Source organism: Taudactylus pleione, unplaced genomic scaffold (genome assembly GCF_031769625.1).
Source record: "Taudactylus pleione unplaced genomic scaffold, aTauple2 ptg000121l, whole genome shotgun sequence".
Classification (NCBI taxonomy): domain Eukaryota; kingdom Metazoa; phylum Chordata; class Amphibia; order Anura; family Myobatrachidae; genus Taudactylus; species Taudactylus pleione.
The window spans coordinates 3,009,157-3,297,514 of NW_028284523.1; the positions used below are offsets into that span (position 1 = coordinate 3,009,157).

Sequence of the window (288,358 nt, forward strand, 5' to 3'; positions counted from 1 at the left end):
CTTCACTGCACGGATTGGACAGGTAAACTTTAATAGGACACAATGACAGCTCAGATCTAGTCATACAGCATGCAGAGGAGCAGTTTCAATGATAAGCTATAAGTTTATGAATATATTATATAGGTATATAAAATAAAAAGCCGGGAAAATGCATGTAATCCCTGAACGTACATTCTGTGACAAAATTACATTAAAACAGGCTAAAATGGTAGTCTGTGAAAGGATTGAAATAAGACCCGTTCTCTGAAGCTGGTCTTGGGGGAGGGGGGGGGGGGGGAAGCAGCATTCAATGAAATCACAAACACAATACAACCTGCAATCTGCCACATCCAGCATTTATTAGACACGTCACAATAGGGGAAGGATGACCCAAATTAGCACACGCTCCTATTAGTAGTCCATGGAACCCAGTCTGAAGACTGGAGACACACACAAAAAAATAAAAAAAATAAGAATAGAGTAGGAAAAAAAATAAATGAAAAAAAGAAACATCACCCTTGTTGGACTCAAACAGCTCAGAACAAAAGGTCTAAAGCAAAGGAAATAAAACCAAATAGGAAAAAATAAAACTGCAGCAATGTGATTGTGTGATACATGATTTCACAGTCATATAATGTGCCACACTCCTCTTAGACAGTAATAAATTTAAATAGACTTTTCTGGACACCGGAACTTCAACTATGCAGACAGGATTACTTGTTATAGCACAAACTTATATTTTGTTTTGAAATGGTAAAACAAAATTAAAAAATATTAGTATAATTTACAGCGTTTCAAGATAAACTGGCTTATCTCGGAGACTTTCTTTCCAGTACGTTTGAGGTCTACAAGATGTATCTAGAAAATTTACTACTGTGGAAAATGAAGACAGCTTAAATTCCTTTCAAATTGGGCATGAACATTTTTTTTTTTCTTTTTTTTTTTCTTTTTTTTAATTGCTGTAACATTGTCCTTCGGGTGGCTGCGGAAGTTTCATATTTTCTTTGGACATCATTAGACGCCGCATTTCTTGGAGGACAACTTTGATGCAATAGGAATTCTGCCATTTTGCTAGTACGGATATGGCTCTGGGATCAACCTGGAGCAAAGGAAAAATAAATAAAAAGTAGAAGAGAAAAGGTCAGAACTTGCAATTCAACATCTTTTCTCAAGGCATAAAGAAAGCCTGACCTCTCAGTGACATGGGTTTTCATTTCTTCCTATAAAACAGTGATGCCCCCCCCCCCCCCAACCAACCCGGAGATGCCCCCTGATATAAACTACAATTAGAAAAACAAGAGCCTACCCTATTCCACTGCAGCACTGCCTCCACTATTCTACACAAGTAAAGATTGCCAAGAGTGAATTAGTAAAAAAAAGAAAAAAATTCATGAAGGGTTAAAATGATTCAGAGAAAAAAACATGACAAAGGGTTTGGGGAATCTGTATCAAGCCCCTTTTTTAAACTTAAATCATGCAGAAACTGCAGTTTAATTTTAAGTATTGGGGCAATGAGCAGTAGCCAAATGCAGGAGACTGCAAAGGCTAATTAGCGCTACAGACTGAATTCTCCATTAATCTTAATGGGTACTGCAGTCTGACCCTATGTAGCAAGCTCCAAAAAGCATAGCTTTTCAGATGTTGGTCCCATAGTTTAATGCCATCGATGTTAACTGCATTACGCCTATACAACATCGGTCAGGTAGAATGTAAATTTGTAAAGCGTAAACTTCAATATTTTATAAAGAAAAAAAAAGGCTAAAATCCGGGCTCGCATACCTCTAAATACAACATACAACCAATAATAACATGTATTGTTTACTGCACATTGTAACCGATGTAGGGTGCGCCCAACATGGCTGCCTCGCCAGGTAAGCTCTTGTGTAGAATGAACAATGCATGGTTCTGATGATTTTGCTAGGATCTCATCTATTATTTCCCCATCTCTTCCAGGCATTGCCTATACTGCCTAGTGTAATCCTTGGAAGTGCGCAATGACTGCCTTATTTGGATCCTTCGTGGGTAGGATGAATAATACTTGAAACTGATGACCCAAAATGGCTGCAGCTCCTTTGTATTATATGCATGGTTTCTGTATTTTATGAAAATGTAAAAATACTTGTGGAATCCATATAGGACAAAGAGGGAGTCCGACTTTCTGATGGGAGTAGTACGGTCCACGTAGATCTTTAAAGCAGGGACCACATCCAAAGAGGCCTCACCTGCCAAGAGGTCTGGTGATTGAAAGGCTGGAACCACAATTTCCTAATTTAGGTGGAAACGAGAGACCACCTTGGGAAGGAAGCCTGGGTGTGTTCTAAGAACCACCCTGTCCCAATAAAAGGTTAAAAAGGGGGAGCAACATGAAAGCACCCCTAAATCCAATACCCTACGGGCAGATGCGATAGCCAGAAGAAACAGTCTTCGCAGTGCGCCACTTGACATCCACTAATTCCAGGGGTTCGAATGGAGGTTCTTGAAATGCTTGGAGCACCACTGCCAAATCTCATGGAGCCGCAGGAAGGACATAGGGAAGCTATATATGGAGAACACCTTGAAAGGTGTTAACATCTGGTAGAGGAGCCAGTCCATGCTGGAACCAGATGGATAAAGCAGAGACCTGCACTTTAAGAGATGCTAGGCGGAGGCCTAGCTCTAATCCAGCCTGAAGGAAGGCAAGAATTCTAGACACCTTAAAAACTTGGGGGTCATAGTTTCTTGGAGCTCACCATTGGAAATATGTATGCCATATTCTGTGATAAATCCTGGCTGAGGCCGGTTTACGGGCCCTGAGCATGGGCTGGACCACAGAGCTGGAAAATCCCTTTGCCGTTAGGAGGAATGTCTCAAGAGCCAAGCCGTTAAAAGACAGACGGGCTAGGTCCGGATGTAGACATGGACCCTGAGACAACAGGTCTGCTCATAGAGGAAGCTGAAGAGGAACATCTATGGAGAGATTCTGAAGATCGGAGTAACAATGGCATCTGGGCCAAGCCGAAGCTATCAACAGGACTGTGCCCCCTTCCTGCTTGAATTTGCGAAGAACTTGAGGAAGCAGGGATATTGGGGGAAAGAGGTAAGCCAAATGGAAGGTCCATTTCATTGTGAGGGTCCTTTGTCCTGGTTCCATATACTGGAAGTTTGTTGTTGTGTCTTGAGGCCATGAGATCCACATCCGGCAGACCCCATGTGTCCACCGGGAGCTGAAAGACTTCTGGATGTAGAGACCACTCTCCTGCATGCACGTCATGACAGCTGAGGAAATGACTTCCCAATTGAGAATTCCCGGGATGAATACCGCAGAGATGGCTGGGAGATGGTGTTCGGTCCATGTGAGCATGTGGGACACTTCTGCCATTGCTGCCCGACTCAGATTGTCTCCTTGGTGATTGAGATAGGCTACTGCTGTGGCGTTGTCGGACTGTACTTGTATCGGCCTGCCCTGAAGAATATCCTGAGCCGAGGATTGGCAAAGACATTGATTGGTAACTTTGCCTCGACTGGAGTCCAGTGGCCCTGGAAGGAGTGCTGGCCGTTCACTGCGCCCCACCCTCGGAGGCTTGCGTCCGTGGTGAGGAGAGCCCAATCCGGGATCCAAAAGGGGCAACCCTTATCTGGAATATCTGTAGCCACCAGGCTAGGGACAGGCAAACCTCCGGGGGAAGGCCCATCATCTGGGATCGAAGTAGATGGGGTAGGCCGCTCCACCTGGAGAGGATCAGGTTTTGTAGGGGCCTGGAGTGAAACTGAGCGAACTCTACCACGTTGAAGGTGGACACTATTGATGCAATATCTGCATTGCAGCATGAATTGATACTCGGCGACTGCGGAGCAGTCTGCGCACTCGGTGTTGTAATAAGGAGATCTTGTCTGTTAGAAAGAGTCTCTGACCGGAGAGTCCAAGAGGGCTCCTAACTGTACCATTCTTTGTGAAGGTGTCAGGGAAGACTTTTTCCAGTTGATCAGCTGCGTTTGTAGGAAAGCAATTGTGACCTGCAGCTGGTGGTGAAGAATCTCTGGGGAACTGGCCAACAGCAAGAGGTCATCTAAGTACGGGAGTAGTCTGATCCCTTGACGATGAACGGAAGCCGCCATAACTGCCACGATTTTGGTAAAGACCAGAGGGGCCGTTGGGAGGCCAAACGGTAGGGCCTGAAATTGGTAATGCTGCTGTTGGTTAGCAAACCGGAGATATTGTTGATGAGAAGGCGCTATAGGTACATGTAGGTAAGCGTTCCTGAATGTCCAGAGGCACCATAAAATCCCCAGGCTCCATTGTCACGCTAATAGAGTGGAGGGTTTCCATACGAAATCTGGGCACCCTGATAACCTGGTACAGAGATTTGAGGTTGAGGATAGGCCGATGAGAACCGTTGGGCTCCTGAACCAGGAAAAGTGTAGAATAATAGCCCTTGCCTCGTTGTGAGGAGGGGACTGGAATTATTACTGCTGAATTCAGTAAGGACTGAATGGCTTTTGGAGCAGCAGGGCCTTGCTTGGGTCCGATGGAGGCCCTGTGCAAAAGAACTGCTGGGGGTCTTCTTAGGAAGGATAAATTAGACCACTTCTCTTACCCAGGCATCTGATGTGGTTTGACATCAAAACTGGGCAAATTGGAGAAATCGGCGTCCCACCCAGGGAGAGGCCCGCCCTGTCAGGGTGTAGGCTTATCTTCAGACTTGGCAGGTGGACGTCTAGTAGCCCAGGCCTGTTTGCCATGGAAAGGACTGACCCTTAGCTTTTCCTTGAGGGCGAAAGGACCAAAAGGATGATGTCCGAGGCTTTGTATTATATGTAGAGGGCAGGAACGCAGTTTTGGAAGCTGCCAAAGTAGTCACAATTTTATCTAATTCTAGACCAATTAGGATATCTCCAGAATAAGGAAGGGACTCCAGAGCCCTTTTTGAACCAGAGTCTGCTTTCCAGGAATAGTGCCAAACAATATGGCGAGCCACTACCGAAGTGGCAGATACCCTGGAGGCCAGGAGAGCTGAATCCATAGCTGCTTCTACCAAGGAGGCGGCTGCATCTCTAATGTGAGATATGTAGGATAGTTGTTCCCTTGAAGCATCAGGAGGGGGGGCAGGGAATGTCTCTTCTAGGGCCTCTGCCTAACTCTCAATGGCTTTTGCCACCCATGCTGTAGCCCTAGCAGGACGAGTAATAGCTCCTGTAAGAGAGTATATGGATTTGTGACCAGCTTCTATACGCCTATCTGTAGTCTCCATCAAGGAGGTTGCAATATGGATGGGTACGGTGGTGTTTTTAACCAGACGTGCCACATAAGAATCCACTGCTGGGGGAACTACCCATTTAGCACAATCAGTAGCTGGAAGAGGGTAAAAGGAAATTAAAACGTTTTGGAATTTTTAAACCTTTTACCGGGCCTATTCCATGCTTCACTCATGCGATCAGATGACTGATCAGATTGAGGGAACACTGGTAAACTACATTTTGTCGTTTAAAAAATGTTTTTTTTCTTAGGAGCGGATTCTTCCTCTATTTGTAAAAATGAGAGTTATGGTAAGAACTTACCTTTGTTAACTCTCTTTCTTCGAAGTCCATAGGGTCCACAGGAAAACCTTGGCGTGTAGGTGATGGGAACCAATCCGGGCACCACACAGTTAAAGCTCTTAGGAGGCCGGAGGAGGATAAGAGCGAAGGAAGACTGGAACACTCAAGAATCACACTCGCAGAGGAGACGGGAAACCGGTGACCAGTATGATAGCCCATATGAAGCCAGGTGCGTCAGGGCGGGTGCCCTGTGGACCTTATGGACTTCGAAGAAAGAGTTAACAAAAGGTAAGTTCTTACCATAACTCATTTTCTTCTTCAGGGTCCATAGGCTCCACAGGGAGACCTTGGGAATGTCCCAAAGCAGTCCTTTTAAGTGTGGGGACGCTCCTGCACTGAAAGGAGAATCTGGCGTCCAAAGGAAGCATCCTGAGAGGCGTAGGTACCGAATGCAAAGAACCTTAGAAAGGTCTGGACAGAAAGACCACGTGGCCGCCTTACAAAGCTGAACAGACGAGGCGCCATGGTGAGCCGCCCACAAGGGACCCATAGAGTAGAATGAGCCTTAAACAGAAGTCGGAACAGGCAGGCCTGCCTGCGTGTAAGCTTCTGAGATAGTCAAACGAAGCCATCTAGCCAATGTTTGTTTATTGGCTGGCCATCCCTTTTTGTGAAATTCATAGAGCACAAACAAGGAGTCTGATTTCCGAAGAGAACTGGTACGGTCCACATAAATCCTGAGGGCGCGGACCACATTCCATGAGGCCTCACCTGCCGAGAGGTCTGGTGACAGAAAGGCCGGAACTAGAAATTCCTGAACTCAGGGTGAGTACGAAGTACCGCCCTGTCCTGGTGAAATATCAGAAAAGGACGACGACAGGAGAGAGCTCCCAATTCTGACACCCTCCTGGCAGATACAATAGCCAGGAAAAAAAAAAAAAAAAGAGAGTCTTAGCTGTTAACCACTTAAGTTCCACAGAATCTAGTGGTTCAAATGAAGGACCCTGAAGGGCCCGAAGAACTACTGCCAAATCCCAAGGAGCCACTGGGGGGACAAAGGGAAGTTGAATTCGGACACCCTGGAGGAAGGTGTGGATATCCAGAAGCGGAGCAATTCTACGTTGGAACCACACTGACAGTGCAGAGTCATGCACTTTCAACGAGGCCAGGCATAGGGAGAAGTCCAATCCAGCTTGAAGGAATGCCAGGATTCTGGAAATTCAAAACACCTGAGGGTCGTAATCTCTTGTACAACACCACTGGAAATATGTATGCCACACTGTGGTAGATCCTGGCGGGGGCAGACTTACGCGCTCTAAGCATCGTGTTGATGACCGAGCTAGAGAATCCTTTGGACCATATAGGGGATGTCTTAAGAGCCACTCTGCCAAAGACATACGATTCCGGTCCGGGTAAAGGCAAGGACCCTGAGATAACAGGTGTGGACATTGAGGCAGCAGGAACGGAGTGCCGATGGAGAGACTCTGAAGATCGGAGCACCAATGACTTCGGGGCCAAGCTGGAGCCACGAGCAGGACAGTATCTCAGTCTTGCTTGAACTTCCAAAGAAGCTGAGGAAGCAGGGAGACTGGAGGAAATAGGTACGTAAACCTGAAGGTCCATTTCACTGACAAAGCATCCAGCAGGCTTGCTTCAGCATCTCTTGTTCTGGACCCGTACACTGGTAACTTGTGATTGTATCGGGAGCCTATGAGGTCCACCTCTGGGAAACCCCATTTGTCCACTAGGAGTTGAAACATCTCTTGGATGAAGCGACCATTCCCCTGGATGCACGTCGTGACGGCTGAGGAAGTACGCTTCCCAATTGCGAACTCCCAGAATGAACACTGCCGAAATGACCGGGAGAGGAGATTCTACCCAAGTCAGAATGCGTGACACCTCTGTCATTGCTGCCAGACTTCAGGTGCCTCCTTGATGGTTGATGTAAGCCATTGTAGTGGCGTTGTCGGACTGAACCTGCACGGGCTTTCCGTGAAGAATGTGCTTCGCCATCATGAGGGCCTTGTACACAGCCCGAAGTTCCAATATGTTGATGGGCAGGGATGCCTCGACCATTGTCCACCAGCCCTGAAAGTACTGTGGACCGGTCACTGCGCCCCATCCTCGGAGACTGGCGTCCGTTGTTAGGAGTGTCCAGTCCGGGATCCAAAAGGGGCTACCCTTGGTTAGGTGAGACGTCAATAGCCACAAAGACAGGCGCACCTCTGGAGAGAGTACCATCGGCTGAGCCCTGATACGCTGGGGTAATCCGTTACACTTGGAGAGGATCAGCCCCTCCAGGGGCCTGAAATGGAACGGAGCATATTCTACCATGTCGAATGTGGACACCATGAATTCCAGAACCTGCATCACCGAATGGACTGACACCCGGCGACTGCGGAGACATCTGAGTACTCGCAGCTGCAGCGTGGAGATCTTTTCTGGAGTCAGAAAGATTTTCTGCTGGTGAGAGTCCAGAAGGGCTGCCTAATGAACCATCCTCTGTGAGGAAATTAGGGAGGACTTTTTCCAAATGATCAACCACACGTGCACTTGTAGACAAGCAGTCAGTTGCAGGTGGTGGTGAATCACTTCTGGAGAACTCAACAAGAGGAGGTCGTCCAGATATGGTAGGAGCCGGATACCCCGACTCCGCAGATGGGCTGCCATGACAGCCATAATTTTGGTAAATACCTTTAAAGGCGTGGATAGGCCAAAAGGGCAGTGCCCGAAACTGGAAGTGTTGTTGCAGTATAGCAAACCGCAGATAACGCTAGTGAGAAGACGTTGTGGGAACATGTAGGTATGCATACTGAATGTCCAGTGATGCCATGTAATCCGCAAGTTCCATAGCCAGTATGATGGGACCATAAGGTTTCCATCCTGAACCTGGGCACCCTGAGGAACTTGTTCAGAGATTTGAGGTTGAGTATAGGCCGATGAGACCCATTCAGTTTCTGAACCAAAAATGGTAGAATAAAAACCAGTCCCTCGTTGAGATAGTGGAACTGGTACAATTACCCCTACTTGCAGCAAGGACTGTATGGCTTTCTGGATCTGCAAGGCCTTAGTCTTGTCTGAAGGAGGGCCTGTGCAGAGAAACTGGTGGGGAGGCCTTCGAAGGAATGAGAGGGCGTATCCCTGAGAGACCACTTCTCTTACCCAAGCATCCTTGGTGGTTTGACACCAGCACTGGGCGAACTGAAGAAGTCGGCGTCCCACTCTGTGGGCCTCCTGTTTGGAGGCCGGGCGTCCTGTGCTCCAGGACTGTTTTTGTAGGCTTGGCAGTTTTCTTGGCAGCGGACTGCCCAGGAAAGGACTGCCATTTGGCTTTTCCTTGAGGACGAAAGGACCTAACCGGAGGAGCTTCGAGACTTTGCAGGAGCAGATGCTGAGGGCAGAATTGCAGATTTTGATTTGGCTAACGTGTCAACAATCTTGTCCAAGTCTGGACCAAACAAAATCTCCCCATTATAGGGCATGGTCTCCAGGCCTTTCTTAGAATCGGCATCTGCGCTCCAACATCGTAACCACAGGGAAGGCGAGCAGACATGGCCGAGACCCTGGACGTCAGTAAACTAGCATGCAGAGCGGCCTCACCGATATATGCAGCCGCATCCTTAATATGGCCGACCAGTGACACTTGATCCTCTGGAACTTCCAAGGAGTCCTCAAGTGTATCGGCCCAACTCTCTATAGCCTTAGCTACCTAGGAGATAGCCACGGACAGCCGGGCAACAGCTCCTGAAAGAGTATATAAACTTTAGGCAAGTTTCCACCTTCCTATCCGTAGGATCCTTTAAGGAAGAAATGGAAGGCATAGATAACGTTGCACTTTTAATCAACCATGTAACGTGTGAATCCACTGCAGGAGGAGATTCCCATTTCTTACAATGAGCCTCAGGAAACGGGTAACAATAGGTCAAACGTTTTTGAGGTTGATACCTCTTACTAGGCGATTGTCAGGCATCAGCCATGTGATCCACCAACTGATCTGACAGAGGGAAAACTGCCGAAGTCACCTTCAATTGTTTAAACAGGGGGTGTTTAGATTTAGGGGCTGGCTCGTCATCCTCTATAACCAATACGGATCTGACCGCACGCACCGAGGTAGGAATATTAATCCTTGATTTCGGCTCCGCCTCTTGCCGAGGGGAGTCAGGGTTAGAGGCAACAGCCACCTCTCCGTCATCAGAAGACATCTCAGACTCTGATAGCTGTGTGGATTGAGATGACAACACAAGACGATTATCTGGTCTAACGGGCTTCTCACTCTGCAACATGGTGTGAAGAGCAGTAGAGGTCGTTTCCAGACTCTGTACTGAGTTAGAGAAAACATCCACCCTGTGGTTTTTTCCATCTGGGGGAATGACCGCCTGCTGTGATACAGGAGGGGTCTGCATGACCAGTTGTAGTCCCTGTGAGGTAGGGACTAGCTGCTGTGATACCCCCATAGGAGGAAAGACAGCCAGGACTACCAGGCGGTCTACATGGAGGCCAGCATCTGCAAAAAAGTCGGCCAAGGTGGCTCCTGTACTGATGTCGGGGGGTTCAAGGAACATGGCGGGTTATAACACCTCACACATAACCCAATCCCGAACCACATCCTCCTCCCTGCGACATGGGTACAGGAATGTGTTCATTACCCTTGTCTGCAGGGTAAAATGATGCACAATATGGTATTGGGTACAAAGCAACCACGAGTATGTATAAATACTAACAGGGAGCAATATACTGGTCCATTCTTATGCTTAGGTAAGCTGCAGGAACATGTTGCCAAAATATGGCACAGTGCAGTACACAGCAGTATGTGACAGACCTCACAAATATTGTATTGTATAAATATATATGAGGTCACCTGTATTAGGGCAGAATGAGAGGAAGGGTATACCCATAAGCTGACAGATAGAAATAGAAGATAGGTAGCGCTAGCACAAGTCACATACAATGTAGGAAGACGCTGCAAGCGGCACAATACTCAACTACACAGATAGTGTCTGGTAGGAAATAGCGCTACATACGCTGACCCTTGGAAGAGGTATGCAGGGGGACCGGACCAGGCGTTGTCCTGGGAAAACTGCGACTGCACCATAGAAAACGGCCGGAGACCTCAGAGGGGGCGTGTCCGGTGGAGGAGAGCAGCTCAGGGAAGCCAGACCGCAGTTGAAAGGCGCACTGAGCTGAAAGTAGGAGCCGCTTAAACAGGGAAACTGTCTCCCCTGGCCGGTTATTAACCGCTGGGATGTTGGTTTCCTGAATAATAAATTACACAGTCTGATACAGTGCAGGGAACACCCCTGCAGTATGTAATATGGCACAGTGTAGTGTACAACTGCGCTATATAGCATCCAATAGCCCTCAAATATGTAGGAGATGTGAGGTACAATGAACCCCCTGTACCTTAGTATGTCAGGGTAAATTAGAATAAAGGGAAAGGTATAAGCTGAAAGTATAGAAAGTAGAGACCAGCGCTAGCACAAGTCACATACAAATGCAGAAAAAAAAAAAACTATCTGCAATTGGCACTACAATCAACTACACAGACCGTAGTGGCTGGTAGGATATAGCGCTGTATAACCTGGCCCATGGGAGAGACATACAGGGACCAGCGTTCCCGGAGACCTGTGCAGGAGAAAATGGCTGCCGCGCATCTGAAGGGACGGAGGGTGAGGAAGGAGCAGCTCAGAGAATGGCTAGACCGCAGCGGAATGGCGCCCTGAGCTGGGGGAGGGGCTGCAGGGATAGCGTCTTCTCCCCGTGCCCATGTTAACCACCAGGTTCCCTGGCCTCTAAAAATGCCTCTGCGCCAGTATATTAGTCGTGGGCGCGCCTGTGTCCACATCAGCGCCTCCAGTACGTCTCCTGAGACTGCGTAAAGACGCGGGCCCCTGCAAGCGGAGGTCTGTGTCCCCTGAATTCCAGATTGCAGTCTGGGGCCCGGGGAGCCTGCTAGCTAGTCCCCCTCAAGGGGCCCACTGGGAGTACCTAGCAGAGGGCTGGTGTCACAGCACCGCGGAGGGTTTATGGAGCAGCAGCGTAGACGTCCAAGGCAGTCTTTTGCTGCTGCTCAGTTTTAAACACTAGAAATAAAAAATTAAATCAGAAAAATAAGCATGTTAAAAAATGATGACCCAGCTCCTGCCCGACAAAAACGAAACTGAGCTGCCCTCAGGCTGTGGGCGGGGTTTAGGGGGAAGGACCGGAGCATCCTGGGATTGAAAAGCTTTGCCGTTGGTGTCCGGTCCTCCAAGGTCCCCCCTACACACCACTGTCTCCCTGTGGAGCCCTATGGACCCTGAAGAAAAAATTACTACATAGATACACACATGTAGCCTCTAGTCCCTTCCCAAGAGAGATATTTGAATATACAAGATTTAAACCTTTTTTTTTTTTTTAAACGATTGGAGTTAACTCTCAAGAGAAATTACATCCTATTCGACAGCCGATGGTATATTCAACTTCAGGGATGTGCCATGGGGTCTTGTGTAGCCTCGGCATTTATCAATACATATATTTTTGGAATTGAGAAATATCGAGTTATGGTAGACTTACCTAGATAACTCCTTTTCTTTGAGGTCAATAGGGTCCACAGGGATACCATGGGGATATTACGGTTGGAAGACCAGCCAAACAGTTAAAGCTTTGGCTCCCAGAATGCCCTGGGTCCTCCTCCACATATACCCCGCCCCCAGCCATAGGACTTCAGTTTAGTTAACAAAGCCTAAAGGCAGGAGAAGGAAAGAGGAGAAGAACAAATCGCACACCAGAAACACTCTTACAGAAGATAAGGGACTCTGTGACCGAAAGAAAATCACCCAATGAAGCCAGGTGCATAAGAGTGGGTGCCCCGTGGACCCTATGGACCTCAAAGAAAAGGAGATATCTAGGTAAGTCTACCATAACTATATATATTTCTTCTTCGGGGTCCATATGGATCCACAGGGTATGTCCAAAAGCAGTTCCCCTAGGGTGGGGGACACTCCTGAGCAGACAGGAGAGAACGTTGCCCAAAGGAAACATCCTGGGAGGCAAATGTATCAAAGGCATAAAACCTAAGAAAAGTGCGGACAGAAGACCACGTGGCAGCCTTTCACAATTGTTCAGCAGAGGCACCACGACTGAATGCCCATGATGGTCCTACAGACCGCGTAGAATATACTGTCACCGTGCTTGGGACAGGAAGATCCGCCTGTGTGTAAACCTGAGAGATAGTCATGCGTAGCCATCTCGCCAAAGTATGCTTATTAGCTGGCCATCCTCATTTGTGAAAACCATATATTACAAAAAGAGAATCTGATTTTCTAAACAGAATCCGTACGCTCCACATAAATATGGAGAGCACAAACTAAATCCAGGGAGGCTTCGCCTACATAAAGGTCTGGAGCCTGAAAAGCTCAAAAAATGTCTTCATTTACATGAAAACATTACACTACCTTAGGAAGGTAACCCTCCCTTGTACAAAGAACAGCTTTATCCTGGTGAAAAATCAAAAAGCGCGACAAGAGAGCGCTGCCAAATCCGAGACTCTGCGAGCTGAAGTGACAGCAATAATAAAAATAAAAAAATGTCTTTGCTGTCAACCACTTCAAATATACAGAGTCCATAGGTTCTAATGGAGAAGCTTGTAACCCCTTGAGAACCAAAGACAAATCCCACGGTGCTACCGGTGGAACAAAGGGAGGCTGAACTCGCCGAACTCCTTGGAAAAAATATCTAAGCATCTGCTAATGAAGCAATCTTCTTCTGAAACCAGACTGACAGTGCAGAAACCTGCACTCTCAAAAAGGGGCCAGACAGAGACCACTGTCTAACCCTGCTTGCAGAAAAGCCAGTATCCTGGAAATCCTGAACACCTTAGGATCATATTCCTTATGGGAACACCACTGACCAAAAGAATGCCAACCTCTGTACTAGATGCGGGCAGAATCAGTCTTCTGTGCCCTAAGCATCATTTGAATTACAGAACTGGAAAAACCTTTTGCTCTTAGAATGGAAGATTCAAGAGCCACGCCATCAAAGCCAGACAAGGTAAGTCCGGATGTCGGCAGGGACCCTGCATTAGCAGATCCTGCTATAGAAGAAGAGGATAAGAACTGTCTATGGACAGATTCTGTAAGTTGGTGAACAAATGACGTCTGGGGCAAGCCGAAGCCACCAGTATTACCATTCCGCCTTCCTGTTTGAATTTTCTGAGAACTCTTGGGAGTATAGAAATCGGAGGCACTAGATAGGCCAGCTTGAAGTCCCATCTTACTGCCAGTGCATCCACGAATGCTGCTGATGACTCTCTGAACCCGTACTTCAGGACCTTGCGGTTGTGTCGTAATCCTATGAGATCTATCTCTGGTAGACCCCATTTGTTTACCAGCAGCTGAAACACTCCCGGATGGAGAGACCACTCTCCGGCGTGTATGTCCTGGCAGCTTGAAAAGTCTGCTTCCCAAATTAGCACTCCAGGTATGAATATTGCCGAGATGGCCGGAAGATGACGTTCTGCCCAAATCAGAACCTTTGTCACTTCTTCCATGTCTGCATAACTTCTTGTGCCTCCCTGATGAAGGTAGACCACTGTAGTCGCATTTTTGGACTGGATCTGGACCATCCTGCCCTGGAGCAGGTCCTGTGCCTTGATCAGTGCTCTGTATACTGCTCTCAGTTGGAGAATATTTATTGGCAGATGACTTTCTTGATTTGTCCATCTTCCACAGAATGGGCGCAGTTTGTTTAAATGATCCTTTCTCAGCCACCACAGGAGGGAGTGACGAACCGCTCAAGTGAGAAGAATCCTCTAAGACCTTATAAGATGATGCTGTCCGTTCCACCTGGAGAGAATCAATCTTTATAGAGGCCTGGAATGTAACTGGACATATTCCACCATGTTGAAGGTGGATACCATAGACCCCAGGACCTGTATTGCTGAGTGAATGGATACCCTCTGATATGAGCAATTTGCGCACCCGCAATTGTAGAGCCGAAAACCTGTCCACTGGTAGAAAGATCCTTTGTGCCAGGGAATCCAGTAGCGCCCCCAGATGTACCATCTTGTTGGAGAAAGGGAAGACTTTTTGAAATTGATTATCCAGCCCTGCTCCAGTGGTCAGCTGTAGATGATGTTGTAAAACCTCTGTAATCTGTCAATATCAGGAGGTCATCCAAGTATGGCAGTATCCTGACTCCTTCTGAAATGAGCAGTTATGACCGCCATTATCTTGTCCAGAGAACCATGAAATCCCCAGATTCCATTGCTAGCATAAACATGGATGAACAGGTTGAGAGATTTCAAATTCAGAATAGAGTGATACCCATTTAGCTTCTGAATCAAAAACAAATCTGAGCAATAACTCCTTCCTTGTTAGCTAAAGGAACCGGGAGTTTTGCAAACAAATTTCTGGGGAGTAACCCTTTAGGAAGGTGTCACATAAGAATCCCCAGTAGGGAGGGGGATTGCCCTCCTAATGCACTCTCCCTGTGGGAGAGTAAAAAGACACCAGTCTTTTTGGAACCTGAAACAATCTACCTGGAGAGTTCCATAGTTCCCCCATAAGCTCAGTGAGCTGTTTAGATGGAGTGAATCCAGCCTAAAATCACCTTCTGGTGTCTGACCACCAGGTTTATTAGACTTTAGGTGCCGATACTTCATCCTCTATAATGAGAATTGAATTAACCGCCTCTGCTAGAGAGGAACATCCACTGATGAATGATGCTCCTCCTCCTCTGAGATAGGCCCAGAGGGAGAAAACTGTGTATCCTCTGCCTCCTCAAATGATGTATCAGAATCTGAAAGCAAGGTGGACCGAAAGGATGGTGCAGTCCATCTATATGCTTAGACGGCTGATGCCTTATTCGCCTATAACATCTGCAGATAGGTAGATGCTAAACACCAAATTCTGAACAGAGTGGACATAACCCTCCATCCAGAAATGATGTATAGGAAGAGGAAACATAGCAGGCTGTAATCACTGTGGGTAATCCAAAGTGGGAGGCAGTGTGGGGGCTGATAAGCTGTCCACTAACTGCGTCATAACCTGAGACCATGAGGACATTCAAGGTGACCCCTGAACAGGAGCTGGCGAGGTCGACTGTTGTGGTTGCACAGGATTTACATAACACCAGCACAGGGACAATAGTCTCATGTTTACCATTGTCCTGAGACATGAGAAATACTTGCAAGCAACCTACAACCAGTGTAGGGTTAACAATGCAATGTGACCCTTTTCACAGATGATAAAAAAAATGTGAGCCCACTCCCTTGGCTGAGAAGCAACCCCACACATGAATGGTCTCAGAAAAAGATGCTTTACTGTTGGCATGACACAGGACTGATGGTAGCGCTCACCTTTCCTTCTCCGGAAAAGCATTTTTTCCAGATGCCCCAAACAATCTGAAAGGGGATTCGTCAGAGAAAATAACTTCACCCCAGTCCTCAGCAGTCCAATCCCTGTTAATTTTGAAGACAATCCGTCTGTCCCTGATGTTTTTCCTGGAGAGAAGTGGCTTCTTTGCTGCCCTTCTTGACTCCAGGCCATCCTCCAAAAGTCTTCGTCGTGTGTCATGCCAACAGTAAAGCATCCTAAGACCATTCATGTGTGGGGTTGCTTTTCAGCCAAGGGAGTGGGTTCACTCACAATTTTGCCTAAGAATACATCCATGAATAAGGAATGATACCAAAACATCCTCCAAGAGTAACTTTTTCCACCCATCCAAGAACAGTTTGGTGACTAACAATGCTTTTTCCAGCATGATGGAGCACCTTGCCATAAGGCAAAAGTGATAATTAAGTGGCTCGGAGAACAAAACATTGAAATTTTGGGTCCATGGCCAGGAAACTCCCCAGACCTTAATCTCATTGAGAACTTGTGGTCAATCTTCAAGAGGTGGGTGGACAAACAAAAACCAACAAATTCTGACAAACTCCAAGAATTGATTAGGCAAGAATGGGCGGCCATCAGTCAGTATGTGGCCCATAAGTGGATTGACAGCATGCCAGGGCAAATTGCAGAGGTCTTGAAAGAGAAGGGTCAACACTGCAAATATTGACTTTTTGCATAAACTTAATGTAATTGTCAATAAAAGCCTTTGACACTTATGAAAATGCTTGTAATTTTACTTCAGTATACCATAGTAACATCTGGCAAAAAGGCCTATAAACACTCAAGCAGCAAACTGTAAAAACCAATACTTCAAAACTTTTGGCCATGGCTGTACAGGGAGACTGACCCAGACCCTCCTGAGACCAACAGCTAGAGGGTGCACTGTGCGTGGACCGTGAGCGTCTCATACATGTGGAGGGTAGGCGGAGCAACCAAGGCGCGCAAAACCCTTCGTAGGGACTGCGTCTGGGCCAGGAGAGGGGCTGCCAGGGGGGCGCCTTCCTCCCCTAAGCTGCATTAACCAACCGGGTGCGCCAGACGATAAGGCCCCGGCTGGTGTAGTAAGGATGCGGACAATCCATGGTCCTTACAGCAGCGGTTTCTGGTGCGCCTTTGACACCAGAAGCAAGGACTGCCGCTCGCGATACCCCCATAAGCGAGGAATCGCCTTACCCGACATCTCCAAGCATCCGGTGCAGTTAGGTCGCGGCATCGCTGCTAGCTAAGCTCAGCCACGACCCGCCGAAATCACCAGCACAATTACTGATGTTGCCGCCCGGTGGAGGTAGATGGTGTCGTAGTACGTGCGTCTTAATACAGCCGCTTGGTACTGCCAACTCCAAATAAAATAAAACATAAAATAAAAGCTTAGGACTGCCTGAGCAGTCCCGTTACAAAAGTGCATCTGAATCCTGCTGCACCAAACAAACTGAAGTCCTATGGCTAAGGACAGGGTATATATGGAGGAGGATCCGGGGCATTCTGGGAGCCAAAGCTTTAACGGTTTGGTGCCTGGTCTTCAAACCATAATATCCCCATGGATTCCTATGGACCCCGAAGAAGAAAATATGAGATATGGTAAGAACTTACCCTTGTTATCTCTATTTCTACGAAGTCCATAGGGTTCCACAGGATACCTTGGGGTATAGGTGTGACGTCAGTCGCAGGGCACCAAAGAGTTAAGCTTTCAGCCTCCCAGGATGCACTAGGTCCCCCTCCTATACCCCGCCCCCGAGCCAAGGCACCTCAGTTAGTTACCAAGCCATAGGCCGGAGGAGGAGAAGGAAGAGAGAGAACAAAGATCTGGACACATACAAGAATCACATTCTCACCAGAGGGAGACGGAAAACCGGTGACCAGAGCAAAGCCCATCTGCAGCACAGGTGCGACAGGGCGGGAGTCCTGTGGAACCCTATGGACTTCGTAGAAATAGAGATAACAAGGGTAAGTTCTTACCATATCTCATATTTTCTACTTCAGGGTCCATAGGGTATCCACAGGATACCTTGGGGATGTCCCAAAGCAGTATCCTTTAAGGGTGGGGACGCTCCTGTGCAGAAAGGAGAATCCGCCGCCCGAAGGAAGCATCCTGAGAGGCGAAGGTGTCAAACCTGTAATACCTCACGAAGGTATGGACAGAAGACCACGTAGCAGCCTTGCAGATCTGAACTGCCGAGGCACCACGTCGAGCTGCCCACGAAGGACCCACAGACCTAGTGGAATGAGCCTTCAGAGAAGGAGGGACCGGTAGGCCTTCATGAAGATAAGCTTCAGAAATAGCCATACGGATCCAGGCTGCCAAAGTTTGCTTTGAAGCAGGCCAACCCTTTTTACGGAAGCCAAAGAGGACAAACAAAGCGTCCGACTTCCTAAACGAAGAAGTGCAGTCAACATAAGTCCTTAAGGCCCGCACAACATCCAAAGAGGCCTCACCCACGGAAAGACCCGGTGAGTTAAAGGCCGGAACAACTATTTCCTCGTTAATATGAAACTGGGAAACAACTTTGGGAAGAAACTCGGGCCGAGTGCGGAGCACTGCCCTGTTCCCATAAAAAACCAAGAAAGGGGGTCTACAAGAAAGAGCCCCTAACTCAGAAACACGTCTGGCCGAAGCAATGGCCAGAAGGAAAACAGTCTTAGCTGTTAGCCATTTAAGATCCACTGAGCCCAGTGGTTCAAACGGCGGTCCTTGGAGAGCCCTCAGGACCACAGCCAAATCCCAAGGCGCCACAGGTGGAACAAAGGGCGGCTGAATGCGGAGAACACCCTGCATAAAGGTGCGCACATCCGGGATTGTAGCAATCCTACGGTGAAACCAGACAGATAGGGCCGAAACCTGTACCTTCAAAGAAGCAAGGCGAAGCCCATGATCTAGTCCCGCTTGCAGGAAGGCGAGAATCCGAGACAGACGAAACTCCCGCGGTGCATAACCTCTCGGTCGACACCACTGGAAGAACGTATGCCACACGCGATGGTATATCCTCGCGGAAGACGGTTTCCGAGCTCGTAACATGGTCCGCACCACAGAGCTGGAAAACCCCCGGGACCTCAGCATGGCCGTCTCAACAGCCACGCCGTCAAAGACAGCCGAGTCAGGTCCGGGTGAAGGCAAGGACCCTGAGACAGAAGGTCCGGTCGTAGCGGCAACCGCAGAGGACTGTCCACGGACAGACCCTGAAGGTCTGAGAACCAGTGCCGTCTGGGCCACGCGGGAGCTATCAACAGGAGCGTCCCTCCTTCCTGTTTGAATTTCCGGATTACCCGTGGAAGAAGGGAGACCGGAGGGAACAGGTATGCGAACCGGAACGTCCACCGGACGGACAGAGCATCCACCAGAGACGCCCCTTCGTCTCTTGTGCGAGACCCGTACACCGGCAACTTGTTGTTGTGCCGGGACGCCATGAGGTCGATTTCTGGAAGACCCCACCTGTCCACCAGTAGTTGAAAAACGTCCGGGTGCAGGGACCATTCCCCCGGATGAACGTCCTGGCGACTTAGAAAGTCCGCCTCCCAATTGAGCACTCCCGGGATGAAGACCGCTGATATGGCCGGAAGATTGCGCTCCGCCCAAACCAGGATCCGAGAGACCTCTACGAGAGCCGCCCGACTGCGAGTTCCTCCTTGCCTGTTTATGTAGGCCACGGTGGTAGCGTTGTCCGACTGGACCTGCACCGGGCGACCCTGGAGAAACCGCTGTGCCTGCTGGAGAGCATTGAAGACCGCACGGAGTTCCAAGATATTTATTGGAAGCTCCGCTTCTGTCGGCGTCCACCTGCCCTGGAACAAGTGTGGACCCGAAACTGCTCCCCAGCCCCGAAGACTGGCGTCCGTTGTCAACAGGACCCAATTTGGAACCCAGAACGGACATCCCTTGTTGAGGTGGGTCGTCTGTAACCACCACATAAGGGACAGGCGAACCTCCTGGGTGAGCACAATCGTCTGGGACTTCAGAGACTGAGTCAGCCCGTTCCACTTGGACAGGATCAGGTGCTGCAGAGGTCTGGAGTGAAACTGGGCGTATTCCACCATGTCGAACACCGACACCATGGAGCCCAGTAACCTCATCGCCGAGTGTAAGGACACCCGGCGGCTGTGCAGACAACTGCGCACCCTTGACTGTAAAGCAGAGATCTTGTCCTCCGTCACGAAGATCCTTTGCTGTCCCGAGTCCAATAAGGCTCCAAGATGCAGAATCCTCCGAGACGGGATTAGAGTGGACTTCTGCCAGTTGATTAGCCAGCCGTGCCGTTGCAGCAGTGCAATGGTCAGGTCCAAGTGGCGTAACAGGAGCTCTGGAGATCCTGCCACCAATAACAGGTCGTCCAAATACGGCAACATGCGGACTCCCTGCAGCCGCAGAGAAGCCGCCATGACCGCCATCACCTTGGTGAAAACACGTGGTGCTGTTGCCAGGCCAAAAGGTAACGCCCGAAACTGGAAGTGGTCGCTGCTGATTGCAAACCTGAGGAACTGTTGATGGCGCCAAATAATAGGGACATGCAGGTAAGCGTCCTGTATGTCCAATGACACCAAGTAGTCCCCAGGTTCCAGCGCCAGAATGATGGACCGTAGGGTCTCCATCCGAAACTTCGGGACCCGCAAAGACTTGTTGAGTGCTTTGAGGTTGAGAATCGGACGATATGACCCATTGGGTTTCTGTACCAAAAATAGATTTGAATAGAAACCCTGGCCCCTCTGGGAGAATGGAACCGCCACTATAACTCCAGCCTGGAGCATAGTGTGCAATACCTTCCGCAGCTCCGTAGCCTTGTTCCGGTCTGATGGGAGACCCGTGGTGAAGAAGCGAGCCGGGGGTCTGTGCCGGAAGGAGAGGGCGTATCCGTGGGAAACCACCTCCAGAACCCAAGTGTCTGTCGTAGTGGTCGACCAACACTGGGCGAACTGTAGCAGGCGGCCTCCCACCCTGGGATCCCCCAAAGGGAGGCCCGGACCGTCAGGCCGCAGGCTTGTCATCTGGCTTGGGGGCCGGACGTCTGGTACTCCATGCCTGCTTCCGGGGCTTGACCGATTTCTTAGGGCCAGCCTGTCGAGGAAACGACTGTGGTTTGGGCCTGCCCTGGGCCCTAGATGACCGAAAGGACGATGGTCCCGAACCAGAAGGAGCAGCGGCCGACGGGAGACAGGCAGATTTGGCTGCCGCCAGCGTGGCCACAATCTTATCCAGATCCGGACCGAAGAGAACTTCTCCGGTAAACGGCAACGCTTCCAGACCTTTCTTGGAATCTGCGTCCGCCTTCCAGGATCGCAGCCACAAGGTGCGACGAGCAGCTACCGCTGCTGAAGAAATTCTAGACACCAGAGTACTAATGTCTAGAGCCGCCTCGTTGATGTAGGTGGCCGAATCACGGAGATTGCCAATCAACTCCGCCTGATCGGCCGGACAGTCGGATTCAAAAGAAGCCTCTAATGAATCCGCCCAGCGCTCCATCGCTCTGGCAACCCAGCAAATGGCCATAGCCGGCCGTGCTGCCCCCCCTGCAAGGGAATAAGCGGACTTCAGGCAGATTTCTACCTTGCGGTCCGTAGCATCCTTAAGGGAGGACATGGATGGCATCGGCAATGTGGCACTACGGACAAGACGGGTCACGTGAGAATCCACCTGTGGAGGGGATTCCCACTTCGCAAAATAATTATCCGCGAACGGATAAGCCACCGCCAGGCGTCTCTGCGGCTGGTATCTTTTGCCAGGTTGTTTCCACGCCTCCTCTAAATGGTCCACCAACTGACCCGAAAGAGGAAAGACTGTGGCATCGCCCTTCACATCTTTGAAAAAGGCATACTTAGATTTAGCCGCTGGGGGAACTTCGTCCTCAATCACCAAGGCTGTGCGGACCGCCCGAATAAGTCCAGGAATATATACTTTGGACTTAGCATCAGCGTCCTTAGTATGGAGAGGTTCCTGATCGTAAGGATCTAGAATCTCCCCATCATCAGACGTCCCTTCGTCATCCTCATAAGGAGCGGACAGAGACGCCACCGGCCTTTTATGAGACCGCATCACAGACTCCCCTTGCAACACATCCGACAAGTGCTGTACAGAACTCGTCAGGGAGTTAACCCACGCTGGCTCCTGAGAACCCGGGAGCGGGGAAATAGGGAGACTGTGGGGTACCACCAATTGTCGTGGGAACCCCTGCATGGGTGACGACACCACAGACTGCTGGGACAAACCCATCGGAGTAAACGCGGGCTGCGGAGCTAACTGGCCCACTAAAGCTGTTAACGCCTGAGCGAAACAAGCCCAGGGCAGCTCCTGTACCGGTGCTGTAACCGTAATAGGCCGCGCCATGGACAAACACTGCCGGCAAAGGCCCTCCGCGCTACCCTCCCCCTCCGCTAACGGTACTTTGCACGTGGTACACTGTAGCCGGAGGGGAAAATCACTTTCAGACATGATGGCACCACGTATGTGACCTCTCTCACCAATTAAGTATTAAATAGGCGAGAGACCACCCTGCAGCACCGCACCGCAAGGGCTTTAGCAGAAAGAACAGGGACAGTAATAAAGCTGACAGTTTAGAGAAGAAAAGATTACAGGCAGCAGCGCTAGCACAGTCACATACAATGCAGAAAAATAACAATTCCTGCACTAACAGCGCTGATCACTCAACTACACAGACACAGGGCCTGGTAGGACACAGCGCTGCATACACAGACCTGACCACAGCGGAGGAGAGGTATGCGGGGGGACCCAGACCACGATGCTTCCTTCCAGCGCTTCCAGCAGCGTTCACCATGCGTTCTGGAGAAGATGGCCGCCGAGGAGCAGAGAGGAGGCTGGCCTGGGGGAGGAGCGCTGCCACAGGACCAGTCGGCAGCATGCAGAGAGGGCTGTGTGCAGCGGGGGAGGCGCCGGCTGTGAGACAGGGAAGGCGCGCTCCCCTGGCATGCATTTAACCCCTGGGACGCCGCAGAGCTACCGCTCTGCTGCAGTCCGCTGTCCCAGGGGGTAGTGGAAGCGCAGGTTGGTCGCCTGGCTCCACGCTGCAGCCAGTCCCCAGGGAGCCCCCTGCCTGGGGACTTAGGACCATGTGATCAGCGGGGACCCACCGCGGGACCCCGCTGCTTACCTCTGTCCCCCTTGAATCCGGCCATGGTCCGGAGCATCTGGGGTCACCGCTAGCTGTGACCCCAGACGCCCACCAGCATCCCCGGATCAGTACCGGCGTTCTGGTACCGGCGGGGTGTAGGGAAGACAGCATGGACGTCAGGACTGACTGTCCATGCTGTTCATCCAGTTGTGCAGCCACAGCTGCATGAAGAATAAGCTTCAGGGGCTCTTCTAGCCCCCACTCCAACAGGTGCACCCGACCGGCCGGGCACCAAACTAAACTGAGGTGCCTTGGCTCGGGGGCGGGGTATAGGAGGGGGACCTAGTGCATCCTGGGAGGCTGAAAGCTTAACTCTTTGGTGCCCTGCGACTGACGTCACACCTATACCCCAAGGTATCCTGTGGATACCCTATGGACCCTGAAGTAGAAAAGCATGTTTTTAGCAGATCATGGTGTAAGTGACAAGATCCTGTTCATCACAAGAAACAGAGGATTTCTGATTTGGAAAGGCCCGCAGGAGGACTTTGTTAATATAATGGCTAGAGTCAATGCGCTGGATGTAACCATTAAGTTCACATACAAGATCAGTGACGGTACAATACATTATCTGGACGTTTGGTTTACCACGGTCGGCAATGTTCTCCACACAAACGTATAAGAAAAACTGACCGGAACACTATCCTGCTTGCAGCAAGCCATCATCCCAATGTTACAAAGAGGCCTACCATACTCAATTTTTTAAGAGCACACATAATCTGTGATGACATACATGAGATGCACATCAAATAAACAAGATGATTGCTCAGTTCATCGTTAGAGGGTATAACCATACAGATCTGATTCAAGCCAAGAACAAAGTACTGACCAGAGACTATACTTTATCCTCAAAAAAGAAAAAAATGCATCTGGATGCTCTGACAAAGTTGTCATGGCACAGAATTACAATGCATTCAGGGCCCGATTCAGAGCCGGACGCTCTGACCAGGCGCTCGCTCTGAATCAGGGCCTTCCTACCTAATATTGGGGCGGCCTCTTGGACGCTCGCATAGCTGTGGGTTACCACCCACAGCTTAAGCGAGCGTCCATGATGATGGTCGCGATGGTCAAGACCATCGCGACCATGGGGCTTGCGACGAGACCCTGCGGTAGGGTCTCGGTGACCGCAATCCCTGGAGTGATTTTGGCTCTATCAGAGCCAAAATCACTCCCACTGACATCACTAGTGATGTCAGTGGGGCCGGACCCAGACGGTAGGCGTTCCAATGGGAACGCCTCCGTCTGGCAGCCACGCCCCCGGCACGCCCACCAAATGGGGCGTGCTGTCACTCACCATCGACAGCACGCCCCCTTTGGTGCGAGACCCCGTTGCTCGCCGGGTCTCGCGCATGCACACGACGGAGCAGCATTTGGGTACCATCGACCCGCTTGCGAGCGGGTCTGAATGAGACCCTCAGTCCACAGCTAAGCAAGGCTGCCAAGGAACTGTGACCAGTGATCTCTATGAATGTTGATTTACCTGATTTGATCTGATCCCAGACCCATTTAGCCAGCAATTTTCTAACGAAGAAGCCAGGTTGCAATAAATGTACGGGCTGTACTACGTGCAGTTGTTTAGAATTAGGCAGTTGTTTTTCTCACTCACATTCGAGTTTAAAGATCCAAATTAATAATTTCTGGTACCTTCAAATTTGTTATATATTTAATTTGCTGTCCTTGTAGTTGCCTGTATATAGGCAAGACCACAAGGCAGTTCAAGGAGAGGTGGGGTCTCCATAAGTCGCTCATTAGGCTAGCCTTGGAAGGGAGAGAACATGATCAGCAGGTTGCCAGGCATTTTAAAAATGATAAGTATGGCCTGGCAACACTTGAATATAAGTTAATCGACCATGTGTCCAAAACGTAAGAGGAGGAGGAAACAGGGCAAAATCCCTTTGAATTTAAAGGGCAGGTAGATATATCACCTTAAAACAGCTTTCAACAAAAACCTGAGCTTAAAATTTTTTGTAAAGTTTGGATTTCCCCATAATAAAATATTTTGTTATATATTAGTTGTTCTTATATGTCCTCCTTAAGTAGAGGTGGATAGCATATATAGGATTTATTGTCCCCTATTTGAATATTGGGCTGCACTGCAGCCCTACCCCTTTAGCGGCCACGCCTCCCAGACAATGCGCTTACAGTGCCACAGCACTTGGTACATGTTGCTTTGTTACCCAATCATATCATTGAGAGGAAACATTTTAGAATTTCAAAAAATTCCTGCTTATGTCATGGAAGGAACATACTCCCCAAATTTCATGTTTCTAGGTCCAGGGGTTTGGGCTGGGCGTTGATGAGTCATTCAATCAGGACATTACACAGGGGGAGGAAAAATATTACCCATTTAGACCCCCTTAGGAGTGAAATTTCGAAAAAGAATTGTTTAGTGGGTGCCTACATTATGGAAGGAATATACTCCAAGTGTCATGTTTCTAAGTCCAGGAATTTGGGCTGGGCGTTGATGAGTCAGTACATCAGTTTTATATATTAAGATAAATAATCAATCCCCCTTGTACCGCCAAAACAGCTCTGACCCAATGAGGCATGGACTCCAAAAGACCTCTGAAGGTGTTCTGTGATTTTTGGCACCAAGATATTAGCAGCAGATCCTTTAAGTCCTCTAAATTGCAAGGTGTGACCTCCATGGCTTGGACTTGGTTTTCCAACACATCCCACAGATGCTCGATTGTATTGGGATCTTGAGAATTTGGAGGTAAAGGCAACACTTTGAACTCTGTCATGTTCCTCAAACCATTCCTGAGCAATTTTTGCAGTGTGGCAGGGAGCATTGTCCTGCTGAAAGAGGCCAATACCGCTGCCCTGGTGACTTGGTCTGCAACAAAGTTTAGATAGATGGTACATGTCAGAGTAACATCCACATGACTGCCAGGACTTAGCAGAACATTGCCCAAAGCATCACACTGCCTCCGCTGGCTTGCCTTCTTCCTATAGTGCATCCTGGCGCCACCTCTTCCCCAGGTAAACAATGCACACACACCTGGCTATCCACATGATGTAAAAGAAAATGTGTTTCATCAGACCAGGCCATCTTCTTTCATTGCTCCATGGTCTAGTACTGATGATCACCTGCCCATTGTAGGCATTTTTAGCGGTGGACAGGGGTCAGCGATGGCGCACTGACCGGTCTGTGGCTACGCAGTTCCACACAAACGAGGTAGCGATGCATTCAAATTAAGAAAAACATGAACAACTATATTGTACCTTTCGTAGTTGGATGATTCTATAAGTACTTTATGTGGTCTTGCAAGGATAAGGACTCACCGAAACTCATGTGTCTATATTGTATGCCACAAAATGGTGTTGCATCTTTTCCACTTTGTATTTCCAACTGGTTGTATTCAGGAAACCACACCAGGCAAATGGTTAAGAAGAAGAGTGTTGTGGTAGCAGGGCAAAAGGAGGTATTGACCCTAAATCCACTATCATCCAGCTTTTTTGGGGTTAAATGGAATTTAGATAATTTCCTATAGCCACTGAATAACCTGAATCTGGCTAACACATCCACGGTATAGGCTACACAATACTCTGCCCTGTCTAAGGGGGTAATTCAAATGTTTTTGGGGGGCTCCCGACAGAGCAATTCAATTGTTGCTGTTCATGCACCAGTGCAACGTGTGCATGCCCAAAAGCACGGGGTTTAGCAGTGTTTAGCAGCTAACCTCGTCCAAAGTCCTTCGTTGAGCGCCCAAACACCAGTTTGGGTACCCAAACAGCCAACTTATCGCACATGCCTGCTCGCTATCCCAAGGGGAAGCGCGCAGAAATGTGTGCAGACGAGGCTGTTCGCGTCCGAACATAGCATTAATTGAATTGCTCCTTCGGGCGCCCAAAATAAATAGCTGTGGCTAAAACAACTGAATCGTCCCTTAAAGTGAAGAGCAGCACACCATCCCATTTTCCATGCATAGGCCTTTGCATATTTGCATTCACTGATATGAAATGGTACAGTAGCTCTAGAACTGTGCCCCTACTGGCCAAATCTATGTAGGTAAAAATACTGAACAAAAAACAACATCATACACCAAGATCTTTGGGGAAAAATTCCTTCTGGATGCTGCAGCTCCTATGTTATTCTGCAGAAATAATCCTATCAATTATATACATTCTAGTCTTTCAATATAAAACACATGTGATTGCTAAGTGATGGACCCAGTGTGTATGTTAGCTTAGAATATTGCAGCCAACACTTGTCTGTTCTGTTAGATACAACTACATTTTCTGGGGAAAGGGGAGAGTCGTACTCACCACTCCATTAGAATTATTCACTCCATTCATATTTATTTTTGTTACAAATTTAACAAATGGCGGTGATTCCGGGTATTTAGGCCCACACTCTATTTTAAGGCTGTATATCCTGTTTTCGTAAATTGTCTGAAAAACAAATACAACAATCATGAGAAACAGGATCAATAGATCTTTAGGGACTTCTATCAAATTCATATGTTAATCATTGCTGCCTCACTTGTAGTCATTTATTGTATAGAAGTCTTTGCACGGTTGTTGGGTACATAGAGGGAATAGATTTAACCGTGCACCCGTTTGCAGAGCATATGTTGTGTGAATTTGCACTGCACATGCTACGAAAATAGATGAACAAATGACAATTGCAAGTATGGGCGTTACACATTTAGTTGCAGCTACACTTAAGACAGATGAAGATGAACTAGGTTATAGCGGGGTGTTCTCACATACTTCAGGAAGAGAGAGAATTCACACAAATGCAAGCTACGCAGAAATGGACATTAATGAAAATACGCCTATTTGGAGGTGTACATCTCATTTATTATAGGGTAGGTCCACACTGATGCATCTCGAGATGCATACAACTCAACATATGACCACTATACACATTTCTTCTGCGAGGAATTGTTCTGTCCTTGATTACATCGTTCTGATGTGCACTGCGGATAAACTATTTCGGACACCATATCCTCAGGGGGCACATTGCTCCAGAGTGTACCTAGTTTAAGGCAGATAAAAAAGGACTTATTTTGATCAAATTGAATTTACTGCCACTAAAAGAGGTTGTCAGTTGCACTATATATTTCTGTGCAGTAAAAGTATTACGCTTGAGGGACATTTTTACCAAAATAGGAGTACAGCATTAACACAGGGTAAAGAAGCCAAAGCCTGAGGAGACACCAATAGACTAGCAAGTTCAAGACTTTACAGCAGGCCACAGTAGACAAGATGAGCGGTAAGAGTTCATACACCATTCCTTTTAGAAGCTGGGCTGCCACCAGGGTCCTTTGTCACTAGCACAGATGAGCTGCAGTTATCTACAGTATATGCATTCTAGACAGCATTAGAACATTCTTCATAATCAGTCTTGTGTACAAAAGACATCAGGGAGATCTGTATTTATGTTAATGTGGTCTCTATTCCAAACACACAATCTCACTGACACTACACACTTGTCATCAAATAAACTGGATTATAAATAAACACATATCTAGGTTTAGTCAAAATACACAATTACATTGTATCCTTTATCTTCGCACAATGGAGACAGCTACTGTACATTGTGGAAGGAAGTTATTATGAGAATGTAGCTTACCAATTCATTATGATCTATTGACATTATTAAGGCATGAAGTACAGAGCTTTTAGTGAATTGATAAGCGGCATGTACAGGACTATTGCTCCAGTCCACAAACTGGCTGCATCCACTATAATTAGGTAACTGGTATATTTAAAAAAAAAAAATATCTATACATTAAATCTGTATATTTGCATATGCGAAGATCAGACCAGTCAATGAGGAAAGCATAGAGCCAATAAAATGACCAACAGCTGGAAACAGCACAGATGTTTATATGTCCAAATATTTGTTGGAAGAGTGATAACAAAGCTGCCAGCTCACATAGTGGGATACACAGTGGTAGGTGGGCATTACCCTTCACGAAGAACTGTCCTCTGTCGCCCACAACCAATCTGTATCCAAATCATGTTACAGACATCTAATAAACGGGAAGTAGTTATAAACCCAGCGTGCAGTATGCCAAGCCGGAATCCTGGCACCAGTCAGAATCCTGGCACCACAGTAAGTAGGGGGGATAATCATTAGGGGGAGCGTTAGGTTTAGGCGGCGGGTTGAGGGTAGAGGTTAGGTTTAGGTACTGGGGGGAGGGTTAGGTTTAGGGTGCAGGGAGGGTTAGGTTTAGGGGTAGAGAGAGGATAGCTACCGACAGGTGTCTGTATCCTAACCCTAATTCTGACCATCGGGGACCCGAGTGCCAGCATCCCGTACCCAACACCTAGGAAACATATCCAGGATGCACACATCTCACTCAAGACAATGTAAAAACTTTAATTTAGACTGATTTTCATGGCAAAGCGTTCTACTGCATCTCCACTGTCAGCTCCAACATTGGCTGTCTGTATTTTACCAAATTCAATATGAAATACTTCTGCTAACATATAAGGCTAACAACATAAATCCTCACTTATCTTGTTACATCTGCTTCTCTCATTTACACTCATCATCATACTGGATTATTTTCGGGCTGCACCCACACTGGAATGCCCTCCCTCGCACAAGACTTTACTTTCTTCTAGCCGTCAAAACTTCAAGCGTACCATGAACACTCAAGTTTTCAGAGCTTATCAACTGCCTGATCCTACCACATTACCTCCATAAGCTGCACAGCCGATACCCAATAGATCTGCAGATATTGTGGTGCATTGTGCTGCAGAAGCCACTAATGACTGACCGCTTAACTGGGCGGGCACATGTAAATGCCCGCCCAGTTGTGACGTTAGTCACAACACATCGGGCCGACGATTGGCAAGTGTGTATGCATTTACCAAACATCAGATAGGACGGCGGATTGGCCAATCTGTCATCCTGGTGTGTACCCAGCTTAGTACACACTTGAAAGATTTCTCTGCAGATCAACTGATCTGCAGATGGTGGTTGTTCATTCACACTGACCAACCATCATTGGCATCTAAAGATATATCTGTTGTGAGCACATTTAATCTTTTACTCCGTACACACTGGCAGATGTCTTTGCGAAATGTGCCAACTCTTCCTGTAATTTATATAATGTAACAGTAAGGAATGTGATACATTAACACTAAGTAACAGGCTCCAGGAATGTGATACATTCCGGAGCTTGGACCCAGAGGGTAACCCATCTTTAGATGGCATTGCCCAATAGAAGTTTATGGGTTTCTATTCGGAACGCCCCCATAGGGATCCAATCTGATCACTCTCAGCACCCCCAGCGGCGTGAGCGCCCTTTGGCGCATGCACATAAGGACGACAGAGGGACTTCTGGGTCATCTATAGCAGAGGAGAGCTCTTACCGGGAGTGCTGTCCTTTGCAATTTTCTAAGTACATACCGGCAATATTATCCCCGGTAAGTATCCCGATAAGTGGTTGTATGTACAGCATTGCGGATGCAATGCTTAGTATATCCTGCCCCAGGAGAGAACAGTAGTGTAAAGTTATCATATATAAGGAAATCAGAACATGATACATACAGAAAAGAGTAATTGAGTTCAATTTAACACACACACACACACACACACACACACACACACACACACACACACATTGCTTTGCCATTTAAAAGATCGAATTGTAAATATGCTTTATTGCTGCAGACATTGCAAATATTACTGTATTCATTTGAATCGCAGCAACCATTATTACTACATGTGTGCAGCATGTATGTGTGCACTGAGCATGTGTGCAGCATGTATGTGTGCACTAAGCAGGTGTGCAGCATGTATGTGGGCAGTATGTATGTGTAGTGAGGTGGTTAGTACTGCACCAGAGAGTACTCGCCGCTGTCAGGGTGTCACTGGGTGTACCAGAACACAGAGTTATCAGTATAAGGTCACAGTACGGAGCTGAACATAGTCACACCAGTTCCTGTCTAGAAAGCCAGAGTGAGTCACAGATTTACAGCCTTATAACACATTGTTGTCATATTGTCACCACCTCACAGCACCAATGCGACGCCCCCCACGATGACTCTGGGAACACCAGCATCATTTGAATAACCCACCCCCTAATGACCTGCATAACGGCCAACCTATCGTGTGATCAGCAGGTCGGCTATACAGACAGCAAGATACACCATTGTGTCTGCAGATATAATGGGCATTGGCTGTGCAAAGGGCCGACACGTTATGTCTGAACTACGTCATTCGCAGACATATCGCTTGTATACACCCGCCGATCAGAAAACAATATATCATCCGTTCAATTGAACGGATTATACATAGACCAGTGTACCCAGCTTTACGATCTGGCTGGAAAGATATGCAAATTATGGCACTTAACCTTCAGTATTAAACTCCTGTTATTCCATAGATTGTAAATAGACGAGCAGGGCCCTCCATCACTGTCTGTTAATGCCCAGATTAATTTTACTACTGTTGGTTCCCCATGGTAAAGTGCAACTGGATGTACTGTAGAATTGTAACTGTTCATAAATAAAAAATAAAACACAAACTGATGGGCTAAAACATTATGGGGGGGAAATTCAACTGTAAGTTATGTGCCTCTCTGCATTGTGGCGATGTAGCCTGGCACATTTCAGGCAGTTACGGTAGTTCAGATTTGGGTGCGAAGGAAAACTAGAATTGTTGGCAGGTGCGATGTGCCGTTTGAGGATGGAATTTACAGAATTCCTCCCTATTTCTGCTCCCATATTAAGCGAATGACATTGACTACCTTGTAACTACGACACATGTCAATGTCGGGGATATACTAGCCAGTAACCTCATTGAGGGGTGGGCGAGGGGGAGGTGTGGGAAGAGATTCAATTGATTTTTTTTTGGTGCTATACTATCTGGTATGAACAAGCAGTAGGGATACTGTAACACAAACTGCATAAAATTTGACAGCAATTAGACCGAAACCGATGGACGGGATGCCGGCTGTCAGTACACTGACAGTGGTATCCCGAAGGCTGAAATCCTGACAGGGGAACAGTGAGTATTGTTCCCCTGTCCTTCCTTTCCCGTACCATAATACTAACCCTCTCTACCCTGTACCCTAACCCCCCCCGGTAAGTGCCTAAACCTAACCCTCCCCCCTTAGTGCCTAACCCTAACCCTCCCCCCTTAGTGCCTAACCCTAAACCCCCCAGGTGGTGCCTGAACCTAACCCCCCTGCCTGGAGCCTAACCCTAACCGTGCCTCTCCCGCAGCCTAACGGCAACACCCCCCCCCCCCGGGACGCCTAAACCCAAGTCCCCCCCGCGGCTAATAATCACCTTTCCGCGGTGTCCTTACGATCGGGATGCCGTCTGCCGGAATCCTGACATCGGCATCGCGAGTCATGTCGGGGTGTTGGCGTTCGGGATTCCGATGCCGGGGTTCCGGCAGACGGCAACCCGCTTGTCGGGATGCTTACCACATCCCATTAGACCAATGTCTCACGACAAACAATGCATCTAACCCTGCTGAATATTGGACTGCATAGCAGCAGGCCAGTCAGAGTGCCCATGCTAACCCCTGCCCACCGATGTCAGCACCTAAAATGGGCATGCGAGCGTCGGAACTGGACCTTTGATTAATGAATAAGGTTGCCTTATCCGATGAACCTGTTTTCTGTTGTATCATATGGGCAGCTGACTACCTGCGTGAAGTTTACCTAGGGAAGAGTTGGCAGCAGGATGCCTTGTGTAAAGAAAACAACCAATCTTAAACTGTTCAATTTTTATTTGCTCTTCTGTAGATCACAATTGTAACGCTGGGTTGAGTTACTGACACATTTGTGTCAGCTTGAATCAGTGTGGCCATTCTCCTCTGACTTCTATAATTAAGAAAGTGTTTTTCACCCACAGAACTGACACTCATTGGATGTTTTTTGCGTAGCACATTTTAGCTGATAAAAATCCCAGCAGTTTCTGAGATACTGAAACTATCTTGTCTGGCACAAACAACCATTTTACTTCAAAGGGGGAAACACAATTATTAGCGCCGGCGTCCGTCAGTGCCGGGCGTCCAACGGAGCAATTCAATTGTTGCTCCATTTGGGCGCAAATAGCTGCCGGCATTTCTGCTTGCCCCCTCTGAGGAGGTGAGCAGAAATGTGCAAAAAGTCCATGGTTTAATAGGGGTCCAAAAACAACTGAATTGCAACATAGGGCCCCCATTAATTAGAGCGACTTAAACAATTGAAATCGCCCTCAAAGTCACTTACATCACTATATTTTCCCATTATGGTGTTTGGTCTGAACAAATGAACCTCTTGACCACGTCCATATGCTTTCATGAATTGATTTTATCATACATATCCACCAGTATACTTACTCTAGGTGGTCCAATGATCATCCCAGTCCATCTGGTCAGTGTCATGTCTTCATCATCTACCAGACCCCAGCTAACTGTTCCATCACCAACTCCTTTCTGGCCTTCCTCAAGTTCTTCCAAAAGTCGAAAATTACGAGGAACTTTGACGCCTAGAAAAAATAAAGATGGAATGTCAGGGTGTACTCTTCAAAATAAGTATAATTAAAAAAACATTCCTGTATATGTAGTAATCCATGTAACTTTACCTGTCCTGTTACCAATTACACCAGTCTAGATAAGTCTAGTATTTATTAAGCAATGTGTGTGATCCATATTTGATCAGCAAAACAACAATTATTACTTAAATGAGAGCTATAACAAACCTGTGCTTTTTATCACCACCTTACTATTAGCTCTGAATGCCTACTGTTAGACTGAATCAAAACTATTGGCTGCTATGGGCGTCAGTGCAAATTGCTTCATTACATTAATAGTCTTCAATTATAATAAATATCCTTTGAGAACTGGTAATTTATTACAGAACATATAAATAACAGTCCATATTCTGATTTAGCCTATAAGCCAGTACAAAATGCTGTAATGTCCTCCTGAATGACAGTGCAGGACACGCAAGCCTCAGCTTGTCATGAGAAGCAATGAAAAGAATAATCTAAACAGATGCCTGACAGTGCAGGAACTAACAAAAATGGGAAGTGATACAAGAAAAGGAACATCTTGTTTCCATAACCAATAAACCAGTGTGGCGATAACAATGGGCAGACAAGCTAGAAGCAGGTGAGATAATCACTCAACAGGTTGGTCAATTAAGAGTCGGTAAGATGTGCAGGCATTATGGGATCTTGGACAGTCATGTATGGGGCTTGCATGTTGAAATCTCCATCACCCACTTCTGTGAGGGGAGTTCAATTGTTTGCACCTGCGTCTCTGACTACTGGGTGACCAACGGAGCAATTCAATTGTTGCTCCATTCGGGTAAGAATAGCCGTGAGAGCGCACATTTGTGCTCGCACCCTCCTTAGTTGGCAAGCAGAAATGTGCGAGAAGTCCGTAGTTTGGGCACACTAACCAGGGCTAGGAGCTTAGTCGTTTCACACAGCTAAACCATGACTAATTGGGTGCGACATGCGCGATAAGATGTGGGCGCTGAAAAACAATTAAATATTGCACCCCAATCTCTCGTCACTTTATACAGGAAATCAGGTACAATAAAGCAATTGAATTTTCCCCTATGACTTAAACACAGACCTCCATGTTATATATCACTCAATTCTGGGTTGTAAATATCTCATTATTTAATATCGACCTAACTATGCACACGTGTCCTCATGCACCTATCCCTTTAAGGCTATATAAAACAAGACACCTGGCACTTTTTCTACATTTTCCTCAATATTGTTATCTTAGTTCACATGGCTTGCATATATCTCCAATATTAGAATATCAGTGCACGTGCAGGTCTTCTACTGCAAGATCTCTGAGTTCCCCAAAGCCGCAGTCTGCCATTTGGGGGCATGAAGTGGGTGGAGCCAGCCTGTGTTCCTGGAAACAGGGGCTTACTGGGACATTGCCCATTCTAAGTAAGCTTAAGCTTGTTTAGATGGGTGACCATTGTGGCCAATGGTCGTGATGGTGTTCCAATGCTGCGTCTTTGGATGGAGCACTGGCATTACAGATGCTGACAGGAGGAGTCTTTTTCCTACAGTTGCCCCGTGCTGCATAACCAATGTTAGCATTGCTGTCGCATACAAAGATGCAGCAGCAAAGCTAACTGCGCCAATTATCTTTTTTTTGTAGCAAAGGAGTTGGTATTAAGTCGTAGACAAAGCACAAGTATGCATGGCACAGATTACTGGTATCAGACCTGTCCATTGCAGTCTTACACAGACGGCACACCTTTTCCTAAATTTTGCATCTTGGTTTGCATATAGTGTACTAGTTAGGTTCAGCATTTTTGTAGCAAAGGAATTGGTATTAAATTGCAGATTAAGCATAAAGCATAGTGTAGGTCACTTGTATCGTACCTGTCTTATGCCTGTTTAACCTAGATTGTGTACTTTTTTTCCTCATTTTCGCATCTCAAGGGGCCCATACATCAAAAAACAATCTGCCCAATTTTGGGTTTTGTTGAGTATTTGTAAAAGAATCAGGAATGTATGAAATTCACCAACCGCCAATTCAGATCAAAAAATGATCGGAATAGGCGAAGTAGGATTTCTAACATGTTGGATATTGACTATTTCTTTTTTAATTTTTTTACAAATTCATCTGTAAAACACAGAATTGGGCCGATTGATGATGATTATGAATGGGCCTCATTAATATGCTTATATAGGAATAGGTACTTAAGATTAGTGGGGGGGTTTGCACGGCTAAGTAGCAAAGTCAGTGGCTTGCTAAAAAAAAGGGATATTTGGCGTAATTTGAGGATGGGTGTATGTGGACACAACTGTAATTGAAAAAAGGATCCTTGAAAAATATAAAGTTAGCTTTCAATAACATCAAGAAAGGCAATGCGAGGTTTGCCAATACTTTAAATCTGTAATACCATTTTAAAAATCGGAGGTACTGTCTCCACTGCCATTTTTGCCTTATTACTCATTGGCAAACATTTTTCATGCAGTGTGCTTTGCTTCATTTTATTTATCAATGCTTACTGTGCCATACATTACTGCTAATAGCTCAGTTACCTATTCATCCAAATTAGTAACTAGGTATGTGCAGGGGCGTAATAATGCCAGGTTGCATAACAAAATTTGAATGAGAGCACAGCTCCCGGAACAGCTGATAAATACGGGCCTCAGAAAGGTAGACAAGGCATTACTGGGTTACTCCTCACCCATGGATCTCACAATGGCAAACTCCCCATGCTCTAGCAGTAGGGGTCTATTTACTAAGCTGTGTTAGAAGACAGAGTGAAAAGTGATAAGGTACCAGCCACTCAGCTCCCAACTGTCATCTCACAGGCTGTGTTTAAAAAATGACACTTGGGAGCTGACTGGCTGGTACCTTATCACTTTTCACTCTGTCTCCTAACACAGCTTAGTAAACAGACCCCTTTCTGAGCAATCTCTGAATGATCTCCTCTGAACACAATTACTGACGGTAGGGTTATTCTAAGAAATATAGCAAGGATATGTATTAAAAGGCAACAATACTTAAAACCAGCCTTAAATATCTAAAATTGCTTCCATAGAACAACTACAAATAAACAGAAATAACTGGGTTTTAAACCTTCATGGTAAATCAGAACATGTTCTACAGCAGTGGTTCCCAAACTGTGCGCCGTGGCACCTTGGGGTGCCTCGGGACACTTGCAGGGGTGTCTCAGGTTGGTGGTCCAGCACCAAATCAAATTATTTATGGCCAATGTAATATAAATGTGTGGACAAAGACCATCACATAACTGAACCTAAGGATGACAGGTCAGCACAATTTACTCCTCTCTCAGGTAACCAGTTGCCTCTCCGCCATCTCTTCCTGGATGTCCGAGCGCTCTCTGAAGCTCAACATGGACAAAACTGAACTCATCATCTTTCCCCCTAATAGAGTCTCCACTCCAACCAATCTCGCTATCACTGTTGACAACACAATCATCTCCCCTGTCCCCCAACTTCGCTGCTTGAGTGTCACCCTTGACTCCACCCTCTCCTTCACACCCCACATTCAATCTCTGGCTCAATCCTGTTGGCTCCAGCTATGCAACATCGCTCGTATTAGGCCTTTCCTCTCCCAGAATGCTACCAAACTGATTATTCATTCACTAATCATTTCTCGGCTTGACTACTGCAACCTTCTCCTTACTGGCCTCCCACGTTGCCATCTTGCTCCCCTCCAGTCTTTTCTCAATGCGGCAGCTAGACTTATCTTCCTCTCCCGCCATTCCACTTCTGCCAAAACCTGCACTGGCTCCCATTCCCCTACAGAATCCTCTTCAAACTCCTCACCTTCACATACAGGGCCCTCTCTCTAACTACTGCTCCCTGCATCTCCAACCTGATCTCCTTACATACTCCCTCCCGCTCACTTCGGTCTGCCAATGACTGTTACCTCTCCTCCACCCTGGTTACTTCATCTCATGCACGTATCCAAGATTTTGCTCGTGCAGCCCCCCTTCACTGGAATGAGCTCCCTCACTCGATTAGGCTCTCCCCGACCTTGCAGAGCTTCAAACGTGCACTGAAAACACATCTGTTCATCAAAGCGTACCCTTCCAACACATAACCACATCACCAAGTCTCTGTCCCTCCTGCCTCAGCCATCTCTACCTTGCCTACTTCCTGCACTCAGGTCCCCCTCTACACACTCTTGCCTCATGTCATCTGTCAGTCTCCCCTAGATTGTAAGCTCCTAGGAGCAGGGTCCTCCTCCCCACTGTCTCACAGCCTTCTTCTCTAGCACTTCTATGACAGCCTTCACCCTCCCAGCTGTATTGTGTATGGAGAATTGTGTTGCTAATTGTTACTTGTGCTCTGTTTAGAAGTTGGTTACTGTATTGTAATGTAATGTTCTGTGTACCCTTTACTGTATGTACGGCGCTGCGGACCTCTTGTGGCGAACTATAAATAAAATGTAATAATAATTTACTTCACTTTACTACTTTACTTATTTTTTGTCTGAATTTCTCAATAACAAACTGCAGTGAAAACAATGCTGATACTCTAGGGTGCAGTGATTAAAAAAAGTTTGGGAACCACTGTTCTATGGTAATCTGCAACATTTGGCACAGGTGATAGTAATATAAACAAAAATAGTAACAGATCTAAAACGAACATTCCCTAAAATGTGATATTGTGAACTATATCTCATCATAATATAAAATGACTGTGTCTAGAGCCTCATTTGTAGATCTCTCCTGTACCCCCACTGCACGCAAAGGTTTTCATTGGGACAGCGCAGGAACGCCAACAGACTCTTAAGGGCGATTCAATTCTACAGGAGTTTGGAAGCACAAATTAGTGCCTTAAAATCACACACATTACAAAATATTTCCATGAAGTGCGCACCTGTGATTCTAAAGGTGCTACACACTATTCAATATTTTTCACAATTCGCCCGATTTCGACGAATCGAAAAGACATATCGTGCGTGTCCACTCAAGATAATGATGCACATACACACGGGTCGTACGTCGTATCTTCAGGTCTGGTCTACTGCAGGCAAGATTTGCCAATCTCGTACACTATTTTGTGCAGATAGTTTGTGTTTTTGCAGTAACGATCTATCGTCCGATCTGCATCATTGACAGACAGTGCTGGTCGCACAAAAATTTAAATTTTGCAGAAATCTGTAAGATAATAGTCAGGTGTTTTGGTTAGCTAACGTTATATCGTGCACAATCTACCTATTTGCAAATCATTAATGATGCACGATAGATTGTTAGACAGATTGGACACTTTATAGCACCATATCGTGTCCTGGAGTGCCAGGGACAGTTCAAGGGAAATCTTCACAATATTACATCGTGAGCACATAGTCTAGTTCAGTGTTTTTAAACCACTGTGCTGTGGCACACTAGTGTGCCACGAGCGGTTGTCAAGTGTGCCGCAGTAGTCAGCTCAGCACTCTTGTACTGTAGTGTGATTTTGTCTGAGGAGGCCAATGTAGTGCGTTTTATTCCTGTGGAGGCCAATGTAGTGCGTTTTATTCCTGTGGAGGCCAATGTAGTGCGTTTTATTCCTGTGGAGGCCAATGTAGTGCGTTTTATTCCTGTGGAGGCCAATGTAGTGCGTTTTATTCCTGTGGAGGCCAATGTAGTGCGTTTTATTCCTGTGGAGGCCAATGTAGTGCGTTTTACTCCTGTGGAGGCCAATGTAGTGCGTTTTACTCCTGTGGAGGCCAATGTAGTGCGTTTTACTCCTGTGGAGGCCAATGTAGTGCGTTTTACTCCTGTGGAGGCCAATGCAGTGCGTTTTACTCCTGTGGAGGCCAATGTAGTGCGTTTTACTCCTGTGGAGGCCAATGTAGTGCGTTTTATTCCTGTGGAGGCCAATGTAGTGCGTTTTACTCCTGTGGAGGCCAATGTAGTGCGTTTTACTCCTGTGGAGGCCAATGTAGTGCGTTTTACTCCTGTGGAGGCCAATGTAGTGCGTTTTACTCCTGTGGAGGCCAATGTAGTGCGTTTTATTCCTGTGGAGGCCAATGTAGTGCGTTTTATTCCTGTGGAGGCCAATGTAGTGCGTTTTATTCCTGTGGAGGCCAATGTAGTGCGTTTTACTCCTGTGGAGGCCAATGTAGTGCGTTTTACTCCTGTGGAGGCCAATGTAGTGCGTTTTACTCCTGTGGAGGCCAATGTAGTGCGTTTTACTCCTGTGGAGGCCAATGCAGTGCGTTTTACTCCTGTGGAGGCCAATGCAGTGCGTTTTACTCCTGTGGAGGCCAATGTAGTGCGTTTTATTCCTGTGGAGGCCAATGTAGTGCGTTTTACTCCTGTGGAGGCCAATGTAGTGCGTTTTACTCCTGTGGAGGCCAATGTAGTGCGTTTTACTCCTGTGGAGGCCAATGTAGTGCGTTTTACTCCTGTGGAGGCCAATGTAGTGCGTTTTACTCCTGTGGAGGCCAATGTAGTGCGTTTTACTCCTGTGGAGGCCAATGTAGTGCGTTTTACTCCTGTGGAGGCCAATGTAGTGCGTTTTACTCCTGTGGAGGCCAATGTAGTGCGTTTTATTCCTGTGGAGGCCAATGTAGTGCGTTTTATTCCTGTGGAGGCCAATGTAGTGCGTTTTATTCCTGTGGAGACCAATGTGTGTGTATTTTCTTTATGTGGGAGCCAATTGTATGTTCTTTCATTGGTCACGCAGGCCGCGTCGCTGGATAGTAATCGATTGAAAAAGGGAAAGATTTTTATACACAATCGATTGCACAGCTGACTTAATTAGAACCTCAGTTATTATGATTTAACCATCTGTGCTGACCAATAGATATCACTAAAATCAGGACTGTTTAGGCCCCCATACATAAGCAATTGTGTAATTTGCAATCGTGTATAAAAATCTTTCCCTTTTTCAATCAATAGTGGCAATTCTGCAATCGATTGAAAAAGGGAAAGATTTTTATACACAATCGATTGCAAATTGCACGATTGCTGCAATCAATTGCTGATGTATGGGTGCCTTAACAGTCCTGGTTTTAGTGATATCCATTGGTCAGCACAGATGGTTAAATCAAAATAACTGAGGTTCTAATTAAGTCAGCTGTGCTCAAGAATGGTTATCCTCTAAACCTGGACTATTAAGCTGGCCGCACACTAGACCAACTTACATCCAACCAGCCAACTAGTTGATTGGTTGGAATGAATATCTGGTAATGTATGAAAGCAAATGACAATCAGTAATTTGCTCCCAAATGCCGGAAAATGGACAAAAACTGTTGTTTGAACAAATTGTTTAGATCAAACATTTAACAAACTTGTCTGACCGACCATTTTCATCTGTTTTCTGGCATTTAGGAGCAAATTGCTGATCATCAGTTACTACCATTCCTTACCAGATTTTCATTCCAACCAATCAACTAGTTGGATGAAAGTTGGTCTAGTGTGTGGCCAGCTTTAGTGTGCCTTGAGGACCGTGGTTGGGAACCCCTGGCCTAGTCATTAAGGTGCAAGGTGTGATCCTGGAGCCCAGGTGAAGTAAGATAAATCACTGCCCCAGTTATCTGACACATATACAGTCAGGTCCATAAATATTGGGACATTGACAAAATTTTCATATTTTAGCCTCTATTCACCACCACAATGGCTTTGAAATGAAACAAACAAGATGTGCTTTAACTGAAGACTTTCAGATTTAATTTGAGGGTAATTACATCCAAATCAGGTGAACGGTGTAGGAATTACAACGGTTTCTATATGTGCCTCCCACTTTTTAAGGGGCCAAAAGTAATGGGACAAACCAAACAATCCTAAATCTAACTTTCACTTTTTAATACTGTGTTGCAAATCCTTTGCAGGCAATTACAGCCTGAAGTCTGGAACGCATAGACATCACCAGACGCTGGGTTTCATCCCTGGTGATGCTCTGCCAGGCCTCTACTGCAAATGTCTTCAGTTCCTGCTTGTTCTTGGGGCATTTTCCCTTCAGTTTTGTCTTCATCAAGTGAAATGCATGCTCAATCGGATTCAGGTCAGGGGATTGACTTGGCCATTGCATAACATTCCACTTTTTAGCCTTAAAAAACTCTTTGGTTGCTTTTGAGGTATGCTTCGGGTCATTGTCCATCTGCACTGTGAAGCGCCGTCCAATGAGTTCTGAAGCATTTGACTGAATATGAGCATATAATATTGCCCGAAACACTTCAGAATTCATTCTGCTGCTTTTGTCAGCAGTCACATCATCAATAAATACAAGGGAACCAGTTTCATTGGCAGCCATACATGCCCACGCCATGACACTACCACCACCATGCTTCACTGATGAGGTGGTATTTCTTGGATCATGAGCAGTTCCTTTCCTTCTCCATACTCTACTCTTCCCATCACTCTGGTACAAGTTGATCTTTGTCTCATCTGCCCATAGGATGTTGTTCCAGAACTGTAATGGCTTTTTTAGATGTTGTTTGGCAAACTCTAATCTGGTCTTCCTGTTTTTGAGGCTCACCAATGGTTTACATCTTGTGGTGAACCCTCTATATTCACTCTTGTGAAGTCTTCTCTTGATTGTTGACTTTGACACATATACAGCTACCTCCTGGAGAGTGTTCTTGATTTGGCCAACTGTTGTGAAGGGGTTTTTCTTCACCATGGAAATAATTCTTCTGTCATCCACCACAGTCGTTTTCCGTGGTCTTCCGGGTCTTTTGGTGTTGCTGAGCTCTCCGGTGAGTTCTTTCTTTTTAAGAATGTTATAACAGTTGATTTGGCTACACCTAATGTTTTGGCTATCTCTCTGATGGGTTTGTTTTGATTTTTCAGCCTAATGATGGCTTGCTTCACTGATAGTGACAGCTCTTTGGATCTCATATTGAGAGTCGATAGCAACTGATTCCAAATGCAAATGTCTCACCTAGAATCAACTCCAGACCTTTTACGTGCTTAATTGATAATGAAATTATGAGGGAATAGCCCACACCTGTCCATGAAATAGCTTCTGAGTTGATAGTCCCATTACTTTTGGCCCCTTAAAAAGTGAGAGGCACATATAGAAACCGTTGTAATTCCTACACCGTTCACCTGATTTGGATGTAATTACCCTCAAATTAAATCTGAAAGTCTTCAGTTAAAGCACATCTTGTTTGTTTCATTTCAAAGCCATTGTGGTGGTGAATCGAGGCTAAAATATGAAAATTCTGTCAATGTCCTAATATTTATGCACCTGACTGTATATATTGCCTAAAAAGAAGTGGCTTGGTAGGAGTACTTGAGGACAAAGCAAACTTCAAGGCACAGACCACCAGCATCCCATGGATTATTGTACAGTAAACACTTGTCTGTTTATGTTTTGTGGTGTGTTAAACCTCTCAGACAAACCAGAAAGTAACCACAACTTCTCACCATCAATCACTACATACACTAAAATGCCAAGGCATCATGAAGACTGCTGCTCACGCTGCATCGAAAACAAAACCTTAGTAACTGGGGAGGGCTTTTGATAATCAAGTAAAAATATATACATACGTAAAATAGATATAATTTGCAAGCAGAAACACTGCTTCTGCACGTCATAGCATTATAACATTGACTACTTTCCGATTCTCGTGTGAGGATCAGGCAACAATTATTTTATTTGTGTGTCATTCCACTGATGCAATATTTGGAGAGATATAATTTAGTACAGGTCTCGTTACATTCTAGATACTTTAATATGACAATTATGGATGAACAGAGAAAAGTTATTTTTAATTTAATTTGTTTTATTATTTATTGTTGTAACTTCATGAAATGAGATTTATACTATACAAGTGATACTAATATACAGTAGGAAGAAAACACAAGTAATGCTAAAATATATATAAACCCGAGAAAATAACATCTCCTGGAAATTGCTATCTATATTAGAAGTCACCTCAGATCAGTGACCTGTATAAGTAGGCTTGCCATATCATCCCTTTAATTCGGGACACATGTCAACTACACAGGTTCTGTGGCTGAATAAAACCAGGTGAAATGGAGACTTGAAGTCAACCAGCCACAGGATCTGTGTGATTCATACGTCTCCCAAATTAGAGGGATGATATGGCAAGCCTACGTATAAGGAACCTAATTGGTGATCATTTGCTCCTATAAGTTACCAAATTTTCATTTTAACCAGCCAACTAGTTGGATGGTTGGAAAGATAATCTTTAGGGGTCTAGCCAGCTTTAAGCTGCATATACACAACGATTTTGTTACCAACGATTTTATGAACGATTTTCTGTCAGATTTTTTAAAGTGTAATGAACGATTTTTTGAACTACAAACAATTTTTGTAACTTCCCTTAATGAAAATCATTCAGTTTGTCAGTCAGAATGAACTACAAACGAGAACGCGCATGAACGATAATCGTTCATCGTTATAACTCAGAAACTGAACGATTTTTTCAATGATTGAACGATAACGACGTCGTTATAGTTAAATTGTTACATGTGTATGCACCTTTAGTTGTAGTGTCATATCTCTAGTGTTAATGAGAAATAATTCCATATACTAAGGTACGAGCTAGCCTCTACTTTAAATTATACAGAATTCATCTAATTTATGTGACCGTGGGGACTTCTAATAGCAATATGATTTACAGCAGCAAATGCATTATTACACAACTTGTCTGCAGGGATAATAGAAGAATATTACCCCTTTTACACCTAATTCCAAGGTCCAGCAAGGTCAATGAACACTTTTCAAGCCGTATCACAGCTGTTTGAAACCCGTTTACACCGCAGGCTGAACTCTGGTTATTACCAGGGCTTCTCTTCTGCCGGCGATTGGAGAGGACAGACGAGCCAGCTGTTCCTATGCTGTAAGCGGGACCCCGTAACCCTCCTTGCTACCCGGGATGGATTGCCAAATCACTGGACCAGAGTTATTTTTTCAATTGAAACCTTAAGAAATGCACAATTATACATATGATTTCAGTTATTTCGATAAACTGAGAATATTAAAAAATAAAAACTAACAACTTCAGTTTATATTGGACTGTGAAATAAAGCAAATGTACTCAAAGTAAAACGAAATGTTCAACAACCAGCTGCCTGACAACCTTTCAATGTCAGTTTCCTTTCAGGGCCAGACGGAGCGAGCATCTCCCAAACTATGAAGTCCTACTAGTTGAGTCATTAATGTTAAAATATTAGGTTTGGTAGAGTTCCACTTTAAGTGACAGATAAACTCGTGTCATCAGGAAACACAGTGCATATATTCTATATTTCCTTGCTGCGGCACAGGTGTATTCATTACTGACTGACACTATGGGGGCTATTCAATTGTTTTTTGGGGCACCCAACAGAGCAATTCAATTGTCTCTCCATTTGAGCGCTGTGTATACCCAAAATCACGGGGTTTAGCCGTGTATAGCAGTTAACCCTGTCTAAAGTCCTTCTTTAGGCATCTAAAATCCTGCTTTGGGCACCCAAACAACAGACTTATCGCACATTTCTACTCACCACTTCAGGAGGTAGTGAGCAGAAATGTGTCTGGCTACGCGCATCCGAACGAAGCAACAACTGAATAGCTCCATCAGGCACTCATTAGTTTGGGCGCCCTATAAAATAATGAAGCAACCCCACACATGAATGGTCTCAGGATTCTTTACTGTTGGCATGACACAGGACGAAGACTTTTGGAGGATGGCCTGGTGTCAAGAAGGGCAGCAAAGAAGCCACTTTTCTCCAGGAAAAACATCAGGGACAGACGGATTGTCTTCAAAATTAACAGGGATTGGACTGCTGAGGACTGGGGTGAAGTTATTTTCTCTGATGAATCCCCTTTCAGAATGTTTGGGGCATCAGGAAAAACGTTTGTCCGGAGAAGGAAAGGTGAGCGCTATCATCAGTCCTGTGTCATGCCAACAGTAAAGCATCCTGAGACCATTCATGTGGGGGGTTATTTTTCAGCCACTCACAATTCACTCACAATTTTGCCTAAGAACACAGCCATGAATAAATAATGGTACCAAAACATCCTCCAAGAGCAACTTCTCCCAACCATCCAAGAACAGTTTGTTGAGGAACAATGTCTTTTCCAGCATGATGGAGCACCTTGCCATAAGGCAAACGTGATAACTAAGTGGCTCGGGGAACAAAACATCTAAATTTTGGGTCCATGGCCAGGAAACTCCAGCCAGGGCGAATTGCAGAGGTCTTGAAAAAGAAGGGTCAAGACTGCAAATATTGACTCTTTGCATAAACTTAATGTAATTGTCAATAAAAGCCTTTGACACTTATGAAATGCTTGTAATTTTACTTCAGTATATCTGACAAAAAGGACTAAAAACACTGAAGCAGCAAACTTTGTGAAAACCAATACTTGTGTCATTCTCAAAACCTTTATAACAGTTGTTCTGAGCTACAGTCTTCAAGTATTCCCAACAGGTAATTTCTCACCAGACATTGCGGGAGATGTAAGAAGCTCAGAAGCGGTGACAGCACACATTATGTGCGTTGATACCGCTTCTACCCGATGTATGATCGGGGGTTTGGCGGTAAATGACAGGGACACTATACGCCAGTCAAGATAGCAGCACCGATAGCTTGGGCGATGTATGAACGGTCAGATCGCCTGACCTTTCGGCCGGCTGTAGCAGTCGCTATCGACAGCTACAGTCTGGCGCTGCCCTATCCCCACAGCAGGGACAGAGCTGTCCCTACTGCGGTGGTTGCCGGCTCCAGGCTGCACACGGGGATCTCGCGATACTTGCGAGATCCTGCACATGCTCAGTGGAGCCGGCTGGGAATGAGACAGCGCATCAGCACTAGGCTGATGCACTGCAGTCTCTAGCAGGGAGCGCCGGAGGGGGTAGTTATCGCTCCCCCGCTCCGGCCGATGTGATATTTATACATCTCATTGGTAGTGCTTCCTGCTTCGCCTCGGTATAGAGACGACGCAGGAAGCGATATAGCGGCACGTTACATCTACCCCATTAAGCTTTATGTGGGCACGCCATTTGAAAAAGAGCTCCCCATCTTTCTATTATATGGCGGGGGATTTGTTTTAAAGCAGTGCTGCTGGTGGAACTCCCAAATTACGTGCAAACTTCTGCAGGGATGCCATACCAGTCTCCTGGATCGGTGGGGACAGGGCAAGTTATTTTTTTTTGGGGGGGGGGGCGGGGGCAACACTACGGAGGACGAGTGTCGCTTGTCTTCCGCAGTCTAGCTAAAGGGGTTAAAGAAATCCTAAACTTGAGGATTGGAGTTCTGCACCAACTACTCCATACTGTAGCAGTTTGATGTAACCAGTAGCATTAGCGAACAGCAGCAGCGTTAAGGTGTGTATCCACTTGACAATTAAAATGAGACATCGTTATCATTCAATCGCTCATTAATCGTTCATAAATCGTTGAGAACGAGCAGCAATGAGTGCTCTTACTGGTCATTTTCAACATCAATTGCCTGAACATGCAGGTCAATCTGCCGATAATGACAGATTGTGTATGTTCGGGGATGAGGGAGGGTGCCTGCACTGAACGACATATCGTTCAGTGTAGGCACATTACAGGATGTGGAACGACTGTACAATTACAATGCTGTAATCGTACGGTAGTTCCTCTATAGGCACCTTTACTTTAAGTTTCCAAAATGAAAAGGTGGGAGATTGGAACCTGCAAGGATGGGAATGAGTAAAGGTGATTAGAGGGACTTGGACAAACTAATCAGTTGTCCCATTTGGTGTACTCCTCCCAAGAATGAGTTCTTAAGGCAGCTCCAATCCCTAATTGCTGAAACCTCTCTGGTCTGCATATTGAAAAGCTGTGACATAGTTGCTCTTACCAGATCATAGAAGGGGATTTGAGGCAGTACCCACAAATAATTGCTAAAGTAATTATTCTAAAATATAAAAATTATTAATCTACAATTGCTCCCCAGTAGAGAACATGCAGACTCCAACAAAAGGGACCTATAGTAAATGTTTTCCCAATTCAGAAATAGGGCGATTTACCAATGTTACATACAACTCATTTTTGCCAACACAAAACACCTTATATGCAATATTTGGAGCATTATGGTAAAATTCATTGACTCTTGAATTTCCCTCACGCAAACAACTTAATATAACATTGTTAGGCCGGCCATACACGGTGCAATGAGGCGACGGGGGATCCGACGTCCGACATATCGGGCGGTCCGCACACACGGTGCGATCGGGTGGCTGACCACTCGATATGCTGGCTCCCTCACCCGCACAGCAATACATGGGATCGCACATCGCATCCCCTGATTGCATGGTTCTGCAGTGTGATCAGGCGATGCGATGTACGACCCCATGGGAGCGCACTTTGTACGAAATCAGGCCCATACACGGTGTGATATCGTACCAATCCATCGGATCGGCTACTTTATCGTACCGTGTATGAGCCGCATTAAAGACAGACGGTTATGTGTTAATGAACTATAATATATACATTGATACATGCTCTATTAGAAAATGCAGTCAAAAGAATAGACTGTACAACTAGGTACAAAACAAAGAATCCCTTCGTACAAGTAAGCACAATGCTCAGACATAGAAGCACTATACATAGGCTTGCCATATCAACCCTTTAAATCAGGACACATGAATTATGCTGGCCATACACGCTACAATTATCGGGACGATCCGCCCGATATCGGCGGATCGCTGCGATAATTGTAGCGTGTGGGGGGGGCGACCAAGGGTTAAATATTGCTCGGTCAGGCATGCCGGATTGTCCAGCATGCCCGTCCCATACGATATTTCCCGGTAAACTGTAGGCCGCATCGGGCAGTGTATGCCCAGCCGCGGCCGACACACAGACATTTCCTGTGTTGCTTCATACGAAAGGAACAGGGAAATGTCTCCTCCCCCGGGGGCGGAGCGCAGATGTCGGGCTGATACACTCTCACAGTGTATGCCGGCGACATCTGCGGCTGGCAGGCTGCCAGATAAAATGTCTGTCGGTCTGACAGACATTTTATCTGGCAGTGTATGCCCACAGGTTCTGTGGTTCCATTTCACCTGGTTTTAAAAAGCCACAGAACCTGTGTAATTGCCATATTCTGAATTAAAGGGATAATATGGCAAGCCTAACTATAGGGCACACAGGGGTATCATCATGCATCACTTATCTAATCGGCAACATTTATAATGTACTGGTTAAACAGATTTCAAAGGTCTCACGTGTGGACTGCTGGTACACTTACCACAGTACAAAAGACCTGAATATAGAATTTTGTGTAATATGAATTAGTCCGGCATAGGGGGCGATTGAATTGTTTTTACCACGTCTATTGCTTTTGGGCGCCTGACGGAGCAATTCAATTGTTGCTCCATATGGGTGTGAATAACTGCGGCTGTACATCATTTCTGCTCGCAGGCTCAAGAAGTGGCGAGCAGAAATGTGCAATAAGTTGGCACTTTGGGAGCACAGAACAGTACTTTAGATGGGCTGAGCCACTTTGCACATCTTAACCCAATACTTCTGGGCACTCATGCTCTAACTCTGGAACAACTGAGCGCCCAAACACAATTGAATTGCCCACATAGAGTCTATTATGTTTGACTAATTGACAACACTACTCTGATATAGGGTAGTCCGGGGTGCAGTCAACATACACCATATACTTATGCTAGTATATGGGGTTCCTCCTAATCACCAGTCCAGGGAGGTGCACAGTGTATAGAATATTTTGCATATGGCTTGGGCACTCACTAAAACTGTTCCTCCTTGGAGGATACCCTGGAACCACTTATGAGGATGAAAGGACCAGGGGCCACAGGAGGAAGCATCAGCCCCTCAGGACAGACAGCATGGAGGTGTGACAGTGCGCACACCCTACATTATGCCATTTGATGGGTGAGTGGCCCCTGGGGCCCGGGTGACAATGGACCGCAGCAGGATATGAGGAAGTGGAGCGCTGGTCAATGTATACTGTGTATTACATATGGGTGTATGTGTGGCCCCTGAGTTACCCCCGCGGCAATACTGCCCGGGACAGCAGCACTGGCTTTCCTCAGGAGGGAAGGAGCCATGGCAGAGTGAGCACTGATGGCCGGTGTGTGGGGCGCCCCTGACAGAGCAGATTCATGCGTTAAAGGGAGAAGGCCTGAGGCCCTGCCCTGCCTAGCCAGACACCGCCTGACGCGGCCAAAGCAGACCCGGGCATCGGCGCACTGACACCGCTCATACTGAAGCTGTTTCCCCATCTCAGTCGCCGCTTCCTCCCCACTTCCCCCGTCAACCAACTCACTCGAGCCCGTGGTGGCCGCCATCTTGCGTTAGCTGTGGTCCAGAGCCGGCCTCTCGGTGACGTCATGAAATGGGCAGGCTCCCTGCAGCCGGCTGTCAGAGCCGAGAGGGGGCGGGGCTAGCGCTGACACAGCCTGGAATTCATAGAGACGGGATCTGACAAAGATTGTCTTCCAGACATTTTTCTATGCAGACGCCATGTTTGATGAGGGCACAGGAGCGATACTACACTGGAGCCGTAACGATGTATCGTGCAGTGTGTATGCATGCAGCACAATATGCGCGCTCCCGCAGTCGCATGCAATGTTGTCAAGTTTGTTGTGCTGCACATCAAAAGGTGCCTACACACTTGGCGCTGTGCTCACGATCCGACAGGGTACGATTTCCCTTGAACGTTCCCCCGGCAGCTCCCTGGCAGTCCTGCACACGATTTGGTGTAAAAAGTGTCCAATGTGACAAACGATTTATCGTGCATCCTTAAATGTGCCCACACACATACCGACTTGCTCCCAATCAGCCGATGTACACAATTCTCCCTGAACTCTCCCCGGCAGGCGTGGTCACGATTTGGGGTTAAAAATGTCCAATCTGACTTAAAATCCATTTTGCAGCCAATGCATTGTATCCCAGATTGGCTAATCTGCCCTACAGCACAGCAGATCTGAAGATGCGAGGTACGACGAGCATCGGCATCGTGATCAAGAGTAGAAACTCACGATTTGGCTACTTTTTACATGATCTGTCGTCACGATTCATCGAAATCGGCCAAATTGGATGAAAAGTTGGTATGTGTGTGGGCACTTTAAGGCGGGTATCCACTTATAGATATACAAACGAGAGCACGGTTACGACATTGCTGTCGCGCTCTCGTTTGTATATCTAGTGATGTGCCTAGACTGAACGTTCACTCGTTCAGTCCAGGCACATCCCTCATCCCCGCACATGCTGAACCTGACGAGATCGTCATGTTGACCAGCATGTACAGGCAATGTCGGAAGCGACCAGCGGGCACGCGCATTGCTGGTCGTTTCCGACAAAAACATGCCCGATGCATGCACAATTTGCAAGCGACTGCACGATAACGACGTCGTTATCGTGTACTCGTTTGGTTAAATCGCTAAGTGGATACCCCCCTTTAAAGGCCCCCATACACAATGAGATTCAAAGTTGGTAAGATCAGTTGTACGATTTCCCTTGAAATTCTTCATAAGATGTGGTCAAATCAAATGGTGTACGATTGATCATAAAGATCATAGGATAAGATGCATAGAAATGTATCACATCGTACACAATCAGTTGAGATCTCTCTGCAAAACCATCTGATCTGCGATCCAATTTGACGACGGCGGGGACGCGCATCAGGGTCGCAGAAGACTCAAAATACAACTATTTGCAAACGATTGGTCTGTCCAACCTGTAGAAACTGCCAAAATCGTTTTAAAAATCATCCTGTGTATGGCCAGCTTTACTTTTTCCAGTGCATCGTGTCTCAGATTGGCAAATCAGCCCTACAGCATGGCAGATCTGAAGATGCGATGTACGACCTGAGGGGACGCGCATCATGATTGGGCATATTTTACACTATTTGTCACGATGCGTCGGAATCGGGCAAATCGTGTAAAATATTGCTAAGTATGTATACACCGTCCTAAACCTGACTATGGCCCTCATTCAGAGCCGCACGTTACCAACAGTACGCTCGTTGCGTTCCGATGTTGACTAACCGCGCATGCGTCGGTGTTACACTGCGCATGTGCGTACGGCAGATTGCAAGCTTTTTTTCTCTCGTTCCTAAAATAGCGTACAGGAAGTGACATGTCAAATGTGATTGACAGAACAGGGCATTTTTGGGTGTTCCCGGGGGTGGAGCTGGAAAAACGCAGGCGTGGCGAGGCGTTTTTGGGGCGTACATACATTAGCAGATGCGAACGTCAAATGTGTTCGGACCGTCTCATACGCCACTGGAACATCCTCTTTCCCTTCAAAATGCTCGCACAGCTTAGGGTCTGGATTACTCGACCACATTGGCGATGGCCTTCTCCTCCGTCCCGGGACTCCACGATGTTGCAGCGATTAATCGCGGGTGGTCACAAAAGCAATTAGTGTTGTATTGAAAACCGGCTTGGTATGTGTTTGGAAAGCAGTTTATTGGGATAGCACAAAAGCGTACGCAGGTGGAAATCATACCTGCTAATGTCAGGATTACACAATCAATTTGCGTACATTTTTTGGGTTTTATTTTGGCCTCAATTTGTTGTTTATGGCCTATTGTGACAATAATGTCATCATGTTTTAATTAGCTCCCCTTTTTTTTTTTACTGTGGAATTTGCATCGTTAGGTGAATTTTTAAACGTTCCTTCAAGAGGCCTTTTTTTAAAATAAATGAAATTGTTTTTTTGGTCAGTTTTTGCCTTTAGGGCCAGGATTAAATGTAACCCATTTGTACAATAATGTCACAATACAATGTCAGATTTTTATCATAAATTTATTGTTTAAACACAAACCAATTGGCATAATATTTTGTTGCCTTTTTTTCTGGCAAAGATACTTTTTCACAAAAATAAATAATCAATAACTGCTAACATAAACGTACAAAAATAAATTAAAAACATTTCACAAGAAACGAGAGGGAAGTTTTGACCAGAAAGGAATATGAGCCAAGCACAGAAGGAGTGTGGGAAAAGTCGCCATTGCTGTCATCGTTTTTTCGCCCGTTTGGATGGGGGAGGGTGGGCGCCAGACCGGGTCCGGGATGCCATCGGGCTGGCCTGTCCAGAGGCAGATGTTGTGGCCTCTGGACTAGGCACAGGGCTAGGCACATTTGGAGGATTGGCTGATGTTGTGCCAGAGGTGGAGGATCCTGATGTTCCGGCAGGAAGGGAGGTCGGCTCCACCATGTGCTGGCGAACGAGCTGCTCCAGGGCATCGGCGATGCGGATGTTGGCCCTGGTATTTTCCGCCAGGGCCTGACCAATGGTCACGTTGGCCGCAGCATTTTGCTCCAGGGCCTCAGCCAGCCGTATCAGACTGGCGTCCATCCTCTGCAGAATCTCCGTATGGAAATCCGATTTTAAATTGAGTTCTGTGAGGAGGCCCACTGCCTGCGAGGGGGTACGCCCTGGACTGGCTTCTGCAGGGTCCTCAGCCGGATGTACTGGTTCCTCCCCTGCAGAGCCAGCAGAAATTCTGCGGCCAAGGCTCCCCTCTGGAGCAGACTCATCCGCCTGTGTCTCTGTTGGAAAAATGAGAAAAGAGTCACATTAGAATCTACATATTGGCACAATAGCATTTCAGAGTTGGTGACATCACAAGACTTACCTGGGCCAACATGAGGAGCCGCAAAGTCTGGCATGTCCGTATCCATGTTGGACACGCCAAACACCTCCACAGGCTGCACACACCCCTGTGCCAGCTCTTCTAAGTCTGTCAACTCCAATGACACAGGGGTGGGACCCCCACCTGTCCCCCTTGCACGCCTAGCCCTGTCGGCAAGTTTTTGCTTGAGACGATATTTGAAGTCGCCCCATCTGTGGAATGAAATTGGAACCATTATCCTTTTGTTTAAAATGGGGCTTGTTTATAGGGTGGGAAAGTGTTTACTTACCGCCTTTTTACATCCCGGGCTAGACGGACATAATCACCCACCCTATTGACAGCAACGGCGACCTCCTCCCACATTCTCCACTTCTGGCTTTGGCTCATATTCCTGTCTGCCTGGGGCAGGATGTCCACACACTTCTGGATCAAAACCTCCATCTCATTTCTTGTGAATTGTGGCTGCCTTTTTTTTTTGGCAGCTTTGGCGGGTTGACTGGGGCCAGCAGTCTCTTCCATGTCATCGTCCTCACCTATTTGGGTAAATATGCTGATTTAGCCACTTCACAACTTGCACAATATTATGTTTGAAAATAATCATTGAGACAAAATGCATGAAGACCTTACCGCCGGAATTTTGCCCATTGTTTCCCTGGTTTGAAGCCATGTCTCTGCTTCCAGCATGAAATCATCCAGAAATTCAATGTGATTTCGTGACGTATTTATACATGCGTCCTTAGTTTGCGGCCGCATCATTGTTTGTGCGTCCCTATGATTCATCCTTAATTTGTGCGGGAAAATAAACACTATTTATGGCTTGGTGTGTGTGGATTCGAGGTTGCGTTGTTGGATTATTGGCGGTTAAGTTGGTTGGAGTTTGTGGTTTACGGTTGGAGGATTTGGCGGATTTTGGCATACAGTTTATTTTTTTATCCGTTCGCATTTTTGTTGTTTTTTTTGGGCCTCGTTTCCTGATTTGGTAAGTTTGGTGAAGTCTAACTTGTGGCCAATTGGTGTCTACTTCTTGTTTTTAATTTAATATTTTCAGCTTAACACTAATTTCATCTCTTTTAGATTTTTTCGGCTTGCGGACCCAAAGACCTTTTTGAGGGAAATCTTTTCTATTAGCTCTTGGTAAGTCCATTATTTTTCTTGCATTTGCGAACTAATTAGCGCATTTTTCACTGTTGGTCTAGTGACTTGCATTTGCGAACTAATTTGCGCATTTTGGGATGCTTATTCATCATGTAAACCAGTTTTTGTTTTCCCTTTTCCATTTTTGGCTTACATTTGACCCCTATTTGACGTACGGTGTGCAATGTCGTTTTGATCGATGCCCAAATGTGTGTTTCGCCTATTTTATGTTTTGACTTGCACCAATTTGACAAACATAAATTCACCCTGTAAATTTTTGATGTATAATTTTTGGCTTGTTTACAGTTTTGACGTATCATGACAATACCCCGGCATGTAAGCAGCTATGGATGGTATCATAAAGCTAAGTTGTTTAATGTTACTTTTGGGGTGGCTCAAAAGCCTTACATTGTAAACTTTGAATTTCAGGTAGATCTGGGTCGAATTGTTCTGGCCCTGCTCCCGGAAGCCGACCAACCTCAATCTCGTCCCAGGCGTAGGCATCGTAGGCATGCAAGGCCCCAGATATTTCGAACACGTGTCACCCTTTTTGGAATGCCCGATGATGAGGTTTTAAGACGCTACCGTCTACCTCCCAAAATCATCATAGACACTCTCTCATTAATAGAAAGTGATCTTGAGCGGCAAATTGACAGTCCAACAGCAATACCACCACTGACGCAATTTATGGCGGTGTTACATTTCTGTGCCTCAGGATCGTTTCAAACAACGGTGGGAATAGTGGCGGGCATCTCCCAATCCTCCTTTTCCCGGATCCTGAGGGCAGTGATGGAGGCACTTTTCAAGCACCTCCATCATTTTATTAAAATGCCTTTGGATATGGGTGCCCTTAGTGTGGCCAAGGCCAATTTTACCAAATAGCTGGCTTCCCACACATCATAGGGGTTGTGGATGGTACTCACATACCACTTCAGCCTCCAGCACGGCTGGAGGCAATATTTAGAAACAGGAAACACTATCACTCCCTGAATGTAATGGTGGTATGTGATGCCTCCCTCCAGATCCTGTCCCTGAATGCTAAATTACCAGGAAGTGCACATGACTCCTTCGTCATCCGGCAATCAGGGATATGGCAGAAATTAACCAACCTACAAGCTGGTGATGCGTGGCTTCTGGGTAAGTGGAGACCTTTAGTACATAACAATGTTAAGCTTGATACACAGTGTTCCTGATGTTGTCTCTTATTTTTCACAGGAGACAGTGGATACCCTTGCATGTCCTGGCTGCTCACTCCTTATTTGGCTCCCACACCAGGCCCACAAAGTGAGTATAATTCCGCACTTACAGCCACCAGGCAAGTGGTGGAGCGCTGTATCGGCCTTTTAAAAGGCCGATTCAGATGCCTCCACCGCTCTGGTGGCGAGCTCATGTATTTGCCGGATATGGTGTCGAAAATTGTGGTCCTGTGTGGGATATTTCACAACATCGCCATAAGGAGTGGTGTCCCAATGCAGCCAGAGGATGCCTTACCTGAGGATGGCCCCCCCGAGGTTGGTCGGAGGTCAGTATGTGGGGGGGCCATACGCGATGATGTGGTGGCCAGATTTTTTAGGTAAGTTTTACCAAAACTACAGTGTTTATACCTAATGTGTTTGTGTTTGTTTGCGAACATCTAATTTATTTTTATTTTTTTCACCATCTTCTGTTTGTTCACATAATCTTTGGCACTCCAACGCTCACTACTTCCTGCTACCCTTACCAAACCTGGATCTGGTGATTTTGGGCATATATTCTGGAACCCATATCGCAACGCCATGTTTGTGGAATCATGTTGGCATGGTCCTTCGTCAACCAGTTCTTGATTGTTTTTTTTATTTAAATATTTTATTTGTATGTGTTGTATTTGAGATTACCACTGTTTTTTTTTTTTGGGAGTGACCACTTTGATTTCTCATTTATGTTGTGAATAAATGTTTGGAGAGTGAAATGGTCTTCCTTTTTTTGGACGTTAACAGCAAGTGTAACCAGGTTAACACACCTTACATTTGACTAAGGGGTAATCCAGTACTGACACCAGTTGATGTAAACTGAAATATGTTTTCAGGTTCCCAACCCACACCAAAAGGAAGCCTGTCCAAACCTTTGGATTTGGAAGATTGGCCTAAGCAGCTTGCACACCAACTAGGAACCTGTAAAATGTAGAAATATCTAATTGACACTACACCCAAAAAGGGAAATGACATTGTTACTGTTATGTGTTTCTTGTGGCTGTTTAACATACAAATACAAAACACAATCTTACTTTTAAAAAAGGGAAATCCTTGCAGGAACAGTCTACTTATGTCAGGGAAAACTCTTTGTGTTTTGGAAAAAAAGAATGAGCCAGAACGTATATTAGAACTAAAAAATTTATTTAGAAAACGAAAATAAACAAAAAAAACTACTGGCGAAGGATGCCAGACAGCCGGTCAAGGCCCACAAGAACGCCAATGACATGTTGGCGCATCTGGGCAACACATTCGTCCACCTCTTGCCGACGCCTCTGTTCCTCTGTGGGTGCGAAAAGTGTGTGGATTAATAAAACAATAGGGAATCCACATTAAAAAAACAAAAACACAACGAAATCACTCCTAAACCTAAAAAAAAGAAACCAAAACAAAAAGGGGGTGCTGCCAAAAATACAAGGCCTATGTACAAATTCCCACAGGTGTGATATGTGTATGTTGAAATCAGCAGGAAGAGGTAAAGGCAAACTGCTAAATCATCAAAAGTAAACCAAAAAAGCACGAATAAAGGCACGACACATGATTACATACAAACAGTTTGTGCTTAAAAAAAATGAGAAAGAAAAACATACCGGGAGCCAAAACGGGAGCTCCGGAAGTCCCTCCATGTTCTTCCTCGGAGGAGCCTTCATTCCCCAAAGAACGGGGAGGGGTAATGACGGACTCCGGGGAGGGGGTAATTGGAAGAGGGGTGGGTGGAGGAGAGGGGGAAGTGGGACGGAGGGGAAGGAGGCCCGACAGTTCCGGGAGAGGGTCTTGGAAGGCTGGGGAGGAGTGGGGTATAGGGGAAATATTTGGGGTGGAGTGTTGGCTGGGGGTTGGGGATAGTGGGCGGGAACGCCGTCTGGCCGGACGGTGACGGCGTAGTCTTGGCTGTCCACCTAAAATATGTCAAACAAATTGAGGTAAGTTTCTGGCCAAATCCGGGGCCCAAAAAAAAAAAAAAAACCCACCAACAAAAAACATGCAAATAGGAGTAGAATGAAAAAAACAGAAATAGAGGGAAAACATGGCCATGCAGATATGAGAACAAATAATAAATAGGACAGACAGGAAAACATGCACACGCAGATATGAGGACAAATAATAAATAGGACAGACAGGAAAACATGCACACGCAGATATGAGGACAAATAATAAATAGGACAGACAGGAAAACATGCACACGCAGATATGAGGACAAATAATAAATAGGACAGACAGGAAAACATGCACACGCAGATATGAGGACAAATAATAAATAGGACAGACAGGAAAACATGCACACGCAGATATGAGGACAAATAATAAATAGGACAGACAGGAAAACATGCACACGCAGATATGAGGACAAATAATAAATAGGACAGACAGGAAAACATGCACACGCAGATATGAGGACAAATAATAAATAGGACAAACAGGAAAACATGCACACGCAGATATGAGGACAAATAATAAATAGGACAGACAGGAAAACATGCACACGCAGTTTGCCCCACAAACACAAACATGAAAACCACAATACATAACACTTACTTTCCTGTATCTGCATGCGAAAGCATGCCAGCAAGCGGGGCGTTCGCCGTTGCAGGTCTGACCACCTGCGCTCCAGCTGCCCGATGTTGCGGCGTGAACCGAAGGACCGCAGGCGGGACCGTGCCTCCGCATACGCGGAGCGCTTCTGCCGGTTGGTGATGGGTGGAGGCTGGCTGGTGATACGGCGATCCATCACCTCCGTAAGCACCAGCAGCTCGCGCCTGGTAAATGCGGAGGCTCTCATGATGGCAATGGTGTTTTTCATACAAATAATTTTTGATAAAGTGTGCAAAAAATTTCTGATTGGCTAATGTATTTTGGAAATTAACAGGAGCAATTTTATTGGTTAGTGTATGAGTCATGTGTTCAACAGGGCTAGAAATCTCTGGAGAGTTATGATAGGCTTGATGCAGTGACATGCGTAAGCAAATTTAAATAAAGAAATGAACCCCGGGAAATATGCGGGGATCCACAGCAATAGAACAATTGTTTAATTGTGGTTCACATGTTTTTGGAACAATAAAAGCGAATGTTCCATCTGTACGTATTCTGCGGGTAAACACAAACACGGACAAGAGTAAAGTTTCTTGCATTGTGTTGAAAAAAAAAAAACAATTAAGCTAATTGATACATTGATTGGCATGATACGATTGATGGAGGTAGGCAGAATAAAGGAGCAGGTAATCGACATCTGACAAGGCCACTTCCGGTTTATACTTGTGCGTGCGTTCCCTTCAAGCCATTTCGGGGATGTACGCTCGCTATTTCGCACGCTCGTTAGTTAGAGGAGGGGTCGTCTGAGTTTAGGGAGGAATTTTAGATGCGAACGAAAATACGAGCGAGCCATTGAATTTAAATAATTTTGTACGTACGCCTAACGTACGTGCGCCCGCTTGCGAGTGGGTCTGAATGAGGGCCTATATCACAAGCGGCCCCATTCATTTTACAGGGTACACACTAGATGGAATCAGTATGTAATGCCGACTGTCGGGATGCCTCCTGTCACAAACCGACAGTGGCATCCCGATAGTTGGTATCCCGATAGGGGTCGGCTAAGTATACTTACCCTCCCCCCTTCTCCCCCTAAGCAGGGTACACATGGAACGGTGTTGCATCAACGATATTGCTGAGCGTTTTCCCTTGAACTCAGGACAAACGATATTGAGTGTACAGACTGAAAGATATCTTTCAGTGAAGTTATCCTGCCACATCTCTGAACAGGCAATTCTTGACGATAATGTCCAAATTGGCCTGCATGTACGGACGACCAAATATATCATTATCGTCCAGTGGGAGCGAGCATCGTTGGTCGTTCAATGCATACACACGGAATGATATGAACGCCAAACCCCCCGCACAACCTAACTCTAACCCCGCTATGCTACCTAAACCTAACCTCCCCCCCACGGCTAACGTAAAGAGAGCCCCGGCTTACTTTCGTTCAGGCTGTCGTCCTCCTGGATTCCCGGCGTCGGGTTTAAGAGAGGCTGCGGTATTTCAACGCCTATCTTAAGTCCCTTGTCGGCTTTCCAGCATCGGGATTGAGACCGTCTCATAACTACATCTGCACTGGACGATGTGTGTACGGAGCGATGACGAATGTGGCAGGGGTGCCGGCATTGGCAAGTGTACAGAGGTTTGGGGGGGGGCCATGTCTAACGATATCCCCAGATTGGACTTCATGTACAAACGACTAGGGTTGTCGTTAACGACCTGAGGGAGCGCACATCATTTGTTGGGAAGTGCATACACACTGAACGATTTGAACAATATATCGTTCACGTTCATATTGTTCAAATAAATCTTAGGGCAGCTTGCTGAGGGTTGCAGTTTGATGTGGTTATACATTATGTGTGGTTAAAATCAAGTGTGGTTTCTGAACAGTTATAAAAACAGTTGAACAAACATTGAACAACATCTAAGACCAGGTAATTACAAAATCATTACTTAAAAGAAGTTTGTTTTTTCAAAATATAAAAAACACAATGTATCAAAAACTTATTTTTATAATCTCACTACATGGAATCATCTCTAAGGCTACTACATCCTTTACTCTCCCTGCAGCTCATCCTTCTATACATATTGCTGCCTCATTAATCTACTCTCTTATAAACACACATGAGCATTTAACTTATCTATACACATTGACAATAACATCTACAACCTGTCGCCATAAAAATGTTTCAGACAAATCCCACAAATAAATTTATATCTCTCTCTTGCTGCTTCTATTAGCCGGTGACATATCACCAAATCTAGGCCCGACCCACATGCCACACCGAGCCTCCCTTCACATTTCAAGTCACTAAAATGTGCCTTATGGAATGCACCCTCTGTAATAAGCTAACATCTATCCATGACCTCTTTATTTCAACTAACCTCAACCTTCTGGCAATAACAAGCATGGCTCACACAATCAGACTCAGGGCCTGATTCAGACCCGCTCGCAAGCGGGTCGATGGTGGCCCAGTGTGCATGCGCACGACGGAGCCGGCTCCGTCGTGCGCATGCGCGAGACCCGGATAGCGACGGGCAAACCGTCGCTCCGGGTCTCGTACCAAAGGGGGCGTGCTGTCGATGTTGAGTGACAGCATGCCCCCTTTGGTGGGTGGGCTTGGGTCATGGCTGCCCAGATGGAGGCGTTCCCATGGGAACGCCTACCGTCTGGGGCTGGCCCCACTGACATCACAAATGATGTCAGTGGGAGTGTTTTAGGCTCTGTTAGAGCCGAAAGCACTCTTGGGCTTGGGGCAACGAGACCCTACCACAAGGGTCTCGTCGCAAGCCCGATGGTCTTGACCATCGCTACCATCATCATGGCCGCTCGCTATAACTGTGGGTGGTCACCCACAGCTATGCGCGCGGCCAGGTGGCCGTTCAGAAAAACCAGAGGGCCGGCCCTGATTCAGAACAAGCTCTCTGTCAGAGCATCCGGCTCTGAATCAGGCCCTCAGTCTCCTCTGCTGCACTTTCACATGGTGACCTAATACTTCTCACATATCCCCAGGCCTGGTAATTGTAAAGGAGGTGGGGTAGGAATATTACTGTCACAATCTTTCACATACACAGTCCTCCAACAGGTACCTTCACTCACATTTACATAATTTGAAGTACATTCTATCAGGACTTTCACCTCTTTCTCTCTGCACATTGCTGCTATCTATCGCCCACCTGGGCCACCTCAACAATTTCTGGAACATTTTTCTGCCTCCAGGGCTTGCGGCAGACGAGACCCTACCACAAGGGTCTCGTCGCAAGCCCGATGGTCGCGATGGTCTTGACCATCGCGACCATCTTCCTGGCCGCTCGCTATAGCTGTGGGAGGTCACCCACAGCTATACGAGCGGCCAGGAGGCCGCTCTCAAAATGAACAAGGACGGCCCTAATTCAGAGCGAGCGCTCTGTCAGAGCGTCCGGCTCTGAATCAGGGCCAGACTCCTCTACTCATCAGGAGGGCCACTGCCTTGATCTTGTATTCACCAGTCAATGCTCAGTTTCTGATGTCACTAATGTTCCATTCCCTCTCTCAGATCACAACCTTATCACCTGCACACTCTCCTCCATTACATCAATGACACTGAAATCAACCAAACCTCCTAAAATCTGCAGAAATATTAATGCTATTGACTTTCAGCAACTATCTACCTCTCTACAACAACGAATTTCACCAATGTCTACATTCACTTCTCATGAGACTGCTGCATCACACCTAAACCAGATTCTAGTAAAAGCCATCAAACGTGGCATTCTAACTTAACAAGGCATCTACAAAAAGTCTCACGTAAAGTAGAATGTCAGAGGCAAAAGTCTCGTACTCCAAGTGACTTCGTCACATGTAAGACCATCTACAACCCTTATCATAGTTCTCTGGACGTTGCCAAACATACATATTTCCAATCTCTAATCTTTCTCAAATTACCGGCCTATCTCCCAGCTCCCATGCCCCTCCAAGCTACTTGAGAGACTTGTCTACACCCGCCTCACACACTTTCTTAACTCACACAACTTATTGGACCCACTCCAGTCTGGCTTTCATTCCCAACACTCCACAGAGACAGCACTGACTAAGGTAGTAAATGATCTCACTGCCAAGGCTAAAGGCCATTACTCACTCCTAATTCTTCTAGATCTCTCTGCTGCTTTTGACACTGTTAACCACTTTCTTCTCATACAAACACTACAATCCCTAGGTCTAAAGGACACAGCTCTTTCTTGGTTCTCTTCCTACCTATCTGATCGCTCTTTTACTGTTCGTTTTTCTGATTCTGCCTCCTCTTCGCTACCTCTATCAGTTGGAGTACCACAAGGCTCTGTTTTAGGTCCTCTACTATTCTCAATCTATACCACCTCTCTTGGCAAACTAATCTGCTCTTTTGGATTCCAGTACCATCTGTATGCGGATGACACTCAAATCTAACTATCTTCTCCAGATTTATCACCATCTGTATTGGTCCATGTCACTGAATGTCTTTCTGCCATTTCATCTTGGATGTCATCCCACCACCTGAAACTTAATATTTCTAAAACATAATTAATTATATTTCCACTGGCCAATAACAGTTACCAATCTGAACTCTCTATCACTGTTGATAACTCAACAATCCACCCTACACCACAAACTCGCTGCATTGGTGTCATCCTTGACTCTGAACTGTCCTTTGTTAACCCACATTCAATCTGTCTCAAAATCATTTTACATACATCTAAAGAACATATCCAAAATTCGACCATATCTCATACAATACACTGCAAAAACTCTAATCCATGCACTTATTATTTCCGGCATTGACTAGTGCAATAGCCTCCTTACTTGTCTTCCCAAAAATAGGCTATCGCCATTACAATCCATTATGTATGCAGTTGTAAGGCTTATCTTCCTTGCCAAACGTTCATCGTCTGCTGCCCCGCTCTGTCAGACCCTCCATTCGTTGGCGATTTTCTACCGTAATCAATACAAAATACTTTTACTTACACATAAGGCTATTAACCAAACCACACCAACATACATCTCTTCACTCATCTCAAAATATCTCCCAACCCGACTTCTCCGCTCAGCACAAGATCTGTGTCTCTCTTCCCCACGCATTACTTGCTCCCATTCACGGTTACAGGACTTTCTTCGGGCTGCACCCACTCTATGGAATGCCTTACCACGCACAATAAGATTTTCCTCTAGACTCCTATCCTTCAAGCTTTCCCTGAAAACTCACCTCTTCAGGCAAGCTTATCAGATTCCGGAACCGCCCACATAACCTTCATAGCTTCCATATCTAATTACATCCCCTTTCACAGTCCACACATAACCATTGTCTTTCTTTCAGATCCTCATAACATTTGGCCGACATTCCTGTGTGACTGGATCATGCAGCCCACCAAGAAACTGCATTCTGGCTGGACCAAAATTAAATATATAGCACCTAACCTTGTGTATCAATGCCTATTTCCCTATAGATTGTAAGTTTGCGAGCAGGGCCTTCCTACCGATATATCTGTCTGTTATTAACCAGTTTTGTTCTATTAATGTCTACAATTGTAAAGCCCAACGAAATATGTTGCGCTATATAAGAAACTGTTAATAAATAAATAAATCATCTAGTGTGTAGGGGGCTTGTAGCTGGGTACACACTAAACGAAGTGTGTACTCAGTGATGCAACACACGGCATGGGTGCCAACAGGCCTACATATATCGGGCTATCTGTACACACTGGGCGATCCGGTGCCCGACCGCCAGATATGCTGGCCCCTGCCGCATAGCGCTGCATGGGATCGTCAGCCGTATCGCCTGATTTCACTGCATGTACAAAGGATCAGGCGATATGGCTGACGACCCCGAAAGTTCGCACTACATGATGCAGTGCATACACACTGCACGATATTAACGTTTTGTCGTTCTGATGCATCGGATTTGGCCAAATTGTTAACAAATACATGTATTGTGTAGGGGCCTTTAAGCGACGGCATCTGGCGGGGTGTCGGTATTGGCAAGTGCATACACATTTGCCAATGCCGGCAGCGAGGGCGAGGGCCATGCTACATATCATTGAAGGCCGGTACACACTAGATGATGTCTAGTGTGTACCGACCTCATTAGCAACGGGACCCGGCGGGGGGCCGGCATCGGCAAGTGTGTACAATGTCGCCCGTTGGACTTGCATGCAGGTCTGACGGGCGATGTCACTGACAACGTGCGGGAGCGTGCAGCTTCAGCGACATAGTGGGCACACACTAGATGATGTGCCCATTATGTCATCCATCGTCTAGTGTGTACCCTGCATAAGGCCACTACACACTAGACGATATCTAGTGTGTACTGACCTCATAAGTGACGGGACCCGGCTGGGTGCCGGCATCGGCAAGTGCATACATACTTGCTGGTACCGGAAGCGATGGCGGGGGACCATACTGCGTCCGGCAGCGTGGCCCTCGCTAACTATGTCACCCGACAGACCTGCATGCAGGTCTGACAGGCAATGTCGTTGACGCTGCGTGAGAGCGCATTGTCAGCGACATAGAGGGATACACACTAGACAATGTGCCCGATATGTGATTCGATCCAGCTGGATCGGACGACATATCATCTATTGTGTACCCGGCATTAATGAAGGACGGAACGACCGTTCATAATATCGCTATTATGCTGGGTACACACTTAACGATGTGTACCCAAACGATATCACAAGCAGCGGATCGGATGATATATCATACACATTTTCCAGTGTGTACCTAGCTTTACATTATATTGGAATTCTGTGGGTACAAATACTACATTATATTGTCAATTTGCAGCCATTATAGAACTACAAGTCTGAGCATGCCATTGCAGGTTTCCTACTTATGAGTAGGGAAAACCTGATATCTCCACATCCAAGGCTTGGATTCCAAACCAACAAGCATAGGTCTATAATATTGCCACCATCATATGCTTAGGTATAACTAGTGATGATGGCAATGGCATAGCTACATGGTAATTGTAGTTGAAGAGAGACCTATATTCATCAGGCTCAAATGTTCATCTTAACAAAACAAGACAATCCATAGGGATCTTTATACATTTATATGTGGGGGATGTATATATAACTGCATATATTTACTGGTTCACTATCAATATCAGTGTTTTCCATATTTGGTCCTTAAAACTCCTAACAGTCCAGGTTTTAAGGACCAATGAGGATGACTGGGTTGCTGGAACCATAGATGGGGTCCGCACAGTGTGGGGGTACCCCCACCATGATTCCAGCCATTTTAAGGCTGGTTGGCATCAAGGCTGGCTTTCTCAGGGGATTGGGGCCTGTAAAAATGTGTGTTTCCCCCATGAGTATAACCAGCCCTGGTGTCAATTGCACTAGGGCTCTTCCCCATACCCCAGAGCAGCTGGTATGAGGATAATCATGAAAGGGTACATTACACTGTGCAACAGTAGTTGTTTATGATTGATTTCAGCATGCGAGATATAGCCCATTTTCTGATGATGTGGTGGTATTTTGTTAAATACTAGGGAATTTGGGCGTCTAGAGAATATATAGCTTGGCAAACCTGAATACAGAAATGCTGAGTCATTGTAGGCCATTTGTTCATCACAGTCCACTGGTTGATCGAAGCAAAATTCTTCTGCTCTCTTTACATATCAAACTCTGGCTTATGAAGAACTTTGTAAAGAGGATGAGCAAAGATGGAGAAGCTTTCAAGTAGATGAGCGGAAAATTTACACTTCTGAGTGATGCTAAAGATAAGGAAAGAATCTTTGTTGTTCCATAAATTCGCTCCTGACTGGCTGCCGTTCCGCAAGCTGTGATTGTGTCGCGGCCAGGTCCATATTTCAAATGCAGCAGATGCTTTTTCTCCCTGGCTGACACCTGGTGCATTCCGCACGACTGCCACCCGGGCCCCCTCTGTCTCCGGGCCCAGGACTGGAGTCCTGGCAGTCCCCCCCTGATTGCAACCCTGTTTGATGAGACCATGGAGACTTCCCACAAGACAGAAAAAAAATTCCTGGTGCCAGACACTTTGGGGTAAATTTACTAAAGTGAGAGTTTTTAGAAGTGTAGATGTTGCCCATAGCAACCAATCAGATTCTAGCTATTATCTTCTAGAAGGTGCTAGTTAAATGTTAAGTAGAATCTGATTGGTTGCTAAACTCTCACTTTAGTAAATATACCCCTAAGAGTGCAATGGAGCAGCCTAACCTGAAAGAGGACTGCCCATCCTCTAAATATAACCAAAAGGAATATAGAAGCACAGGTTGTGCTTATTTGCACAAAAATAACACATTAATACTATAAAAATTGAAACCAATACACTGCTACTTAAACCCCTTCAGCACACTCCATGGGACGTCTGATTCTTGACAAAGCTGCCTTGGATACGTTGAAACATGTTGAAGGATACAGATTGATCAGCCATTGCACTACTGAGACCCAGCTCCCACTGTCTGCACAAGCATGCCCAGGTATACCAGCTGCGGGCAGGGCCGGCTCCAGTGTTAGCCGCGCCCTGTGCAGCATGGGTAGTAGTCACTCTCTAGTCGCCCGCAAATGGGAGCATGGTCATATGGGCTTACCATAGGCCACACCCCCTAAATGACATTATTTGGGGGTGTGCCCACGTGGCACGCCTCCCGTGTAACGTCAGGCTGGGGGAGAACCCAGCACTCCGTCACTAGCTGGGCTTCCCCCAGCCCTCTCTCTGCACTGAATGGATGCGGTGCGCATGCGTGCCAGTGCATTTGAACGCCATTGCATGGGCGTGCATAAATTACAAACTACGGTGCCTTACGCAGCTTGTATACTCATAGTGTGCGACGAGATTAGCAATTCCTGAGTAAAGTCAGAGCTTGTGCAAGTGTGCGTGAGGCTGCGATGGTACTCTATGTTACCGATGGTTTCGCAGTGTTGCTAAGCATTACGGATGTGTGTAAGATAAAGTGGGCGTCCTTATGTTGTGCTGCGACGGCATAGCGATTGTAATGGATTAGCATACTATCACAGTGAGACTGCGTGCGTAATCGCTATTGCAAACGCAGTTGCCATCCGCAATGAATTAGGCACTCTGTAACAATCCATCACCTACTGTGACACATTAACATAATTGTGCAGATAGGGATTTAGGGTCTCATTCATCACTAGTGATGTCAGTGGGAGTGATTTTGGCTCTGATAGAGCCAAAATCACTCCAGGGCTTGCGACAGCGAGACCCTACCGCAGGGTCTCTTTGCAAGCCCGATGGTCGCGATGGTCTTGACCATCGCGACCATCATCATGGACGCTCGCATAAGCTGTGGGTGACCACCCACAGCTTATGCGAGCGTCCATGAGGCCGCTCCATTTTTAAGTAGGAGGGCCCTGATTCAGAGCGAGCGCTCTGGTCAGAGCGTCCGGCTCTGAATCAGGCCCTTAGGCATCTTTATCAAGTTGAGATTTTAGGAATTTATATGCTGGAATTTTATTCATTATAAAGTCGGTTCTTATGAATCACATTTTCTAAGTGTATGTTGATTGCTGAATTGTTTTATACTCCACCCCCGGGAAATTTATTATTTGTTTGAGTGTAATAAATGAGTACCACATGTGCTTCTATATTACATGGGGACTTCCCACTATAATTAATACCGTTAGCGGAAATTATAAAAAAAAAAAATGCATTTTACATAATATGTACATTTACAGGCATCTTAATATAGCTGCAAATCTTCATTACGCACATTTGTCATGGACCTACATTTTTGAGGGATAATTGCTCTCACCTCTTCATAAATTCCTATATGTATTAAGGTGGGTACATACCTGACTGATCTGCAGATATATCTGCAGACTGTGCAGAACATATATTCTGCATACAGACTGCCTGATTTGACGTCACAACTGGGCGGCCGTTTACGTTCCCCTGGCCAGTTGAGCTGTCAATCACAATCGGCCCGTTCAGCAAGTGTATCTGCAGATATATTGTGGATTGGCTGTGCAGCACAGCCGTCGCGATATATCTGTGAACGACGCACACACGATATATCGGCCGTTCAGTTGAACAGACGATATGTCAGCCAGTGTGTACCCAGCATTAAGGCCTCATTCAGAGATGGACACTTCTGCACAGCAGCTGCATCTTTGGACACAGCTGCTTTGCAAGAATATGCTAATGGCTGCCGGAGGTGTCTGAAGGAACAAGACGCCTCCTGCCGGCATCTCAGATCCTCTACCTGCAGGGGAGTTTTAAGAGAGAAGTCCATGTGCAGCCTCCGTGTGGGCCCCCTCCTCTCTGGCAGCGCAGTGGATTGTGGCTTAATGCCAGAATCTACTGTGCATGTGCAGGTCTCTGGGAAAATGGCGGCCACACCTTATTCCCAATGACATCACTACTGCGCATGCGCAATTCACCCAGAAAATAGCCATCGCCATTTCCCATCTGATTTTTGCGACTGCAGCACCAGCCAGGCGCAGCAGAGCAGCACTCTGGAGACTGCGGACAGGTAAATATAACTTTATATGGGTGCAGGGTGTGCGGTGTGGGCCTGTGTGCACCACACAACCTGTACCCATTATAGATACGCCATTGGTTACCTGCATCCAAAGACGCAGGATCAGCCAACTGAGTAAGCCTAAGCTAACCCATAATGGCCACCTCCCGTCCACTTGCGAGTAAATCTGCATCGGAAGCAGTGGCAGATACGCAACCCCCAAGAGTGTGTTCCCTGGCAGTGGCTTCCTATTAGAAGTGCTACAGTATCTGCTAATCACAGCCAGACAGTGGCTTCCTATTAGAAGCGCTACAGTATCTGCTAATCACAGCCAGACAGGCAGTCCCAGAGGAGGTGTTTTCTCATCCTGGGACTACCAGTCTGAACTGCGATTAGCAGAGAGAGCGCTTCCAATGAGAAGACACTCCTCTGCCTTGCCGTGAGCCCTCTCTGGCTTCTAGGGACTGCAGCAGATGCAGACAACCTCCAAGTTGTCTTTTTTTTTTTGTTGTTGCAGGAAACACATTGGGTTCCTGATGATTTAGGGATACCTGGATAGGGGAATGTATCTCTGCCCCTTATCCTAATAAGACAAGGGGTACTGCTTATTTTATCCATAGGAACTCTATTGATGACAGATTTATATTGCTTGATGTGTCTAAAAATAAAGTCACCTATACTTTGCTTAATTTGTTTGCTCTTAGTGTTCCTAACAACTCTTTTTTGCAGGCCTTTTCTAAACCATTATCGGCTGGGGGAGAGGGCCCTAATCTTATTACGGGGATTTCAGTGTGGTTGGTAATCCATGGACAGATCACAGGTCAGTGGATATCGTCACTTGCCTAACCTTTCCACTATCCCCTCCCTTGCCTTACAGCTAGGTTTGCTATACTAGTGGCATATTTTATATCTCTTATAAAGAGACTACTTCTTTTACTCATGTCTCCATACAGTGTAGGACTGGGGTACAGGGGAAATCCCCGGTGGGCCCACTCCCTGAGGGCCCCACTCCCTCCTCTAGGGGTCATGTTCCAGACTGTGCATTGAATTGTACATTGGAGGGTCCGTTACCTTGTGGAGCAGGGCCACTGAAAAACATTGGTTCTTGGTTTTCTTCTATAGAAACTACACCAAAATTTGCCTAATGGTTAGCCAAGCAACTGTGGTGGCTGGCCACACCTCCTCTGGTGAATGACCACACCCCTTAAGTATGGGGCCCTACTACTGCATTCCCCCGGTTATGCCCAGTCCGACACTGTCCCCATAGAACTCATTAATGTATTGAAGTTTTTCCTAACTTCCCCAACATCTTCTCTTAATGTTACCCATTCTACCATCAAGGATATCGTTATTTTCGATCATGCACCTGTACATCTGGCTCTTCAGTTGGACTCTTCTCAACTGGTTTCTAGACATTAGAGGTTTCAGAGCTACTTAACGAAGGTCCTGATTCACTACCGATCGCAACTGCGCGTGCAATAGTGATTATGCACGCAGTACAACTGCGATAGTATGCTAATCCAATGCGATCGCTATGCCGCCACAGCACAACATAAGGATGCCCACTTTACCTTTTACACATCTGTAATGTTAGCAAGACTGCAAAACCATCGGTACAATCGAGTACCATCGCAGCCTCACGCACAATTGCACAAGGTCTGACCTTACTCAGGAATTGCAAAGGAGAAAGGAAAAGATTCTGCACAGAGCTTCAAGTTTGATGATATCAGTATAAACCAACCATAAACAATCATTACTCAAATAGTATCATTCAATACTTGTTGGTGGTGCTCCCATAGCCCAAAAAGACAATATATACGCAAAAGAAGAAAAGTAGGGCTAGTTGCCGGGGCACTCTTAGTTAAATACAATTAAAATGTAACTTTTATTATGTATAAATAAAATATATGGTACCATGTATCCCCACAAGATCATTCAAGTACACATTGACTTGATTTAAACACAAGATCCTGAGGTAATCCTCTGGCGAAATATTAAAAAAATTATTATTACCATTCCAATGGGTATACAATGATATTGGTTAGCAAGAATTTAAATATTTAACCATAAATAGGTATAACAAGTAGGAGTATGGTTGTGGTGCTCTGCCAATCATTGTTAGGGTCCCGTATATTCCTCTTTAGCCTACGGCACCTGGTATTCCCTGGGGGTCTCCCATCCAAGTACTGATCAGGCCTATCACCAGTTAGCTTCCAAGATCAGACGGGATTGGGCAATCTAGTGATGTATGGCTGTAGTGATAGTAAAATGAGGAGAAGTAGATTACCACCGCATAGGTCAGAGCAAAAAAATAAATGTAGGACTGTCACGATGAAAAGTCCATTTTATTATTAAAATATTGTGTTCCAAGAAAGTTGACGCATGAGCATACTTTGATTGTTACACACAGGTTGTTGGCTGATGGTGTCAAATGAGTTATGCAAACAAATACATATATTGCAGTCTTAAGTTGTGTAACAATTTTCAAAGGGGTGTGGTAAATCACACTCTGATCCGGATGGGATAATCACAGTGGATACTCCTGCTTAATAGATCCTCATCAAGAATTACGATTTGGTGCGCTCATAACACAATTGGTGTCACATAAACTTTAGTTTGTAAATCTAACAAATCCTCTCCAAATAGAGGTTAGATCTAGGTGTGTGTATATTGGCAAATATCACAAAATACATTGTATGACTCACCCTTAATCAGAGATGTCAGAAGGCAGCCAATTTCAACTGGTATTAGAGACCACAATTTCCTAGGAATTCTATTTAGATAGTTACATTTCTTAACACATATTGATAAGGAGTAGCTTACTATCCATTAAATGGACGCCCAAAAGGCGTATGTATGAGGCTGGTTGCAGGACACACTGATCCTAAAATAAGTGCATGTCACAATAGTATGGTAACATGAAATCACTACATCCATATAAGCACTCTGTGCCTGATTCAGACCCGCTCGCGAGCGCTGAGCGATCGCAAGCGGGTCGATGGTGCCCAAGTGCGCATGCACACGACCAAGGCGGCTCCGTCATGCGCATGCGCAAGACCCGAATAACGATGGCCAAGCCGTCGTTATGGGTCTCGCACCAAAGGGGGCGTGCTGTCGATGGTGATTGACACCACGCCCCCTTTGGTGGGTGTGGCTGCCCAGACGGTAGGCGTTCCCATGGGAACGCCTACCGTCTGGGGCTGGCCCCACTGACATCACTAGTGATGTCAGTGGGAGTGCTTTTGGCTCTGATAGAGCCAAAAGCACTCCTGAGCTTGCGGCAGCGAGACCCTACCGCAGGGTCTCGTCGCAAGCCCGATGGTCGCGATGGTCCTGACCATCGCAACCACCATTTTGGGCGCTCGCTATAGCTGTGGGTGGTCACCCACAGCTATGTGAGCGGCCAGGAGGCCGCTCCAAAAAGGAGAAGGGACGGCCCTGATTCAGAGCGAGCGCTCTGTCAGAGCGTCCGTCTCTGAATCAGGGCCTCTGTGTGTTATTCACCATGTATCCCTTTAAGTTGCTAAATATACGTGCAACACACGCATGAAGCTAATTGCAGGACACACTGATCCTAGGACAGGTGCATAACACAATAATGTGGTAACATAAGATAATGACCTCCATATATACATTCCATGTGTTATTCACAGTGTATCCCTTTAAGTTGCTCAATATATGTACCACATACACATAAGACTGATTGCAGGACACACTGATCCTGAAGCAGGTGCATAACACAATAGTTTGGTAACATAAGATAATTACCTTCATATATATACTCTGTGTATGATTCACATTGTGTCACTTTAAGTTGTTCACTTGCAAACCAGTGTAACAAGACAAAGAATAGAACAATAAAGTGATACCTGATGGGCACAAACTATATTAGTCTTGGCCCAGAGGTCTCTGCAGAAGGGGATATATAACCTGCTACGTGTATGAGCTCATGTATAACTAAAATTGGACACAACGATCCTAGACTGATACCAATTTACCAGTTACATATGCTATCATTGTAAATATGATACCATTCCCATTGTAGTGGGAGCTCAAGGTCCAGTCCGTGCACTAACTGACTGATTCTTCCGCTGTAGTAGGTGGTGAGAGGACAAGCGTTTCGCCCAACTGAGGGCTTGCTCACAAGGCGAAACGCGCGTCCTCTCACCACCTACTACAGCATGCAAGTATATTTAGCAACTTAAAGGGATACATGGTGAATAACACACAGAGGACTTCATTCATAGTCGGTCATTGCGGCCGCACGGTCGTATAGGAAAAGGGGCCTGATATGCAAATGATGCACACGCATGTTGCATCCCTAAGGTCGGATCGTTAGCTGGCCGACCAAGGGGTGGATGCAGTCGGACCGCTAAAAATACGCCCACATCTAGTACACAGAGCACGTCATCTCTGGCTATTTAAGGATTGATCGCGAGCATCGAGAACCATCGGAAGTGGTCGTAGAGCTTAAGGTTGACCATACCCTCTCTTAAGCTCTACGATCATGTCAGTGTAAAACCTCCCCTGTCACGTGTGCCATGACACTACTTTCTTAATTATGCACTCCCATTAAACGCCGTTCGCATAATGAGGCACGCCTGCGTTCAGATCTCCACACACCCGTTTTCAAGCACCTTCCCGTTACCACCCACAAACGCCGCAATCTGTCACTCAAACTACCGACCTGGCGGCGTTCAAGGAGAGAGAAATTTTTGATCGTAGCCGCTAGTTTGCGCATGTGCATTGCGAACTGTACGCATGCGCAGTTAAGCGAACATCGGCTGCATACGACCGTGCGGCCGCTTCGATCGACTTTGAATGAGGTCCCGAGTGCTTATATGGATGTAGTGATTTCATGTTACCATACTATTATGACATGCACTTATTTTAGGATCAGTGTGTCCTACAACCAGCCTCATACATACGCTGTCTTGAAAATTATATATTGCTCTACCCTTTTGGGTGTCCATTTAATGGATAGTAGGCTACTCCTTATCAATATGTGTTAAGAAATGTAACTATCTAAATAGAATTCCTAGGAAATTGTGGTCTCTAATACCAGTTGAAATTGGCTGCCTTTTGACATCTCTGATTAAGGGTGAGTTATACAATGTATTTTGTGATATTTGCCAATATACACACACCTCGATCTAACCTCTATTTGGAGAGGATTTGTTAGATTTAAAAACTTAAGCCTATGTGACACCAATTGTGTTATGAGCGCACCAAATCGTAATTCTTGATGAGGATCTATTAAGCAGGAGTATCCACTGTGATTATCCCATCCGGATCAGAGTGTGATTTACCACACCCCTTTGAAAATTGTTACACAACTTAAGACTGCAATATATGTATTTGTTTACTTAACTCCTTTGACACCATCAACCAACAACCTGTGTGTAACAATCAAAGTGTGCTCATGCGTCAACTTTCTTGGAACACAATATTTTAATAATAAAATGGACTTTTCATCGTGACAGTCCTACATTTATGTTTTTGGTTGTGTTTTTGCTCTGACCTATGCGGTGGTAATGTACTTCTCCTCATTTTACTATCACTACAGCCATACATCACTAGATTGCCCAATCCCGTCTGATCTTGGAAGCTAAATGGTGATAGGCCTGGTCAGTACTTGGATGAGAGACCCACAGGGAATACCAGGTGCCGTAGGCTAAAGAGGAATATACGGGACCCTAACAACGATTGGCAGAGCACCACAACCATATTCCTACTTGTTATACCTATTTATGGTTAAATATTTCAATTCTTTCTAACCAATATCATTGTATACCCATTGGAATGGTAATAATAATTTTTTTAATATTTCGCCAGAGGATTACCTCAGGATCTTGTTTTCAAATCAAGTCAATGTGTACTTGAATGATCTTGTGGGGATACATGGTACCATATATTTTATTTATACATAATAAAAGTTACATTTTAATTGTATTTAACTAAGAGTGACCCGGCAACTAGCCCTACTTTTCTTATTTTGTGTATATACTTACTCAGGAATTGCTAACTTCATCGCACAATATGAGGCCTCAAGCTGCGTAGGGCATCGCAGTGGATAATTTATGCACATCCCTGCAACAGTGTTCAAACGCACTGGCACACCTGCAGTTCACTGATCACCCCCCACAAATGGCACTTTGTGGCAATCACTCTGCGATTGGTCTGCGCAGTCCCGATCGCAGTGGCTGGTTCGGGCACTGAGATCCATATGCATGCGCAGTACGCAACAATAGACCGTTTGCGTGAGTAATCGCAGTTGCAATCAGTAATGAATCAGGCCCTAAGTCGGAAGACTTCCTTTGTAACCTTACATTTTCGTGGCATAATTTCATGGATGACAATTTAGAACACTAGATAATCCCCCACTCAATTGAGCTGCATGTAAGGATCTCCTGCAAGGACAGATTATGTCATATATTGTACTTCAATGCAAAAAGTTTACTAGCGAGCAGTGGAAATATGACCTCCACGTATTGCGGCTACAAACGTCATTCCACTGCTGTTATGAAAAATGACTATCTACAAGCTAAACAGATCTATGACACCTTCCGTATGGAAAAGGACGACTGTCCTTTGATTATCAAAGGAGTAAGTCTCACAGGTAGAGTAATAAGTCAGACAGGCTGCTCGCTAATGTAAATAGAGGTCCTCGGTCTAAAAACAAACTATTAACAATTAATAACGCCAATAGCCCCTTTACAGAACCTGCTGCCATCTTTGAGGAATTTATGGGTTTTTTTTAATAAGTCCCTGTACAAGCAGATACTAACGCCCTGGAGGCTTATGACCCACCGCTCTCTCCTGAGTAGTTGTTACCACCACCCACTGTTGTGAAGCTGGGTACACACTTTTCGACATATCGTTTGAAATACGAATAGTGCATCGGCAGGTGTGTACACTTGATACGTCTGTGTGCAACATCGTTCACAGGTTATGGCCAGTTCAAATCCCGACAGTGACAGTGCGACAGATCGAGATCCCGAGGGGCATTGGTAAGTACCCTAACCTCCCACCAGGGGTGTCTAAACCTAACCCCCCTCCCCGCACCCTAACCATGCCGGGGGGGGTGCCTAACCGTAACCCCCCTTCCCCTGGCCTAACCCTAACCTTCCCCATGGAGGTGCCTAAACCTAAGTCCTCCCGGGGATCCCTAAACCTAACCCCCCATCCCCGGGCTAAGTGTTATACTTAGAAACAGACAAATCTCAGGTTCACAACTCCAAATTACTGATAATATATAAATGCAATACAATTTTGCAATCAATAGAGGTTTTTAGCATAATCATGGCCAAGGTTATGGGCCTACCCACCATATCCAGGTAACCTCTTTAGGGTAGGTCCCTAACATACTAGGGTTCAAATCCAGAGCGCACGACACCCCCAAACTAGCCCAGCTAAGCCGCCACAGGGCACCGCCATAGTAAGAAAAGTGCTTTGAATACTGCCCGAAGTTCCAAGATGTTTATTGGAAGCACAGATTCTGCTGGTATCCACCTGCCCTGGAACAAGTGTGGACCCATCACCGCTCCCAAGCCTCGGAGACTGGCATCCATTGTCAGAAGGACCCAGTTTGCCACCCAAAAGAGATGTCTCCTGTTCAGGTGAGTCATCCGCAACCACCAGGCCAGAGACAGACGTACCTCCGGAGAAAGCACCTTGGTCTGTGTGTCTTTATCCGGTGGGGCAACCCATTCCATCTGGAGAGGATCAATTTCTGCAGAGGTCTGGAGTGAAACTGGGCATATTCCACCATGTTGAACATTGACACCATGGAGCCCAGTAACCTCATAGCTGAGTGAATAGACATATGGCGGATCTGAAGGCAACAGCGTACCTTTGCCTGTAATGCAGAGATCTTTTCCTCCATCACAAAGATCCTCTGTTGTTCGGAGTCCAACAGGGCTCCGAGATGGAGCATGCTCTGTGAAGGAACCAGGGAGGACTTCTTCCAGTTTATCAATCAGCCGTGATTCTGCAACACAGATATTGTCAGTTGCAGATGGCGCTGAAGTATCTCTGGAGACCCGGCTAACAACAGAAGGTCATCCAGATAGGACAACAAATGGACCCCCTGCATCCGCAGGTGGGCTGCCGACTTTGGTAAACACTCGAGGCGCTGTGGCCAGACCAAAAGGGCAGTGTCTGGAACTGGAAATGGTGGTCGAGTATTGCAAACCTGAGGAATTGCTGGTGCGCTAAGATAATAGGGACATGCAGGTAGGCATCCTGAATGTCCAATGACACCATGAAATCCTCAGGCTTCATTGCCAATATAATGGAACGTAGGGTCTCCATCCTGAACCGAGGAACCCACAAGAACTTGTTTAGGGACTTGAGGTTGAGGTTGAGGATGAGCCGGTAAGACCCATTGGGCTTCTGTACCAGAAAGAGATTGGAATAGTATCCCTTGCCCCTCTGAGGTAACGGAACAGGCACTATAACTCCAGCCTGGAGCATAGAGTGCAACACTTTCTGAAGTTCCCAGGCCTTGAATTGACTGAAGGCCTGTGGTGAAAAACCGTCTGGGAGGCCTTCACTGGAAGGAGAGGACATACCCCCGAGAGACCACTTCTCTTACCCAAGTGTCCGTGGTAGTCAGACACCAGCACTGGGTGAACTGAAGAAGTCGGCCTCCCACTCTGGGGTCCCCCAAGGGGAGGCCCGTCCCGTCAGGCTGAAGGCTTATCGTCCGACTTGGGAGTAGGACGTCTAGTACTCCAAGCCTGCTTCTTTGGCTTGGCAGATTTCCTGGTTCCCGATTGCCTTGGAAAGGACTGTACCTTGGACTTACCCTGGGCCCTGTAGGGCCAAAAGGACGAAGTATCAGACCTGATGGGACTGTAGCCGATGGCAAACATGCTGATTTAGCTGCTGCCAGCGTGGCCACAATTTTGACTAGATCAGGACCAAACATGACCTGTCCATTAAAGGGTAAGCATTCCAATTCCTTCTTGGAATCTGCATCCGTTTTCCAAGAGCGCAACCACAGGGAGCGGCGTACCACTACTGCTGCCGAGGAGATTCTGGATGTGAGACCTATATCTAAGGCTGCCTCATTAATGTATGTGGCTGAGTCTCTGAGATTGACTCTTCCGCTGAGCAGGTGGAGTTAGTTGGCAATGTCCAGAGACGTCTCCAAGTTATCTGCCCAGCGCTCCATGGCTCTGGCCATCCAGCACATGGCCATAGCCGGCCTGGAAGCCCCTCCAGCAAGAGAATAAATGGATTTTAGGCATATTTCCACCTTGCGATCCGTAGCATCCTTCAAGGAGGACATGGGCAATGTTGCACTCCTCACTAGGCATGTGACATGAGAATCCACCTGTGGGGGGGTTTCCCATTTGGAAAAATAATTATCTGCAAAGGGGTAGACAAAGGCCAAGCATTTTTGAGGCTGGGACCGCTAACCCGGATTTTCCACGCCTCCTCTAAATGATCCACTAACTGACCAGATAGGGGAAATACAGTGGCATCTCCCTTAACATCCTTAAAGAAGGTGTATTTGGGTTTGGCCACGGGGGGATCCTCATCCTCAATAACCAAGACCGCACGGACTGCCAGGTATATAGACTTTAGACTTAGACTCCGACTCCTTAGCACAAAGGGGCTCTTGGTCTGAAAAGTCAATAATCTCACCATCATCAGACGTCATGTCATCATCATCATACTGAGCTGTCTGAGACACTAATGGCCACTTAGAAGGCCGCAATGGTGACTCCCCTTGCAAAATGTCCATCAGGTGCTGTACCGTATTGGACATTGGACAATGAATTCACCCACTCAGGCTCCTGCGAGACCTGGGGTGGCAAAACCGGGGGACCCTGAGGTACCATCAACTGCCTGGGGAACCCCTGTATGGGTGATGAGACTATCGCCTGTTGTGAGAACCCCATCTGGGAAAATGCAGGGAGTGTCGCCAACTGGCCCACAAGGGTTGTAAGTGCCTTAGCAAAACATGCCCAGGGCGGTTCCTGTAAAGGCGCAGTGATAGAAATCGGGCGTGATATGAGATAACATGCCCTACATAATCCCTCAGCGTTCCCATCACCATTTGCTAACTGTACATTGCATGTGGTACATTTTAGCTGAAGAGGATATTCATGTTCACTCCTAGACATGATGAGTGTAAACGGAGCATATGTGACTCCCTACACAGAAAAATACTTTTACTGTGAGGCAAAGAACACCCTGCAATACCGCACCACAAGGGCTTTAGCAGAGAAGAACAGGGATAGTAAAAATGGCTGACAGTCAGAAGTGAAAGTACAGGCAGACAGCGCTAGCATTAGTCACATACAATGCAGAAATAAATCCCTGCACTACAAGCACTGTCGAAGTCGAATAATTGCATGCGACAGCAATTCAACTGTTATCGGACAATTTGGTCATCCGCTGTCCGATTTATGTTTGTACAATCCATGACGCACCATTGCGTGCGCACGCACCGAGTGTGCGCACGTATCCACACATTTGCACAACACTAAATAGTGAATAATATACAACACTCTCACACTGACAAACACAATATTCATGCAGGGTTTAATTAGTAATGAGAAACAGCTGTATACATGTCTGAGAAAGTACTTAAAAATTATATACACCAGGATACTGAGTGGTTTACATATAAATTTAGAAGCCCCGCATACAGACAAGTATGGCTGTGGCAATTGAAATATAACCCAAACACTGATATGCACAACTGAATTTGTCTGAATGAGAAGTTAGAAACAACGGTCGGAGGTTTGCTTAAGAAGTACTGACAAGTGTATTCTAAATAGGCAGAGGAAAACCTTTGAATTAGCTATCAGACTAAGTGGCAACGGCAGTCAGCTGGGGGTCTCCACCCTGCTTGAAAGTGAACCTCACTGCTTGTAACACCTTGCACTGTAGTTTTAAAATATGTTAGAAAGGGATAATATATATATTAAATCCATCATAAATACACTGAATTGCATAATACACACACACATAGACTTACATGCATAAACACCACACATTAAGCACAGTTGCGCTGTTTATCATAAGCACTCTACACATAAATGCACCACGCATATTAGCAACTTTACGCAAGATTCTCTTACACTTACACAAATTTCCTAAAAGGTTCCTTAGTATAAAGGCTAATATTAGGTTTGTATAATGTTATAAAACGCATGTATTTGATATCTAAGGTTTAGTATGTAGTAGCCACATCGTGTTTGGTGCTATTTTAAACCACATTTTATTTGCAGATCTCTGGTTCCATTGGCAAGGAGATCGCAACATGGGTCTACAAGTTATGGATTATAGAGATTTATGTGTCAGAATGTACTTTGTATGTAGTGTCTATTGATTAGTTAAAACACACACAAAGAGCCATTGGAGGGCTGAACTACCATTGTACCGACTGACCTATGACAGAAGAACCAAGAAGAAGAACCAATAGGATTATGCCAACTCGTTTCTATTGTATTGCCTAATCTCTACAAGGGTTTATATGCAAGCACCCTGGACCTGTTAGTTAGTCATCATATTCTTTCTGTTGACGGAGGCTTCACCTTTGATGCCGGAAATCTGGATCCAGAGCGCCTGCGTAATGTATTGACTGTACCTTGTTTATGTACAATCTTTTGTGCGTGTAACTATCTGCTTTTTGGTGAATAATATCTTTTTGTGCTTTGGAATCACAATCAAAGTCTGGAAAGCAATTATTTCTTGTGCGACTTATAACGCTAAATAGCGACATTTAGGGTGTATAGACAAGTGGAATTCATAGCACTATGGTCAACTACGCAGACCAGAGCCTGGTAGGAAAGTGCTGCACACTCTGAACTTATCAGAGGAGAGGTATGCGGGGGACCCGGACCACGATGCCACCTGTATCACCAGCGAGCGTTCGCACACTTCCTTATAGAAACTGGCCGCCGAGAAGCTGAGAGGAGGCGGGCCCGGGGGAGGAGCACTGACACAGTGGAAAGGCACTGTGCAGCGGGGGAGGCGCCGGCTGTTAGACAGAGAAGGCGCGCTCCCCTGGCATGCTATTAACCCCTGGGACGCTGGAACAGATCCATACAGCAGCAGCCCGCTGTCCCTCGTGGTCTAGTGGAAAGCGCAGGATCAGTACCTGCCTCAGGGAGCCCCCTGCCTGAGACAACAATGACTGTGAATCGGCGGGTACCCACCGCGTGACCCCGCCGCTTACCTGAACCCCCGTGAATCCGGCCACAGTCAAGGATAGTCCGGGGTCACCGCTAGCTGGGACCCCAGACACGCACCAGCATCCACGGATCAGTACCGGCGTTCTGGTCTGGCGGGGTGAAGGAGCAGCAGCATAGACATCTTGATGACTGTCTATGCTGGCCAGCTCATCTTGTGCAGCAAAGCTGCCTTAAAATAACTTCAGGGGCTGTCCACAGCCTCCCTCTGAAAAATGGTGATCCGGGCACCTACGAAACTGATTTGCCTTGGCCTGGGAGCGAGGTATAGAAGAGGGACCCCAGTGCATCCTGGGAGGCTGAAAACTTAACTCTGTGGTGCCCGATGTCTGCCGCCATCACCTATACCCCAAGGTATCCTGTGGATACCCTATGGACCCTGAAGTAGAAAAAGACATTAGACACCATTGAAAGTAACATTTTATTACATACACTCACACTATGCTCACCTTGTCCCCGGTGTTCGGTCCTCTTGATGAGTAGCATACTGCTGTTTGGATTAAAAAATAAAAACTCACCTTACCCTTGGCGCAGGTCAGTCCTCTTCTCCAGTAGCATCCCGTGCATTTAAAAAACAAAACAAAAAAACGTCATCCTGAGCCATAACAGACACAGAAGAGCTCTATGCGTATACACATACAGCTTTTCTCTGCAAGTGACAGGACCCACAAGATTTCCTGCACTTGCATGGCCGACAACCAATCAGCAGCTGCTATTATAGTAAATGGTCGCTGATTGGCAGCCAGGCCACTCACAGCCAATCAACAGCCAGGCTGCTGATTGGCTAACAGACACAAAAACCATGCTAAAATAAACAGCATGAAGCAGGTCTATTATTTCGGGGATGTTGTGTTCGGCTTTGATATGGACATCCAAAACCGAACCAAAAATCACTAGTCAGAATCGAACAATATCTAATTTGATTTTGAAATAGAACTCAAAATCTAATTTTTGTAAATGTGGGATTTTCACAGTGACATCTGCATTCGATGTGATTCGATTTCAGGCGAGTTAAATTAAACCTGAAATCGAATACAAAATCTAACTTTTGTAAATATACCCCCATGGCGTTCAAACTTGTACATCAGTTACTTTTTCCCTAATCGATGGTTTTTAATTGGCCTTTCTTCAAACTACATGCAGACATTTTTCCCTCTTTTTGAGACTGCCCCTGTGTACATTTTTGGGAGGCTTTTGTCTCCTTTAGTGCTTCAGTTTTATGGCTTTAGTTCTGTGGCGCTGTTGCGTGGGTGATTTTTGGTTACTTGGCCAACCAGCCAACTGTCCCAAATACAGATAAAAACTGCTGATTGTCCTGGCGGCAGTTGGCAATAAGGCTATTCTCCAACAGTCGATCCATACTGGGGTCTCCTCCTTAACGTTAGCTACAAATAGACTCTTCCACTGTTACCATAGGCTGGCTGGAAACCACGCAGAATAAAGAACTGACCCCAGCACGCAATGTTGAGGAAAATACAGACATACTCTCCCTCATTCCACTAGACAAGCTGTGAAACAATGATTTCAAAACACTGCGTGGTACTCCCATTATTAGCTAATCATATCCTCCGATGGCCTGCCCTCCTCCCTCTATCTGTGCCTCTCCTGTTAGTCACTCTTTCCCCCTTTCCACATCCCTTTCCGTTTATTTCTGTTCTGTGGATGGATCATCAACCTCTGGTTATAGATGAGCATTGTTCTTTTTACGGTTTTCAATTTTTTTTTTCTGTTAGATTTTATTTACAAATGTTGGCTTGATATATTTTACAGGAATATGTTCATGTTTTTCTTGCTCTATTTGCAAGATTATAGAAAATGTTTGAAAACTGGCCGCTTTCTTTTTGTCTTGAGGCATACCGTCTTATGTAGTAACGGCTTCTATCTGACTCATGTTTTATTGCTTTATATGCCACAATAAAAATATTATTAATTTGCCGGTGTATGTTTTGTAAATAATTTGTGCCTATTGTTTAAAAGTCTTTTGTTACTGTGCACAAGGATAGGCTCAGAATGTAGTCATTTTGTTCAAGTTAACGGGTGTTAGCTCCAGATATTATAAAATTCCCTATTGTACCACTGTGCATAATATTATGAAGTGTGTATGTGTGTAGAAAGATTAAACAATATTGTTGTAGGGTTGATGCTAGATCCAAGTTGGCAGAAGGACCTCTGATGTCACAACCATGTGACCGCTATGGCAGGGTCGGTCAGGTACCACTTTTACTATCCACGAGGGCATATAGGGTAAGTAAAAACCTGTGGCGAGTGAAGCAAGCCCGCAAGGGTACACTTTTGGCTCCCTGTTCTGACCCTTACTCCTTACCTTGTTGTCACAAGTCACATGGTTGGGACTTCAGCGGTCCTCTAACCCACTTCACTTTAGACCTAATCATTTCTGTAGGTCTATATATAATTTCCTATCACCAGGCTTATATACACATTTCCACTAGAGGGCACCACGCACCACTGTTAAATGAATAGCCAGCAAACTGGGCTAGTAATACTGATTATGTATTCTTTCCGTTAGAGATCATAACCATATCACACACTGGTTTTGTGATAATACATTGCATATTTCGGGCATTGTAATGACAAAAGCTGCTGCTGTTATTCTCCAAAACACAAATGATTTCCTAAGACTCTGGTTCTTCTGTATGTTAGTCACATCACAAGGGCTTAGATTTCATGAATAAGCCTTGGCATAGCATAAGTTTCCCCATTTCCTCTACAATCATTCGCACATCACAGACAGCTTGTTCACCTTAAATACAGTAGTAATAATTGTAACAGAAAATTATATATTATGTCCCTATAAGGCAGCAATTTTACTATATGCATAAATTGCTGTGAAAATATCTGTTGTAAACAAAAAAGTGCTGATGTCATCATATCCAAAGAAAACAAATCCAGCAAAAGAAATAAGAATTCCCCAATGTATGTGCCCTCTATATAAGCGATATAACTCCTATGTGTCCTTTACAATGTGTGTAGTTCATTATCTCATATATAAATGTCATTCGGTATGTAGTCAAGAAGCCAGCGGTCGAAATGCCGACCGCCGGCTTCAGACTGTAAAATCCCAGCATGGGACTAATGATAGGCGTCGAAATCCTGACGCCAATCATTATCCAGCCGCCGAAATCCCGACGCCCGGCATACCAAACGAAGGTAAGCCAGGTGTCGCAAGCGGACAGCCACAGGAGGAGGGGGAGGGTTAGGCACCCGCGAGGAGGAGGTTAGGTTTAGGCACCCCCTGGGAGGGTTAGATTTAGGGTGTGGGGATGGGGGGGGGGGTTAGGCACTAGGGGGGAAAGTTAGGGTTAGTCACTCCTAATACTTACCTGCCATGTCGGGATCTGTGCTGTTCGGGCTGCTGGCGTCGGGATTTCAACCGTCAACCATCGGGCTCATGTCCGGCGGTCATTCATATCGATCCCATGGCATTCAGTGTTGTCACCCGTACACAGTGGCACAGAGAGGGGGGGGAGCCGCGAAAAGGTACTAATTACCCGAGCACGGCACAGCTCCCCAACCCTCTTAGGTCACACACGCTGCTGTGTGCTGGGCTGCACTGGGAGACAGTCAGAGGCTGCTAAAGCAGCAGCTGGAGAGTCTCCAATGCCAAAGGGGGGGAGCGATCACACTGATGACACCCCCCTTTGGCTGTACTCCGGGCTGATGGGCACACAGAACCCCCCTCCCCAGTGACGCAAATGTTTTTCTGTTTTTTTTAATCTTCGAAGGGGGTGTGGCCACAAGGTCTGTGATTAGGCCACGCCCCTTACACACCCCCAGGCCGGCCCGACCCGCTGCAGCATGCAGATGATGGTCGCTGTAGTATGTACCCACCTTTAGGGTTTTAGAGGACTGTAGAGGTAGCTGATGTGTTACTTCCTCTTCTATATTTATCTGGTGCTTGGTAACTTCATACCCTGCAGACACACAGATTAGATTCAAAGTGTGCCCATCGCCTAAGTATAACATTGAGACAATTTATTTAGTCTGTCAATTCATCAGGAGCCAGTGGCATTGGTGAGGTATAAACCATAAAGCTAATCATGACTGAGATCCCTAGGGGTAAATTTACTAAGAGTGGAGTTTGTGTGAGTTTTGCCATTTTTTTCATCTTGCAAATTTACTAAAGACAAACTCGAGTGAGTTTGAAGTGAGCTCTCTTTTTTCACTATTAAAACTCATGTGAGACTGCAAACTCACCATCAGCCAAATTAGGAAGTACTTTAGATAGTAAATTTGCGAGTTGCATCTTTTTCAAGAATTGAGTTTCCAATCTCGTGTGAGATTGTAGCAAACTCGCTGTGAAATAGAATTTATAAACACTCACCTCCTGAGCTGCGAGTTTGGCAGAAACATACACAGATCAGTGTGATTTGTGTATGTTTCAGCCTGTATACCTAAAATAAAGTGTTATTTAAAAAAAAAAAAATGACATAGGGTCCCCCTTTCTAAAGCATAACCAACCCAGGACTTACCAGCCAGTCCTGGTTTCTAACATTACGGGGGAAAAAATTAGCAGGGTTCCACCATAAATTAGGAACCAGCACCAGACTGCAGGGCCAGTCCTGGTTTTAAATATAGGGGGTAAAAAGCATAGGGTACCCCCTATAATTAAAACCAGCACCGGACCAAATCGTCCAGGGTATAATGCCACAGCCCGGAGACCCTTTTACCGGGGCTCCGCGGCCAAAGCATTACAACCCGAAGCCAGTCAGAACAAGCTGGGCAAGCCCCCCCCCCCACCAAGACCGGGCCCTCCCCCTCTCCCGAAACCCCAGGCTTGTTCTGAAGCCCGGGACTCTATCCCGCACCCCTGGAGCATTGGGTACAGGGGTAATAAATGGTTAAATAGTAGTAAACTATTGTATTTTACAGTGGCACTACAGGTGCCAGCATGCCTGCCCTTTGGCACTTGTGGAACTACAAATGCCAGCAGACCGGAGGCACCCGTACCACCACTGTAAAATAGTTAAACAATGACAGGACATACACACCGTGACAAGTAAAAGTTTATTACATGCACCTACCCACTCACACATACTTACCTGCTGCCAGGTGATCTGTCCACTTGTCCGAGTAGAATCCCATTTGGAGTATCTGCAATAAAGTTTCTATACTCACCTCCTCCATCGCGCTGGTCTCCGTAGCATCCAGGGGGGGTCTTTGCAAAAAATAAATAAAAAATGAATACCCGAACCATTTACTAAGGTTAGCACTGTATGTGTGTGACCACCTATAGAGCTAACCTGCTCCCGACTGACAGTGAGTCCGGAGCCGCCAGCCAATCAGCAGCCGCTAACTGTAGAGTGGCCGCTGATTGTCTGGCAGCTCCTGACTCACTGAACAGCCCACGTGGGAACTGTCAGTTGCAGGAGCCAATCAGCGGCTGCTCTACAGTTATCGGTCTGGTCCGGTGCTGGTTTTAAATATAGGGGGTACCCTACGCAATTTTTTACCCCCTATATTTAAAACCAGGACTGGCCTTGCAGCCTGGTGCTGGTTCCTAAATTATGGTGGAACCCTACTCATTTTGTTTCCGGTAATTTTAGGGACCAGGACTGGCTGACAAGTCCGGGGCTGGTTAGGCTTTTGGTGGGGGAGTGGTCCCTATGACATTTTTTATCTAGCACTTAACATTTTTTTTTTACAGGTTCAATACACAAGCAGCCTTCACGTATTTCACTATTATGTGCAGGCTGCTTGCTCGGGTGAGTTTTGCAGAGAGAAAACACTGCAATCTCAAGTAAGTAATCTCATCTAAACTCTCCTCTAAACTCTCAATTGAGGGGAAAAAACTCAATCTGCTTCACCATCGGAAAACTCACTTTCAGCTAAACTCACTTCTTAGTAAATTTGTGAGTTTGATAAGGGAAAACTCACCTGAGTTTTGGTGAAGCAAAGTGAGTTTAAAAACTAAAAAAACTTGAATCTTAGTAAATTTACCCCCTAGTGTGTGGTGAATTGATAGGCTACATATGCATGTATATTGGAAAATGACTACTTTCAATGGCTGTAGATGACAGTGGGCCTGATTCAGAGCCTGACGCTCTTTCAGAGCGCTCGCTCTGAATCAGTGCCCGCCTATTGTATTTTTAGAGCGGCCTCCTGGCCGCTCGCATAGCTGTGGGTGACCACCCACAGCTATAGCGAGCGGCCAGGAAGATGGTTGCGATGGTCAAGACCATCGCGACCATTGGGCTTGCGACGAGACCCTTGTGGTAGGGTCTCGTTGCCGCAAGCCCTGGAGTGCTTTTGGCTCTATCAGAGCCAAAAGCACTCCCACTGACATCACTTGTGATGTCAGTGGGGCAGGCCCCAGACGGTAGGCGTTCCCATGGGAACGCCTCCGTCTGGCCAGCCAAGCCCCCTAGATGTAGACGCCCGCATTTCCCCGACGCCGGGAGACCGGCATCCCGATCGTAGTTATGCAGCGGACAGCCGCGGGGGGAGGGTTAGGTTTAGGGCTCCCGGGGGGGACTTAGGGTTAGGCACCCCCCCGGGAGGGTTAGGCTAGGGGGAGGGAGGGTTAGGCACCCCCGGGGGGGACTTAGGGTTAGGCACCCCCCCGGGGGACTTAGGTTTAGGCAGCGGGGAAGGGGGTGGTTAGGGTTAGGCACTTGGGGGGGAAGTTAGGGTTAGGCACCCATAAGGAGGGTTAGGGGGGTTAGGTTAGTAGATACTCACCTATCCACGATTGGGATTTCCAGCGCTGTCGGGCTTCCGCTGCTTCGAACTCTGCTGATGTCGGGCTGCCGCTGACGGGAATCGTCCGGCGGTATTTCATACCCATTCCTACAATATGGACACCACAGTAACTTCTCCACAAGAAACAACTATGCCTATTCCAGCAGATACTGCAGGCCTACAATCAATTGATGTAGACATTCATTTTTTGCTTCCATTATCAATGGATGAGATCCTTATCCAGAAGTATTGCTAAGCAGTTTACTTAACGCTTAACAAAACATAAGAAAGCTTAACACCTTTAAACGAGTCGATTTGCTGTCTGCGAAATAAGTCAGTATAAGGAATGCAAAAAGAAACCTATGTCAGGTCTCTCTAAATAATACAAGCAGGCAATAAAGATGTTCCAATGTATTTGTTTCACATGGTCATACCTGATGACAATGTGAAACAAATAGACTGAAACCTTTTTGTTGCCTGTTTGTATTATTTGGAAAACCCGAGTGCTGCACTTACCTTGTTGCATTTGGGCTACTGTCCAAAACAGGACCCCTGGGAGTTCATGTCGGGTAAATGTGGTGGCCACACCATTTGTCGGAACTCTCCAGAATGCTCCTCTAACCAATTCTGGACAATTTGGGATGAATGTTCCTCTAACCAATTCTGGTCCATTTGGATAATGGGTGCATTATCCTGCTGGAATATTCCTTCAATGTGGGGGTGTACATGAAGTCCATAAAGGACTGCAAATGGTCATTAAGCAATGCAATGTAGTGGCTACCGGTCAACGACGTGTTCAGGCGGGCCTGCAAACCCATTATGAAACCACCACCAGCCTGCACGGTGCCTTGTTGACAACTGGGTTCCATGGCCTCATGGGGTCTGCGCCACACCCAGATCCTACCATCAGCCTGAATCAACTGGAATTGTAACCCATCAGACCACAGCACGTGTTTCCAGCCCTCCAGGGTCCAATTAGCAACATCACAAGCCCATGTGTGTTAACAGGTGCACTCTGGTGCGTCTTCTGCTCAAATATCTCATGGAAGCAAAAGAACGCTGCATTGACCTGACGAATATGCATCTGGTACCTCCTGCATTGAATGTGGATGTGAGCCAGTGTCACTTGTCTGTTACCATAGACAATTCTGTCCAGACACAGCTGGTCACGATTAAGCACCCGTAGTCGGCAACTGCGCTGTCCACGGTGGGTGGTAATGCCTACCATGAGGTATTTGCGTGACACCGTAGAGGAATGTTATATGTCCGCACAACTTTGGAAATGGAATGTCCCATCTTGTCATGAGCAGCTTAGCCGGTGTTCAGATTAGAACTGATGCAGGTCTCTGCATTGCCAAGACATCACAGTACAGTGACGCCACCTACCATTACCTTTACATACTGCTATCCCATGACTTTTGGCACTTCAGTGTATGTACACTCAAACAAAGGTAGACTCGCCTCTCCAATTAGAACCTAAAATAAATACTAGACTCACAATTCTTACACTTGTCATACATTTTAGTCTTGGTTCCAAGCTGTAACACGCCAGTCTTGCCCAGCATAGCAGGCTCTAATTTTTTTCCAAACTATAACATGTTGAGATTGAATAATGATTAAAACAGGAAGTTCTTGGGGAAACGCACCAGTTTAATTGCTATAATGTGCACCATTTCAAGTTGCTACTGTATCCTGGTCTTGATAACCAAGTGAATTTTTAAGATCCATCTCTGTGTAAAAGCCACTTGCTAATTGCAGTCTGCTTTTTGTGGAGAGAACTCGTACTCATCAAATCCATATAAGGAGCACTAGTGTGTGATGATAGGGTGAGCAATCATACATTTTACCATTTGTCTTTTGCATTCAGCCATCCCCTGTAGGTTTATTGTACTGGCTGTGAAAGCTTTACTGTGCGAGCCCATGGACCACACAAACGCTGGCATAAATCAATCAAGAGAAATGTTCCACACTATTTACCTGGTAACTATATCTCCACTTCATTATTTACCAGCTGAACTCTTCGATGTTATCGGGATTTAATTCATGCATATGTGGACTTATTGAAAACTGCTCTCACCAGTACATATGAACCACAGTGTTTCTTTGTCAAAAGTCTTCCGGAGAATGAACATTTGAGGACTGGTTTAAATTAAAAAGATACAACACTTTGTCTGAGGAGGGGTATATTTATTAAAGTGTGGGTTTTTAGAAGTGGCCCATAGAAACCAAATTGGAGTCTACTTAACATTTATCTAACACATTATAGAAGATAATAGCTAGAATCTGATTGGTTGCTATGGGTAACATCTCCACTTCTAAAAACTCTCACTTTAGTAAATATACCTCGGAGTATCAGATACTATACAGTTGGCTAGTATTTGCTTATTTGGTGGTGATCTCTTTCCAATCTATTGAAGCTGAGATAAGAACCACACACATTTATTTGTCTATTGAATATAAATAGGTTTTCTGTAACTAATCATTTTACAGATTTTACGTATGAATTAAAATGTATTTTGTTTTGTTTGGCATCAGTCATCTTGTGAAAATGGATTTTGAAACTTTTAAAATTACCTGTTGATTAATGTTTACAAGGTGTGTTTGTTTATTTTTTTAAATTTGATTTAACATTTTGATTTTAATAAAATAATTTGCTTACGGCTAACTTCATACTATTTTTTATTTGTTCTGCTACTCTTTATTTCTGAGCCCCCTCACGTATGGTTATAAGATAGCAGCGGTGGCATTTTTCATTATTACGTTACTTTATCATTGTGATAACCTTGCCTGCAATTTGCTTGTTAGACTTTATATGGACTAATGATACAGCAACCCCAAATAACAGCTATATTTCAGTAATGTTACTAGAAAAGAATAATTAAGCAAATTAGAAATATTTATGAATGACGCTCCACTCAAGCGCATATGAAACCATTAACTGATCAGTATATAAAATACCTTTTGAACTGGTCATATTTCCCATTCTTCTGCTTTAATATGCATAAGTGCACTCAGTGATAAGGAAACAATTCAAATAGGTGATATATATATATATATCACACACACTCATTTTTTTTTTTTTACAGTGCATCCGGAAAGTATTCACAACGCTTCACTTTTTCCATATTTTGGTCTGTTACAGCCATATTCCAAAATGGAATAAATTCATTTTTGTCCTCAAAATTCTACACACAATACCCCATAATGACAACGTATAAAAAGTTTTTTTGAGATTTTTGCAAATTTAATAACAAAAAAACTAAGAAATCACATGTACACAAGTATTCACAGCCTTTGCCATGAAGTTCAAAACTGAGCTCAGGTGCATCCTGTTTCCACTGATCATCCTTGAGATGTTGCTACAGCTTAATTGGAGTCTACCTGTGGTAAATTCAGTTGTTTGGACATGATTTTGAAAGGCATACACCTGTCTATATAAGGTCCCACACTAGACAGTGCATGTCAGAGCACAAACCAAGCATGAAGTCCAAGGAATTGTCTGGAAACCTCCGAGACAGGATTGTCTCGAGGCACAAATCTGGGGAAGCGTACAGAAAAATATCTGTTGCTTTGAATGTCCCAATGAGCACAGTGGCCTCCATCATCCGTAAATGGAAGAAGTTCAGAACCACCAGGACTCTTCCTAGAGTTGGCCGGCCGTCTAAATTGAGCGATCGTGGGAGAAGGGCCCTAGTCAGAGAGGTGACCAAGAACCTGATGGTCACTCTGCTACAGCATTCCTCTGTGGAGAGAGAACCTTCCAGAAGGACAACCATCTCTGCAGAAATCCACCAATCAGGCCTGTATGGTAGAGTGGCCAGACGGAAGCCACTCCTTAGTTTAAAAAAAAAAAAAGCACATGGCAGCCCACCTGGAGTTTGCCAAAATGCAGCTGAAGGACTCTCAGACCACGAGAAACAAAATTCTCTGGTCTGATGAGACAAAGATTGAACTCTTTGGCGTCAATGCCAGGCGTGATTTTTGGAGGAAACCAGGCACCGCTCATCACCAGGCCAATACCATCCCTACAGTGAAGCATGGTGGTGGCAGCATCATGCTGTGGGGGTGTTTTTCAGTGGCAGGAACTGGGAGACTCTTCTGGATAGAGGGAAAGATGAATGCAGCAATGTACAGAGACATCCTGGATGAAAACCTGCTCCACAGTGCTCTTGACCCCAGACTGGGGAGACAGTTCATCTTTCAGTAGTACAACGACCCTAAGCACACAACCAAGATATCAAAGGAGTGGCTTCAGGACAACTCTGCGAATGTCCTTGAGAGGCCCAGCCAGAGCCCAGACTTGAATCTGATTGAATATCTCTGGAGAGATCTGAAAATGACTGTGCACCGATGTTTCCCATCCAACCTGATGGAGCTTGAGAGGATTGGGCAAAACTGCCCAAAGATAGGTGTGCCAAGCTTGTGGCATCATATTCAAAAAGACTTGAGGCTGTAATTGCTGCCAAAGGTGCATCAACAAAGTATTGAGCAAAGGCTGTGAATACTTATGTACATGTGATTTCTTTAGTTTTTTTTTTTTTTTTTTTTAAATTAAATTTGCAAAAAAACTTTTTACACGTTGTCATTATGAGGTATTGTGTGTAGAATTTTGAGGACAAAAATGAATTTATTCCATTTTGAAATAAGGCTGTAACATAACAAAATGTGGAAAAAGTGAAGCGCTGTGAATACTTTCAGGATGCACTGTATATGTATGTGTGTATATATATATATATATATATATATATATATATATATAAAAAGGGGGGGCAATAGTCAAAACAAACAAAAAAGTTACTTCTAATGTTGTAGTGTTAACTAAAGAAATACTAATTTAAAGTTTTTAAATGATTTCAAGCAACAGGTCCACTCTATATGGATTTATAGTTGCATGAAGATATATCTATAGTCAAAAGCACCTAACCTGTGACTTTTGCCATCCTGCTACTGTTGTAGCAATGTTTATATACCATGTACTTGTCTTGCATTGTCAAACTGTATGATACTATTTTCTTGTTCTGCTCAACTGTTTATGTACTATGTAAGGCGCTGCGGAACCCTTGTGGCGCCATATAAATAAAGGATAATAATAATATCCGTGTAGGGCAATGGCACCGATTAGGATGAGTGACTAAAGCTGATAAATTCTACTACACAGTGGACTAACCATTCAGAAACAGAAAAGTAATTTTTTTCAGAAATAAATACAAGTCACAAAGTTTTCCACAATCTGTTAGTAAGGTCTTTTTTTTTTTTTGTTATAAATATATTTACATTTAGAACATAAAATTAAAATAGTTCCTCATTATGCAGAAAAGTTAATGTTTTAAGGCTTTATATAAAGGAAAAAAAAAACAAAAGCACCTTAAAATTACCGTCAATCTCTACCATAATCTTTCACAAAGAGGCTTGGGTACAAAATACCTTGAATGCGTTTGTGATGCTAGACATACTGTCACACGGTAACATAAAATGGTAACCACACAGCTGTGCATACAGGTTACAACCAGGCATGGCTGCAGTCCCAATGTTTTATGATGTAATGTAACTGTTAAAGGGGAGAAATGCAGGGAAGGGAATGGTCACTGAATGGCAAGGAGAAGTAATACAGCATCTGGGCATGTTGTCTTGTGTATTTACCAGTCTCACATACAACTACTCCCACTGTATTTATCCTCTTACTGGCCTATAGGAGGTACAGCAGTGTACACTACAGATGCTCCATCGCCATGTAATAGGCACACTTGTGCGAGGATAAATCGAGGAAAGGTCACCTGTAAATGGTGAAATAATGAGACTAATAAAATAAAAATGGACGACTTTATATTATATTATATCCCACCTTTTATCTTGGCTTACAAGAGAGCTGTTTTTCTACTTTACCCAGCTAGTATACATTAACTACAACATATATGTGTGTGTGTAAAATGCAGCCACCATTTCATTTGTAGGAAGTTAATAAGTCACACATTAGACCAGTGTGAATCATAAGGAATGGCCAACATTTACAGAATACGTGTTTCTTCACCATCTTCTAAACCTAAAACTGGAAATACTGGTTTTGTGAAGCAATAGAATTTTTTTTTTAATTGATGACCGAGAAGTCAGAGACAATAGGGATCAGATGTAGAATGCAATGCATAGCTGTATCACATTGGCATCTTGTAGTTAAATACAGGAAATCTGTAGAAATTAGGAGATTTCTGCTCTCTGGCTCTTTCAGAATAAGACAGCACTGGTTGTACTACTTATACCTCTTACACTGGCCAAATAACCCAGGTTATTGCCATGTCAACCCAGGTCACGGCCCAGTGTAAAAGGGTCACCAGGGTTACAGGTAACCCGGGTCCCATTTGCAGCATAGGAACATCCAGCTCACCGGCGCTTGGATATGTCGTCATCTCCAAGCCCTGGCAAAAAACTTAACACTGCACCCTTGTGCCGTGTAAATGGCCCGACCCAAAATAACCCAGGTCAGCCGCAATGTGAACAGGGTCTGTCCCAGGTTCGAACAGTGTTCCAAAACCCAGGTAAGACATGGAATTTTGGTGTAAAAGAAATATAAGTGAAGAAGCTAAAACAGAAAGTATATTGGCACATTTGAACCAGGGTTGCATAAAAATCGGATTCAAAAAAATAAATATAAAACGGATTTATTTGATTTAAATCTGAGTTTTTGGAATTAAATAGGATTTTTTTTAAGTAAATGTTTTACATTTTTAAACGTTTATTTAAAAAATTTTTAATAAAAAAAATCCTATTTAAATCAAATAAATCCGTTTTTGAATTTAAAAAAAAAAAAAAAAAAAAATCCAAATTTTATGCAACCCTGCATTTAACCACTTAAGGCAGCAATCCAGAAACATATTTGGTGTCTTATTAAATATAAATTACTGTGGCAAGCTATAAATGGCAGCTTAGTAAATACATTTTGTTCTCTTGCTTTGTATCTTCGGATTGCTATTAATGATGCATAATTCAGCAGTTTTTCCAGTTATGCGTCTACCATGGCAACCAGTCACATGGCACAAGATGTAGAGAGCAGAGGCGCTTTGAAACACCCCTCTAAGCTCTGTTATCACTGTGATAGCCTCTTCTCCACTCCACCTCTGCCATCACATAACCTGTTAATATTCTGTGTGTATGTTTGTCTGGCAAGCATACATTTTTTTCCAACCAGAGTTATTTTGAAAAAGAGATAATGATATGTAGGAGGGCATTTAAGAAAAGTGGCTAGCAGATGCTTAAAGTGTACTTAAATTGCTATGTGGATTGCTGCTTTAACTTAGAACACAATGGATGCTTATTAAAAGGAAAGGGTTTTGTATGCCCAGAACAGACATCTAATATTGTACACCTGTGTAAAACAGATGCTTTCAGCTTCACAGGAATTTGTGCCAATGAAAACACCACAACAGTAATGTAGCTATTGCAGCTTATATGTAAAAATAAATGAACCCTTGAACAGGTCATTACAGGTGGTTAATTAGGGCCTGATTAGGAGGTGGACGCAGTGTAGATGCCGCAACGCAGCAGACCAATGTTGTAAATCTGCGCATGCGTCCGAGTTGCACTACACATCCGTCCCAATGGTTACTGCAGGGAGACACAATTTTGAACGCAAGAGCTGGGTATTTCAATGGGCATTCCTGGGAGGTAACATTGGCGTGGCTATCCAGATGCTGGTCTAAAAACACAGTAGCACTGATAAAAGGAAGCCATGTTCAGGAGGAGTAGTTACACCAGCCTTAGGATTGGTGCAAGTTTTGATGGTGCACCAATGGATTAGCGCCACTGCCAGTGGACATCTTGGTATGCTCAGAATCGTCCGCGGTATTAGCAAACAGATGCAGCAGAGGCCGTGGAAAAGACGAGGCCATGTCTGCTTCCACCTCAGAATCAGCCCCTTAGAGAGTGGGATTATTTTCCATACGTAATAGTCATAGAGGTAACAAAGAAAACTTACAACTGAAGTACCATGTGCTTTGGTCACATCTCAAGGCTTAAGGGCTCATTGCGCCATTATCAGAGTTTCCTATGTAGAAAAACAGGGGTCAGATGGCCTGGGGTTCAACAACTGATGGGATGGTGGTAGAATTGCTGGTAGGTCTGTGTGAGATATACAAACAAGCCCAGATGTCAACTCCACATTCATTACAACAAGTAACACCTTCCTACAGTACTTACCTCATACACTGGCTAACAAGCGTCAGGCTAGTGCATTAAAGACCTAATTAGACTCATTTAAAGGACTGATACTACTTATCAACTGCAAGTTTTATTGATTTGTTGCCTAGTCTAAAAAATATAAATATTTATCAGTGACGGAATCACATGTGTTCCCTCACTATGATCATTCAGGAGGTATTTAAAAATATAGTTATCTTTCAGTGACACAGGGGGGTTACATGTCAGCCAGCGCTCTGATGTTCCATTCCGTCCTGTATACATCAGGTTCTGTGTCAGACGCACAGTGCTGGGAGACAGAAGTGCCATATGCCCACAATCTGGCTGCCTCTATAGAATTCTCAGTAACATGCACCTATAGCCCTTCTCACATATCTCATGACAAAACTGAGAAATACTAAACAAAAAAAAAAAAAAATCAATTCTTCATGTTTGCATTAGGCGTTTCCATGGGCAGCAGATTCATGTTGATACAACAAATGTCATTAAACTTCACTGATGTATTTCCATAGTGCAAGATAGTGTACAATCTTCCTCTTTTCTGACTCACATGAAGGTCACATGAGGCTCAGCAAGGTGAAAGGTCATCTAAGACATCAGCAAAAAACGTACAAAAAAAACAAATCCTGTCAGCTGCTGTATGAAGAGAACAGAGTTGCATACCCTGCCCCACGTCCCTCATAGCATGGAGTGTGAAAGTCCTTGGATTAGAGTCTTACGGTGTTAGCACAGAATACTTTTGTGCTTATTAGTCAGTTATTTCCATTAGAGTTTTTAACATATTTGGCTAATGGCTTTAGTTTTCACTTTTTTTTTTTTTTTTTTTAAAAGGTTGGCAATTGTTTCAGGAGTGACGTGAGCTGACCGGATATTATTTAACTTTCTGTGCCCACTTTAAGTCGTCTGATCGAGGCTTCTCGCCAGTTACACCCTGGATGAGGTCTTCCAGGCGTTTCCAAAATCCAAGCTTCTCTAGCAGGTAGTTCAACCAACCTTAAAAGACAAACATCATCAGTGGGATACAAAGTGACAATCTCTTTACAGTATCTGATTAAACATCATTAAGGTGACTTGTCAATGGATGTCCATATATCAGAGACAGACACTTTAAATCATAGTAACAGCATAAGACTTATTCCACTAATTTATATGTGCAGGCTCCTTGTTGTTTTTAATCAAGGAAACGTAAAGTTTAAACATTTCTTTAAAAAAATAACTCTAAGCTTTGTAGTTTAATTCATATGCCCCGAATGAGAACATGATATTAATATGTATGGTCTTTAACTTTCCAGCTGCCTTCTGATGGAAAATGATGTAGATCTTCATCTTGACACATTCTTATCCACTTGTGAGCTCTTGATTCCTGACGTTTCAGTAAGATTCCCAAGTCTATGCATTCCTCCCACACCCCATTCACCACAAAATAACGTTGCAAGAAGTCACGACACTGTGGCAGCAATGTGCTACAGATTCTCTTAAATATTTGAAAATATAAAAATAACCAAGTGTATATGTTTGCAGACATCATTTGTAGGGTTATATATAAACCTTTATTACTGTTAACCTTTGCAGCCAACAAGTATCCCATGATTCGAACTATCTTTTTGAATTGCTACCACTCTATTTGTTACTAGTTCGGGAACTAGCTTGTCAAAATATACAATTCATGATGTCAAAGGGACAATGCCGACATGATTGTAATGAGGTTTTAAAGCATTTCAACAGTGGGCCGGATTCAGAGATGGACGGAACTGCAGAGCCGCACACAAGCAGCTGTGCAATTCTGGACACCTAAAATGCAAATGTAGCAGGAGGTGTCCGTAGTAAACGTACACTTCCATACTTAATCTGCAATCTCAGTGCTGCCACCGAGGTCGCAGCCTGGGATCATCATCGCAACCAGTTGCTCCTTTGGCCAAGCTGGGGAAGGTGAAGCTTATCGCAGCCTGGCCAGGTCCTAACAGCTGCAAGGCCAGGAAATCTGCGTCCACCGACACAGACCCTGGCCTCGTCCTCCCCGTTTCCGTTGGCCAGCCATGACCCTGCTCCGCCGCAGCATGTCAATCATCCAAAATTGTTATCAGAAATATTCCAAAAACCGGAATATGTCATCTTTGCCGTGACGTCATGACTTCACTGTCCAATGACTCTCGGAGTGGGAGTGGCTTTGCAGAAATTCTCTCACCGGCTACATCTTCCTGAAACAGCTCCGGTGACCCCTGTGGACGCCGCTAGACCCCTGCAATGCACGGTTCACAAGGTTTACTTAGTCCGATGCCTTCAGCATTCCTCAAATAAGGTACACTTATAATCCACGGAAGCAGCACTCAGGATACAAAACAAAATAACAGTCAACAGCAGGTAAGTTGCTGCTGTAGACTGTCATTTTGTTTGTATCCTGAGTGCCACTTCCATGGAATACACACACATTATATACAGCCATGGCCAAAAGTTTTGAGAATGACACAAGTATTGGTTTTCAAAGTCTGCTGCTTCAATTTTTTATGAAGGCAATTGGCATATACTCCAGAATGTCATGAAGAGTGATCAGATGAATTGCAAAGTCCCTCTTTGCCATGACAATGAACTTAATCCCAAAAACAACATTTCCACTGCATTTCAGCCCTGTGACAAAAGGACCAGCTGACATGGCAGTGATTCTCTCGTTAACACAGGTGAGAGTGTTGACAAGGACAAGGCTGAAGATCACTCTGTCATGCTGATTGAGTTAGAATAACAGACTGGAAGCGTTAAAATGAGGGAGCTTGAATCATTGTTCTTCCTCTGTTACCATGGATACCTGCAAGGATATACGTGCAGTCATCATTGCTTTGCACAAAAAGGGCTTCACAGGCAAGGATATTGCTGCAAGTAAGATTGCACCTATATTAACCATTTATCGGATCATCAAGAACTTCAAGGAGAGAGGTTCAATAGTTGTGAAAGCGGCTTCAGGGCACCCAAGACCGTCCAGCAAGCACCAGGACCTTCTCCTAAAGCTGATTCAGCTGCGGGATCGGGGCACCACCAGTGCAGAGCTTGCACAGGAATGGCAGAAGGCAGGTATGAGTGCATCTTCACGCGCAGTGAGGCAAAAACTTTTGGAGGATGGCCTGGTGTCAAGAAGGGCAGCAAAGAAGCCACTGCTCTCCAGGAAAAACATCAGGGACAGACTGATATTCTGCAAAAGGTACAGGGATTGGACTGCTGAAGACTGGGGTAAAGTTATTTTCTCAGATGAATCCCCTTTCAGATTGTTTGGGACATCTGGAAAAACGCTTGTCCGAAGAAAAAAGGTGAGTGCTACCATCAGTAAAGCTTCTGAGACCATTCATTTGTGGGGTTGCTTCTCCGGCAAGGGGGTGGGCTCACTCACAATTTCACAACCCCAGTCCTCAGCAGCCCAATCCCTGTTAATTTTGCAGACAATCCGTCTGTCCCTGATGTTCTTCCTGGAGAGAAGTGGCTTCTTTGCTGCCCTTCTTGACTCCAGACCATCCTCCAAAAGTCTTCGTCCTGTGTCATGCCAACAGTAAAGCATCCTGAGACCATTCATGTGTGGAGTTGCTTTTCAGCCAAGGGAGTGGGTTCACTCACAATTTTGCCTAAGAACACAGCCATGAATAAAGAAAGGAATAAAAAACATCCTCCAAGAGCAACTTCTCCCAAAGATCCAAGAAGTTTGGTGACTAACAATGCCTTTTCCAGCACGATCGAGCTCATTGCCATAAGGCAAAAGTGATTACTAAGTAGCTCGGGGAACAAAACATTGAAATTTTGGGTCCATGGCCAGGAAACTCCCCAGACCTTAACCCCATTGAGAATTTGTGGTCAATCCTCAAGAGGCGGGTGGACAAACAAAAACCCACAAATTCTGACAAACGCCAAGCATTGATTAGGCAAGAATGGGCAGCCATCTTTATGTTGCCCAGAATTTGATCGACAGCATGCCAGGGCAAATTGCAGAGGTCTTGAAAAAGAAGGGTCAACACTGCAAATATTGACTCTTTGCATAAACTTAATGTAATTGTCCATAAAAGCCTTTGAGTGTGAGTTATGGTAGATTTACCAAGATAACTCCTTTTCTTCGAGGTCCATAGGGATACCATATTATGGTTGGAAGATCAGGCACCAAACAGTTAAAGTTTTGTCTCCCAGAATGCCCCGGGTCCTCCTCCATATATACCCCGCCCCTAGCCATAGGACTTCAGTTGAGTTAGCAAGCCCAAGGGCAGGAGAAGGAAAGAGGAGAAGGAAGAACAATCGTACACCAGAAACACTCTTACGCAAGATGAGGGAATCTGTGACCAAAAGAAAAACACACAATGAGCCCAGGTGCGTCAGGGTGGGCGCCCTGTGGATCTGAAGAAAAGGCGTTATCTAAACAAGTCTACCATAACTGTTACTTCTTCGGGGTCCATAGGGATCCACAGGGATACCATGGGGACGTCCTAAAGCAGTTCCCCTAGGGTGGGAGACGCTCCTGAGCAGAGAGGAGAACTAGTAGCCCAAAGGAAGCATCCTGAGAGGCAAAAGTATCAAAGGCATAGAACCCAAGAAAAAAAAAGTGTGGACAGAAGACCACGTGGCAGCCTTGCATAATTGTTCAGCAGAGGCACCACGACTGAATGCCCACGATGGCCCTACAGACCGAGTAGAATGCGCTGTCACCATGCTTGTGACAGGAAGATCAGCCTGTGTATACACCTGGGAGATAGTCATGCGTAGCCATGTCACCAGAGTCTGTTTACTAGCTGGCCATCCTAGTTTGTGAAAACCATATAACACAAAAAGAGAATCTGATTTTCTAACATAATTCGTACACTCCACATAAATACGGAGAGCACAAACTACATCAAGGAGGCTTCATCTACAGAGAGGTCTGGAGCCTGAAACCTGGAACAACAATTTCTTCATTCACATGAAAACGGGCCACTAGCTTAGGAAGGTAACCCTCCATTGTACGAAGAACAGCTTTATCCTTGTGAAAAAACAAAAATGGGGAGCGACAAGGGAGTGCTGCCAAATCAGAGACTCTGCGAGCAGATGAGATAGCAAGAAGAAAAATTGTCTTTGCTATCAACCACTTCAAATCTACAGAGTCTAAAGGTTCAGAATGGGGAAGCCTGGAACCCCTTAAAAACCAAAAGACAAATCCCACGGAACAAAGGAGGCTGAACCCGCAGAACTCCTTGGAATAAAATTCTAACATCTGATAATGAAGCAATCTTCTTCTGGAACCAGTCTGATAGTGCAGGTGGCTGCACTCTTAAAGTAGTCAGGCGGAGACCAATGTCTAACCCTGTCTGCAGAAAAGCCAGAATCCTGGAAATTCTGATTACCTTAGGATCATATTCATTATGGGAACATCATTGACCAAAGGAATGCCAAACCCTGTAATAGATGCTGCAAGAAGCTTTTTTGCCCTAAGCATCGTCTGAATAACCGAACTGGAAAACCCCTTTGTGGCAGGGACCTTGTGTTAGCATATCCTGCCACAGAGGAAGATGATACGGACTGCCTACTGAGATTCTGTATGTCGGTGAACCAATGACATCTGGGCCAAGCTGGAGAACCAGTATCAGCTGTCAGGGACAGCATCTTACCTATGTCATATAGTGTTGCACTGATTTATATTTGTATATGTATTATCATATTTATATGTTTTATGTTGGTAGTGATATTTTGTTTGAGATTTCGCAGCATAATGAGTTCACATAATGGTCACGCTTATATGTTGGTTATGATACACGTTTGTATTTGTATATGGTTACAGTTTATTTACTGTTGCCTTTGACTACTATTGCGTGTCTTCTAATCTCTGCTCAGATGCAGCCCCTGGGTTACATGCTTTGCACTCAGCTGTCCCTGAGTGCGTCTAGTTATTGTTACTGATTACAGCTGAGGGACGGCACCTGACCAGAGATTGGTTAGCAGTCTGTACTGTGAGTATTTAAGAGTGTATGTAAGACTGCATTCACTTATGTCTGTCCTGATGACGGGTCCCCGAGTCCCCGAAACATCGATGCAATGAAGACACTTCTTATTATATCATTTCAAGACTTGGAGTGCCGCCTATTTGCTTGATCTATTTGGAGGGTTTCCCTGCCCAGTTGGAGGGCACCCAAGCGGTTTTACCAAAAGGCTTACAAGCAGTCTCAGAGTGCCAGATACTGCATGGCAGATATGTAGAGATAGATTTTTTTTATTATATATATATATATATATATATATATATATATATATATATATATATATATATATATATACATATATATACACACACATACATACATACATACACTGCTCAAAAAAATAGAGGGAAGACTAAAATAACACATCCTAGATCTAAATGAATGAAATATTCTTATTAAATACTTTGTTCTTTACATAGTTGAATGTGCCGACACCAAAATCACACAAATATTATGATTGGAAATCAAATTTATTAACCCATGGAGGTCTGGTTTTGGAGCCACACTCAAAATTAAAAGTGGAAAAACACACTACAGGCTGCTCCAACTTTGATGTAATGTCCCTAAAACAAGTCAAACTGAGGCTCAGTAGTGTGTGTGGCCTCCACATGCCTGTATGACCTCCCTACAATGCCTGGGCATGCTCCTGATGAGGTGGCGGATGGACTTCTGAGGGCTCTCCTCCCAGACCTAGACTAAAGCATCTGCCAACTCCTGGACAGTCTGTGGTGCAACGTGGCGTTGGTGGATGGAGCGAGACATGACGTCCCAGATGTGCTCAATTGGATTCAGGTCTGGGGAACGGGCGGGCCAGTCCATAGCATCAATGCCTTCGTCTTGCAGGAACTGCTCACACACTCGAGCCACATGAGGTCTAGCATTGTCTTGCATTAGGAGGAACCAAGGGCCAACAGCACCAGCATATGGTCTCACAAGGGGTCTGAGGATCTCATCTCGATACCTAATGGCAGTCAGGCTACCTCTAGCGAGCACATGGAGGGCTGTGCGGTCCCCCAAAGAAATGCCACCCCACACCATTACTGACCAACTGCCAAACCGATCATGCTGGAGGATGTTGCAGGCAGCAGAACGTTCTCCTTGACGTCTCCAGACTCTGTCACGTCTGTCACATGTGCTCAGTGTGAACCTGCTTTCATCTGTGAAGAGCACAGGGCGCCAGTGTAGAATTTGCCAATCTTGGTGTTCTCTGGCAAATGCCAAACGTCCTGCACGGTGTTGGGCTGTAAGCACAACCCCCACCTGTGGACGTAGAGCCCTCATACCACCCTCATGGAGTCTGTTTCTGACTGTTTGAGCAGACACATGCACATTTGTGGCCTGCTGGAGGAGCTCTGGCAGTGCTCCTCCTGTTCCTCCTTGCACAAAGGCGGAGGTAGCGGTCCTGCTGCTGGGTTGTTGCCCTCCTACGGCCTCCTCCACGTCTCCTGATGTACTGGCCTGTCTCTTGGTAGCGCCTCCATGCTCTGGACACTACGCTGGCAGACACAGCAAACCTTCTTGCCACAGCTCCCATTGATGTGCCATCCTAGATGAGTTGCACTACCTGAGCCACTTGTGTGGGTTGTAGACTCCGTCTCATGCTACCACTAGAGTGAAAGCACCGCCAGCATTCAAAAGTGACCAAAACATCAGCCAAAAAGCATAGGAACTGAGAAGTGATCTGTGGTCACCATCTGCAGAACCACTCCTTTATTGGGGGTGTCTTGCTAATTGCCTATAATACAGGGATATTCTTGAGCAAAACCTGTTTCAGTCTGCCTGTGATTTGAGACTAGGACGGAGGTTCACCTTCCAGCAGGACAATGATCCGAAGCATACTGCTAAAGCAACACTTGAGTGGTTTAAGGGGAAACATTTAAATGTGTTGCAATTGCCTAGTCAAAGCCCAGATCTCAATCCAAATGAGAATCTGTGGTCAGACTTGAAGATTGCTGTTCACAAGCGGAAACCATCCAACATGAAGGAGCTGGAGCAGTTTTGCCTTGAGGAATGGGCAAAAATCCCAGGGGCAAGATGTGGCAAGCTCAGAGACTTATCCAAAGCGACTTGCAGCTGTAATTGCCGCAAAAGGTGGCTTGACAAAGTACTGACTTTAGGGGGTGAATCGTAATGGACGCTGAAGTTTTCTGTTATGTCGTCCTAAATTTTGTTTGATTCACATAAAAAAAAACAAAAAAACAAAACACAACTTCACAGTTGTAGGTAAGTTCTGTGAATGAAATGATGCACAACTTCAAACAATCTATTTTAATTCCACGTTATTAGGCAACAAAACATGAAAATGGGAAAAGGATGTGAATACTTTTGCATATAATATTATTATATTTATATATACATTATATATATATATATTAGGGGTGAGCGGGTTCGGTTTTACTCGGTTCTTATCGCCACTTTACCGCAATTTCGGCTCGATTTCATTCGCTATCCAAAACACGTGTTCGGCGATAGCCAATAAAAAGATCCGAGTAAAACCGAACCCGCTCACCCCTAATAAATAAATAAATATATATATATTTTTATTTATTTTTTTAGTGGAAAAAATGCTGAAAAGTAAGAGTGGTACAATAATGAGTGTCCGCAAGCAACAATGAAACATAGTGGAGGTTCCTTGCAAGTTTGGGGTTGTATTTCAGAAAATGGAGTTGGTGATTTGGTAAGGATTAATGGTGGCCTCAATGCTGAGAAATACAGGCAGGTACTTATCCATCATGCAATACTATCAGGCGTCCGATTGGCTCCAAATTTATTATGCAGCAGGACAATGACCCCAAGCATACAGCCAATATCATTAAGAACTATCTTCAGCGTAAAGAAGAACTAGAAGTGATGATATGGCATCCACAGCCCTGATCTCATCATCAAGTCTGTCTGGGATTACATGAAGAGACAGAAGGATTTGAGCAAGCCTACATTCACAGAAGTTGTGGTTTGTAACAAAATGGGTATGTAATACCGGCAGTCGGGAAGCCACCGTCATAATACCGACAGCGGCATCCCGATGGTCGGTATACCCACCCTCCCCCCTAACCCTCCCTTCTTGTAGCCTAACCCTAACCCTCCCAGTTAGTGGCTAAACCTAAGTCTGTCCCAGCTATGCTGCCTAAAACTAACCCCCCCCCTGCCGGTCTGCTAACTAAATCCTGTTTGTAACAACCTCCCTGCAGAGTTCCTTCAAAAGCTGTGTGCGCACACGCACACACACACACAATATCCCGGTGCCAGAAGCCCAACACTTGTCAGAATTCTGGCGCTGTCAGGGGGAAGGTTAGAATGCAAGGATGGGGTGGATAGGTTTAGGAACTAGGGGGAGAGGATAGGTTCAGGCCCCGGAGAGGGTTAGGGATATAGATATACACACACACTATAACACACACATATTTATTATATATCTACATAAAATTTAATTTTATTTATTTTTTCCAAACAAAAAAACAAACTATCCCAAATTGTGCAATCAGCGTCTATCTAGACCATGGGTCTACAAACTTTTACACAGTGTGGGCCATATAAAAAAAATTCAACAAAGCCCGAGGGCCACTAAGCTACACACAGTAGCACAATCTTGATTCACCCAATTCACATTACACCACATAGGCCGTATTCAATTTGAGGCGAAAAGTCCAGGACTTTTCGCCTCCTTCACCTGTTTTCCAGGCGGAAAAGTATCGCGCGCATGCCCGCTATTCCCCGTATTAAATTTCAAAGTAGCCTAAATTGGGAACCGGAGAAATCTGGATCGATGAAAAGTCATGCAAATTTTCGGGTTTTGTTCCTAGGACCCCCCCTAAAGATGTCCAGACATGGGGGTTCAGTCTGGGTACCCCCGCTTAGCCCTGCAGAATGTGTTCTGCATTTTTAAATAGCCACGGCAGGTGTTTTTTCCCGACATTGAAGAAGTGATGCAGAAGAGCACTTAGCTTTTTTGTTTCGTTTTTATAAGTGGTCCCATCAAATTTGGGGTACATGAAAATGGGTACTAACATATTTATAAGTCCCTAAACTAATTTTTAAAAAATTCAGCAAAAAAGCACCTGCAGCTAATAGCCTATTCTAGAAAACACCTGCCGCATACTTACATAATACCCCTGAACCTATTTCGCTATTTTTAAACACTGTTCCCCTATTTTTTTTTTCTCCCCAAAATGTTAAATATTTTTTTTTTTACTTTTTTTTTTGCACATTTAGGGCCAAATGTAATAGGGTGAGAGTTTAGCAGTAAACTCTCACATTGGTTGAGTTTTATCTTCAAAATGGGAAAACATCTGAATGAGATTTTAAATCGTGAGTTTTCGAAGTATAAAAAAACATGCAAGTTCGCTCTGTTACTTTGTTTTTGGACTTTACTACATTGGCAAAGTTTAAAAAGTGTCAGAAACTCTCAGTTTTCTAAACTCTCACCCTATTACATTTGGCCCTTAGTTTTAGTTTTAAGGGGGCATTCCCAAGGGTGCAGGCTATTTTTTTTAAGCCTGCACCCCTAAACCCCAATTCTGCATTTTTTTTCGCCTGCTAAAGGCTGGCGAAAAATTATCCCCGTTTTTTTACATTGAATTTTCTCACCGGCGAACAGTCAATGTAATTGAATACGGAGAGATTTCAAATAGGCGAAAATGACGTTATCTTCATATCAAAATTTATCAAAATAAATTATCGCCGATTCCGACATTTCTCCTCAAATTGAATACGGGCAATAGTCGTGCCCCTTTTACACAATGCCCACATTTGTGCCCCTTATACACAATGCCCACATTTGTGCCCCTTATACACAATGCCCACATTTGTGCCCCTTATACACAATGCCCACAGTAGTAGTGTCCTTTACACAATGCCCACAGCAGTAGTGCCCTTAATGCATATGCTCACCGTAGTGATGCCCCTTATGCAGTGCCCTCAGCAATGGTGCCCCTTATACAGTGCTCCCATTAGTGGTGTCCCAGTAGTAATGCCCCCAATACTAGTGCCCCCTAGTAGTAGTGCCCCTAATAGTAATGCCCCCTAATAGTAATGCCCCCTAGTAGAAGTTCCCCCAGTAGTGAAGCCCCTTACAAAAAAAATAAAAAAATACTACTACTTACCTTAAACCCCACTCCCGCGTCTGCTGCCTCCGGTCCGACCGACTGCTCTTCTGTCTGAACCACGGGAGAGACATCATGACGTCTCTCCCATAGTGCACTGCACACACTGCAGGACCCGGAAGCCTCCGATGCAGTGCAGGTAGGGAGCCGGGCGCCCGCTGGTAACAAAATCTCAGCGGGCGTCCAGCAAATGGAGCCTGTTGGCTTGCCGCGGGGAACAGCTCCCCCCGGTTGACGGGCAACCCGACAGAGCTCCGCGGGCCACGGGTTGAGGATCCCTGATCTAGACGGTCCAGATATTGTCCATATCATATAACCGTGGTGCAGCACACCTGAATGACCCTTCTCCCATAGGGTATTAAACTGTATGAATAAAAGAATATAGGAGGCGCTCAATAGTGAAGTATATCAAGGGAAAAAGCTTTACTAAAAATAGATTAAAACCACTCACATAGGAAGCGGAAATATCCAATAAGAAGTTCCAAACCAGCATTCTTGATGTGACTCCTCGCTCCTTTCTGAACACGTGAGGTCAGCGCGATCACGTCCTCGTCAAGCTACGATCAGACGCGTTTTGTCCAATCGGACTTATAGATGGATAGATATCCATCTATCTATATGATTTTTACACACAATACACTGCCCGATCACTGTGTCCAGTAGTGATCAGGACACAGGTGGACAGAGGCGGAGCTGAAGCCAGAAGGAGGAGCCGGAGACAGAGCAGGGCGGCCGTGCCAGTTACAGAGTAGGAGAACCGCGCTGGAAGGAGGTGGTGGCGGGGATGCCGCCAGCTGCCCGGACCAGGGACAGTAGCAGCCTCAGCTACCAGGAGGCACAGCTGCTGCTTCTATAGGAGTCACAGCCGCGCCAGGGGAGGAGGGGGTGAATGCCTGATCACTGCTAGCCACAGTAATTGGGACACAGCAGGAGCCACAGCTTTGCCTTCTAGTAAAGACACGGCTGTCTGGAGCCATGCCGGGGCGTCCCGCTTGGTGCCCGATCACTGTGGCCAGCCACAGGTGTAGGGGGACCAACAGGTCCCTCTGATATAGGCGGCTGCTGGAAGATTAGCTTCCCACAGCAGCATAGTAGGCATTTCTGACTGGTCACATCAGATGCAACCATGTCAGGGAAAGCCCAGTCTGGTGTGGTCGCATCTGATGCTACCACGCCAGGAGAGTGGTTAAATAACATTGCATCATATGCCTTGTCCCATTGACATAATGTGGTTGACAGCATTAATTTAACAATAAGGTCCTATCACTCCAGCTTGATTATGGTAGCTCCTGATTCTATTACTAGTGATCAATGAAGATAGACATGATCCTGAGGTTTGGTGGAGCATTCCTCACCTGTTGTGATACAGAAATAGGTCTCATGTGGAGACACGTGATGAATACGATGGTGTTTGCGAGGTAAGATGATGTGCCAGTCTTGGAGGAAGACCACCCAGGATGGAAGACCAAAGTATGTGTGAGACCACTTATGAATCTGGTTAGTCAACGTCACAAACATTGCCAGAGCAAAGATGAAGCACTCTGTGGCATATGTCTTGTAGATGAAATCTGCCATGGAATAAAAAAAAAAAAGTTACATCCCATAAATAGATTGAGAAAAAAATTATTCATAGTATGTGGACCCAGTAATTCCAATGAACACAGTTGAAGAGACCCAGAATGTGTGAACAGAAGCAATTTTACATCCGTTCCGACACTTCCTGTTTATTTTAGCAGTACTGAAATTGTGTAAACAGAGGTGCTAAATGCATGCTGCAATTCACAGAAACACAGCCCAATACACGCATGTGAACTATTCCATAAGAGACATGCTTTCCATTGTCACGTTAGCAAGCAAAATGTCAAAACACTGCACAAACTATTTACTGACTCCTCTACGGTAAGAAATCGGCACAAAACACTACAGTTTAATTGAAGTGACTTAACAAGAGAGGGTGAGGTAAACAGAACAGGAAGCGATTAGGAGACATGGAAATCTCTCTCATATTTGCCTCTCCTCAGCCTAGAACATCTCATTACTAAAGTATTAACTCCCCAACTCATTTCCTTTTGCATTTTTATATGTCCATTTGAAGTTCTCAAAACTCAGCCCAATTACTAAGCCAGACAATGAAACAAGCAGAACATGGCACGGAGTGTGACTAAAAAGGGATGCCTGGTTCCAGTGCAGTATGCATATGTATTGGCAATTGTTTCACCAAACTTCTTATCAAGCCAATTCGTGTATCCTTGGTAATCCCAAAATCAAGTTTATTGACACCACGATGCCACATGTGTGTGTGTGTGGCAGCTTATGAAAACCACACCTTGACAATTAACTCCTCTATTCAAATATTCTGAATAATGCAACTTGTCAAGTAGAGCTAACAAATATTATTCTTGCCATTATGTCAACAAGGACATTACCTGGAGAAAGGAAGAGGAATTTATATGCCATACACGCCAGAGGAATAATGGTCACCATGCAATTATCGCCATTAGTTTCTATAAAATCATGCCTTGTGATTGCTGTAGGATCGATATGATGCTCCCGAAAAGGTCTGATAAAGGCCTAGAACAGAGACAAGGGCTATTAAAATAAAATTTAAAATGGAGGTTTGTTCTATACTGGAAAACACAAATTTTCAAATATTAAATCTTGCTGCAGTTTTGTAAGAATAAGGAATCACCTTTTATGCAGAAGGTAAAATAACCTAAGATCAAGTCAGGAGAAACCATTCAATAGAGATCAGTGTTTGTACAGAACATTTTCACCCTTACACAAGCACTGCAGATAACATGGAACTAACATAAGGCATATATAGCTGTGTGTGTATTTCAGACAGACACTCTACAGTACACTAAAGTATATTTACACAAGTCACTTGACTTCACTACACAGTACTTTAAACAGATTCTACGTGTATATTAAATTACCTGTATTGTCATAAACGGATAGAAAAGCTTTATTAGTCTATTCATGGCTGAGAGTTCTCTCCCTGTACTCAGGTCAACGTTTGTACTTGTCGCATATGAACATCACTCATTTTTGGTTACGTTACCTTGTTTATTTCAGAAGACTTTTTTTTTCCTTTAACTTATTGTAAAACGTTTAAGTTTTACCGAAACAGCTGAATAACATTTTTTTTTTTTAAATTGAGATTTCAGGAAAGTTAACCAAATGCAAACTGTACAATACGCGATTTATATTTATATATTACTAGAGGATGTACCCGGTTTCACCCGGATAAACTTTAGATATTTTGCATTTCCTTCATACCATCTTAACTTATATGCTTAGCTTATTTTATGCCTCTGGTGTAAAGGAATGTGGCGGCTCCAGAGGTGGGGCTGTAGCACAGTCCAATATTCTAAAAGGAGAGCCACACCAACTGCCACCCCAACTGCTGCCAAACATCACTGGCAGTTGGTGTGTGTGGTTCCCCTATTTGAATATTGTATTGTGCTGCAGCCCCACCTCTGGAGCCACCACTCGACACAAACAATGAGCTTAGAGTCCCGCAGCACCTGGTACATGATGCTATTTCACCCACACCTCATTCGAGAGGAAACATTTGACCACTTTTTACCCCTAAAGGAATTGTATTTAGAAAAACCCTTGCTTAGTGAGTGGTTCCATCATGGAAGGAATATACTCATTTCTATGTTAAGGGGTTTGGGCTTGGCGTTGAGGAGTCTATAACATACATACATATTCTTCCAGGACACAAGCAGATAGCACTCCGCCTGCTTCTATCCTGGAAGAATAGTTTGGCCTCTCTCTCTCTCTCCCTCCATAGGAAGGCACCCCGACGCAGGATATCTTACCTAGAGAGCCCTTCTACACACATATACTATACTATACACTGGTGGCCAAAATTGCAGACACATTTTAAAATTTGAATGTTTTTCAACTTTGAATGCTTATAAAAACTGTTTCACTTCACGAAGTGCATGAAGTGTAACAGTTTTTAAAAGCATTAGAAGTTGAAAAACATTCAAATTCCAATAAGTCCGCAATTTTGGCCACCTGTGTATGTGTGTGGATAGATAAATATATTATAATACATATACACACACACACACACATATATATATATATATATATATATATATATATATAAACATATACATACACATACATATATATATATATATATATATATATATATATACATACACACACATATATATATATATATATATATATACATACACACACATATATATACACATACACACACACACATAATGTGGGGCAAGCCACAGATTGTGCAAGTTGTTGCAGTTTAAAAGATGAGAGGGGTCTGTAATTTCCATCATTGGTACACTTCAACTGTGAGAGACAGAATCAGAACAAAAAATTCCGGAAATCACCTTGTATGATTTTTAAACAATTTATTTGTATATTCTTGCGGAAGAAAAATATTTGGACAATCAAAAAGTGTAACTGAATACTTTGTAAAGTAACCTCGGTTGGCAATTACAGAGGTCAAATGTTTTCTGTAGTCCTTGACCAGGTTTGCACACACTGCAGCAGGTATTTTGGCCCACTCTTCAATGCAGATCTTCTCTAGATGTGTCATGTTTTCGGGATGTCGCGGGGCAACACGGACTTTCAACTCCCTCCACAGATTTTCTATTGGGTTGAGGTCTGGAGACTGGCTAGGCCAATCCAGGACCTTGAAATGCTTCTGACGGAGCCACTCCTTAGTTGCCCGGGCGGTGTTTTTGGGGTCATTGTCATGCTGGAAGACCCAGCCAGATTGCATCTTCAATGCTCTTACTGAGGGAAGGAGGTTTTTCCCCAAAATGTCATGATACATGTCCCCATTCATCCTCTCCGTAATACGGATCAGTAGTCCTGTCCCCTTTGCAGAAAAGCATCCCCAAAGCATGATGTTCCCACCCCCATGCTTCACAGTGGGTATGGTGTTTTTGGGATGCCACTCATCATTCTTCACCCTCAACACGGCGTGTGGAGTTTATACCAAAAAGTTCTATTTTGGTCTCATCTGACCACAGGACATTCTCCCAATCCTCCTCTGGATCATCCAGATGGTCATGGGCAAACTTTAGACGGGCCTGGACATGTTCTGGCTTAAGCAGGGGGACCTTTTGCGCGCTGCAGGATTTGAATCCATGACGACGTAGTGTGTTACGAATGATAACCTTTGTGACTGTGGTCCCAGCTCTCTTGAGGTCATTGATCAGGTCCCCTTGTGTAGTTCTGGGCTGATTCCTCACCGTTCTCAAGATCATTGATACCCCACGAGGTGAGATCTTGCATGGAGCCCCTGGTCGAGGGAGATTGTCTGTGATCTTGTATTTCTTCCATTTTTTAATAATTGTGCCAAGAGTTGATCTCTTCTCACCAAGCTGCTTGCCTATTGTAGTGTAGCTCATCCCAGCCTTGTGCAGGTCTACAATTTTGTCCCTGGTGTCCTTAGACAGCTCTCTGGTCTTGGCCATGGTGGAGAGGTTGCAGTCTGACTGTTTGAGAGTGTGGACAGGTGTCTTTTATACAGTTAACCAGTTCAAACAGGTGCCATTAATACAGGTAACGAGTGGAGGATAGATGAGCTTCCTAAAGAAGAAGCAACAGGTCTGTGAAAGCCAGAATTCTTGCTGGTTGGTAAGTGTCCAAATATTTATTTTCCGCAAGAATATACAAATAAATTGTTTAAAAATCATACAATGTGATTTCTGGAATTTATTGTTCTGATCCTGTCTCTCACACTTAAAGTGTACCTATGATGGAAATTTACAGACCCCTCATCTTTTAAAGTGCAACAACTAGCACAATCGGTGGCTGTCCAAATACTTTTTTGCCTGTGTGTGTGTGTGTGTGTGTATATATATATATATATATATATATATATACACACACACATACATACATAGACACAAGCGCACACAGTATATAGTCTATATACATAACAATAATTTATTTTATAAAAAGAAAAATAGTTTACTCACATCATACTGAATCTTGAGACAGCCAAATAAACTAAATGCCTACGTTTCGATTATTGTCTAGGGCCTTTTCAAGGAAAAATTAAAGGCCCCCATACATCAGAGACGGATCGCCGCGATGTGGAATGAACGGTGTTTCCAATCCGTTCGAAACATCCCGCCGATCCGTCGCAGATGGATGGGGACCTATAGTCATCCTGGAAAAAAAAAAAAAACAGAGGAGAAGCTCTTGATAAAGGTCCTAGACCACATTTTAAATATACATGCATTGAAAATTAAAACAATCAGCAAATTTGCAGGTGTTGGAGAATAACCTGTGAATCATTTTTCCAACTCCTGTCAATATTGAAGAAGCATTACTGAAATATGTTAGAGCACAAGAGTAGTTTAATAGCTTGCATGAACAAAAAAATTTAAATTGCATAACAGTGTGGAAATTTTTACAACCAGAACTTACCTTTCCAACAATAGGCAGCTCCACAGAGCCCCAAGTGTCTGCTCCCCAGTGCACTAACCCGGAGGCAAAGTCAGCTGTTACGATCCCTGCAACTAAAGACACAGAATTAGGAATCAGGCTGTGTGTGCAGAAATGGCTTATTAAAGAAGAGCGTATAATGTCTTGGGATCCGTAATCAATGGGAAACATCTGCATACATTGCATTTCAAGCATTAAACCGCACATCCTGCTTTTAGTAGGAAATAACCCCAACGGAAAAAACCTGGATAAGTAATGGAGGGTAGGAAGCTCAGTAAGTGTGTCTTTTTAGCCAGCTAAATAGTCAGTGACAAACACTCATGTTTATGAAAACAGTCCAGTTATTTCTAATATACAAAGGTTTTTAAAAAGGAATTTCGAAGCCTAAAAAGGTGCCTATCCACTAGAAGACAGGCAAAAGACTGCACGATTATGACATTGTAATCGTGCAGTCGTTTGTCAGTCTGTGATGTGCCTGCACTGAACGAGTGTAGGCACAATCATCTGCAAACATGCTAAACCTGACGTTATCGTCATGTTGTCCAGCATGTTTGCCCGATGATAGATGTCTAAGCGCCCAATTTTTTAAACAATCTGCAAACTATTATCGAACAATTATCGAACGATCTCGATATCGTTCAATCGCTCATTTTAATCGCCTAGTGGATAGGCACCGTGATACAAAAGCATTGTCCTTAGAAATGCAATGTGACCTCCAATTTCTTGCAATGTAAATACCCCTTGTTGCTAGGAATTTATCCTGGATAATGAAGGCATAATGTTGGTATTACAGCTTAACAGCACTGGGCATCAATTGTTTAATTCCAATCAGCACCTTATGTGTGTAAGGCTTGTATATTTTCTGCGTGTTTGGGTTTTCTCCAGGTATTTTTATTTCCTCCTATACAGCTGTGCTCTGTACAGAGCTACATAATGTGCAGGCGCTACGTAAATAAAGGCTATTTGTGCCTATGCAAATAGACTAAAGTTCGGTTCCTAAAGCACCAGTACCTTGTACTAGACAGAAAATCTCCCTGAAAGAACCCTAAGAAATAATTTTATATAATCGAAGACCGACACAATCTGCTGTTATGTAAGACATACATAAGTAGATTGACTGGCTGCACTTATATAAGAAAGATGAGCTTCCAATGTATTATCAATTGTGGTTTTATTGCTCTTCTTCACACTGAGGTTATCACCTTTATTTGCCACTGTAAACAGCACTATCAGCTAACGCACTATTTTTATCTCTTGAACAGATAGAGATATGGCTTTCACTGCTTGCCGATTGACTAATATTCAGGCAGTCCAAGCAGGTGTATAGACATTACACCCAGAGATGGGAAAATACAGCAAGCAGCCAGTACTGGCCTCTGTTCCGGGCACACCTGTTAAACACACCCTCAGTGGTTCTCAAACTCGGTCATCAGGACCCCAAACAGTTTGCATTTACCAGGTCACCTAGCAGGAGCACAGGTGTAGTCATTACTCACTGGCACATTATAAGATCTATAGGTGGAGCTAATTATTTCACTTATGATTCTGTGAGGAATAACCAAAAAAAAAAAAAAGGAAGAGAAGGCGTCTACGTTCACTAAGGGGTCTATGTATTAATAATATAGTGTTCCATTTTTAAAACAATATCCCGCTTATGTACTACCGGGAACTCGCAGGGACAGCGGTTGCGGTGACTGCTGTCCCCGCGAGTTATATCCCCGGCATTTCGGAGAAGCACTGCGCATGTGCACAGCATGGAGTTTAGAACACATGGGTCATATTGATTCTGTGCAATCTCCTGCATTGTGCCGTTAGTACATAGGATCAATACATATAATTATTTTATGTAAAAACCGGCATGATACATAATCTTGGTCAATCAAATCGCTGCTCTCTCAAAATCAGGGAATAGCCAACCCTGTATCCATATAGAGATAATTCAGAAAAGTAGAGAAAGTGCTGATAGATTGAAAAGAAACATTATTCAAAAAAATATATACACAATCATAAAATAAGTACCATTCACAGTAAATACTAAAACTAAATCACTGATTCCACTTAATAAAACAAAGAAAATGCGTGCATCTTTCAAAAACATTTGTTACTGTAACTACTAATCCATGTTGTAAGTTATATTGAAGAAATGTAACAATTCCCACTAGTTAAACAAAAATGTTATTCACAGGCTGCTCTGTGGATCAAAGTATTTTAGTTAATTGTGAAAAGAGCATGGTGTCCCAGTGTTAGCCCTGTGTTGATATCGACTTGTTAATATACAAAAAATGTAAAGTCATATTGATGCTCATTTCCTCTGAAGAAACAATTTTTTTTTATAGGTTGAGAAACGCGTCAGTAAGCCTTTACTGACCGCTGCTTAATCAAAGATCCCACATACTACTGCAACAGGACCGCAAACTGAGAGTCCCCTCTTCTGGACTTTTAACATTGCGTCCTGGGGGCTGCAAAATACAGACGCACGATAATCTTTCTTTTTAAGTGGAATCAGTGATTTAGTTTTAGTATTTACTGTGAATGGTATTTTAATTACTTATTTTATGATTATGTTTATATATTTTTTGGAATAAATGTTTATGCCTTTCAATCTATCAGCGCTTTCTCTACTTCTCTGGATTCTGTGAGGAGACCTGGAAAACATGCACTGTTTCAGGTCCTGGGGACCAAGGTGATTTTACATAAAATTATGCAGAAACTGCAGTTTCTGCATTGTTACTATGTACTAATAGCACAAATCAGGAGATTTCCAGAAATCTCAAGCAAAGTGCTAATTAACACTTCAGATCGCAGTCCCCATTATTATCAATGGGGACTACGATCTCACCCCTATGTACTAAACTCCAAAAAGCTAAGCTTTTCAGAGTTTAGCCCTGGTAGTTTACACCATCTTCCGATGGTGTAAACTGCATTGAGCCTATGGGGGCTCCAGGTGCAGGAGAGAGATCTTTAAGATCTCTCTCTCAGCCCATGGCCAGCTCCGGAAGCTGACATTGTTTGCATGCGCAGTCTCAGCTTCCCCCAGGGAAGTCCTTCACTTCTGTGAAAGACCTGTCCTAAATGCCAGGGATATAACTCGCGGTGACAGCATGGTACATAGCCAGGATATTTCTATTAAAAATGAAAATATCCCCGGCAAGTTAGATACATAATAATTTTGGCAGTACAGCGATTATTAGTACATAGACCCCCAAGTTTGAGAACCACTGCTCTATTTTATACACCAGCCTGCACAAAAAATAAATCTAAAAAAAAGGTGAGAGTGGAGGCCAAGCAGGTAATCTAGCCCAATCTGGAGCAGCAAATCCTGATCACAATAAAGTAAGAAGGAGAACATGGATGATAATTTTGTTAATATATAGACAAGTAAGGGGACAGTAGGACTCCATACGTCAGGACATCATATCCCACCAGTCCCCCTGCTATCCAGCTCCACCTTCATTTTACCGACTCTACTTCCTCTCCAGATACAGGGGAGAAGAAAGTTAATGTCCCTCATCCAGTCCCCCCCCCTTCCACCTCCCCCCCTTGACCCTATCCCTTCACGTCTCCTCCGCTACCTCTCTCCTTCTGCCTGCTCCCATCTTGCCCACCACCTTAACCTCTCCCTATCAACAGGCACTGTCCCGTCTGCATTCAAACATGCCCTCGTCTCCCCCATCCTAAAAAACCTACCCTTGATTCTAACACTCTCTACAACTACCATCCCATCTCTCTCCTCCCTTTTGCCTCCAAGCTCCTTGAGCATGTGGTTTACAACCGCCTTACCACCTTTCTTTCCTCCCACTCCCTCCTTGACCCTTTTCAGTCTGGCTTCAGTTCTCTTCACTCCACTGAAACTGCCCTCACAAAAGTCAGTAATGACCTTCTTGCTGCTAAATCCAAGGGCCACTTCTCTCTACTCATTCTCCTTGACCTCTCTGCTGCTTTCGACACTGTGTACCACCCTCTCCTTCTGCAAATCCTCCACTCACTTGGTCTACGTGACACTGCCCTCTCCTGGCTATCCTCCTACTTCTCTGACGATCCTTCTCTGTCTCCTCTTCTCCCCCACAGCCTCTTGCAGTAGGTGTTCCCCAAGGTTCTGTTCTTGGACCTCTCCTTTTCTCACTCTATACATCCTCACTAGGTGAACGCATCAGCTCTTTTGACCTCCAATATCACCTCTATGCTGATGATACTCATATCTACCTTTCCTCCCCTGACCTCTCTCCCTCTCTCCTCACTCGTGTCTCCAACTGTCTTTCTGCCATCTCTTCCTGAATGTCCCAGCGATTTCTTAAACTTAATATGTCTAAGACTGAGCTAATCATCTTCCCACCCCCCTACATAACCACACTTCCCACCATTTCTTTATCAGTTAATGGCACAACTATCTCCTCTAGCCCCAAAGTGCGTTGTCTTGGAATTATCCTGGACACCTCCATCTCCTTCAAATCACATATCCAGAATCTCTCACAGTCGTGTCGTTTTCATCTTAAAAATATTTCCAAGATTTAGACCCTTTCTCACCTAGGATGCCACTAAAACCCTCATACACTCATTGGTCAACTTCAGATTGGACTATTGTAACCTCCTCCTATCTGGCCTCCCCAACTCCCTTCTCTCCACTCTCCAGTCTGTCCTCAATGCTGCTGCTCGTCTCATCTTCCTCTCAAAACGCTCTGCATCTGTCTCCCCTCTCCTACAAGCTCTCCACTGGCTCCCCTTCCCTTTTAGAACACAATTTAAGGTTCTCACACTCACTTACAAAGCCCTCAGCCATTCCTCTCCCATTTACATCTCTGATCTCATCTCCCTTCACTCCCCTGTCTGCCCTCTTCGTTTAACAAATGCACGCCGCCTCTCATGCCAATTGATTACTTCCTCCCACTCCCGCCTACAAGATTTTGCCAGCGCTGCTCCCCACCTTTGGAACTCTCTCCCGCTTCCCATCAGACTCTCCACTTCTCTACAATCTTGCAAACGAGCTCTCTAGTCCCACTATTTCATCAAAGCCTTCCAGCTCTCATCTCAACTTGCTGCTACATACTCCTTCCTCCCGGCCCACCCCATCTGTGTCACCCGTTTGTCTGTCCCTCCCCTTTAGAATGTAAGCTCCTATGAGCAGGTCCCTCTACCCACTTGTGCGTGTCCTTACTCTACCTTCATCTACTTCTTACTCTCTACCAGGGCACCTAACACTTGGTTGCTTTGCATTGTTGCTTATCTGGGTGTTATGGTCGCGAATGTAGCAATGTATATTATCCATGTCCTGTATTGTATTGTATTGTACTGTAAGTCACTGTAAATCAACCTATTTATGTACTTTGTAAGGCGCTGCGGAACACTAGTGGCGCCATATAAACGATAATAATAATAAGAGAAGGTAGCAGCGAGGGGAAAGTGTTACTATAAAAAGTGAAATACAGGAATAAATTCATATTTACCCAAGACAAAAAGGCTGTAGTTGTGGATGATGCATATGAAAGTAGGAATATATAGAACAGAAAACGGAACCAGCACACTATAGTGCCAACATACAAAGAACAGTTACTCTTTATTTATGCAGTTCAAGTCAAGTATGACCAGACAAAGCCTGTTTCTATAAATACAAATTATGTCATCTCAGGAAATGCCTTTCATACAGACTCGTAATTATTACCATATCGCTCCACTACAGCTGCCTGCTGACCCAAACGACATTATTAATGAGAGCAACTCATTAACTTTGCATTTCTAGCACTGGTCATACACAGCCACACAACCTACACTTACTAATGTACTTCCCCAGATAATCGTGTACATATGGTAACAAATCTGTGTCCTGTGCTTCATTACCACACACATACCGGAGGGAAGATAAACTTCCCGTGTGTGCCGTGTACTGTGGCTTTTACATGTGAACATCTGTGACCTGATTACATCTACGTGCTGATACTAATGGAGTTTGGCATTTTGTTTATTTAAAACCCTCATACAAATGAATGTGTTTAGTTTTGCCTCTAGGTAAACATGGTTATCTGTAACCACCAAGCACAAGCCAATCTAAATAGGAAACATCAAAATCATAGCCACGGGTTACAAAAGCTCATTAAGAACCGCAAAGGTTTCATAACACTATATTATACAGCAAGGTGGAAAGTCTAGGGCCAACCAGTAAAGGATCTCAACCCATATAAATCTTTATTGATTAATCACCACCCTCAAATCCAGGCTTCTACTTTTTTTTTTTTTACTTATAAAAAAAAAAAAAAAAAAAAAAAAAAAAAAGATTTAAATGGGAAGGGAGTGTTTGCAAAATACAATTAGTACAATTTAAATGCTCTGGTCCTATAGGTGAGGATTTTCATTACTGATAAACTACTTTACTGAATTCTTACATGGAAACACAGTTAATATACACTGTATGGTCAAATGCTGGAAAAGTTGGCGTATAATAAAGGAAATAGGATGAAGCAGATACAAACAAATGCCTGTGGTAGGATATAGCGGTGTGTGCGTCTTGCTGCATGAGCTTAGTGTAAATTGGCGAGACTGAGAAGACAAACTGAAAGAACTTAATGCAGCATACATAATCCCTAATGAGGGTGCTCTTATTTGTACTGTGTGTCATGCTCTCACTTGTGTGCAAAATGAATCACTCTCTAGTGCTATGTAACCGAACAAGCAATATCTGTGACTATGGTAGAAGAAAGTCCTTATTTCAAACACATACACTATTCACCGGTTTTATAGACAAATATTAAATATTTAAAAATCAACCTACATTTAAAAAGGAGCTTCAGGAGAGCACCACATTTAGTGTGAGGCGGTGGGCTTGCACTGTAAAGGTGCCCACACACATACCGATGTGCTCACGATACGATTTTTTGGCCAATTTCCTCATGAACTTTCACGGGAGCTCCCTTGCCGTCGTGATCACGATTTTGGAAAAAAAAGACACCCAATCTCACGATCAATCGGATGGTACCGTACATTTTGGAGAACTCCAAGTGCAGCATACCATTGTATGTCAATAGGAGCATCCTCCTATCGGTTATAGGATCTGGTAACTATACCCCGGACACCCAAATACACACTAATTTGGTGTGGCACGATTTCACCCAGTGTCCTTGCTTTTGGACTTTGTACATTCCCTAATCATCCAAGTGACATTATTGTGCATTTTCCCCTAAAATTTGGCATTATTAACAGGAAGTGTGTTGATGTGGTCTGTTTCTCATGTATACTTTTTCCATAGTCTACATTGATTTTAGTGTATAACTTTTTTATTAAAGTGACCTATATGGTCTCTATAATTTTATATCAATTGTGACAGTGTTTGTGTCAAGTTCATCAAAAAGCGCCACTTCATTTTGTTTATTACCTGTTCCTGAATTCTGTACTGATGCGTCTCTATCAGTATAGAGTGTTGGTCGCTGAAGCCGGTGTCCGGGAGATTAGGAAGAGGGCCCAGCGAAGAAGGACGAGAGCATGCTGGACCAAGGAGTGGCTTCTACAAACGGATACCCGCTCTCACATGTCCCTGCTGATGGAGATCAAGGAGAACAACCCGGACGACTATCGGAACTACCTGCGCATGGATCACGCCACCTTCCAAGAATTGCTGCATCTGGTGACCCCCCCACATCCAGAGACAGGACACAAGGTGGCGGAGGGCAATCCCTGCTGAAGACAGACTGGTGGCTACCCTAAGGTACCTGGCTACAGGAAGGTCATTTGAAGACCTGAAGTTTGGGACACTCATCTCACCTCACCTCAGTCCTTGGGCGTCATCATTCCGGAGACCTGCAAAGCCATCGTAAAAGTGCTGCAGTACCAGTATTGCAAGGTAAGTTAAAAAAAAAAAACACCACACATTGGTTTGTTTAAGAATTTTTTTTTTTTTTTTTTTTTTTTTTAAATTTTTACTCAACATAAAGCAAAAAATAGCCTTCATTTAGTACAATGTCAACTGACCTGCAGGCAACTGAAAGTGTGCACTAAACTGTGTGCAATATACTGTTTTTGTAACAAGTTCACAAAAGAACATTATCACCAAATTTTATGAATCCCAGTAGGTAGCCGGCTGTATGTGATAGGGTGGGTCAGACACCAGTTTGAACAGGCCAATACACATATGGCACAAGTACACATTGTGGCCCCAGCTTCCAGCAATGTGTACTTGTGCCATGTGCGTAGTGACCTTGTCCAAATGGCGTCATCACCACCCTATCCCATGCAGCAAGCACCTATTAGAAATCATAAAATTTGGTGACATTAAAAGCAAGAAAAAAATGTACATCTCTGTATATTGGGGCGACTCATCCGCTGCATCCAGCAGAGCATTATACAAGGTCGTGCAGGTGCTTGGGGTGCTTGGTGGGGGAGTAATATCTAACTGGGAAGGGGGGGGACATACCTACTTGGGGCAGGGGAAAATAGCATTGGATCTGCCATGTATGTAGAATTTGTGAGATTTTTGCTCATACAGCGACTCAACAGGTCGTGGGTTAACCTTAGAAAATTTCTTTGGATATCTGTATCCATATTTCTCAATGTGCTGTTCACATGAGCTGTGAAATCATCTATTGCATCTGGGGGTTTCTGCAGCAGCCGTTCTGCGTTTTGGAAAAAATTGTCCTCACGTTCAGTTAAGATTCTCCTTTCTCCCTTGTTTTTTTTTCTTTTTTTTGGGGTTGTTGAGAAGATGAGGGTCCAGGTGGAAGTGGAGTTTCCACTTGTGTGGTATTCTCCGGCTCACTGTCACCACCAAGCAGACTGAGGTCTGGTGTGGATGCTAAATCAGGGTCTTGGGTGGGAGTCTATATAGGAAAAAAAGATATAAAAAAAATATTAGTCATGTTTTAACCCGTTTTTTTACTATTTTTAAAGTTTCCTAACACCGAGGAAGAGTGGACCAGCATCGCGGAAGATTTTGAACAATGTTGGAATTTCCCTAACTGCGGAGGAGCCATCGATGGGAAACACATCCGCATCAACCCACCTACCAACACCGGATCATATTACTACAACTACAAAGGATTCTTCAGCATCGTTCTCATGGCAGTGGTGAATGCCAACTACAAATTTCTGTTTGTGGATGTCGGCAAGAATGGCCGTGCTTTGGATAGTGGGTCCTTCAAAAAGACGGCTTTCTACCAGAGACTCGCCAACAAAACCCTCAACTTGCCCTCACTGGACCAGACAAAGCACGGCCTAAATTACGTTTTCGTTGCAGACGAGGCTTTTGCATTACATGAACATGTGATGAAGCCATTTGCACACAGGGGCCTGACCAGAGAGAAAAGTATCTACAACTACAGTCTATCCCGGGCACGGCGCATTGTGGAAAATGCGTTTGGAATAATGAGCAACAGCTTCCGCATTTTCCACACCACCATCAATCTACATGTGGAGAAGATAGACTGGGTCGTGATGGCGTGCTGTGTGCTGCACAACTTTCTGCAAAGAAAAACTACTCAACGAAGACCAGAAGATGTAGGACTCCTGGAGGACATTGACATTTGACATCTGTGTCTACACCACCAACTACAACAACATCCACCGAACGTGCCAAAGAAGTGAGGGAGGAGTACATGACCTATTTCAATGGACCAGGTGCTGTACCATGGCAGGAGGACTGTCTGTGAACTACTGACTAAATTGGACATTTTGGATTTAACAACAAAAACATTAAGGATTTTGGTTTAAAATGTGTCACTACTTACCAAGACTTCTGCAACCTCCTCTTCTCCCTCACGCTCAGCCATCAAGACGATAGATTCCCTTTGAGGCTCTTGTTCACTGAATGAATGACATCATATGGTAGTACCATAGTGCAGGACTATATATTTCATCTGTGCCCGCTCCTGATTTTTGGAGTCATCCACCTTCTTTTTTTCTTTGATGTACACTGTCCTGAGATTTTGAATCTTTTGCCGTACAGTTTTCAGGTCTGCATCAGATATGTATTTTTTCGTATACACCAAAAGTTCCTCTAGTGCGGCCAACTTGTGCGACTTATTGTGGTACTTCCGAGAACTGATCTTCCACAGACACTCTTTCGAGTGCAGGATTTCAATGAATCCTGTAACGAATTCACGTTCAGAATCCATGGACATTATCTATGAATAAGAAAAAAAAGGACATTTAAATATTTGTGTATATAGTTTTGTTAAATGTAATGTTGTTATAGTTCACATTTTTAATGTTTTAATATTTTCTTTTTTACAGGTTTTTAAAGCTTTGTTATGGTATTCTAATCGTGTTTTCTTTTTCAGGAATGTCATGTGTTCATTGCTTGGTAATATAATGTTTTTCTTTGTTTGACAGTATGGGTTTTCCACCTTTGGGCCTGTCGTTGTGGTAGAACTACAGATCCCAGGATGCCCTAAAAACAGTTTCAAAGGTGGGTGGGCAGGTCATCCTGGGATATGTAGTTCCACAACAGCTGGAGACCGAAAGGTAGAAGACCCTCAGCTTTAAATAATGTGTGTTTTTAAATGTAATGTATGATGATTATTTTGTAAAATACGTGTTTATTCATTTTTTTGTTATATTACACATATTGGTGGGCAGTGGGGGAGCTTAATGCATGACCCAGCCACCGCCCGCCTCAATACGGCGGGCGGTGGCTGGGTATGCATTTATTACCTGGGGGCACACATTGGTGGGCAGTGGGGAGCACATATTGGTGGTCGGTGTGGTTGTATTTAAACTGTACCAATACTCACCAAAAATTGTCCAAAACAAGAATCCAGTGTGCAGACTCCTCAATATGCGACTGTCTTGCTCCATACACGATACTGCACAAGATGGCGATGGGGCGTGTCCAGGCTTCTGTCAGTCAAATTCCGCATTGTGTGATGAATCGTATGATTCATCATGAGGGAAAAAACCCTCACGATCTGCTTCCATCATGTTCATGGTTGGCTAATCTGCCCTACAGCACGGTAGATCAGAAGATGCGATATACTACGAGCGGGGACGCGCATCGGCATCGTGCTCGTGAGTATAAACTCACGATATGTACTTTTTTTACCCGATTCGTCGTCAAGATTCGTCGAAATCGGCCAGATCGTGTAAAATGGCGCTATGTGTGTGGGCACCTTAACTTCCACAACACAGACATATGATGGTGGAAAGATGGAAACGGTGTTGGGGTGGGTGTGGGGAGAAATCCACCTTCTGCAGAGGGATCTACATTTTTTTTTTTTTACTAATCATTATTGCCGCAGTTACACCAAACAGCCCCTGCACGCCAGGCCCACATTTGCTGAGAACGTTTTTCGTTGTAATACCATAAAACCGCTTAATAAGACTGCACTGATTAATTTGAATAAATGTGAATCGGGTACGAAGCGCTATGATGCAGCGCCTACGGCTTTTTTCACGACAACTTTTATCTTCGACTTTGTACATATTTAGAACCAATTTCTGTGCGGTTAAAGTCGCAGCCCGGCATCCCTGGTACAAATTGATCGGTGTCTCGCTGTGTCTGCAGTGCGAAAAATAAATGTTTTTAAAAAAGGTAATTACGCTACACCACTCATCGCAGCTCACTTGCACCTGTGTCTCATGCTGCATGGCGTATTCAGGCTTCTTGTATGAGGGTACACATGTATTAGTGCCCATTATCAGAGCATCCCCGCCAGCTCATCATGTAGATGTGTTAATATTTGATTATGTCCCACCAGGGACTCTTGTTGCCAGCTAATTAATTCATTCCGATAACAAACAACAAATGGGCTATGGGAGTTAAAGTAGCAGCTGCATTGTTTTCCCACACAAAACTCCAAACTATTCACTTTTTGGGCACACAGTTAGATGTGGACATGCTAGATATATCCAAATGCAGCTAAGTTATGTAGACAATGCAGAGTTTGGCCAAAAGCCAGGGAATGGGAGCCTCCAGTATCATCAACAGAGGTGTCCCCCAAGTTATGTCAGGTATACACTATACAAATACTATCTGGCTAATCTGCCGGATCACCCAAATGACTGTACAGTGTATTACCAGAACTGAACACTAATTATTGGCATATCCAAAAGATTTGATAATTAGTCGGTAGCATCTGATGCTGCAGCCGACCGCCTGACATTTTCCCTGTTCCTACACTGGAAAGGTTTCAGATATTGTGGCCATACACTGTGAAATATCTCACATGGCAACAATATCTGATGGGTTTCAGATGGTCAGATAAAATGTCTGTCGGTCTGACAGACATTTTATCGGACAGTGTATTCCCAGCATTATAAACAAAAGGAAGCATTTTCAGGTGCCTTGGCTTCCTGGGATTTGGCCATTTGAGAAGAGGTAGTTAAAACACTTGTCCCACACAGTTGTTAACATAATACAGCCAATGCAGAGTGTGTATATACCTACACACATCTGTGCTGCAGATCTACACATATCTGTGCTGCAGTTAGAGCAGATACAGTGGCTGTACATTATAGGTAATATAGTTTAAACGATGTAGGATGTGCTCATTTTGCAATCATCGGAATTCCTGAATGCTTCTATTATGCAATTATCGTCCCGATCCGCAGATTATAGGCGGATTGGGACGATAATTGTACAGTGTATGGCCGCGAAAGTTCAGGGATGATTGGACTGTCAGGCATGAAAAACCTTCCAGCATGTCTGATCGATCCAATAATTGGTCGGCCACATCTGGCAATGTATGCCGGATATTACCCGTTACTTTACAGGGGAGGAACCTAGATATCGTGTGGCCATACACTGTGAAATATCTCAGATTATGGCCATATCTGATGGGTTTCAGGCTGTCAGATAAAAAGTCTACACCTCCTTTGCCTTGTGTCGCAGCACTTGCTACATGGATTTGGCTTTCAGCAAGGAAATTTACAATCTGTCAGACTTGTAAGCCATACAACACAAATCCAGCAGATACTCAAAGCCAAAACACACAGACCCACCACAAATAGTACATAAGATACAATTTCCAGAAAATTGTAGTAAAGTATTAATTATTAACAAACTACATGAATTCTTGGCACGGTGTATGTATTGCTAGTACAAGAATAGCCAGCAGTTCACAGCCAATACTATGCAGCATGAGGTAGGTCCTTTGTGTAAGTGTTATAAAGGCTTTCCTTGGACGTGCATCAGACTAACTCATCACTGGAACGATTCCAACAATGCTGGCAGGGCATCAGAATTGCTAGCTATGCAGAGTTGAGTGTCAGTGTAATGACACCTGTTGTCTAACTGGTCTCTTGTGCCTCGTATAGGGCTGGTACAAACGCGCTAATAATGACAACGACGATCAACCGGCCGTATAGATAGGGGCGACACAGCCACAAAGATGCATACCACACTGTATATGGATGAGAATAAGCATTTTGCTCTGTGCCAGCAATGCAATATAAATTACAGTGACTTGCCCTCATCTCTGCATCAGCCCCAAAATGTCTAACTCCACTGTGTGGTGCACTGTATATTTTATATCCCCATGTACATGGTTTTTCCATACAATGAAGTCTGGCAAAACAACTCCCAAAAGTCAAGGTGCCAAATGTTTGGAAGCCACCTTTACTAAGGTGAATGAATCCTTAGAATTTAGGAGCTAGCAGTATGTTCTATCTTAATTTGACCACCATTACATTGGGCTCGATTCAATTCAACACGAATTGAATAGCACTGGGAAGTAGCTCCCGATGCTATTCAATGCGCTGTTATGTCAGATAATGTTCTCACGCCTTAAACATGGTGTTTAGTTGAGAGAACGGGCATTCTCCGACTTAACTGCCTGGCGTGATGCTGTTTCGATGCATCGCACCAGGAGTTGTCAGATTTCTGCTCGCACCCCAGGAGGGAAGCAAGAAGAAATCCTTAGTCGGGCTTAACAGCGCGCCGAATTGACTAGCTCTGGGAGCTCCTTCCCGGCGCTATTCAATTCGCGTTTAATTGAAATCGAGCCCATTGAAGGCACTATATTTACATGTTGTTTGTTCGACAGAATATTGATGTGAATCTTTCCTGATCTAATAATCATGAGAACGCAGGCTATCAACCAGGAATTACTGTCAACAATGAAAGAAGCACAAAGTGCGCGCACACACACTACTACAATATATCAGATAGAGAGAGAGATCTATCTATCTATCTATGAGAGAGATACATATCTATCTATCCCGGCTCAAAAAATCCCGAGGGCCAGGTTGCCATGGCGACCAAGATTTTTGTCCTGGCCGACAAAGTTTTACAAGAGCCAGGTATGATGGTTCTAATAAAGCTAATGGTTGGGGAAAAGAGAACACTTCCCCCGTCATAGGAAGTGTGGCTCTACCTCCTCTTCTATTCTGTAAAGATCAAATGGAGACCAGACACAGGTCGGCACCAGGAGCAGCGAGGATCTGGATGTGATGCTCCGACTGTCACTGTGTGTACACTTCCATAATCCCCTGACCCCAACTATGCTGTTGCCGGCATGCTCCCAGGGCTCTGCAGTCTCTTGCCGCACCGGGGATGCCATGGCCCGCAACCACATTGGAGGCGATGAGGGAGGCTTTGAGCTCTGGATGAAGAGCAGCTCCAGGGGGAGAGGCAGAGACTGTTACAACGGCATGAAGGATGTGGTGCTGCTTAACTCCAACAGACGGGAAGACTTGCTGCAGCTTTGGGACAAGAAAGCGGCCATGGAGAATGTGGGGACTGGAGGAGGCGTACAGGAGAGCCGTGGGAGAAGCAGGGGGCTCACATGAGTTTGTTGGGAAAGCAACGGTCTTATGCAGCCAGTGCTGTAAAAGAAATGTCAAGTACAGGAGGCTGCAAAACGATCTGTACATGTGTTGTAGAGTCTGCTGGGGCTAAGTTTTTGTCTACCATGAGATCCTGTGAGTAAATATAATCCCTTTCTGAGCTGTCATGAAAGCTTATATACCCCTCACTGATGTGCTATATAGTTATAATGTCATTTTAGGAGAGGGAGATATAGATACACATACATACAGGTTGAGTCTCCCATATCCAAATATTCAGAAATACAGAATTTTTTGAGCACAACTGAAAAAAGAATGTACCTTCATAGTGTCTGTAGAAGGTGTATATGAAACATAAATGCATCCTGTGTTTAGACTTGGTTCCCATTCCCAAAATACGAAAAAAAAAACACCCCAAAAAACCCCCCCAGATAGCCAAAATACTTCTGTTCCCAAGCATTTTGGATATGGGAGACTCATCCTGTATATAGACACACATATATACACACACCCATATACACAATTGTTTCAGTCCACAAAATGGAAACAAGCGCTGTGAGTCCCAGCTTTGCAACACTGTGCTCTTTGATAAACAATCATCTTGTGTAAGCTAGCATAAGAAAATGGCTTGAGCAGACCAATAACCCATGTTGGCTCGTGAAACACAATCCTGCATTCACAACACATTATCACATAGCGACTGCTATTGTTGTCACAATCTTATTTACAAGGTTGCTTAGCGACCAGGTTTTCCTTAAGTTATTTTTCACACAACTAAAATGAATAGTGTTAGAGAACATTTGCTTAAAATATCCATATTTTCCCACAATTTTGCAGTTTTCTAAAATACCAGTAATCTATCAAACATCATGTCCATATAATGAGTATGCCAACTTCAGGGTCTCTGAATTAACTTTGTGACCTTACTGACTTTCAGAAAGGCGAAGGAATATATAGTGTGTACCCCCAAATTCACCCATTCATCATTTGATGAATTGTGTGGTTGCATCTTCTCATCTGATGTACTGAATTATCAGATGGGAAGATGCCACAGACGACGCGTTGTTATTACATTAAACATATAACCACATATGACATCATTGTACAGTGGGTCATGTAGTGTGTACAGAGATGCGATATATCGCTACATCGCATTACTGCATCACAGGGTCGGCATATCACCAAGATGTGTACCCAGCTTTACAGTGCAGGGGCTATTTGGTGGATATCCAAGGACTGTATCAGTCCTATAACACAATACTCTGTACACTATCGCTCAGCTTGTTTCATATAGACAAGATAAGGGCCTTCCCCATGAATTTCGCATGAATGGCAGATTTATCAAGGGAGGACATCGAACACGTACCCGCTAGAGAATGAACGATGTGGTTCACTGATCTTAATTGTACAGTGTATGTATACTTTCAATTTCCTATTTTATTACCGTAAGGGGAATTAAATTCAGCGCGATAGATGCACATGCCATTCTGGAAGAGCACAGTGCTGGCATCGCAAGTTTACCCTTGCGGAAAGCTTGTGCCTTCTGCCCTACCATATATGGCAGACAGGTGCACAGTCGGGCATAGCTGCAACACATGATGTTAAATTCCCCCCTTAATATGTCTTTTTTAATTAATTCCTTAATTTCTTCTAAAATTCATTACCTAGACTAATAAATATGATGGAGATGGCAATACAAGTATGTACGTAGGGGGCCTGGATGACCTATTGGTAGGTAATTGGACAATACACATACACTGGCAGATGAAAACCAAGTAGTTACTTCACGTGCACTGCCATATCATCATCCTCAGAATGTTTATAGTGTTAGCTGTTGCAACCAAGTTTGCGAATAGCTGGATCCATGCTCCATGACAGGAAGGTTTTTCCAATGCACATGGCTAAAACAGGTTATAGTCCAGAGGTTTAAAGAGAGTTACACATAACGATGGCCATACTCCAAAAATAAAATATTATTGCTTCACAATTATGAATTGGCAGCACAGTCACCATGGGCCAAGCTGAACATGCTATTTTGTACTCACACCTACTGTACAGTTATAGTTTCATAATAATTACAATTTAAAATAGAAAGTGGATTATGAGATTTACCAGAATCCCTGTATTTCTCTGAAATATTACAGACAGGTCTCCTCCACCAAGATACTGACTGACAGTTGTACACTATTGCCACCACCACAGCTGCAAATGTGTACGCAGCTAAGTGAAAATATACAAATGTTACCCCCACAGGGAGATGTATTGAGACGCCCATCTGCGGCTCTGTAAATCCAAGCAGCATCGGTCGCAGATCATTCGATTGTTGCAGACCTGAGTGTATGGTTGCGCAGACTGGGAGTAGCCATTATCTTTGAATATGGATTCAAGTCGTAGGATGAGACCCCCCTCTCCCCAAAGCAATCGCAACAAGTCTGCATTGCTTACCGCCCCTCCCCCAAATGCTCCCTGACTATCAATCACACTGTTAATAAATAGTTGCTACGAGCGACTATGGTAATGGTCCTTGACGCATGCGCGGTTTTATAACAATCGTTCAACTCCATAAACATTGGAAAATTGTACAACTCTGAATCAGGCCCTATGTATGAAATGTATTCCCTCAAACACACAAAAATCAACCGCACCCACAGAAGAGGGAAACAAACACACACACACACACACACACATCTAAACATCCAAGTGGACAAACTCTACAAGGTTGTGACCAAAACAATCACTAACACAACTTGTCAAATAAAGAACACTGGGCTCACAGTCACAAACGTCATAAAGGAGCATTTCAATTATTTGCCATGTACCGCCTATCATCGAACACAACATTATCAGACAGTTACAGGTCCCCAACATAGTAAGCTTGCCATCACATTCAATTTAATCACCCACAAGAGACAACAGTTTGTATTAAGCAAGATAGCAGTGTCAATGGCCAAAGAAAACGCAAAGGCAGAATAATTAATGCATGTGCCATATAACTGTATATGTGACAGATCCTTTTTTAGGAGTACCTGCTAATCACACACAACTGTCTGTAAAGAAATAATATGTGGTTTCTTTATACAGTAATAATGAGTAGTGGTTACATCCCATGTGTTGGTAGGAGCATGCTCAGAGTACCCCTTAGGAACAACCTATGGCAGAGGTTCCCAAACTCAGTCCTCAAGGCACCCTAAATGTTCATGTTTTAGGGATATCCATGCTTGACCACAGGTGAAAATTAGTACCTCAGTCAATTTGGTTTAACTACCTGTGCTCAACCATGGATCGCTCTAAAACCTAAACTGCAGGGGTGTCTTGAGGACCGTGTTTGGGAATCTCTGGCCTATGGAATCATTACACTACAAAAGTCTGCCAACACCCAGCACATTGACTCTGAAGGATCATATGAAACAAGTTTTATAGCTAATTTTCTGTAGAATGGCATGCATGTGTTAACAACTGCAACTTACAATTTGACACTACGGGGTAAATTCAATTACCAGCGTTGTTTACCACACGGCTCAAGATCGGGGTTTAAAGCCCAGAGCTACTCAATTAATATTCAATCGGTCTGCATTTTCCCCAGCACAGTAAACCATAGATTCTGCATTAAGTGGAGGAATCTATGGTTTACCCCATGCTTTAAGTCCCAGAGGGTGCATTTATCACAGATTTTTCCTTGCAGAGTGCATACTCTGGGGTTTAACACGCAGGGATGCGGGCCCTAATTGAATAGGTCCGGGCTGACAATTAGCCGGGGGTTTTATGATTTAATCCGCCCCTATCTTTCATTCTCTGCCTGACCACGTATCCTCTTAACACTTTTTACTTTCAAGATGTAGTTCACTTGCTACTTTAACAGACTGTAATATGTGAAATCTTGATCTATTACTAATTTGTCATATAATCCTAGAAAACATTGCACATAGACTTAAGTATATCCTTTCACCAAACAGAATGTAACACACAGATACAAAGTAACTGCCTCACTCACCGAAGCTGAGTACAATGCTGGCGGTATGTTCAAAGCTGAAATAGAGCACTAGATTGCAGAAATTAAAGGACATCAATAGGAAGCAAAGAACGACGGAAATCAATTCTTGTAACCTCTTCCCTGAAAAGAAAAAAAAAAAAGAAAAAAAAGTAATTTTACAGATTAAAATTGGATGAGCAAAAAAATCCAAAACATCTCAATTGTTTATCACAATGCTTTGTTAAAGAATGAAGGCAGGACACCCAGTTACAGAAGGGCTCAAGGTACTCCACTGGCAGAGCAGACAGAACAGAACAGAATCTCTGTGCCTGAAAGAAGTCTATCAGGATATATGAAGATCAATGCACAGCAAAAGTTAAAGAGAAATTGAATAAAGTAATGAAGTAGGAATAAGGTAAAATTGCATTAAGTAAATATTCTATCTAAACACTCCCTGCATGTAATAGTTATAGGAGGGAAGTCCTCTTTAACACAAGTGCAAGGTTTCCTGCAGAAATCAGGTCCCACTACACAAAGGAGACAATTTGCTTCCCAATATTTTACAGACATCTGGAAAAACACGTGACAGGCTTGTGACAATCATATATGTGATGACTGTATGGTGATAATTAGACAATAGAGGATAGACAGAGGCCAAGAACACGAGAAGGCCCAGGCTCACCATTCACTTATGCTGAATACAGCATAACCACAGTGGCATGTGTCAGAAGGTCAGGCCTGTACATATGATGCAATACATAAAACTAAATAGCTTTGTTTTCCAAAGATGAAATTGACTAAAGTGGAGAGAGGATGCACAAAGTCAATCTTTTGAAAAAATAAGGAAGTAATTAAATACAGCGTGACTGCTGCAAAGTGTCTCTGAAACAGTTAGGCAAAGGCACTTTGCAGCCATTAACATTGCTACTTTTTCCTAACTCTGTGTTAGGGTGCCCAAACCAAAAACTTTTCTGCTCGTCACCTCAGGATGCTACGAGCAGAAATCTGTGCAGCCGTGGTTACGGGCGCCCAAACGCCCATAACCACAAGACGTTGAAAATGATTTTAATGTATTGGGTCTGATTTTTCGAGGGGCGGTATGGATGTGTAAAGTTTTTAAACATTGCAAGCGGTTGCAGTAGGCGATTTATAAGGCTTCTAAAACTGCGTTTTTACGACACGAAAATATACTTGCACCCTTTTTAAATGTACCCCCAATGTACATGGAACAGTAATTTCCTGGAAAAAAAATTGCTTTGTATCATTTTCGACTTTTTCTTTTTTACCCCAAATTGCGCAGTCGTTTAACACCAAAGTGCGCAACTTACAAAATTTTTTGGGGGTCATCATTAAGGGGGGGGGGGGGTGTCCAAAGGTTTCTGGAAGAAATCCCCCCATTTTTAGCCAAAAATAGGGATTTCGAATTTTTTTTCGCCTGGTCTGGGATGGAGAAAACTTTTCTCCAGTTTTTGTTTGCTAATTGCATTTTCGCCGCTAATTGAATACGGCCCTATGTCAGTTGTCACATTTTTGGCATCCAGAATGGTTTTTCTCACTTTTTCATGGAGACAGAATTATATTCATATGGAAAACTCTCTTTTTTCCCATCTTTAGGTAATCTTGTGACCTACAGACTAAAAGCTAACTCTAATCCATTACCCAACTCTCCTGTGTTGAACCTAGTGCTCCAAGTCAACACTCTACCTGCTACTCTGCATTCCTTATCCTAAGCTGCAGCAGTTCTACACAACATCCAGAAGTGTTTCCAGGTACCGATAATAGAGACTGGTGGAGGCAGTGACTACTCCCATACAACTGGTGTAAAGTTGTCACTTGTAGTCACTGAGGGAGATTCAATTCAGTGCGATGCTGAATAGTGTTGGAATAGAGTTTCCAGAGCTGTTCAATTGGCCGCACTGTTAACCCGCAACTAAAAGATTTCTGCTCGCACCCTCCAGAGGTGCGAGCAGAAATCCGACTAAATTAACGCAGCAATGCTGGTTTCAGGCTTAGCACGTGCACTAACAGCATTGCGGCCTGTACTTAAGTCGCTGAATGCAGGTTACCGCGACTAAACCCCTGGCATTAGGCGCCATTACCTGCTTCTCCCGTCTTAAATTCAGAGTGTGAAGGAGACAATTGAATAGCTCCAGGAACTCATTCCCAGCGCTATTCAACATTGCTCTGAATGGAATCGCCCCCATTGTGTGTGTTTAGGGACTAAACCAATAGTTAGTATAGGCATGTTAATGAGCTTAAAAGGAAACATCAAGGTGCATCAGTAAAAGCCCTAATAAAAGTACAGGGGAATAGGGTGGCAACGTGAACAATACATAGTTTGAGGTCTTCCCTGTAAATTATAACATAGGAACATTTGTGCTTTTCCACCATGTTTTTCTATTACCAGAAAGATACTATCCCACACATTGGATACAATACTCATGCGCCGGAATAATAACACTCTGCTTGAAACAGCAATGTACTGTTCAATATACTTGCATCTCCACCGTATGGGCCCGATTCTGAGGAAGCTGCAGCCATGTCTGCGCCTTATGCTAATTCCGCAGCCTATTTTCAGTATACGGAGGAGCCCACTTGCTGCTACTTGCGACTGTGTAAATACGTCTCGGCACATCTTTAGACGCATCATCGAAACTTGCACCAGCCCCAATGGCAGGTGCAGTTTCTCCGTCTAAGTATGGTGTCCTGTGTGAGCGGCCACGCATCTTTAGACGCAGCCACTGTCAGCAACACTCCCGTGTTTGCCACCTCCGTTACCTCCCAGGAACACCCATAAACTCCACACTCCCTGTGACCAAACACATTGCATTTCGGTGCGATGATCAGGACGCACCCGCAGTACTTAAAACATCAGCCAACTGGCTAAATGTTAGCATAGCATGCGACTCTAAATCAGGCCCCGTATATGCAGTTACTGTTGCCCAGGAACTGAGACATTGATTTGCAAAGCAATCTAACCGGTTCTGCAACTCAAATTCCATAGAAGTATAATGACAGTGCTAAAGTGTGAAAACACTAGAGGTAACAGAGCAATAATCCTAGCAGGTAGATTGTGTGACGATAAAGGAAGAAAGGGAAAATGAATGATTCATTCATTTGCACACCATTCATTAATGAACAACTACATCGCTTAACTTCTGAAAAGTCCTGCATATACCCAATAATATTGTCATTACTGTGTGTAGCCCGACAGGTTGGATGAAAAGATGTGCAATATGCATGTGCTATATAAAATTGGTTGCACCCGTCAGTAGCAGCTCCATCCAGGGGTCTTCAACCTTTGTCCCTGCAGCTGCTGTGGAACTACACATCACAGCATGCCCTGCCACCGTTTTGATATAACAGCATGCTAAAATTGTGGCAGGGCATCCTGGGATCTGTAGTTCCACAGCAGCTGGAGGGCCAAAGGTTGAAGACCCATACGTGACACACAACATATCCCGATACTTCGGCAGGAGACCATTTTCAACCAGAAACCTGCAGTGTACAAGGTCTTCAAACACCATTATATGCACTGTACACATTGAAACAGCAACCAAACACAGTAAGTTCCAGTTGTCACATACCTACCAAAGCTCACACCCACTTTACACCCTATTATTTATCTACGGCAACAATTTTATTGGCCAATACTTTAGAGGTGATGCATAACAGATGATAGTCTCACGCCTATACAAGATTAGTGTGTACAATCCCTACTCTTTTAGGTCACTGATAATTATAATGTTTGTAGTAATTACTTGCAGAATTACTTGCTAAGTTTCCAAACATAACACAACAAATGGACTGTCCTGAATCAATTGTTATTTTAAACTAGTTTAAACATAGAGGGAGCAATGTGGAATACATTCATCCAACATAAAATTGAAAAGGGCGATACAAACGAAAAAAAAAAAAAAAAAAAAAGGACTTTCACCCAACTAGATTCAGCAAATATATTTTATGTCCCAAGTGCAACTTTGCTCTACAACTAGCAGTAAGCCAGGTCCCTTCCCAGCGACAGTCATCCACCAACAGAGACCCCAAACCCCACAGTTGCAATCTATGATTTTGAACACTGTATGGTAACATTAAGATCTGACATTTATATAGATATAACCAGAGTAAGCTCAGACTCTATAACCACATTAGTCTGTAGAAGACACCTTTACGATGGAAGCAATGAGGATGAGCGAGCAAACACACTACTGTCAGACAGCATTCCTCATGCTGAATGTACGGGTGCAGCATGTCACTATCACTGGTATTTAGTAGCAATACCTCCTAACGAGTTCTACAGTCAGTCCTTGCAGATCAAGTCCCAGTGCGCCCTGCACCGTAGCAAGAACAGAAGAGGGACACATCTAGCCCTAGGCCTTCCAGCCAGCAATGTGCCAGTGCTGTACAGTCCGCCTCGTAATAGGAACCACAGGCAGACTAGCGATGCTGCCTATGCTGAGTACAGTGGGGGCATATGCAGTAAGAAGCAGGCCACTAGAAGGGACACCTGTCACTCATGTCACCGGTTGCCATGGAGACTACTAGCCCCCCTCCCGCAGCAGCAACACTATTGGGACTAGGAGGATGTTCTGCAGCAACTCAGGGACCAGGAGCTGAGCCGATGATGATCCCAGGCAGGGGAACGGGGCGACTGTGCTGTGTGCCAGGGAGACGCTCGGTCCCGGGTAGAGCAGCTGCCTCTGGGCATGTAGTCAGCGCCGGGTGTGTCCGGGCTGCCTGGCAGTGGCTCACCTGGCGAGTAAAGTTCCGCTAGCTCTCTGGCTCCGGCGTGCTGCGAGCCCCACCGCGGGCTCCCCTCCTTGCCCAGCTCCGGCCGCTCATGCCGCCAGCTATCCGGCAGTTCGCCCTCCTCGGCCATCGGGCAGAGCCGGGGGTCACTGTCGGCTCCTCCGTGCGCCTTCCTCGCCATGTTGCTAGCCAGCCAATCAGAGAGACGACGGTCACTCGCTCGGCGACTGATTGGAAGCGTCAAAGAAGGGGCGGGAATCCTGAGCCAATTGGGAGTCAGGAACGTGAGACGAAGCCAACGAGCGAGCTCTCACGTAAGGTATGCATGTGACATGTGGCCAATGGGAGGGCGGCGGAGGATAGAGGATGGGTGGTGGCGCAGAAAACAGTTTAGTGGGCGGCTGCTGCCCGTGTGACAGGAGGATGTATGTGTAGCGGCTGCGTGTGACAGGGACCACGTCTCCTCCTCACACACCCACAGAGACCTTATTACACAGCAACTATGCAGCACTATATATATATATATATACTCTGCAGTTAATAATGGGGCTTCCTACGCTCCTACCACCATAGGGCTTGTCTTTAGCTCAGTCAGTTGTGTGGCCTCTTCTTTCCCTGGTCTCCTCGACACTTAACCCTATGCTATTACCGCTACTTTAATACTAGATTTCCACAGAGGTGCCTACACAGCCAGGTAACCTATTCTGACTCCTGAGAAGATGCATTTATTTTATTTATACATTTATGGGATGTGTTTGGCATGCTGATGGTCAGAATCCCAGCAGTGAGTATTGGGTTAGGGTTACTTACCTAATTCTGTAAAAATTCTGACCACCAGGATCCCATACCCAACCCTTTATATGGTATCAGTATGATTTACCGCCAGCTGCACTAATCCCGACCTCAGAAGCAGGGCAGGGGTGAAGATCCCGAAGCTAGATGGGTAAGTATAAACGAACCTATTTTTTACACCCTAACCCTCCTTTAAGGGTGCCACTGCCTAAACTCCCCTTCCCCTAGCCTAACCCTAATTAAGTTAATATGCAAATTGTAGTTAAAAAAAATCATTCATTACACTTTAAAAAAATCTGACAGATAATCGTTCAGAAAATCGTTGTGTGTGTATGCAGCTTAACAAACTACAACAGGCAGCACGCAGGTACCCATCCTGCTCTCCTGTCACTGGTTAGATAACTTGTCTGTATAGGGACGCACCATGGAGATAGGCAGTAGCACTATGCCAGTGTTGTGTCTGTGAGTTAGGAGACTAAAGCAGAGATGTCTGCATACAGATGCCAAATTAGAAAAAAGCAAAGCACTCTCATATTTACTGATCTCTGTTTTCAGGTAGGGGGTGTGGTGGGTTACTCCAGCTGCCTCTGAGGGGGTGACATTCAGCAATTTAGGGGCACCAAAATGAAATATCTTGCACATGATATATACAGGTTGAGTCTCCCATGTCCAAAATGCTTGTGACCAGGGGTATTTTGGATAACGGAATATTCCGTATTTTGGAATATTTGCATACCATAATGAAATATCTTGGAAATAGGACCCAAATATACACACACAATGCATTTATGTGTTATATACACCTTATACACACAGCCTACAAAGTACGTTCCCTGCACCAAAGTCAATGCAATTTCCAAGTGCAGCCAGAGGTGACTGTCCGGGATGCGGTCATAATCCCCACCACTGGGATTCCGGCATTTAGAATGCAGATGCCAGAATCCTGACCGCTGCGATACCGAAGGTAAGTATTGGGGTTAGGCCCTAGGGGGAGGATTAGGCTAGGTTTACCTGAAGGGGTGAGGAATATAACCTGGTCAGGATGCCAGCTTCAGGATTCTGGCCATCGGGATCCCGAGTGCCAGCATCTCATACCCATGCCTGACTGTACAGTGCTATACGAAACAGCATGTAAAAAACTTACAGCCACCACCAAGCCAATCACACCCATTTCTGCAGCTATTTTAAAATAGTGCACAATAACAACAAGTAACTGGAAATGCAGCTTAAAGTCACGACTTGGTTTCATCTTATTTTTGACATCCGTACCTGACATCTTCTAAAGCGGTTCTCAGACTCAGTCCTCAGGACCCCACACAGTTCATATTTTCCAGATCACATAGCAGGTGCACACGTGTATTCATTACTCACTGACACATTTTAAAAGATCCACAGGTGGAGCTAATTATTTCACTTTTGATTCTGTGAGGAGCCCTGAAAAACATGCACTGTTTGGAGTCCTGCGGACCAAGTTTGAGAACCTGTGTTCTAAAGAAAATGTTCAGGAGTTAAACTTTTTATTTTTCAGAAACTCATTTAAAAATTAAGCTGGGCATCTACTATACAGTTTTCTGTCAGATATCTGTCCAATCTGGCTGGTTGGAATGAAAACCTGGTAATGTATGGGAGCAAATGACAGTCGTCAATTTGCTCACAAACACTGGAAAATAGCAAAAAATGTTCGTTCAGACAAATTGGTTAAAACACACAAATTGAATCAATTTGAACCATTTTTTGTCCTTTTTTCAGTGTTTAAAACCACATGATCAACTTTCATTTGCTCCCATACATTACCAGGTTTTCATTCCAACCATGCAGATTGGACAGATATCTGACAGAAAAGTAGACTTACCTTTAACTCTTTATCTTCAAGGTCCAAAGGGATACCATGGGGAAAATGTGGTTAAAGTGATCCAGGCACCAAACAGTTAAGCTTTCAGCTCCCAGGATGCCTCAAGGCCTCCTCCACGTGTACCCCGCCCCTGGCCACAGGCATTCAATTTTGTAAACAAGCCCAAAGGCAGGAGAAGAACAATGTAAACCAGAAACACTGTCACACAAGATGAGGGAATCGGTGACCGAAAGAGAAATTACCCAATGCAGCCAGGTGCATCAGGGTGGGTGCCCTGTGGACCATATAGACCTCAAAAAAAAAAAAAAGTTAACAAAGGCAAGTCTACCGTAACTCTTATTTTCTTCCGGGTCCATAGGGATCCACAGGGATACCATGGGGATGTCCTAAAGTAGTTACCCTAAGGGTGGGGGTGCTCCTGAGCAGAAAGAACCTGCCGCCCAAAGGAAGCATCCTGAGAGACAAAACTGTCAAAAGAGTAGAACCTAAGAAAGGTGTGGACAGAAGACCATGTGGCCGCCTTACACAATTGATCAGCAGAGGCACCACAACGAAACGCCCACAATGGTCCTACAGAGTAGAATGTGCTGTCACTGTGTTTGGAACAGGGAGATCAGCCTGCGTGTAAGCCTAAGAGATAGTCATACACAACCATCAAGCCAGAGTTTGTTGCTAGTGGCCAGCCTCGTTTGTGAAAACCATATAAACACAAAAAGAACATCTGATTTTCTAAAAAAGTGTTTGTACGAGCCACATAGATACGGAGAGCACAAACCACATCCACGGAGACTTCACCTACAGAAAAGGTCTGGAGACTGGAAAGCTGTAACCACAATCTCTTCCTTGAAATGAAAAACGGGACACTACCTTAGAAAGCTAACCCGCCCATGTGCAGAGGACAGCTCTATCCTGGTGAAAAATCAAAAAGGGGGAGCAACAAGAGAGGGCTGCCAAATCAGAGACTCTGCGTGCAGAAGAGATAGCGAGGAGAAAAAGTGTCTTCGCTGTCAACCACTTCAAATCTACCGAGTCCAGAGGTTCAAAAGGGGGAGCCTGTAGCCTCTTGAGAACCAAAGACAAATCCCACGGTGCCAATGGTGGGACAAAGAATGGCTGAACTCGGAGAACACCCTGAAAAAAAAAATATTCTAACATCCAGCAAAGAAGCAATCCTTTGCTGGAACCAAACTGACAGTGCAGAAACCTGTACTCTCAGGGTGGTCAGGTGGAGACAAAGGTATTACACAGCCTGGAAAAAAGCAAGTACCCGGGAAACCCTAAAAACCTTAGGGTCATAGTTTCTGTGGGAACACCACTGACCAAAAGAATGCCAAACTCTGTAATAGATGCAGACAGAGGAAGACTTTCGTGCGCTAAGCATCGTCTGAATCACAGTGTTGGAGAAACCTTTGGCTCTTAAGATGGAAGACTCAAGAGCCAAGCCATCAAAGACACACGAGTTCCGAATGCATGCAGGGACCCGGCGCTAACATCGAGCCCTAGAGGATGAGGAAATGGAGTGTCTATGGATAGATTCCGTATGTTGGTAAACAAATGGCACCTGGGCCAAGCAGGAGCAACTAGTATTACTATGCCGTATTCCTGCTTGAATTTCCTGAGGACCCCTGGGAGAGATATCGAAGGAAAGATATGCCAGCTTGAAGTCCCACCTCACTGTCAGCGTGTCCACGAAGGTGGCTGAGGGATCTCTGATCCTGGACCCATACCTGGGCACCTTGTGGTTAAGATGTGAAGCCATGAGGTCTACGCCTGGTAGGCCCCATTTGTTCACCAGGAGTTGAAAAACCCCGGGTGGAGAGCCCATTCTCCGGCGTGTATGTCCTGACGACTTAGGAAATCCGCTTCCCAGTTGAGAACTCCCAGGATGAATATTGCCGAGATAGCCAGAAGATTACGTTCTGCCCAGATCAGAATGTTTGTCACTTCCTTCATGGCTGCCTGACTTTGCTTGCCTCCCTGATGATTTAGATAGGCTACTGTGGTCGCTTTGTCAGACTGGGTCTGGACTGGAGTAGGTCCTGTGCCAGGATAAGTGCTTTGCATACTGCACAAAGCTCCAGAATGTTTATGGGCAGGTGACTTTCCTGATTTGTCTATCTTCCCTGAAAAGGTATGATGACCTGTAGCCACCCCCCATCAGCGAAGACTGGTATCCGTGGTGAGGAGCACCCAATTTGGATTCCAGAATGGGCGACCCTTGTCCAGATGAGCCTTTTGTAGCCACCATGAGAGAGAGCGCTGAACCTCTGGAGTGAGGACCCTTTTGGGACCTTATTAGATGATACTGCCCATTCCACCGGGAGAGAATAAATTGTTGCAGAGGCCTGTAGTGAAACTGAGCATATTCCACCATGGTCGAAGGTGGATACCATTGACCCCAGGACCTGCATCACTGATAGAATGGATACCCTTCACTCGCAGAGCAATTTGCATACTCAATAATAGGGCCGAAATCTTGTCCTCCAGATGTACCATCCACTGTAATTGATGATCCAGCCGTGCGTCTGTAGGCAGGCAATGGTCAGTTGGAGATGCTGTTGTAGAACAGCTGGAGACTGTGCCAATATCAGGTCGTCCAGGTATGGCAGTATTCTGAATCCCCTCGCCTGAGGTAGGCAGCCATAACCGCCATTATTTTGGTGAAGACCCGAGGGGCAGTTGATAGACTAAAGGGCAGTGCGTGAAATTAGTAATGTTGTTGCAGGACAGCAAAACAGTAGAAATTGTTGGTGGAATGGCGTAATAGGCACATGCAGATATGCATCCTGAATGTCCAGGGAAGCCATGAAATCCCCAGGTTCCATCGCCAAAATAATTGACCGAAGGGTCTCCATATGGAACTTGGGTACACGGATAAACTTGTTGAGGGATTTCAGATTTAGAATAGGGCGATAAGACCCATTGGGTTTCTGAACCAAAAATAGATTGGAATAATAACCCCTTGTTGAATCACAGGGACCGGGATGATCACCCCTGCCCACAGCAGGGAGTAAATGGCCTCCTGTAGGGCCAAGGCCTTGACAGAATCTGATGAGGGAGTTCTACAAAGAAACTTCTGGGGAGGATGGCTCCGGAAGGTGAGGGCATACCCCTGAGAGACCTGTTCTCGGACCCAGGCGTCTGTGTTTGATGCCAGTAGTCCGCAAATTGAAGTCAGCCTCCCAGCCAGGGATCCCCCAGGAGGAGACCCGCCCCATCAGACAAAGGGTTTGTTGTCCGGCTCAGAGGCTGGATGTCTGACCGTCTGCTGCTTGGTGGTCCTGCGAGAACTAGATGGAGGAACAAAAGGACAGCCTTCCTCCAGACCGAGGGCGAAAGGACCAAAGACTGCCTAGACTTTGATGTAACGGTTAGTGGCTACTCTGGCAGCCTCAAAATCTGCAGGTCTGCCATCATCTTATCCAATTTTGCTCCAAAAAGTATGTTTCCATAAAAAGGTAAGGATTCCAGAGCCTTCTTGGGTCCCATATCTGCTTTCCAGGACCTTAACCAAAGGGCTCTACAAGCAACAACCGAAGCTGCCGATGCTTTAGAAGCCAGGAGCCCAGCATCTATTGCAGCTTCTCCCAAATAGGAGGCCGCTTCCCGTATGTGGGTGATATATGTCAGCTGTTCTCCGGTAGCATATCTTCCAATGCCCCGTCCATTCTACAACAGCCCTGGATACCCAAGCCGCAGCCATAGCTGGCCAAGTAACCACTCCAGACAATGAAAACACTGATTTAAGACATGTTTAAAGTTTTATATCTGTAGGATATTTAAGGGAAGATGCTGACGGTATAGGCAACATAGCACTCCTGACTAAATGTGTCACATGAGCATCCACAGTAGGAGGGACGTCCCACTTAGTACATTGAGCTGGCTCATCCTCCTGAATATTTAGGATTGATTTGACCATCCTCACCAAAGAAGGGACATCTACTGTAGAAGGATGGTCCTCCTCTCCTGAGATAGACCCTGGAGAAGAACCCAGCGCATCATCTGACTCCTCCGTTGATGCGTCTGAATCTACATGCTGAGCAGACTGATAAAATGATAGTCAGCTTAGGCGCTTTAGTGGCTACCGGACTGTTAGCCTGCAACATTTGTTGAAACGTAGCAGATGACTAAGTCATATTCTGACTTAAGTGGGCATTAACATCCATCCAGGAAGGGAGTATAGGGGGTCCAAACATAGCAGGCTGGAACTGCTGTGGGTATCCCATTATGGGAGGCAGTGTGGGAGTAGCCAAACGGTCCACTAGCTGCATTATAACCTGAGACAAAGAGGACACCCAAGATGGCTCCTGTACAGGGGTTGGTAGACTGGACTGGTGGAGCTGTTTTTTTTCTTTTTTTATAACAAACATCCTGTAAAAAGTCCTGAGGCGACAAGCCGCCAAACAGATTATACACGAAGCCAGCACCAGGGCCTCAGTTTCCGGTTTACCTTTATTCTCAGACATAGTAAATATGTGCAAATGTGACTCCCTTCACAAATAAAAAATGTGAAATACAATTTGAAAAAAATATATGTATATTCCCCATACACCTGTTGCAAAGGGTTGAGGAGAAATAGTAGTGATAGTTATACCTGACAGTACAGAAAATAAAGGCAGTAACCACACAGCAGAGCTAGCAAAAGTCACATACTATGCATATACAATATACTTGCAATGGGCCCTGGAACAACTACTCAAAGCACAAGGCTTGGTAGGATTTTGAGCACTGTATAACCTGGCCTCTGTGGAGAGGTATACAGGTAGATTAGACCCAAAACCCTCCTGAGACCAGCAGCTTCAGCACAACAATGATAGTGGTTGCTGTGCATCTTATATACAGAGGGTAGGAGGAGCAACCCAGATGCGGGAAAACTTCAGCTGGGTTGGGGGGGGGAGGGGCTGCCGGGGAGAGCCTACCTCCCCTATGCTGTACCAACCTCCCGGGTGCGCTGGCCTTATAAAATGGCCGCCACCACTGTCCCAGACGCCAGACTGACTTGCCCCGATGGTCTAGTGTGGTAGCAGACGCAACGGTCACCCCACTACAGCAACCGCCGGAGGTACGGACTGCCACGTGGTTCCCCATGAGCGGGGAACCACCTTACCCGCGTCCCCGTGCTTCCGGCTGCAGTCCCAGGTCCCAGCATCACCACTAGCCAAGCTCTACTGGTGCCCGCAGAAATCACCAATCCAGTTACTGGTGTTGCGACACAAGCGGGGGTAGGTGGAGCAGCAGCACAGGCGTCCTTTAGGATGCCAAGCGCTGCTTGCTCTAAAGTAAAAATAAAACATAAAATAAAAAGCTTGGGACTGTATCAGCAGTCCCCTGTTAAAAAGGTGCGTCTGAATTCTGCCGCACCAAACGACAAAACTGAATGCCTGTGGCCAGGGGCGGAGGAAAATTTGGAGGAGGACCTGAGGAATCCTGGGAGCTGAAAGCTTAACTATTTAGTACCAGGATTACTCCAACCACATTTTCCCCATGGTATCCCTGTGGATCCCTATGGACCCTGAAGCAAAAAAAGGATTTTGAGAAGGGCTTCAAATTAGTTCCAAGAAAATTTTTTGCACAGAAAGTTGTCCAAATCATCAGTGAACCTGCTTAATAGATACGCCCTGATGAAGTCCCCTGCCACTTACAAATGTGTACATCTGCAACATGCATTCAATGTTCTATAGCTCAAGATCGCCATCTGGTGGTACTGGTTAGGCTGACAAATCTACACAAGGCAGTTGTAATAAGTGATTGAAAAAAGTTTATAAATATGTACTTTAAAAGCTCTTTATTACAAATATTATATCTATAAATAAATGTTGCACAAATAGTGTATAAACTGGTATGGATTCCCATGAGAGACATCACACTTACCCCTTATAAATGATCCATACCTACAGGGATAGTGGAAACACTGCTGCCACTATGAACCAGGCCAGAAGTAATCATATGGAAGAGCAGTGCAGGTCTGTTGGAGGCGTCGCTCAGGATATAATGTCAGACTAAGTTGTGGGTGGAGATATTTAAGACTAGCTGCACTCCGCAGGTTATCGTGGCTTTGTGTGACCGCTCAATGAGAAGGACAGTAATAAAATGTTATTCATACACAAGTACTTAACTAGTTAGCAGCTGTATTTTATTACAGCAATAGTAAAATCGCTGACATTTTACAGATTAATATTGTCCGGTGACTGAATAGATTTGGTAAATGGAAGACCATACACAACAAAAGTGAACATCTGTATAACTAGGAGGTCCTATGCACAGCTTTCGGCTTGTGTAATCACTCCATGGCATGCTTTCATTGGCTAACTCTAGTACCATGGAGAGACTTTGGTCATATCCACTTGGGCTTAGCCTCCTCATTGTCTGAGGAAAGAGTTGGTCGTCTCTTCTTGTTAGATAGATATACACACATACATACATACATACATACATACACACACACACAGTAATGGTTAGCGTTACTGCCTCAAAGCACTGAGGTTATGGGTTTGATTCCCACTACGGCCCTAATTGTGTGGAGTTTGTATATTCTCCCTGTGCTTGCGAGGGTTTCCTCCAACACTCCAAAAATATACTGGTAGGTTAATTGGCTCCCCACAAAATTGACCCTAGTGTGTATGTGTGTGCATGTGATAGGGAATATACAGTGTAAGCTCCACTGGGGCAGGGACTGATGTGTGGTAAGATATTCTCCGTAAAGCGCTGCAGAATATGTGTGCACTATATAAATAACTGGTATATATATGATATGATTATAATACATTCCTTAAACACCACAGTTTCTATGCAGTTTTTTTTGTTAGAGGTAGGGCTAGATAAAATGTTTCTAGCAATTTTAATTTTTCAATGCCTGGGGCTATCTGATTTCAGTTAATTGTTACCATCATTGTTATGTTCCTTACTTCTAAAAGTACTAGAAGACTGAGGGGTCTATTTACTAAGCAGTGTTAGGAGACAGAGTGAAAAGTGAGAAGGTGCCAGCCAATCAGCTCCCAACTGTCATCTCACAGGCTGTGTTTGCAAAATGACAGTTATGAGCGGATTGGCTGGCACCTTATCACTTTCCACTCTGTCTCCTAACCCTGCTTAGTACATAGACCCCTATATCTTCATGAGCTGTATGAAAGCTCTCACCCTGCGGTCTTATATGTCTATATGGTTATGAAACGGATAATTGACTGTTTATGCCATTACATTTCCCCTATGAAGAAAATAAATAAATAAATTAAATATATATATATATATATATATATTTATTTTAGATGCAGATAATGTACTGTATATGCTGCAAATATTAATGATATGCATTGTAAAATGGATAACCGTATAAACTATTTGCAGGAGAAACCATATTTATTCCTACAGGTTGATTATTGGTACAACCACACACTGCATCATAATTCTAAAGGTTAGATAACAGTAAAGATAATGGACCGTTATGTAGGCATGTTGAAAGAAATAGAGAGGTGATGGGAGCATCATTTATTGCTGGGACTGGCCTCACACCATCCACCCAATGCACTCTAGCATTTTGTCTACTCGAACAAGAATCTCATGTGAGAGAGATCAAACCCACGCCAATCCTCTACCTCTCTCTGCAATATACTATTACATTTCATACACCCTTGCTGCATAGCCTTACATCAACTGTTGTATTTTGCATTTGCGTGTATACTCTTTTGCATTTCACGTGCATTAATAGAGTAAGTATATAATTTTTCATATAGTCTTCAAGTGAGGTGGAATAAAACAAGCAACTTGCATGAGGTGATCTTCATATCCTGGTGTGTGGTCATCAATGACAGCCACACATTCCTTCATGAACACAAGGGATTCCATTGACGTCATGACCTTTTGCCATTTTCAGTGCTCAACTAAATAGTTGTTGGTCTCAATTTACTTATTGGACAAATCACATGCTTCCTAAGTGTTTGCCTAAAAGCAACAGACCACATTATTTAAATTAATTATGGGTATATAAAAAATGATCTTACCTAGTTTGCTGCGTTTTTAGTGTGTCCAAGAGCACCTGGAACTGATAAAAGTGGAGTCTTCTCATTTCACAGGACAGGGATAGGGGAGATTCAATTTAAATGCAATATGTCTCAGGACTATGTAATGGAATTGCTGTCAACAAATAAACTAATGTGGTAGGCAACACGTGGACAACTGAATAACCCTCATAGTATGTTCTCCCTACCAATGTATCATTACAAAATAAGTAAGCTTCTCCTGTACAACAATAAAACTGCACCCGAATTGCTTGATTAATATACTTTTGCTGTACAATTTAACTTCATTGATGCTCAGCTGGTAACACTACAGTGGGGTTGCATATGTAGGTCTACCTAGTGCTCCAGCCATGTGATAACAGAATTTTATTTGAGAATGAAACTCTATAATAAACAGTTTGCACCGCACAGCAAACTGCAATAGACCCATAATCACCACTCAAAATCGTACTTTACGTTAGGGCAGACTGGCCAGTTCTAAGTACAGTGCAAGGAGCGGTGTGAAAGCAAAATTAAGACAGTGACTTGGCACCGCCATGGCACATGTAAAATGATGTGAAGAGTAATCAATTGGATTTATAAGCCAACGAACTGCTTTTTCAGACAGATGGAATTCCTTTATTCAAAATGGCAAGATAGGTTGTTGCTACAGCTTCCACACAATACTGCTGCACGCAGTGGTAACGCTATATGCTATATTTTAGGCACTTTCATTGTTCAAATTAAAATGACCATTAAACCCAAAATAAAAGGTTCCCCTATACAAAAGAGCTTCTACTCACATTATACGTAAAACAAGGAAATAAATTAAAAAAGTTCTCGATGCCCCTAAATCCCATTGCAGCAAACCTCAGCCATCCTTTGCAGAAGAAAGGCAAAATAGAACAAAAGCTAAAACATAACTACATAGCAATTGTAAATACAGTACAATGTCAAGTATCTGAACCTTTGTCAAGTTATAGAAGCCTTTAATCTGGCATGATAGTGTGATAACGATGACAATACCACAGACATGTATGCCCATCTAGCATAATGCCTTACAAAGGCATACTGGAAAATGTGGCCAAAGAGTGACATTATCACATGGTCATTTTCTTACAGGGCCATTATGGTCTGGAAGAGATCTTACAGCTTGGCATGAGAGACTCGGAATTCTAAATCCTATACAACTAGGCCACCTAGGTGTGTGGTCAAATTTGGAAAGTGATTTTTTTTTTTTGTTTGTTTGGCCCTACACATTTTTCCTCCATCTTTCAGATTATCGGAGGGGTTAACAGTAGCTCTTTTATATCAAACAACCTGTAATTTAGGCTTAGTGGCCCTTTAAAGCTTTTATGTATTATCTACAAATCTCTATTCTCAGTATGCGTCTGGTTTGTAAAAAATATCCCTCTCACATATGGATTTCTCCCATTTTCACACTGTGGCTTTCATATTTGCATACTTTTTATTTTTTATTACACAACTTTAGGAAACAAACAGGTACAGAAAAAAGAATTGAAAAACTAAAAGCTTTAGCTATTTACATAGAATGAGTTACTTTCTCAGAGACCTTTGCAGAAAAGTAACATGCATAGTTTATGTTATACCTATAAAGATACCATGTCTGCAGCCTCCTACTTGCAGATGTTCGGAGCTTACACAATATAGCCTCTTGCTTCCTTGTCTACGGGGTGCTGATCACTGGACGTTCCCCAGTCCTTGGTACATGTGGACAGTGTCTTCAACCTCACACTTTGTGTTCTCAGACCTCTTTTCCTAAAAATACTTGTGCGTGCACTGCACCAACATCTACCTGCTCCACTTCCTGCAGCCCTGCCAGCTGAATGCTAATTATACTCCCATCCTCTGTCTGCAATGGGAGAACATGATATCCAGTCAGTGTGTTGGTGTCTTCCGTCTCACTGATCACAAAGTGGATTTCTGTCTCTTGGTCAGTTGGAAGCACTTGCCATGCAAACTCCTGCTCTTGTGCCTTGTTCATTAGCTCATTCTCCAGTAGATTTATTGCCAGATTCTATAATTAATGAAAATAATAGTGTTAAGTATCGTTAACCCAGAAAAAAAGAGAGCTAAAACAAAGTGAGCATGGACTTAATGGGTGTATCATCACAATGCTTAACGTAAAAATAATAGCATATAAATATAGCAGTGTACATTTACCAAATATAGGGGTGGATGTATCAAAGCTTGGAGAGAGATAAACCCCACAGTTAGAAGCTGATTGGTTATGTATCAAGCAGTGAAAAGTGTGGAGAAGTGGACCTGTGGAGAAGTTGCCCATAGCCACCAATCAGCTCCTTCCTTTACTTGATAAGTGCTACTTCAAGGCGGATTGCTTGCTATGGGCAACTTCTCCACTCTTAATCATTGCTTGATACATCAACCCCTGTATTTGAAAAATGACAGTTAGCAGTTGATTGGTTGTTACTTTGTCTCTCTCCACGCTTCCATACATCTCCCCCATAATGTTGAATGCGAAAATGAGAATATTAATGGTGATAATAATAAATAATATAATCCAGGGTGGCACTATTTACACGGGACCTGCCGGTCTCCAAATTGAGGACGGTGTGATAATGCAGTTATTTGCTAAGATTTAGGTTACATGAGTGAATAAAGTGCCAATAGTAATTATTACTGCATTTAAAAAGGTAGTATATTATAAATTCCTCTACATCACACAGACATCTGTTCCATCTGCATTTTTTATCTTTTAAGCACATCCTTAATACAACTAATATACTGTAGTGGTCGATTTTTCTATCCCTTTGATTTTTTTTTTATATCTGCCAATCAAACTTTTTGGCAAATCCTAAAAGATACCTCAGGCATAACAAATGAAGCATGAATGGAGGAATTGTTGTACTGGCTTTGAGGAAATTAGGAAAGGAAAAATTCCAGGTAATAACAAATTGCACACATTCTCCTAAATATATAAGGGAGGCATAAAATACAGGGGCCCTGATTCAGAGCCGGACGCTCTGACTAGAGCGCTCGCTCTGAATCAGGGCCCACCTCCATTAATATGGAGCGTCCTCCAGGACGCTCGTATAGCTGTGTGTCACCACCCACAGCATATACGAGCGTGCAGGATGATGGTCGCGATGGTCTTGACCATCGCGACCATCGAAACTGCGAGCAACAGCCTGCGGTTGAGTTTTTCAACCGCAAGACCAGGAGTGATTTTGGCTCTATCAGAGCCAAAATCACTCCCACTGACATCACTAGTGATGTCAGTGGGGCCGGCTTCAGACGGTAGGCGTTCCCTCGGGAACGCCTCCGTCTGGCAGGCACGCCCCCGGCACGCCCACCAAAGGGGGCGTGCTGTCAGTCAACATCGACAGCACGCCCCCTTTGATGAGACACTCCGAGCGAAGGAAAGTCCTTCGCTCGTCGGAGCTCGAGGGAGCTCCGTCGTGCGCATGCGCAGTGCAGACCATCGATCCACTTGCGAGCGGACAGCCGCTCGCGAGTGGGTCTGAATGAGGGCCAGGGTTTTTAACTAGTGCTTGTGGCGTTTAAAATGAACGCAATACATTATATTGAAGCATGCAGCAACTGTCTGATCATCCTAAACCAGTTGTTTGCACCATCGTTCGAATCTGTTCACAGTACTTTACCATTTCCTCACCTTTTTCATGCCAGTATCCTTCCCAACTCTTTTCCGTTTGCAGATAATCCCCGACACGTTAGACCTTACGCTCTTCTCATTTCTGTGGGTCATTTGGTGCTGCCGGAGCACAAAACGCTCATGAAATGTTTCGGGGCAGAAGCGGCATTTCATCTCGGTCTCTGAGTGAGAGTGTTGTTTCCGTATGTGAAGCTCTGTAAAATGAGAAGACTGGACTGAACAAATATTGCTACAGGGGATAATTACACTGCACAATATAGAATAATCATTAAGTCTCTCTGAAATAAAGCCGCCATTTCTCTTCATCCCCAGATAAAGAGCCTGCTAATGCACTTGCAGAGAAGGGTCTCTGGAGGTAGTAATCTGAATGAACATTTTGTTATGAAGCCGTAATATTCCAGAAATACAAACCTGATCCTAGACCAAAGGACTCATGGACCACAGTAGACCATTCAAGTTTAATGCACTATCAAAGGCTACTAATCTGACCTCAGCAGCTCTAAACAAAGTTTCCAGAGGTCTCTAAATTACAACACAATATACCAACATTAGGTTTTTCATGAACCATACTATTGCTGCTTTTCAACACCTCCTTCTCTATGGCCATAATTAAAGTGAATTATTTTACACTGGACAACATGACAAACACTGTACGAGGGTGGTTCAATAAGTAAGGTAACAAGACCTCTCACGTGTGTAATGTTCCCTATCGCATTCTAATTTCCCGCCAGGCCAGAGCAGTTAGACCACTGCATCCTCTCACGGCCATTAGACTGTAAGATGGCGGAGCTGGCGGAAACATTGTCAAACATGGAGTGTGATACAGGGGCAGATGTATTAAGCTCTGGAAAATTTTAAAGTAGAGTGTGAACGTCCAGCTCCCAACTGTAATGTTACAGGCTTTATTTGAAAAATGACAGTTGGTAGCTGATTGGCTGGTAGCTTAACACTCTCTACTTTATCACTTCCCAGAGCTTCATACACCTGCCCCCAGGTCATGAAATGTGGGTGCATCATGTGACACTGGAGACTAAGCAAGCATCCATGACATGGAAACACAAATCGTCCCCACATTCACACAGGCATTGTATTGCTGCACAATAACGCCAGGCCAACCGCAAGCGTGAGTTGTTACGGCACTACCATTGGGAGGTACTGGTCCCTCCGCCCTACAGTCCTGACCTGGCACCGAGTGATTACCACCTGTTTGGTATATTGAGGAAGCACCTGGGTGGAAGGCGATTTGTAACAGACAATGAAGTCCAGCAAGCAGTCATGTCCTGGCAGGGCTGGCTCTAGGGGCCTAGGTCCAGTGCGGTCACACAGGGGTGCCACCGCTCCCCAGCATCCCGATTTCAGCGGGACAGTACTGTCCCGCTGTTCCACCCGCGGGCCGAAGTGGCCCGCGGGTGGTCAAATCGGGAGGCTGGGGACCCCCGGAGAGTGAATAGATGCCACGCGCATGCGCGCAGCAACCATTCACTGACGGGAGAGGCTGGGGGAAGCCCAGCCAGTGACGGAGTGCTGGGCTTTACCCCCAGCCTGACGTTATTTGGAGGCGTGCCATGCGGGCACGCCTCCAAATAATGTCACATAGGGGATGTGGCCTATGGTAATTAGACCACGCCCCCAAATTCGTTCACGCGCGATGTTAGGGTGCCATCTCGAGGGCCGGCACAGGGTGCTCCGAACCCTGGAGCCGGCCCTGTGTCCTGGCTTCAGGCACTTTACATGGATTTCTTTTATGCCGGTATAGATGCTTTGGTGTACCGTTGGAACAAATGCTTAGACTAGTATGAGGACTATATGGAAAATAATCTGTACCAAGGCCATACTATTGATTATACGTATTTTTACAAGTTGAATACATTTACGCAATGAGAGGTCTTGTTACCTTATTTATTGAACCACCCTTGAACTAGAGAATACCAGTAGTTCTGACAGTGTAGGACTGTTGGATACATTCCCTACCTAACTCAACTTTTCCAATAAAGGGTGTATGGTGTCTTCTTTGCTTATGCAATTGTAAGCAGGAAAAAATGGCATATAGACTATGTAAAATATTGTTCTGCTAGAACATGTGTTTTTCAATTAAAATGTATTGAAAGGAATAGATAGACATCAGTGATAAGAAGCAGTGTGAATTTGAGGAAAATGACAATTAATGTGGTTTTTAGTATTTGTCAGATATACATTGTATGGTCAGATTACAAAGTATGAGTGGATGCCATCATAGCAAGGAACAACCCAGAATCTATTGGAATAAATGTCTCAGTACCTAAGCTTTTGGATGCTCTGATAAAGAGGCCAGTACATTCCCAATATGCAGCAGATACAGCAGTAACATTTATCTACTCTGTGTAGAACTGCACAGAGCTTCCATGAATGAAGGTTGTCAGGACTCGCTCATATAAACACAAAAATACCATTGTACCTCATGTTTCTGTAAGTGCATTTCTACCTTTTCACCAGGTAACGACTACTCAATTTGTAGCTCCATTGTTTTATCCTTCATGTTTAATGATAGCACATTACTGGTTTGCACTTCCAATGTTTTCTTTTGTACCGAGTTATTATTAATCTGTTATATCACTTTCCCAGTTTTCTCTGTATTAGCAAACGCAGGATACAGATGAGTATCAACATAAGTTTTGTCCCAGTATCTATTCCCAATTCAATCCCCAACTAAAGACTATTCAATAACCAGCACTATATACCATCATTTAGGCCATACTCTTGATGCTCTTATATATTTATCATCTATACACACAAAGTAGTGCATACAAGTCTAACAGGAAAGAAGATGGAATAAAGATGGGAACTCTCCTTCATAAACAGTTGAAATTAATACCTAAATGCTGGAGAAATGAAACACTTCTGTATACTAGCGATTCTCTTACATCACAGTGAAATCTTTAAGAGTCATGCTGTGATTGTCACCAATGAATGTAATGTCTCATTTTGTTACTAAGGTTAACTGGATAGACACCATGAAACTACCTGGCACTGTAAAAACAATACGACATTTCTAAAAACTTAAACATTTAAAATAACTTCAGCACAACAAGTCAGTGTTTCAGAGAAGTCCCCTTTCTCAACGCATAACATTATAATTTAGGAATTAACCCACAAACAAGTACTTACTAAGACTGTGCTTCCCCGTAAGGATGGTATTACACGTCGGGCAGTTAAGTTTCGGTAGCTCCTTTGTGTGTTTCCGCAGAACATGCATCTCCATGCTAGTCTTCTGTGTGAACGTAGCCTGACACACAGAACATGTAAATGGCTTTTCACCTATGACAGGGAAAGTACATGAATTACATAATTAGAGAGGTGGTTAATATAGGATAATATGTTGTTGATGTACAAAACTAATTTGTAGGACTTTTGCAGAGTTTATTTTGCCTACCTCGTATGTCCCTGTTTTATGTAAGTCCCGTTTGAGCGGAACACTTTTCAGTCATTTCTGCTCGCCAGCCCGGGGGGCTGTGAGTAGAAAGGTCAGCGCCGGCAGCTGTAGGTGTCTGAACAGAGCAACAATTGAATTGCTCCGTCGGGCGTTATCTAGTGGCCGCCGGTGCGGAACACACTTGAATTCCTCCCATAGTGGTGAGGAGCAGCGTTAGCCTTTATAGTTTTTTTTATTTTTTTATTATTAACATATACATATATATACACACACACACACACACACACACACACGTGGCCAAAATTGCGGACACATTTTGAAAATTTCATGTTTTTCAACTGTGAATGCATATAAAAACTGTTTCACTTCACGCAGTGCAATGATTCATATATATCAGTGCACTTGTAATGTATTAAGGGAAGTTATGCTACTTTCAGTCAGACAAAGCAGCACAGATGCGTGAGATTCAAGAAGCGGATTGTAGTAACAGCTACTACCAGCCAATCGGAATTGTCGTTCTGAGGACCAATCAGCTGTCGTTTATGAGCAGGTGCAAGGTCATGTTCAAAGGTGGGAAAGGTCAGTTTGGCTGTTTCATTTTGCAGAATAAAGTTGGTTACTGAAGTGCAATTACGGTTAGATGTTTCTGTATTGTTTAGTGCTATTGACGGTGTAAAAAATAAATACAACAATGTCGTCCAGGCAAAGTGGTGACTGGTCACCCAGGAAGAGATCCAGGATTGTGGCGTTATGTGACAATGGTCTTTCGTATGCAGCAATTGCAAGAGAAGTTGGTGGGAACGTGACAACATCAGGAGTTCAAAAGTTTTGTTTACGCTATCAGGAAACACAATCTATACAAAACAAAGATGGAAAAGGTCGGAAAAAGTGCACAACAGCCGTTGATGATAGGAGAATAAAACAAATTTGCGTCAGGGACAGATGGATGTCATCTGCGGCCATTAGCAGTGAACTGGGTGCAACTGGTGTTTTTGTCAGTGCAAGAACGGTACGGAGAAGACTAATGGAGTTTGGCCTAAAAGGTAGGATTCCCCGAAAAAAAGCCATTGCTGAATAAAAAGCAGCGGCAGAAACGAATACAGTGGGCAAAAGAACACATTGCATGGACAGAAGGTCAGTGGAAACAAGTGATATGGAGTAATGAAACTAAGATAACGATATTTGGTAGTGACGGGAGAAAATGTGAGACGTCGCATCGGGGAAGAGGTACATCCAGATTGCATTCAAGTGACAACAAAGAATCCTACAAGTGTTATGATCTGGGCATGTATGACAGCAGATGCTGTAGGCCGCCTTTATGTCATAGATGGCACACTGAACAGCAGAAAGTACATTGACACCATCCTACAACCAAAACTTCTACCTTCTATCAGGGATCTTTTTCCAGATAATGCCCCATTTTTTTTCCAGCAGGATTCAGCTCCCTGCCACACTGCACGGATATGCAAACAGTGGTTCACGGAGAATGACATACAGGTGCTGGGATGGCCAGGAGACAGCCCAGACCTGAACCCCATAGAACATTTGTGGTTCCGTTTGAAAAAACCTGTACATCTGAGGCGTCCATCCAATAAACTACAATTAATTGAGGATATAATTGTCTCATGGCACCACATAAAAAAGAAAGAGCTCCAAACATTGGTTGGCTCAATGCCACGTCACTGTGCTGCTGTCTTGAAAAATAAAGTTAACATCATAAGTACACAGAGATGTGAAACATTCAAATTTCAAAAAGTGTCCGCAATTTTGGCCACCACCGTGTGTGTGTGTGTGCGCGCGTGTCATAAGTGTGCATGTATATTATATACACATAATATATATATATATATATATATTTATTATCGACAGCCTGTGGTCTGGCACTCACACCTCTTGTATTGTTATAATGAATGCTGGGGTGATCCTTAGGGTTCTCACTATCCTATGGGTAACCTAATAATAACCAAAAATAACTCCACATGTTGCGGATATTAAGGCACTGTCCAGACTTGTTAGTTCACGGTAATTCATAAGCTTTATTAGAATGCGTGGAAATAGTTGCCAACGTTTCGGTCCACATTAGAACCTTTATCAAGGCATAGTACAATAAAAGATGCATATAGCTGTAATATAGAAAGAAACAAATCAAAAATCAGAAGACAGGACCCCCACCTATCCTCTAGATACACAATCCTCTGGCACTACAACTGATACAGATTATGTCGACTCCAGACCACCAAGAGATTATTTTTAGACCCCACTATGGAATCACACTCAGACGTCCGCAAAGGCATAGACCCCACCCACGGAGGGGTAGCTACACAAGGCAAGAGTAGAGGAAGAAGCAAGAAAATCTGAATCTTGTTTTCAACTTATCCTCCTATTCCCTATCGGATGCAGAGACTAAAGTGTTATCCAGGAGTTTATCTTTTGTACCTACGAACAGGCATGACCGCTTTAGAGGCACCATCGATCATTACAAATTTGGCAGAAAGCTACGTCTAAAGGCGGGTTTCCACTAGGCGATTTTGACAGGCGATTGCACGATAACGAGGTCGTTATCATGCAATCGCCCACAAATCGAGCATGTAAATGACAAAAATGACCAGCGATGCGCATGCCCACTGGTCGTTTTTGCCATCCATCATCGCCCGTACATGCTGATCCAGTCAGGTTCAGCATATACGGGGAGCAAAAGAGAGCACCCTACTGTTCTCTTCTTGCTGCCGCCGGACCTCTCTGCAATACACGGGAAAGGAAACAAACAGTCACAGCCTGATGACGCTAGACACTTACAACATGTGAGTATCCAGTGTCATCAGGCTGTGACTGTTTTGTTTCCTTTCCCATGCCGTGTGTTGCAGAGTGTTGCAGGTCCGTGTCTCGATCTGCCTAGACTGAACGACCAGTCTAGGCACATCACTAGATATACAAACGAGAGCACGATTGCAATGTCGTAATCGTGCTCTCGTTTGTAAATCTAGTAGTGGTTACCCGCCTTAAGAGTTTTTCCAAAACTCCTCTACTACAGATATGTCAAATCTATTTAAACCTCCATCTACCTCCCTCAAGCAATGCTAGTATAAAAACTGGAAATAAATGCTAGTATAAAAATGGAAACTAATTACAATAGCAAGATCTATGACAATCTAACTAGAGATGAGAAAATAGCCCTAAAAGATCTTAAAAACAATGATGCTATAGTGATTCGACCGGCGGATAAAAGAGGGAGCTGTGGTAATACAAGATTGGGCAGTCTATAACAGAGAGATATTAAGACAGCTTCAGGATATAAGTACATATGAGGAATTGCACTCTAATCCGTACTATATGGTAAAAAAACAAGGTTGATAATGTACTCAAACAGGCACTTAGTGCAAGGTTGATTGATGAAGCCACCTTCAAATATCTAACAGTCGATAAACCCATAAGCCCGATCATATATGCTCTCCCAAAAATTCATAAAACAACTAGCAACCCACCTGGGAGACCAATAATTTCCACTAGGGGCTCTATACTCCAACCTCTAGCCATCTATGTGGACCATTACCTCTAAACCCCTAGTACAGACCAAATTCAGCTAGATACGGGACACTGGCGATTTTCTTACTAAAATCATGAATGTATAGATCACCATACTATGCTTGCTACGATGGATGTTACATCACTTTATACTAGGGATGTGCAGGCTCGGATAGGTTCGAGTTTGCACGTGGAGTTCGGATTTTTCCCTCCAAAAAAACGGAACTCAGAACGAGGCAAAACGTCATCTTACATGGACGAACATCATCATTCCTGGACAAAAGACCAGGAATGATGATGTTCGTCCATGTAAGATGACGTTTTGCCTCGTTCTGAGTTCCGTTTTTTTGGAGGGAAAAATCCGAACTCCACGTGCAAACTCGAACCTATCCGAGCCTGCACATCCCTACTTTATACGGTTATCCCACATGCCAAAAGGCATTAGGACATTAGCCCAGGCACTCACAAACATAGGTACCTGTAAACCGCCTACCGAGTTTCTTGTCGACCTTGCCACAATAATTTTGGACAACAACTATTTTAAGTTCAAAGAGAAATACTATCTACAGCGCTCTGGCCATGGAGTCTAATTTGGCCCCTGCCTATGCCAACTTGTTCATGGTGGATTATGAAGAACAATATATCTATCCACGGTATGGACATTATATCAGTTTTTATAAACGCTTTATTGATTACATTTTTATCTTATGAAATGGCCCTGAACCAGTCTTTCATAAGATGGTTGAAGATTTAAATGCACTGGACGTACCAGTAAAGCTCACACATTTCAAGCAACAGCATTATCTTCTTAGCCTTAACAGTATTCATACATGATGGTAAACTTGAAACTACACTATACCAAAAATCGACCAATCGTAATCTTGCCTTATGGCCTCTAGCCATCACCCTCCAGGACTCAAACACAGCCTGCCAATTTCCCAGTACCTGAGGGTTTTAAAAATCAATACTATACAATCTAATCAAGAGATGCAGATCTCAGAGATGACAGTTTCTTGGAAAGAGGCTACAGTACTAAAGTACTTAAAACATGTATACAGAAGGCCAGGTTCAAATTTGCACAACCTACTATCGCCAAGAAAGCCATTGATCATCCATTATTGGTTACCACCTTTGATAATTATTCTAACACCACTCAACGTTCCCTTAGAAAGCACTGGCCAATTATCAGATCTGATCCTTTTTTGCCTTTTAAGCACATTGATCCACCTATGTTGCCCTTTAAGAGAGGCCTGAACCTTAAACAGCTATTGCTTCGCTCAGCTATGAATCCAGAGAAAAAAGAAATACGACCGCTGATCTTCTGAAATTCAAATCAGGATGCTTTAGGTGAAGCAGCTGTGTGACCTGCAACTCCTTAATCCCTGTGTATTAAGGGAAGTTATGCTACTTTCAGTCAAAGAAGCACAGATGCGTGAGATTCAAGAAGCGGATTGTAGTAACAGCTACTACCAGCCAATCGGAATAGTCAATCTGAGGATCAATCAGCTGTCGTTTATGAGCAGGAGCAAGGTCATGTTCAAAGGTAGGAAAGATCAGATTGGCTGCTTCATTTTGCAGAATAAAGTTGGTTACTGAAGTGCAATTACGGTTGGATGTTTGTGTATTGTTTAGTGCTATTGATGGTGTAAAAATTAAATACAACAATGTCGTCCATGCAAAGTGGTGACTGGTCACCCAGAATGGTCACTCAGCAAACAATTCAGGATTGTGGTGTTACGTGAAAATGGTTTTTCGAACGCAGCAATTGCGAGAGAAGTTGGTGGGAACGTGACAATATCAGGAGTACGAAAGTTTGTTTACGCTATCAGGAAACACAATCTATACAAAACAAAGGAAAAGGCCGGAAAAAGTGCACAACAGCTGTTGATGATAGGAGAATAAAACAAATTTGCTTCAGGGACAGATGGATGTCATCTGCGGCCATTAGCAGTAAACTGAGTGCAACTGGTGTTTTTGTCAGTGCAAGAACGGTATGGAGAAGACTAACAGAGGTTTGCCTAATTGGTAGGATTCCCCGAAAAAAGCCATTCCTGAATAAATAGCAGCGGCAGAAAAGAATACAGTGGGCAAAAGAACACATTGCATGGACAGAAGGTCAGTGGAAACAAGTGATATGGAGTGACAAAACTAAGATATCGATATTTGGTAGTGATGGGAGAAAATGTGAGACGTTGCATCAGGGAAGAGGTACATCCAGATTGCATTCAAGCGACAACAAAGAATCCTACAAGTGTTATGATCTGGGCATGTATGACAGCAGATGCTGTAGGCCGCCTTTATGTCATAGATGGCACACTGAACAGCAGAAAGTACATTGACACCATCCTACAACCAAAACTTCTACCTTCTATCAGGGATCTTTTTCCAGATAATGCCCCATTTTTTTTCCAGCAGGATTCAGCTCCCTGCCACACTGCACGGATATGCAAACAGTGGTTCACGGAGAATGACATACAGGTGCTGGGATGGCCAGGAAACTGCCCAGACCTGAACCCCATAGAACATTTGTGGTTCCGTTTGAAAAAACTGGTACATCTGAGGCATCCATCCAATAAATGACAATTAATAGAGGATATAATTGTCTCATGGCACCACATAATAAAGATGGAAGAGCTCCAAACATTGGTTGGCTCAATGCCACGTCACTGTGCTGCTGTCTTGAAAAATAAAGGATACCCAACAAAATACTGATAGGACAGTAACATCATAAGTACACAGAGATTTTCACCCTAAGTGTTGTTTTCACTGCACAACTTCCCTTGTAATGCAAATATTTGACCTCTGTTTATTGTGTTCAATTCAGCATTACATTTCCTTTCATTTGATATATGAATCATTGCACTGCATGATGTGTAACAGTTTTTATAAGCATTCAAAGTTGAAAAACATTCAAATTTCAAAAAGTGTCCGCAATTTTGGCCACCACTGTACATATTAATATGCCCCCTGTGGATTATATTATGTTGGCTTGACATCCAGGTGCTTTCATGAGCGTACGGCAAATCACTGTTCATCCATCCAATTAGCTATCCAACATGGGAATTCTGATTAGCCTGTAGCCAGACAATTCACCCAACAAGGATACCAAATTGCATCATTAAAATGCAGGATAATAGACTGGATACCCCCACCGGACAGGGGCGGTGACAGTCTACTGGCGCTTAGACAATGTAAGAGTCAATGGATCCATAGATTGGATACTGTCTCAACGAGAGGACTAAATGAGAATAACTCCTATAATCTGTTTCTTTAAGGGTCTTGTGCATTATATAATCATAGAATTGATAGTTCTTCACTATTTTGGTCTGATATATGCCTCCAATACGAATACCTATTACACAGATATAGGCACAACCACCCCTTTGGAATCCCCTGATTTTATGTCACCCAGGCCCCCTGAGTTGCTACATAAATCACCAGCTCATACCGCACATTGTACTCTTACGGGTACACTAAATTAACTGAAGAGTGAATCATATGTTGTTCACTGTGTATTAAGACAACTAATAGGAATTATATGCAGCAGTGATCGTCTATTTCTTTTCTTTTTTTATTCCTGTTTTTCATTATAGTTTTATCTTTATTTTTATTATTATATTTTTTATCTTTTTATGCTAATTTTTCATCATCATTTATTTTTATGATGTTATGTTTTATTTATTTTTATGCTTATCCTTCTGTTTTAATTTATTTATTCTTTATCCTGACTAGCTTTTTATATTAATATTTTAGCTCATCAGTTTCTCTGGTTTAATAATATAGCATATACATTCTTAATACATGTGTTTTACTCATGCAGCTTTCCCCACTTCCTTTCACTGTTTATTAACTCTGTACAATTGCCACACTTCCTGTGGCAACATTAGTATATATTACCCGCCCCACTTCCTCTCACTTAGTCTGTCCTGCCACACTTCCTGCCACTGTGCAGGAGCTATGCCACACTTCCTGTATTTTACGGTCATGGTGATTGCCCCACTTCCTGTCACGGACATTTATGCCTGTTTTTCAGCACTTATACACTTTGTTTTTACTCTTTATGAGCCTCTTACAAGTTACCACACTGGCCACACACTCATAATGGTTTGTGTGGATGGTACCATTAGTATACAGCTGTTTTTTTACATACATATGGGGACACCTCCGGTTCTATGTCACTTCCTGTCACGGCTCCTATAAGTACTGCACATTCCCAAACACAACAGCATGCGTTTGCTTCAGCCACTATGTCCCTAGGGAAGATATTTGCTCTAATTATTTACTGCATTATTCACTGCCATATGCTTATTCCTTGGTGCACTTTGCACATGTACCCGTTTTATATGCTAATGCTTGTCCACTATGCACAATGTATATGTCTATGCCTCAGTGCACTCTGCACATGTAGCTGCTTTACAAGGCATATGTCCATGTCTCCTACTAATATTTGAGCGGATTTTTTTTTTTTTTTTTAACTTTCATTGATAACATAGTACTCTGATGTAAACCCCCCCCGTTTTTTCGGGAAGATGAGCCTGTGTGTCCATCACTGCATGTATATAACTAATTTAATAGAATATTTTGTTTGATGTTTTAAGTACCTCCTGAACTAATGGGCTGATCTAGTCGGATACATAATCCTGCATGCTTCTTTCAATATAGTCTGCACTTATAATAACAGTAGCCTATTTAGCTGGTGTTACACCCCTCTCTATACTATATTATGACACGTAGGCTGCATGTTTGTAAGTTATACCACAAGGAATTATATTAGCTCCATTTGTCTGATTGTGATTTGGGTGCCTTACTGCCCTCACAAATATAGATATCACTATCCATTATTGTACATATGATATGATCAATTTTTCATCAAATGATCACGTGTCGAAAAATATAGTATTTTTGAAGATAATTGTAATTTTACTTTCTTTGTATACATAATTACCTTTGTATTATTGAGTAATTTTTTCCCTTGTATTTTTTTCTTTGCATGCTTCACTAAATGATTTTATGATATTTGAGCTTCAAATGAGGCTGTTTCTCAACACATGCAACACAGCTTGACTGTTTGTATACCCGCCTATCTGATTTCTACATTAGAGATGATTTTCAGCACTAACAACCAGATTAAGGGTCTGGGAGACATATCTGTATTTTCTGTTACCCTGTCTTTCGTCTGATTTTTGTGTCTTTCTATATTACAGCTATATGTATCATTTATTGTACTATGCCTTGATAAAGGTTGTAATGTGGACCGAAACATTTGCAACTATTTCCACGCATGCTAATAAGGCTTATTAATTATTGTGAACTAACAAGTCTGGAGAGTGCCTTAATCTCCGCAACCTGTGGAGTTATTTATGTATGTATGTATGTATGTATGTATGTATGTAAGTAAGATTATGATAATTCTAATTACAATAACAATAATAATCCAAACTGAGAAAATTTATCCCAACCGTAATACTCACCCAAGCTCTTCTTTTATACTGTCCTGCTCTCTAATCCCATGCTGCCCAGTGACTGCATCCTTATCATACACACCATGGACAGAGGAAGCACAAAACCATGATCACAGCCTCCTTCATAGGGTTCTTAGGGAAGAAATCCCCAATTGGTGCGGATGGCTTAATGGTATCCGGTCAACTAGTCGACATCCAGAAGGTCAACAGGTTCTGATTGTTGACAACAATATGCTGACGTTCACTTATGTCGTCATGGTTAAAATTTCAACACCAGAATGTCGACTTTTTTTTTTTTGTTGTGTTTCAGGATTAGGGTTAAGTTTTGGCTAAAAACAGGATTTTGGTACTTACCGATAAATCCCTTTCTCCGATTCCACAGGGGACACTGGAGTTCAAGACAGTGGGGTATAGACGGTGGTAGAGTAGAGCCTGGCACTTTAAATAATTTAGAAGTGTGACTGGTTCCTCCCCCTCTATGCCCCATCAGCCCCAGTTTAAGAACTGAGCCCGAGAGGAGACGGAGGACAATAGGAAGACAAGGAGAAAGTCTACAGAACGGAACAAGACCGATGGAAGGAGAACAGAGGAACCCACTGAAGGGAACACATGCAGTCACACAACCTTATAAGGAAACAATCAAAACGGCAGGTACGCAGCGCTGGGCGGGCGTCCAGTGTCCCCTGTGGAATCGGAGAAAGGGATTTATCGGTAAGTACCAAAATCCTGTTTTCTCCTTCATCCACTAGGGGACACTGGAGTTCAAGACAGTGGGGACGTCCCAAAGCCAACCTCCCGGGTGGGAAGCGCGGAGAACTGGCCGACCCCTTGGCCAAACCTAAACAGGAACTGCCAAGAACCGTAGGCCCAAAGAAAAGGCTGAGGATCAAGTGTCGTAGAGCACAAAAGACATTCAATCAGAATTCCATCACTGAACAGCCACAGAATTTCCACAACATACAGCATAGGTGGAAAGGTACAGAACGGCTAGCAAGGCAACGACCGCAGATGAGAAGCTACAGAACACTGTAATCTCAGCTGAAACAGACCAAACCGGACTGTTGGTAGCAGGGAGCTCCAACCAGCATCCATTGGAGAAGGTCAATAACACAAGAAGAACTCGAGAAAATCCCAATGTAGAGTCAAAAACAGGAATATGCCACAGTCGCAGACCGAATAATCCCAGCACTGCCGGACATAAATAAATCATACAGATACGTATAAAGTTATCGACACTGATGCAACAGCCACCAAGGGAGAGCGAGCTACCCATATTGTGAAGCATCCCATAAAGCAAGGTTAGAGCACAAGGACCATGAAAGTACCCGACAGGAACCTGTCAGAGTAATGAAAGTATCAACAGATACTGAACAGGAAAGCCAACCAGTGTACCTACAGCACCTGGTATTCCCAGGTGGTCTCCCATCCAAGTACTAACCAGGCCCAACACAGCATAGCTTCCAATATCATGTGTGGTGTGGCTGTAGTTTTTTGCGTGAGGCATGGAACATAGTGAATGTCACACTTCCACGTAAGATGTGCAGTAGGCCATAGATGCACCCTAGGCCAGACCAAAGAGATTCTAATAGAATAGTGGCACTGATTGCTATGTAGGAACTATGAACCTACACGCCCGTATAAGCTCGAAAAAGTGTAGAGCCAACAGATATAAACCGGTGCCATAAAGGAGTACATTGGCTGCTAGGACAGCAGCTAGGGTGCAGAAGAGAATAACGACTATGTAATGTTAGGTTGCATGGAATAGGAGCATCTCCCGAGACCTTAGTGGGTAAGCCCACTTACCTGTGAGCGACCAGAAGCCTTCTGGATGCTACATAGAATGTCTCTGACCTTTTCCATCCCACAGCAACCTGCCTCAACTTTGAGAGTAGCTTTGTTGGGTAAGAACCCATGCTCAACTGCACTAACTGCAGTCTGGAGATGTTAGAAAATATTGTAGAAACTAGCAGAATGTTAGTGGAGACATGAAGGTCATCAACAGGACCACATTCTATACCTGAGCTTGTTCTATTAGGGAGGTGTATACATATAGAGATTATACATATACCCCAAAAACTGGTCTACTAGTGTATCATTACAATAACACTTATAATGATGAAGTACTTATAAGCCAAGAGGCAGAATTAAGGTATTAACTAAAACCATGTAACGGTCAAGGAATACACGGAAATATCACCTACTAGATGATGGATCCCTACCAGTGACCCCTGACATCATAGTAGTCACAACAAGTGATCTGGAAAACAAACATTTTACTTTATGCCCATCATCTAATATAACCCAGGCCTGACCCTGCCTATATCAGTAGGTGGCCCCAGGCCTTCAGGCATAGGAGCAGCAACTCTGTTGTAATTTAACCACTTAAGCCTTGAGGATGGAATAGAACTTGGATTCTCCATTCTCCGATAGGAAACGTATCTAGGGACCACTGTAGAGATTCTGATTTCTGAGATAGCTTGTGCCGTATGCGACAAGTCAATAATATGGAGTATCGCAAAGGGTACCGTGCATCAGTTTTCCCATGAAAGGGATATATCGTCAGTCATAACCCCAGTTAGGGATTATAAACCGGACTTCCCAATTATAAGGAAATATTCATACAAGGAATGGGAAAATATCAGTATATAATATATATATATATATATTATATATATTATATATCATACTATATACGCACACACGTACACACAGACACCTACATAGTTGCATGGGAATTCAGTCTCTTTGAAAAGAAGAGTTAATACTAAGTAGACTTGGCAGACTCCTGCACCAGGAGATTAGCATGCTTATATAGTACTTAGACACTGCATTTTAGTGTCTTATAATATTGTGCACTAGTCCTGAAAGTACTTACCGGGCACTGCCAAGAGCGCCCAAAGAAATTAATAATAGGTCCCCAGAAAAAGGGGGGCTGTAGACATTGACTGACGTGAACAATTATATATTAGATATTGTCCAAGGTCACAATGAGATAGCCCAAGACCTAATTGTTGTGAGGCAGAATGCCTCTTAGAACAGCCTGAGCTGAACCTAGACACCAGGAGTCCCAGGAGCATCTATGTAAGTACATAAATTTACTAACAAGGCAGCCACAGGACATGAATAGGGTCCCTTATAGAAGTGACTCTAGACTATAAAGCCACCTAATCAATAGTATACTGGATCTAGAACCCAGTTGTCAAAGAAATTTTTTTTTTATATTATATATACACACATATACATATACACATTATATATATATATATATATATATATATATATATATATATATATATATACACACATATATACATATACGCACACACATACCATACATTCAATATATAGATATATATATAGCCTTAGGGATAGTGTAAAGCGGAGTTATTATACGTAGCAAACTACCGCATCAGGAGAGTCCTTTCAATCTCAGCATCTTTCCTTATAAATATGCTCGGTATCCGACATAAAACCGATACGAATAGATACTACCCTCACCTTTAGGGTAAGAACAAGAAACTATATATATGTATATACACACACATTATATATATATATATATATATATATATATATATATATATATATATATATATATATATACACACACACATACATACACACCGGTACCTATATGCCAGATTAATAGGTGACGAGCATACTCTAAGTAGAATATGAGCTGACCCAAGGAACGAGGTCACTCCGGACTAGTATATGTTCTAAACCAGAGTTTAGTATAAAATACAAATTACATACACATATACACTGCTACGGCGTAGGGGGGCAAGAAATTTTATTTATTTAGTTTTCAGCGTGCTGTCCCAGACTGGTTTTGATCCTGGGAAACTCCTGTCACTGGTGTACTCGCCTTTTTTGCAAATAACAAACAAGTTAGGTATTTTTAACCCAACCCACTATGAGGCCAGCGAGACAATGTCTAATAAAAAACAGGGCCTCAACCAGTCGCTGGTGAAAACCTCCCAGCTGATCAGTATTCAGAAGTGTATGAGGCAGCGCTAACAAACCTTCACCTGGCACTGTGTGTACGCAGTGCTGCTGATGTAATAGAGGAATGGCAGCGACCCCACATGGGGAGCTTAACTTCCAAGATCAGACGAGATCGGGCGCCATGCGCCTAGTGCTGCCTTCTATATATTGGAGAGTAGGAGCTGTCATCTCTTACAATAGCGCTGCTAACTGTAGTAGCCTGCGCTTATAAAGAGCATGCACGCGCAAAGGCTGGTATCCATCCCCAAGACAGCGGGATGTGGTGGCCCCCACCTATCAGCACTATGCCTTATGACAGCAGAGCCGCTGGCCAGATGCTGTTTTAGGTAGCCGACTGCTCCTAGGACGCCCGAAGTGACACTCGCGAGCAGTCTTGTTGCAATTATGCTTCCGAAATCTTACGATATCGATTCCGCCCCACAGTCCCAAACCAGGAGATCATGATGTGCCATGCACGGCACAAGAACTGTTACATTTTTACTGTGCTGCCCTCTTAGGAGCAGGACTTTACAAAATGCTGGGCCGCACTGTAACTCCCCGCTAAGGCCCTCTTAGTTACGGGAGCAGTGGGATGCCGCGGTCCTCATTAATAGAGACCGATGAGAAGGACCACACTCGGGGGTCGGCATATGTCTGCTAAGCCTATGCCCATGTAGTTGTTACAGCCACAACAGAGCGACTGGCAGCCTGCCTATAGAGACAGCGCTTAGTGCGGGTCGCGAACCCGGATCCCAGGCGGGCTATTTTACGGCACACTCCACTGTGCCGGTCTTATTGGCTGCCCGCCTTACAGACTCCAGAAAGCTTTGAAGCGCTAGCCTCTGCGAACCGGCGTAGTATGAGAGCTCTCTACTGGCTGACATCTTGTGGGCACAGCGCGGCAGAAGAGGGGAGAGCCCGACTCAAATAGCGCCACTATATATAGAGGATGCGTCATTACTCTGGAATGGGCGGCAGGTCACTATGGCCGCCGGTAAACTCCACCCCCGCTAACACGGGTATTTTGCTCCTCTTATTGCTACTGATGCTGCACCTACCAAGACAACGCCAGTGTAGAACCCTGGAGTAGCGGGACGCGGCAGTCTCCCTCCCTGTGTATAGAGGAGGGAGGAGCAGGCATATCAGTAACGCTGCGCATTACTCTGCTGTAGAGGGGCCCGCGCTCCATCCCCTCATTAAACAGGAGGGGGGACCAACAGCCGAGAGCGCTGTAATGAACAGCCGCGCTCCCCAGCGGCTCTGAGCCTAAGCCAGCGCGGTGCTCTTAGACAGCACAAGCCGTCTGACTGTGGGGGGAGGGGCGGGAGACCCGGACTCAGCCGGTTTCAGCTGCGGTGGGCGCCGTCTTCATTTCTCTCCCGAGCGGGGTTGAGTCAGTGTTCCACTATAAATGGCGGGCTGCTGAGTGCGCTTAGCGGCTGTTGTACAGAGCCACCATTAACATAGTGAGCCACTTCTCCAGGATGCTGCTGCAGTGCATAGCACTGAGAGGGAGAGCCCGTACCAGTGGCTCCGCCCCCGCTAGCTCCGGTATTTTAACCGGGAATTATGTCCCCAGGCCCGTCGTGGAAAGATTGGGGGGATAGCGGGGGGAGGTTTTAGCAGCGCCGCTAACAGTGACAGCTAGCGGCATGTCACTGAGCCCAGCTCTAACGTCCACTGCTCCTGCTAATCAGAAGCAGTGGTTAATACTTACAACTGCTGCGGCCGGGATGCTGGGCTGAGGGGGCGGCGAGGAACCCGGACACATGCCGGTGTCAGCAGTGGCGGGTCCTCGCAGGGTCCGATGACTCTCTCTGTGCCCCCTCCTCAGGGTCACCGGACACAGGCTGCAGTAGCCGTGTGGTGCCCTCCCGGCGGCTCCCACGTAGCAGGCAGACTGCCACAGTAAGCAGCCTGCCTGTCCTCAATGCTTGTAAAAACTCTGAAGTAAAATTATATGAAAAGGCTGGAGACAGCCTAATGTGCGACCGGCTCTCTCGGGAACATTCTAAAAACTGGGGCTGTTGGGGCATAGAGGGGGAGGAGCCAGTCACACTTCTAAATTATTTAAAGTGCCAGGCTCTACTCTACCACCATCTATACCCCACTGTCTTGAACTCCAGTGTCCCCTAGTGGATGAAGGAGAAATAATAAAAAAAGGTTGATATTTTGGAGTCGACATGCTAAACATTTTACCCATGTCGATCCAACGGCATGTCGACAAATGTCTGTCGACCTAACAGCCATGTCGACATTCAGAACCTGTTGACATTCTGGTGTCGACCTTCAGAATGTAGACAAGTCATACCACATCGGCTTAAATGACATCCCCAAGGTGCCATGTACCCCACCATGCAATGATTGAGAAAAAAAATATTTTTGTACCCCGACATTAAGAATGAGTGTATAGGTGACAGTTCCCATGCAGGCGATAGCCAATGCCGGACACCAGCTAAATTAGTTTGTACCAAAGCAATAATAGAAAAATCACAACCAAAAAACAGTAGGGTGGTGTAAGAGTTATTTCATCAAGTTGTTGTTGTGAATCAAAATTAAATGACCCATTTACTTTCCAAAATTAAATTAGAATAAAAAAAACAAAAACTATAAAATACACTGTAGATTTATTCCTATAGCCAAATCTTTCTCCATCAAGATGAGGACCTCTCTCGAACTAAGGGTAAGTTACTAAAGATCGATTTCAAATCGATCTAAATCAATATTGTGTTTCTGTGGCTAATTCATACATTTACAGGTTGAGTATCCCATATCCAAATATTCCGAAATACGGAATATTTTTAGCATGACCAAGATAGTGAAAACTTTGATTTTTGATGGTTCAATGCACACAAACTTTGTTTAAGGCACAAAATTATTAAAAATAAAGTATAAATTGACCTATAGGCAGTGTGTATAAGGTGTATATGACACAAATTAATTTCATGTATGTACACAAACTTTGTTTGAGCCACAAAATTATTGAAAATATTGTATAAAATTACCTTCAGGCTGTGTGTATAAGGTGTATATAAATCATAAATGCATTCTGTGTTTAGATTTGGGCCATATACATAAGACATTTTAATATGGTATGCAATTATTCCAAAATACGGAAAATTCCGATATCCAAAATACCCCTGGTCCCAAGCATTTTGGATATGGGAGACTCAACCTGTACTAAAATAACCTGTATTCGTTTTTTTTAAGTGTTAGTAAATGTGTGATTTAGCCCCAGAAACACATTGATTCAAAATCGATTGTAATCGACCTTTAGAAAATTTACCCCCAACTGTCTGACAGCAGCTGTTATGGCTTTAAACTCCCAGCAATACCCAATATCATGTGAAATGACATGATGTTGAAGACCACAACTAGTAACAAATAAAGTGATCAGGCAATGTCTACACACATCCTTAGCCTGTGGAAAGTGTCTGTTAGGTTTCTGATATTGGAGTGAGAAGTGGGACAGAAGTGAGAGAGAAATACGTAGGTTGGACAGGCCGACAGGCAAAAGTAGGAACTAAATGCATGTTATACAGTATTTTTCTTCCTAGATTCCTTTAACCCTATAGGTCAGTGTCTCAGGGAACTCAACAAGTAAAATTAGAGTTATGATAGACTTACCTAGATAACTCCTTTTCTTTGAGGTCCATAGGGTCCACAGGGATACCATGGGGATATTATGGTTGGAAACCTGGCACCAAACAGTTAAAGCTTCAGCTACCACAATAACTAATTTTTTTTCTTCAGGGTCCATAGGGATCCACAGGGATACCAGGAGGAACTCCTAAAGCTGTTCCTCTTGGGTGTGGGATGCTCCTGAGCAGAAAGGAGAACTCGTCGCCCAAAGGAAGCATCCTGAGAGGCAAAAGTATCAAAGGCATAAAACCTAAGAAAGGTGTGGACAGAAGACAACGTGGCTGCCTTACACAACTGTTCAGCGGAGGCACCACAAATAAATGCCCACGATGGCCCTACAGACCGAGTGGAATGTGCTGTCACCGTGCTTGAGACAGGGAGATCAGCCTGTGTGTACACCTGAAAGATAGTCATGCGTAGCCATCTCTCCAGAGTCTGCTTGTTAGCTGGCCATCCTCGTTTGTGAAAACCATATAAAACAAAAAGCATCTGATTTTCTAACAGAATCTGGACGCTCCACAAAAATACGGAGAGCACGAACTACATCCAGGGAGGCTTCACCTACAGAAAGATCTCATATACACGTGGAGGGTAGGTGGAGCAACCCAGATGCACAAAACCTTATTGAAGGACTGCATCTGTGTCGGGGAGGAGCTGCCGGGGGTGCGCCTACTTCCACTAAGCAGCGTTAACCAGCCGGGTACACTGGCCTCGTGGCAGCAGAAGCGTCTGTTGCCGATCCCTGGTATCAGACAATAAGGCCCCAGTGGTGTAGTGAGGACGCGGACAATCCCAGGCCCTGACAGCAGCGACTTCTGGTGCGTCTCTAACACCAGAAGCAAGGACTGCCACGCGCAATTCCCCGTAAGCCGAGGGATCGCTCTACCTGATATCTCCGTGCGTCCGCTTGCAGTCCGGGTCGCAGCATTGCTGCTAGCAAGCTCAGCCGCGACCTGCCAAAATCACCAGCCCAGTTACTGATGTTGCGGCCCGGTGGAGGTAGATTGAGTCACATTATCTGCATCTTAATACAGCCGCTGAATATTGCTGACTCAAACATAAGAAAAATAAATAAAATAAAAAGCTTAGGACTGCCAGAGCAGTCCCCTGTTACAGAGGTGCGTCTTGGTCCTGCCGCACCAAACGAACAACTGAAGTCCTATGGCAAGGGGCGGGGTATATATGGGGAAGGACCGGGGGCATTCTTGGAGCAGAAGCTTTAACACTTTGGTGTCTGGTCTCCAACCATAATATCCCTGGGGATCCCTATGGACCCTGAAGAAGAAAGGATTTTACACCAAATACAATGAAATAATGTTTTTTGGTACTGGGATTTAAGGGTCAATTCTTAAAGTTTCAGGCTCTTTTAGATGTAGCCACTACTCTATAAATAGTTCCCAGCTTTCACTGACCTGTGTGTGTCCTCATGTGTCTCGAAAGCTTGAAGGAATCAGTAGTGGCGAAGCTGCATTGATCACAACTGAAAGGACGATTATCACTATGAATTTGAACATGAAGTACCAGATCAAAGGCCTGGGGACACAAAAGACACAAAAATATAATCTAACCTAGTTAACACAAATAAAATATGACACATCGGGAAATAATAGCCTCTCTCTAGGACCTAGACATGGGTGACCATTACAGATCTTAAAGTTTGTTAAAGGATGTCCTACTAAACAAAGGAAACAAAACATCACAGAGATGACTGTATCCAAGACATAAAGTAAGGTTTCTCTTTCCTTTATACACCGTTACAATGTAGTCTGATTCATAGGTTATTGCAAACTCTGCTGCCCCTACATACCTCTGTGGCCTCATGATCACAAAAAGGACACTTAAACAGGTTTTCTGATTTATGCGATTTTTTGTGCTTGAGGAGCTCCATGCCGGTGGCAAAGGCCTTTTCACAGTCTTTACATCGGTGCAGCTTTACTTCTGTCAGAATGAATTGCATATTAATAATACTAATTTGGCAAAACAGCATCAGAATTATATTGTAAATGGTCTGACGCTTACTAGTCAGATATGTGCTAGTCCTCCAGACTTAACTCTGGAATCTCTCTTTTTATCCAACACACCAGATAAACAGGAGATAACAATGACAGCTGCTAGTCACAAACAGAAAGGAACATGAATCCTGTAAAGACAGACACAGCCCCAGCAAAAGTGTGTAGGCAAAGCCCACATAGAAAATCTGCCCCTCTGTATACTTCACTTAGGAGAGAAAGAGGAGGAGCAGCAGCAGGTGTCTAACAGCTCTGGACGGCTTACCTTGGAAAAGAAATACTTCAATGATGAGAGGCTGGGCTGCCTGGGGTTTACTACCTCTCCCCTAGCATCCCACACTTAATAAGGCTATTATGGACAACTACTGGACAATGCATAATTAGTAGCACCCCCACCTGACCTGCATCCCTAACAATGGAAATAATTTAGTTTCTGGGCAGGCTCCTGTTGTTGGGGGCCGACAGTGATAGAGGGAGCTCACTTAAAAGCTACACACCCAAAGCTGTGGAATCAAATGGCACAGCAGTTGCGTGGGCTCTCCAGGTCACCTCCTGTAGCAGTAGTGACCTGGGCCTCACCAAAGGCAGTCCCTTGTAGGGAGCTGAGAAAAGCAGAAGGCACATCCCACTCCACTCTACTGGGAATGGATATAGAAGCTAGAGGATTATCAGACTGAGGGCCTGATTCAGACCTGCTCGCTAAGATGCATACTCTCGCTGCTGCCGATGGTATGCAGTGTGTATGCATTGTGTGCATGTGCATACCTTAGCGAAAGTTCACAATGCTTTAGCTCGCTGCACATAGACAGCCCAGCAGAGTGAGTGACAGGGGGAAGAAGTTTGTAGGTAGTAACAGGGGCTGGCCATTAAAAACAGGGGAGTGGAGGTGCAAACGAAGGCATGCCTGAGCATCTCAACAGCGTTTTAGAGGTGTGCATAATTATAAGACAGCATCATAGTCCACGACACCTGGCTTGTTTTTACACTGAAGTGCTCGCAGCAGGGTATGATCAACCTCAAGCGCTGTAATCGCATCCGATGTTACCCAATGTACCGATGGTCGCATACACTTCCTGGACATGACGTGCACAAGTGGGCGTCTTAAAACAGGCTGGTGGGTGTCTGCATACACAATGTGATCGCTCTCTAAGAAATACGGGGCGTGCTAATGCATTGCTGTGCAACAGCACTGCCTACACAATTTGCATACACAACGTGCGAGCGGCTCTGAATCAGGCCCTGGAGGTCCAAACTCCTGCCTTCTATACCCCCATAGTCTGTGTCCCCTATATACAAAAAACAGCAAAATGTAGTTACCTTATTATTTTTCTTTGAAGTACTCTACCTTACTAAGAGCTAACTATCTTAGTTAGAGACAGAGAGACAGGCAGAGATCTAGAGAGGGAATATTATATATATATATATATATATATATATATATATATATATATATATATATATATATATATACACACACACACACACACACACACACACATATATATATATATATATATATATATATATATATATATATATATTATATATACATACTTCCTGGATGGTATATATTGTGGCACCCCATGTTCCCATGTCATTGAGACATCCTTCATTAATCCATGGGGAAGTGCAAGCCAAATGCCCCACGGCCTGACAATATAAAGCTATTAAATAACTGACCACATATGTACCGTGCATCCGGAAAGTATTCACAACGCGCCACTTTTTCCCACATTTTGTTATGTTACAGCCTTATTTCAAAACGGAATAAATTTATTTTTTACCTCAAAATTCTACACACAATACCCCATAATGACAAACGTGTAAAAAGTTTATTTTGAGATTTTTGCAAATTTAATAATGAAAAAAAATAAAAAAAACACTAAGAAAATCACATGTAAGTATTCACGGCCTTTGCCATGAAGCTCAAAATTGAGCTCAGGTGCATCTTGTTTCCACTGATCATCCTTGAGATGTTCCTACAGCTTAATTGGAGTCCACCTGTGGTAAATTCAGTTGATTGGACAGGATTTTGAAAGGCATACACCTGTCTATATAAGGTCCCACACTTGGCAGTGCATGTCAGAGCACAAACCAAGCATGAAGTCCAAGGAATTGTCTGTAGACCTCCAAGTCAGGATTGTCTCGAGGCACAAATCTGGGGAAGGGTACAGAAAAATATTTGCAGCTTTGAAGGTCCCAATGAGCACAGTGGTCTCCATCATCCGTAAATGAAAGAAGTTCGGAACCACCAGGACTCGTACTAGAGTTGTCTGTCCGTCTAAACTGAGCGATCGGGGGAGAAGGGCCCTAGTCAGGGAGGTGACCAAAAACCTGATGGTCACTCTGTCAGAGCTACAGCATTCCTCTGTGGAGAGAGGAGAACCTTCCAGAAGGGCAACCATCTTTGCAGCAATCCACCAATCAGGCCTGTATGGTAGAGTGGCCAGACGGAAGCCACTCCTTAGTAAAAAGCACATGGCAGCCCGCCTGGAGTTTGCCAAAATGCACCTGAAGGACTCTCAGACCATGAGAGACAAAGATTGAACTCTTTGGCGTGAATGCCAGGCGTTATGTTTGGAGGAAACCAGTCACCGCTCATCACCAGGCCAATACAGTCCATACAGTGAAGCATGGTGGGGCAGCATCATGCTGTGGGGATGTTTTTCAGTGGCAGGAACTGGGAGACTAGTCAGGATAGGGAGAAAGATGAATGCAGCAATGTACAGAGACATCCTGGATGAAAACCTGCTCCAGAGCGCTCTTGACCTCAGACTGGGGCAACGGTTCATCTTTCAGCAGGACAACAACCCTAAGCACACAGCCAAGATATCAAAGAAGTGGCTTCAGAACAACTCTGTGAATGTCCTTGAGTGGCCCAGCCAGAGCCCAGACTTGAATCCGATTGAACATCTCTGGAGAGATCTGAAAATGGCTGTGCACCGACGCTTCCCATCCAACCTGATGTAGCTTGAGAGGTGCTGCAAAGAGGAATGGGCGAAACTGCCCAAAGATAGGTGTGCCAAGCTTGTGGCATCATATTCAAAAAGACTTGAGGCTGTAATTGCTGCAAAAAGTGCATCAACAAAGTATTGAGCAAAGGCTGTGAATACTTATGTACATGTGATTTTAGGCTTTTTTTTTTTTTTTTTCAGTTAAAATTGAAAAAAATCCCAATAAAACTTTTTACACGTTGTCATTATGGGGTATTGTTTGTAGAATTTTGAGTAGAAAAATTAATTTATTCCATTTTGGAATAAGGCTGTAACATAACAAAATGTGGAAAAAGTGATGCGCTGTGAATACTTTCCGGATGCACTGTATGAACCAAACTTCATCCCACTACTAGAACAAACCAAAATCAGTACTATATTCAGGCGTCCTCTCTAGGCTGCATTGCGGGAATGGAAATGTTAATCCTTATAGAAATATTTTATTTATTAAAAACCATAGCTGCATAACCATGGAGGGGAAGCCCCAAGAATGGCAAGGTATTTATTACTCTTAGCCAAGAAATAAGGTATCTTGCGGGACCTAATCATATTAAATATTTCACTGTTTCCATACTAGATTGAAAGCCCTTGTGGTCTCTCTCAAAGGAACTGCTAAATATAGAACAAAAAACTGTCACCAGACTTCTCTCTATCCCCAACTTACTTTCCACATTAGTCACCACAAAATTCTGGGTCAAAAGTAACAAAACCATCATAATTCTCATTTATCCATCTAAAGAAGACACCCTTGCCGCCTTGAGTTTATGGACCCCATATACTAAGTTTCCATGTTGGGTAGAAGATGACATTATCCTTCAAGGAACAATGTTTAAAAAGGGATTACCCGGTAATCCTAGCTTCTGCTACGACAAAAGTATAATCTCACAAAATGGGACCTTTATAAATATCCACAGATCCAGTATTGGCTCGCATTCAACCCAAAATAGAGCATTACACCCTTATATTAACACCTCATAACCTCAATGTACCTATCCAAACCCTCATATTTAAAAGACAGAAAACTAGAACTCAACTCACCTTTGAGATGTACGAACATAGAAATGCTTGGTAAACTAGTCCACTGCTTCTACTTAGCATCTGATAGACTCCAACAAATGTTTCCGTTTCATCCTGAAGTTATGCTTGTGCCAATGTAGTAGGAAAGGCAACTTATTTAGCAATGCCCTATAAATTGAGCCACTGTGGAGTGAGCTGTACTCTAGTCAATGCTAGCACTCTCTCCCCCATGGCTGACCTCCATCTAACCAGGTACATACAGTACAGAACTTAAATAAATGAATGTGCAATTTAATTATTTAATAAGAAACTTCTATACATATTTTGCTTTAATAAATCAATTATTCTTACCTATCTGTGCTTCTGGGGTGACTAGGTGAATCCGCTTTCCCTTCCTTGCTGTTATTTGGGCTTCAGAAGTGTCTGCTTCATGGAGGTTACACTCAGGGGTCACACTCTTGAAATAGATGACACAATATAGCAATCATGAAGCACGTAATAAATAAAACATGTTAGGCAGGGTATAAAACTCCAACTTATTCTTTCAATGAGGTTGTTTCTAAAGCACTTTTCTTAGCAAAATTGAATGGACGAGTCCTAATAGAAGAAATAGTGCCTGTAAGTGAATATTGTCTCTGCTCTAGACCAAGCCATGCTCTGGGGGGAAATCAGTGCTGGCAGCGATGACTGGAAGGAATGACATACATATTGCAAAATGCCATAATATGATCCGGTATTTATAACATACATGCATTATTGACTGATATCGGCAAAACAGGTAGAACTTCAACATGGATCACAAATGTCTCCTAAAAAACGTACTTAATATTATAATAAATACAGACAGGACACTTACAGTGTTGTCAGTATTATGAAATACTACTGTGACATTGTATAAACGCCCCTGTCCACATACCTGCTCCTCTCCAGTCTGTGTGGGCTCAGTAATGGACGGTCCCATGGATATGATTACAGGGTCAGAGGAGTGAGGTACGACAAGTGGCTGCAAGACATGACCCAGATCCTGCACTTCGTACACTGTAGTGTCCACCTGTTCAGCGCTCTGCACCACTATAGCTTGTACGATGCTGCCATCCTCCGTATGCATGGGGATGCTGTGTAATTCAGTCACTGTGCCAGATTGATCGCCCCCCTCGATCAAAAACAACTGCGTCTCCCCATTTGCAGGTACAATGTTCCAGGCAATTTCATCTTTTTCAGTCTCTGTATCCTGTCCATCCACCTAATAATACATAAAAAAATAAAATAAAAAATCTACGATATACAAGGGGACCTTATATATTATACTACTTTATGACACATTTAGGTTTCTATTTAAAACATGGGATAGGGGACTGTATTATACTCAATGAGCAAGGAAAACCGATGTAGGGGACATCCTGCCTCCTCTCCCTGCACCAAGCCATGTTCATACTTTAACCTGACATCATTTCTGCAATGTGCCTCAGGCTACAGATCTTTCTCCAGACTCATTTTAAAATGTGCCACTACCCATAATCATCAGATATTAGTAAATAATTGCAGTGGTAAAAGCAGTTTGCAAGTCTCACCTTATTGCCCACGGTATTTAGGTTTTGTTTCCCAGATTTAACTCCTACTTGCATCTCAACCTTGTGACTCAGCTGATGCTGCCGGAGGATGTAGCGCTCATGAAATGTTTCGGGGCAGAAGCGACACTTTAGCGGAGTCTCCAAGTAGGTGTGTTGCTTGCGGATGTGAACCTCTGCAAACAATGTTACCAAATAAGGACTTCAAAATAAGCAGGTTACACAACATTCAGATGTAATATAAAAGCTAACAGACTATTTGTGAATGCCATAAGAATACTTTAGTTTCCATACTATCAGGGGTATTCAATATGGGAGCGAAAACATAGTTTTTGCGTTAATATCGGAGCTATGACGTCATTATCGCAGGTTTTACTTTTACACCGTATTCAATTTCAAAGACTTTTCGCAGTTTTGAAAAGTCTTTGATAAAAAACGGGGATAACTTTTCAACATTGAATAGGTGTCGAAAAAAAGTGCAGAATTGGGGTTTAAGGGTGCAGGCTTAAAAAAAATAGCCTGCACCTCTGGGAATGACATTTAAAAAACTGTCAAAAAAAAAAAAAAAAATAGGGACACCCCAAAAAATGAATTTAAAAATTGGGGTGGAAAAAAAAAAAAAAAAAAAGGGAAAAAGTTGTTTAACAATAGGGAAATAGGTTCAGGGCTATTCTGCAAGTATGCGGCAGATGTTTTCTAGAGTAGAATTATAGCGACAGGTGCACAATTGCAGAATTTTTAAAAACTTACTTTAGGGACTTAAAAATATGCTAGTACCCATTTTCATGTACCCCAAATTTGATGAGACCACTTAAGAAAAAAGGAAAAAAGTAACCCAAGTGCTCTTCTGCATCACTTCTTCAATGTCGGGAAAAAACACCTGCTGCGGCTATTTAAATCCCCGACTTTCATTTAAAGGCTAAAACGGGGGTACCCATAGTGATCCCCCATGTTTTTACAACTTTAGGGGGGGTCTTACAATTTTTTTAAGGAAAAATTTGTAACTTTACGCAAATCCAACTTCGGAGCGCCCGATACTTTAACGCAGGTAAAAACTCCGATATGAAACGTTAACTTCGACAGTGAAGTTAACGTTTCATATTGAATACCCCTCTATGACAGAAAATAAAAGGTTTGGCTTGTGCTGACATCTGTTGTGCAGACAAGTACAAGCTTGTGCTCACTGAACAGTCTCAGTGAGTAAACCCTTACACAGGGTAGGTACCATGGCTACAGATCTGGTGGCATCTGTGCTCTGTAATAAGGTCTCTAGTGATATAAACACAAACACAATTATCTATGACTGTGCACCTTTCTAAAAAGGGGATTCTAAAAGATTTCCAATACTACAATTTGGCACTGGAAAATAGATGCCCAGTACAATTAAAAACAGAAAAAAGTGGCAAACCCACAAAAGCATGTATTTAAATATTTTAGTGTCTAGTAGGGATGTGCAGGCTCGGATAGGTTCGAGTTTGCACGTGGAGTTCGGATTTTTCCCTCCAAAAAAACGGAACTCAGAAAGAGGCAAAACGTCATCTTACATGGACGAACATCATCATTCCTGGACTTTTGTCCAGGAATGATGATGTTCGTCCATGTAAGATGACGTTTTGCCTCGTTCTGAGTTCCGTTTTTTTGGAGGGAAAAATCCGAACTCCACGTGCAAACTCGAACCTATCCGAGCCTGCACATCCCTAGTGTCTAGGCCCCTGAACTTGTGGACAGCCACATGCGTATATAGGTAAGCATTTGATTTATAGCATTGAGTTGGGGAGTTGAGGGGCTACCATGCCCAAAATACTCAAATTGGTTATAAAAGCCTTCACGCTTAAGGATCTGGACTTTAAAGCTAGCTCTATTAGGCCTTTACAAAGATGGTCCAGCTGTGACTTGATGACTGGTACAGATAGTCTCTGGGACACAGAGACTATTTACAGCCTTTACTTTACATTTTCACCACTGTTCTATAATTTTACTTCACCGATTTTAATAGAGTTGTTTATTAACAAATACCAATTAAAAGGTTAAGTTTCAGAATAATTTTGTGCCCATGCAAATATTCGTGTGCATTCCAATACAAGGACCACTGTTTCTCTGTTTGTGAAGACTGTTGCTATACAAGTCCTGGAGTAGCAGCCCAAACCAATACCCATAAATTATCTACATTTTGAAAGAGGAACATATGTAAAAAATATGAGATATGGTAAGAACTTACCCTTGTTATCTCTATTTCTACGAAGTCCATAGGGTTCCACAGGATACCTTGGGTATAGGTGTGACGTCAGTCGCAGGGCACCAAAGAGTTAAGCTTTCAGCCTCCCAGGATGCACTAGGTCCCCCTCCTATACCCCGCCCCCGAGCCAAGGCACCTCAGTTAGTTACCAAGCCATAGGCCGGAGGAGGAGAAGGAAGAGAGAGAACAAAGATCTGGACACATACAAGAATCACATTCTCACCAGAGGGAGACGGAAAACCGGTGACCAGAGCAAAGCCCATCTGCAGCACAGGTGCGACAGGGCGGGAGTCCTGTGGAACCCTATGGACTTCGTAGAAATAGAGATAACAAGGGTAAGTTCTTACCATATCTCATATTTTCTACTTCAGGGTCCATAGGGTATCCACAGGATACCTTGGGGATGTCCCAAAGCAGTATCCTTTAAGGGTGGGGACGCTCCTGTGCAGAAAGGAGAATCCGCCGCCCGAAGGAAGCATCCTGAGAGGCGAAGGTGTCAAACCTGTAATACCTCACGAAGGTATGGACAGAAGACCACGTAGCAGCCTTGCAGATCTGAACTGCCGAGGCACCACGTCGAGCTGCCCACGAAGGACCCACAGACCTAGTGGAATGAGCCTTCAGAGAAGGAGGGACCGGTAGGCCTTCATGAAGATAAGCTTCAGAAATAGCCATACGGATCCAGGCTGCCAAAGTTTGCTTTGAAGCAGGCCAACCCTTTTTACGGAAGCCAAAGAGGACAAACAAAGCGTCCGACTTCCTAAACGAAGAAGTGCGGTCAACATAAGTCCTTAAGGCCCGCACAACATCCAAAGAGGCCTCACCCACGGAAAGACCCGGTGAGTTAAAGGCCGGAACAACTATTTCCTCGTTAATATGAAACTGGGAAACAACTTTGGGAAGAAACTCGGGCCGAGTGCGGAGCACTGCCCTGTTCCCATAAAAAAACAAGAAAGGGGGTCTACAAGAAAGAGCCCCTAACTCAGAAACACGTCTGGCCGAAGCAATGGCCAGAAGGAAAACAGTCTAAGCTGTTAGCCATTTAAGATCCACTGAGCCCAGTGGTTCAAACGGCGGTCCTTGGAGAGCCCTCAGGACCACAGCCAAATCCCAAGGCGCCACAGGTGGAACAAAGGGCGGCTGAATGCGGAGAACACCCTGCATAAAGGTGCGCACATCCGGGATTGTAGCAATCCTACGGTGAAACCAGACAGATAGGGCCGAAACCTGTACCTTCAAAGAAGCAAGGCGAAGCCCATGATCTAGTCCCGCTTGCAGGAAGGCGAGAATCCGAGACAGACGAAACTCCCGCGGTGCATAACCTCTCGGTCGACACCACTGGAAGAACGTATGCCACACGCGATGGTATATCCTCGCGGAAGACGGTTTCCGAGCTCGTAACATGGTACGCACCACAGAGCTGGAAAACCCCCGGGACCTCAGCATGGCCGTCTCAACAGCCACGCCGTCAAAGACAGCCGAGTTAGGTCCGGGTGAAGGCAAGGACCCTGAGACAGAAGGTCCGGTCGTAGCGGCAACCGCAGAGGAATGTCCACGGACAGACCCTGAAGGTCTGAGAACCAGTGCCGTCTGGGCCACGCGGGAGCTATCAACAGGAGCGTCCCTCCTTCCTGTTTGAATTTCCGGATTACCCGTGGAAGAAGGGAGACCGGAGGGAACAGGTATGCGAACCGGAACGTCCACCGGACGGACAGAGCATCCACCAGAGACGCCCCTTCGTCTCTTGTGCGAGACCCGTACACCGGCAACTTGTTGTTGTGCCGGGACGCCATGAGGTCGATTTCTGGAAGACCCCACCTGTCCACCAGTAGTTGAAAAACGTCCGGGTGCAGGGACCATTCCCCCGGATGAACGTCCTGGCGACTTAGAAAGTCCGCCTCCCAATTGAGCACTCCCGGGATGAAGACCGCTGATATGGCCGGAAGATTGCGCTCCGCCCAAACCAGGATCCGAGAGACCTCTACGAGAGCCGCCCGACTGCGAGTTTCTCCTTGCCTGTTTATGTAGGCCACGGTGGTAGCGTTGTCCGACTGGACCTGCACCGGGCGACCCTGGAGAAACCGCTGTGCCTGCTGGAGAGCATTGAAGACCGCACGGAGTTCCAAGATATTTATTGGAAGCTCCGCTTCTGTCGGCGTCCACCTGCCCTGGAACAAGTGTGGACCCGAAACTGCTCCCCAGCCCCGAAGACTGGCGTCCGTTGTCAACAGGACCCAATTTGGAACCCAGAACGGACGTCCCTTGTTGAGGTGGGTCGTCTGTAACCACCACGTAAGGGACAGGCGAACCTCCTGGGTGAGCACAATCGTCTGGGACTTCAGAGACTGAGTCAGCCCGTTCCACTTGGACAGGGTCAGGTGCTGCAGAGGTCTGGAGTGAAACTGGGCGTATTCCACCATGTCGAACACCGACACCATGGAGCCCAGTAACCTCATCGCCGAGTGTAAGGACACCCGGCGGCTGTGCAGACAACTGCGCACCCTTGACTGTAAAGCAGAGATCTTGTCCTCCGTCACGAAGATCCTTTGCTGTCCCGAGTCCAATAAGGCTCCAAGATGCAGAATCCTCCGAGACGGGATTAGAGTGGACTTCTGCCAGTTGATTAGCCAGCCGTGCCGTTGCAGCAGTGCAATGGTCAGGTCCAAGTGGCGTAACAGGAGCTCTGGAGATCCTGCCACCAATAACAGGTCGTCCAAATACGGCAACATGCGGACTCCCTGCAGCCGCAGAGAAGCCGCCATGACCGCCATCACCTTGGTGAAAACACGTGGTGCTGTTGCCAGGGCAAAAGGTAACGCCCGAAACTGGAAGTGGTCGCTGCTGATTGCAAACCTGAGGAACTGTTGATGGCGCCAAAGAATAGGGACATGCAGGTAAGCGTCCTGTATGTCCAATGACACCAAGTAGTCCCCAGGTTCCAGCGCCAGAATGATGGACCGTAGGGTCTCCATCCGAAACTTCGGGACCCGCAAAGACTTGTTGAGTGCTTTGAGGTTGAGAATCGGACAATATGACCCATTGGGTTTCTGTACCAAAAATAGATTTGAATAGAAACCCTGGCCCCTCTGGGAGAATGGAACCGCCACTATAACTCCAGCCTGGAGCATAGTGTGCAATACCTTCCGCAGCTCCGTAGCCTTGTTCCGGTCTGATGGGAGACCCGTGGTGAAGAAGCGAGCCGGGGGTCTGTGCCGGAAGGAGAGGGCGTATCCGTGGGAAACCACCTCCAGAACCCAAGTGTCTGTCGTAGTAGTCGACCAACACTGGGCGAACTGTAGCAGGCGGCCTCCCACCCTGGGATCCCCCAAAGGGAGGCCCGGACAGTCAGGCCGCAGGCTTGTCATCTGGCTTGGGGGCCGGACGTCTGGTACTCCATGCCTGCTTCCGGGGCTTGACCGATTTCTTAGGGCCAGCCTGTCGAGGAAACGACTGTGGTTTGGGCCTGCCCTGGGCCCTAGATGACCGAAAGGACGATGGTCCCGAACCAGAAGGAGCAGCGGCCGACGGGAGACAGGCAGATTTGGCTGCCGCCAGCGTGGCCACAATCTTATCCAGATCCGGACCGAAGAGAACTTCTCCGGTAAACGGCAACGCTTCCAGACCTTTCTTGGAATCTGCGTCCGCCTTCCAGGATCGCAGCCACAAGGTGCGACGAGCAGCTACCGCTGCTGAAGAAATTCTAGACACCAGAGTACTAATGTCTAGAGCCGCCTCGTTGATGTAGGTGGCCGAATCACGGAGATTGCCAATCAACTCCGCCTGATCGGCCGGACAGTCGGATTCAAAAGAAGCCTCTAATGAATCCGCCCAGCGCTCCATCGCTCTGGCAACCCAGCAAATGGCCATAGCCGGCCGTGCTGCCCCCCCTGCAAGGGAATAAGCGGACTTCAGGCAGATTTCTACCTTGCGGTCCGTAGCATCCTTAAGGGAGGACATGGATGGCATCGGCAATGTGGCACTACGGACAAGACGGGTCACGTGAGAATCCACCTGTGGAGGGGATTCCCACTTCGCAAAATAATTATCCGCGAACGGATAAGCCACCGCCAGGCGTCTCTGCGGCTGGTATCTTTTGCCAGGTTGTTTCCACGCCTCCTCTAAATGGTCCCTAACTGACCCGAAAGAGGAAAGACTGTGGCATCGCCCTTCACATCTTTGAAAAAGGCATACTTAGATTTAGCCGCTGGGGGAACTTCGTCCTCAATCACCAAGGCTGTGCGGACCGCCCGAATAAGTCCAGGAATATATACTTTGGACTTAGCATCAGCGTCCTTAGTATGGAGAGGTTCCTGATCGTAAGGATCTAGAATCTCCCCATCATCAGACGTCCCTTCGTCATCCTCATAAGGAGCGGACAGAGACGCCACCGGCCTTTTATGAGACCGCATCACAGACTCCCCTTGCAACACATCCGACAAGTGCTGTACAGAACTCGTCAGGGAGTTAACCCACGCTGGCTCCTGAGAACCCGGGAGCGGGGAAATAGGGAGACTGTGAGGTACCACCAATTGTCGTGGGAACCCCTGCATGGGTGACGACACCACAGACTGCTGGGACAAACCCATCGGAGTAAACGCGGGCTGCGGAGCTAACTGGCCCACTAAAGCTGTTAACGCCTGAGCGAAACAAGCCCAGGGCGGCTCCTGTACCGGTGCTGTAACCGTAATAGGCCGCGCCATGGACAAACACTGCCGGCAAAGGCCCTCCGCGCTACCCTCCCCCTCCGCTAACGGTACTTTGCACGTGGTACACTGTAGCCGGAGGGGAAAATCACTTTCAGACATGATGGCACCACGTATGTGACCTCTCTCACCAATTAAGTATTAAATAGGCGAGAGACCACCCTGCAGCACCGCACCGCAAGGGCTTTAGCAGAAAGAACAGGGACAGTAATAAAGCTGACAGTTTAGAGAAGAAAAGATTACAGGCAGCAGCGCTAGCACAGTCACATACAATGCAGAAAAATAACAATTCCTGCACTAACAGCGCTGATCACTCAACTACACAGACACAGGGCCTGGTAGGACACAGCGCTGCATACACAGACCTGACCACAGCGGAGGAGAGGTATGCGGGGGGACCCAGACCACGATGCTTCCTTCCAGCGCTTCCAGCAGCGTTCACCATGCGTTCTGGAGAAGATGGCCGCCGAGGAGCAGAGAGGAGGCTGGCCTGGGGGAGGAGCGCTGCCACAGGACCAGTCGGCAGCATGCAGAGAGGGCTGTGTGCAGCGGGGGAGGCGCCGGCTGTGAGACAGGGAAGGCGCGCTCCCCTGGCATGCATTTAACCCCTGGGACGCCGCAGCGCTACCGCTCTGCTGCGGTCCGCTGTCCCAGGGGGTAGTGGAAGCGCAGGTTGGTCGCCTGGCTCCACGCTGCAGCCAGTCCCCAGGGAGCCCCCTGCCTGGGGACTTAGGACCATGTGATCAGCGGGGACCCACCGCGGGACCCCGCTGCTTACCTCTGTCCCCCTTGAATCAGGCCATGGTCCGGAGCATCTGGGGTCACCGCTAGCTGTGACCCCAGACGCCCACCAGCATCCCCGGATCAGTACCGGCGTTCTGGTACCGGCGGGGTGTAGGGAAGACAGCATGGACGTCAGGACTGACTGTCCATGCTGTTCATCCAGTTGTGCAGCCACAGCTGCATGAAGAATAAGCTTCAGGGGCTCTTCTAGCCCCCACTCCAACAGGTGCACCCGACTCCGGCCGGGCACCAAACTAAACTGAGGTGCCTTGGCTCGGGGGCGGGGTATAGGAGGGGGACCTAGTGCATCCTGGGAGGCTGAAAGCTTAACTCTTTGGTGCCCTGCGACTGACGTCACACCTATACCCAAGGTATCCTGTGGATACCCTATGGACCCTGAAGTAGAAACATGGGGTATACTGCATAGGTATTTGCTAATATTTCCGCTTTGGTGCGACATTCTAGTTTTGTTTTTGTAATATACCGAAAGCTGTAATAATTTTATTAAGTGAAAGCACACTTGGACCATGGCTATAGTATTTTATATAATAGGAAATATTTCACAAAGCATGTCATCTTTTAAAATATAAGTTTATAGTATTACATCTCAAAATGCAGAGCAGTGCTAGGTTTCTTACCATCTTCTAATTAGAGATCTTCCTCTAAATACAGAACCCATCACTTCAGGTACGTTGCATTAAAAGCCAAATGCTCCACAAAAAATACTTACGTACGTCATTCTTCCCAAACAGGGAAGCATTACATATAGGGCAATGTTCCTTTTGCAAGTTCTCTGTATGTTTCCTCAAAATGTGCATTTTCATACTGGTGTTCTGTGTGAACTTGGCCTGACATAGTTTACATGAGTAGGGCTTCTCACCTACAATACAAAGTAACATTTATTTAATTCATAAAGAATACTAGAAGAGTCATCTTAATCCAAGAGGAAGAACTGTATAACATAAGTATGTAAATACATACATACTGTACATACATCAGCAATAAAGTATAAACCACTGACAGGTGAGGTGAATAACATGAATTATCTTACAAGGACACCTGTCAAGAGGTGGGATACCTTAGGCAGCAAGTGAACAATCAGATCTTCAATTTGAGATGTCGGAAGCAGGAGAAGCGGGCAAGCCTAAGGATCTGAGCGACTTTGACTAGGACCAAACTGTGATGACTAGGTCAGAGCATCTCCAAAACGGCAGGTCTTGTAGGGCTTTACCAGTATGCAGTGGTTAGTACCTGCCAAAAGTGATCCAAGGAAGGACTACCGGTGAATCAGTGACCTGTTCATGGGCACCCAAGGCTCATTGATGTGTGTGGGGACTGAAGGCTAGCCAGTCTGGTCTGATCCCACAGAAGAGCTACTGTAGCACAAATTGCTAATAAAGTTAATGCTGGCTATGATAGAAAAATGTCAGAACACACAGTGCATCGCAGCTTGCTGTGTATGGGGCTACGTAGACGCAGACTGGTCAGAGTGCTAATTCCTGTCCACTGCCGAAAGCATCTACAATGGGCATGTGAGCGTCAAAACTGGACCATAGAGCAATGGAAGAAGGTGGCCTGGTCTGATGAATCACGTTTTCTTTTACATCATGTGGATGGCTGTGTGTGCATCGTTTACCAGTAAAAAGATTGCACCAGTATGCATATGGCAGAGTTATCCAAACGCAGTCCTCAAGGCACCCCAACAATTCAGGTTTTAGAGATAGCCATGGTTGAACACAGGTGGTTAAATCAAATTGACTGCACTATGGTAAGAAGACTAGCTGACGGAGGCAGTATGATGTTCTGCTTGGAAACCTTGGGTCCTAGCATTCATGTGGAGGTAATTTTGACACATACCACTTAGCTTAAACATTGTTTCAGACCAAGAAGATCCCTTCATGGCAACAGCTTTCCCTGATGGCAGGGGCTTCTTTCAGCAGAATAATGCGCCCAGCCACACTGCAAACATTGTTCAGGATATCCCCAGATCTCAATCTGACTGAGCACTTGTAAAAGGTGCTGAAAAAAAACAAGTCTAAGCCATAGAGACCACACCTCGCAACTTACAGGACTCAAAGGATCTGCTACTACACCCTTAGAAGTCTTGTGGATTGTGGAATCCATACCTTGACAGGTCAGAGCTATTTTCGCGACATGAGGGAGACCTACACAATATTAGGCAGGTAGTTTTAAAGTTATGGCTGATGGATGTATTTACAAGCTTTCATGAAGTAGCCTGCAGCTATCAGTGTCTCTATTTTTAATAATGATGTGCAGTCATCTTCAGACCAATGATAATACCAGTAGTCCTATGAGGGTTTTACTCTACATAATAAAGTATCCATGACCTTCCACATCTACAAACCCATAACATTTTACACATACCCGTGTGTGTTCTCATGTGTCTTCTCAACTTGAAGGTATCAGTAGTGGCAAAAGAACACAGGCTGCAATTATATGGTCGCTCCCCAGTGTGGGAACGAATGTGCACTTTCATCCTATTTGCCTAAGAGACATTACAAACGAGAGATAATTAGCATTAATGAATGAAACAGATCAATTAGAAAACACTTTATGCTATGCAGTTAGAAATTCTTAAATATCCTAGTAATAAAGAGACATCATAGATGGTTAATCCCGATGATTTATTTGAATATAGAGCAGAAAAGTTTGAACATTCATTCACATATAGCACTTGGGCATAAACGTGTCAGGTCACCAACAATATGATCCCAAGTGGCGCTAGTGAGTGAAAATGTGAAAAAAAATAATAAAAAAAAAATTATATATATATATATATATATATATATATATATATATATATATATATATACACACACACAGTATATCAAATAAATATCTCTCAGAAACATACATAGATACCTACTAGGCAAAGTTAAAAGGATGTCAGGCGAAAAAAAAATAACACGATTTCAAATCTATTATGCACATACCTCCACACTTGCATAATCGCAGTAGCAACACCGAAAGGGTTTCTCAAATGTATGTGTGGATCTCGTGTGGCGCAGGAGATCTGCTGCTGTCCCATATGCCAAGCCACACTCTTTGCACTTGTGAGGCCGAATCCCTGCAATGCATATAATGTTGTATTGTTAACTACTTTCAGACCAAAGACTTAAAATAGTAGACACATCATGGCAAGCACAAAATGGTGCAGTCAGTTATGAGTGACAGCAGGGGTATGCAATGGGTGCCCGCAATTTGTCCCATTGAGATCTCAGACTCCAAGCGATGGAGGGCTCCCTCATTTATATATGTACGATAGCCGCTGCAAGCTGTATTCTCTATACTGTATAAACAGGGAATGCTAGTTCCAATTGTTGCAACATTTGTTAAGCCGGCCAACTGCACGCAAGTCTTCCTCTTCTGGTCAGCTCTGCTCTATAGGTGGGTACACATGGTACGATGTAGGTAACAATACGATTTTGTTAACCACTTCCCTTGAACTCTCCCCGGCAGCTCCAGTGCGCGATGTGCAGCAAAAGCTGCACGATGTACACAAGATCTATCGTGCACGATCTAATGATTTGCATATTTATTACATTTTGTGCGATAGCCGACAGATGCATGCACGGATCAGCGAGATCCGTCCATTCATCTGTGTAAAAATGAAAACTTGTGTAAAATAATAATAATAAAAAAAATTAATTGGTATTTCAAATGGTGAGAGCAGCGAAAGGAACCTCACGGTTCCCACCATTGACTTTAATGGTGGGAACCCTCAAATTGAACGCTCAGCACCGGGATTTCTATAGTGATGGTACTAATGTCCGCTGGTCCAGAATTTTTTTTTTTTTATTTTGCAAAGATGATGGATGCCTACATGGACAGAAAAGGACGTGATCCACGCATGGGAGGAGGAGAGTATGCCTACTCGGAGAAGTAGACGTGATGGGCTTCAGGGATACTAGGTGAGTGTGAGATAATGAGTGTGAATTTTGTTTTATTAAACTTGTAATTGTCAGTATATGTGTGAGTGTACTGTCTTTTTTTATATTTCTTTTGCAGTGGAACTACAGGTACCAGTGGGCCCATAAAGCCCCGCATGCTGACACTTGTGGTTCTCCAAGTACCGCATGTGGGGAAGACTAGCTGGGACCTGTAGTTCCACTGCAAAAGACAATATTTTGAACTCTTTCATTTACACCACACTACACTATTACCCAGTACCCACTGGCCACGGGTGCTGGGGATGCAAATCGTTGAAAGAAGGTCGTGATTTTTCCACATGTTAAAAAGATCACCAATGACATCGGGAGCGCGCATCGGCATTGTTATCATGCATACACACGGCATTTTTTTTTATGATTTGTCGTTCCAAATCGGTCGCAAACGCCAATATCGTTTAAAAAATTGTACCATGTGTGGGGGCCTTATCACTCACATGGGAATTGCTATCATATTAGTGGTAAACATAAGATATGCTTCCGGGTTTGAAGCTCCTCTGCACACATGCTTTTAAAAAGGGAAGACAGCCACCAAGCATAGAAGCTATAGAACACCTAAGAAAGCACCTGACACAAGTAGCATTACATGAGCTAACAATGGGGTGCATGAGTAGATGTAATCACAAATGAATCAAATAAACTAAAATACATTGATCCACTGCTCTCAACACTCCTATATCTGGGGTGCATGTGGTATGTGAGTTCAGAGCTTCTGTGATTTTTATTTATACAATGTGGTAACGTACCACATGCACCTCAGATAACCTTGGGTATAGACAACATTGGTGCAAAAACTGGCACTAACTGCAAACTAATTTCTGTACTCTTGTTCCTCCTCTCTACACCCCTGACCCAACAGGAGCTCAGTTTTTATACTAACAAAGCCAATATGATAGAACAGAACTAAACAATCAAGCAAGAATATTCAAGTATAACAGAATGAAAAAGGGATTGGAGTGCAATTCAACCAAAATTGATTAAAAAGGAAGAAAGTGCAAAAATCCTCTTATCTTATTAATGTCCCTTTCACACAGAGTGTGTGAAAAATTGCGGCTTTTACCCGCCATTTAAATGCCGGTTCTAGGCTTATACACCCTTTCACAAAGGAAAATGAAATTACCGGGTAAAGCATTTTTACCCGGTAATTTGCTGAACACCACTGGCTTTTTTTCTGTGTGAAAGGGTCAATCCAGGACATAATTCCTAAGTCTCCGAACCTGCAAAAAACTAGGGTCAGAGACCCGGGAATTATGTCCCGGGTTGACCCTTTCACACAGAAAAAAAGCCAGTGTTGCTCAGCAAATTACCGGGTAAAAGTGCTTTAACCGGTAATTTGCCTCTCTGTGTGAAAGGGGTATAATCCACTTTGGGGTACACTACTTACCTTGGAGACTCTCCAAAGCGGACCTCCGAAGGGGGCACTACTAAGCAGAAAATTCTTTCCAAAGGTGGCATTTTTAGTAACAAAGACAATGAGGTAGATTTACTACAGCTTCTAAAAATGAAACAAGTGGAGGTGTTGCCTATAACAACCAATCAGATTATAGCTATCATTTCTTTATTGCACCCTAGAAAATAAACAACATAATATAATTGGTTGCTATGGGTAACACCACCGCTAAATTTTTTTAAGCTAGTAAATCTACCCCATTAAACTCACTTGCACAGAGTTGTTCGCCAGTATCATATTTTCTGATTTCGTACTTCCAATATGGCAGTCAACATGAGAAACGTTAGTCAGACCTGCGGACTGCCCCCACCAGCAACCAAAGCCTGAGGAGCAGACTCCGATACACACCTTCAGAAGCCTGTGACGGTCGCAGCGATTAGGTGCAGAGGAGGGCAGCAGTTAAGAGAGCAGCGGTGTCCCACAAGTGCCTGGTGAACCCTTTCTAGAGCTGGGAGCGGGATGTGGCTCTATTGGGGCCATACATCTGCTGCCGCCGCTGTTACTTACCCTGCTCCCCAAAAGCCTAAGGGGATCAGACAGCTCTAACAGCAAGAAAAACTACTAGAAATAGAAACTGATCTCCAGATATTTATTTGGTCAAGTACTAAATATAAAACGGACGAGCTGGAGGATATGGGAGGGTTTAGAGGGGGAGGCGGGGGAGTTTCTTCTAAACCTAAAGTCTGCAGTGTTCACCACATAGGACGAAAGAGGAAAGGAAGTAGTCATTTATTTATCGCTCTCTGGGTGTGAGCAATGAGACTGCTCAATGATCTTATACATTGGAGATATAAGGAAATAAAATAGTCCAGCTAATACAGTAAGAGTTGTTAAGAGCCCAGATCATAAGTTGGAAGACACTTATAAAATTGATACTGCCTGGCAGTTAAAGGGTGAGCTAATAAACGTTATCTATTGTATTACCAGTTTGCCATTCTTTTGCTATTGACATTCATTGCTCACGTATAGATCTACAGTTTCATCTACTCTATTTAGCCATCTGTTTCATCCTTTTCCTTCTGTACTGCCATGCATGGTAATTCGCATCTTCCAGTCCACACTGCCCCCAGCTGATATATTTACTTCTGCTAATATATCTGCTATCCATTACTGCTCCTTAGGCTTCTTTTTTTTTTTTTTTTGCAATATATGTTTAGTGATTTTATCAAAATAAATTACAAAATAGTCAAGGACATGACATCAGAATGAGAATAAAAAATTCTTGCACAACAAAAGCTAATCATACAGAAGATTGCAAAAAAACATAACAATATCTCAATATTATTCGATATAATACAAACAGAATATTAGGAACAGACAGAAATTCGACAAAAACACATTAAAAGGTAGGGGATGGGACTAGAGGGGAGGCAAAGTTGAGAGCCCTAGAGTGCAACTAAAGCGGATAATTGAGGAAGGTCTGTCGTCAGCAGAAGCCAGTATAAAAACTCGGTCAGTGGAGAGATACGCAAACTCATGCAGCGGTCATCGGGTATGTTCCCGAAGATTTGAATTCCAGCCATGAGTGCCAAGTAGAGATGAACTCGTGGTTCCTTTCCAGGGTAACACAAAGGTCCTCCATAGACATATACATGACTATTCGGGTGAACCATTCCTTAAGAGTGGTGGCCAGCAAACCAGGATCACAGCTTTCGCAGGACTTAAGAAGCTTTAGTAGAGATCTTTTATACGTTGCCAAAGGGCCATGGTACAAATAAAGGAGCCAGAAAGAGGAGTCAGAGGGTGTCTCCTCATCCACTATCAACCTGGAGATATATATCACTTGGTCGCAAAAGGGACTTTTTAAGGCCTACAATCCCACCAAATGTGTAGTGGGTAGCCAATCTCAGCATTGCACCGCCAACATTTGTCCGACGCCCCAGGAAACATTAGCCAGGGTAAGGGGGCACCTATACCAACGTGACAGAACCTTAAATAGAGAGTCTCAATCGCAGAATAACTAACAGAACTAACAAAAGTAGATTAAGGTCCAATAACCGTCTGCTAAGTCAAGCTGTAGATCACGTTCCCAATCTTTAGTGTATTTAGGGGGAACCGAATACATATGTTCAATCAGAAGTCCATATCCCCTCAAGAGGAAGCGTTTCGGGCGTGAAGGTGCTAACAGCGTCCTCAAAAGGAGTAAGGGGTCTGACAGAAGCTGCGAAGTAGTTCCCCCGTTTTGTACAAAATGCTTCAAATTGTAAATATTGCCAAATTTCATATGGGGGAAGATCCCACTTAGCCTGTAGAACAGGAAAGGAAGATACTCTTTAAAGTTAAATAGGGAGCCAAACTTCTGGAACTCAACAATCAGGTTAGGGATTGAAACAACCACTTATGTTCCTTTTTACCCCAATTCATCGCTCCCCCTTCTTCTCCATCCTCTACTCCATTACATAGTCTTCGCCCTCCCATCCTGCCAAACACCTATACTCTACTGCAGCTCTGTCTTCATAGTCTCTCTCCTTAGTTTCCCGCACGGGCCACTAACCCCACCACCCCCTTACTTCTTATGCCTTTCCTTCTAAAAGACAGCTTGTCTGTTACCTCTCCTCGTCCTCTTGGAACGTCCTGCCATGTCTTATGCTGAATTCTACTGTTTGCAATGCCGTTTGGTTTAATTTGAAACCATTAATTTTATTCTGCATAACTGTAATATTCAGACCTCTCTTGCTTGTCTTATGTCAAAGTCTTGTTTGCCATGCGATTTGAACAAAACTACATCCATTAATTTTTATTATGCTGTCATTTTAATCCATGTCATTATGTGGATCTTGTCTGTATGCATTGCAATTAGGTAATTAATTGCATTTATACATTTCTTGTTCTTATCAAACAGTTACCCTGTATGTCATACCTTTATCACTCTGTACAGCGATGCGACATCTGTGGTGCCTTGTAAATAAACTTTGATTTCATGATAAGGCTATAGCTTTTACTTACCCAAATGGACATTCACATGCAGGCGAAGTTCAGTGGTAGAACCAAATGTCTTTTCGCACAGGTGACATTTGTATTTATCTGAATGCCTCCGAATGTGGCGCCTCAACGCAGTCAGATTGCATGAAGTGAATGAGCACTCTGCACATCGATACAGTGGCTGCAGTCCTGTAGCATGGGAAAAAGTTAAGTATGCTAAAACTAAATACAACAATATTACAATGCAATAATACTTCCCAGAACTATATAACACAATCATACCGGTCTCATCTGTGGCTTCAAATGGTGGAGTAATTGAGTGTTCTGGTTCGGATGTGTCTTCGGGCACCGTGGTTGGTACTGGCTGGCTTTCATACTCCTGAATTGTACTCTGAAGGGAAAGCAAAATGTATGATCTAAGATGTACACGTATAAAAAGTGGTTTGACATACTGTACATGAGATCTACCCATCATACTCACTTGGATCTTGTGATATTATATAAATATGATTAATAGGTAACAAAATATATCCAATTATTTATCTGTTGTTTGGAAAATGTGTTCTATATTGCACTGTATCAGTAAAATATCATGTGAAAGGCATACAGCAAGATGTGACAGTGATTGCACTGAACGAAGATTAAAAAAAAAAAAAAAAAAAGTGGGTCCCAGGGGCCCCTCACTTTAAAAAAATTGGGTCCTACTCCACAGTTTCTGGCTCCCATCACAATTTATTCCCCACAACCTGTAGTGCGTTAAAACTCACTGTAGCGCATATTTTACACTGAGAAGTACATGGAGAGAAGGGCACAGGGGTGGGAACGGAGAGTACACTGGAGAGCAAAGGGGGTACAGACATGGAGAGAAGGTAAGAGGGGGCACAGGAGAGCAGAAAGAGTATAGACAAGGCGAGCGAGGAACAGGGGGCACAGAGGTGGGAGGGCAGAGGACACGGTAGAGCAGTAGGGGTACAGCCATTGGGAGAGGGGAACAGGGGGCACAGATGGAAGGGCAGAGTACACTGGAGAGCAGTAGGGGTAAAGCCATGGAGAGAAGGTAAGGGGGGGGGAACAGGAGAGCAGAAGGGATACAAACATGGGGAGAGGGGGAACAGGTGGCACAAGTGGAAGGGCAGAGTACACAGGAAAGCAGTAGGGGTAAAGCCATGGAGAGAAGGTAAGGGGGGGGAACAGGAGAGCAGAAGGGGCAGAGTATACCGGAGAGCAGAAGGGATACAAACATGGGGAGAGGGGAACAGGGGGCACAGGAGGAGAGGCAGAGTACACAGGAGAGCAGTAGGGGTAAAGCCATGGAGAGAAGGTAAGGGGGGGGGGGACAGGAGAGCAGAGTATACAGGAGAGCAGAAGGGATACAAACATGGGGAGAGGGGAACAGGGGGCACAGGTGGAAGGGCAGAGTACACAGGAGAGCAGTAGGGGTAAAGCCATGGAGAGAAGGGAACAGGGGACACAGAGGTGGAAGAGTAGAGATTACACCAGAGAGCAGAAGGAGTACAGACATGGGGAAAGAGGAACAGGGGTGGGAGGACAGAGTAGGATTTAAAAAGGGTCATCATCTATATATAAAACAGTACAGACCAATGGGTTTATCACTCCAAGTTGTTTTATTACCATACGTAAAGTGTCTGCGGCACACCAGTTATACCCCGAAAAGTGCATCACTCTGAATAATAGTGCCCTCAGCGTCTCTAAGGCCTGGTGCTGGGCCCCTCAGTGCTTGCAGGCTGGACCCTTCAGATGAACTCTCCTCTCCTGTGGGGCCCTCTGCCACGATGGTGAACAGCAGGTGGTACCCTGTCACAGATTTCTGCAGGGTGCTTAATGAAATTCTTATGAGAGGAGCTGCATAATTCAGTTGATGGAAACGGATCTCTATCAGTCTCATAGGTGAAGCCTCCTGGTGGCAGATCGGTTGTGAAGGGGGCTGGAAGTAGACACAGCCTGGCTGCAGTCCCATTACTGTCCTCAGGTGGAATGCTCTGAATTATTTTAATCAGCTGGAAGAGCCGGGTGGCTCACGGTCCTCGAAACTTTGTACTTCCAGCTCAGCCTCGCACAGACAGCCAGGCACTCTAGGAGGCAGGACACCTGGAGCAGCGCGGAAGTCAGATGGAATGCACAGCCAGCGGCTGTTAGATGAGACACCGCCGGCTGTGATTGGTTGGTGAATGCTGCAGGCAACAAGATGCTGACGGCAGTAATTGGCTGCTGTGGCTGCTGTATGTGCGCTGCAGCAGCCAGTCACCGCCGGTAGCATCTTCCCAACTAATCATTGGATGTTCTGCAGTGAGCACACAGTGTGTCTTGGGGGACCCGGTCAGCGTGTCTTGGGGGACCCGGTAATTTTTTAAAACAGAGTCCCTCACTTCCTGTATCACGCAAAAAAGCGCTATAGCGCGTATTTTGCAATCACTGTGTGAGGAGTAATTGATAGCCAGCTACTTAAGGAATAAATAAGATGTGTACCTTTTCCTTAGCTGATGTGTGTGAACTGGGAGCTACGGATGTGCCCACATACATCTATCTTCCATGTGCTACAAGTCGGGAGCTCCGAGTGACTCGGTAGCACCAAAACGTTTTTTCGTGCAACTTTTTACCTTCAAATGCGTCTTATTTGCACAGTGATGCAAATATTTATCACAAGCAGCTGTATCTGCATGCGAAACGCTATGCTACAGTGTTACAAACGCTGACACTGACCTATCGTTTCTCATGCAGATACACCAGCACTCGCTCACAGAACATAGACATGCTGCATATCATTTTAATCAGCAGAAGCTGCTTGTTCTAAATATTCACATCACTCTGCGAATAAAACTATTTGAGTTGCACGATAAAAAGACGCTCAGCGCTACAGACACCTACCTCCACCTTCTCTATCTGAGGTTGGACAGTAGGATAATGTTGTACATTCAGAAGTTTAAAGACACCAGTTCACAATATTTAAAAATCCTGCCCAGTGACCAAATCATGTAACGCATATAGAAAAAGCAACTGCAGCAGACGGGAAACCCAGAATCCCCTTCCCTCACGTCAGTATAAAGTCCAGTCTGGTACAGATGTGTCCTCATACATCTAGCCTCGATACGTTACGCAGTGCAACTTGCCTGGCACAAGTGAGCTGCCAGGTCCCGTGCTACACTGATAGTGCCAGGCGTCTCTTTTGTTTTTGCTGAAAATGTGTCTACGTCGCAATGCTATGTGACTAGGATACACCAACAGACATTACATTTTTTCTAAACATTTGTGGAAAACTACATATATTTACTATTTATTTATATCCCTGTGATTAAAAATTACAGAGATACAGATTTGGACAACATTGGATTACACAAGCATTCTCAAACGTTTGAGCCATTAATGTATGTAGTGGCAGATTTGTTCATTCTCCATCTTCTGATACAGTAGAACTCTGCTGTGTCAGCACGGAATACAGCGATATCCACAGAGAAGGTTCGTATCATATTCAAGGGCAAAGAAAATAATTCACTATGCCTAGAATATCTAAAAGTTAACTTGAAACAAAGAGAATAAAACCAGAAAGAAAAAGCAGTGGCCTTCATAAAATTATAACAAGATTATAATTGCATGATTTTTTTTGTAATAACCTGAATATAAAGTAAAGTTATATTTTTGTATTTATGTTGAATCTTTTTCTATCAGTCAATTGGAGAACACAAGCCACAAAGGTGCGCAGTGACTGGCGCTTTGATACTTTAAACATAATAGCAAAATCTCAATTTAAACCTGCCCAATCACCAAGATAATCCACAATCAAGTTCATGGATTCAACAAGACTGAAGAGCACATCCACTAGCAGACTGTGAAAAGACTGCACGATTGCGACATTGTAATCGCGCAGTCGTTTCACAGTCTTTGCTTTGCCTACACTGAACGATCAGTCGCCTCCCTCATCCCCGAACATGGCCAATCTGTCGTTATCAGCAGATTGACCAGCATCTTCGAGTGATGATGGATGTCAAAAACGACCAGAGGGAGCGCGCATCACTAGTCGTTTTCACATTAAACTGCCCGATTTGTGTCCGACTAACCGACTGAACGATAACGAAGTCGTTCAATCGCTCTGTTTAATCAACTAATGGATACCCGCCTTCAGTGTTTAAGTCAGCCAAGGTAAACTCTGGTGATAAAAGAGGTCCTGACATAAGAGATTAGGGGGTTTATCAAGCAATGTAGAGCGTGGAAAAGTGGACCAGTGGAGAAGTTGCCCAATCAGCTCCTACCTATTATTTTATAGACTGTACTTGATGAATGCTACTACAAAGCTGATTGGTTGCTATGGGCAACTTATCCACGCTTTTCACTGCTTGATCCATAAACCCCTAGGTCTTGGAGGCAGGTGCTACAGAGGGCCCTTTGCCATACTGATAATGTCTATAAACCAAGACCTTCTGGCCAAGTGTGGAGCTACCACAGTCATGGGAACTACCCATGTTTAAACTTATTTTTTAGCACTTGCAGGAGCAGCGCTAACAGCTACTCCCGTAGATTCCTCATCCTGATGATTGTACCACAAGATACAGCGCAAGATAATCATATCAACATCTGGCAGACTCCACGGTGCACCAGCTGTTGAAATGCCTCCAGATGAAGGTACCATTGCCCAGGGTACATTGCGACAGCTGAAATGTTTTGCTACAGCTAATTATTCTGCTGGTCTCTCTCATGTCTAGAGAATTTTGGTGGACCTTCCTCAGAAGAACTGCCGTTCACTAACCAGAAGGTGTAAAACCGCGCAGAGCTCCAGCACATTTATTGGGAGCAAAGACCCTGTAATGAATACTGAAGAATTTCAAGACTCAAAGGCTACCAAACCGCAAACCAGACAGCTCCACACCTACCTGGTTGTCTTCACACTGAAGGGGCTGATCCTCAGAAGGACTCACAGACTGGACACTCACTTCCTGGTGAACCTGCTCAATCTGAGGATGCAAAGTTTCTTCCAAATCCTGTAATTCAAATACTTGTGTCTGCAAGGTCTGACTATCGTCCTCATCTCTCTGTATTCCTGTGACCTGTATGCTTACAATAGAGCCATCCTCACCCTGCACAGGTACTACATGAAATTCAGATACATTATTGAATGCCTCATTGCCATCTAGCATCTTGTAGACCCGAAAAGCCAATTCCGCTTCATCACGTGTTGGCTGCGTTTGCCAAACAACTTCCTCCCCTTGTTTCTTCGAAAGACTGTCTTGTACATGCACCTCCATATTGTCACCCTAAGGATTAAAAAAAGATTGTTAGATTTAATTGTAATAAATCTGTAAAATAACGTGTTAAAAAGCCAATAAAGTAATTCTGGTATTTATATGAAACCCTATATATTACGGAGCCAAATACACAAAAACATTTTGTCCCACATACTGATTGCTTAGGCGTGTGTTGCATCACTGTTTTGTATAAGTGCTAAGTGAGAGCTTGAGTATCTAGCTAGCAAACTCCTAGGTAATAGAAATGCTCTGTACATCAAACTACATGTGTGAAAATGATTTTGCTTATAAGCTTTTTTGTCACCGATAAGCTCCCATAAATATGAGGCTTCTATTGACATTGGAAAGTCAAGTGTTACTTTTGTGCCTTTATTAAGTTTAGGATCTAGTTAGCCTGTATTAACTTCATTTGATTAACTCGATTTATAAAATAAACAAAATGGGAGTCTAGAAATGAAAACAGGATATTGAATGCCCATAAGTAATTTAGCTAACTATATATGGAGAATATCACTGGACAGCTAATGAAAGCAGGAAATATTGGCATACAGTGTGACATCCGCATTTTGGGTAAGACATCCGTGATAAGTAATAGGCACCAGCGGCATCCATGCCCAGCGTCACAAACAATTCAATAGCTCCACTAGTATATTCAGTGTAATAGTTACTGGATCCTGTCTGGTATAGTGAACAGAACATAAACTACAAAAAGACATTTGAACAAGACACTGCTCTAATTAGCCAAGAAAAAAATAACATTAACTAGTGCTCATCACTATATACCTATTTATTCCCACTAGAAAGAATAAGCAACGATCTCCTGTACACAGCAGCACACAATGATTACCTCCATTATTACTAGCCTGACTGGAAGACTAATAAGGCATTTTCTCACAGGAGGGAAAACTTCCAGAATCAGTGCTGGAATATAGTACATAAGTATAGTATTACACAACATTAATGTGAACACCTTGCGCTGCTACAGAAAATGTAGTGTTATATTGTCCCCACAGCAGTTCACCCAGACTACAACTTATTCCACTATAGATCACATGTAATTTTACCACAATAGTATCTATACATACATAGGTCCTGTCCCATAGACCTAAGGTGTTCCTAGCTCCTTATACATGGGTGTGCTTACATGCCTCGCTATACATGGGTGTGTGTCCTATAGTTCCCTACACAGGAATGTCCCATAGATCATGAGATATTTGTGATCTTCTGCAATCAGATCCATACACAGAGTTGTATCCATGCCTCCCATAGAGGCTTAACCAGGTGTGCCCCCTAACCCTTTATATACTTGTGTTCCTCTGGGCCCATTAGATCACTATAAAAGTGTTCCCCTGCCCCTTCACACATCCCCACATACATTTGTCCCCATGTTGTGTCTGTCTAATCATGGGCTCCTGTGCCCGGTGGGGGCGCACACTCACAGGTAACACAGCAGCGTCTACAGTTCAGCGCAGCAGTTCTTCAGCAGCCGGAACTAAACTCCACTTCCTGTCAATGGACCGCTAACGTCACCGGCACCCATGTCACGTGATGGAGCACGCAGACGGTGACGTGAATTGGTTAACTCAGAGTGAGCGGCACAGAAAAGCTCCTCCCAGCACCCGATACCTACAAGTCAGCGTCTCCGCAACTAACCACGCCCCCGCAATACGATTGCTTCTCTGGGATTATAGTTTCGGACTGGGAGGTTCGTTAAACCACGCCACGTGACTGCTTAGACTCCGCCCATCTCTGACATAAGCCCCGCTCTGTGATCATGTGATATCACCGGATTTTGGACATTTTCAAAAGAGAAGAAAAACTTGGCGCCTTCCCTCCCGCTCTGACTGCAGCTGCATGTTCTGGAAGACTGAGAGTAGATGAGAATTCTATAGGTTTCTTTTCACATAAGCAGGAACGTATCAGCAATATGTATTATAGTAACCAACTGTCGGCCGCCACCAGGGCTGCTTTTTATGATATTTTTTATTGACGGCAATATCTCTGGCACCTTACTGACAGGCGGCTTTTGTATAACTTCCTGATAGGCCAATGTTACTCACCCAAACCTCTTCATGACAGGTTGATATTCTTGACATATACCCCAGGCTGATGTTACTCATACCCCTTCCTAACATGCTGATGTTACTGACCTATACCTAATGCTGGCCATACACGCTGCAATTATTGGGACGATCCACCCGATATCGGCGGATCGCCGCGATAATTGTAGCGTGGGGGGGGGCGACCAATTGTTAAATATTGCTTGGTCGGGCATGCTGGATTGTCCAGCATGCCCGTCCGATGCGATATTTACCCGGTAACTGTCAGCCGCATCGGGCAGTGTATGCCCAGCGCGGCCGACAGACAGACATTTCCTGTGTTCCTTCCTACGGAAGGAACAAGGAAATGTCTCCCCCGACCCCGGAGCGCAGATGTCGGGCTATACACTGTGAGATTTCTCTCACAGTGTATGCCGCGGACATTTGTGGCTGGCAGCCGGACAGATAAAATGTCTGACAGGCATTTTATCTTGCCGTGTATGCCCAGCATTAGGGCACAGGTTCTCAACCTCTGTCCTCAGGACCCCAAACAGTGCATGTTTTCCAGGTCTCACAGAATCACAAGTGAAATAATTAGCTCCACCTGTGGATCTTTTAAAATATGTAAGTGAGTAATTAGTACACCTGCACACCTGCTGGGTGACCTGCAAAATGTGACCTGTGTTGGGTCCTGAGGACCGAGTTTGAGAACCACTGCCTTAGGGTGGCAGGATTAGGATACTGACACTTGCCTGAAGGAACCCTAACCCTCCCACCCCACGGCCTAAACCTAACCCCAATACTTACCGTCGGGATTCTGGCACTGACATTCTGAGTGCCGACAGCCAGGATACTAACTACATCTTGTTACTCATGCTGTTACTGACAGGCTGATATTAGGGATTCATATATCTTCCCGACTAGCCGATGCGACTCACTCAAACCTCTTCATAGCAGGCTGCTATTACTGACTCAGGGATGACCATTGATGTTCATGTTTTGCCATGAATAGTTGAGGTCCAATGGGTTTCCACCATCAATGGCATCGCTGCAATGGTTTTGTTTCCTCCCTAGTGCTGGGACATGGACTCTTGAAGCCTTGCCCACAACTCTGATTGGCTTGTTTCTTGTGAGTAAGAGCAGTGATGAAGATCAGTGGGTGACACCATCAAGGTTAACCACCAATGGTTAACCCATCCTTACTGACAAGTTGATGTTAGTCTCGTAACCCTTCGAGACAAGTTGATGTTACTAACATATAACCCTGCCTGATGGGTTGATGTTACTGAAATATACACCTTCCTGACAGTGATATTACTCACTCTGATATCGTTGTTTAGGGCACCTTCCTGAGAGTATGATGTTATTGAAACATGCATTTTCTTCGCTTAGTTCCCCCTCTCTCTGTGGTTCCATTCACAACCAGACCCTAAGGTGGTTGGTCAGGAACCCATCTGTGTTGGCTCCATGCAGAAGAATTAAGAGTTAATGGGTTCTTGCCTGAAGTTGTGAGAGGCAGCATTAGCTACTAGCCCCCACAAGCAGCAGAGCTCTGCACAGGTGCATTTCCAGAGAGATTCCAAAGGTGAGGTTTTAGGGGATTCAGATCTGGAGGACCCAGCTACTTGGGAGGATGTTTCCCCCTTTAAACAGCATGGATGAATCCGTAGTATATTTAGTACTTGTCCATGGAACCATATGGTATAAAATCCTGGCTGTCGGGATGCCGCTGTTCAGAATACCGACAGCGGCATCCCGACACCCATAGGAACTAAAGGTAAGTATTTTCCCTAAACCTAACCCCCCCCTTCCTAGTGCCTAACCTCCCCCTCCCTGCACCTTAATCCTAACCCTCCCCCTAATGCCTAACCCCGCTAGCCAACGCTAACCTCCCCCAACACCCCGATACTTACCTTTGGTATGCCGACGGTCGGGATACTGGTGCCGGGATCCCAAGTTGTCGGGATTTTGGCACTGGTATTTGGACCGTCGACATCTCGCCATATGTTTTGGTGATCTGTTGAAACTGGACTTCCCTTTAGTTTCTTTGTTTAAATGGACAAAGAAATGTGGTCCACTTGCCATCCATTTCCCACATGACTAAGTTTTTGGAGGGTGCATGGCAGAAAAGGTCTATTCTGGTGACATGTGGGCCAAATATGGCCTATGAAACAATGCAAACTGGCCCGCCAGCTTCTGCTGCTATTTTAGTCCTGTTGCAGTTGTTGGGCAGAATATCTAACAGCAAGGAGACAGGCAAACTTCTGAGTGATGAGAGTGGATTAGTGGGAAGGTTAGGCTAGCCATGTCTGACTGGTCTACAGGCCCCCATACATCAGCAATCTGAAAACCACAATTGTACAATTTGAAGATTTATTGCCCGATCTTAGGATTTCCCAATCGAGCAATCTGCGCCCATACACTACATATCTTTTTCAGTGATTTGCAGATAGATTGCGGCAAACAGATCTGGCAATCTTGAAAGGCCCATCATTTTGCTAGAAACAGTCTGCAAATCTGCTGATCATGTCCATACACTAGCAATCTACAGCCCCAATCGATCTGTGAAATCCAACATGTTGGACAATCTGATTAAACAATTCCAATCAGTTTTTGGTTGCAATCTGCGATCTGTGAAGCCCATACATTACAGATTTTTATACACAATCGATTGCAAATTGCACGTTCTGCAATCCATCTCTTATGTATGGAGGCCTTAAGGCATTGTTCTGTAAATAGGTGCCTCACATTCAGTGTGAGAAGAGGAGTCATTAGCTTTGCTTCTTTATTTTAGTATCGACTAAAAGGTGAACAATGTTGATATGATTGATTTTATTTAATTCCACTAGATTGTGTGGTCTTGTTTCACAGTGGAGGTTATCAGAACAATGATATGAGGGCAATGTGGGTTGGGTCTATCACTGTGACTTATACCCCTTTTACACCGGCGCTAAAACCCGGGTTTTTGAAGGGTTAACCCGGGCAGCTCCCTGGTGTAAAAGGGGAGAGAGTTGGATCGCCGGGTCGAGTGACCCGGCAATCCAACCCAGGTTACTAGCAGGGTTCAACACGGGCGTAGCCCGTGAAACCCTGCTATGAGAACAGCGCACTCCGGGTCACGATGACCTGGAGTGCGCTGCTAGCCGGCCGATTGGTCCGGCTTCAGTGGCGCTTGGAGATGACATCTCCAAGCGACCACTTTAACTCCGCAAAAGCCGGGTCTATGCAGACCCGACTGCGGTGTGAGCGGCGCTGACTCGGGAATATCCCGAGTCGGCGCTGGCAAAATTCCGGGTCTGATCCGGTTAGGAACTTTGTTCCAACTCCGGGTCAGACCCGGAATTTAGGTGGAAAAGGGTTATTAATGAGAACTGGGGGCACCAAAGGGGAAAAAAAATCGCATTAGGAATGGATTGTGCTCTGACTCCCAGCCATGTAACATGTAAGTGACTAGTTTTGTATTTTTAATTTATTAAATATTTGAGAAAAAAAAAAAAAGGTTAGAATTGTGCAGTCTTTTTGTGAATCCATGTAACACATTCTGTATTTCATTATTTACATTTCTGTATTGCTTCATAAAGGAAAAAAATTGAAAAATACAGTATTGAACACATTAATTTGTTACAATTGATTTGTCAAGTACTTAAGATAAGTCTCCTGCAACGAGGAGTCATGTATGGCTGCAACTCAAAATTGCACATTAACACAAGACTTATGGTGCATACATACTGTCAGATCAGACGATATCGTCTTGCATGTGCTGGATGATCGATATCAATCATCCAGCAAACCACCAACCCTTAAACGACCTGCAATCAACAATCGCGGGTCCCTATAGTAACCTGGTCGTTATGGACCAGGTTGGAGTGCATGCACGGGCGATGGTCGTTATCTACCATTCATGCCCGCGCATCGTTTGGGGGTTGGAAAGGGCTAAAAATTGGATGATATAAACTATATTGTTTTTGTTTATATCGGCCTACAAAATCTGGCCGTGTGTATGCACCATTATGAAGATTGTGCAGATCTTGCTCGGAGGGTTTGCATTAAATGTGTTTATTAGCATGTATATGAGGAAAGATACATTTTGACTAATATCGACATGACAAACAAGATATAAAGCTGGCCACACCCATAGCGATTTTTTATTTCCCCGATCTGGCCGATTCTGACACATCGGAACGACAGATCGAGTAAAAAATGACCAAATCGCGAGTCCCCACTCACGATGCAATATGCGCCCCCAGATCTGACCATCTAGACTCAAATGCACTGTGAAAAAGTCTGGCTGCAGGAGATCGGACAGCATATCGTGTGCAGAGCTGCCGGGAGAGTTTCAAGGGAAATCGGACACATCGTCGGAACGTGAATATAGTCGGTATGTGTGTGGACACCTTAAAGAAGATCTTATTATAATTATAATGTTCAAGTGCTTTACACACAAGAAAAAAAAAAAAAAAAGTGTTTTTAATGTGGCCCATATAATTTTACACTACAAAGAAAACATTACAAAATGTTACTGACCTGGAAAACGTGAACTGTATGGGGGATTGAGGATCGAAATTTGAGAACCAGTGATCTACTGTACTCTAAAGGACGAAAATTTTTCCTGATCTACCATGTACATGATGCAGTACTTTTAGGGCTACGAGGCAATGAACCATAAAAATAACAAAACATACCAATTTTAACATAACTAAAGGGTGTTTTTCACTTCTCTTATTGGTAATGTGGATGTATGAGTCTGCAAGTCTTGTATTAACTTCTAAAAGACAGTTCCAATTTAGTTACGCAATTTAAATGTTCATCGGTCAGACAGCTTCTGTATCTTGACTGAATTATTTTCATCTGGGGAAAAAGTGGATTCACAAAGGTAGGTTGATCCAAAAAATACTGTCAAATAAAGAGAGATTGATCTCAAGCCTGGGTACAGTTCAGAGTAGTTTCCAGAAATGAATGTCAAAAGCTCATGCTTTCAGAAGGATATCATATTGTAGCTTTAATATATTTTCCTCGAAATCTGATGTATTCATATTGGATATAGAAGAGATTTTAGCAAAAATGTCGAGCAAATGAAAATTACTTGAGACTAAGGGGGGTATTCAATTTGAGGCGAAAAGTCAGAGGCCGGACTTTTCGCCTTCATCGCCGGTTTTTCTGGGATAAAGTATCGGGCGCGTGCCCGCTTTATTCCAGTATTCCAATTAGGATCCAGCGAAAACGGGACTCGGCCGAAAGTAAGTATGGTAAAGTCCAGGGAATTTTCGGGAAATCATCCTGGGACCCCCCTAAAGATGACCTGACATGGGGGATCACTATGGCTACCTCCATTTTGGCCTGCGAAAGGTAAGTCGGGTTTTTAAATAGCCGCGGCAGGTTCATAAATGCCCCTGTGAAGAACAGCATTTATATTTACAAAAAATAACTATGGCCATCAAATTTGGGGTACATGAAAATGGGTGTAAGCCTATTTTTAAGTCCCTAAAATATATTTTTTAAATTCTTCAAAAATGCACCTGCCGCTACCAGCCGCATTCTAGTAAACACCTGCCGCATACTTGCGAACCCCCCCAGGATCGATTTAGCTACTTTAGAAGTTAGTCCCCCAATATTTTTTTTTGCCCAAAATTAAAGTACCTTTTTTGGGGAGTCATAAGAACCTTTACATTTTTTGTACACAGAATCCTTTAAGGGGACATTACAAAGGCTGCAGGCTATTTTTTTTTTTAAACCTGCACCCCTAAACCCCAATTCTGCACTTTTTTTCGCAACGTATAACATGGTGAAAACTTATCCCCGTTTTTTAATAAAGACTTTTTGCACCTGCGAAACGTCTTTGAAATTGAATATGGGGATAAGTGAAAAGGTGCATACACACGTAACGATTGTTTGAACGAATTAACTATAACGTCGTTACCGTTCAACCTTGAAAAAATCGTTCAGTTTCTGAGTTATAACGATGAACGATTATCGTTCATGCGCGTTCCCTGTTTGTAGTTCATTCTGACTGACCAACTGAACAATTTTCATTAAGGGAAGTTACAAAAATCATTTATTACACTCTTTAAAAAAATCTGACAGGCGAAAATAACGTAGTCGGCGATAATTTATTGCAGATAATGGCTTTTCGCATCCTAATTGAATACATCCCCTAAAGGTGGGTACACACTATACGATATATCGGCTGATCTTGCGATCCACAACGGATCAAAGTGGCCAGTGTGTATGGGCAAATCCCCACAATTAATCATTTGATGAATTGTGTGGTTGCATCGGTGCTGTTACATGATGCGCATATATATATATATATATATATAAAAAAAAATTTTTTTAGGTGCATAAATATTGGAACATTGACAGAATTTTCATATTTTGGCCTCTATTCACCACCACAATGGCTTTGAAATGAAACAAACAAGATGTGCTTAAACGGCAGACTTTCAGATTTAATTTGAGGGTAATTACATCAAATCAGGTGAACGGTGTAGGAATTACAACAGTTTCTATATGTGCCTCCCACTTTTTAAGGGGCCAAAAGTAATGGGACTATCAACTCAAAAGCGATTTCATGGACAGGTGTGGGCTATTCCCTCGTTATTTCATTATCAATTAAGCAGGGAAAAGGTCTGGAGTTGATTCTAGGTGTGACATTTGCATTTGGAATCAGTTGCTGTCGACTCTCAATATGAGATCCAAAGAGCTGTCACTATCAGTGAAGCAAGCCATCATTAGGCTGAAAAATCAAAACAAACCCATCAGAGAGATAGCAAAAACATTAGGTGTGGCCAAATCAACTGTTTGGAACATTCTTAAAAAGTAAGAATGCATCGGAGAGCTCAGCAACACCAAAAGACCCGGAAGACCACGGAAAACAACTGTGGTGGATGACAGAAGAATTATTTCCCTGGTGAAGAACAACCTCTTCACAACAGTTGGCCAAATCAAGAACACTCTCCAGGAGGTAGGTGTATGTGTGTCAAAGTCAACAATCAAGAGAAGACTTCACAAGAGTGAATATAGAGGGTTCACCACAAGATGTAAACCATTGGTGAGCCACAAAAACAGGAAGACCAGATTAGAGTTTGCCAAACAACATCTAACAAAGCCATTACAGTTCTGGAACAACATCCTATGGACACATGAGACAAAGATCAACTTGTAGCAGAGTGATGGGAAGAGAAGAGTATGGAGAAGGAAAGGAACTGCTCATGATCCAAAACATACCACCTCATCAGTGAAGCATGGTGGTAGTAGTGTCATGGCGTGGGCATGTATGGCTGCCAATGGAACTGGTTCCCTTGTATTTATTGATGATGTGACTGCTGACAAAAGCAGCAGAGTGAATTCTGAAGTGTTTCGGGCAATATTATATGCTCATATTCAGTCAAATGTTTCAGAACTCATTGGACGGCGCTTCACTGTGCAGATGGACAATGACCCGAAGCATACTGCAAAAGCAACCAAAGAGTTTTTTAAGGCTAAAAAGTGGAATGTTATGCAATGGCCAAGTCAATCCCCTGACCTGAATCCGACTGAGCATGCATTTTACTTGATGAAGGCAAAACTGAAGGGAAAATGCCCCAAGAACAAGCAGGAACTGAAAACATTTGCAGTAGAGGCCTGGCAGAGCATCACCAGGGATGAAACCCAGCGTCTGGTGATGTCTATGCGTTCCAGACTTCAGGCTGTAATTGCCTGCAAAGAATTTGCAACAAAGTATTAAAAAGTGAAAGTTAGATTTAGGATTGTTTAGTTTGTCCCATTACTTTTGGCCCATTAAAAAGTGGGAGGCACATATAGAAACCATTGTAATTCCTACACCGTTCACCTGATTTGGATGTAATTACCCTCAAATTAAATCTGAAAGTCTGCAGTTAAAGCACATCTTGTTCGTATCATTTCAAAGCCATTGTGGTGGTGAATAGAGGCCAAAATATGAAAATTCTGTCAATGTCCCAATATTTATGGACCTGACTGTATGTGTGTGTGTGTATGTATGTATATATATATATATATTATAAAATATATATATATATATTATAAAATATATATTAGCATCATCATATGGTGGATCGAGCAATGTGTACGGCGATGCGATATATATCGATACCTCACTGTCGCACCATTGTTCAGGTGTGTAATCAGCTTTAGATTGGCTCAAGCTGCTTAATATCCTGATATCACCTCTAATGCCGCACATCCACTTACTGACTGAAACGAGAGCATGATTACGACATTGTAATCGTGCATTCGTTTCACAGTCTGTGATGTGCCTACACTGAACGTTCAGTCGTTCAGTGTAGACGCATCAATCATCCCTGTACATGCTCAACCTGACGTTATTGTCAGGTTGACCAGCATGTTCGGCCGATAGATGTCAAAAACGATCAGCGGGCACGCGCATCGCTGGTCGTTTTTTACTTTAAAGTGCCCTATTTGCAGACGAAGCGATTGAACGGTAACAATGTTATCGTTCAATCGGCCTGTTTAATTGCGTAGTGGATACGCACCTTAATTCTTGCCAAAGATTGTTTACTGAATGTATTATACAGTATGTGCTGCTACTTTCAGGATAGTCTTCTATCACTTTTTCAATATTAGGAAAGTTCCTCAGAATTCCCTTTGCAAATTGCTTTGCAAAAACTGCAATTTTGATTTTGAAGCATTTATGGAACTAATTAATTGGCTAATGGTTTTATCCTTGCCCAGAAGTTCACCCACAGCTATGCGAGCGGCCTGGAGGCTGCTCCATTTTCATGGAGGAGGGCCCTGATTCAGAGCGAGCGCTCTGGTCAGAGCGTCCGACTCTGTGTCTATTCACCCAGCGGTTATTGATCACTGAGAAAGGCTGTGGGAATGCTGTTTTAGCGGGGTGGCTCTACTTGCTGCCGATGCGTTTCAACCCTACAATGGGTCTTTGTCAAGGCACCCTTGTGTAGGGTTGAAATGCGTCGGCAGCAGGTGGATCCAGTAGATGCTTTGAAAGCAATTTTCCTGTGTTCTGTGAGCCAAGCTAAGAGATCAGCCAGCGTTTTATTTAGAACCGAGTAAAGAGGTCAGCAGCCGTTTTTATCATAATCAATGTCCCAGTGAGAACTATAAAAAGCAAGCCAGGGGTGCATGCTAGCACCGGGATTTCTTAGAGGGAACCCTGCCGGAGACGCAAGTAAGCGCCAGGAGTCTACACATTGTGCCAGCTAGTAGGAGGACTCAGAGAGTACATCAGCTGGCTAGTGTGGGAAAGCGAGGGGTATCCCTTAAACCCGACAAGGAGAGTTAGCGGTGGGAAAAGAAGCCTCTGCAAACCTCTATGTACCCCAGGGTGAATTTGAAATTCCAGAGAGAGGACGGTACTTCCGTGTTTTTGGTCTCCACGGGTCCAGTAAGCTGCCCTGGGTATATATTATCATTGTGGTGTGGACACTAAGAAATACATTTTTAACGATTTTTTTAATGGTAGATTAAAAAATAAAACTTTTTTGATTTATTTTTAAAAGGAACAAAATATTTGGTGACACTGTGACTTTAGTCTGGATATATAATTATTTATTTTAACTTTTGAAACCGGGATTGGTCATACTACCCGAAGTGGTGTTCTCTATGATACTAGAACTGTGTTTTCTGGACTGTGTGAAATACAGTTTTTTACCGTGTATATGGAAAAAGAATTACTCTAATGATCATTAGTTTGGATATTTTTCTTTGAAGAGAGTAATATAGCGTGTGTCTATAGAATAAATACTTTGTTGCTTTTGTGTGAAATTTAAGGATAAAACTGAGACTGCATTTAGAGAGACTTATGGTGCCTACACACAGTGATTTTTTACCCGATTTCAATGAATTGTGACATATCGTGTAAAATATGCCCAAATCGTGAGTTTCTACTCACGATCACTATGAGCATCCCCGCTCGTCGTACATCGCATATTCAGATCTGCCGTGCTGTAGGGCAGATTTGCTAATTTGGGACACAATGCGCTGGATGCACAATAGATCTTAAGTCAGATTGGATTTTTTACTCCAAATCATGACCACGACTGCCTGGGGAGAGTTCAGGGGAAATCGTGCCTCAGGTCAGATCGTGAGCACATCACTATGTGTGTAGGCACCTAAGTGTGTTTTCAGGTTTTTAGAAGCTGAATAATCAGTTAGCAGCGCTTTCATAGACCACACTAATTTTGTAGGTTTGAGAATTGATTGAAGAATTGGGTTGATTCGCATTTTTGGTGTGTGGGAGAGCAGCAGCTAAGAAGCGCAATTGTAAAGAGTCCTAAACCAAGAAAAAAATGTGCTCCAGTAATTGCTTCTCAGCATTTCTCTCCAGATATCCTACTTACTGCTACAGCCACAGGCTATCCTGCTAGCCTGCACCTGTTCTCAATACCTGTTCTGCTAATCACTCTACAGCAGTGGTGTCAAACTTGCGGACCTCCACCTGCAGTGGAACTACACATCCCAGCAAGCACTGCCACAGTTTTGCTATTAGGGCATTCTAAAACTGGCAGGGCATGCTGAGATATATAGTCCCACAGCTGCTGGATGTTCACGAGTTTGACACCCCTGCTCTACAGCATCAGTCCTCTGCTACTCCTAGTGGCCTGCATGAGGAATAGCATAATTAAGCTGTCGACCTTCATCCACACTCCAGCAGATACAGCTAGCCCACGGGGTCCCGACCTGAATCAACAAACCCCTAGTGTTGTGACACCCACATGGCAGTGGCCACACAGGACTGGTCAGAGTTCTTCTGCTTCTCATAATAGGTCCTTGAACATTTTCAGCCCTAGGCCCATGTGGCTCTTAATCTGACCCTGTCTCCAGGGAGAGCCTTCTGAAATTTGTGAGGTTGCCATAACTTCCAGGACAGTAGGCAAGTATGTTATAAACAGACTGAAAAAATCACTTTACCCTAAGCTGGTGAAAAAATGTAGAATAAATGTCTTTTTATTTTCTTAAATTTTATCAGCAGGAGTTATTAAAGTCTGTAATCCACGGTAGCCTCAGTGTGTAAGACCTTTCTTCACCATACTTTAGTGCAGTGTGCTGAACGGTACATGTGAAAACACTCTCATCATCCTCATTCTGAGGCGTAAACTTTAAAATACTACACATAGAATGAACGCCACTATTACTGGTGACACATTGAGAATGATAGACTCCAGCCTCCAGCTGAATACCATTTTTGAACCAGTTCACTCTTATATCTACAGGGAAAAAGTTACTGATCATGCAGCTGAGACGCATCGACTCTCCTTTGGTGGGAATCTGAGGATCAGCAGAAAGAAATTGAACCTCCGGCGGTGTTCCTGAAGAAGAAAGGTGTTATGTGAATTGTTAGCAACATTCGTGAATTTGATTAAATAGCATATTTGACGGCAGATGAGCCAGATACATAAACAGTGGATTGGAAATCTAACCTTTAAAATTGATTTCGTAGGACAGCTCCTCTATCTTTCCCAAGCTGCTATGATTGATCTGACATGTAAAAATCGTCCCATCATCGTCTGCAGTCAGTAAAAAGTCTGTCTGGCTCCAGGCAGTGTAATAATAATTTTCACAAGGAAAAGGTCCAATTAGAGTGACATTGGTCAGTGATTGTCCATTCTTTAGCCAGGTTATGGTTATCAGCTTTGGATAAAACTTTTCCACAATGCAGCTTAGAGTCAGAGTTTTTCCTATCTGAGGAACTTGCGGCCAACTTGTAATGTAACTTCTTTTAGGACGTGCTTAAGAAAACACAGTATATAGTTAAATTTAATTACATAGAAAAAGATGAATTGGACTATTGTTAGAAGTAAAAATAAATGCAGAATACCCAACCTTAACCCCATTTGCTGCAGAGGGTTTCTCACCCCTGTGCTGATGCCATTTTCTAACATTAGTGCTTTATGCAGTATCCACACAAAGTATACCTTGTACAGTATTTTCAGAAAATATTAGTACAGGTTGAGTCTCCCATATCTACAATGCTTGGGACCAGGGATATTTTGGATAGCGGAATATTCCATAATTTGGAATATTTGCATTAAATAATTAAATATCTTGGGAATGGGACCTGAATCTAAACACAGAATGCATTTATGTTTCATATACACCTTATACACACAGCCTGAAGGTCATTTTATACTATTTTTTAATAATTTTGTGCATCAAAAAAAGTTTGTGCACATTGAACCATCAGAAAGCAAAGGTTTCAGTTTCTCAGTCATGCTAAAAATATTCCATATTTCGGAATATTTGGATATGAGACACTCAACCTGTAGTCTTTTTGCTCAGTCTAACACGTAAATAAAATTGACCCAAAGTGACCAAAAAGTGTATTTATATTGAAATTTTAAGAACATGAACCATGGTTTTATTTTTTATAAACACCATAAAGAAATACTTTATGGTTCTTATTTCAACATTAATCCTATATTCCAAAACAGTATTAAACAGGATTCTAGATGTAGAATCTAAAATGAGTACCGCTTAATTATTGGTAGTCAGGTTGGGGGAGATACCCCATGCCTGGACTAAATTATTTTACTGTAGTGCAGTGGGTTAATGTCGGGTGATCAGTGTATTACCTTTTATGGGGGAACTTATTTTGAAAGAGGGTACCCCCATCTTTCTAGATTCTTTGGTGGGGTAGATAATGACTTACGGGTTTATTTATGAAGCATCAGGTTGTATTACCTGGCGTTTCTGATCGTATTTATGCCCGATATTTAAAAGTGCAGTGATTTTACCAGCAAGACACAGCTAGTAAAAGTATTCCCCTTTTAAATTACGGTAATAAATCCGATTAGAAGCGCCGAAAAAAAATTCACACGTGGCTTCTGCAAGTAGTCTGGACAAGGTAATTTTTTTAAGGGGATGCTTGGCAGACTTAGGCACTTCTGTAGAGTCAGACAGATTTTACACTACCACAATTATGTGTGTATTGAGGGCTGGGCGCATCTTAACTCTGCAAAAGTAGCCTATTATCAGCTTTATGCCAGTTTTAACAGTCAGATTGAAATGTGGCTTCATAGTGTTAGTAGTAAATGCTAATGTCACATTACCCAATTTGTACACAATATACAATACTGTAATGATATGTCTGAACGGTGCTATAAATAAATGTGAGTCGCATTTACATTGGAAATAAAATGTAATATGGACACAAATATTATATTTTATAATTATATATTTATATATAAATAAATATATATATTTATATATATATATATATATATATTTTATATATAATTTATAATATATAAATACCATTTAAATAGACATATGTGATTGTCCCCTATAAAAAATCAAATAGGAATATTCTTAACTTGCGCTCTCTGAATGCAAATATCAGTCATATAATATATAGCGGTCACACTAGAGTATATACTATCAGTGGGAGGGGCCAGGCGCAATCAGCCAATCTGGCTGCGATCCTAGGCAGTGTATATTTTGAATAAGGGGTCAAACACCCGCTAGAGATTCTCCTACTGACTGGGGTTTAAGAGCCTGTGACCAGGTCTACCTGACTCTATATGATGAACACATCATTACTGTACTTGGCCTGTGCTTGTCTGCTCCTTAACACCCTCATTCCAACTCTGTAAAGCTGCCCATCCACTAGCAGACCATAAAAAACGACAGCACGATTACGACATTGTAATCGTGCTGTAATTTCTATGTCTGTGATAAGCCTACACTGAATGAGCAGTCGTTTAGTGCAGGCTCATCAATCATCTGGTAACATGCTGAACCTGACGTTATCGTCAGGTTGACCAGCATGCTTGCCCGATGAATGATGTCAGAAACGACAAGCGGGCGTGCACATCGCTGGTCGTTTCCGACTATAAAGTGCCTGATTTGCAAGCGATTGCACGATAACGACGTCGTTATCGTGCAATTGCCTGTCAAAATCGCCTAGTGGATGGGCAGCATAAGTGTGGGAACTTGTAAAAGCAATATCCAAATCTGCAAAGTGCAAACGGACATACGTGTTTGTCTTTTTTTGTGTGCATTCACAATACATAAATATTTATCATACACAAAATAAACTTGTATACATATAACTCTACATGAGTCCCTTTATTAGCAGAGATGCACTATGTGGATGGTGGATTCATATACTGGAGTAGGGCCAATAATGTCACACTATCTAAAATGACTGTACTGATCTTTTTGACCTCTTTAACCTGGGTATACCTCAAAACGACGTGCAAACGGCGCAATGGTCGTTCCGATTTCCCTTCATCCCAGAACAAGCGATATAGAGCATACAGAGTATGCAATCTTACAAACAACGGCACAATATATCACATGGGAAAATTGTTTCCAAGTTATGTTTTCTCCTGTACACACTAGGCACTAGGGAAGATTGGACCAATATATTTTGTGATCTTCCCGTTGAGTGTACACACTGCACGATGTGCTCGACATCGTTAGAGATATTTTCTCATCTGATGTGCAGCACAGCAGATGAGAAGATGCGATGAATGACGCACGTGAAAACGCAATTGTGCATACAAATTAGACTGTATTGATAAAATTACGTTACAATTTGCATCAAAGCAACAAATCGTCCAAAATATCGTCTAATGTGTACCCCACCTAAGATCCGATCAGAACACTGTCTTAAAGAACTATGAGGGGCTTCAGCAGTCTGTAGAGTAATAGTGAGGTTATACTTTAGAAAAGCTGCAGTGGGACATCAATACTAAGCAGTGTAATCATGGCTGGTGCAAGGTTTCTGGGCACCCTAGGCAAAGCTTCACCCCTGCTCTCCTAATACATTATTCCCAGTTATATTCAGTACATAAAACCTCTTCCACATGCTTTTGACTTGGAGAACAATATTTGAGTGTGGACAGTGGTGCCCAACGGAAATTACTTTGTGTCCTGGTTGGAGAGTACAACACTGATTAGTTGTACAGACCGGAGGCGTGCTCCCGGTGAAGAGGTTGTGACCTTGCAACAAGGGGCGTAGCCTCATTGGAAATGCTGTACCCACAATCCACACCCCGTTTACGTGACGGTGGGAGCTGCTCGGCATGCCTCCGGTTCCCCTCTCCAGTGAATAGATGCTGTGCACTTGCGCACAACAGATATTCACTGCTTGCTCTGCTAAGCAGAGCAGCGGTGAGAGTGAGCCTCCCCCCACACGCACACTTCGGGACACTGCCCAAAAAGTGTGAATGTCCAGCCAAAATTGGGACGGCTGGGAGTTATGAACAATTCATAATATAATATGCTGCAGTCCCCCAATTTACAATATACCACACTGCTGTTCCTCCAATTCATAATATGCCACACAGCAATCTCCCAATTATATGCTATGCAGCAGTGCCCCCAATTTAGAATATACCACACAGATATAACCACATTTTAAATATGCCGATTCAGCCCTGGGTGCAGTCCCATTTCGGTTGCAGTTGATTGATGGTTTTGGGACTGCACATGCTCTGGGTCTGCATATGCCCCTTTGCAGTGCACTGTACACCACAGCTTTATTGATAAGCTGCAAGCATTTGTGCGTGGAGAGGGGGAGCATTTCTCAAAATGGAGTCGTGTCGCCTGTATTGGGGGCATGCTCAAGCCAGTGACTGCATCTTCCGACACGGGTTCACTGGCCTCTGCACTTTACTTGCTGTGGACGTTCCGAGTAAGCCTAAGGTTACTCAGAATGTCTGACCGTCCGCTAATGTTCCAAATAGTAAGCCGATGCTGTGTCTTCGGATGCATGCAGCAGATCTGAGAAGACACAGATGGGCGTCTCAAATAAAAAGACTACACTTGCATCATTTACATACCTTAGATCTGCTGAAACCGGAGATGCAGCACCAGTCACTCCTTTGTCCACCTTTACATCAGGCCCAGCATCAGTTAACCCATTCCTGTCCAAGATCCCATCAATCATCCCCGAGCATCCATTAACCTATCTCTCTACAATCCATGATCAATTCACCCTCCCAGCACCGATTAACACATTCATCCACCCTATCACTACCATAAAGCTCACAACTGTAGTGTATGAGACTGAGAGTTTTAGTTCTGGGTATGGTAGGCTGAGAAATGTGTGTTTTAAATACAGGGGGATGTAACTGAATGTGCACATATCTACTGTATGGATGCAGGAGACAATTAACTGAGTCTGTCTAACTGCCTCACTCTCAGTACATCAGTAGAACATTGGCCATCATACAGACCGAGACTTCTCTATCTCAGAAAAGAAATCAGTCCATCAGGACGGGTTTCTGAGTACTCAACCCCCCCTTTTCCTGTGTGCACCGCTGGTCAGAGGGACCCTGAGCTCAGCCTTAGCCCGTACATGGACAGGATGATGTCAGGAGGTCAGTCTGCTCAGCATATGCCAATATATGGTCAGCTGTCACACCGTAACCTCTGATCTTCTCCCCTGCCAGTCAACTCTACCTATTGTGATATGCTGGCACATTACTGCCAAATCTTCAGCGATACAGAGAAGATACTGGAAATGCCTTCAGCATTGCTATCCTCCGCTCTTGTGGCGCCATCTCATCAGCCTGTGCCACCTCCACATTGTCGGCCTGTGACATCCTGATATGAATCTATGAGGCCCCAATATTGTTTTGTAGTGCCCTCACCACTGCATGTGCTTTCTCCACTTCGGCATGTGTTGCTTGCAGCTCGGCCTGTGCCACTGCCAACTCTGCCTGTGCAACCAACACTTTGGTCTGTGCCACCCCTACCACTGACTTTGCCATCCCAATATGAGGCCCCACATCAGCCTAGTTATTTGTTATCAGCTCAGCTGTGCTCCCCCATCTCAACCTGTGCGGCATGCAGCTTGACCTAGGTTGCCTGCAGCTCAGCCTGTGCATTTCCCATATCAGCCCCTTACTGGTCCCCACATCAACCACTACCATTCCCATATTGCTCCCCAGCGAGGGTCAAATAAAAGCTAATATATGCCATGGCTCCATAACATCTGCCCTGCCTCTATATCTTTGATCTGTGGCACCACAACATCGACCTATGGCACCACATCTGGCCTTGGCACCCTAACATCAACCGTGGAACCATAACATTGGGCCATGGCACCATTTCAACAAATTGTGGCACCATAACATCTGTCAGTAGGACCCTAATATTGGCCAGTGGCTACATAACATCAACCAGTGGCACCCTAACATTGGGTCATGGTTCCCTAGGAGCTGAAACACAACACAACCTGCCCTGCACTGTCACTTCTAGTCAGATACACCTCTGCCCAATGTAACAATATCTGTCCAGACACAAGACATATCTAATACACTGAGGTGACCTTTAGGACAGCAAACTCTCTGGATATTGAAGAAAAGTTGAACTGAAAGTAAGTAGAGGGGTGCACTTGAGACCAAAGATTAATTATGATATAAATAGTTTTAAAATGTAAAATTAAACTTTATTAATATTCTTAATTGTTCTTCTCTTTCTCAATCTTCTTTTTTAGATATGACACGCTTCTAAAAGGAATCCTGATTTTGAAACAAAGATTTGACATTCAGATGAGGGCACAGTAAAGAAACGAAATCTGGATATAAAGAAGATACTAGAAATGTCTTCAGCATTGCTTTCCTCAGCTCCTGTGGTCGTTGCCTCATCAGCCTGTGCCCCTGCCACATATCAGCCAGTGCAACCACGATATGATCATGAGGCCCCAATATCATTTTGTGGCGCCCTCACCTCTGTCTGTGCTTTCTCCACCTCAGCATGTGTTGCTTGCAGCTATGCCACCGCCAACTCAGTTTGTACTCCCCTCCTCGGCCTGTGCCGCCCACACCATGGCCTGTGACACCCTCACCTGTGACTTTGCCATCCCCATATGAGGCTGTTCAGAGACCCTTTTCAGAAGAAGCCTGATCTTGAAACCTAGATTTGACATGCAGATGTGGGCACAGCAAAGAAACAAAATCAGGATGGATACAGAGAAGATACTGGAAATGTCTTCAACATTGCTATCCTTAGCTCCTGTGGTGCCGCCTCATCAGCCTGTGCCACCGCCACATTGGCCCACATATTGGCATGTGCAACCCTGATGTGAACCTATGGGACGCTAATAATATTTTTGGCGCCTTAACCACTGCCTGTGCCTCCTCTACCTCAGCAAGTGTTGCTTGCAGCTCGACCTGTGCCACCGCCAACTCGGTCTGTACCCCCAACGCCACGACCTGTGCCGACCACACCTTGGCCTGTGCCATTCCCACCATGGACTGTGCCACACCCAACTCGGACTTTGCCATCCCCATATGAGGCCCTATATTTGTCATTAGCTCACCTGTGCTGCCTTTACCATGCCCTGTGTGACCTGCAGCTCAACCTGTGCATTCCCCATATCTGCCCCTTACTGGCCTCTACATCGGCCACTACTATCCCTATATCATCCCCCAGCTAGAGCTAAATAAAACTTATATCTACCCGTGGCTCCATAACATCGATCTGTGGCACCAAAACATCTGGCCTTAGTACCTTAACATCAACTGTGGAACCATAACATTGGACCTTGGCACCATTACCTCTGCTGTGGCACCATAACATCGAACGTGGTTCCCTAACATGGGTTTGTGGTACCCTAGGAGTTGAAACACAGCCTGCACTGCACTGTATGTATTTATGATATGTGGCAATATTGTTTAAACCTACAATTTTTTTCTTCTGCATTTCTGATTGGATCCAACACTGCTGGACTTTCTTGAGATTGACTTCTATGTGCAGTGTGGAAACATGGCAGCCACTGCTACAGGAGGTCAGTGTAGCTGCAAAAGGTAAATTTAGCCAAATGTATTAATAAAAAACAACAAAACACATATGTATAAAACATTTAACCCAGCAAGGTGCTTCAAGGTTCAGCTAAACTCATTACTATATATGGTGGTTAATAGGGGGAGCAGTCCAACTGTTTTTTTTTAAAGCACCGTATTCAGGGCAATAGGAAAGACACCATTAGTTGAGATCACTGATCATTACAAATGTGAAGAATGATGGTATAATTACAACATATAGATTGCGTATGAGAAGTACTTTTGCTGTACCTCCTTGGAAGCCTGGGTATTTTGTGTCCCGAATATGATCCTCCTTAATATCTACAGGTTTTAGAATAGAGTAGTAGAACAAACAATTCTGTATTCCATATAGAAAATGGGCCTCAGACTGCACACCCTGAACATGCATATATATATATATATATATATATATATATATATATATATATATATATATATATAATTGGTGTTACCTGTAGAGACAATCGATATATACACAAAATGAGATACAAGTTCACAACTCCAAACTAACTGATTATATATAAATAAACACATTTTTGCAGTAAATAGAGGTTTTCGGCATGATCTTGGCCAAGGTTATAGAACTACCCACCACATCCGGGTAACCTCTTTAGGGTAGGTCCCTAACATACTAGGGTTCAAATCCAGAGCGCAGGACACCCCCAAACTAGCCCAGCTAAGCCACCCCAAGGCACCACTCTAATAAGAAAAGTGAAGTGTAAAGGAAATAGTTAAGAGCAGCAGCTGCTTCAGGGGCACCGCAGTATAACACATTTTTCCTTCAACACATTTTAACGCTTCGCTGTCTGTTTTATTATATATGTATTTCACTTTTTTATTTTTATTTTTTATATGCAGCTGCGACTGCTCTTAACTATTTATTTTACACTTCACCTTTTTTATTAGAGCAGTGTCTTGGGGTGGCTTAGTTGGGCTAGTTTGGAGGTGTCCTGCGCTCTGGATTTGAACCCTAGTATGTTAGGGAACTACCCTACAGATGTTACCCGGATGTGGTGGGTAGGCCCATAATCTTGGCCAAGATTATGCCAAAAACCTCTATTTACTGCAAAAATTTTATTTATTTATATATAAACAGTTAATTTGGAGTTGTGCGCTTGTATCTCTTTTTTTGTATAATTCTGTATTCCAAGTCAGTTTTCCTCAATATTTTGTGTAGCCTGGCACCTCATTAGCAGAAAAATTAGCAATATAGCTAAAGTAAATAATTTCTTATTGTTAAGGCCAACAGGACTTTTGTTTCAATAGGTTTCACACTCATAGTCAATGAGCACACCTACACACACTCATTGCACTCTCGTACACATTCATAAAAACTTGTACAAAAGGAAATGGCAGCTTTGCCCATAGCAATCCAGTGTTCTCCCCAGAAAATTTTTCCAGCCGGGTGGCACCAACTAGCAGCTGGGTAGGGGCCTTCGTGCAAAAAGGGGCGTAGCTTCACATGAGGGGGGGCATGGCCACACAATAGTACCAATTCACATTATGCCCACACAGTATGGCCCCGTTATTTCACATTATGCCCACACAGAATAGCCCCTTATTGCCCTTTGCAGCATTTACATGCCCCACACAAATGTGATCACACTTATCAGTAAAGCACAAAAAGGCTGAGTGGTGTCTAAACAGTATAACCAAGTTATACCACCTGTAGCTGAAGTGGGTGCACCATGTCTGCAAACTTCTGGCCTGGGTGTACGGAGGGGAGCAAGGTTAGATAGCTGGGGCAGTACTGGGAGCAAGGTGGTTAGGGATAGGCAGTGCTGAGTGTAGGGAGGGGGCAAGGGTAGATAGCTGGAGCAGTACTGGGGGCAAGGAGGATGTTAGGGACAGGCCGTGCTGGGTATAAGGAGGGCGGTGCACACAGCAGTCAGGGTAAATGGGAAATACACACAGTTACACAGTCAGGATTGGGGAGGGAACGCACAGCTGGCCAGTAATACCAGGGGAAGGGGCTACACAGTCGAGGAGTGTTAGGGCTCACAAAGCCAGCCAGTAACACCACGGACAGGGGATCTCACCTTTCATGGCGCTCCTCTCCACCAGCACCTGAGCAGCAGCGGCACCAGCTGGATGTAATTCTACAGTACCAACGGGTCTGCAATATTCCGTACCGCGGCCAACACCTCCCCCGCCCGGGTCTGACATCCCCACTGAGGCACAGTGAATGGAGAGTGGCTGCGGCGGGAGCAGAGTGTGAGGGAGAGGGACCAGAGTGAGCCAAGAGGAAGAGTGACTGAGTCTGTCTGAGACTCTGAATGAGCGAGGAGCGGGTGGCAGCTGCAGAATGCGGACACAGGGAGGAGGAGGCGCTGCAAGCAACGGGGATTCTGGGAGCTGTAGTGAGGAGAATCTGCCGGCGGTGATTGGATGCTGCGGCGCTGCCGGGCTGCAAGATAATTTTGCCGTGCGGACCGCCCTTTAAATAAAAGCGTGGGGAGAACACTAGGAACCGATTAGATTTTAGTTTCTAATCTATATTATAAAATCAACTGCTAATAAAAATTATGTCATCAAGGTGTCATGTAATGACAGTTGGTATGAACTCCGACCCATCACACCAGTGTCAGTGATGTCACTTCCAGAGAGTTCCAGCATAACACACATCTGGGGGTAGTCAATTTCAAAGTCGACTTAAATGAACTAAAAGTAACTGAAATCAACTTTGTGTTTCACTGTCCAAATTGTACATTTACTAACATTCGATTTTGAAGTCTATTCAAAATCGACTTCGATGTTAGTCGGATTTGGCAGGTGTAAATTCATGGATGGATCCCTAACCCTAACCCCCCCTTCCCTGCAGCCTAAATCTAAGTCTCCCGGGGGCGGGTGCCTAACCCTAACCTCCCCCCGGGGGTGCCTAACCCTATCCTCCCCCCTCGGGGGTGCCAACCCTAAGTACCCCCCAGGAGCCCCTAACCCTCCCCCCCGCGGCTGTCCGCGCCCGGCTTACCATCGATCGGGATGCCAGGCATTGGGCTCCCAGCGTAGGTAAAATGACAGGCGATGGGATTTCGACACCTGTCATTAGACCATTGCCGGGATTAGACAGTCGGGATGCCGACAGTCAGCATTTAGACCGCCGGCATCTTGACTGCATACCGATCATAGTTATAAGTATATGAAGAGTAAAAATTAAAAAAAAAACTGCATGGTGTCCCCCCTAAATCCATAACTAGCTCTGGACCATTCGGCCTGGTCATGTCATATTAGGGGGTCCCCACATTCTGAGGATGGCCAGGCCTTGTCTGACCAGTTTGGGTTTGGTTTACATTATGGCAGGAGGACCCCATGCTGTGTGTCTCCCTGCTATAGTGTAAGCCTCCCGGCTGGTTCAGCCTGGTGCTGGTTAATGGAAAATATGGGGAACTCCATGCTAGGTTTTCCATGATCAGGCTGAAATGTGGATTTCAGACTGTTTGTGGATTTAAGGGGGGACCCCACCCAGTTTTCTTTTTTTAATTTCAACTTTTCAATTGCTTTTAACCCTGAGAGGCCTTCAGAGATCATAGTGATCTTTGCAGTGCTTCTCCCAAACTTGCCTGCCTCTGGCAAGTCTGTTGTTTGGGTAAATTATCAGTCAATTTTTTTTTTCTATGTTTTGGTATATTTCGGTTTTGGTTAGGATTCGGTTTTATACTTTATTTTGTAGTCTGCTTTGCCTTTAGTAAAGCTCCGATTTGCAAAAACGAATTAAAATAGACTACAAATAGAAAGAAAAAAAAAATTACCCTTAGTACATATGCCCCCCTACAGTCTCCAAAAACTTCTGTAATTTCCCAAACATACTCATCACATAACACCTCAGAATGAATACAGACATTACTGAAATAAAAACAACCAATAACAACATCAAAACATTGTCCACACTCAAAAATGTATAATAGTATAGAAGAAAGGAAAAAGGCACACAGCCCACGTCAAAATCTGTTTGATCAGCACAACAGCAGCTGGAAGAAGGTGGACCCACTGAGGAGGATGTATTGAAGTTGAAAAAAGAGAAAGGGGAGAAAAGTGCAGAAAAGAGACAGGAGAGAAACAGACATAGCGACAGGAGAGAGAGAGGGAGGAAAGAGAAAGGCAGATGAGGAATGAAGAAAGGAGGAAAGATAAAAACAGTGTAGCAGGAGAGAAAGAAAGAAGGGAATAGATGCAAGATGAGCCAGTCTGGAGGGGTTTGTGGAGTACAGTGATCAGGAGGCTGATGGTCTGTCTCAATGGTGACTGGACCGGCTTAGATAAAAGTGTGGAATTTCTTACAGGCAAACACCCAATGCCAACAGTTACTTTTTGATTTGAGCATATCTAGTTTCAGGCTTTGGAAGCAAATCCTATGGGTCTGTTACGTTGCATACAAACAGCACCCAACCCATGCTGTAAAGCAGTGGTTCTCAAACTCGGTCCTCAGGACCCCACACAATTCATGTTTTGCAGGTCACCTAGTATGTGCACAGGTGCAGTCATTACTCACTGACACATTTTAAAAGATCCACAAGTGGAGCTAATTATATCACTTGTGATTCTGTGAGGAGACCTGGAAAACATGCACTGTTTGGGGTCCTGAGGACCAAGTTTGAGAACCTGTGCTGTAAAGTATCAACAGAAAGAAGCACCATAGCTGAACATTGAAATATTACCTTTAAGCTTGGCAATAGCTGAATTGTGCTCTTGTCAACACCATTTAGCATCTTGATGTAGCAGCTGATGCAACAGAGCTGTCACTTCACTGTAGTGAGGCAAAAATTTTAACAGGTGTTTTGTCATGCCTAAGGAATGCTGTAAACCCAGCTTGCTGTATGTCCACTGTCTTCATGGGGTCTGGTTTCATGCTAGGGTTGGTGATGTGACCCACATAAAGTACTTCAGTCACTTTGAGCTGGCATTTTTGTTATTGCATATTACAGCCTAAGACTAGAATATCATCAATGGTAATGGGTAACTGGCGAACAGCTGTTTCATGGAATGCTGAAACTGTTAGAAGACAGTGAATACAGCATCCTTAGGAAGACGAATCTGCCTGCTGGTTTCATGAACATGGTAAGCTAGATTAATGCTGTATCCAGAATCATTTACCAGAACCCACTATTGACATTGAGTGTGCTAAAAACTTTTGCTTCTGGAATGTCTTCAATGACCTGTTTGACAGTCCTTAGGGGGTGACATGGCCTCAACAGTGCCTTGTTAAGGTGTACCGAGTCTATACAGATTGATATTCTTTTTCACAGCTGCCACCATGGCCGACAACTACTATGTGGCTTCCTCCTTGGAACTGTTGACTCCTAGTCAAGTCATGTAGTCCAATTCTGCTGTTTTGGTGGGAATTAAACTCAAGATCTCAGTGCTGTGAGGCAGTAATGCTAACCATTGTACCATCTGTGCAAACAAACATCGCAGTTAAGATATAGAACAGTGATTCTCAAACTCTGGCCCTGATTCAGAGCCGGACGCTCTAACAGAGCGCTCGCTATGAATCAGGGCCGTCCTTCTTCATTTTTAGAGCGGCCTCCTTGCCGCTCGTATAGCTGTGGGTGACCACCCACAGCTATAGCGAGCGGCCAGGAAGATGGTCGTGATGGTCAAGAGCATCGCGACCATCGGGCTTGCGACGAGACCCTTGTGGTAGGGTCTCGTTGCCGCAAGCCCTGGAGTGCTTTCGGCTCTTTCAGAGCCGAGAGCACTCCCACTAACATCACTTGTGATGTCAATGGGGCCGGCCACAGACGGTAGGCGTTCCCATGGGAACGCCTCCATCTGGGCAGCCACGCCCACCAAAGGGGGCGTGCTGTCACTCACCATCGACAGCAACGCCCCTTTTGTAGCGAGACCCGGAGCGATGGCTTGCCTGTCGCTATCCGGGTCTCGCGCATGCGCACGACGGAGCCACCTCCTTCGTGCGCATGTGCACTGGGCCAACAACGACCCGCTTGCGAGCAGGTCTGAATTAGGCCCACTGTCCTCAGGACCCCACACAGTTCATATTTTGAAGGTCACCCAGCAAGTGCACAGGTGTAATCATCACGGACACATTTTAAAAGTTACACAGGTGGAGCTAATTAGTTTACTTGTAATTTTGTGAGGAGACCTGGAAAACATGCACTGTTTGGGGTCCTGAGGACCGAGTTTGAGAACCTGTAATATAGAAGATACTACTTCCTTGTGATAAGACCCCTGCTAAATGGGAGAAACGAGTCAAGGTTTAAAACAATTGGGTGCAGTCTGACTTGTCAAGTTGCTTTATTTGGATATTCCAACTGCTGCACTTTCAGTCTTCCACTGTATCATTCTGGAGATTGCCCACTAATTATACATTGATCTGTCTGGCTCATTAATGGCAGTTCCTGCTAATTCCATACGAGTACTATTGAATGGGCTCTATGGTAATCACCAGATTATAGATCATCGGCTGCCTAGATCCAATACAGCTGCGCCCAGCTGCTGACACGTAGTACCTGCACTTTATCGGCTGACTTTCCCTCACTGCAGCACCTGTTCATACAAGGTGCACAATCAGATGATCTCCAATCTAGCACTACATCAGCCAAGGGACTCTCTCAGTGCCATTCCAGGACAACGATATAATACAGAAACCTGGTGCTAATCCTGATGTCACTGCAGTTTCTTAGTTTTCTTACTGGGGGATGAAAAAGTACTTAAATTGTATGTCCACATTTTCTGTATTTTATAAAATGAAAATACACCTAAAGGATCACATTTGTTAATGGAGCCCCATTTCTGCCAGGGGCTCCAAGAGCCGGTGGGGTGAGTACTAATTACCCATGTCTGGCCTTGTCTTGGTGTCACACTGTGGGCATGTGCCAGCTATAAAGGAGTAGGAATGCCCCTTGTCACGTGTGTATTGGTGCCCACAGTATTTTCAGTCCAAGCATTAACTGGAAATATGGAGTGTGCTAATGCACTGCCTCCATGAATGCTCTCTAGATAAAGCGTTCTACTTAACCCAGATGGCCACTGTTTGGTCTTTTGCGCATGCGAGACGTCATCTTGTTGCTGTGTATGAGCGCCACAATCGTGTTCCACTTAGCTCCAGAGACCCTGCCAGAATATCCTGCATCCTGCCTATACCTACTCCGCTACCTCCATACATCACCAGCTGGTGCTCTGTATGTCCCGCTCAAGCTCCGTTCCATCTAGATCAGCAACTGTGAGTAAAGCTGTACCAGTGACTACAACTACACTTGAAATAAACCTGACACCTGGTTAAGCACCTGGACTGGTTAGTGTATCTGTAAATCTGCCAATGTTACTATTAACTCTGCATATCACCGCCAAATAGCACACACATCAACATTAACAAGCGGCAACGGACTCTAGCACCCAAGCCTGCCATATTTATTAGACCCTGGTGCCTACAGCACAGTAGCCACTCCCCAGCTTTTTACTTTGTGTCTCAAAAGTTGCTAAAGCTGGCTGATGGCATGGTAGAGGGGAATGATATGCAGGGTGCATATGGAGACAAAGGAGAACTGTGAACGTAAGCTTCACATTTTATAAGTTTTCCTAGTGATGCACTATAGTGTAGCTAAAAAAAAATATTACTTTAGTTTCATAGATTAATTCCACAAAAGTTGGACCTATCTTTTCACAAACGCAGTAATTGAATAATAAGCTAAATATATCTCAAATGTGCATCACATCAAACAAAACCTCCCAAAGGAATATGTTAGAATATATTTCTTCACTATTTGCTCCGCTAAGGCATACATACCTATTACATATATGTGGCTCACACGCCTGGTTACACTCTGCAGTGCTTTGTGCTGCACCTCACACACTAGAATTGCTCCGTCATCCGGGATACCAGGGGTGAAAGATAACTGTGACGTGACATTAAACACATTGCCATGTTTAGTGACGGGATGCAGTGCTTGGCTCGTTATCTCAGCAGGCTGCAGCAGAGGGTCATTCTCTGAAAGATCAGTTCCTGGTTCTCGCCTGTGTTTATCAATATACCAATGAATGTTGATTACTTTGGGTCTGAAACCAGTTATGTTGCAAATAGCTACCATCTTCTCACCAGCAGCATTCAGTTCTGGTAATATCAGTGGTGATACCAGCGGAGACACTAGGAAAAAGTTCTGTGTGTTAATAACATAAATAATACACTATTTGTTACATTAAAACCTCAACCTTTCCATGCTCTGTGTGCCATGACATTTCTGGGCTGTAAGTTTTATTTGATCTGTCTTGTTTTATTGTTTTGTAGATCTTAAATTGCACCAAAAAAAGCACTTTCTTCTACGATCTTTTATCATTATTATTGTTCTGTTTTTTTTTGTTTTTTTTTTAATTAAAAGGTAATAAAAGTAATTTGTACATTGTAACTTTGGTATGTACACACAGGCAATTTAGTATCATCCATAGGGGCGGATTCAATTAGCTAAAAGTTGACCAATTTTTTTTAAAGCGGGTTGAAAACTCAGAGCAGCAACTTTTTGCTATTCTCAGTGGGGGTGGGGATGCACTAAAGCCTTGGAGAGTGATAGTGATAAAGTGGAGAGTGATAAAGTACCAAACACTCAGCTGCTCCTAACTGCCATATTACAGGCTGTGTTTGAAAATGTTAGGAGCTGATTGGTTGGTACTTTATCACTCTCCCAGGCTTAAGTGCATCTCCTGCTGGGAGTTAATGCAGATTTTAGTTTTGCAGCTCCAGTTAGGTGAAAAAATCCTAATTTTAATGTAAAGATTGGGAGGTCAATACCCTTGGGACACAACCCTCCCAAACAATAATAATGTATTTAGTGGTTTTTTTAAATAGGAAAATATGGGCAATGAAGGCACGTCATTTTACATGCTTTCTTTCTAAAAAACAGAAAAATGGGTTAAATGATGTGGGACATGTATGTTGTCTGTTATATTTATGGGAAAGGGGGTTTTGTAATTGCAGATGGGGGGTACAAGTGTTTCTTCTAACTTTTTACTAAATTGTACATCCACAATTAAACATCACTGTAGAGACATTTTAAAATACCCCAACATACTCTAAACACTATTACTTGCTGGCTGAAATGCACAGTTTTCTCCACTCTTTCATATACTTCACATAGGTTGCACACTGCAGAATTAATGCATTTCTAATTGAAATGCAAGGGAATTCGGAGTGCACTTCATAAAAATATCTTGTTAACCTGCGAGCACTGGGCGCAGAACCCGCAACTAATTGATTCGGCACCATAGTGCGTTACTTTCATTTACTGAATCGTTGTGATGACATTGGCACGGTGTTCACCTTCTGCACAGGCGGATGTTTAAACAGTTGTGATTGAACGGTTCAAATGCTGATCAGCCAGATTATAAAATGTACTGTAATTGCCCCTTGTGTATTAGAACTAACGGATGTCCAGCTAACAGATCAATGTTGCTCCGGCGCAGTCACAATTCTATATATTAAAAGGGATCAATTTCTTACATAAAAATAAAAGGTAAGTCCACCAAATGATTCTTTCAACTTTTTATCCACAATTGTTCTTTTCCTCCTCAATTTCTCAATAGGACACACCAAGAACCTTTATATTCAATATTCCTCACAAAAAAAACAGGAAAACATAGTGCAATAACGTATGATGCACAAAAAAATATTTTAATAAATCATCACACTCACATAAGAATAAAATCATAAAGCATATAACACCACACAGGGTGCATAATCCACTTGGGAGGTATACTGGACCCGGATATCCTCTCCTGTTCATTTCTTAATGTTCCTCTGCTGCTCATTATTTATATTGTATTTTAGATTTTTATGTATATTTTCTTTTCTTTTTTACATATCCTCGCGTATTGCACCTTATTCGGGACTTTTACTATTAAACTCCATCGTGATTGAAATACTTCCTGGACTTGGAACGCAATGCTGGATAGGCGGTCTCCGTCTGTAAACTTCCTGTCACCAGCCGCAAACAGGAAGTGCGTCATGACGCCGGAACTGTGTACGATGCGTGTCAATTACGACTTCCGGTTCAATTGAGAGGCAGGATATCCGGAAGACATAATTTGTGTTACTCCTGGGGAAGGAGTGGCTTATGGAAAGTGCGGGAATCAACGTTGTGACATGACCCATTAAGAGGGGTATTTAAGCCCTATTAGGTTGTGTGATCACCACGCTTCTGATGAAGGACATCATTGTCTGAAACGCGTTAAGCAGGTGGATGCTAAGGGAGAGGACTTTTTGGACTGGTGACCAGGTGAACTGAGCGGGAATTCGGGTTGGTGTCCGGGACCCCCAGTGTGGGCCGTTTTACATCTTTATGTCCCTGGTATCTGGATCCAGTATATCTCCCAAGTGGATTATGCACCCTGTGTGGTGTTATATGCTTTATGATTTTATTCTTATGTGAGTGTGATGATTTATTAAAATATTTTTTTGTGCATCATACGTTATTGCACTATGTTTTCCTTTTTCTTTTTGTGAGGAATATTGAATATAAAGGCTCTTGGTGTGTCCTATTGAGAAATTGAGGAGGAAAAGAACAATTGTGGATAAAGAGTTGAAAGAATCATCTGGTGGACTTACCTTTTATTTTTATGTAAGAAATTGATCCCTTTTAATATATAGAATTGTGACTGCGCCGGAGTGGGACTCTTATATATATTTCATTGTACATCATTTAGGGATTTATAAGGAGTCTCTAGAGTCCTACTGGCTGCAGTCTCTGCGCAGACTCATTACTTATTATATTTTGATATTCCAGATCAATGTTGCTGCAGAGACCTGAAAACGACAATTATGTAATATTTTAAACATAAAATCCAATTTAATAGCCATAAAATTGTAAAAAAAAAAAAAAAAATGGAACCAGCAATTAGTAAGTCATCATGGTGTCTATGAAAATGAAACACTCTTGTATCATACAATGATCCTGATCTGCATGCAAGTCAGTTGCAGATGTGGCCTCATTACATGCACAGAAATAATTGTGCACCTTTGCCTGTAGTCAGAGTTGCACACATCTATGCCACCGCATAACCCCATCCATCTGCTTGTGAAAGTAAACATGCGCATTTGCACCATCCCTATCCTTGGTGTAAAAGATCCATCTGAAACCAGATAGATCTTTGCATACACTCGCCTCTGAATAGCCTGCAGTTCCGTCTATTATTGGTTGTTCAGTTGTGAATATTTCCCTTGAAGTTTGAGCTGTAGATTCTTGTAACGTACCTTTAGCAAGTAACCTCTGATATAAGATACTCAATACTATGCAAGCTAAAACCAGCAGCCCCGTTGTACTGGCAACAACTGTCCCAATAAATCCTGCATCTCCTTGGATTAATTGCGGAACTGCAAAAGAGAGACAATAATTTTAGTAATATTCAGCCAGTTTTACAAGTAAACTAAAACATAAAGACTGAGCACCGTACAGACGACTGAATGCAGCTGCACCTAGTAATTATCTATATACTTTGCATGCGTCGCAGGTAGAATCTTTGCAAACTTATAAGTGATTCAGCGACATACGCATCTCAGCCATTTCTCTGCAGCCGTTATATATGCGTTTCTAGGTGGCAACAATACGAACACATGTAAGAGAGCAGTTTTGTGGATGTGTCAATGGTGTGTAGCCAGAGTTACTTGAATATGTATCCTTTACAATGGGATACATGTAAGCGCAGGTGATAATAGTAACGACTACTCTCATGCAGAGCTGGATGGGGCTTGGGGCACTTAAGACTGGGAGCCATAAATAGCATAATTTGGGAATCGGGTTCTCGTGCTAAGCCTTTGGCGCACACATGAAAAGGGGGCATGACTACACATCACGCCCCAATTTCATGTCACATTGGGGACGGGGTGTAAATCGCTTTCCCAGCCTCGCACAGCAAGTGAGAGTTCGCTCCTGAAATGCAAAACTGTCCCAGGGGGGTATGCATACATATATACAGTCACACATATATACACAGTTACACACATGCACACATATATACAGTTACTCACATACATATAGTTACACAGTAATATACATACCGTACATACTTACTGTATATACATATAGTCACACACACTTATACACACACGTAGTCGCATTAGCATTCCATTCTCAGTGGACATCCAGAGTTGTGCTTGCTTTAAATGCAACACAGAATCAGAATCTTAATACATGTTTATATTTGTATATTTATTACAGAGGACACTGAGAGATAAAGAAAACTATTTCTAATGTCCAAATATATTTTCAGATGATATTCCTCCTTTTATTAACTTGTACTTTAAACTGCCTGCACTGCTTATTTAAGATGTATGTAGTACTAGCTGTTTCTAACGGCAGTCACACATTCAACAGATAGTCAGTTCAGCACTACTGCTAATAACTGATTCTGTGGCCAGTTCAGCTATAAATGTGCCGGGCATATTAGCCTCTGATTACACTAATAGGAAGTTGGCATCAAGGATAACAGAATATTTCCATAAGGGCTGATGATCATACCTAGGACACAATGGTTACCATGCATCAATCTGTTTAAAGTTTCATCCGATTTATCCAGGCCAAAATTTTGGGCCCATGCATGCAAAAATCCACTCACTTGCGAGGTGAAGGGTGCTGTTCATCCTTAGTGGCTGCGACATAGAACTGTGTCTCACTTCACAGATGAGGATGGCACCATTATCTTCTTCAGAGAAAACCACGGAAACCTGGCTGCTGACAGTAAAGGTTCCGTATTCACCTAAAACTGGGATGCCCGTGCAGATGTTGTTGGTAACAATTCTTTCTATCTCCTTTTTCTTCATAAACCAGATTATGTCAAGATCTTGTGGATAAAAATGACTAATTTCACAAAAAAGGGTCTTTGTCTCTCCACCTGTTAGATTTGGATTCATTGGTGCGAGGTTTACTGTGGGCTGTGCTATACAGAATAAAGACAAGAGAGATGGTGACTGTATACACCATGCTGGGCAGAATCTAGCAAATACAATTGTTGGAATCACTGTTCAGACCTAAATCAATTTATTTTTAAACAGCCCAAATGGAAACAAACGGTTTAAAAATATATATTTTCCAATCTAATTAAAATTAGACCATTTCCTAAAAAGTGATTTGGATTTATTCTCTGAACACCTGTTCCATTGATGCAACCCAATTTCTTATCAATCTACATCAAGAAACATAGTGAAAACAAATGTTTGGTTGCTTGCTATGGTTTATAGCATACAGTATGTCAATTTTCTTAGTAAATAATACCCAGTATCTTGTAGCTTTACCAGCCATACCTCTGTGCAATATCTGTGCAGCCAACAATGAACTTATGTTAAACAAGATCAAGGGACTATAAACTAATGAAACTAAATATGACTGTGTATAAAATGAGACATTTATGGGCTGAGGGCCTGATTCAGCACAGGACGGAATTGCAAATCTGCACATAAGCAGCTTTGCAATTCCGTCTTTGCAATTATAGTAATGCAGCAGGAGACGTCATGCCTCCTGCATGCATTACTTATCTGAGCTGCGTCCAAGGACGCAGAATCGGATTATCTGCGATAACATCGGCCTGCTAAGTGACCCTTGCTAAGTCACGCAAGCCGGCCGCCACAGTTACAAGGAGCCTAGTTAATTCAGCCGACGGAGATCCTGGCCTTTCCTCTCCCCCCCTCCTCCAACGATGGCGACATGCCTCCGTTTTGTGAAACGGAGGCCGACGCCGACCCCTCCCACCCCTATACGGCAGCAGACTGTCAGTCACTGACAGTCTGCTGCCGCTCTGTGTGCGATCACGCAGGACCCGCGTCTCCGCAGATTCCCGACCATACGTGCACTGCTGAATAAGGCCCTGAGCTAATAATGTCAGAGTTGTCCCATTTTTCTGATTCATTCCCAGTATCCGAAATATCATTACTCTTGTACTGCTCATCTGTTACCTGCTACTTTAAGCAACAATGTAGATTTCCCAACCTCAGGGGAAATGAACACAGTGCAGGTGTACTCTCCCTCATCCTCCAAGGTCAGATCTGGCAGGTATAATGATGCGTTGCCCATCTGTAGAAACTTGAGGTCAACACTGCTTCCTGACCTCGGAGAATCTGCAGCAATGCCATTAAACGTGTATACTGGCTTCACCACACCACCCTGCTTTATAGTCCACTTCACGGCAATATCTGCCAGCCGCATGGGCTCCAAACTAATGAAATCACAGTGTAGCAAAATATCTTTCTGCACCAAGGCCGGTGTTTGCAGTTTGTGAGTCTTCACTTCCAAGGAATCTGGTGAAAAATAAAGACTACCAGTAATGAGTTTTTAGATTTTGTGCATCACTACATCAATTATTACTGTGCTATAAATTGGGGAAAACAGAGCATATACATAACATAGAGAATACATTATTATTATTATCCTTTATTTATATGGCGCCACAAGGGTTCCGCAGCGCCTTACATAGTACATAAACATAGTGCACAAACATAGTACATAGACATAGTACATAGACAGTTGAGCAGAACAAGAAAACAGTGTCATACAGTTTAAGACAATGCAATACAAGTACATGGTATATAAACACTGCTGCAACAGAAGCAGGATGGCAAAAGTCACGGGTTAGGTGCTTTTGAGTATAGAGTAGATAATATAAGTAAAGAAAGGATAAGCACAAGAGGAAAGAGGGCCCTGCTCGTGAGAGCTTACATTCTAGAGGGGATGGGCAAACAGACAGGGGTGACACGGATGGGGTAGAAAGTGAGCGTGGGACAGAGGGTTAGGATGACAGATGGGTGGATTCCTATTTTACAGTATGTGTGGAAGTCATTTGAATTAAGATTTATGCCACTGACATTCTACTTTACGAGGCAGTTTTTGTAGGTGTCTGTGGAAAGCCATGGCTGTTATATCAGTTTACGTGAAGTCTGACGGGTAGCTGAAGCCACTTCATGAAGGGCTATTTAGAGAGTTTGGTTAACGTATAAACCAGCAGTCTCAAGTAAATGTAGAAATTGGTAAAAGTAGTTATTGTAAAGAGATGTTCAGATGTAAAATAATAAGTTGTGATCAAGTGTGAATTCTATAAGGCACATTTATTGATTTGGAGGGTGATGGGAGACATGTGAGGTTTGCAGGATATTTATTCCATAGTATATCCGCTGTCCGTGTGTGGGGCCTGGATTTGGGGATATGTCACCAGATAATAAAAGCAGAAGAATGGAGAAGTACATATAGTTGTAGGTGTGTAAAAAATTTTTATAGTGACACAATGAGGCTGTAATAGTCAATTTTTGATGAAAATAAATCTCATTAGTTTTTAGAGGAGGTGAGTGACTCAATAGGGCGGCAGTGTGCCCAGAGAGGGGAGATGCAGGGAGAGTTAGGGATGTTATATCCTTAGAGAAAATACAAAGGAGGGATTTGAAAAAAAGAAATGTGTAGTACATGGTGAGTTTTAGGTTTGTTTTTTTAGACAAATTTTAAGTAATGGTATCTTAATCTGAAATTACCTTAGATGTTGGTCAATGTTTGTTCAACTGTTTGATTAACTGTTATGTAATCACACTTTGTGCATTTAACACTTGGTGTTTTTAACCCTAGCTGCAAACAGCCCCAGCTGCCCCTAGACTGAATATAAGGAGTGGTAACCCTTGATTAAGACAGGCTACAACTGACTCAATTGGCTTGCTGATCAAAGGAGATAACTTGCTCTGAGTTGGAGCAAAAACCAGGCCAGATATATACCATAAACTATGCTTCACTGACCAATACAGACTATACAGGAAGAGAAAAAAAAAAAAAAAAAACTATGCAAGAGATACAGTCACATACATTTGAATCCACACACGATTGCAAGCATGAGGTTCTATGCAGAATATCGGTGCAATAAGCAAGATGAGACAGTCACATACATTTGAATCCACACACGATTGCAAGCATGAGGTTCTATGCAGAATATCGGTGCAATAAGCAAGATGAGACAGTCACATACATTTGAATCCACACACGATTGCAAGCATGAGGTTCTATGCAGAATATCGGTGCAATAAGCAAGATGAGACAGTCACATACATTTGAATCCACACACGATTGCAAGCATGAGGTTCTATGCAGAATATCGGTGCAATAAGCAAGATGAGACAGTCACATACCTGAGGGATGAAATGAAATAAACAGATGATTAGTCCATATTCATGCAGGATAAATGTTTGATTAACTGTTATGTAATCACACTTGTGCATTTAACACTTGGTGTTTTTAACCCTAGCTGCAAACAGCCCCAGCTGCCCCTAGACTGAATATAAGGAGTGGAGGTAAAATAAATATAGATGTGAAATAAAGAACATGGGGTCGTTGGGACATGTGTGAGGGTGTACTAGTATGAGTATATACATATCTATATCATATGAGTATATGCATATTTAGGTATAAAGGAAACCGTACATTAAATATAATTTTTTTTATTTAATGTGTATCAACTCCTTTTATAGTGCCATCAAGACAAGTTCAAGGAATACTACCAAGGACTCAGTCACACGAAGCTACCTGGGTATAAGTGGGTTGTAAGAATGATCCTTCAGAGGAAAAACTTATCATTTGAGTCTTGTATGATTTTTAGCTACTTATTCATAGACCTCCCTCCTTCTTGTGATATTTAGCTCATGGAAGGCCTCTGAAGGGAAAACATAACTGGTGTTGCTATGATGTACAGGTTCTACAGCAGGGTTGCCGACATTGAGGCTGCCCCCTCCGGGAGGGGACAGCCAGGCCAACATAGCAGGAGTCGTGGCCGGAGAATTACCCAGCATTAGGGGGTGGAGCAGGGGGCGTAACCACGTCATCGTGGCCCCACCGCCGCTACACAATGCCGAGATTACCAGCATTGTGGAGCAGTGGGCGGGCCATAATGACGCTGTTGGGGAGGGGGATGGGAGACTTTGCCAACTTTTCCGGAAGTGCGGAAGCACCACCCGAATTCTGGAGCCTCCTGGCCGTCATGGGAACGTAGTCTACAGTCACATATTTTCAATGTAGCGATCTTCTCATCCAGGCTGAAAACCATGTCAATCATTTACATAGTCTTCCCCTTCTTCCTGAAAGTCTGAGACATACTGACTTTGCTGCCCCTTCCCTGGGAGGGGCAGCCAGATCAGCACCAATGGGGTGTGAGGGGCAGGAAAATGGGCGGTGCAGGTTGTGTGGCAGCACGTTTGTGGCCCCACTTCCCTCTATACAGTGACGAGAAAACAGACATTGTATAGTGAAAGCATCATCGAGTGCGTGAGGATGCTCACTTTTATGGGTGGCCAGGAGTGCCACCCGATTTTTGGGACCTCCCGCCCATTGGTCGCAAGTATGGTTTGTGGCCATTATCAACTGTGACTGCGCTCACAGACTTGCATAGGCCCACAAACACTGTCCCGTAGCTGGGCTTGGAATTTGAGAAGTAGAACTCCCTATGGATACCAGGGTTATATATGTAAACTAAAAACAAAATGTCATATAGACTTGTCCCAATATCTACATTTTAATGTGTACTTACTCCTCATAGTTTATTAAAGCCTGCAGAGCTGTGATAAGGGGTGTGCAACCTATGCCATTGCACAGGGCCCTGGTGACAGCAAGGTCGCTGCCCCACAAGACCTTCTTGTGGCTTGCAGTGTGTCTGGAATAGCACCCTACAGCCAGTAGCGCTACTGCAGGGAAACTCACACTATGGGCAGGAAGCCTGTAGAGCTGCCCGGAGCTTCCTTAGGACGCTATGAGCAGTGCTCTACTTCCCAGAGCCAGAGGACTCGCCCACTAGGCATGATGTTATGATGTCACAGGATTAGGGGGCAGAGCTGACACAGGGTGCACTGCCGCCTTGTTCCAATGCTAATAGAATGTATTAGAATAAGCGTATATGTTGTCTATTATCAGAAAGCAGTAGTATATACCTTTTTCCTTACACACAGCACTGAGCAATTCTGTGTTATCGCTCTATTGGTTTTTCTCAGATAATGTAAAGATTGAAAGTTCCAACAATACTGAACATATAAAACTGTAACTATGATAGTCAACAGTCCAGAGCCAGGATCTAGCATAGTGCTAGAATCCATCAATAACTAGCACACGGGCGGAATTCAATTGCAAGCAATATTGGCAAAGTGCCGTCTGACTACCGGAACATTGCAGACACCAACATCTCCAACTTTACCTCTCACATCATACAGGTACACTGGAAAACATGTGATGCAATTCTCGGGAATGTGCTCAGCCAATTTCGGGGCTACACATCGCCAAGAATTAAATTCCTCCCGACTGTAATCGCTAACTGCCCAGAGCCAGCAAATAACATATTGCTTGTAATAACCAAATGCCCAGAGCGAGAACTAGTACTATACATTATCATTTTATATTTATATAGCACCACCATAGCATCATACATCAACATTACAAGGACTAGTTCACAAAATACATATATCACCCAATTTACATAATTACATAGTGGCACACGAAAAAAAGAGGGCCCTACTCATGAGAGCTTAAGTTCTAGAGGGGAGGGGTTGCAGGTGGATACATGGAGGAGGGGGGGGCAAAGTTAGTGAATGCAGTGGTTGATGATTTAGGATTAGGGTTGTAGGATTAAAGGCTGGGATGCTAGATGAATTTAGAGATAGACCTCTGCACTTGATAATATATAGAGAGAGAGGAGCGGCATGAAATGATTCATACACTTCACAAATTGGCTATAAACAGTTTTAATAACTAATAAAATAAATTATAATACATTGACCGGTCAAATAAAATCACAGTAACAACCTATAATACATACACAAATATATAGAGAAAGCTAATTTTATATTAATAAAAACATATAGCTTAAATAGCAGCACTATATTTAAATAGGATTGGTTCAAGGGGGTGGATCATAAACCATCCAAAAAGATTTTCAAACTCCAAGGATGTAACAAACAAAAAAGGGGGGATAGTTTCAAAACATCCACATCTGCAGTAGTTGTGATAATAAGCAATATCCAAGTTACAGCTCACAGTCACACTTTTACTTAATAAAGATTGTAACAAGCTCCAAAGAACTCCATACCAGCACTTGAATGTTACCGAATCCTTGCAGAGTCCCCCGCAAAGAATCCACGGTGGGGCTATGTCGCGGAGACGGAGTCGGGGTGGGAGACACAACCTCCTTAGACACAGGTATTTTACTATCAAAAATTAGGGTTGCCTTAGTTCAGCTTTTCAAATAGCCTTTATTTCAATTTAATTATTTAATATCTCTGGAAAATTTGACAAATATGAATGTCCAAAATGCCATTGGCATTAGGAAGGGACTCCCAGTAAAGGGGAAGGGTTAATATGCTAAATGATATTTACTATTTCTCAGACACATACCTTATATGCATTTTGATGCTTTACTGGATGTTAATTCACAGGAAAACACTAACGTGTTCCAAATATACCTTAAAGCTGTATACACACGTAGAGATTTTCTGTCCAACCATTCAACTAGTTGATTGGTTGGAATGAAAATCTGGTAAGGTATGAAAGCAAATGACAATCAGCAATTTGCTCCCAAACGCCGGAAAATGTACAAAAACTGTTGTATGAACAAATTGTTTAGATCAAACATTTAACAAACTTGTCTGAACGACCATTTTCATCTGTTTTCTGGCATTTAGGAGCAAATTGCTGATCACCAGTTACTCCCATATGTTACCAGATTTTCATTCCAACCAATCAACTAGTTGGATGGAAAATCTTCTTTACACTAATAGGTGTAGCGTGCTCCCTTAGTTTTATTGCAGAAAATATTACGTCTCACAAAGCACACAATACAAAGTATTCTCTGACTGCTGAGACTATGTATAGCTGATTTACAGATACTACCAGACAAGCAGAATCAAGGGTAACAGCGAGTAACATATAATAGGATTGTGTTTACCCGTCAGTGCCAAAAGGACCCACAGCACAATCAGACTGTCCATGGTCTGCCAGGTGACACTGCATCTCAGCTGTGTTATTTCTCAAATGAGTAAATGTGGACTTTGATAACCTGTAAACCGCACCTAATGAGTGAGGAGGAGTCTTACAGTGAGTGACATGTGCTATAAAAACTCGAATGAAGAACCATACAAAACGCCACTCCAGATATACTGCTATGAAAACATACTAATCAGCTGCCGCATCTTGGTGTGTTTGAGCAGGAAATTTAAAACTGCAACACTATTCAAAGCAGCTGTTGAATTTACTCCATTGTTCATATATATATATTCATACCCAATACATCCCCGCATTAAATTGTATCTTCTGCAATTGAAATACTGTCTCTACAATCCGCTGTCATATAATTCACAGTGAAGATGGCAGCTTATCACAATTTAAGAGACTTTGAATGAGGCTTCATAGTAGGTTCCAGATAGAGGAGTCCCTCCATTTCTGAAATTAACATAAAATCTTGAATTTCACATGAAATAAAAATTCACGGGTGTAGCGCAGCTACACATCAGGGAAGACATCCCACGTGCGACACAGCTGTGGCTGATGAGAAACTCTGGACGATTGCAGACAGCATCGTCTGACACACATTGTAACACCTGACCAGCGTGCAACATTGATGCAGACAGCAGCAAAATTTAATCTTGGGGTCACAAGTAACATCAGCGTTTAAACAGTGCAACATTCCCTTTGTTCTATGGGGTACGGGAACCAAGGGCCCACTGTAAATATGAATAAAACTGGAGGTGTAGTAAAATGTTTGGCAGTCAAACAATTGACATATCTGTATCATACGATGTATCATAGTTATACAAAAATAGAATTTATGGTAGACTTACCTTTGATAACTCTTTTTCTTCGAAATCCACTGGATCCACAAGGATACCATGGGGATAATGTGGTTGCAGTGATCCAGGCACCAAACAGTTAAGATTTCAGCTCCCAGGATGCCCCAGGTCCTCCACATATACCCCACCCCTGGCGACAGGCATTCAGTTTTGTAAACAAGCCCAAGGCAGGAGAAGGAAGAACAATCGTAGACCAGAAACACTCTCAGAAATTAGGGAATCCGTAACCGACGAAAAAAATTACCCAATGCAGCCAGGTGCGTCAGGGTGGGTGCCCTGTGGACCCTATGGACCTCGAAGAAAAAAAAAAAGAGTTAACAAAGGTAAGTCTACCATAACTCTTATTTTCTTCTTCAGGGCCCATAGGGATACCATGGGGATGTCCTAAAGCAGTTCCCCTAAGGGTGGGGACGCTCCTGAGCAAAAAGGAGAACTCGTCGCCCAAAGCAAGAATCCTGAGAGGCAAAAGTGTTAAAAGCGTAAAACCTAAAGCTCCGTACACACCGAGCGACTTAATGATCAGACGATCATTGTCTGATTGTCCTGCATGTGCTGGATCGAACATCCAGCACATGCAGCAACCCCCCCACTACTATAACGACCCCCGATCGACGATCGCAGGTCCCTATAGTAAACAGGCTAACATGGTCGATATCAACCATGTTGGCCTGCATGCACAGGCGATGGTCGATATTTATATCGACTGTAGAGAAGTGGATTTTGAGTCTGCATTGGCATAACTGCACGATTGCGTCAGCAAAATCTGTAACTTTCATTTATGTATGTATATGTAATGTTATTCGTGTGTGGGAAATGACAAGCCTTTGAACATAGGTTGAGGAGAGTTTATATGTAGTTTGTTTCCCTGCCAGCCATAAATGTCCAAATCATACAGTGTATGGCACAGAAGATGCCCCTGGAAATGACTACACATCTGACCAGGCTCTGCTAAAATAAGTCATTAAGGGTTTTGTGTACTGTTCCTGAACAGAGGCCCTGATTCAGAGCCGGACGCTCTGACAGAGCGCTCGCTCTGAATCAGGGCAGTCGTAACCACCCACGACGTGGCCACCCACAGCTATACGAGCGGCCAGGATGATGGTCGCGATGGTCAAGACCATCGTGACCATCGGTCTTGCGACGAGACCCTTGTGGTAGGGTCTCGTTGCCGCAAGTCCCAGTGGACTTCTTGCTCTTACAGAGCAAGAAGTCCACCCACTGACATCACTTGTCATGTCAGTGGGGCCGGCCCCAGACGGTAGGCGTTCCCATGGGAACGCCTCCGTCTGGGCAGCCACGCCCCCGGCCTGCCCACCAAAGGGGGCATGCTGTCACTCAACATCGACAGCACGCCCCCTTTGTAGCGAGACCCGGATTGACGGCTTGCCCGTCGCTATCCGGGTCTCGCGCATGCGCACTGGGCCAACATCGTCCTGCTCGCGAGCGGGTCTGAATCAGGCCCAGAGGCCCTGATTCAGAGCCGGATGCTCTGAAAGAGCGCTCGCTCTGAATCAGGGCGTTTTGGTTTTTTTTTTGGAGCGGCCAGGATGATGGTCGCGATGGTCAAGACCATGGCGACCTTCGGGCTTTGACGAGACCCTTGTGCTAGGGTCTCGTGGCCGCAAGCCCCAGAGAGTTTCTGGCTCTAATAGAGCCGGAAGCTCTCCCACTGACATCACAGACGTTCGCATGGGAACGCCTGCGTTTGTGAAGCCACCCCCCCGCCACGCCTACAAAATGGGATGAGCTGTCAATCAACATCGACAGCCGCCCCCTTTGCAGTGAGCTACGGAGCGAGAGCATTTTGCGCTCGCTCCGGGGCTCGCGCGTGCACACTCGACCACCATCGACCCGCTTGTGAGTGGGTCTGAATCAGGCCCAGAGTTCAAAGCAGGATTGCCTATACCAGAGACACAGTCTTCAAAAGGTGTGGATTCCCGCACCTAAGTCCAGGGATATGTTTATTGACATAAGTCTTGGAGCTCAACTTCTAACAGAACTGAAGGTATAATAAAATAACCCCTGCCCAAATGACAGAGACCCCCTGGAGTCCAGATAGAGCAGTGGTCGGGGAACATGGGTAAATTACCCACATGGGGTAAAAATTTAATTCCTGGGGGTAATGGATGGACAGCCGGGCATGCATATGAATCATTCTATAATATAGAATGATTTATATGCATGCCCGGCTGTGCCACAGGGAGGCTCTAAGCCGGATGGATGTCTCTCCCATAGTTCCATGGAGCAGCCGGGCAGACAGGACGGTGGCGGATGCAGAAGTGGGGATTAAGGTAAATGGGGTTTTTTGTACAAGCGGCACTACAGGGGCATTATATGGGGGCACTACTACAGGGGCATAACTATGGGGGCACTACTGATTTCCTTCCTTTCAAATCAAGGGGGTAACGTGGGCGTATCTAAATATATTTTGGGGTAAAAGAGTTCCGCTGACCCCTGAGCTAGAGGGACAATACACTCTGAGCTGACAAGGGTTAAAATTACCCCATGGAGGGGGGTGAGGAGGGGTGCTGGAAAAGCAAGATAAAAATGTGACACTCTGGTAGTTAAGTGTTCATTACTGAGAGGCTATCGTGAGGTACAGATTGATCCGGAGTTCGTCACTGAGACTGCCTTGTCTCACACTACTTACACTCAACGTGGTTTGTTTATTCCTTTTTATTTTATTTCTGAAATTGTAAGTAATTTGTGTTCAACCTTTTAATATTAATATTCTTTATCACTTTTGTAACTAAGCTTTGAAGATATTCTTGAATTAAAACATTAATTCTAGTTCTGGAACTGTGTTTTTATGACCCAAGGCCTCATTTGGCCCATGTTACCTATTTTTACTAAGTGTGCATAATTGTATAGCAGGTAAGAGCAAAGGCTTACCCTGTATTTAATACTAAAGTTACTCTTTGCTGGTGGCAGCTATCAGGTTTATTTAACCACGCGTGCTGAGATAACTTGTAAAAAAGTCACGGGTGGTGATTTTCAGATTGGCGTATCTGGAGAGATCGGCCGACGGTCCGTGACATCGACCATTCATGCCCGAGCATCGACCATCGTTTGAGGGGGCCAGAAACAGGACGATATGAATGATAACGATATAGTTATCATTCATATCGTCCTGTTTAATCATTTAATCATACGCAGCATAAGAGAGGTTTGGACAGAAGACCACGTGGCCACCTTGCATAATTGTTCAGCAGAGGCACCACGATGAAACGCACACGATGGTCCCACAGACCGGGTAGAATGTGCTGTCACCATGTTTGGAACAGGGAGATCAGCCTGCGTGTAAGCCTGAGAGATAGTCATACGTAACCATTGAGCCAGTTTGTATGCTGGTCATCTTCGTTTGTGAAAACCATAAAACACAAAAAGAGCGTCTGATTTTCTAAAAGAGTCTGTACGGTCCACATAGAGGGAGGCTTCACCTTCAGAAAGGTCTGAAGACTGAAAAGCTGGAACCATAATCTCTTAATTCACATGAAAACAAGACACTACCATAGGAAGGTAACCCATCCGTGTACGGAGAACAGCTTTATCCTGGTGAAAAATCAAAAAAGGGGGAGCCACAAGAGAATGCTGCCAAATCAGCGACTCTGCGTGCAGCTAGGAGAAAAAAAAAAGTGTCTTCGCTGTCAACCATTTCAAATCTACTGAGTCCAGAGATTCAAATGGGGTACAAAAGTACAAATCCCACGGTGACATCGGTGGGACAAAGGGTGACTGAACTCAGAAAACACCCTGTAGAAAAAATTTCTAACATCTGGCAAAGAAGCAAACCTTTGCTGGAACCAAACTGACAATGCAGAAACCTGTACTCTTAGGGTGGCCAGGCGAAGACTGAGGTCTATTCCATGGTGGAGAAAGATAAGTACCCAGGAACCCTAGGGTCATACTTTCTGTGGGTACACCATTAACCAAAGAATGCCAAACTCTATAATAGATGCGGGCAGAGGAAGGTCTTCGTGCCTTAAACATCGTTTGAATCACATAGCTGAAGAAACCTTTTGCTCTTAAGTTTGAAGACTCAAGAACTATGCCGTCAAAGACAGACTGGGTAAATCCGGATGCAGGCAGGGACCCTGCGATAACAGATCCGGCCATAGAAGAAGAGGAAACGGAGTGTCTATTGATAGATTCTGTATGTTGGAGAATCAATGGCATCTGGACCAAGCAGGAGCTACTAGTATCACTGCTCCGCCTTCCTACTTAAATTTCCTGAAGATCCTTGGGAGGAGGGAAATCGGAGGAAAGCGATATGCCAGCTTGGAATCCCATCTCACTGCCAGTGCATCCATGAATGTGGCTGAGGGGTCTCTGGTCCTGTACCTGGGGACCTTGTGGTTGTGACGTGAGGCCATGAGGTTTACATCTGGTAGGCCCCATTTGTTCACCAGGAGTTGAAAAAACAAAAACCCTGGGTAGAGAGCCCACTTTCCGGCGTGCATGTCCTTGCCGAGCTAGTCAGAAGATGACGTTCTGCCCAGATCAGAATGTTTATCACTTTCCTCATGGCTGCATGACTTTGCGTACCTCCTTGATGATTGAGACAGGCTACTGTGGTCGCGTTGTCGGAGTGGATCTGGACCGGCCTGCCCTGGAGCAGGTCCTGTGCCATGATAAGTGCTTTGTATACTGCTCGAAGCTCCAGAATGTATATGGGCAGATGACTTTCCTGATTTGTCCATCTTTCCTGAAAGGTGTGATGACCTGTCACTGCCCCTCATCCGCGAAGACTGGTGTCTGTGGTGAGAAGCACCCAATTCGGAATCCAGAATGGGCGACCTTTGTCCAGATGATCCATTTGTAGCCACCACGAGTGAGAGAGATGAACTTCCGGAATGAGAAAGATCCTCTGGGACCTTATTAGATGATACTGTCCATTCTATCGGGAGAGAATCAATTGTTGCAGAGGCCTGGAGTGGAACTGAGCAAATTCCACTATGTCGAAGGTGGATACCATTGACCCCAGGACTTGCATCGCTGATAGAATGGATACCCTTTGATTGCGTAGCAATTTGCATCCTCGCAATGATAGGGCCGCAATCTTGTCCTCTGGCAGAAACACACTTTGTGCCTGAGAACCCAAAAGTGCCCCCAGATGTACCATCCGCTGTGTTGGAGAAGGAGAGGATTTCTACTAATTGATGATCCAGCCGTGCATTTGTAGGCAGGCAATGGTCAGTTGGAGATGTTGTTGTAGAACAGCTGTCGTCCAGGTATGGTAGTATTCCGATTCCCTGACGCCTGAGGTAGGCCATCATAACCGCCATTATTTTGGTGAAGACCCAAGGGGCCGTTGATAGACCAAAGGGCAATGCCTGAAATTGGTAATGTTGTTGTAGGACAGCAAACCATAGAAATTATTGGTGGGATGGCTTAATAAGCACATGCAGATACGCATCCTGAATGTCCAGGGAAGCCATAAAATCCCCAGGTTCCATCCCCAAAATAATTGACCGAAGAGTTTCCATACTGTCAAAGTAAAATAATTGGATTTGATCGCTTGCAATCATTATCTGACGACCTAATAGTCTATGGTCTGACGATGGGTTACCACGATGCTACTTTGCGTCGGGACAATCTGATGCACACAAATGCGAATCCACCACACACATACACTGATGCACATGGCACACACACAAACTTATATGCATACGCAGACACGCTCGTATGTGTATCGACATGAGTACACATAGACGCTCACATGCGTATTCACATACATACGAACACTTCCTATTTCAATACACGGACGCAAATATGCAAATGCATATGTATAAAATGGTTCCCACACACTATAAGTTAATAACCAGAGTTATTAAAGGTTTTGTTGGTTAATAATTATGATGTAAAATGTACTTAAGTGAGATCTAAGGTTTAGAATATAGTGGACATGTCAAGTTTGGGATCATACTAAATCCCTGTTTATTTGCAGACTTCCGTATCTATCGGCAAAGAAGTCGCATCTTGCGTCCGCTAGTTATGGATGATAGGGATTTATTGCTTAGAATGTTATTACATATATGCAGTGTTGTAGCTAGTTTTAACCAGTTGTTCGGAGGGAAGCTACACAAAGAGACTGTTATAGAACTGAGCCATGCCCCTGATGACACCGTATGAACCGACCAATGACCAGATTATCCAGAAACAAGAACCAATGGAAACTTGTCAACTAGTCCCTTTGTTAACTCTAAACTCTGTAAGGTATATAAGCTGCGTCCCGATCCCAGTGTTCAGACATCCTCTTTGATGACTGTATACTGGGACCAGTGCGCATGCGTATGTACTAATTGTTAAATCTTTCATCGTGTTACTTTTTCTTTACATAAATAACTTTTTGTGCTTTGGAACCACACGATTGGACTGGAAAGCAATTATTTCTTAAGCGACTTGCAATGCTATATAGCAACTATTAGGAATCAATAATACGAACCTAGGGTCACAGATAAACTTGTTTAGGGTTTTTAAATTTAGAGTAGAACCACCAGACCAATTCGGTATTTGAACAACAAAAAAAGATTGGAATAATAACCCCATGCTTGTAGAATCACAAAAACCAGAATTATCACCCCTGACTGCAGCAGGGAGTAAATGGCCTCCTGGAGAGCCAATGCCTTGATAGAATCTGATGGGGGAGTAGTGCAAAAAAAACAACTTCTGGGGGGGATGCCTCCAGAAAGTGAGGGCATACCCCTGAGAGACTACTTCTCGGACCCAGGCATCTGTTGTTGTTTCATGCCAGTAGTCCGCAACTGAAAAAGTCAGTCTCCCCCCTCCCCCACCCTTGGATCCCCCAGGAAGAGGCCCACTCCATCAGGCCGAAGGTTTGTCGTCCGGCTTTGAAGCTGGACGTCTGGCTAGCCAGGACCTCTTGGCTTGGTGGTCCTGCGGAACTAGACGGTCTGGAGAAAGACTGTCCTTTTGCTCTTCCCTGAGGGTGAAAAGACCTGAGGCTACCAGAGTAGTCACTATCTTATCCATTTGTTCTCCAAAAAGTATGTTTCCATAAAAAAAAAAAAAAGATTCCTGAGCCCTCTTGACCCCGTATATTAACCAAAAAGGGCTCTACGAGCCACAACCGAGGCTGCTGATGTTTTAGAAGCTAGGAGCCCAGCATCTATTGCAGCTTCTCCCAGATAGGCCAATTCCCGTATGTGGGAGATATGTGCAGGCTGTTCTCTGGCAGCATTTGGTAGAGTATCTTCCAATGCCCCCGTCCATTCTTCAACCGGCTTGGTACCCAAGCCCCCCCGCCATAGCTGGTCGAGTAACAGCTCCAGACATTAAAATTACTGCTTTAAGACATGTTTACATTTTTCTATCTGTAGGATCTTTAAGAGAAGATGCTGATGGACTAGGCAACATAGCACTCCTGACTAAGTGTATCACATGAGCATCCATAGTGGGGGTGCTTTACCATTTAGTACATTCAGTAGTTGGGAAAGGGTTCAAAGATGCTAATCTTTTCCCAACATGGAACCATTTGTCCATGCCTCTTCCATAAGTTCAGTGAGCTGCTCAGATTTAGGAAACTCAGCTTTTACCACCTTCTGGTGTTTAAACACTGGAGCCTTAGGTCATCATCCTGTATATTTAGGATTGATCTGACCGCCCTCACCAAAGGGACATCCACTGTAGAAGGATGCCCCTTCTCTCCCGAGATATATCCTGGAGAAGAACCCCTTTAAATCTACATGCTGAGCAGACTGATAAAAAGATAACGTTGCTTAGGTGCCTTAGTGACTACTGGACTGTATACAACATCCGACTGAGCCATACTCTGACTTGAATAGGCAAAACATCCATCCAGGAAGGATGTATAGGGGGGGGGGGGGGCAAACATAGCAAGCTGTGGGTATACCATTAAAGGAGGCAGCATGGGAGTAGCCAAACGATCCACTAGCTGCCTTATCACCTGAGACAAGGAGGAAACCCAAGATGGCTCCTGTACAGGGACTGATATACTAGACTGGTGAGGTGGTTCTTTATAACAGACAGCACACCAACCATCCTGTATAAATTCTTAAGGGGACAAGCCAGCCAAACAGGATTTACCTGAAACCACCACAGGGGCCTCAACCTCCTTTTTCCCTTTACCTTTTGACATCAATTATTAAAGGTAATAATGTAATGTAATGTAATGTGACAGCCTTCACAAATAACTAGTAAATGTGAAGTACAAAGGAAAACCTCCAACCACCTGAAACGGGTGAGGAGAAAAAACAGTGATAGTTATAACTGACAGAAATAAAAGGCAGTATCAACACAACACTAGCAAAGTCACATGAATCAACTACTCAAACACGAGGCTTGGTAGGATATAGAGCACTATATACCTAACCCAGAGGAGAGGTATACAGGGAGACTGACCCAAACCTTCCTCAGACCAAACAGCTTCAGCAGAGCACCCTTAGTTGACTGTGAGCATCTCATATGCACGAGTAGTGTAGGAGGAGCGACCCAGACGCAGGAAAACCTTTGATGGATTTGCAACTGGGTCGGGGGAGAAGCTGCCAAGGGAGAGCCTACCTCCTCCCTAAGCTACATCAACTGGCCGGGTATGCTGGCCTCATGGCAGCAGAAGCATCTGCTGTCGATCCCCCCCGTCAGCCGATAAGGCCCCAGTGCTCTAGTGAGGAAACAGACGGTCCCGAGCCCTAACTGCAGCAGCTTCCAGTGCATCTCCAGCGCCAGAAACAAAGGACTGCCGCGCGCAATTTCCCGAAAGAGACGAATTGCCTTCCTTCGCAGCTACAAGCTAACCCGGCCCGCTATACTTATGTTCTCGATACCAGCTGTCGGGATGCCGGCGTCAGCATCTCAACTGATGTCGGGATTCCGGAAGCCGGGATTTCGACTGCCGGCATCGCATGCGGCCATAGTAACTACATCCTGTTTTTCTCAGGTACTTGTAAAGGGAGGGGTTTTACTCTGGACTACAGAGAAGAAGAAAAAAAAAAAAGTTACCAGCTGTCCTTGTCCCATGTTTAAAAGCTTTATTCTGGCTCACTACATAGGAAAAACGTTTCTAATTTTATATATATATATATATATATATATATATATATATATATATATATATATTAATTTATTTATTTTTATTTTTAATTTTAGTATGTCCCGTTAGTAAAGCACGGTGGTGCTTACATGCAATGGCTCAACACTGATGTCCCTGAAAGTGAAAGTCATTTTAAAAATATTGAAATGTGAGCAAATGTGATGTTGAAATGTCCATGGATCGGTGGAACCACAGCTTCAGAAGGTGAGAAACTGGGCACTTGATCCGAGTGTTTTTCTAGCAAGCGTGTAAATACACTGTAACCATGAGCAGACTGCAGTGCTAGGATGTCTTGCAGAGTTGGTGAACGGGGAATTGAACTCTGAGTGGTGAGATGGAAGGCAGGAGCTCTCACCACTGAGCTACAAGAAAAGTTCACGCCCACATGTTCATTCACTGACTGACTGCCTGCAATGCCTGTGTCTGGCTCTGAAGATAATCTGCAGAGATTAGAACTTGTGTTGTTACATTTAACTCTCTGCTTCAAAGTCTGAGTTGTTAATACTATTGTCTATTTTGATTGTCATTCAGTACCATAATTTACACACCGACAGATATATTGGCCAATCAAAATATGCTGCTAATCTGCACAAATAAAATAAGGAGTAAGGCCAGGTATACATTAGAATGACAACTGCACGATTTGCTGTATCAGAAACAAATCGTGCATATCGTCTAATGTGTGCACTCCCGCGGACGACATACGAGATTGTTTGATTGACCATGCTGCACAGTCAATCAAACAATATCGTGTGTGGGGCTGTGCATTTTAATGAAGGACGGAACAAGGTATCATTCACAGAATACCCTCCATTTGATCCCGACTGGAGGTGTATTCCTTGCGGGTGCTATAAGCCTGGTGCAAGTTGCAGAATGATGGCCGCACTCATTGAAAACACACTCATATATGCAAAATCAGGAAAACTGTGTTAAAGTTTCTTTACAGTGCAGAGGACATTCATTTTACACAAAGAACACAAGGGAGGAATTCAATTAGACCTGATATTTTTTCAGGTGCAAAATCAATTGAAATGATTCCTATTTTTCGGGTGGCGAATACGCATGGGATCCACGTTAACACACGGGGACCTACATGTTTTCGGGGTCCCGGCCGTGATAACGTGGCTGGTTGTCGGACATTTTTTTACCTGCCTCAGGCAGGTGAAACAAAATGCCCTATAAATCTGGCTTCCTGTGAGTGATGGCAGCTTCCTGTGCAGATACAGGAAGATTGCAGTGTGACATTTACTTCTAGAAGAAACACAGTACATCTATACATAATGAGGGATATTAACAGAAACAGTTCCACAAATAACGATGTAGAAAATGGTGGCGACCAAAGCAACCAGAATTTTGCTTTCATTTTATAAACTATGCAAGAAAAAAAAATAGTTTTAATAAATATCTCAATATTACTTGTAACTTCATAGCTCGTAAAAAAGTGCATATTAATATAAAGAATGCAGTCAAATAATATTCATCACATTATTTATTTTTATATATTCACAGGTGAAACATAACATTCCCTGTTTGGTTCATGTTTTTTCAATAAGAAATAGATGTTCCTGAGCTTTCTATAGAACACAGTGATTACAGTGAGCATCCATTTCTATGAATTGCTCATGTGCCTCTCTAATCCTGCTTCTGCCCTGCCCCTTTCTCCGCTGTTCTATATCCAGCATCAGATGGGGAAATGAAGTGTCTGGAGCTTCCGCCAAAGTGAGTTATATTTGTAGCCTATCATGTACCCAAAAACCAATGATCAGCCTCCTGCTCAAGCTCTCAGTGGTAAGCAATCTACGGCTTAAGCTGGGTACACACTATACAGATATACCTGCAAATGATGGTTGTTCGTACGTACACACTGAACAACGATCATCTGTGCTTGGCCGCAGATCCCGGCGACCAGGGGACCCTCGCGGCTGCCGCTCTGTGTGTACGGGCGGTCTGCAGACATATCTGTTCATCGGCTGTGCAGCACAGCCAATGCGATATGTCCGTGAATGCCGACGTTCACCGACATATCGCAGGTACACACTGCCCGATGGTCAGCAGATACATTGGCCCATCAATTGATCGGCCTAAATATCTGTCAGTGTTTACCCAGCTTTAGAGTGCATAGAGATGACTAGACCACATTTAATACCACATGCACACTTTTGCCCTCAATAGTGGAGAAGAGGAGGCACGTTCCTCACCATTACTCTATCATTTATGCAGGATACAGGAATTTAGGGTCTGTGTTGTTCTGCTTGAATATGTTTAACAAGTTTATCATATTGAAATATTATATTTAATTGAGACAAATTACATGGATGGGACAGCAGCGTTATACGGGCATCAGATCAGGGTATCTGGAGCACAAAGGGGTAGATAAACTTTACCACAATAGGAAATGAAGTGTATCAATATTTATTTTCTTTATAACATATGAAGTCTCTTCAATAAAACATTGTACAAAAAAAAGATTAAGGACCAAAAATATCTATTTATCCCACCATTGATCTTTTCCTTCCCCGGAGTCTGACTTCTTCCAGTTTTTTTATTACTGGGCCTGATTTTTTAGATGCAGAAGTATAACTCTTGAGCAGAGCACTGAATACCGCCTCAGTGTTAGGGTGTGTACTGAGGAAAGCCTTTTCTAGAACATAAAGATCCACGCCTTTGTCCTCTGGAAGAGCAGATATAAAACTCAGACCAAAATCAATAAGAATCAGATTCAACTCTGGATGTGGGGGGCGTAGGAGCATGTTTGAGGTGGTGAGGTCCCCGTGGATGACATCCTCATCATGCATACGTGCTAAAATCTGACCTATTTTCCCTGCCAGGCTGTAGAGATTGCCGCCATTTTCCTGTGTGGACATAACATAGTCACGGACTGTGACCGAATCTTCTACATCTTCCAGGTATATACAGTTGGAAATATAGTCAACAAAATAGATGACAGGAGCAGGAATACCTGAGGGGGGCAAAGAAATAAACATTAGGAGAGGAAGTTTTTCATAAAGCAGAAATAGGGGTTTAATTACTAAGCATTGGGTTCTAAAACCCCGGCGCTTCGGATAGTGTTTATGCTCGAAATTTAAGTTATCCTAATAGGAAAGTGACCATGTGTCCTAGAGTCAACAGAACAGCTCACCAGAATGTCTGAACATCGATCTAGATAGAAAATCATTAAGTAGTAGCAATATTTCCATAAATATCTAACCCACATACAGACACGACTTGGATCAAGTGAGCGATGAAGCAGAACTTCTATACTATACCCCACACCATGGTACGCCACAGTCAGATTACAGTATTTGCACAATAAATCAGAGTCACTGCTCGGCACTATGTCTTTTGATCAATTTGTAAATAGGTCACAGGCAATGAAGCAAAGTGGTTACCAGCGGTAGGACCCCACTACCGAGTTTGAAGAACTCTATATTATGTGGAATAAAGATTTAGCCACAGAATCATCCAATGTTCAAGTAAATGTGTAGTAAAAAACAAGAGCAGCATCCATTTCGAGGTCTTCATCAGACATACAGTGCATCCGGAAAGTATTCACAACGCTTCACTTTTTCCACATTTCGTTATGATACAGCCTTATTCCAAAACAGAATAAATTTTTGTCCTCAAAATTCTACACACAATACCCCATAATGACAACGTATAAAAAGTTTTTTTGAGATTTTTGCAAATTTAATAATAAAAAAACACACTAAGAATTCACATGTACATAAGTATTCACAGCCTTTGCCATGAAGCTTAAAATTGAGCTCAGGTGCATCTTGTTTCCACTGATCATCCTTGAGATGTTTCTACGGCTTAATTGGAGTCCACCTGTGGTAAATTCAGTTGATTGGACATGATTTTGAAAGGCATACACCTTTCTATATAAGGTCGCACACTTGACAGTGCATGTCATAGCACAAACCAAGCATGAAGTCCAAGGAATTGTCTGTAGACCTCCGAGACAGGATTGTCTCGAGTCACAAATCTGGGGAAGGGTACAGAAAAATATCTGCTGCTTTGAAGATCCCAATGAGCACAGTGGCCTCCATCATCCGTAAATGGAAGAAGTTCGGAACCACCAGGACTCTTCCTAGAGTTGGCCTACACTGAGCGATCATGGGAGAAGAGCCCTAGTCAGAGAGGTGACCGAGAACCTGATGGTCACTCTGTCAGAGCTACAGCATTCCTCTGTGGAGAGAGGAGAACCTTCCAGAAGGACAACCATCTTTGCAGCAATCCACCAATCAGGCCTGTATGGTAGAGTGGCCAGACGGAAGCCACTCCTTAGTAAAAAGCACATGGTAGCCCGCCTGAAGTTTGCCAAAATGCACCTGAAGGACTCTCAGACCATGAGACACAAAATTCTCTGGTCTGATGAGACAAAGATTGAACTCTTTGGCGTCAATGCCAGTCGTTAAGTTTGGAGGAAACCAGGCACCACTCATCACCAGGCCAATACCATCTCTACAGTGAAGCATGGTGGTGGCAGCATCATGCGGTGGGGATGTTTTTCAGTGGCAGGAACTGGGAGTCTAGTCAGGATAGAGCGAAAGATGAATGCAGCAATGTACAGAGACATCCTGGATGAAAACCTGCTCCAGAGCGCTCTTGACCTCAGACTAGGGCGACGGTTCATCTTTCAGCAGGACAACGACCCTAAGCACACAGCCAATATATCAAAGGAGTGGCTTCAGGACAACTCTGTGAATGTCCTTGAGTGGCCCAGCCAGAGCCCAGACTTGAGTCCAATTGAACATCTCTGAAAAGATCTGAAAATGGCTGTGCACCGACGCTTTCCATCCAACCTGATGGAGCTTGAGAGGTGCTACAAAGAGGAATTAGCGAAACTGCCCAAAGATAGGTGTTCCAAGCTTGTGGCATCATATTCAAAAATACTTGAGGCTGTAATTGCTGTCAAAGGTGCATCAACAAAGTATTGAGCAAAGGTTGTAAATGCTTACATACGTGTGATTGCTTGTTTTTTGTTATTAAATTTGCAAAAAAACTTTTTACACGTTGTCATTACGGGGTATTGTGTGTAGCATTTTGAGGACAAAAATGAATTTATTCCATTTTGGAATAAGGCTGTAACATAACAAAATGTGGAAAAAGTAAAGCGTTTTGAATACTTTCCGGATGCACTGTAGGCATGTCATAATAGGACTTGTAGCTCCATAACAGCTGAACAGCCACAGACTGCTCACCTCTAAAATAGAGGGACACATGCATATAGGACCCATTCTGGCTCACCTGCTTTCCTGCACCTAAAGATAGATCGCACCTCCTGTGAGGTTCTCCTGTGTGTCAGCTTCTCATCAAGGGTAGGGTGTCTGTAAGTCTTGGGAAATCTCTCCTTCACCACGACTGCCTTTCCAAGGAGGTGCCCACGGTATACCCGGGCTTCAGCTCCCTGTTTTACAAGCTGCAGTCTGTCCAGGTACTCCCGAGTCCGCTGCCGGCTGCCACACTCTGCCTCACATTCCATTGTACAAGTGGTGATAATGACTACATAGAGAGCATAATCAGGATGGTATGCAACTTCCAGACATAACTGGCATGAAGAATCTCAGCTGGCACTGTGTAATGTAGATAGGCTGCAACATAAAATGATCTCCAGGTGAGACGTGTTAACAGATTTATATTATACAGTATCTATATAATAATGCAGGATGGCTGTCATGTCTCTGAGGCAAGTATAGCTGGTCTGAGGATGGAGCACGGGTGGACCTCCAAAACGTCTAGGATATTATAAACATACCTGTATAACTATTTTAATTTGCACACTTACATACATATGATTTGTCCATAAAACTACAGTACTTGGGTCAAAATTACGAGAAAGAGAGACAGAGAGAGAGATCTAATTACCACAATAAACCATGGGATTAAAATATAGAGAAAACATGAATATTATAGTGTGCATCTCTGGATATTTAATTTTGAATCATGGATGCGATTTGCAACACAAAATTTACTGGTAATACAAATAGAATGGAATTTGACATTTATATTAGTGTAACCCAGAGGTGTCAAACTATGTAACCTATTCTATTTTGATGCAATATTAATAATATTAAGATAATTAAAACGGATAAATTCTTTGTCTTCATATTAATTCCTGATCTCAGTGGAAATTAGGAATAAAGCAACAACATAATGTAGTGTAGGATATATAGAACAACTAATACATCGCACGTAGAAAAACTGCTTATCTGGGGATCAGTAAACCTATGTAGAAGCAAATACTCCCAATAACTTCTCCAAGGTTGAAAGGATACCCAGTATCAGGAACTGGAGATTCCCTATGTAGTCACCAGAAGAGCCCTTTACAGCCACCACGCTTCTCATCCTAGTATAATATACAGACAGGAGACAGTCTGTCATGTCTCGGCATACAGCAGCTACGATTTGTGAGATATGTAACTGCGCCTGTGCGATGGGACTGGAAACATTACAGATATAACAAATACCACAATTAAACAAATATCGCTGGTTTAGCGATAGTACTGCAACTGTATTTTTCAGACCACATTTCATTGTTTTAATTACGATCTGTGCATGTGTACTGAAATTGACAGTCATATTTAGGTAGATATGTTTAATGCAGGATCCGGTGGGAATTTAATTTGAGTCAGTTAAAAAAAATAATCATATAACCATACTGGCAGACAAATTGGTTTAAGCTTATTACAGTACAGGAAATTTCAATCATATTAAAACAAATACTACTCTGCAAACGTAATGAGTTCAAGCAGCTACCTTAGCATTAGTTAATGCAGCAGGCTCCTGCCGGGGTCATAGCACATCTTGCAGGTTATAGATGTATAGATTATCGGCCATCTTTCTGTAGCCCAATTCTACGGCTACTGTATATATCAAACTAGAAAATTGATTGCTCTATTAATGTATCAATCGTATTAAAACGAATATTTCTCTGGTACCTGAGTAGGTTAATGCAGCAGACTGCTGTCATGGAGCCTCTTGCTGGTTATATATGTATATATTATCAGCCATCTTTATGTAGCCCAATTCTCATGCTGCTGCACTTTATATGTCAAACTAGAAAATAGATTGTTCTATTAATATAGAACAAAATTTGTTGTACAGGCAGCACACACAAAAATACCTATCAATAAATAAGTTTAAAAAAACATGCAATTAAGTTTCTGAAAGGACATATAGGGGTATTCAATATGGAGCGAAAAGTCTTTTTTTGCGATAATTTCGCAAAAAATGACATCATTTTCGCTGGTTATGGTTTTACACTGTATTCAATTTCAAAGACTTTTCGCAGGTTCGAAAAAAAAACGGGGATAACTTTTCACCACTGAATAGGTGGCAACAAAAAGTGCAGAATTGGGGTTTAGGGGTGCAGGCTTAAAAAAAATAGCCTGCACCCCTGGGAATAACATTTTAAAAATTAACTGTGTCAAAAAAAGTTTTAAAAAAAAATAGGGACACCCCAAAAAATTAATTTAAAAATCGGGGTGAAAAAAAAATGGGAAAAAAGTGTTTAAAAATAGGGAAATAGGTTCAAGGCTATTCTTCAAATATGCGGCAGGTGTATTCTAGAATAGGCTATTAGCGGCAGGTGCATAGTTGCAGAATTTTTTAAAACTTACTTTAGGGACATAAAAATATGCTAGTACCCATTTTCATGTACCCCAAATTTGATGGGATCACTTAAAAAACCGAAAAAAATAACCTAAGTGCTCTTCTGCAACACTTCTTCAATGTCGGGAAAACACACCTGCTGTGGCTATTTAAATCCCCGACTTTCATTTGCAGGCTAAAACGGGGGTACCCATAGTGATCCCCCATGTTTTTACAACTTTAGGGGGGTCCTACAATTTATTCAAGAAAAAAATTGTTTTTTTACGTAGATCCCACTTCGCAGTTTCCCGTTTTCGTAGCTTTTATATTGAATACTGGGATAAAGCGGGCACGCGCCCGATACTTTATCCCAGGAAAATCTCCGATGTGGAGCGAAAAGTCCAGCACGGACTTTTCGCTCCCATATTGAATACTCCTAATAATCTTTATACTCAAAAACATACTGATAGGTCGGTACAACTCTACATAATTATATTGATACAATTCTGAGGCTTGCCATATCATCCCTTTAATTCAAGACACCTGAATTACACAGGTTCTGTGAATGATTAAAACTTGGTGAAATGCAGACTTGAAGTCAGTCAGCCACAGAACCTGTGTAATGTAGGAGTGTCCCAGTTTAAAGGTATAGTAATGAGAGGCAGCACCATACTTGTCGACAATCTGGCTGTCCCCTCGGGGATTTGCCCAATCTTCCGGGAGGGCCACCTGATATTCTGGTTATTCAGGGGGAGTAAGCAAGTATGGGCACCACTAATTTAAATATAAGGTGCAGGGTCCATAATGCATACTTGGTATATCAACACTTACGCCATCCACCCGGAGAAAGCAGAGACCAGCACCTACTTGGAAACATAAGCATGTAGAAAGAAATACTGAATGAACAGCAGGTATTCAAATATCATGGCAAGTGCCAGACAGCTGTACCAACTACCCACTGGTAGCTTTCTTCAGGGGTCTTCGCATGTTAACACATGCTGATACAAAGTGCTGAGGAGGATGACAGAGCCCTAACCCCAGTGTGCCACTAAGTAAGCTTTAATTGTTTTATCTGTCACAGTAACGGTATGCTGCGTTACTTGTTTTTTTGGGGTATCCCAATGGGTAGAGCCTTCTGCTCTGTACAGGCGGCACATTGCTAGACTAACAAAATAAATTGCTGTGACAATGATTTTGCTTGTAAGTTTTTTAAACTCCCATAAATACGTGGCTTCTGTTGTCATACAGAGCTGCATTGGAGAGTCAATTGTGACATTTGTGCCTTTCTTAAGTTTAGGGTTTAGTTAGCCTGTATTAACTTCATTTCATATATTGAATATCCATAAGTAATTTAGCTAACTATCACTGTGAAGGCCCCAGAACGGAGCAAAGAACATCACTGGACAGCTAATGAAAGCAGGAAATATTGGCATATATAGTGACATTCGCACTTTGGCCGTAACATCCGTGATAATAGGCGCCTGCGGCACTTGTGCCCCGCATCACAAACAACTGAATAGCTCCCATCAGTTTACTTGGGAGCTGTGGCCGCAAAAAAACAAAACAATTTAATTCCTCCAATGGACATTTATGAAACTAATGTAAAGTAAAAACTTGATATATAACCCAGGCAAGATGGAACACTTTATTAGTGTTCATTTGGGATGTAGTTATGAGACCGGTGCCCACGATGCCGTCGGTCTCAATCCTGACGCTGAAAGTCCGACAAGGGATTTAAGACAGGCGTCAAAATACCGACGCCTATCTTAATCCCAACGCCGGAACACAGAAGGACGCCCAGCAGTAACACACAACACTTCTGCAATACTGTCTGTCACTAGTAGTGAGTACTGACAATAACATGGCACCACCCAAAAGTCATTTGTGGAAACACTTTGATAGGAAAGATAATGTGCCCAAAACAGCTATTTGCAGATACTGCAGCAAGAAAATAAAAACATGTGCAAACACATCTAATTTAAAATGCCACCTTGAAAACAAATACCCTCTTGTGCTGCTTTGTGTGTGTATGTATATGTATATGTATATATATATATATATATATATTGTTTGCCTCCATGAAGATAGCCATAGTATAAGCTTATTTTAAAAGTTTATTAGTCTATTAAATGGTTAAATACAGTTTGCTTAAAAAAAATAAAAAAAAACACACATCAGTAAACATCGGTTCCAGAGAACCAGTGTTTATATCTAAATAATGTTTTGTATTCAATGTTAAAAACATCGGTACTTCCAATGTTTTCATTCCTACTCCCTATACATGGGTGTGCGTCCAGGGCTCCCTATACATGGGTGTGCATCCTATAGATCACTACATATGTGATCTCCTGCACTCCAATAGAGGCTTACTCAGGTGTGCCCCATAGCCCTGTATAAACTTGGGTTCCTCTGGGCCCATTAGATCACTATAAAAGTGTGCCCCTGCCCCCTCACACACCCCCAGATACATTTGTCCCCATGTTGTGTCTGCCTAATCATGGGCTCATGTGCCCGGAGGTGGCGCACACTCACAGGTAACACAGCAGCGTCTACAGCTCAGAGCAGCAGTTCTTCAGCAGCCGGAACTAAACTCCACTTCCTGTCAATGGACCGCTGACGTCACCAGCACCCACGTCACGTGACGGAAGACAGGCGGTGACGGGAATCGGATACTTCTGAGAGGCACAGAAAAGCTCCTCCCAGCACCCGCTGCCTGCGAGGCTGCTAGGAAGCGTCTCTGCAGCTAACCACGCCCCCACAATACGATTGCTTCTTTGGATTATAGTGTCAGACTGGGAGGTTCTTTAAGCCACGTTCCGTGACTGCTCAGACTCCGCCCATCTCTGACACAAGCCATGATCCCTACTCTGTAATCATGTGATGTCACCGAATTCAATTTCGGAAGTGTATAGATCTCCTTCTATAGATGTACCCGGAAGTGTCGTGAGTGAGGGCGGAAGTGCAGTTCCATACCCATAAGGTCCTCCAAAAGAAGAAACTTGCAAAACTTGTCCGCTCGCCATGCTTCGGGCACAGTGGGTCACTTCGCTTGCCACAGGTTTATATACCCCTTCTATGTCCACGTGGATGGTAAGGGATGACGTTAGACAGGCAGCATACCTCCCAACTGTCCTACATTCTGCGGTTCTGCTTTTCTGGGACTGTGCACCGCGGGCCGCAGTGTCCCGGAAGTTGGGGGAAGCATGCACAGCTGCTCTGTTCCGCAGCGCCTTACAAAGTACATAAACAAATTGTAGACAAGCGACTTACCGAACAATACAGGACATGGATAATATATATTGCTACAATAGCGACCATAACCCCCAGTTAAGCAACAGAGCATAAGCAACCAAGTGTTAGGTGCCCTAGTGGTGAGTAAGAAGTAGATTATAGTAAAGTAGGGAGAAGCACCAGAGGGTAGAGGGCCCTGCTCGTAAGAGCTTACATTCTAAAAGATAATACACATGCGAACGGCATCTATTCACAGTGCGGGGAGGAAGCCCGTGGGCAGCCCAGCATCTCGGAGATGCTGGACACGCCCATTAGTGATGAAAACGGGGGGGGTGCCGCTAGGCCACTCCTCTTTATGGGTAGCCCCCCCCTTTTCGGGCTTCGGCGCACGGAAGTGCTGACCTGTGAACCTCAAATGTTGGGAGGTATGCAGTAACCAATGACGTCAGGGTACATCTACGGAAGGGGATATATCCACTACCATTTCATTTCAGAGTCTTCAGACATTTTCAAAAGAGAAGAAAAACTTAGTGACTTCCCTCTTGCTCAGACTGCATCATGTCCTTGAAGCCTGAGCGCAGATGAGAAATCTATAGGTTTCTTTTTGCATAGCGAAACATAGAATTTGACGGCAGATAACAATCACTTGGCCCATCTAGTCTGCCCTTTTTTACCATTTGGTAACCTCAACCCTATGTGATATTCAGTTCTTTGTAAGGATATTCTTTTCTTATCCCAAGCATGTTTAAATTGCTCTACTGTCTTAGCCTCTATCACCTCCAGTTTAATGATGCGGGACATCTCGCTTGCCACTTCACTGAAAGGGGACGGAGTCTCGCGGCACCCCCGTTCGCGTCACTGTGGGGCTACGCCGCAGGGTATTCAGCTCTGAAGACCCTGCAACCACTTTTGGGCACAATGCTTTTTACCTTGCTAAACTTCACCCCCAACTGAATATGCGCCTGGGGGGGGGGGGAAAAACCTCCCGCGCTCAAAAACTAGAAAACCCTGCGCCTGCAAGAAAAACCCACCTCAGGTGCCTGAATTTTGCTATTCTCACACCTATTTGAATATGCCCCTAGGAATCCTAGCGCGGGCTCATTGTTAGTGCACATTCATTTGTACAGTCAACAGAGCTACAGGTGAATTCCTCTCACAGTGATCTTAGTGCAGACGTCCGGACATACGACAGTGTGACAAGGAAAGTCCTCTTGAGTGGTGTGAGTACCCAGCTCCCGCTGACCAACGCGTTTCTATGCCACCTGACGTCTTTTTCAAGGTCCTTGTAGCTTTTTTTCAAACCACCTGTAGCTCTTTTGACTGTACCCTTGTGAATGTAGTCATACATCACACAAAGAAACCGTGATGTGCAGGAATAAAGAGCAAAGTAAGCTTTGTGTAATCATCCACCAACAAACCGGAAACTTTGATTTATATGGGTTTCATCTGTGATATCGATACCATTGATGTAAAAATACCTGTTTTAAGCTTCATCATATGTGATTTGTGTAAGCATACACATGAGTGAACCTACTTTGGGATTCTTCTAATGTGATAGATGCCATAGAGATACTTGAATGAATACAGTAAAAGATACCTTTATGCGATTTAAATTTACATACCGCATGTAAGCATACATGCGAGTCTAATTTTATCTTGTAGGTGGCGGATCATCTTACAGGCACTAGTCTCCTATTTTAATGATACACAAGAAGGTGTCTTATAAGCTGTTACATATATAATTTATAGTTGTTAGTTGCCCAAAAACTAATTCCTTGCGCTTAATAAATGTTTTGTTCCACCTGAATTGCTGCTAGTCCAATTTGCCAGTAACCAGCTGGCCCAATTAAAACCACACACTGCGCTGTTGGTGTACATATGTATCTCAAACTTAATGGTGTCGCTTGACTAAAATTAAATATTAACCAAGGCTTCTCTCAATAAAAATAACATTTTTAATAAAAAATACTTTACAAACATGAATGTATCAAAATAAAAATACAAATAGCAAATATAGCTTATTACCGCCGCTTGTGATCCTTAGATACTTGTGTCGAAGGGAGCCTTTATATGGCAGTTAAAAAGGCAACAATCTTATAAGTTCAGGAGATACTGGGGGTCATTCAGACCCGGTCGTAAGCGCTGAGCACTCGCAAACCGGGCCGATGTTTCCCCACTGGGCATGCGCATGTCAGTGCTCTGCCGCTACGGGTCTCGCACCAAAGGGGGCGAGCTGTCGATGGTGAGAGGCGACTCACCCCGTTTGGGAGGCGGGCAGGGGGCATGGCCGGCCAAACGGAGGCGTTCCCGACGGAACGCTTGCCGTTTGGGGTCGGCCCCACTGACATCAGGGAGCTTCCTGCTCGATCAGAGCAGGAAGCTCCCTGGGGCTTGCGGTTGACCAGACCCAACCTTAGGGTCTCGTCGCAAGCCCCGATGGTCGCGATGGTCTTGACCATCGTGACCATCACCCTGGTCGATCGCAAGAGCTGTGGGTGGTAACCCACAGACTAGCGATCGACCAGGAGGCGGCATTGTAAAGTGATATACAGATAATCCATTGTTGAATCCACTTTTTTTGTTTAAGAGACTTTTTATAGACAGATACCAGCACTTGGTGACCTCATTATTTTAGAAATTCATCGCCAACTTGTCAAGGTGTACGGTGATAATGTCATGTCACGGAAACAGGTTTGGGTTTGGTGCAATGCCTTTGATAACGGCAGGACAGATGTTCAAGATGAGCAGTGATCCAGCCGGCCAAGCACGTCCACCACAGATGACAATTTGTGCCGCATTAAAGGTCTGATTCAGGAGGACAGACAAATTTAAGTTAGTGCTATTACTGATGAACTGAACATCTCAGTGGGTACTGTGCACAACATAATTTATGAGCAACTGGGGTACAGGAAAAAGTGTTCATGCTGGGTACCAAAGCAACTCACAGAAGTTCACGAAACCAATATTTTGGGAATGTCTATCGTGCACTTGACGCGGTACCCTGAGCCAGCAGTGCAGTTCCTGCAGCGTATTGTTACAGGCGATGAAACGTAGGCGCATCATGTGACACCGGATATAAAGCAGGCATCCATGCCATGGAAACACATCATCACTGACTTCAAATATATTCAAGACAACTCCATTACAAAAGAAGGTCATGGAGACTGTGTTTTGGAACCACAAGGACGTGCATCCTGTTAATTTCCACACCAAGGGAGATACTGTGAATGCTGTCTGCTATTGTGATGCATTGAGCCGGTTACGGAGGGAAATTCTTTGAAAATGAACTGGGTTGCTGCGAACAGACATTGCATTGCTGCACGATAACGGCAAGCACAACTCAGCCAACTGCACGCGTGAGTTGTTACGGCACTACCATTGGGAGGTAATGGACCATCCTTCCTACAGCCCTGACCTGGCACTGAGTGATTTCCATCTATTTGAAATATTGAAAAATTACTTGGGTTGAAGGCGGTACGCAACCGATGGTGAAGTTCTGCAAGTTGTTGTGTCCTGGCTTCAAGAGCTTGACACTGATTACTTAGATACCTTGGTGTACTGTTGAAACAAATGTTTAGACAAGTATAGGGAGTATGTGGAATAAGAATCTGTACCAAGACCATACTATTGATTTAACGTATATGTACAAGTTGAATGAATGTATGCAATAAGAGATCTTGTTACCTTATTTATTGAACCACCCGTATATAGTATACGTATAGTATAGATTATACTTCCTTTGATGGTGCTTATTTCTATATAAAGTGCGTGATAATCCTTCTTAAGGAGGCACCGCCCCCGAATTCGATGTGGTAGCCAGTATTCAGTTGAAAGCTGTGGAGACAAAGGCACTTACTAGATATAGTATTTTAGTGACAAGTTAAATAGTAATATAAATATAATTTAATTCACATATATCTGTTGATTAGTGAAAAATCAGCAGATGTCTGCAAAGTGAACATCTTATAGTGCATCCATGGTGATCCAGCTAGCATCCACATAGAATATAAAAGGATAACCAACCATGGTTAGATATAACAACAGAGCTTATCTGTGTCCCAGATCAATATGTATTTAGCAGGAACCTACAAGGATTAATAGCGTCCAACACCTCAACTCGTTTCATCCTAAAGGGACTTCATCAGGAGGTGGAAGATAGTACAACCATGAGACTTATATACCTAACCAAGTGATACCAAATTGTAACACATTAATTGGAAACACCTGTGCTGCCATGTGGCTTGAAGTGCTAATGACCCATTCTTTAGGTATGACTAATACTGTAGCTTGCTCAACAAAATAGTGATATAAAATTGCATCATTAATATATCTATATGGGTTATTGCTCACTTCATCAGTTGATTCAAGTATAAATAACAAGCAAAGCCAATAAAAACCAGCCCGTTTTGAAATGCGCAGGTTTTTATTAAAACTATAGGAAATTTTGTATTCCATTCATTAGAATGGAATAAGAAACACGTTGAGGTGGAATAAAAAACGCATTTTGCTGGACGCTTTTAATACTTGCAGTTCCTGCTAAAGACATCTTGATCTGGGACACAGCAGATATAAATGTTACTAGTCAGGTGTCTAAATTTTTCTGGCACGAGTATAATGATGGACAACATGCTGCTGCTACCATGACCCTTTGCCAGCCCACTCACCATACTGGGTCCAGATAACGAAACCATAGTTTGTCCACTTAACTGCTGCAAGTGACACACATGCCTGCATACATGTTCCCAAAGCATGCATATGCATGATGACGTGCAATGTGTGTGCAATTGAAGAAGTGCACAGGGAAAAGAGGGAGGACAGACAAAAAAGGAAACTGATAGAAAAATGGAGGATAGCAAAGAGGGGGACATAAATAGGGTAAAAGATGGGAGAGACAGGGAAAAAGGGTGAAGAAGGTGGGTGGTAGACAAAAGACAGGGAGAGAAAGATAAAAAGAAGGGGATAGAAAAGGGGATGAGAGGGTGATGGGGTGGAGAGACAGGCCCTGATTCAGAGCCGGACGCTCTGACAGAGTGCTCGCTCTGAATCAGGGCGTCTTTTTTTTTTATGGAGCGGCCTCCTGGCCGTTCACATTGCTGTGGGTTGCCACCCACAGCTAATGCGAGCGGCCAGGATGATGGTCGAGACCATCGTGACCATTGGGCTTGCGACAAAACCTTTGCGGTAGGGTCTCATGGCCGAAAGCCCGAGAGAGCTTTCGGCTCAAAAAGAGCCGAAAGCTCTCCCACTGACATCACTTGTGATGTCAATGGGGCCGCCCCCAACCGGTAGATGTTCCCATGAGAACGCCTCCATCTTGGCAGCCACCCCCCCTGACCCGCCCACCAAAGGGGACATGCTGTCACCATTGACAGCACGCCCCCTTTGGTGCGAGACCCGGAGCGACAGATTGCCCGTCGCTATCCTCCGGGTCTCGCGCATGCGCACGACGGAGCCGGCTCCGTCGTGCGCATGCGCTCTGGGCCACCATCGACCCAGTTGCGAGCGCTCAGCGCCTGCGACCGGGTCTGAATCAGGCCCAGAGAGTGAGAGAATGTGGTTTATAGTATATTTCTGCTTAGCTGAATAGTAGACAATGGCCCTCATTCAGAGCCGTTCGCTATTTGCGGTCGTTCGTTTAAAAACAAGGGGTGGCTATTCAAATGATCCGTACGCACATTGCAGTCTGTTCACACCTCTAAGTCTGAACGAACGAGCAAAACATACGCTCGTTTATTTGTTAAAAACGCCCCCTGGCCGCACGCATCCTACGTCATGTCCGCTATTTATTAGATTAATCGAGTACATCGACCAGCGTATGAACTGCTCGCTATTCTTGGGGTTGGTGTTTGCTACCACAAATTTGCGAGCAGTTCTGGCTCTAAAATAACCCAGTGACGTGGTCAATGACGCTGCTGTTTTAAATATACACACCCATAAAACGCCCGTTTTGACCTTTAAGCACGCCTGCGTTCGGATCTCCACTCCCCATTTTCAAGCACCTTCCCCTGTTACCACCCACATACGCCTCATTCTGTCACTCAAAATAGCATGCACTCGCTATATAGCGTACAAACGATTTTCGGCCGCACTGACTGGTTCGCGCATGCGTACTAAAAAGCGTACGCATGCGCAGATGTGCAAACATCGCTCGGAACGAGCGTACTGCCGCTAACGAGCGGCTCTGAATGAGGGCCAATGTCTAATAAAATCCAACAATGCAATATCAAGTAGGCAAAACAAAGTGGGAGGCCTCTCATATTGCTTTGGCAATTTGAAACATATCTGCGCCTAGCATAGGGCTGGTGAAAGTTTTGATGGTGGCGTCTAAAGATGCATAAAGCACAATGCCAGCATTTGGAGATTCTCAAAGTGGGTGTCTCTACAATCATACACATGGATGTGCTCAAGGAAAGGGCTTGTAGCTGTATTAGCATAAAGTGGCATACGTGCCATCAGCAAAAGATGCAGACACGGACGGGCTACATCCGACTCCAGCCCTATGAGCACTTTCCACCTGTTATTTCTAGATCTTGTGTCTGTGATGTGAGGCTGGTGCAGATTTCTGGAGGAGGATCTGTAAATTGAAATAAAAACGAGGTGTAATAAAATGTTTGGTAGTCAAACGTTTGACATATATTTGTCATACAATATATCATAGTTACTAAGCCTTATCACCAGAAAGGTTATTTATTTATTTTATTTATTCTGGCTCACTACATAGGAAAGACATTTCTAATTGTGTATATAAACTTGTATAACTAAATAGGGGATTTCATTAAAGTCTGTAACGTCAATAGAGTGCAGATGTATTTACATGCAATGGCTCAACATTTATGTCCCTGAAAGTGAAAGACATTTTACAATATTGAAATTTTAGCGAATGTAATATTGATGCATATTAAGATCATACTTGCCAACTGTACCTGATTAAAAACAATAGATATATAGTTCCACTTAGGTGCTGTTGATGTTTAATGAATAGTAATATAGCATATATGATATAGGCCCTCATTCAGAGCCGAACGCTCTGAGCAGAGCGCACGCTCTGAATGAGGGCCGGCCTCCATGAAAATGGAGCGTCCTTCTGGACGCTCGTATAGCTGTGGGTCACCACCCACAGGCTATACGAGCGTGCATTTTGATGGCCGCGATGGTCGAGACCATCGCGACCATCGAAATTGCGAGCCGGAGCCTGCGGTTGAGGTTTTCAACCGCAAGCTCCGGAGTGATTTTGGCTCTATCAGAGCCAAAATCACTCCCACTGACATCACTAGTGATGTCAGTGGGCCGGCTTTTGACGGGAGGCGTTCCCGTGGGAACGCCCCCGGCAGGGAGGCACGCCCCCGGCACGCCCCCTTTGATCGGACACAACGAGCGAAGGACTTTCCTTCGCTCGTCGCGTCTGGCGCATGCGCACGACGGAGCTCCCTCCGTCGTGCGCATGCTCAGTCCAGAACATCGACCCACTTGCGAGCGGACAGCCGCTCGCGAGTGGGTCTGAATCAGGCCCATAGTCTCTTACTCTATTTCAGTTCCAATGGACAAAATATTATTTTCAAACTCAGAAGGATTTTGTCAGAAGGAGACTCCTTTTTCTCTCCTTCAAGCCTATTTCATATCTTTCCATACATTTCTCTCTATTTGATTCTCAAATAAAGAACAATAGGACATAGTGTAATGACGTTTATAAAAGAAATACAATGATTTATGTAATGCACTCACATTCCTTTAAAAAATATAGGCATCTAGCATCGCCAATTTGATGCAACAAAACTTTAGGGATCAGCTATGATTGGGGTACCAGAAAACTATTAGATGGAAACCGCAAAAAGTAGAGGGTCCCAAACACCAACCCTCTCTTCACTGAGTATGAAGGTCCCAAATTCACAACATCCCACAAGGCATCAGGTATCACCTGATTAACGCGTTTCAGACTGGATCATCATTCATAACCCCCAACATAGCTGATCCCTAAAGGTTTGTTGCATCAAATTGGCGATGCTATATGCCTATATTATTTAATGGAATGAGAGTGCATTATATAAATAAATCATTGTATTCCTTTTATAAACGTCATTCCATTATGTCCTATTGTCCTTTATTTGAGAATCAAATAGAGATACATGTATAGATGGGGTAGAGGGTGCGGAGGGTGCGCTCGCCCTATGGGTGTAATGCTGGAGTAATAGTGTGTTGTGGTCTTTTGTGTTCGATGTTGTTTGTGGAGTGATGGGGTGTAGGGAGGGAAGGGGGTCTAATGGACTGGAGGTGGTGGGTGAGGAAATGAAGACAGAGGCAGAAATGGGGGCCAAAGGGTTTATTGGAAAAAAACAGTACTAATCCTGTTTGGTCCCAGGCACCCAGGTGGGGTGAGCGATCCACTTGGGGGTGTGTGTGGGTGGAGACTTGGGAGGTGAGTGGACCCTTTTAGGGGGCTCCTTTCCGTGCAGTTCAATAGACCGGCACGTTACCCCTGCTGGACCTTTGGTCAACAGTCTTAGGATGTCTCGGGGGGAGGGGAGTGGTGGGTTGGCAGCGGGTCTGGCGGTTGTGGATGTACACCCTGGCGGCGTCCCGCGCAGGGGTATAAGTCTCGGAGTCACTTACCTACCGGTAGGATTTGTTGGTGAAAAAGGCTTGGGCTGCTGGTAGCTGGTGTTAGTTTCCTTTTGCAGATGCGGTGTTGGATGGCTGTTGCGGTGTCAGCGGTTGGAGGAAGCTCTGTGTGTGGTAGTGGCTTGCTGGTGCACTGTGGGGCTTGGTGCACCGCGTTGCTGGCGTTCTGTTCCCGCTGCCTGGTGGGTGCCTGCTGGTGTGGATCGCTTAGGGATTGCTGCTGGACGAACAGCTGTGAGTGGAGCTGGTGTTGGTTGCTCCCAGGGGGCGGTGCGTGGTCGCCTGGGTCTAGCAGGTGGAGTGGTGATCAAGAGGGGTGCGAAAGGCTTTGCTAGGTGTGATGCCCAGCGCGGCCCTGCGGGTGGTGGATAGAGAGGGTTCTGGAAGCAGCAAGGCTCGACCGAGTTCTCCGCAAGAATGAAGAGCTCTGGTGTAAGCTGGCTGTGGTGTCAGAATGTAGGGGGTCTCCAACGCGTTTCGGCAGGGGCTCTGCCTTCTTCAAGGAGGTAAGAAGTGTGGCTATGCATGTGTGAGGTTTAAATGTGGAACTTCCGGGTTCTGTGTTTGTCAGGTGGTGGAGATGACCAATCAGGGCTAAGAGTGGGTGTGGCCCATGTATCTGATAGGTCGTGGGTGATTGTGCGAGGCTAAGCCTGTGGTTGGGTGATAACTAGGGGTGTGCACCGGCCACTTTTTGTGTTTTGGTTTTGGATCTGGATCTTTCTTCGTGTTTTGGATCTGGATTGGTTTTGCCAAAACCACCCTTCCGTGTTTTGGGTTCTGGGTTTTGTGTTTTGGATCTGTATTTTTTTTAAAAAAAGCATAAAAACAGCTAAAATCACAGAATTTGTAGGTTTTTCTGCTCCTATGCTATTATTAACCTCAATAACCTTAATTTCCACTCATTTCCAGTCTATTCTGAATACCTCACACCTCACAATAGTGTTTTTATGTCCAAAAGGTTGCACCGAGGTAGCTGGATGACTATGCTAAGCGACACGAGTGGGCGGCACAAACACGTGACCCATCTAGGCGTGAAACTGCAGTGGCAGACAGGATGGCATTGAAAAACTAGGCCCCAAACTGTACATAATGCAAAGAAAAAAAAGAGGTGCAAGATGGAATTGTCCTTGGGCCCTCCCACCCACCCTTATGTTGTATAAACAGGACATGCACACTTTAACAAACCAATCATTTCAGCGCCAGGGTCTGCCACACAACTGTGGCTGAAATGATTGGTTCGTTTGGGCCCCCACAAAACAAGCTGGCAATTTATCTGTCCCTGCACAAACTGGCTCTACGGAGGCAAGATGTCATCCTCATCCTCCTCATCCACCGATTCCTCGCCCTCTTCAGTGTGTACATCCTCATCCTCACAGAGTATTAATTCGTCCCTGCTGGAACCACAGGTCCCTCTGTACGTTCTGGAGGCTGGTCTCCCTGGAAGAGTTGATAATTCATTTTATGAACACCATCTTCTCCACATTTTGTGGAAGCAACCTCCTACGCCTTTCGCTGACAAGGTTCCCGGCTGCACTAAACACTCTTTCGGAGTACACACTGGAGGGGGGGCAACTCAGGTAAAATAGAGCCAGTTTGTACAGGGACCTCCAAATTGCTTCTTTTTCCTGCCAGTACAGGTACGGACTGTCTGACATGCCTACTTGGATGCTGTCACCGATGTAATCCTTTAACAGACAGACGCACGCTTGTCGCTGCTGCTTTGAGGATTCAAGTGCGGCTACAGCCCACACAATTCACAAAGACAGAAAAAAAAAAAGAATATTTTTATTGTTTGTGGAGCACACTTTGAGGGTTACACCACCCTTTAACAGACAGACGCACGCTTGTCGCTGCTGCTTTGAGGATGCAAGTGCGGCTACAGCCCACACAATTCACAAAGACAGAAAAAAGAAGAATATTTTAATTGTTTGTGTAGCACACTTTGAGGGTATCACCACCCTTTAACAGACAGACGCACGCTTGTCGCTGCTGCTTTAAGGATGCAGGTGCGGCCACAGCCCACACAATTCACAAAGACCGAAAAAAAAAGAACAATATTTTAATTGTTTGTGTAGCACACTTTGAGGGTGTCACCACCCTTTAACAGACAGACGCACGCTTGTCGCTGCTGCTTTAAGGATGCAGGTGCGGCTACAGCCCACACAATTCACAAAGACAGAAAAAAGAACAATATTTTAATTGTTTGTGTAGCACACTTTGAGGGTGTCACCACCCTTTAACAGACAGACGCACGCTTGTTGCTGCTGCTTTAAGGATGCAGGTGCGGCTACAGCCCACACAATTCACAAAGACAGAAAAAAGAAGAAGAATATTTTTATTGTTTGTGTAGCACACTTTGAGGGTGTCACCACCCTTTAACAGACAGACGCACGCTTGTCGCTGCTGCTTTGAGGATGCAAGTGCGGCTACATCGCACACAAGTCACAAACACATTAAAAAAATAGTTTTTTATTTTTTGGAGCACTTTGAGAGTTACACCACCCTTTAACAGACAGACGCACGCTTGTCGCTGCTGCTTTAAGGATGCAGGTGCGGCTACAGCCCACACATTTCACAAAGACCGAAAAAAAAAGAACAATATTTTAATTGTTTGTGTAGCACACTGTGAGGGTGTCACCACCCTTTAACAGACAGACGCACGCTTGTCGCTGCTGCTTTAAGGATGCAGGTGCGGCTACAGCCCACACAATTCACAAAGACAGAAAAAAAAAGAACAATATTTTAATTGTTTGTGTAGCACACTTTGAGGGTGTCACCACCCTTTAACAGACAGACGCACGCTTGTCGCTGCTGCTTTGAGGATGCAGGTGGAATCTAGACGGGATTTGGAACCGAGGACACACTACCTCCATCAATTGTCTAAATCCCACTGCACTAATGTCAGATACCGGACGCACGTCTAACACCAACATAGCAGTCAAGGCCTCAGTTATACGTTTTGCTTCAGGATGACTGCTGTCGTACTTCATCCTCATCGCTAGGGACTGTTGGAGGGTCAATTGTTTAGTAAAAGTAGTGATGTTCCTACTTCCTCTCTGGGATGATGAACAACTCCCAGCAGCAGCAACAGCACTAGGAGGAAGTGGTTCTTGATCTTTCCCTATTTTATTTTTATCGGAGAAAGTTTGGTCCTCCATTTATGTTATATTGATATATATACGTGCGGCTAAAGCGCACACAAACACAGAAAATATTTTTTTATTTTTGCTGGAGAGTAGTGCACTTTGTGGGTTACACCACCCTTTAAGAAATGAGCCAGCCGGCTCTTTACTTATGGGACACAGGCGCACGCTTGGCGCTGCTCCTTTGTTGATGCACGTGCAGCCACAGTGCACACAAGTCACAAACACAGAAAATATATATTTTTTTGGTTTGGAGTGTACTTTGGGGGTTACAGAACCCTTTAACGGTCAAGCCAGCCGGCCCTTTACTTATGACACAGGCGCACGCTTGGCACTACTTTGTTGATGCACGTACGGCTACTGCGCACACAATTCACAAACACAGAAAATAATTTTTTTTTTGGTTTGGACTGGAGTGTACTTTCGGGGGTTACAGCACCCTTTAACGGTCTAGCCAGCCGGCCCTTTACTTATGACACAGGCGCACGCTTGGCACTACTTTGTTGATGCACATGCGGCTACTGCGCACACAATTCACAAACACAGAAAATAATTTTTTTTTTGGTTTGGACTGGAGTGTACTTTCGGGGGTTACAGCACCCTTAACGATCAAGCCAGCCGGCCCTTTACTTATGACACAGGCGCACACTTGGCACTACTTTGTTGATGCACGTGCGGCTACTGCGCACACAATTCACAAACACAGAAAATTATTTTTTTTTTGGTTTGGACTGGAGTGTACTTTCGGGGGTTACAGCACCCTTAACGGTCAAGCCAGCCGGCCCTTTACTTATGACACAGGCGCACGCTTGGCACTACTTTGTTGATGCCAGTGCGGCTACTGCGCACACAATTCACAAACACAGAAAATAATTTTTTTTTTTGTTTGGACTGGAGTGTACTTTCGGGGGTTACAGCACCCTTAACGGTCAAGCCAGCCGGCCCTTTACTTATGACACAGGCGCACGCTTGGCACTACTTTGTTGATGCACATGCGGCTACTGCGCACACAATTCACAAACACAGAAAATAATTTTTTTTTTGGTTTGGACTGGAGTGTCCTTTGGGGGTTACAGCACCCTTTAACGGTCAAGCCAGCCGGCCCTTTACTTATGACACAGGCGCACGCTTGGCACTACTTTGTTGATGCACATGCGGCTACTGCGCACACAATTCACAAACACAGAAAATAATTTTTTTTTTGGTTTGGACTGGAGTGTACTTTGGGGGTTACAGCACCCTTTAACGGTCAAGCCAGCCGGCCCTTTACTTATGACACAGGCGCACGCTTGGCACTACATTGTTGATGCACGTGCGGCTACTGCGCACACAATTCACAAACACAGAAAATAATTTTTTTTTTGGTTTGGACTGGAGTGTACTTTCGGGGGTTACAGCACCCTTAACGGTCAAGCCAGCCGGCCCTTTACTTATGACACAGGCGCACGCTTGGCACTACTTTGTTGATGCACGTGCGGCTACTGCGCACACAATTCACAAACACAGAAAATAATTTTTTTTTGGGTTTGGACTGGAGTGTACTTTGGGGGTTACAGCACCCTTTAACTGTCAAGCCAGCCGGCCCTTTACTTATGACACAGGCGCACGCTTGGCACTACTTTGTTGATGCACGTGCGGCTACTGCGCACACAATTCACAAACACAGAAAATAATTTTTTTTTTGGTTTGGACTGGAGTGTACTTTCGGGGGTTACAGCACCCTTAACGGTCAAGCCAGCCGGCCCTTTACTTATGACACAGGCGCACGCTTGGCACTACTTTGTTGATGCACGTGCGGCTACTGCGCACACAATTCACAAACACAGAAAATTATTTTTTTTTTGGTTTGGACTGGAGTGTACTTTCGGGGGTTACAGCACCCTTAACGGTCAAGCCAGCCGGCCCTTTACTTATGACACAGGCGCACGCTTGGCACTACTTTGTTGATGCACGTGCGGCTACTGCGCACACAATTCACAAACACAGAAAATTATTTTTTTTTTGGTTTGGACTGGAGTGTACTTTCGGGGGTTACAGCACCCTTAACGGTCAAGCCAGCCGGCCCTTTACTTATGACACAGGCGCACGCTTGGCACTACTTTGTTGATGCACGTGCGGCTACTGCGCACACAATTCACAAACACACAAAAAATATAATTTTTTTAGCACTTGGGGGGAGCCCCCCTGATGGACAGAGCACCCCCTGGACAACACTACAGCACCCCTTTAGGACTGGGACACTGCACAGGACTTTGGAGTGGACACAGCCCCTATGGAGAACTGACTGCACAACACAGTCCAGCCAGCCCCTGTGGACTTTGAAGTAGTGGACACAGCCCCTATTAACAACAGCAGCACAGCACAACACAGCCAGCCCCTATTGACTTTGAAGTAGTGGACAACAGCAGCACTACACTACACTACACAGCCCTAACTCCCACCCTCCCTCTTCACTGTCCACAGCCGAGTGAGAAAATGGCGCCGACGCGGGTACCTTATATAGGATCCAAAACCCGCGAGACTCGGAAGGCGGGATGATGAAGTTTTGCCTCGATTTCAGATCCGAGTCAGGCGGGAAAAGTCGAGCCTGATTCGGATCGGACTCGGATCGGGGGGGCTCGGGGGGGTTCGGATTTCAGAAATCCGAACCCGCTCACCCCTAGTGATAACGTCACATGGTTTGGGCAGCCAATGGTTTACTGTGCAGCTGTGGTTGTGTTAGCTGGAGCTCGTGTCTGGGTGCATATGTGGCTGCTATGGGGATTGTGACCGGCTGTGAATGGTCAGCGGCGGTCATGTGGTGTCGGCAGCCAATCGTGTGCTCTGCTGGTGTGGGTGTGTATGCTGGGGCTGGTGTGCTTTAATGCATTATGCAGCTGCTATGGGGATTGAGACCGGGTGCGGTTGGTTGGAGGTGGTCACGTGGTTCTGGCAGCCAATCTTGTGCTGTGTAGGGTTTCCGTATGTTTACATGGGTTAAGGTGACAGCTGGCTCTGGCGTGCGTTGGGCGGAGGAGGTATGCGGAGTGTTTTGTGCTGTGTGGAGGATTTAATGAGCGGGCAGGGGCATGTGGCGAGTAGGGTGGGGGTCAAGGGCACCGGGGTGTGTAAGGCAATTATTGTGGAGGTGGGGATGTGAAACAGCATTGTCGTGGTAGTTTAGTCCCGTGGTGCAGGCGGCCAAACGTGTGTGTGTGGGGGGGTGATTATGAGGGTGATGGTTGGTGGCTCGGGTGACCGCAGGGGTCCGGGGAGGTGTGGATGGGCATCTCTCCGGGGATGGTGGCTAGGTGATCGGGCAGGGGGAGATGGAATAAGACTGGTGCGTGTGGCATGTGTCAAGCTGGCAGTGCTGTAGTGGACATTCCTGTTATGTGTATAATGGTGTCTAGATGATGGCCGCGTGTAGTGGGAGGGTGGGAGTAGTGGTTAGTATCGCTAACCTGTATGATGTGTGGAATGCCAGGGTTGTGTAAGTATATATGTGGTGTGGCCAAGTGGTTACATCGACTGACACGGGGAAGTGTGTGTCAACGTGTGGCGAGGAGGAGTAAGGTTGGTGTGTTGACTAATAGGTTCTTAGTGTGTGGAATGTGTTTGGTGCAGTAGTGTGTAAATGGTCTTGTTGTGGAGAGGGGGGGGGAAAGGGTGCCGTCTTGGGGTGGTGTGGTCACTATAGAGGCAGGAATGTGTGTGGGGGCTGGGATAAAATGTAGCGTGAGGGGGGGTAGGGGGCAGGTGTGTGTTCATGTTACGGATCGGTGATGTGTGTCAGACAGGAGCCATAGCAACATAGAGAAGCGGGGGGCAGGGTGTGTCTTAAATGTGTGTGGCAGTGGGGTGTAATGGGTGCTTAATGTGCTGGGTGATGAGGTGAGGGGGACGGGGGTGGCTCGGATGAGGTTGTGACTAGGTGTATAAGTGTGAGGGCCGCTGTCTGTTGTGTCGGGGGGAGTCCGTTTGGGATGTGGGTGGGGGTGTTGGAATTGGTGGTGCGGGCGATATAAAGGGTATGGGGGTGGTAGTGATACAAGCCATACTCACCTTCAAATGCTGACACCCAGAATCAGTGATCCCCATTCACCCCCCGCATCACCGTTACCTTGACATCCCCTTCCCCAACCAACCCTGCCCTAACACATACACACCCTGACACCTTGATCACTACCACCCCCATACCCTTTATATCGCCCGCACCACCAATTCCAACACCCCCACCCACATCCCAAACGGACTCCCCCCGACACAACAGACAGCGGCCCTCACACTTATACACCTAGTCACGACCTCATCCGAGCCACCCCTGTCCCCCTCACCTCATCGCCCAGCACATTAAGCACCCATTACACCCCACTGCCACACACATTTAAGACACACCCCGCCCCCCGCTTCTCTATGTTGCTATGGCTCCTGTCTGACACACATCACCGATCCGTAACATGAACACACACCTGCCCCCTACCCCCCCTCATGCTACATTTTATCCCAGCCCCCACACACATTCCTGCCTCTATAGTGACCACACCACCCCAAGACGGCACCCCTTCCCCCCCCCTCTCCACAACAAGACCATTTACACACTACTGCACCAAACACATTCCACACACTAAGAACCTATTAGTCAACACACCAACCTTACTTCTCCTCACCACACGTTGACACACACTTCCCCGTGTCAGTCGATGTAACCACTTGGCCACACCACATATATACTTACACAACCCTGGCATTCCACACATCATACAGGTTAGCGATACTAACCACTACTCCCACCCTCCCACTACACGCGGCCATCATCTAGACACCATTATACACATAACAGGAATGTCCACTACAGCACTGCCAGCTTGACACATGCCACACGCACCAGTCTTATTCCATCTCCCCCTGCCCGATCACCTAGCCACCATCCCCGGAGAGATGCCCATACACACCTCCCCGGACCCCTGCGGTCACCCGAGCCACCAACCATCACCCTCATTATCACCCCCCCACACACACGTTTGGCCGCCTGCACCACGGGACTAAACTACCACGACAATGCTGTTTCACATCCCCACCTCCACAATAATTGCCTTACACACCCCGGTGCCCTTGACCCCCACCCTACTCGCCACATGCCCCTGCCCGCTCATTAAATCCTCCACACAGCACAAAACACTCCGCATACCTCCTCCGCCCAACGCACACCAGAGCCAGCTGTCACCTTAATCCATGTAAACATACGGAAACCCTACACAGCACAAGATTGGCTGCCAGAACCACGTGACCACCTCCAACCAACCACACCCGGTCTCGATCCCCATAGCAGCTGCATAATGCATTAAAGCACACCAGCCCCAGCATACACACCCACACCAGCAGAGCACACGATTGGCTGCCGACACCACATGACCGCCGCTGACCATTCACAGCCGGTCACAATCCCCATAGCAGCCACATATGCACCCAGACACGAGCTCCAGCTAACACAACCACAGATGCACAGTAAACCATTGGCTGCCCAAACCACGTGACGTTATCACCCAACCACAGGCTTAGCCTCGCACAATCACCCACGACCTATCAGATACATGGGCCACACCCACTCTTAGCCCTGATTGGTCATCTCCACCACCTGACAAACACAGAACCCGGAAGTTCCACATTTAAACCTCACACATGCATAGCCACACTTCTTACCTCCTTGAAGAAGGCAGAGCCCCTGCCGAAACACGTTGGAGACCCCCTACATTCTGACACCACAGCCAGCTTACACCAGAGCTCTTCATTCCTGCGGAGAACTCGGTCGAGCCTTGCTGCTTCCAGAACCCTCTCTACCCACCACCCGCAGGGCCGCGCTGGGCATCACACCTAGCAAAGCCCTTCGCACCCCTCTTGATCACCACTCCACCTGCTAGACCCAGGCGACCACGCACCGCCCCCTGGGAGCAACCAACACCAGCTCCACTCACAGCTGTTCGTCCAGCAGCAATCCCTAAGCGATCCACACCAGCAGGCACCCACCAGGCAGCGGGAACAGAACGCCAGCAACGCGGTGCACCAAGCCCCACAGTGCACCAGCAAGCCACTACCACACACAGAGCTTCCTCCAACTGCTGACACCGCAACAGCCATCCAACACCGCATCTGCAAAAGAAAACTAACACCAGCTACCAGCAGCCCAAGCCTTTTTCACCAACAAATCCTACCGGTAGGTAAGTGACTCCGAGACTTATACCCCTGCGCGGGACGCCGCCAGGGTGTACATCCACAGCCGCCAGACCCGCTGCCAACCCACCACTCCCCTCCCCCCGAGACATCCTAAGACTGTTGACCAAAGGTCCAGCAGGGGTAACGTGCCGGTCTATTGAACTGCACGGAAAGGAGCCCCCTAAAAGGGTCCACTCACCTCCCAAGTCTCCACCCACACACACCCCCAAGTGGATCGCTCACCCCACCTGGGTGCCTGGGACCAAACAGGATTAGTACTGTTTTTTTCCAATAAACCCTTTGGCCCCCATTTCTGCCTCTGTCTTCATTTCCTCACCCACCACCTTCAGTCCATTAGACCCCCTTCCCTCCCTACACCCCATCACTCCACAACCAACATCGAACACAAAAGACCACAACACACTATTACTCCAGCATTACACCCATAGGGCGAGCGCACCCTCCGCACCCTCTACCCCATTATATCGTTACACAGGACCCGGTACTCCTGCTTTTAGGAAGGTGCAGCACCCCGACACAAACAATACATCTCACATCCCATCTGCCCATACAGCAGAGCGCAGTTCTAACCCATCATTTGCAGTTATCTTCACATGTATAGATGATCTGTGCTGAGAATCTCATAAATAAAGAGATGTCGAAAATTATATCCAGAACTCAATGATAATAACACCTGAATTAAAATTGTACATTTATTACAGATAAACACAATCACATAAGTAAAGATAAATAAAAATAAAAATTGTGGCCACAACTGTAATATAAATACCTAGAAAAATTATTGAATTAAACCTTTTGTAAAATGCTATTTCAAAATAACCAATTGTGCATGTAATATTGATGTTACAGAATCATTTAACTTTGAAAAAGTAGCCTCTTCATGTAGTCAATACCTTGTTGCGATTCGTCAGCAAAGAATTACTTAAATTCAAGCGACGGAAAAAGATGGCAGTTGATGCAGACTATGACGAAAATAAGGTATACAAATGGCTATATGGTGGTGACATGTATCACTCTAATAAAACTACAACTAGGAGAAGACGACCATGGCAGAAAAAGGGCCCGGGCTCTCAGAGTGACTATTATAAATCTAGTAGCGACAGCGATTTCAGGATGTCTGAGACGGAGGAGGCTGGGACAACAGTAGTCCCTTTAGATGTGGCACCTACAAATACCCTAGACCCCAGAGACGATCTCCCACCCGCCGGGGGGGGCAGGGGAAGAGGGGGAAGAAAAGTGACCAGCAGGAAGAAATAGCTATCTTTAATTTATCAGACCGTATCCTTACATCGTATGAATACAGTGTGTTAAATAAGGGTCTGAGTTTTATACCTACCAACAGGCATGATGAATTTAGCTGGAAGTTTAATTTACACAAATTCTCCAGAAAGCTTAGATTGAAGGAACATTATCGTGATACTAATTTATCGGACAATGTATCTGTTCAAGACACCTTCCTGAGAAAAGCCGCCAGGTCTAACTTTGATCCGGCATCATCTAATGCATCGCTAAAAACCTTTAGTAGGTTATTGGATAATTCTGTCAGTAGATATGTATCTACTCCCTGTAAAACACAACCTAATCTCTCTAAAATGGAATTCCGGGCATTGAAAGATCTGGAATCCTATAAGGATATTACTATCAGGCCAGCCGATAAGGGTGGGGCGATTGTAATTCAGGGAATCGATGATTACAGAAAGGAGATCTACTGTCAATTAGCAGATGTGGCAGTTTATTCTAAACTACAAGGTGATCCTACTACGAAATTCCAGAAAGAACTGTCGGGAGTTCTATCAACAGCTAAAGAGAATAATTTAATCAATCTAAGAGTGTATAAAACTCTGGAAGTTCAATACCCGAAAGTCCCTGTTCTATATACCCTGCCAAAATTACACAAGGACCCAGTTTGCCCTCCGGGCAGGCCAATAATATCTGCCCGTGGATCCTTGCTACAGCCGGTGTCTCAGTTATTGGACTGCATCTTGCAACCACTCCTATACCAACAGTCGACTTTTTTAAAAGACACCACGATGTTCCTTAAAAAATTAATTGATATTGATATACTACCAGATGGGGCACTACTGTGCTGCCTAGATGTATGCAGTTTGTATACCTGCATACCCCATGATGGGGGTATGGAAGCTATGCAAAAATTCCTCACAGATAATTTATCTACTTCAGTGTTTGACCATCAACTTTTTCTGAATCTTTTGGAGTTAACATTGCGCCGTAATTATTTCTTATTTGATGGGTCTTTCTTTCTGCAGCTACGAGGGTGTGCCATGGGTTCAGCCGTGGCCCCCTCGTATGCTAATGTATATATGTTTTCCCAAGAGGCACGTATGTTTTTCCAGGATTCAGATATTAGCAAATATATATTGATGTACACCAGATATATAGATGATGTGTTTCTTATCTGGTTGGGAGGTGAACAACGTTTTGAAACACTCATGCAAAACATCAATCAGTCAAACTCACCTGTTAAATTTACATTCTCCTACAGTGCCCATAGCGCCAATTTTTTGGATGTTAATATATCTGTGGTGGATGGTAAGATTCATACAGCTGTACATCGTAAGTCCACCGATAGGAACACGTTTTTGATGGCATCAAGCCATCACCCTCCGGCCCTTAAGAAAGGGTTGCCACGGTCTCAGATGATGCGGGTTGCCCGCATCACTAGTAACGCTGCTGGGGTAGAATATGAGCTGGATTTATTGATCAATAAATTTGTTTCTAGAGGATATAACATCGATTTGCTTAATGAGCAGAAAAGAGAGGTTCTTAAAATGCAGAGAGGCGCATTGTTGAATCCAACAAAGCGGGACTCTAGTAATATTATTCCCTGGACCAGTGAATTCTCCGTGGCAAGCCCTATTATTAGGAGAGCAACTAAGGCGTTGTGGCCTATTGTCAGCACTGACAAAGATTTGCCCATGTTCAGTAACAAGAGACCTTTAGCAGCTTTCCAAAGGGGCCGCAATTTAAGGGACAGATTGGTCCACTCTGATATCTCTAATTTTAATACTAGACCTTTACCTAATGTGAGTTACAAACAACCAGGATGCTATAAATGTAGTGGGTGCACAACTTGCAAATTTTTAACACCTTGCAAGACGTTTAAACACCCACATAATAATACCGTATATGACATCAGGTTTGTGCTTACGTGTCTGACGGCCTACGTGGTATATGTTATTATATGTCCATGAGGACTGTACTATGTGGGTCAGACCACAAGGAAATTCAGAGAAAGGATGTCTGCTCATCGTTCAGCCATTCGTTTGTTTTTGAATGGTAAATATATAGATCAACCGGTGGCTAAACATTTTGGTGAAGCTGGTCATCCACTTGATTCGCTTAAATATTTCATTATCGATCATGTCCCGCCATCTTTACGTGGGGGGGACCGGGCTAAGTGTCTCTTATTTAAAGAATCTAGGTGGATCATTCGCTTGGGTACCACTAAACCTTGTGGACTCAACGACAAAATTAACTGGAACAGCCTTCTGTAGCCATTCTGTAACCCAGTTTTCTAATGGTTTAATTTTATAGGATATATTTATGTCTTCTGTATCTGTGCCTCTCTATTATATAATCTCGAGTCCGTACTCTGTTTTTTCTTAGGGACTTCTATTTAGAATACAGTAATTATATTTATTATATGTTAGATGCTTGATGTTTATTCATAGACATGTGTACATTGTTTGTTTGTTTTTTGTTTTTTATTTTTGTTTTTTATTTATGTATTTATTGGTGTATAAAATTGTATTTTTTTGGCCTCTAGGTGCTCTGATGTTTGGGCTGTCTGTGGTGAGCCTCGGTCCCAGGGTAGTGATCGCATGCCGCTGGAACGCAGATGGCCGACTGGTGGAACGCAAGCTTGTTGTTCCCGTAGTGATGGCTGTAGCAGTTTCCGGAAGTGCGTCAATAGCCGGCTCCGGAGGGAGGCCCTGGCGAGTGAAGTGACAGTGGATCTGTTGCTGGCCTCGACTATGGCGACCCCCGGTTTCAGGAGATTGGCTGCAGGGTGATGGAATGCAGATGGTCGGCTGGTGGAACGCAAGCGGGTCGTTCCCATAGTGACGGCTGAAGCAGGTTCCGGAAGTGCGTCAGTAGCCGGCTCCGGTGGGAGGCCCTAGCGTCCAAAGCAACAGGTGCACAGCTGATGGCTTTTTGTGGGGTATATAGAGGTGTGGTAAGTGTTTTGTGTTTGTATGTGTGTATTGTCCTGATGACGGGGCTGAGACCCTGAAAACGTTTGATGTGAATACACGAATTATTTGCCATTGAAGCTGTCTCCTGAGTGCCATTTTTTCTGGATTTTATATATATATATATATAAAGATATATACTGTACATTCAGATGGGATCATTAGAAACATTTCCCTGCATTGGTTAAAAGGCACTATGTGTTAGGAGATAAAGTGAACTGTGATAAGGTACCAGCCAATCAGCTCCTAACTGCAATGTCACAGGCTGTGTTTGAAAAATGCCAGTTAGGAGCTGATTGGCTGGTACCTTATCACCGTTCACTTTATCTCCTAACAAAGCTTAGTAAATAGACCCTTATGATCCCTATACCTACATGCATTTTCTGAAAAGTATCAGTGTGTTTTCATCAACAAGTAGATCTTACTAACCGCTTTGGGGCTCATTTACATTTGGAGGTAAATCAATTTTATGACACACCTCTCAGATGTAACAGTACACGCCCACTTTATCGCCACGCTCATAGGTGCTGCCTTCACAATCTCCCTGAAATGCTTTTTCAAAAATAGGCAAGTATGATTAAGATAAAGCACATTTCTCCTGCCCAATGATATAAGCAGATGTTAAAATGTCCATGGATCGGTGGAACCACAGTTTCAGAGGGTGAGAAACTGGGCACTTGATCCGAGTGTTTTTCTAGCAAGCGTGTAAATACACTGTAACCATGAGCAGACTGCAGTGCTAGGACGTCTTGCAGAGTTGGTGAACGGGGGAATTGAACTCTGAGTGGTGAGATGGAAGGCAGGAGCTCTCACCACTGAGCTACAAGAAGACAGTCCACACCCACATGTTCATTCTCTCACTGACTGCCTGCAATGCCTGTGTCTGGCTGTAATGAAGATTAGAACTTGTGTTGTTACATGTAACTCCCTCCTTCAAGTCTGAGTTGTTACTATTGTCTATTATCATTCAGTACCAGAACTAAGACTGAGGTTTACAATGTGTACTTAAAATACTTACTAGTTAGTTGCACCATTATTAGCATTCCAGCCTAGCTCCATGTGACAGTGGCAATATTATTTATTTATTATTATTTATTTATTACCAGTTATTTATATAGCGCACACATATTCCGCAGCGCTTTACAGAGAATATTTGTCTATTCACTTCAGTCCCTGCCCCAGAGGAGCTTACAATCTATGTTCCCTACCACATGCACACTAGGGTTAATTTGTTGGGAGCCAATTAACCTACCAGTATATTTTTGGAGTGTGGGAGGAAACCGGAGTACCCGGAGGAAACCCACGCAAGCACAGGGAGAATATACAAACTCCACACAGTTAGGGCCGTAGTGGGAAACGAACCCACAACCTCAGTGCTGTGAGGCAGTAATGCTAACCATTACACCATCTGTGCTGCCCCAATAGTCTGATGCTGTTTTTCCTACTGTGATAACTTGGGATGAAGGACAAAGACTAGCTACAGTCATTTAATGAATTACAACCAGGTTAATGCAGTTGGATTATTAAATGGAAAAGTAAAAGTGCTCTATAAATCACACAGAGACAGGAATGTTATTGTCTCTCATATAGCCTACACAGCAATGCATTAGTCTGGATTGTAACGTTTTATGTCTTACTACAGCAATGTTATAGATACTACATTAAATATTTTACAGATTCACGCACAAGTTATTTTTTGGAGAATTTTAGAAACCTGCGCTGTGTCTTTAGCTGCCTGTTGGACAAGGTTTTACCAAAGGCTCCCTTTATCCTAGTATAGATAAATATACCTGAGGAAGCCCTGTGATGGGGAGAAACTAGATGGTCAGAGAAGCACACATAGACTGGGACACAGAAGCAGTGCGATCCAGTGGTTACCTGCAGCCACAACACACCTCCGAATCCCACCTCGCCGACGGTGCCCGGCTAAAAAGAGAAAGAACAGGCTGCTAGTCCTGGAGCACTGTGGCTCACCAAGCTGAGCCTAATGCTGGCGTCTTATGCACGCACACAGTAATAAGCAAAGTAAAGAGACAGCACTTTGCAACATGAATCTTTAGTAGTGAACAGTGGACCTCATTCAGAGGCGGTCGTTAGTTGCAAGCGGTCGCACTGAATCAGGGCGGCCGCTTGCATCCTGAACGGCCACCTCCTTGTCGATCGTTAAGCTGTAGGTTACAACCCACAGCTTAACGACCGACCAGGTTGATGATCGCAATGGTGATCACCATCGCGACCATCGGGACTTACGACCAGACCCTAAGGTTGGGTCTGGGCAATCGTAAGCCGCAGGGAGCTTTCTGCTCTGATGGAGCAGGAAGCTCCCCACTGATATCACTGATGTGCGGCCGCCCACAAAACGGTAGGCGTTCGTAAAGGAACCCCTCCGTTTTGGAAACCACGCCCCTGGCCCACCTACCAAACGGGGGCAGCTGTCGATCAACATCGACAGCCGCCCCTTTGGTAACGAGCTCCAGAGCGACAGAGTTTCTCTGTCGCTCCGGGGCTAGCGCACACGCAGTGCGGCCGCTGTGCGTGCGCAGGCCAAACCATCGACTCAGAATGAGGTCCAGTGTCTCTATCTATCTATCTATCTATCTATCTATCTATCTATCTATCTATCTATCTATCTATCTATCTTTTTTGCACCTTTAAGGAAAGTTAGTTCATTCAGCAAGAAAGTTACTGCACATTTTCCAAAGTCTGCAATTCAGGCTGCACAACATAAAAAAGCACTTTTTCCTTGCATGGATATAGAAACTTTTACAATAACATCATTTTATAGGGGTACTAAGTCTGCACAAATGTGATATGATCCTCTAGAAGTGAATAGTGTCCATTTTATAAAAGTTTGAAATTAATGACTAAAGGGCCTGATTCAGACCCGCTTGCAAGCGGGTCGATGGCTGGGCAGTGCTCACGTGAGGCGTGCGCAAGCCCCGGAGCTAGTGAGAAATCACTCGCCCCGTTTGGTAGGCGGGTCGGGGGGGGGGTTGCTGGCCAAACGGAGGTGCTCCCGATGGAACGCCTGCCGTTTGGGGGCGGCTCCACTGACAACACGAGTGATGTCAGTGGTGAGCTTCCGGCTCTATTAGAGCCGGAAGCTCACTGGGTCTCACAAGGGTCTCGTCGCAAGCCCTGATGGTCGCGATGGTCAGGACCATCGCGACCATCACCTGGCCGCTCGCTAAAACTGTGGATGGTCACACACAGCTTAGCGAGCGGCTAGAAGGCCGGTCAAATTAAAAAAAAAAACGCCCTTCAGACCTGCGAACTGCCTCCGGCAGCGAGCGGGTCTGAATCAGGGCCAAAGATCTCTTTTTGCACCTTCAAATAAAGGCAGGTCATTTAAACCTGAGGCAGCAAGAAAGCTACTGCAGATTTACCAAAGATTACAATTAAGGCTGCACAAAGTATAAAAAGCACTTTTCCTTACACGGATATAAGAACCTTTATACAACCAATATCTAAAAGAGGTACCAACTCTGCACATATGTCTTAAAGCAGGGATGGGGAACCTCAGGCCTGGGGGCCATATAAGGCCTGCGGAATCATTTGGTCTGGCCCTCTGAGCTTTTTTCTGCTAGCCTCATCTAACTAGCAGGGTGCCATTCAGCCAGAAACTATGCAGCAGTGCCGCCTGGGTTGTCCTTAGGATGCTTCAGACAGTCACACCACTGCCTTACAGCTCCCCGGAGCATCCTCGGGATGCTTCGGGCATTGCTGTAATCACCGGTGATTGTGGCCCCGCCCCTGTGTGATGTCACACAGAGGGAGCGTGGCCTGCACGGGGCCCGCGAATAGTGTTATATATATCAAATTGGCCACAGCAGAAAAAAGGTTCCCCACCCCTGTTTTAAAGAATCACTGCATATTGAAATTAACCATTGCATGATTGTTTTATTTTAATTGTGTATTGTTTTCGTTGTTTTGCTGTGCACAGCATTTGCATGTCATTTAATAAATGTTTATGTTGTAAAATACCCCACAAGCCGGTCCGTTGCCCGGAGCTCCACTGTATCCGAAGGGCGCAGGAAAAGCCCACCGCCCTCCCGGCGCTATTGTTACTATTAGGGGTGAGCGGGTTCGGATTTCTGAAATCCGAACCCCCCCGAGCCCCCCCGATCCGAGGCCGATCCGAGTCAGGCTCGACTTTTCCCGCCTGACTCGGATCTGAAATCGAGGCAAAACGTCATCATCCCGCCTTCCGAGTCTCGCGGGTTTTGGAACCTATATAAGGTACCCGCGTCGGCGCCATTTTCTCACTCGGCTGTGGACAGTGAAGAGGGAGGGTGGGAATTAGGGCTGGCTGGGCTGTGTAGTGTAGTGTAGTGTAGTGCAGAGTAGTGTTGTGCTGTGCTGCGCTGTGCTGCTGTTGTCCACTACTTCAAAGTCCATAGGGGCTGGCTGTGTTGTGCTGTGCTGCTGTTGTTAATAGGGGCTGTGTCCACTACTTCAAAGTCCACAGGGGCTGGCTGGACTGTGTTGTGCAGTCAGTTCTCCATAGGGGCTGTGTCCACTCCAAAGTCCTGTGCAGTGTCCCAGTCCTAAAGGGGTGCTGTAGTGTTGTCCAGGGGGTGCTCTGTCCATCAGGGGGGCTCCCCCCAAGTGCTAAAAAAATTATATTTTTTGTGTGTTTGTGAATTGTGTGCGCAGTAGCCGCACGTGCATCAACAAAGTAGTGCCAAGCGTGCGCCTGTATCATAAGTAAAGGGCTGGCTGGCTTGACCGTTAAAGGGTGCTGTAACCCCCAAAGTACACTCCAGACCAAACCAAAAAAAAAATTATTTTCTGTGTTTGTGAATTGTGTGCGCAGTAGCCGCACGTGCATCAACAAAGTAGTGCCAAGCGTGCGCCTGTGTCATAAGTAAAGGGCCGGCTGGCTTGACCGTTAAAGGGTGCTGTAACCCCCAAAGTACACTCCAGTCCAAACCAAAAAAATAATTATTTTCTGTATTTGTGAATTGTGTGCGCAGTAGCCGCACGTGCATCAACAAAGTAGTGCCAAGCGTGCGCCTGTGTCATAAGTAAAGGGCCGGCTGGCTTGACCGTTAAAGGGTCCTGTAACCCCCAAAGTACACTCCAGTCCAAACCAAAAAAATATATATTTTCTGTGTTTGTGAATTGTGTGCGCAGTAGCCGCATGTGC

The 288,358-nt window shown here is 44.4% G+C and overlaps 4 protein-coding genes, 1 non-coding gene, 1 pseudogene and 1 gene segment (V, D, J or C); all 7 read right to left on the bottom strand.

The window, feature by feature from the left end:
* Positions 1 to 314: 314 nt before the first annotated feature.
* Positions 315 to 49,714, bottom strand: UBE2V1 (ubiquitin conjugating enzyme E2 V1). Its single transcript, XM_088472138.1, has 4 exons — positions 49,603 to 49,714; positions 33,273 to 33,421; positions 27,242 to 27,367; positions 315 to 1,078 (listed from the first exon to the last, which is right to left on the bottom strand). Exons 1-4 carry the CDS (start codon positions 49,622 to 49,624, stop codon positions 932 to 934), a joined length of 444 nt encoding a protein of 147 aa, XP_088328264.1. The 5' UTR covers positions 49,625 to 49,714; the 3' UTR covers positions 315 to 931.
* Positions 49,715 to 70,405: 20,691 nt separating this feature from the next.
* On the bottom strand, positions 70,406 to 70,523 carry LOC148524125 (5S ribosomal RNA; annotated as a pseudogene).
* Positions 70,524 to 92,423: 21,900 nt separating this feature from the next.
* Positions 92,424 to 136,581, bottom strand: PEDS1 (plasmanylethanolamine desaturase 1). Of its 2 annotated transcripts, XM_088472137.1 has the most exons (6): positions 136,308 to 136,581; positions 131,577 to 131,696; positions 112,868 to 112,959; positions 108,862 to 109,006; positions 107,791 to 108,003; positions 92,424 to 96,354 (listed from the first exon to the last, which is right to left on the bottom strand). In XM_088472137.1, exons 1-6 carry the CDS (start codon positions 136,483 to 136,485, stop codon positions 96,233 to 96,235), a joined length of 870 nt encoding a protein of 289 aa, XP_088328263.1. In that variant the 5' UTR covers positions 136,486 to 136,581; the 3' UTR covers positions 92,424 to 96,232. The 2 variants fall into 2 exon arrangements, with proteins under 2 accessions (XP_088328263.1, XP_088328262.1); XM_088472136.1 differs by lacking the exon at positions 131,577 to 131,696 and having other exon boundaries at positions 136,308 to 136,570.
* An 11,002-nt stretch (positions 136,582 to 147,583) lies between these two features.
* Positions 147,584 to 201,119, bottom strand: LOC148524127 (uncharacterized). 2 transcript variants are annotated; one of them, XM_088472140.1, is made up of 15 exons: positions 200,963 to 201,119; positions 199,152 to 199,532; positions 194,551 to 194,659; positions 194,293 to 194,457; positions 188,883 to 189,016; positions 188,314 to 188,434; positions 186,659 to 186,808; positions 178,210 to 178,382; positions 177,555 to 177,881; positions 176,990 to 177,095; positions 172,427 to 172,557; positions 172,032 to 172,152; positions 153,742 to 153,891; positions 150,598 to 150,791; positions 147,584 to 148,980 (listed from the first exon to the last, which is right to left on the bottom strand). In XM_088472140.1, the coding sequence occupies exons 2-15, from the start codon at positions 199,521 to 199,523 to the stop codon at positions 148,708 to 148,710; spliced, it is 2,526 nt and encodes an 841-aa protein (XP_088328266.1). In that variant the 5' UTR covers positions 199,524 to 199,532; positions 200,963 to 201,119; the 3' UTR covers positions 147,584 to 148,707. The 2 variants fall into 2 exon arrangements, with proteins under 2 accessions (XP_088328266.1, XP_088328265.1); XM_088472139.1 differs by having other exon boundaries at positions 200,899 to 200,963.
* On the bottom strand, positions 167,340 to 167,470 carry LOC148524128 (U11 spliceosomal RNA). The gene has a single exon (XR_015878389.1). It is a non-coding gene; the product is annotated as a U11 spliceosomal RNA (small nuclear RNA).
* An 11,391-nt stretch (positions 201,120 to 212,510) lies between the features above and the next one.
* Positions 212,511 to 236,195, bottom strand: LOC148524129 (Ig mu chain C region secreted form-like). The segment is given in 7 exon segments: positions 212,511 to 212,868; positions 212,980 to 213,288; positions 228,083 to 228,439; positions 231,536 to 231,655; positions 232,897 to 233,217; positions 234,230 to 234,571; positions 236,115 to 236,195. Coding segments are annotated over 7 exon segments (1,821 nt in total).
* Positions 236,196 to 251,681: 15,486 nt separating this feature from the next.
* Positions 251,682 to 260,447, bottom strand: TP53RK (TP53 regulating kinase). Its single transcript, XM_088472141.1, has 3 exons — positions 260,322 to 260,447; positions 255,447 to 255,790; positions 251,682 to 253,155 (listed from the first exon to the last, which is right to left on the bottom strand). The coding sequence occupies exons 2-3, from the start codon at positions 255,679 to 255,681 to the stop codon at positions 252,686 to 252,688; spliced, it is 705 nt and encodes a 234-aa protein (XP_088328267.1). The 5' UTR covers positions 255,682 to 255,790; positions 260,322 to 260,447; the 3' UTR covers positions 251,682 to 252,685.
* Between the last annotated feature and the right edge of the window lie 27,911 nt (positions 260,448 to 288,358).

Coding starts and splice junctions, on each gene's coding strand:
- UBE2V1 (XM_088472138.1), bottom strand. CDS start 49,624: ATGGCGGCCACCACGGGCTCGA. Junction 33,422..49,602: donor GGCGGCCACCACGGGCTCGA/GTGAGTTGGTTG, acceptor TATTTTTTCTAG/GCGTCAAAGTTCCTCGTAAT. Junction 1,079..27,241: donor TGAATAATTCTAATGGAGTG/GTGAGTACGACT, acceptor CCTTTGCTCCAG/GTTGATCCCAGAGCCATATC.
- PEDS1 (XM_088472137.1), bottom strand. CDS start 136,485: ATGGCGAGGAAGGCGCACGGAGGAGCCGACAGTGACCCCCGGCTCTGC. Junction 109,007..112,867: donor AGCTGCCTATTGTTGGAAAG/GTAAGTTCTGGT, acceptor TCTCTGTTCTAG/GCCTTTATCAGACCTTTTCG. Junction 108,004..108,861: donor ATTCCTCTTCCTTTCTCCAG/GTAATGTCCTTG, acceptor ATTCCATGGCAG/ATTTCATCTACAAGACATAT.
- LOC148524127 (XM_088472139.1), bottom strand. Junction 153,892..172,031: donor ACACATGAGGACACACACAG/GTCAGTGAAAGC, acceptor TCCCTGTCATAG/GTGAAAAGCCATTTACATGT. Junction 148,981..150,597: donor AGGATACTGGCATGAAAAAG/GTGAGGAAATGG, acceptor CATTAATTATAG/AATCTGGCAATAAATCTACT.
- TP53RK (XM_088472141.1), bottom strand. CDS start 255,681: ATGGAATGTGAGGCAGAGTGTGGCAGCCGGCAGCGGACTCGGGAGTAC. Junction 253,156..255,446: donor CTTTAGGTGCAGGAAAGCAG/GTGAGCCAGAAT, acceptor TGCCCCCCTCAG/GTATTCCTGCTCCTGTCATC.